The sequence below is a fragment of the Hyperolius riggenbachi genome, chromosome 7, assembly GCF_040937935.1.
Source record: "Hyperolius riggenbachi isolate aHypRig1 chromosome 7, aHypRig1.pri, whole genome shotgun sequence".
NCBI lineage: Eukaryota > Metazoa > Chordata > Amphibia > Anura > Hyperoliidae > Hyperolius > Hyperolius riggenbachi.
The window spans coordinates 290911428-291155220 of NC_090652.1; the positions used below are offsets into that span (position 1 = coordinate 290911428).

The 243793-nt window shown below is 45.5% G+C and overlaps 3 protein-coding genes across 3 annotated transcripts in view; 2 read left to right on the plus strand and 1 right to left on the minus strand.

The window, feature by feature from the left end:
• ZRANB3 (zinc finger RANBP2-type containing 3) overlaps positions 1-694 on the plus strand; it is a 413220-nt gene extending 412526 nt beyond the window's left edge. Inside the window, exon 21 of the mRNA XM_068245929.1 lies at positions 485-694. Within this exon, the coding sequence (XP_068102030.1) occupies positions 485-583 (99 nt within the window). The 3' untranslated portion in view covers positions 584-694. The remainder of the gene's footprint in view (positions 1-484) is intronic.
• Positions 695-9028: 8334 nt separating this feature from the next.
• LOC137526174 (uncharacterized) lies at positions 9029-11287 on the plus strand. Its single transcript, XM_068247393.1, has one exon. It carries the CDS (start codon positions 9029-9031, stop codon positions 11285-11287), a length of 2259 nt encoding a protein of 752 aa, XP_068103494.1.
• Positions 11288-30221: 18934 nt separating this feature from the next.
• Positions 30222-240716, minus strand: RAB3GAP1 (RAB3 GTPase activating protein catalytic subunit 1). The gene is made up of 24 exons (XM_068245930.1): positions 240631-240716; positions 238496-238551; positions 236194-236269; positions 232157-232289; positions 229395-229473; positions 199789-199905; positions 178594-178759; positions 175579-175678; positions 164883-164964; positions 155432-155500; positions 148125-148198; positions 144012-144104; positions 140273-140442; positions 132258-132353; positions 114496-114668; positions 108619-108673; positions 107077-107430; positions 69300-69437; positions 68167-68394; positions 56359-56455; positions 56165-56268; positions 50976-51091; positions 48294-48396; positions 30222-36726 (listed from the first exon to the last, which is right to left on the minus strand). Exons 1-24 carry the CDS (start codon positions 240646-240648, stop codon positions 36490-36492), a joined length of 2934 nt encoding a protein of 977 aa, XP_068102031.1. The 5' UTR covers positions 240649-240716; the 3' UTR covers positions 30222-36489.
• Between the last annotated feature and the right edge of the window lie 3077 nt (positions 240717-243793).

Below are 243793 nucleotides of genomic sequence, written 5' to 3' on the forward strand. Positions count from 1 at the left end.
GTCTCAAAATTGCCTTTCCTCTGTTCTCTTGCAACCTTTTTGGTTCTAAAGGTCACAGGCCAGCCTCCTCCTGTGGGAACAACTCCTGCTCAGTGTTTAACCACTTGAGGACCATAGGCCTACACCCCCCCCCCCTCCCCCCAGTGACCATGCCATTTTTCACAAAAAGGGCCACTGCAGCTTTAAGGCCTCGCTGCAGCACACAAGTGACCCCCCCCCCTTTTCTCCCTGTTGGTGGGGTCTGAAAGCTCTCCCAATGTTTATTTATTTAAATAAAATAATTGATTATTTTTTTTAAATTAAATTTTCATCTTTTTTTCTTTATTTTTTAAATCCTTAAACTTTAGAATACAGTTGGAGTTATAGGACCCCGAGGAACCCAGGCGATCTGTTTGCCGGGCTTCCTTCAGCGGAATCCCTGTGTTTCTCATTGTGATCATTATATCCTTTTAACACCTCAATCTGCATTTCCCCTTCTTTCCAGAGAACGGCTAAGCAAGCGAAGGAGCGCAGCCACACAAAGAAGCTCTCCGTGGCCTCGAAATACGGCTCAGACATCACAAAATTCTTCTCCAAGATCTGACATTTCACCCCAGCCCTCGCATCTCTTTCCCGCTACATGTCTTGTGTGTGTCTCGGCTTTTATGTGCTTTTCTGATTCATGGATCCAATAAAATAATTATTTTGGTGAGTACCATCTGTTTACATGTGCCTCATTAGTGTGAGCGATAAGCCAAGGACTGAGCGGGAACAGGCACACCTGGAGAGAGTCACACAGCAGAATGTCACACAGAAATACCACATCTGTCTGACGGGAACTTAAAGGGGGACTCCGGACTAAAAATCTACTCAGCAGCACTGAAAAGGCTTGGTGTTTCTTTAACAGTTTCACAGCATCAGAACTTTGTTTTTCTTACCAAAGCATCATTTTTAGCTGAATTTTTAGCTAAGCTCCACCCATCAAAGAAAAAAAGCCAGGGCTTTTTTTCCCTGATGCTGTGCAGAGCATGATGGGATTTCCTATGTTGTTGTTCACGTTGCCTAGCAACTGGGAGAGGTGCTCAGGACACAGGATAGTTGGAACTGTGTCTCATGCTCCCTGTCACCTCCTTTCAACCAAAAAGATGGCTGCCCTCATGAAATCAAACATTTGCCTGTTCTTTTAAAACAGGGTGGGAAAGAGATTATATTACCTATCTATTTTAATTAACATAACTAATGTAACTTAATGACAGTATGTTTGTTTAGGCTGGAGTTCCTCTTTAAAGGGGGACTCCGGCGTCCTAGAAAATTCCCCAAACACATTCCTGACCCTCCTTGGATGAAGGTCACTAGCAAACCTGAAGCAAAAATAAACTTATCAGATAATGAATTGTATGTGTAGTACAGCTAAGAAATAGAACATTAGTAGAAAAAGTAAGTCTCATATTGTTTTCCAGTACCGAAAAAGTAAAAAAAAAAAATCAGTTATCTATGCAAAAGAGCTTCTCTGAGCTGTTCGACCTATTTGGTTGGAATACAGTTCTGTTTTCTGAAACGCTTACTGTAAACAGCCAAGAAACGGTGAAAGACAGCTCGAGATAGAGTAAGGCTGGAAAGTTCAAAGGGTCATTATTTTTTATTTGTTTTATAGCTTAAAAGACAGAGTGTGGTTTCTAAACTGCAAATATGACAGAATGATGCAATGTTATAAAAAAAATCTATATAACCTGAAAAGAGAAATTGAAGACTTTTCTGTAATACTAACGTTCTATTTGTTATCCGTACTACACATACAATTTATTATATCATAAGAATTTTTTTTTCTTTTTTTGCTTCAGGATTGCTTTTATAAAACTTGTATAAACCATTAGAATGTCTGGATGACATCATCATTATAGCGCCATGGTTCTCTTAGCAACAGGGACAGTGGGAGAGATTGACACAATATGGGTAGAAATGTAACTTGTAGGTAGAATAGCGTTGAATATATAAAGTCAGCGCAGGTTCTTTAGTAATACAGCTTTCGTCATTTTCTGGTATACAGGATCTTGATAGATGGTCCGCAGAACTTTCAAATGGTGTCGTTTCACCAGCGATGTCACACGCCACAGATTTCTCCAGATTATATAGTAGATATCCTGAGGTCGCAGAGACTCGCCAAAGGGGAGTCCAGTAGGATAGTGACATGAAAGAGATGTACGGCACATCTAAGTGTAAACCGTCTTTATTACATAACAAGTAAAACAATTTAAAAACAAGGATAAAAGAAATACTCACATACTGGGCCCGTGCACTGGGAACCCCGAAATAGTAGCGCGCATAAAATGGTCAATAGAAGACCTCAAATAAAATGGTGCCGCCTGTCGCCTTTCCAGGGAATGCCATACATCTTTCATGTCACTATCCTACTGGACTCCCCTTTGGCGGGTCTCTGCGACATCAGGATATCTACTATATTCCGGAGGAATCTGTGGCGTGTGACATCGCTGGTGAAACGACACCATTTGAAAGTTCTGCGGACCATCTATCGAACTCGTTTACAACCTTATAATGTGGGTTGTTGGAATCTGGTAAGCCTTGCTTCTTTACCTTTTTGTTCGAAGATCCTGTATACCAGAAAATGACGAAAGCTGTATTACTATAGACCTGCGCTGACTTTATATATTCATTGCTTGTGTGGACTTTTGGACATTATTCTTCTCGACTGCGGTCGCCTTCTGCCTTGGCGCTGACACTTGTTGTTTATTTAGGTAGAATAGCGTTGCTTTGTCAGTAAAGCTGCAAATACAAACAAGATTTTCCATTCACTCAAAACAATCATATGTAAATGTCTTCAATGAAGACCTGTTGTGAATGCAGCCGTCTCCCAACACCACTGACAAGGCAATTCATGAAAACTGCCTGCTCTTGCTATGTTATCGTTCCCTCCTCAGCAGTGTGCCTTTTGCTCCTCTTATCTTTACACAACGGTCTGCTTGAGCAGAGCACCGTGTCTGTACAGCGATCTTCCTACACTGTCACCTGAAATGATCATAAACAGGTGTTGCAGGCAGCAGACTCCTATTTATCCCCAGTTCTCATCTAATTCTGCAGATTTCTTCTCCCCTAGCACAGGTGTGTTTTCCAAGATGACTCCCCTGTCCCACCTATAGGTAACGTGTACCGGGAGTTCTCCACCTATGCATTATTCTGTCATATTTGCAGCTTAGAAACCACACTCTGTCTATTTTCTAGTGATAAGCAGGAAGTCAAATGTTTTTCTAATTTAAATAGAAACTCCAGTGAAAATAATGTAATAAAAAAGTGCTTCATTTTTACAATAATTTATGTATAAATGATTTAGTCAGTGTTTGCCCATTGTAAATGCTTTCCTCTCCCTGATTTACATTCTTACATTGATCACTTGGTGATATTTTTGCTGCTGGCAGGTGATGTCAGTCGAAGGAGATGCTGCTTGCTTTTTTGGCAGCTGTTATTTCCCTTAATACAACAAGGCTCTCACAGTGTGATGTCAGAACCATGGTCCTGACATCACACTGTGGGAGGGATTTCACCACAATTTCAGCCATACAGACCCCCCTGATGATCCGTTTAAGAAATGAAAATATTTCTTATGGGAAAAGGGGTATGAGCTACTGCTTGGGAGGAAGTTCAATTTTTGATTACAGTTTCTCTTTAACCACTTGATGACCCACCCTTTACCCCCCCTTAAGGACCAGCGTGGTTATTAGTGATCTGTGCTGGGTGGGCTCTACAGCCCCCAGCACAGATCAGGGTGCAGGCAGAGAGATCAGATTGCCCCCCTTTTTTCCCCCCTATGGGGATGATGTGCAGGGGGGGTCTGATCTCTGCTGCCTGCGTGTGGCTGGCGGGGGGGGGGCACCTCAAAGCCCCCCTCCGCGGCGACATTCACCCCCTCCCTCTCCTCCCTGTCCCCCCGGTGATCGGGGCTGCACAGGACGCTATCCGTCCTGTGCAGCCTGTGACAGGACGTCCCCTGTCACATGGCGGCGATCCCCGGCCGCTGATTGGCCGGGGATTGCCGATCTGCCTTACGGCGCTGCTGCGCGGATTATTTCCGCTTGTGTTTACATTTAGCCTGCGAGCCGCCATCGGCGGCCCGCAGGCTATTCACGGAGCCCCCCGGCGTGATTTGTCAGGAAGCAGCCGCTCGCGCGAGCGGCTGCTTAATGATTACTCAGCCTGCAGCTGGCGACGCAGTACTGCGTCGCTGGTCCTGCAGCTGCCACTTTGCCGACGCACGGTATAAGCGTGCGGTCGGCAAGTGGTTAAAGAGTACCTGAAATGGCTTCACTACAGTCTGATGAAACATGCCCCAAAGAGCTTGTCAGCTGCACTTGTAACACATTCTGTGTTCTGAGAGCAAGAAAGCGGTAAAAAAGGGGAATTTCTTATCATTGAAGGTCACACTGTAGTCACTTCCTGTCTGAGTCAGGACTGAGTCAGCCACTTGCATACCTTATATTTAACTCTTTCAGGCAGAGAAAGAAAAAAACAGGTCATATTGCTTCATCCTGTACTGAGGATTCCTGATCTAATCTGTTGTCCAAATCTTTGTAATGTACTACTAGCCATACATCTAGCGATTCTGCTTCAATCGACAAAGTGATCAACTTTATTAAGGAATCGACTTCAGTATGGTTGATCGAAAGTCGATAGACTAGTGACCCACACACTACAAACGATATCCTATGCGATTCACCTTCACATTCGATCTGACCGATGTTGTGCCTCCATGTGTGCTCTGAATGTAAAAACCGTTTCAGAGTCGATCGAACGAAATGTGAACAGTAGCCGATTCCTGTGTGATTGACCGATATCTTGCATCCTGCTCGATCCACCAAGCTGGTCGATTCAACCTGAAATTAGCCACTTTTCATCAATTGGGAATTGTGAAACACACTCAATTCTCTCAATTCTATAAAATGATTAAATCGAATGGTCGATCGTGCAGCCAAAACGCTAGATGTATGGCCAACTATAGTGAGGCCTGAAGGGCACCAAACCTCTTGATGAATGTTGGGTATCGAACCTTATTAAAGAGAATCTGTATTGTTAAAATCGCACAAAAGTAAACATACCAGTGCGTTAAGGGACATCTCCTATTACCCTCTGACACAATTTCGCCGCTCCTCGCTGCATTAAAAGTGGTTAAAAACAGTTTTAAAAAGTTTGTTTATAAACAAACAAAATGGCCACCAAAACAGGAAGTAGGTTGATGTACAGTATGTCCACACATACAAAATACATTCATACACAAGCAGGCTGTATACAGCCTTCCTTTTGAATCTCAAGAGATTATTTGTGTGTTTCTTTCCCCCTGTTCTCATGCACTGAAGTTTCAGGCTGCTTGTTTCTTCCTGCAAACAGCTTTGCCCTTGTCTGTAATTCTTCAGTATGTGAAAGCCCAGCCAGCTCAGAGGACGATTTATCCAGCTTGTAAAAGATAAGAGAGAAGCTGCTCTAATCCTAAATAACACACAGGCAGTGTGCATACAGGGGCCTGGAAGGGGGAGTTCATAGCAGAACCACAACACTGAAGAACTTGGAAGCCTTCCAGACACAGGCTGACAAGTCTGACAAGAGAGAGACAAGTTGATTTATTACAGAGATGGTGATAGTAGAACGTGCTGCAGTAAGCCAGAACACATTAGAATAGCTTTTTGAACTTGTAGGATGATAAAAAAAACAGGATGCAATTTTTGTTACGGAGTCTCTTTAATGTAAAGACATATAGAAAACAGTGCCAGGCACCATTCATAGGATTAGGATTGATTAACTACTCAAAGACCGATCCACGTCAATGGGCGTGGCCCCGGCGGCAGCCCCAGGACTGCCTAACGCCAATTGGTGTCAGGTCCTGGAGTCGGTTAGTGAAGGAGATCGCGCGCAGGGTGCACCCGCATCTCCTCCTTAGGGGCGGAGCTCTGCCCCGTCTTGGGAGACTGTTAGATGGCGTGATCGCCGTCTATTTACACGGCTGTCCCCCTGGGGGACAAGAGAGCGATCAGCTCTCATAGGCAGAAGCCTATGACAGCCGATCGCCTGATTGGACGGCTGGGGGGAAGGAGGGGTTTTCTAAAAAAAAATAATAATTAAAGAAATAGTAAAAAATATTTTAAAAAAGGTAAATAAATATTGATAAACAAACAACTGGGGGGCGATCAGACCCCACCAACAGAGAGTTCTGTTGGTGGGAGGAAAAGGGAGGGGGAATCACTTGTGTGCTGTGTTGTGCGGCCCTGCAGCTTGGCCTTAAAGCTGCAGTGGCCATTTTAGTAATAATTAGCCTGGTCTTTAGGGGGGTTTACCACTGTGGTTATCAAGTGGTTAAAGCTCTTAGTGCCCTTTTACACTTGAATGCATTGGTATGCGGTGGTACGCATTATTTTTCTCCATAGCAGTGCATTGTGAAAAAGTTTTCAATGTAAGGATACCAGAGCCGAAACCATTAGGAGCAACGGGGGAGCAGGCAAGCTGTCCTGATGGTCACCACTCCCCATCCCCCACCCCCGTTTCTCCTCTGCCCACCTCTTTTTTTTTTTTTTTTTTACCTTTTTCTTTGCTTGGCAGTTGTAAAAAGCTGTTATTTCTCACAATGCAACAAGGTGCACACAAAGCAAACTGTCAGGACCATGGTCATGACATCACACTGTGGGAGGGGTTTCACCACAATATCAGCCACGCAGACCTCCCCTGATGAATTATCCGAGAAAAGGTAAAGATTTCTCGTGGGAAAGGGGGTCTGAGCTACTGACTGGGATGCAGTTTAATCCTGGATTAAAGTTCTTCTTTAAACTCACTGGAAAACGGTGTGTTCAGTAAAACAAATGTTGTTTTCAGCAATGTGTCAAACTTTATAATAACCAAAGGAAAACTAGCATAGAGGAGTAATTTGCAGTCAGACATACAGAGGATACATGGAAAGAGGGGTCTTGGAGGGACAGACATACAGAGGAAACATGGAAAGAGGGGTCTTGAAGGGTCAGACATACAGAGGATACATGGAACGAGGGGTCTTGGAGGGTCAGACATACAGAGGATACATAGAACAAGGGGTCTTGGAGGGACAGACATACAGAGGATACATGGAACGAGGGGTCTTGGAGGGACAGACATACAGAGGACACATGGAACAAGGGGTCTTGGAGGGACAGACATACAGAGGACACATGGAACAAGGTGTCTTGGAGGGACAGACATACAGAGGACACCTGGAACAAGGTGTCTTGGAGGGATGGACATACAGAGGACACCTGGAACGAGGGGTCTTGGAGGGTCAGACATACAGAGGACACATGGAACGAGGGGTCTTGGAGGGACAGACATACGGAGGACATATGGAACGAGGGGTCTTGGAGGGACAGACATACAGAGGACACATGGAACGAGGGGTCTTGGAGGGACAGACATACAGAGGACACCTGGAACGAGGGGTCTTGGAGGGACAGACATACAGAGGACACCTGGAACAAGGTGTCTTGGAGGGATGGACATACAGAGGACACCTGGAACGAGGGGTCTTGGAGGGTCAGACATACGGAGGACACATGGAACGAGGGGTCTTGGAGGGACAGACATACGGAGGACATATGGAACGAGGGGTCTTGGAGGGACAGACATACAGAGGACACATGGAACGAGGGGTCTTGGAGGGACAGACATACAGAGGACACCTGGAACGAGGGGTCTTGGAGGGACAGACATACAGAGGACACCTGGAACGAGGGGACTTGGAGGGACAGACATACAGAGGACACCTGGAACGAGGGGTCTTGGAGGAACAGACATACAGAGGACACATGGAATAAGGGGTCTTGGAGGGACGGACATACAGAGGACATATGGAATGAGGGGTCTTGGAGGGTCAGACATGCAGAGGATACATGGAACGAGGGGTCTTGGAGGGACAGGCATACAGAGGACACCTGGAACGAGGGGTCTTGGAGGGTCAGACATACAGAGGACACATGGAACGAGGGGTCTTGGAGGGACAGACATACAGAGGACATATGGAACGAGGGGCCTTGGAGGGACAGACATACGGAGGACATATGGAACGAGGGGTCTTGGAGGGACAGACATACAGAGGACACCTGGAACGAGGGGACTTGGAGGGTCAGACATACAGAGGACACCTGGAACGAGGGGTCTTGGAGGGACAGACATGCAGAGGCCACCTGGAACGAGAGGTCTTGGAGGGCCGGACATACAGAGGATACATGGAACGAGGGGTCTGGAAGGGACAGACATACAGAGGACACATGGAACGAGGGGTCTTGGAGTGACAGACATACAGAGGACACCTGGAATGAGGGGTCTTGGAGGGACAGACATACAGAGGACACATGGAATAAGGGGTCTTGGAGGGACGGACATACAGAGGACATATGGAATGAGGGGTCTTGGAGGGACAGACATACAGAGGACACATGGAACGAGGGGACTTGGAGGGTCAGACATACAGAGGACACCTGGAATGAGGGGTCTTGGAGGGACAGACATACAGAGGACACCTGGAACGAGGGGTCTTGGAGGGACAGACATACAGAGGACACCTGGAACAAGGGGTCTTGGAGGGACAGACATACAGAGGACACATGGAATAAGGGGTCTTGGAGGGACGGACATACAGAGGACATATGGAATGAGGGGTCTTGGAGGGTCAGACATGCAGAGGATACATGGAACGAGGGGTCTTGGAGGGACAGACATACAGAGGACACCTGGAACGAGGGGTCTTTGAGGGACGGACATACAGAGGACACCTGGAACGAGGGGTCTTGGAGGGACGGACATACAGAGGACATATGGAATGAGGGGTCTTGGAGGGTCAGACATGCAGAGGATACATGGAATGAGGGGTCTTGGAGGGACAGACATACAGAGGATACCTGGAACGAGGGGACTTGGAGGGTCAGACATACAGAGGACACCTGGAACGAGGGGTCTTTGAGGGACAGACATACAGAGGACACCTGGAACGAGGGGTCTTGGAGGGACGGACATACAGAGGACATATGGAATGAGGGGTCTTGGAGGGTCAGACATGCAGAGGATACATGGAACGAGAGGTCTTGGAGGGACAGACATACAGAGGATACCTGGAACGAGGGGACTTGGAGGGTCAGACATACAGAGGACACCTGGAACAAGGGGTCTTGGAGGGACAGACATACAGAGGACACATGGAACAAGGGGTCTTGGAGGGTCAGACATACAGAGGACACCTGGAACGAGGGGTCTTGGAGGGACGGACATACAGAGGACATATGGAATGAGGGGTCTTGGAGGGACAGACATACAGAGGACACATGGAACAAGGGGTCTTGGAGGGTCAGACATACAGAGGACACATGAAACGAGGGGACTTGGAGGGACAGACATACAGAGGACATATGGAATGAGGGGTCTTGGAGGGACAGACATACAGAGGACACATGGAACAAGGGGTCTTGGAGGGTCAGACATACAGAGGACACATGAAACGAGGGGTCTTGGAGGGACAGACATAGAGAGGACACCTGGAACGAGGGGACTTGGAGGGTCAGACATACAGAGGACACCTGGAACGAGGGGTCTTGGAGGGACAGACATACAGAGGACACCTGGAACGAGGGGACTTGGAGGGTCAGACATACAGAGGCCACCTGGAACGAGGGGTCTTGGAGGGACAGACATACAGAGGATACCTGGAACGAGGGGACTTGGAGGGTCAGACATACAGAGGACACCTGGAACAAGGGGTCTTGGAGGGACAGACATACAGAGGACACATGGAACAAGGGGTCTTGGAGGGTCAGACATACAGAGGACACCTGGAACGAGGGGTCTTGGAGGGACGGACATACAGAGGACATATGGAATGAGGGGTCTTGGAGGGACAGACATACAGAGGACACATGGAACAAGGGGTCTTGGAGGGTCAGACATACAGAGGACACATGAAACGAGGGGACTTGGAGGGACAGACATACAGAGGACATATGGAATGAGGGGTCTTGGAGGGACAGACATACAGAGGACACATGGAACAAGGGGTCTTGGAGGGTCAGACATACAGAGGACACATGAAACGAGGGGTCTTGGAGGGACAGACATAGAGAGGACACCTGGAACGAGGGGACTTGGAGGGTCAGACATACAGAGGACACCTGGAACGAGGGGTCTTGGAGGGACAGACATACAGAGGACACCTGGAACGAGGGGACTTGGAGGGTCAGACATACAGAGGACACCTGGAACGAGGGGTCTTGGAGGGACAGACATACAGAGGCCACCTGGAACGAGGGGTCTTGGAGGGACAGACATACAGAGGACACATGGAACAAGGGGTCTTGGAGGGTCAGACATACAGAGGACACCTGGAAAGAGGGGTCTTGGAGGGACAGACATACAGAGGATACCTGGAACGAGGGGACTTGGAGGGACAGACATACAGAGGATACCTGGAACGAGGGGACTTGGAGGGTCAGACATACAGAGGACACCTGGAACGAGGGGACTTGGAGGGTCAGACATACAGAGGACACCTGGAACAAGGGGTCTTGGAGGGACAGACATACAGAGGATACCTGGAATGAGGGGTCTTGGAGGGTCAGACATACAGAGGACACATGAAACGAGGGGACTTGGAGGGACAGACATACAGAGGCCACATGGAACGAGGGGTCTTGGAGGGACAGACATACAGAGGCCACATGGAACGAGGGGTCTTGGAGGGACAGACATACAGAGGACACATGGAACAAGGGGTCTTGGAGGGACAGACATACAGAGGACACATGGAACGAGGGGTCTTGGAGGGACAGACATACAGAGGACACCTGGAACGAGGGGTCTTGGAGGGACAGACATACAGAGGACACATGGAACGAGGGCTCTTGGAGGGACAGACATAGAGAGGACATCTGGAACGAGGGGTCTTGGAGGGACAGACATACAGAGGACATATGGAACGAGGGGTCTTGGAGGGTCAGACATACAGAGGACACATGGAACGAGGGGTCTTGGAGGGTCAGACATACAGAGGACACATGGAACGAGGGGTCTTGGAGGGACAGACATACAGAGGACACATGGAACGAGGGGTCTTGGAGGGACAGACATACAGAGGACATATGGAATGAGGGGTCTTGGAGGGACAGACATACAGAGGCCACCTGGAACGAGGGGTCTTGGAGGGACAGACATACAGAGGCCACCTGGAACGAGGGGTCTTGGAGGGACAGACATACAGAGAAAGTTTGAGTTTAGCATTTGTATCCTAATGAACATCAGATAGAGCTGAAATCTCAATTATAAGTGACATTTTGTGCAAATTGAAGGCAGAACTTCACACCCAGCAGAGTAATCTTCTATTCTCGTCTCTCTTGCTTCTCATGATTCCTCGCGCTGCACACAAGGTGTTTAAGGTCCCTGAACCACAACCCATCTTCACACTACTTTACCAGCTTCTCTCTCATCTATTTACCACTTCACTATCACGTTTTTTTTTCTTTGCACATCACCTTGATCTTCAGATGAAAGTTTTTATTAACACCCCCGCACGGTCGGCTCCCACACCCCGGAATAATTAATTACGGAGGAGCAGAGAGCAGATGGTGATTGGCTGACCGACAGGGAAGGGGTTAAGGAGCAGATTATTACAGCTGCAATGACGCTCAGTGCCGGTTCAAGCCTTAAAATAGATATTTCCACCAGTTTCCATGGCAGCAGCTACTGTACAGTTAAATCTATCAATAGCCGCAAGCGAAGCCGGGAAAATATCACCAGTCAGGGGAGGAAAAGTTAATAATCGCAAAGTAGGGGGGAAAAAAATACCACCAGTCCCCATCATGGCGGATAATTTCATAATATCCATTGCTGCTGCCCCTCGATTCCACGTCGGCGTTGCCGTCGGGGGTCTGTTAAAGCTGCCGGGTAAATAGCTACATAGACGGGTGAAGGAAACGGCGTAAATGCGACAAGTCTGCCCTTCCAAGTGCATTCATAATTCATTCCAGCTTATTCTGTGATTCAGATGTCTCTAGACAGCCTGGCCAGATGGAGCATTTGGCTGATCTGATGTTCCTCTGCTGCACCCCAGCTGATGTACACAAGACATGACCTGCTGACTGGACTGTGTGGGTCAGCAGTCATCACTCAGCTCCCTCCTCCTGACAGTGTAAAGGGGGCCACACACCGACTGTAATGATAGATACAAGAGCCCGTACACACTATGGTTATGTGTGAGAGAGGTGGCTGTGACTGGTGGAGTGTATGGGCTTGATTCACAAAACGGTGCAAACTGTTAGCACGCTGGTGAAAAGCCCCTTATCACACCTAAACTCAGTTTAGGCATGATAAGTTTAGGCATGATAAGTTTAGGCGTGATAAGTTTAGGCGTAATACGTTTACGCGTGATACGTTTAGGCGTGATAACTACAGCGTGAAACGTCGCATAGAGTTTAATGGCGCTGCTTTGCGCGCGGGACTTCGCGATCTAAACTTCTCACGCCTAAACGTATCACGCCTAAACTGAGTTTAGGCATGAAAAAATGGTTATCACGCCTAAAGTCTTTAACTGGGTTATCACCGCTTTGTGAATCGAGCCCTAAGAGTGGCGGCTTCTAGCTGGTGAAGTAGGAGAGAGGCGGCTGTGGTTGTGGCTGTTGGAGTGCGAGAGGTGTGGCTGTACCTGGTAGAGTGCAAGACACTCTGGTTAGAGTGTTAGAGAGGAGGCTGTGGCTGGTGGAGTATGTGAGAGGCAGGTGAAGTGGGAGAGAGGCGGTTGTGGCTTGAGAAGTGCAAGAGAGGCGGCTGTGGCTGGTGAAGTGGGAGAGAGGCGGCTGGAGGAGTGCGGCGGCTGTGGATGGCGAAGTGGGAGAGAGGCGGCTGTGGCTGGAGGAGTGCTAGTGCGGCGGCTGTGGCTGGAGAAGTGAGAGAGAGGCGGCTGTAGCTGGAGAAGTGTGACGGCTGTGGCTGGTGAAGTGGGAGAGAGGCGGCTGTGGCTGGAGAAGTGGGAGAGAGGTGGCTGTGGCTGGAGAAGTGGGAGAGAGGTGGCTGGTGAAGTGGGAGAGAGGTGGCTGGTGAAGTGGGAGAGAGGTAGCTGTGGCTGGAGAAGTGGGAGAGAGGTGGCTGTGGCTGGTGAAGTGGGAGAGAGGCGGCTTTGGCTGGAGGAGTGCTAGTGCGGCGGCTGTGGCTGGTGAAGTGGGAGAGAGGCGGCTGTGGCTGATGAAGTGGGAGAGAGGCGGCTGTGGCAGGTGAAGTGGGAGAGAGGCGGCTGTGGCTGGTGAAGTGGGAGAGAGGTGGCTGTGGCTGATGAAGTGGGAGAGAGGCGGCTGTGGCGGGTGAAGTAGGAGAGAGGCGGCTGTGGCTGGTGAAGTGGGAAAGAGGCGGCTTTGGCTGGTGAAGTGGGAGAGAGGTGGCTGTGGCGGGTAAAGTAGGAGAGAGGCGGCTGTGGCTGGAGAAGTGGGAGAGAGGCGGCTGTAGCTGGAGAAGTGAGAGAGAGGCGGCTGTGGCTGGTAAAGTGGGAGAGGCGCGGCTGTGGCTGGAGAAGTGGGAGAGAGGTGGCTGGTGAAGTGGGAGAGAGGTGGCTGGTGAAGTGGGAGAGAGGTGGCTGTGGCTGGAGAAGTGGGAGAGAGGTGGCTGTGGCTGGAGAAGTGGGAGAGAGGTGGCTGTGGCTGGTGAAGTGGGAGAGAGGCGGCTTTGGCTGGAGGAGTGCTAGTGCGGCGGCTGTGGCTGGTGAAGTGGGAGACAGGCGGCTGTGGCTGGTAAAGTGGGAGAGGCGCGGCTGTGGCTGGAGAAGTGGGAGAGAGGTGGCTGGTGAAGTGGGAGAGAGGTGGCTGGTGAAGTGGGAGAGAGGTGGCTGTGGCTGGAGAAGTGGGAGAGAGGTGGCTGTGGCTGGAGAAGTGGGAGAGAGGTGGCTGTGGCTGGTGAAGTGGGAGAGAGGCGGCTTTGGCTGGAGGAGTGCTAGTGCGGCGGCTGTGGCTGGTGAAGTGGGAGAGGGGCGGCTGTGGCTGGTAAAGTAGGAGAGGCGCGGCTGTGGCTGGAGAAGTGGGAGAGAGGTGGCTGGTGAAGTGGGAGAGAGGTGGCTGGTGAAGTGGGAGAGAGGTAGCTGTGGCTGGAGAAGTGGGAGAGAGGTGGCTGTGGCTGGTGAAGTGGGAGAGAGGCGGCTTTGGCTGGAGGAGTGCTAGTGCGGCGGCTGTGGCTGGTGAAGTGGGAGAGAGGCGGCTGTGGCTGGTGAAGTGGGAGAGAGGCGGCTGTGGCTGGTGAAGTGGGAGAGAGGCGGCTGTGGCTGATGAAGTGGGAGAGAGGCGGCTGTGGCTGGTGAAGTGGGAGAGAGGCGGCTGTGGCTGATGAAGTGGGAGAGAGGCGGCTGTGGCAGGTGAAGTGGGAGAGAGGCGGCTGTGGCTGGTGAAGTGGGAGAGAGGTGGCTGTGGCTGATGAAGTGGGAGAGAGGCGGCTGTGGCGGGTGAAGTAGGAGAGAGGCGGCTGTGGCTGGTGAAGTGGGAGAGAGGTGGCTGTGGCGGGTGAAGTAGGAGAGAGGCGGCTGTGGCTGGAGAAGTGGGAGAGAGGCGGCTGTAGCTGGAGAAGTGAGAGAGAGGCGGCTGTGGCTGGTAAAGTGGGAGAGGCGCGGCTGTGGCTGGAGAAGTGGGAGAGAGGTGGCTGGAGAAGTGGGAGAGAGGTGGCTGTGGCTGGTTAAGTGGGAGAGAGGCGGCTGTGGCTGGAGAAGTGGGAGAGAGGTGGCTGTGGCTGGTGAAGTGGGAGAGAGGCGGCTTTGGCTGGAGAAGTGTGACGGCTGTGGCTGGTGAAGTGGGGAGAGAAACAGGTGTGGCTGGTGGAGTGGGAGAGAGGCGACTGTGGCTGGTGAAGTGGGAGAGAGGCGGCTTTGGCTGGAGGAGTGTGAGGGAGGCGGCTGTGGCTGCAGAAGTGTGATGGCTGTGGCTGGAGAAGTGGGACGGCTGTGGCTGGAGAAGTGGGAGAGAGGCGGCTGTGGCTGGTGAAGTGGGAGAGAGGTGACTGTGGCTGGAGGAGTGGGAGAGAGGTGCCTGAGGCTGGTGAAGTGGGAGAGAGGCGGCTTTGGCTGGAGAAGTGTGACGGCTGTGGCTGGTGAAGTGGAGAGAGAAGCAGGTGTGGCTGGTGGAGTGGGAAAGAGGCGGCTGTGGCTGGGGAAGTGGGAGAGAGGCGGCTTTGGCTGGAGGAGTGGGAGGGAGGCGGCTGTGGCTGGTGAAGTGGGAGAGAGGCGGCTGTGGCTGGAGAAGTGGGAGAGAGGCGGCTGTGGCTGGAGAAGTGGGAGAGAGGCGGCTGTGGCTGGTGAAGTGGGAGAGAGGTGGCTGTGGCTGGTGAAGTAGGAGAGAGGCGGCTTTGGCTGGAGGAGTGGGAGGGAGGCGGCTGTGGCTGGAGAAGTGTGACAGCTGTGGCTGGAGAAGTGGGAGAGAGGCGGCTGTGGCTGGTGAAGTGGGAGAGAGGCGGCTGTGGCTGGTGAAGTGGGAGAGAGGCGGCTGTGGCTGGTGAAGTGGGAGAGAGGCGGCTGTGGCTGGTGAAGTGGGAGAGAGGCAGCTGTGGCTGGTGAAGTGGGAGAGAGGCGGCTGTGGCTGGTGAAGTGGAAGTGGGAGAGAGGCGGCTGTGGCTGGTGAAGTGGGAGTGGGAGAGAGGCGGCTGTGGCTGGTGAAGTGGGAGTGGGAGAGAGGCGGCTGTGGCTGGAGAAGTGGGAGTGGGAGAGAGGCGGCTGTGGCTGGTGAAGTGGGAGTGGGAGAGAGGCGGCTGTGGCTGGTGAAGTGGGAGAGAGACGGCTGTGGCTGGTGAAGTGGGAGAGAGGCGGCTGTGGCTGGTGAAGTGGGAGAGAGGCGGCTGTGGCTAGTGAAGTGAGAGGGGAAGAGGAAAAAACTGGGGGCAGAGGAAAAAACTGTGCAAATAGCAGCCCGATATATCACTGCCTGCCACCAACTGAGAGGAACATGATATCACATGGACTGTATACCCCCATACTCCCCTCCCCTATGGACTGATGGGTGATGAGCATTGAGCTGAGTAGCATTGCAGATATGTACTATAGTTGGTGATGAGCACTGAGCTATGAGTAGCATTGCAGATATGTACTATAGTTGGGGATGAGCACTGAGCTGAGTAGCATTGCAGATATGTACTATAGTTGGTGATGAGCACTGAGCTATGAGTAGCATTGCAGATATGTACTGTAGTTGGTGATGAGCACTGAGCTATGAGTAGCATTGCAGATATGTACTATAGTTGGTGATGAGCATTGAGCTGAGTAGCATTGCAGATATGTACTATAGTGGGTGATGAGCACTGAGCTGAGTAGCATTGCAGATATGTACTATAGTTGGTGATAAGCACTGAGCTATGAGTAGCATTGCAGATATGTACTGTAGTTGGTGATGAGCATTGAGCTATGAGTAGCATTGCAGATATGTACTATAGTTGGTGATGAGCACTGAGCTATGAGTAGCATTGCAGATATGTACTATAGTTGGTGATGAGCACTGAGCTATGAGTAGCATTGCAGATATGTACTGTAGTTGGTGATGAGCACTGAGCTGAGTAGCATTGCAGATATGTACTATAGTTGGTGATAAGCACTAGGCATTGAGCGAGTTGCATTGCAGATATGTGCAGTAATAGAAGGAAAGCTCAAATGACTTAAGATCGTGCCAGTGCAGCATGTTGCTGGAATAGAGCCCTCTGGGGGTATGTTTGTCATTAGCGCAGCATCCACATGGCAGAGATCAGGGTGACAGCAGTCACTGGAGCTGATATATTTCTAGCCTTCATTTTTTTTTTCTTTATATATGTGCTGCTTAGTTGCCCTAGGGCTTTTTTTGATACTTTTTTTTTTGCACAGTTTGCGCAGGCCTTTGTTATTGGGGGGAGGGTCCTATTTGTGGTTCGTTATTTGAAAGGCAGAGGGATTCTATTTTATGGCTATCAGCGATGTCACTTACTAGCCCATTGGTGGCGTCACTTTGAACACGTATGTAGGTAAGTGACAGCTGAGCAGCGCTAATGAACGGGACCTCAGAGACGTCGATCTCTTTCTCCAGTGACTGCAGATAATCCGCAATGCCTTCCTGTTCCAAACATCATCTTTATTGTAACCGGAGATAAAGGCACCCAGTACATCTCTCACTAACACCTTCTCATTAGTGCGATCTGCCTAAGCTTAGCGTACCTCTACGGACACAATGAGGGTTACGCCTGACGGGGCGGATTACCGCAATTTATATACACGTATCAGCTGATAGCCGGCATTGTAGGAATAGGCCATATATAGCTCCCTTTTGTCATAGAAGAGGGGCCTCCAGGTTTGTAGACATGCTGGTTTTACACATCTGATCACTTCGCTGATATCCCTACTGATCAGAACAAGGGAATGCGTGATGGATGCAGAGCTCGTATCTATAGGAGTGACAGCGGATTGAACAAGCTGGAATACTGAACGGTGTCAGGCATGCTTTCTACCCCTGCAGCCTCAGCCGAATCATCCACAAGGCAATCCTAGGCAGTTGCCTAGGGCCTGGAGAGAGTCTAGGGGCCTGGCGGATACTAGCCCCCACCAAATCTGGCTAAAAAAGACAAGTGATCGTCAGGGGTGGGTAAAAACTGCTATCTTGCCTAGAGCCCCTTTTCTGCTTGCAGCAATGAATAGGCTGAGCAGAATGTGTATTTGTAGTTTAGGCAACGACTTGCTAGGGAACCTAGCGCTACTGGGATGTTCACACTGCTCATTCTAGCAAAAGCAACATAAATTCATCATGAGCAGCAGGGCCGTTTGTAGGCATAGGCAAACCAGGCAGATGTCTTGGATAACAACTCTAGGAGGGGCACCACAGAGGTAGTCTTATGTATTTTATGGAATTCGTATACCCATGAAAGGGATGGATGAGCATTTTAACACCTAAATTGGCACTGCTGTGGCGATGGTTACAGCTCTGGATTTCTAGGGCAATATTCTAACCTGTAAAGACTCAGGCTGTACATAAACAGTACAATGTTAATGAAGTGGATGCATACCCCTCAGACCCGTTATTGGAAGAGCTTTTTATGTAGGTTCAGTGAATTTGGGCCCGTGAGATTTATATGGGCTGGTAATAATTAGAGCCTTTACAAATTTATTTTGAAAAGCAACATTATTTCTATGTAAACTATCAGTTTCTTATTGGTGCCCACAAAACTAATTGATGTAGGTTATGATCTTCCTGTTCACAACATTGGTGTAGGGGGACACAAGGTGCTTTGCTTGGGCTACCAAAATGGCCAGAAACAGCTCTGATCAGCACTACTGGGCAACTATTTGACTCCAGTAGGGGAAATGTTCTGCTAGATTTGGTTATTTGAAATAGGCCAGATACAGTATGACTTGTGCAGGTTGAGGTTACATAGTTACATAGTTATTTTGGTTGAAAAAAGACATACGTCCATCGAGTTCAACCAGTATAAAGTACAACACCAGCCTGCTCCCTCGCATATCCCTGTTGATCCAGAGGAAGGCGAAAAAACCCTTACAAGGCATGGTCCAATTAGCCCCTAAAAGGAAAAATTCCTTCCCGACTCCAGATGGCAATCAGATAAAATCCCTGGATCAACATCATTAGGCATTACCTAGTAATTGTAGCCATGGATGTCTTTCAACGCAAGGAAAGCATCTAAGCCCTCTTTAAATGCAGGTATAGAGTTTGCCATAACGACTTCCTGTGGCAATGCATTCCACATCTTAATCACTCTTACTGTAAAGAACCCTTTCCTAAATAAATGGCTAAAACGTTTTTCCTTTATGCTCAGATCATGTCCTCTAGTCCTTTGAGAAGGCCTAGGGACAAAAAGCTCATCCGCCAAGCTATTATATTGCCCTCTGATGTATTTATACATGTTAATTAGATCCCCTCTAAGGCGTCTTTTCTCTAGACTAAATAAACCCAGTTTATCTAACCTTGGTAAGTGAGACCTTCCATCCCTCGCATCAATTTTGTTGCTCGTCTCTGCACCTGCTCTAAAACTGCAATATCTTTTTTGTAATGTGGTGCCCAGAACTGAATTCCATATTCCAGATGTGGCCTTACTAGAGAGTTAAACAGTAGCAATATTATGCTAGCATCTCGAGTTTTTATTTCCCTTTTAATGCATACCAAAATTTTGTTAGCTTTAGCTGCAGCTGCTTGGCATTGAGTACGATTATTTAACTTGTTTTCAATGAGTACTCCTAAGTCCTTCTCCAAGTTTGATGTCCCCAACTGTATCCCATTTATTTTGTATGGTGCTAGACCATTAGTACGTCCAAAATGCATGACTTTACATTTGTCAACATTGAATTTCATCTGCCATGTATGTGCCCATATAGCCATCCTATCCAGATCCTGTTGCAATATGACACTATCTTCCTGAGAGTTGATGATTCTGCACAATTTTGTTTCATCTGCAAAAATAGCAACATTGCTCACCACTGCATCTACTAGGTCATTAATAAATAAATTGAAGAGCACTGGACCCAGAACAGACCCCTGTGGGACCCCACTGCTAACAGTCTCCCATTTTGAGTATGATCCATTGACCACAACTCTTTGTTTTCTGTCCATTAGCCAGTTCCCTATCCAAGCACACAGACTCTTCCCCAGTCCTTGCATCCTCAACTTTTGCACCAGACTTTTGTGGGGAACAGTGTCGAAGGCCTTTGCAAAGTCCAAGTATATCACATCTACAGCATTCCCAATATCCATATTAGCATTCACTACCTCATAAAAGCTGAGCATGTTAGTCAAACAGGACCTGTCTTTAGTAAACCCATGTTGATGCTGAGAAATAAGATTATTTTCTACTATGAAGTCATGTATAGTATCTCTTAGTAACCCCTTAAATAGTTTGCATACAACTGATGTTAAGCTTACAGGTCTATAATTTCCTGGATCTGATTTTTTGCCCTTCTTAAATAATGGGAAAATGTGGGCTGTACGCCAATCCACTGCGACTCTGCCATTTGCAAGAGAGTCACAAAAGATAAGATAAAGGGGTTTATCTATAACTGAACTTAATTCCCTTAGGACCCGAGGATGCATGCCATCCGGGCCAGGTGCCTTGTCTATTTTTAATTTATTTAGTCTTGCCTTCACTTCTTCCTGCGTTAAGTATTTCATATTAAAGTTAGAAGATTGAGACTCTTCCGCCTCTGTAGTTTGCAACAGTGCTGTTTCTTTTGTGAAGACAGAAGCAAAGAAAGCATTTAATAACTCTGCCTTACCTTGGTCATCCACCATTGAGTTCCCACCCTCATCCTTTAGGAGTCCTATACAGTCAACCTTTCTTTTTTTAGAGTTAATGTACTTGTAAAACTTTTTTGGGTTAGATTTGATATCCCTAGCGATTTGTTTTTCAGCTTCAATCTTTGCCAGCCTAATTTCTTTTTTACAATTTTTATTGCACTCCTTATAATTGCTTAGTGCAGCCTCGGTCCCCTCCTGTTTTAAGACCTTATAGGTATTCTTTTTCCTCTTCATTTTATCTTTAACCTTTCTATTCATCCATAGAGGCCTTTTTTTATTCCTAGACATTTTGTTTCCATATGGGATATACATACTACAATATTGATTGAGTATAAGTTTAAAAGCTTGCCATTTCCCTTCAGTGTCTTCCCCTTGTAGTACATTATCCCAGTTCACCAAACTTAGTGCCTGCCTAATTTGATTGAACTTTGCTTTTCTAAAATTCATAGTTTTAGTGGTCCCGCTGCCCCGTGGCCTATCAGTCACCAGATCAAACGTTATCATGTTGTGATCACTATTTCCCAAATGTTCTTGAACCTGCACATTTGATACATTATCTGGTCTATTAGAAATGATCAGATCCAGTAACGCATTCCCCCTAATTGGTTCAGTTACCATTTGAGTCAAGTAATTGTCCTGTAGTGCTGCCAGAAATCTGCTGCTTTTACCAGAATGGGTAGCCTCAATACTCCAGTCAATGTCTGGAAAGTTGAAGTCGCCCATAATTATGACCTCATTTTTACTTGCAGCTTTTTCAATCTGCTGTAGTAAACGCAGTTCTGCAGCTTCATTAATAAGAGGTGGTCTGTAGCATACCCTAATAAGCAATTGGCAACTTTTATTTCCACCATGAATATTTACCCAAACGGACTCCACATCTTCGCAATCTTCCTCCATCTCATCGTTGAGGACAGCTGTAAAAGAATTCTTAAAGGAGAACTGTAGTGAAAGAGGTATGGAGGCTGCCATATTTATTTCCTTATAAGCAATACCAGTTACCTGGCTATCCAGCTGATCCTCTGCCTCTAATACTTTCAGCCATACACCCTGAACAAGCATGCAGGAGATCAGGTGTTTCTGACAAAATTAGACAGATATGACAAGATTAGCTGCATGCTAGTTTCTGGTGTGTTTCAGACACTTCTTTATCCAAATAGACCAGCAGGGCTGCCAGGCAACTGGTATTGCTTAAAAGAAAATAAATATGGCAACCTCTATATACCTCTCACTACAGTTCTCCTTTAACAAAGAGACAAACCCCTCCACCTTTTTTTCCTGTTCTATCCCTCCTAAACACATTATATCCTTTTAAATTAGCTATCCAGTCATGGCTTTCATCCATCCATGTCTCGGTTATTCCCACAATGTCATAGCCTTTGTCATTCAGAATGAACTCTAGTTCGTCTATTTTATTTGCAAGGCTCCGAGCATTGGTTACCATGCACTTTATATTTTTACCACCAGATTTACCAATTTTGTTTACATGAAATGGGCTACTTGAATTTTTACCAACCTCCTTAATTTTTACACTGTCCCTCCCCCCCCCCCCCCCCCCCCTCTCCACCCTCCATAATGTTAGGTTCCCACTGTCTTTTTACCTCATCTTGTCTACGTATTGAGACTTTATCCTCCCGCCTCCCCCCAGATCCTAGTTTAGGTGCACTTGGAACCTGCGTACTAAATTAAAGGTGGAATGTTTTATGTCTGTTACACTAGTGAAGGGATGCTTTAGTAACTGAAGGGCATCCACAGCTATGACTGTCAAATGTGGGAAGAAGATCCAGTCAGGGGATACATCGTTTCTGTCCTTATTTCCTCTGGATTTAGGTGCAGTGAGGGTCAGAAGGTTGATTATAATGGGCCCGTCCTTTTTCTGAATCGGGGAAACTGGGCATGATGCGTGCCTAATGAAATTAGTTGCTACGGTGGTGCTTACAGAGTTATTTGGGGGCTGGAGGCACTGGAGTTTAGCTATTGTATCGTTACTTCCTGCCTGGAGGGGAGTGGAAGGTTAGTTCAGATGCCAGAGATATATCTGTAAGCTTTCAACGATGGTATAGCCAATTGCCAGGAGGTTAGTGTTAGATGTAGGTAGGGGTGAGGTTAGAGTTGGGCATAGATAGGGGCAAGGTTAGCTTTGGACGTAGGTGGGTGGGGGAGATTAGTATTGGGTGTAGGTAGGGGTGAGGTTAGAGTTGGGTGTAGGTGGGGGAAAGGTTAGCATGGGGTGTAGGTATGGGGGAGGCTAGTGTTGGGCGTAGGTAAGGGGGAAGTAAGTATTAGGTTAGGTGTAGGTAGGGGCAAGGTTAGCTTTGGTCATAGGTAGTGGGGAGGTTAGCATTGGGCATAGGTAGTGGGCAAGGGTGGGTGGAGGATAGCATCAAGTGTTGGTAGGGGGTGAGGTTAGCGTGGGGGGGGGGGAGGTTAGCGTTGAGCTCAGGTAGTGGGTGAGGTTAGCATTAGGCGTGGGGGGGAGGAGGGGGCTGTTAGCATTGGGCGTAATTTATTAATGTATTAGGTTAGGGAAGCTAATAGCAGAATATTTCACAATCAATTTTCTACTATCGGCAACGTCTCATGGTCAAATTAACAGGCATTCCTATTAAATGCGCCCGCTTTTCCAGCCTAGATGACTTATTCTCTGAGCTTCTATCTGTGAAGCCCAGTAACTTCTGAGACGCTGCGCTGTGTAAGTTTATGGATCACCCCTCACATGAAATACCCCCTCTCAGTAAGAGTGATTAAGATGTGGAATGCATTGCCACAGAAAGTAGTTATGGCAAATTCTGCATTTAAAGAGACACTGAAGCGAAAAAAAAAAACTATGATATTATGATTTGTATGTGTAGTACAGCTAAGAAATAAAACATTAAGATCAGATGCATCAGTGTAATTGTTTCCAGTACAGGAAGAGTTAAGAAACTCCAGTTGTTATCTCTATGCAAAAAAGCCATTATCTCTACGACTTTCAAAGTTGTGGAGAGGGCTGTTTTCTGACTTTTATTATCTCAACTGTTAGTGAACGGTTTACTTTTCCTCTGCCAGAGGACAGGTCATTCGTTCACAGACTGCTCTGAAAGAATCATTTTGAATGCAGAGTGTTGTGTAATCTGCACATATTAGAGAATGATGCAATGTTAGAAAAAACACTATATACCTGAAAATAAAAAAAATGAGTATTTTCTTTGCTGCTAATCTTCTAGTAATTATTCATAGTACACAACCAATTCACTATATCATATATTTTTTTTCCGCTTCAGTGTCTCTTTAAAGGGGGCTTAGATGCTTTCCTTGCGATGAAAGGAATCCATGGCTATAATTACTAGGTAATGCCCAATGATGTTGATCCAGGGATTTTATCTGATTGTCATCTGGAGTTGGGAAGGAATTTTTTCCCTTTTGTGGCTAATTGGAGCATGCCTTGAAAGGGGTTTTCGCCTTCCTCTGGATCAGTAGAGATATGTGAGAGGGCAGGCTGGTGGTGTACTTTGTTCTCTGGTTGAACTCGATGGTTTTTTTTTCAACCCAAATCACTATGGTACCTGTGTGGATTGTGCCAGGAGGAAAGCATGTAATGTTAGGCGAATGCACATCTATAGCACATGTGGCATATCCATTGATTCTCCAGAGCCCAGTGAGCTCAGGAATCTGCAGCTCTGACAATTAACATGTAATCAGTCAATTAGACGTGTGCAGCACGAACTGCGCAGCCAAATTAAGACCTTCCGTCTGGCTACATTGATGTGAATGGTATCCGTCTCAAGGCAGGAAATGTAAGTGAGAAGTCTCTGATGGAAGCAGCCCCTCTGGTAATGCATAGATGGGGGAGGGAAGATGCTCAGTGACCTCACTGCCTCCAGCCTCATAGAGAAAGCTAACCTGCTAGAGAGGGGGCCAGTCCTTCAAGAGGAACTGTTGCGAAAATCTTACAATTTAAACTACATACAAATAAGAAGTATGTTACTTCCTGAGTAAGATGAGCCATACTTTTCTCCTACGTTGCTGTTACTTACAGTAGGTAGTAGAAATCTGACAGTAGTGACAGATTTTGGGCTAGTCCATCTCTTCATGGGGGATTCTTAGCGTGTACTTTATTCTTTATAAAGACAATCCCTTAAAAGGATTTATACAAAGATGCTGGCCAGCCTCCCTGATCGCTGCACACTATTTTGGCAGTTGGACGGAGCAACTGCCATTCACTAAGTGCATTTTGAAAATCAAGAAATCCCTGTAAACCTCCCATAAGGAGATGGGCCAGTCCAAAACCTGTCGGTTCTATCAGATTTCTACTACCTACTGTAGGTGACAGCAACATAGGAGAAAAGTAATTTATGGCTCATTTTACTCTGGAAGAAACGTACTTAATTGTATAGGTTTACATATATTAAGATTTTTGTGACAGAGGTGCTTTAAGAAAAGCACACTGGACAGAAAATCCTCTTTGGAGGACTTCATTACATCCTCTGCAGCTGTATTAAAAACTTGTATGGGATGTATGTTTTTGTACAGAGCTATGGTAAGATGTTCTATATAAATAAAAATAATACTGTAACACTAAACACATGGCATAAATACAAGCAAAATCATCAATGCAATAAAACCATAAACCATTTCTTTGGGTCAAAAAACAACTGCAATTGAGAACCTCACTTGTAAGTTGGATTTTTATATTGAACTGAAAGTGCCAACAAGCAGGCTAGGTGCACACTTAGCAGGACCGCTAGTGTTGCGGAAAACGTGGTGTTTTGTCGCTAATGGAAGTCTATGGGCCGCAGGAAAAAAACGCATATAAAAACACGTGTTTTCAAAAACACTGGTTTTGTTGGATAATCTGAAAAAAAAACACATAAAAAAACGCGCATAATGAAAGTCAATGGAAACGCAATAGAATGCATTTTTCTATGCGTTTTATGTAACAAAAAAAAATTGTTTTCTGATGGATTTCAGTTTCCTTTTGTCTTCCCAGTGATTTGCATAAAACACAAAAGCAAACGCATAGAAAACGCATCTGCAGTAAAAAAAAAAAATTTAAAATAAAAAGGCACACAACATAAAAAGAAACCTGACATAAACGGCAGCCTTTCATGTTACCGTATGTTATGTGATGTGTGCTCCCAGCCTAAAGCTGAATACTCGCCTTGCGGCCCAGGAAGATGGATTCCAGCGACGTCCCCGACGACAAGAGCTCCCAGATCCACCTTCCTGCAGGCGGGCACACAGTGGCCGAGAATGAGCGTTCAAGCGATCGCGGTACTTTGCGCAGTAGTCGTCATAAATCTTAAAGGGACTCCGAGCAGTGCCTGTGGGTATGCCTTTAAAGATCTGATCCGCCATGATGTATCGTAATCGCCGCACATCACTTCGCACATTTGCATGTCTGCCTGTACTCACATGGAAATGATCGGTCGCCACTCGAAAAAATCAACATCGTCGGAAAAGTCATGTAGTGGGTATGGGTGGCAGTCTGACCACTGGGACAGTGGGAGGTGTTACTTGATATACAGTATACCAGTGTCCCTTATATATTTATTATTATTATTATTTAGTATTTATATAGCACCGACATATTACGCAGCGCTGTACAGTGTATATATATCTATATTGTCTTGTCACTAACTGTCCCTCAAAGGAGCTCACAATCTAATCCCTACCATTGCCATATGTCTATATTATGTAGTGTAAGTACTGTAGTCTAGGGCCAATTTTTAGGGGGCAGCCAATTAACTTATCCGTATGTTTTTGGAATGTGGGAGGAAACCGGAGTGCCCGGAGGAAACCCACTCAGACACGGAGAGAACATACAAACTCTTTGCAGATAGTGACCTGGCTGGAATTCGAACCAGGAACCCAGCGCTGCAAGGTGAGAACGCTAACCACTACGCCACCGTGCTGCCCACTATATAGAGAGTTGTCACTTATAATACAATGTGGATGTGTCACTTATTTTAATAACATGCTTGTACTTGCTCTAATCGTTTCCCTTTTTTTTATTATTATCATGTCCCATCTTAATTACTGTAACACCTAACTCTGTGGCCAACCAAAAACCAGACTGGCACCTCTCCAGTCTCTGACCTCTGCTGCTCATCTCATCCACCTCTCCTCCCTCCTGCTCCTCTGATGCTGCCCCTCTCTGCCAATCACTAAAAGGATCCAGTTTAAAAACTCTCAACACTAATCATACAAAGCTCAACATAATCTACCCCCCTCCATACATTTCTTCATTAGTCTCCAGATACCATCTCTCCTCCTACAAGACCCTCTTGTTGTCCAGGTGCGTCACCTCTCATATCCAGGACTTCTCACAAGTGTCACCTTTCCTTGAGCAGGCCATACATTAGCCGACCAACCAACCAATCGACCATCCAATTTGATTATTATAATCAAATTGCATAAAAATTGGCGCTGCCAAGTGCATGCCCGACCGACAAAGCGACCAATTTCGGGACAGAAATTGGCCACACGGTCGATCGCACATGCTGGAAAACGTCGGGCCAAAGTTGGTTGGTCGGGGGTACAGTGGCCGAATTAATGCGCGACGAGACAACGAAATCCCCACCGCTGCAATGTATAAATGTATGCAGTGTGTCCTGCATTTATACATTACCTGTCCGGTAACAGCCTCCACACGGTTTCTGTCCATCTCGCCGGGTTCCACGTACATGCCGGCGGCGCATAGCGTCTGACGTCAGCCTCTGTAGCATGTCCTGACATCAGACGCTATGCGCCGCTAGCGTGTATGCTGCTGTTACCCGGTGAGATGGACAGAAACCACGTGGAGGCCGACACCGGACAGGTAATGTATAAATGTACTACACTACATATATTTATACATTTTGGGGGCAGCGCCCGGGTGGATGCGACGGGCTCAGCAGATTCCCTGATGATTTCCTGCTGAAATCGGATGGGAATCGGCCCTGTAGTGTATGGGCAGATTCGACCAAGAGACAAATGTATCTCTAATCAGATGCGATTAGAGATAAATTTGTCTCTTGGTCAAATCTGCCCATAATCTTCTAATGTATGGCCACCTTTAGGCTTCTGTCATGCTCCAAGCCTGCAAATTTTTAAATGCAACCTCGAGACACACCTCTTCAACCAAGCTTATCATTTTTTTACAGCTAGAATCTGACGCTCACTGCCTCCTCTAAAGCCTCATTTATACGGTATAAATTTCCTTCAGATCGGATCTATTAGATCATTTCTAACTGGTCCAATCAGATTGCGTTGGATTTTGCAATAGATTTTGGGTACTTATCAAAGCAAATTGTATCGCAAAATTGATCTGAAACAATTTGGACGCCTACACACGATGCAATTTCTTATTACATTTATCTAATAGGTCCGCCTATCTCATGGAAAATTGTACCTTGCAGATGATGCATTACTTTGTCTACTCCCCGATATCTCCACCCCACTACCCTCTAGAGTGTAAGCTCACAAGGGCAGGGAACTTACCCAGGGCCGGTTCTAGACTTTTTGCCGCCGGAAATATAGTGAAATATGCCCCCCCCCCCCCCCCAATATATTAACCTCCAAGAATCAGTAGCCTGGAGGGAGTAGCAGCAGGCAGGAAGGGGGCAGAGGGCACAGTGGCGGAAAGGGGGCGGTCGCCGTCTCTTCCTCACCTGGGTTCCCCGATCTGTGCTCCCCTTCCAGCTATTAAGCGCAGCAGCGTAGTAATATCAGGCAGCGGGCGGGGATGACTCGACCTCTTCCGCATTCCAGCGTGCGCTCCACTCTCGTCACTTCCTGCAATGCCGTCCACTTACAGTACAGTGGGCGGCATTGCAGGAAGTGACGAGAGTGGAACGCAGAAGAGGTGAGTCATCCCCGCCTGCTGCTTGATCGTACTATGCTGCTGTGCTTAATAGCTGGAGGGGGAGCACAGATCAGGGGACCCAGGTGAGGGAGGGGGGGGTCCGACCCTCCTCTCCGCCACTGTTCCCAATACCCCCTTCGTGCCTGCTAACCCCTACAGCTCGCGCCCCCCCCCCCCGACTTTGCCACCTCACCCCGCTTTATGTGCTTCCTCTATCTGTTACTTTACCAAATGAACATGTAGCAGCATTGGTGAGGTTTTCAAAGTATACAATAGTTATGTATGGGCACTTGTGACACTGGATGTCCTGATTGTACAGTGTATGGAACGGCTCATGTGTCTATGCTCCACGTTATTGTATGTTTTTGTACAGAGCTATGGAAGATGTTGACACTATAGAAATAAAAAAAAAATGAAATTAAAACACATGAATCTAAATCAGCAATGCAGTGTGCACGTTAACAGCCCGCTACAGTGACTGGTGTCATGCAGAAACAATTATCCCTCCTTAAAGAGACTCCGTAACAAAAATTGCATCCTGTTTTTTATCATCCTACATGTTCCAAAAGCTATTCTAATGTGTTCTGGCTTACTGCAGCACTTTATACTATCACCATCTCTGTAATAAATCAATGTATCTTTCCCCTGTCAGACTTGTCAGCCTGTGTCTGGAAGGCTGCCAAGTTCTTCAGTGTTGTGGTTCTGCTATGAACTCCCCCTTCCAGGCCCCTCTCTGCACACTGCCTGTGTGTTATTTAGGATTAGAGCAGCTTCTCTCTTCTCGCTTATCTTTTACAAGCTGAATAAATCGTCCTCTGAGCTGGCTGGGCTTTCACATACTGAAGAATTACAGACAAGGGCAAAGCTGTTTGCAGGAAGAAACAAGCAGCCTGAAACTTCAGTGCATGAGAGATGCAGTGGGAAAGAAACACACAAATGATCTCTTGAGATTCAAAAGGAAGGCTGTATACAGCCTGCTTGTGTATGGATGTATTTTCTATGTGTGGACATACTGTACATCAACATACTTCCTGTTTTGGTGGCCATTTTGTTTGTTTATAAACAAACTTTTTAAAACTGTTTTTAACCACTTTTAATGCGGCGAGGAGCGGCGAAATTGTGACAGAGGGTAATAGGAGATGTCCCCTAACGCACTGGTATGTTTACTTTTGTGCGATTTTAACAATACAGATTCTCTTTAAAGAGTATCAAAAATGCACCAAATGCAAATGTGAGGGGTGCCACTGAATGCACACATGTAAGAAAAATGCATGCGTTAGTGTGCAAAATGCATTTAGGGCTCACTCACACTAGTAAATGCATTAAACCGCATGCATTTGTCAGTGTGTTTTTGTGCATATCATTGCATTTACTGTATTGTCAACAGGGAAGTGATGTAGAGGGAAACGAATCCAGCTGATTCATGGGGCTTATCTGCATGATGCATGTGCTTAACCACAAGTAGCATGCATTACTGTGCGCTGCCCATAGCCTAGATTAGTGTGTGTTGCGCATGCGTAGTGCGCATCACTCCCCTCATGTTGGAATGCACTGCTCAGCAACAAACTGCTGTACTGTGAACCTAAACTGATGGATTTTTTCCTTTTAAAATAATACCAGCTGCCTGACTCTCCTGCTGATCCTGTGTCTCTAATACTTTTAGGCACAGCCCCTGAACAAGCATGCAGATCAGGTGCTCTGACTGGAGTCAGACTGGATTAGCTGCATGCTTGTTTCAGGGTGTGATTCAGCCACTACTGCAGCCAGAGATCAGCAGGACTGCCAGGCAACTGGTATTGTTTAAAAGGAAACATCCATATCCCTCTCAGTCAAGGTTCCCTTTAAATGAAAGTCTATGGGCTTTCCTATTACCATGTTAATCACACACTATGTGCAGTGCATCAACTCATTGCAGCTCGCGCAGTGTGAATAAGCCCATAGTCTGCAGCAGGGATGTGGAGTCAGTACAAAAATCATCCGACTCCTCAGTTTATGAAATCACCGACTCCAGATATCCAACACTGCTCGGCCTCCTCAGCCCTGGGCTGCAGTAAGCTTTCATACAGCCCATTATCAGCTTCCTGTCTGTATTGTGCAGAACTGGTGCATCAGGAGGCTGTGAAGAATCATCAACCATCATATTTCAGGTTCTTATTCAGAGCGTTTATTTTACATTACACAGATACTGAAGTGACGTAGTGCATTCACTGTACAAGTCTACAACATAATACTCGCATCACAGCACAGACAGCTGCACTTCACACAGGAGACCTTTATAGCCCTCACCAATCAGCTCTGGGTGTACAATACTCCTAAAGGACAACTGAAGTGAGAGGTATATGGAGGCTGTCATATTTATTTCCTTTTAAGCAATACCAGTTGCATGGCGGTCCTGCTGATCCTCTGCCTCTAATACTTTCAGCCATAGCCCCTGAACAAGCATGTAGCAGATCAGGTGTTTCTGACATTGTCAGATCTGACAAGATTAGCAGCATGCTTGTTTCTGGCATGATTCAGACATTACTGCAGCCAAATAGATCAGCAGGGCTGCCAGGCAACCGGTATTGTTTAAAAGGAAATAAATATGGCAGCCTCCATATTCTTCTCACTACAGTTGTCCTTTAAAGAAAACCTGAGACAAAGTATATAGACGACTTTATACTTACCTAGGGATTGCTCGCCATCCTCCTGGGCGGCTCTGTTCATCCGCAATCCTTCCCGTTAGGAAGGCTTCAGGCGTTAGTCGGCAGCATTGTACATGGTTGACCCATCCGTGCCTCCATCTCGCTCCTGTCGCTGGGATCATTGTGCAGTACTACCTGCACAGGGGCATAGCGCAATGAATGGGCGCACGGCTGGGCATGCGCAGCCAGCCTGACGTGACTGAAGCATTCCTAACGGGAAGGATTGCGGATGAACGGAGCCGCCCAGGAGGACGGGGTGGAATCCCCAGGTAAGTATAAATTCTTCTATATACTTAAGGTCGGGAGCACACTTGTCTGTCAGGTTTCTGTACACCAGGAGAAAACACTCCATATGGGAAAATGTGCATTTTTTTGACAGGAGCTAATGTGATTGATAAAGGAAAATAGAGGTTTTTTTTTCCTGCATGAGAAAACCACATTCAGGTGTGAGTTAGCCCATCGATTAACTCCTATGCAGAAAACACTCCTGAAAACAGACAATGGGCTCCCTGCCTAAAAGGGGAGTCTGTCTTTTTTTTTCTTACTTTAACCCATTGCATCTGTTAAAGGGGTTCTTTTCCCTTAAAAGAAAAAAAAAAGACGACCGCCACTGCACCTGCGCGGCCGTGCGCCTCGTTGCTCATGTCTCTAGGAGCTTCCTGGGCAGTTGCAGTTTGAGCAAACTTTGTACTGCGCCTGCACAGGAAGCTCCCAGAGACAGGAGCGAGGCCGCGCAGGTGCAGTTGCGTTTGTCTAGTTAGACGATTAATGGGAAAGGGACCCGCGTCGGGGGACATGAAGATCCTTGAGTGACGCCGCGGGACAGGACGTCCGCAGGGGGGCTGGTAGAAGCCCCAGGTAAGTTATTATTTTTTTTTTCCACTTAAGAGACAACCGAAGTGAGAGGTGTATGGAGGCTGCCATATTTATTTCCATATATTCAATACCAGTTGCCTGGCAGTCCTGCTGATCTGATTAGCTGCAGGAGTGTCTGAATAACACCAGAAACAACATGTAGCTAATCTTGTCAGATCTGACAATAATGTCAGAAACACCTGATCTGCTGCATGCTTGTTCAGGGTCTATGGCTAAGGCTGGTTTCACAGTGGGACGTTACAGGCGCACGATAGAGCAGCCTGTAACGCACCCCACTGCACAGCAATGAAAAATCAATAGGCTGTTCACAGTGCCCACGTTGCGTTACTTAGTAACGCTGCGCCATAACACAACGTACTGCATGCAGTACTTTACACCACGTTAGACTGCTTGCACATGCTCAGTAACGTTGGGGAGGAGCGGAGAGCGGCCAGGCACATGGCTAATTAATATTCACTGCACTCAGTGACGTGCAGTGTTTACTTCCTGGAGCGGCCGCTCTGTGCGGCGATTGGCCGGGCGGGACCACGTGATGCCGCATGCGTCCAAGAGTACGCATCACGGACGCCAGAGTGAGCTGCACAACGTGGCTCACTCTGACGTCCTCAGCAGAGAGCACCAGGTGTTGCGTTAGGGGCACGTTATGCGACCATAACGTCCCCTAAAACACAACGTCCTGGTGTGAAACCAGCCTAAAAGTATTAGAGGCAAATGACCAGCGGGACCGCCAGGCAACTGGTATTGCTTAAATGGAAATAAATATAGCAGCCTCCATACCCCTCACTTCAGTTGTCATTTAAAGGAGTACTGTAAGGGAAAAAGAGTTGAACTTACCTGGTGCTTCAAATGGTCCCCCGCATACTTCCTGTGCCCGTGCAGCCACTCGCCGATGCCCCGGTTCACTTCTGGAATTTCCAACTTTAAAGTAAAAAAAAAAACACTGCACCTGCACGGCTGCACCCTCGCTCCCACTGACGTCACCAGGAGTGTATCGCGCAGGCCCAGTACACTCCTGGTGACGTCAGCGGGAGGGAGGACATGGCCATGCAGGCACAGTGGTTTTTTTACTTTAAAGTCAGACATTACAGTAGTGAACCAGAGGCGGGGCAGGAGCATCAGTGAGCGGCTGCGCAGGCAGCGGCCGTCTGCAGGGGACCATTAGAAGCCCCATGTAAGTTCAACTCTTTTTTTCCCCTACAGTAGTTCTTTAAGGTTAAAGAACCCCTTTAAAGGAGGACCATTTCCCTGTGTGTCAGAGCAGGTGGTTAGCTCAGTGTGTGAAGAGGCTGTCTTATCTCCCAACCTCAGCACATTGCTGACACAGGAACTGCCAGGTAACAAAGGTGCTGCCAGGAATGCATGAAAAAAAAAAATCTATTGAACAATTTTTGCATCAGGGAGAAGAATCGTCACTGCCACTGACAGAAATTCAGTCTTGCTTGGGGTCAGCAGCAGCCATTAGGTAATATGCAAGGAACAGATTGTTTTGAGCAGCATTGGAAACACCACAAGGAGCTGCCCTGCTGGCTTTATACTGCTAGATGAAACACATACCGATGCGGCCGCTTACTCAACAAAACATGACTAATATACAATCAGGAATGGGGAGATCACCAACAGATTCAATCATCAGACTGGCTTAATATATTGACCTGGGGGGGGCTTTTAGCCTGAGACTAAACTGAAGTTTTACAAGGAGAACTGAAGCTGGATGACAAGTAGAAAGAAGAGGAGGCGGAGCAGCAGGGAATCGGTGGAGCTCTCCCAGGGAGGTAAGTATCACCCTTCCTCTCCACAGGTTGGGGGGGGGGCTGAATTCAAGTTTAACAACAAAGGATGTAGATAATAACTTTATGCTGCCTCTGGTTAAAGTGGTATTAGGCTCTAATTTCATCTATGGTGTAAAGCCTAAAACACAGCATAAAAACCATCTATTTTTAAGGGACTGGAAGGGTTAAAGCGGACCTGAACTCAGAACTTCCTCTCTGCTCTAAAATATAAGCAACAGCATGAGCTGCTACAAATCCTGCAGACATTCTGTGTATACAAATTAGCTGCTCTGCCATGGCAGAGCAAATTCCTGAGTTCACACAGCTGAAAGGTCAAATGGTGGCGATTAGTCACAGATGAGGTGGAATTAGACAGGCTAAACCAGGCATGGGAAAACTTGGCCCTTCAGCTGTTACGGAACTACAAGTCCCACAACGCATTTGCCTTTATGATTCAAGACTGTGGCTGTCAGACTCCTGCAATGCATTGTGGGACTTGTAGTTCGGTAACAGCTGGAGGGCCAAGTTTGCCCATGCCTGGGCTAAACTCTCTTAATACATACAGGGTGCATTTCTCTAGGTTTCCTTTATGTCCTGTGCAAGAGTTCAATGAGGTAAACAGCTTCAGTTTTAAAGTGGACCTGATCTGCTAGTTGATAAGCTTTCCTTTGCAGACAGGCATTATCAGATTGTTTTGGAAGCTTAATAAACTGTGTAAATAAAGGTTCATACACACCTACCAACTATCTGTCCAATTATCTGCCAAACTTGTCTGTTAAAGTGGATCCGAGATGAACTTTTACTCCTTGCATAATTGTGTTCCTTACATATAGTTTATAGGGCATTCCTCAAGCCAAATACTTGTTTTGTTTTGTTTTAATACTCTAATTTCCTATAAACTAATCAAGCCACACCCACAGCTTCTCCAGAGTGCCTTGGCGCTTGCAAGGGATTGTGGGATTTCAGTCTGGGCAGGTGAAAAATGTGTTACTAGCTATAGATTTCAGAGGCAGAGTTTTCACAATCTGTGAGCTGCAGTGCAGATACAGATCAGTTGCCTGTGTAATGGAGGAGATAAGAGTGGAGTTTTCACAGAATATGCAGATTAGCATGCCTAGATACAGATAAGCTTGCCTGTGTGTGTAATTGTGTAATAGTGACAAGCAGAAAACCTGCCTGCTCCCATTGTATCACAGGAAAAAATATTAATATACTGTTGAAGCGGTTTGAAGATAGATTTGCTGTGTAAACTATCTAAACTTTAGATAAGATATATAGACAAGTCACTTGTTATATTTAGTTTTTCATCTCGGATCCGCTTTAAGCAGATCGGATCTCCTTCGACCCCCCTCCGGCTAAGTTTCATTATCACCGACTTGCAAGTCAATAGCCACTACACATTCTCTTTCGTGCTCCTGTCACCGGGAGCATCCTGCGCAGGTACAGAAGGTGGTTTTGTCGCTAAAGCAGCGCAGCTTAATGATAGGAGTGCGAGCTCGGCGCACACTATGCTTCGGTAGTGTAGTGTGTGCTGGTAACTTACGTGAGCTCCTTGTAGCTAACGGCCGGTCCGCTCGTTCCGCTGAGCCCCTTCGGGTCCAGTGGCTATCTAGGACATGATCCCGGCATGTTGATTGGCCCAATCAGCTGCCTGTCAAATGACGTGCGCTGAACTCACACTCCTCTCATTAAGCCCAAAGTGTTTTGGATTCATTTTTTTTACTGAGTTTTGGGCCTGAGCCCACTAACGCAGTTGTGTCCGCATTTCAGCATCTGTAACATTGATGTGTTTCTGAAAAGCGGACACAATTGCGCACAACTGTGTTAGTGGGCTCAGGCCCTTAATGCATGAGGGCAAAAATCTAATCTTGAGCGTAATACAACTTTTAAGTGATCCCGATCCAAAACTCAGGTTCAAAATGAGAAACAGTTGAGGCTTCACTCGCTACTCTGATGTCCCCTAAAGCTGAGCACTGCTCCCCTCCATATCGGGGCTCCCCTCCTCCTCTGTTTAGAGCACGGCCCTGCAGTAGCCACGTGAGTCCATACATGTGCAGTAGCACGGAGCGGCTCCAGCTGTTGCTCATGGGCGGGGCCACACTGCAGGAAGAAGAACTGCGCAGTTTCCAGACAATGCCTTGTCGCTAATCTTCCGGACTGCTACCCTCAGCAATGGGGGACATCAGAATACAGAGGGAAGCTTCAATAGGATCCTGAGGTATCTTTAGGTAAGTATCTAATTTTGTACCCCAGCGTCTGCTCGGATACAGTTTAAAGGGAACCTAAACTGAGAGGGATATGGATGTTTTCTTTTAAACAATACCAATTGCTTGTCAGTCCTGCTGATCTTTTTTGGCTGCAGTAGTGGCTGAATCACACACCTGAAACAAGCATGCAGCTAATGCAGTCTGACTTCAGTCAGAGCACCTGATCTGCATGCTTGTTGAGGGGCTGTGGCTAAAAGTATCAAGAGACACAGGATCAGCAGGAGAGTCAGGCAACTGGTATTATTTTAAAAGGTAAAATCCATTTCCTTCTCGGTTTAGGTTCTCTAGCAGAGAAGATACAAATTAAAATATCTATGCTCACTACTATTGCTTACTCACCCTTCACAGCCCACTGTTCACATTACTAGCATCGGGCAGTTAAACCGTGACTCTAAACGATTTCTGTATCATCGGCTGCAAGAAATTGGATGAACGTTTCTCATCTGACAGACTCTTCCTCTGCTGGTTGTATAAGCTTGTCTATCAGGATCATTTGCATATTTAACTGCATCCTATACATAAAAGAACTCAAACTGCATGTTAGGACTTCTGGGCTTAGCTATGGTTAGTTTTGATCACATGAAGAGTTTTTGTTACAGTTGTATCTGTTCTCCGAGTATGGAGGGGACAGTGGCTTTCTCTCACTGCATCTTCAGGAGACACAAATAGATTCTCGGGTGGGATAAGTCATTTTAGCCTTGAGAAGTAGAGAGGACACTGACATGCCGCCATATTAACCACCCCCTGTTGAAGCTGCATAAAAAGAGCCCAGCCAATCGGATGGCTTATCTCCGCCCTGTAGGCGGGGTATAATCAGAAGAAGGATGTATCAGAGGAGAAGGCTCCGGCCAGTCTGAAGTCGTCCTTTGTGAGCACACTGTACATGCGCTGAGGCAGGGCCTTAGAATAAGGGGCGGGTCTTGGAACAGTAGTGCGCAAAATGACTTCACGGCCCGCTGGGGGAGGGAAATCTGTTCCGGACATAGACTTCCTGTCTTCTGATGAACCGGGCCTCTTGGGGTCTTCTTCTACTGGTCCCAAGGTCGCAGCCTAAAACAAAAATATTTGAAATGAGTTCTGTAAACCTCTGCATCAATTCACTGAATGTGTGAATTGCTAGTAGACCTATTTTATGACTTGTAGTATGTGTGATGGAAGGACAGCCAAGCATGTGTCATTTTTAGCACTGCAATGATCTAGGAGGTGTTCCTTCAAAGGACCACTATCACGAAAAAATTTAACATTTAAAATAGATGTAAACGCACACAAAATAAGTACATTATTCCCAGAGTAAAATGAGCCATACATTACTTTTCTCCTGTGTTGCTGTCACTTACAGTAGGTAGTAGAAATCTGACAAAACCAACAGGTTTTCGGCTAGTCCATGGGGGTTTCTTAGCATGGCCTTTATAAAGACACTCATTGAAAAGGATTTAAACAAAGATGTTGACCAGCCTCCCTGCTTCACCATACACTTTTTTGGCAGTTGGACAGAGCAATTGCCATTCACTAAGTGCTTTTGAAAATAATGAAAACACTGAGAACCCCCCATGAGGAGATGGGCTAGTCCAAAACCTGTTAGTTCCGTCAGATTTCTATTACGTACTGTAAGTGACAGGAACATAGGAGAAAAGTAATTCAGGTCTTGTTTTACTCTGAAAGAAATGTACTTCGTATTTGTATGTGTTACATGTATTTAAAATGTTAGAATATTCGCGATAGTGTTCAAAGTCGTGGTAAGGGGCAACTTTGCTCACTGATCATACTGATACCTAGGGACAGGGCCGGATTTGCAATCTTTAAGGCCACTGTCAGCAGCCTCCCCCTTTCAGTATAGGTAGCCCGTTGACCCTTGCCTCTAGTATAGGTAGCCAGATAGCCGCCGCCCCCCCCCCCCCCTCCAGTTTAGATAGCCTGATGACCCCCATCCACACTTCCCTCTAGTATAAGAAGCCAGATGCCCCCTCCTCCCTTCCATATAGATAGCCTGATGATTCCTCTCCCTTCCAGTATAGGTAGCCATGTGTCGTCGTTCCCCCCCCCCCCCCATCCCCCTTGATCCTGTGGTGTCCTAGGCCATGGCCTATGTGGCCTTGGCTTAAATCCAGCCTTGAGCGCTCCAATGGTGCATTCACTGAGTCACATTGTAAAAAGCAATAACATTTACACTTCCAATGTGTTTAGTGTAGTGGGCGTTTGTCTAACATGCCGCCAGCAAGTCCTCCCGTACTGTCTAGATGCCTGGCCAGGGCTCACATTGTGGTGGAATAAGGGGGTGGGATCGTCTCACCGGCAGATGCAGCGCGCCCGTCTGACGTCACTACGCATTGTAGGCCCCCTGCTAAACCTTCCACAATCAAAGATCAAAACTCTGACCAGGCCCACTGTGAAGGCCTATGAGGCTGGTCCCAGGGTTCAATTTCAGCTCACTTTGTATTTGAGTTATAATAGATTTGCCTGGCTCTCTCCCTCCTCTCATAAGTAAGGATGATCAAATGAAAATGCAAATGATTCCACAATTATGCACATTTTTATGCAAATATATGCAGCTTGAAATTGGACCAATCAATTTAAACCTGGGTTTAAATTGATTGGTCCATTTTCAAAGTGCATAAATTTGCATAAAAATATGCATAATTTTGCAATAATTTGCATTTCATTGATCATCCCTACTCATAGAAGATGCAGCGTCTTGTCACAGCACACATCATACAGGTTTTTCCTTTTACACTTCTTTTCCCAATATATATATATATATATTATTTTCTAATTCCATGCTTAGCTATAGTACAGTATAGTAGTTAATCTCTTCCCTTAATCCTAGGGTCTCAGTGTGTAATAGGGGTACCCCAGGGAGCCTCTGATGGATTCAGGGGCGACGTAAAAACAACGTTAATGATGTGGAACACATTTTTAGTTATAGAAAATCTTACATTTAAAATAAACTAAAGTATTTTGGTCAATTGAAAGCAGGAAGAGATACTTGGAAATTATTTACATCCTATCAGGTAGCACCACTTAGGCCTGGAACCCACTACAAGTCGCTATTGCTAATCGCAATCGCTAGCGTTTTGTATGAGCGTCTTGTAAGTGATTGCATCAGCGTTTTCTGGCGATTTTAGTAGGCAAGTGTACGCGTTTTGCCAGCGATTGTGCAGCGATTAGAGTTTTTAATTCCGATTGGTCCTTTCAATTAATTTTAATTTTTTTACAGTGTGCAGTAACTTCAAAACGCAACCAAAATCGCTCTGTGTAGGTTGTGACAAGTGATTACACCAGCGTTTATATACTTTACATTGCAGAAACGCTAAAAATGCTGCATGTCATGCGTTTGCGATTTTGGTAATCGCTCCAGTGGAATTTGGTCCATCCATTAACATTAGCTGAGCGTTTAGGGAAATCGCTAACATTTTACATCGCTCCCTAAACGCTCACAAAAGCGCTCTAGTGGGTTCCAGCCCTAATAGAGGTCTGTGTTCGTAGGGTGACTATACCTATAGCAAGGGATTACTTGGCAACAACAAGGCTTTATGGGGGGAGGGATTAGAAACACTGCAGTAAAACAGAGTATATAAAGCAGGATGACTACAAATCTAATGCTGGGAATACACAATGCGTTTTTTGGGCAGATTTACTAGGCAATCGTATTTTTGTTCGATTTTTCGATCGATTTCCGTTCACTTTTATAAAAAAAAAAATATGTGTTCAGAAAAATGATCGAAATTAGTTCCTATCTGTCGGAAATTATCTATCAAGCCATCTATCTGCTGTGAAAACTCCTGGGCCTCAATTCACTAAGAAGTTTAGACTAGTCTACTGGTGGTTTTTAGTCCACTGATGGTTTGTTGTAATGTTTTAGACCTACATTGGGTAATTCGGTCAGAAAAGCAGGGGAAATGATCAAAAGATGCAGTTCACAGAGGGAAACGAGGAGTAACCACGCCCACTTCTTCTGACAGAGATTAGACCAGCTGATTTCTGTAGGTAAAGTAATTCTGTGAGGTATTTTAGACGTGAGGGTGGAACCTTTTGAATTAATTATGCAGGAATTTAATTGTATCCAGAGGAGAGCTCATCAGAGGAGAAGGATGTCAGTCATAGCTACTCCTGTGTGAATTGCATCTTTTGATCATTTCCCCTGCTTTACTGATCTAATTACCAAATGTTTTAGACCAGGTCTAAAAACAAGTCTAAAGCATTTGGTAATTATTAGTGAATTCCCTTTTGATGCAACTATTTACAGCAAACCATCAGTAGACTAAAAACCATCACTAGACCAGTCTAAACTGCTTAGTGAATTGAGGCCAAGGTGTATTCCCAGCATAAGATGTGGTTATCACATAATAATACACAGAAGTAAGCTTTTGTCTTAAAGGCAACTCAGCACCTATGGCAAATATAAAATTGAACTTCCCTATAGCGCAAGTTCGTAATAAAGTGTGCCGTTGAGAGGGCGGGAGTTGGAGTGATGGGCATTACTAACCTACAGGGGGGGCTATGTGCCCCAGTGTAAGATAGCCAGATGGGTGCCCCAGTATAAGTTAGCCAGCTATAGGTGCCTTAGTAGAGTTATCCAGGTATAGGTGCCCCCCATCCCCACATAGCTTTGGCAGGCTGAGGGATTACATTGAAGGAGGAGGGTGCAGCGGGCACACTGTGACTCCTCCCTCCCTTTTCTCATGCAGCGGCAAGCAGTCTTTGTAAAAACTCACCTCCTTCCAGGTTCCATGCGAGGTTCACTGTGTCACCGGGCTGTTCAGTCTCCAGGGCCGCACACTACTTCCTGATAAGTCGAAGTAGTGACCGACACTGGAGATGGAGCAGCCCGGCGGCATGTGACCCTCATATGGAGCCTGGAAGCAGATGAGTTTTTATTAACAATGCTTTCTGCCGCTGCCATAAATTTCTGCAATGGAGGGGAGGACACAAAGCGAGGGAGTGAGAAGTCGGGCCGAGGCCCCCCTCCCCTCGGCTGCGTTCCAGTATACCCACTACTACCCCCTCCCTCACTGGGCCCCGGGCAGACAACCGCCTCTCTCGCCCCTAGAAACAGGGCTGGCTGCAATGCATGCCGGGAAACGTAGTCCATTTTGGTGGTGTACCTCTTGGCAGTGAGCGACATCAGATCCCATATAGACATCCCCAGCCAGGAGAGCAGTAGGTAAGTAATGCCCAACACCCCCACCCCTCCAACGGCACACTCTGTTATGAACCTACTTTATGGGGAGGTTCTCTTTATATATTTGTATGTTTAGGTGCTTGGGGTCCTCTTGCTGAGGATGTTCTTTGGAAGGGTAATAACAATCAATTCCCTAACATATCAATGACCCTCAATAAGGTCTGATATGATCCCAGCAAGGGTGTCAAATCCCAACCACTTAACAGCAGACAATTGCTAATTAATTAAAGTAAACCTGAAGTGAAAATAAACAATTGCCTATACAGTTCTATTGCTAGGTAGGTCTTATTTTCTGTTCAAAAGCTAAAAATATACATTTGCTCCGCTGAATGACATTTGCTTTTCTAATGTTTTACAGCTCCCATCTTAAAGGGGTTCTCTTGACCTTTTTAAAAACAAAAACTGCACTTACCTGGGGCTTCTATCGGCCCCCTGCAGTTGGAATGTTCCGCGCCGTCCTCTTCCGATGCGCAGTTCCCCGCCGTAATTATTCGTCTAATTAGATGAATAGAAGTGCGGCTGCGCGGCCGTGTGCAGTACAGGAAAATGTCATACTGCGCTGTAAGCTCCCACTGACGCGCACAGGAGCGAGCACGTGGACATGCAGCTGCACTTCTATTCGTCTAGTCAGACGAATAATTACAACGGTGCCGGCGGCTGGGAACGGTGCATCGGAAGAGGACAGCGCAGGACATTCCAGCTGCAGGGGGCCGATAGAAGCCCCAGGTAAGTGACAGTTTTTGTTTTTGAAATGGTCAAGAGAACCCCTTTAACTACTGGCCTCTGTATCTGACCTTCGCACTCAGAAGTGTTTCTCTGTCGTGAAATAGTTGAGAGTTGAGTAAAGGTTACTCCACACTCCCACTTAAGTCTGGCTGCGGAGCAACTGTCAGTGACAGCCCTGCATACTTAACCAGTTCGGGGTTGTCCATACAGAAAACTATGCAGCCCTTGTGGCTGCTGAAAGGTAGCCACTAATTGTCCAATTTCTAGCGAAAAATTGTTTGCGATCAGAAATTCTGATCAGATTGGTTGTAAATATCTCCATTGATGGGCACAATTGATTATGAATGATTATAAAAATAGTCGTCCGATTGGATTTTTGTCAAACCAAAATTTGGATTTTCTTGTTGGTTGTGATAGATAGGAAGCAAAGATTGGTTCGTTGATGGTGTAGTGAACGATTTTTCTTTCGAACAGAATTTCTGATCGGTCAAACGATTTTTCGCTAGAAGTTGGACCGTTCGTGGCCACCTTAAGCTTGATGCAACGTAGTTTTAGTACCCCCCAATCCTGTGCATGGGATGCAATCGCGTATCCCCGCCGGCACAGATTTTTGCTATAGCTTCATAATTTGGTCAGGTGGCGTTTTCATTGGCTTCTGACCTCCTGATTAATGTGAGCCAATCACAGTGATCAAAGAGTGTAAAAAGAAAAAGAAAAAAAAAAAAGGCTCTGGTGCTTAACCAGTTCACCCCCAAGGGTTTTTATCCTAACGGACCAGAGCAATTTTCAGTTGTCAGTGCTCCTCCCTTTTATTCCCTAATAACTTTATTACTACTTATTACAAGAAAATGATCTATACCTCGTTTTTTTCGCCACCAATTAGGCTTTCTGTGGATAGTACATTTTGCTAAGAATTTTTTTTTTATTCTAAATGCGTTTTAAAGAGAAAAACAGAAAAAAATCATTATTTCTCAGTTTTCAACCATTATAGTTTTAAAATTAAACATTCTCCTGTGGATAAAACAAACACGTTTTATTTGCCCAGTTGTCCCGATTATTAAACAGTTTAAATGATGTCCCTATCACAATGTATGGCGACAGTATATTATTTTGAAATATAAGTGTTATTTTTCTGTTGTGTTTTTTTTTTCTGGCCATAATTACAAGCCCCTATGTAATAAATTAAAATTAATTTCCCCCCATAAAATATAAATTAACAAAGCTGAGTCCCTAAGGCAACTATTTATTTTTTTTTTTTTAGCCGATTTTTTTTTTACAAGTGTTTTTTTTTTTTTTGGGGGGGGGGGTTGGAAGTGTAATTTTATTAAGATCTGTATGTACTTGAAAATGAATGTATTTTGTAGGTGTAATATACTTTTTAGCCACAAGATGGCGATAGCGAACACTCATAGGAAATGTTCACTTTTTTTTTCTTCACTTTATTTAATTGTTACGTTTCCTGTTATTGTGAATGGACGTAGCCGCTGTTCGCGGTCACGTCCATTCACTCCAGGCACTGCGATTGGGTAGAGGACCGTTCAGTCCTCTTCCCCAATCACCCAGCACGGAAGCCCGACGGAAACAGTGGCGGTAGCGGCGCACACGGCGGTAGCAGCGGCGGGAACGCGTGACGTATTAAAACGTCATGTTGCTGTTAATAGTGGTAAGCATGACGTTTTAATACGTTAGGATGTCAGTAAATGGTTAAAGGGTAAGCCGTTGGTCCAAAAGGAGTTACTGAGTTGAAAATAAACGGATGAGATAAATGTGTATGTACAGTGCCAAGCATATAAATAACTAGGCGGTTTTCCTTTTTTCTTTCTCCGTCTGAAAGAGTTAACTTTCAGTTATGAAACTGGCTTTTTTTTTTTTTTTTTTTTTTTTTTTTTTTTTTTTTTGTGGGACTATAGCATACCCCTCACTTATTAGGAATAACAGCCATAAAACTTTCCTAGCAGAGAAGAGAAGGAAGAGATTAAAAAAAAGGTCAATAGTTCATAGATTTTAGCTCTGGTATGCTTTAAAGACTGTCCTTGAGCAGAGACAAATAAAACTTAAAAAGTAGATTTAAAGTGAACCAGAGACGAAGCACCCTCATGTATTTTACCATATATATCAGTGGCGACATTAGAGAAAACGCCTACCCTGCTCTCTGTTTTATCCTTCACTGCTCAGCCTGCTTGTTATCAGCCCAGATAAAATCCGTGACTGAGTATTCAGTCTGGCGTTGCTCAGGAACCATTATAGCGGAATCTGTCTTCTCTGATGTCTTTTCAAGCCCAAGTCTGCCCCCTTCTGGCTCTGCTAGAATGACTCAGCTATAAGGATTCCTAAGCAAAGACAGACTAAATACTCAGTCAGGGATTTTATCAGGGCTGATAACAAGTAGGCTGAGCAGTGAAGAATGAAACAGAGAGCAGGGTAGGTGTTTTCTCTAATGTTCCCACTAATATATATGGTAAAATACATGAGGGTGCTTCATCTCTGGTTCACTTTATACATACACCACGATGGTGTCCCTACACGTGGGAAGGGTACTACTTATTACTAGTGTTAGATGGCGTCAGTAAGGAATGAGGCTAGTACGATGGCGTTAGTCTGGATAGTGCGGGTGTTACTCCTCTAATGGTTAGACGGGTGATGGGGTGAGGAAAGGAGGCAGAAAGTGATGTTACCTCATCAGCAGATTCAGTCAGCTTGAGAAAGGAAAGGTGTTAAAAGACAGTCAGGGCTGGGATGATGGGCAGAGGTTAGACACACATTAGTACATGCAGCATGACACTAGAGACGTAATACATTCATATAGGAGGGGGGATGAGATAACATGCCAGAGGGGGAGCATTCCATAGGGCCAGACGACACACAAGACCTCCAGAACACAAGCCACCTGCCAGGATCTATAGTACAGTGTGAGCGTTACCCAAATGTCAGCAAATGCAGGCGAGAGAGGTTTCACAAAGCCGGATAAGACATACGCAGTGGGGAGTGATAAAGGGACCATTTCCACTGCAGCTGAGTCACAGCGGTTTCCCACTCGCTATTTCGGATGCAGAAACGCAACCTATTGAAATCAATGTCACATCTAAGAAAGAGTTGCACACCATACTGTGGTGCAAGGTGCTGGACCAATTGAAATCAGTGGGCTGCATCCGTATCGTGTTCGGGTAAAAAATGCCTGCTGCTGTATTTCACACAACACACCCCAATCCTGCATGGCACAGCTATAGCGATTCGGATGCAAATTTGCATCGGCGTGGCTGCCGCATCCCATTCAGAAATAGATGCAGCATGCCAGTGGAAGCCCACCCCAAGAAGGGTAGGGCGGCAGACCGGCCAGCGCCTGCCTGTATACTCGCACTCGTGCTGAACAGTAAAGCCAAATGTTTGCTTTAGTCTTTGGGAAAGGTTCCCATCTCTTCTGTCTTTCTACTGTCCTCTATGGGCAGGAAATGACCTCTCTTCCTGTGCCAGCAGGACAGGAACTGAGGTGATGAAATTACCTCACTTCCTGTGCCGGCCGGAGAAGAACTGAGGTGATGAAATTACCTCACTTCCAGTGTCAGCAGGATAGGAACTGAGGTATTGAAATTACCTTACTTCTTGTGCCGGCAGGACAGGAACTGAGGTGATGAAATTACCTCACTTCCTGTGTCGACAGGATAGGAACTGAGGTGATGAAATTACGTCACTTACTGTGCCGGCAGGATAGGAACTAAGGTGATATAATTACCTCACTTCCTGTGCCGGCAGGAGAGGAAGTGAAGTGATGAAATTAACTGACTTCCTGTGTCGGCAGGATAGGAACTGAGGTGATGAAATTACTTCACTTCCTGTGCCGGCAGGACAGGAACTGAGGTGACTATCTGTAGAATGGAAAGAGCGATGGGCAGCACAATAACCAAGTGGTTTGCACCCTGGCCTTGCAGCTCTGAAGCCATATACAGAAGCTAGATTCCAGTTGCCACAGACCATAATCTTGTGGGAGAATCTGTACAGATGTCCCTGAACATTCCTCAGAGATGCGCTCTGGCAGATTCCTGCACGGCCAACATAAAGGGCCCTTTTCCACAGTGAATCACGATTGCGCTATAATATGAATGCAATTTCATGCATAGCTACTGCCTGCATTCCCAAAAACATTGTCCAAAGCATTGAGTGACAATAGCTGAGCATCTGTAGCGTTCACTCCTCGACTTGATTCTTGGCAAGGACACTATCTGCCCGGGGTGTGTATGTTCTCCCCGAGCTGGGGCAGATTCCCTCCCACAACCTTAACTATTATTTAGTCTTTTTAAAGAGGCACCATAGTGAAAAATAGTAGAATGTAGTAAATTAGTCAGGATAACCACTATTCTGGTAATTTTCCTGGTTCCACCACATCCAATAAATTGCTGTATGTAGCCCCGCCCTCCCAGTGAAGTCACAGCCTAGGCTGATAGCTATGTGGAACCCCCCCCCCTTGAGCCAGTGCTTGATCAGGGTGCAACTGAAATGACACCAGCAGAAGCGGTCAGACCCCCCCCCAGGGGCTTAAATTACATACATTGAATACAAATCAGATGCAAAACTATGCACTAAACCCTAATCTAAATAAACTGAATGCAAACTGATACACATGGGTGCAGCTTGCCATAAGTAGACCTACATTTTTGTACAACAGGAGATACTGGCAGCGCTTCCAAATACAGGCTGCACCTGAGTTGACCAGCTGCATAGTATGCAAGTTGTGTAACCTGCCTGTGTATTGGGCTCTGCACATCTATGCAGCTGGTCAAATCTAGTGCAGCCTGTATTTGGAAGTGCTGTCAGTATCTCCTGTCCTGATGGACTGTGTATCATTCCTTGATGCCCTTGAAAAGCCAGGCATACATCTAGAGCCGCTGGTTTATGGAACAGCTACAGGTTATTCATGCTGCACAGCCATATGATCCAACTTGCCGACAGCCGTTGCAGGCTGTTTTGTGTTTCACCAGAGCTAGGTGGTGAAATATGCAAACGCCTTCTGTTGAAGGAGGTGCTATATTTCCAATGCTCTTTTTCTGTACTTGAGGCTGGGCACTTTTAAAGGGGTTCTGTTGACCTTCTAAAAAACAAAAACTGCCACTTACCTGGGGCTTCTATCGGCCCCCTGCAGCTGGAATGTCCCGCGCCGTCCTCTTTCAATGTGCCGATCCCTGCCGCTGGCACCGGTGTAATTATTTGTCTAACTACTAGACGAATAGAAGTGCGGCTGCGCAGCCATGGCCGCGCACGTGCTCGCTCCTGCACGCGTCAGCGGGAGCTTACTGCGCAGTACAAAGTTTTCCTGTACTGCGCCTGCGCAGTAAGCTGACGCGCGTGGGAGCGAGCACACGCGCAGCAGCACTTCCATTTGTCTAGTTAGACGAATAATTACACCGGTGCCGGCAGCGAGGAATGGCGCATTGGAAGAGGACGGCGCGGGACATTCCAGCTGCAGGGGGCCGATAGAAGCCCCAGGTAAGTGGCAGTTTTTGTTTTTTAAAAGGTCAACAGAACCCCTTTAAATTCCGTACAAAAATAACACCTGTGGTGGTTCTAGTTCTCCATGAAATAATTAGGTACCCTGGAACTTCACAATCCAAAAAATGGACTGCAAGGTTAAAGAGGCCCTGTAGTGACATATAGTAGAAAATGCAGTAAATTAGTCAGCATAACCACTTTTACAGTAATTATCCTGGTTTCAGCATCAGAAACTCCTCCTATATTTGTATATTGCTGTATGAAGCCCCCCCCTCCCAGTGATGCGTAGCCTAGGCTGTTTATTAGCCCAGACACAGAACATTTATGTTGCGCTTTTCTCCTGGCGGACTCAAAGCACCAGAGCTGCAGCCAATAGGGTCTTGCCCAAGATCTCCTCACTGAATAGGTGCAATTTTTGAAATTGACTGTTTTAGGTCATCAACTAGGAGGTAAGTCCACCGCTGCTGCCTCCTGCTCATTATTATTCGTAGTTATTTTTTGTATGTTTGCGCCTCTGATAAATTACTAGTTTTACTATGGATTAAAAAGCGTAAAAACACAGTTGTTTGACAATTAACTTGTTTCTGGTGCGATTCAGACACTACTGCAGCCAAGGAGATCAGCAGGGCTGTTAGGCAACTGGTATTGCTTAAAAGGAAATAAATATGGCAGCCTCCATATGTCTCTCACCTCGGGTTCACTTTAAAAGAATTGTATAGACAGGGGTAACACTCAGAGGGGTATAGACAGACTAATTGCTCTGACTTTGAAAACGGAAATCAAGGTCAGGCAGGAGGGATGAGGACACTCATACAGTTGTTCGGGTATCATGAAAAGAATGCTTAACAACAGAGTATTGGGATTCAGGCTCACCGCTCTGAACCTAGCTCTAGTTCAGTGACTCCAGTGGATAATTAGGTTTCCTGCGATGTGTGTTTCAGAGGAGTTCTTACAGGTGAGACCTGCTCAGCTATACCCCCCCCCCCCCCTCCAATTACCAACCTTCAGGAATCTAGAAGGGAGGAAATGGAAGCTGCATATTTATCGTGCTCCAGCGTACAGCCCCGCAGTGACAGATAGTGCGAGCGCATTAATCAAACTCTGCATGGCTTTCCTTATCTTCATTCATGTTTGCAGGAAACAAAACCCGCCTGGACATTTCAGCCAGGAGAGCGTCTCCACTTCCACTTACAAGCCGATATTCATTATTAAGCCTCATCAGTGAACTTACCCTCTGAGCGTTCACAAACATCTTGTGGATGATGGTCCCGGCCACCCCTCTGCCTGCTCCTATGATTGGCACTTCTGGTTGTTCCAGGAGACAGCTCACAAACCTGCCAATAGGACGAGACAGGGAGGTCAGTGATGCAAGAGGACTCAATGAGCTGGAGGATAATACCTGCAGCAGCCAATTATCGCACAACGGCTGCGTCTCTGATTGGGACTCCCCCCTACCCCCATCCCAGTCCACAAACCAAGGACGGCCATGATGTTGGCAGCTGAGGTGCTCTCGGGTGGTGTTAAGGCGGAGTCCCACCTCAGAGAATTCAAGGCCTCTGAGACTGTGGGGTCCCTCCAAATACAGGAATGAATATCAAACACTGCGATCCCAAATCTCCCACCCTGACAGAGAAACAGACAGTAGTTTTCAATCAAACCTCACAACAATTATCAAGACTGTACAAATCATTACACCATTCAATACTGTTTTTCACCCACAGTTGCTATAACGGTTTTAGGAAACCATGGCAACAATATAAAGCCCAGTGTTAAAGAGGAACTCCACTGAAAATAATGTAATAAAAACAGTGCTTCATTTTTACAATAATTATGTATAAATGATTTAGTCAGTGTCTGTACATTGTAAAATCTTTTAAATCCCTGATTTATAGTCTGACATTTATTACATGGTGACATTTTTACTGTTGGCAGGTGATGTAGCTGCTGCATGCTTTTTTGGCAGTTGTAAACAGCTATTTCCCACAATGCAACAAGGTTCACAGACAGGAAACTGCCAAGAGCACGTACTCAAGAGTTTGTTGTGGGAGGGGTTTCACCACAATATCAGCCATACAGCGCCCCCTGATGGTCTGTTTGTGAAAAGGAATAGATTTCTCATGTAAAAGGGGGTACCAGCTACTGATTGGGATAAAGTTCAATTCTTGGTTGGAGTTTCTCTTTCAAGTGTACCCGAGGCCACATGTGACATGATGAGATAAAGATGTATGTACAGTGCAAAATATATTAATAAATCTGTTTTACTTGCTTTATTTTGCTGCCTGAAAGAGTTCATTTTTAGGCATGGAAGTGACAGCTTCTGTCTTGGACTTGGACCCTCCCCACTGAAGACTCGAATTGTCTAATTCATGCAAATTTTATTGTATACTACACAAAACGTGCTTGTAATGAGTTACTCCAGTTAGTTCTCTGAAGAAGCTGGTGAAATACCTGCAAAACGCGTTGCACTGTTTTGTGGCCTATACAATAGAATTTACCTGAATTAGACCATTCGAGTCTTCAATGGGGAAAGCCTCTCATTTTTTACATTGGATGTGCAGTGATGCCCTTTAACACAGGGGCAGTTCTGGCTGTATGGCATTATGTGCCAGGGGATGTGCAGTGAAGCCCTCTAGCATGGGCAGATCCCACTGTACGGTATTATCTACCTGTGGTAGTGAAGCCCTGTAGCACAGGGGCAGGTGCCTGGGGATGTGCAGTGAAGCCCTTTAGCACAGGGGCAGATGCCTGGAGATGTGCAGTGAAGCCCTTTAGCACAGGTGCAGATGCCTGGCGATGTGCAGTGATGCCCTTTAGCACAGGGGCAGATGCCTGGGGATATGCAGTGATGCCCTTTAGCTCAGGGGCAGATGCCTGGGGATGTGCAGTGATGCCCTTTAGCACAGGGGCAGATGCTGGGAGCTGTGCAGTGATGCCCTTTAGCACAGGGGCAGATGCCAGGGCTGTGCAATGAAGCCCTTTAGCACAGGGGCAGATGCCTGGAGATGTGCAGTGAAGCCACTTAGCACATGGGCAGATGCCTGGGGATGTTCAGTGAAGCCCTTTAGCACAGGGGCAGATGCCTGGAGATGTGCAGTGAAGCCACTTAGCACATGGGCAGATGCCTGGAGATGTTCAGTGAAGCCCTTTAGCACAGGGGTAGATGCCTGGAGATGTGCAGTGAAGCCATTTAGCACATGGGCAGATGCCTGGGGATGTTCAGTGAAGCCCTTTAGCACAGGGGCAGATGCCTGGAGCTATGCAGTGAAGCCATTTAGCACATGGGCAGATGCCTGGGGATGTTCAGTGAAGCCCTTTAGCACAGGGGCAGATGCCTGGAGCTATGCAGTGAAGCCCTTTAGCACAGGGGCAGGTGCCTGGGCTGTGAAGTGAAGCCCTTTAGCACAGGGGCAGGTGCCTGGAGCTATGCAGTGAAGCCCTTTAGCACAGGGGCAGATGCCTGGAGCTATGCAGTGAAGCCCTTAAGCACAGGGGCAGATGCCTGGGGATGTGCAGTGATGCCCTTTAGCACGGGGCAGATGCCTGGGGATGTGCAGTGATGCCCTTTAGCACAGGGGCAGATGCCTGGAGATGTGCAGTGATGCCCTTTAGCACAGGGGCACGTCCTGGGGATGTGCAGTGATGCCCTTTAGCACCAGGGCAGATCCGGCTGTACAGCGTTATGGTCTCGTGTCTCCAGTATAACTACAACCAGCAGATGAAGCTTATCTCAGCAGCAAAGAACACTGCACAGAATGTGAAGAAGATCTGTAAGTTCAGATGCCTCCCACACACTTCCTATATAAAGGGCAGGTTCCCTGCGTCTCTGTGCTGTCGTTCAGGCAGAAGATGCAAATATAGCCTTTCCCTCCTCATAACCCATTATGCTGGAACATGGCGAGCATTAGATACGCACTTCTCCAGGTCTTCCTTCTCTTCAGGGTTTTCGCAGCGCTCCGTAGCAAACTTGGCCTTCAGTGAACGAGCTCTTGCGATGGTGGCCTCCACATTCACAATCTGGCTAATGATGTCCTGAGGAAAGAAGGAGAGGACAACAAGGCTTATTCCTGAAGAGGCAGCACAGCGCTGCAATCATGTGGAAAATATCACAATCTGCTGCAGCCAATTCCACCGTCCATCAATTCACAGCCGTGATAATGACTGCCAATTAGCTGCTATGTGCTATATCGCTTCAATGCTGCACCTTACATTTAAAGGATACCCGAAGTGACATGATGAGATAGGCATGGGTATTTACAGTGCCTAGCACACAACTAACTATGCTGTGTTCCTTTTTTTCTTTCTCTGCTTGAAAGAGTTAAATATCAGGTATGTAAGTGGCTGACTCAGTCCTGACTCAGACAGGAAGTGACTACAGTGTGACCCTCACTGATAAGAAATTCCCCTTTTATCTCTTTCTTGTTCTCAGAAGCCATTTTCAGCTAGGAAAGTGTTTTATAGTTGGAATTTCTTATCAGTGAGGGTCACACTGCAGTCACTTCCTGTCTGAGTCAGAACTGAGTCAGCCACTTACATACTTGATATTTAACTATTTCTGGCAGAGAATGAAAAAAAAGGAACAGAGCACAGTTATTTGTGTGCTAGGCACTGTACATACACATGTCTATCTCATCATGTCACTTCGGGTATCCTTTAAAGAAGGCTGCCATATTTATTTCCTATTAAGCAATACCAGTTGCCTAGCTATCCTGCTGATCTTTGCCTGTAATACTTTTAGCCATATTGGCTGCATGCTTTTTTTTCTAGTGTGATTCAGCCACCACTGCAGCCACATAGACCAGCAGGGCTGCCAGGCAACTGGTATTGTTTACCATGAAATAAATGTGGCAGCATTCATATTCTTCTCACTTCAGTTGTCCTTTTAAGTGTAAGTGTATATATACTTGATGTGTACCTGACGTGAGCTGGGAGCAAAAAGGGGCCCAGGAGCACCAATAAGGGCCAGACGTAAATATGATGTGTGCCTCGGTCTCACCCTTGTGCCAAAGGGTCACAGCAGTAGAATCCACAAAGGACCAGCACCACAGTGAGGTATTATAGCTCTAAAGGTAGCCATACACTGGTCGATCTGCCATCAGATTCGACCAACAGATAGATCCCTCTCTGATCGAATCTGATCAGAGAGGGATCGTATGGCTGCCTTTACTGCAAACAGATTGTGAACCGATTTCAGCCTGAAACCGTTCACAATCTGTGGTGGTGCTGCCGCCGCTCCCCCCGCCTGCATGCCCGCATACATTACCTGCTTTGGCCGGCACGACTCCAGTCCCCAGGTCTCCGCTGTCTTCTCCACTCTGGTCTGGTCTCCAGGTCCGGCATGCTTCACTTCTTCCTGCCCGGCAGGAAGTTTAAACAGTAGAGCGCCCTCTACTGTTTAAACTTCCTGCCGGGCTAGAAGAAGTGAAGCATGCCGGAGACCAGAGCGGAGACGGAGCAGCGGTGACCGGGGTGAGTCGCGCCGGCGGAGCAGGTAATGTATTGCCACTCTATTGCATCGGTCGTCGGGCACTCGAACGCCGCTAGCGATGCGCTCCCTACCCGCAGGCGATCGACGGTAATTTCCCCGCACGGAGCGATCGATGGGATCGATCTATTTCGGGACGAAATTTAGCATGTAGCGTGAACGATGTGACAGCAGATTCGATCCCAGTGATCGAATCTGCTGTTGATCGGCGGGGAATCGGCCTAGTGTATGGCCAGCTTAATACTTTATTAGCTCATGCCATGAAAGCAACGACAGACTTCTGTTTCGCCATACTTGGCCTTTGTCAAGTTGCACAGAAAGCATGCTTTCTGTGCAACTTGACAAAGGCCAGGTATGGCCAAAACAGCAGTCTGTCGTTGCTTTCATGGCATGAGCTAATAAAGTATTAGAGCTATAATACCTCACTTGTGTGCCGGTCCTTTGTGGATTCTACCTGAAGTGAGCTGTGATGAGATATGCATGTGTACATATAGTTCCAATTCTATTTAGAACTTGTTTGTGTTCCTTTTTTTACTGCAAGACTTACCTCAAGGGGGGGGGGGAAGGGAGCCTCAGGGTCCCAATGAGGCTTCCCCCCTCCCCTGTATCTTCGGGGAATCCAGCGCTGGCTCCCCCAAACTCTCCCACAATCCTGGCTCGTCAAGCTAGATTTATTTACCTTCCCTGGCTCCAGCGAGTGGCGCTGTTGCGGATCTCAGCACGGAAATAGCCGATCTCTGTCGGGTCCGCTCTACTACGCAGATGACTTGTGCCTGCGCTTATGGGTTTTCTTTAAGAAACCAGTGCTTTATCTGAGCATTCAGACTGCAGCGACCTGCTCTCCTGCAAAGTAATTGGAGGCCATGAAACCTCTATGTGTCTCTGCGAACATTAATGATAGCAGGATAGTGATGAAAAGTTCAACAGGTCATCATTTCTCTGTGTGGGATGTTATATCTGGGTAAAATGTCAAACCCTGAATTTTAACCCTTAAAATGAAAATACAAATCAGAGACTCCAGAAAAGTCCTATTTAGGATTAGCTCTACAGATACAATGTATTATCTTATTAGCTTATTTTCACTTTCAGTTTACTTTAAGTGTGCATTAATCCAATATACCTGCATTAGTAATTTTAACTCCTTTTTAAATGAGGTTCTGCTTGGTGATGGTGCTGATAAAAAAAAAAGTGACAGAGAAAATAAAAAACATACTACTGGTATTTGTCAAAATAATAGCAGTTTCTTTAGGTAATGCCTTTAATGACCTAAGTTCTGTCCGCAGGTAGATAAAGCTCATCTGAGGTGGCCGATAATGTCTGCCTGTGCAGTGTCACTCTAGCGTGTGTACATCTGACACTGTTGGTCGTCTGGCTAGCATTCCGCCTGGCTACTTGCTTTGGCTGAGGGACAGCTCCCGCGTGATGTCCCTTGCATGCTGCTCTGTCACTCCCCTCATAACAACAAAATACATGACAAATAGTGGGTATTGGGCAAAAAACGTCCTTCTTAAAGGGGCACATGCTATAATGGAGAACACTAGTTGACCATATCTAATAGCGTAAGCCTGCCTTAAAGGATACCCGAACTAAAATGTGACATAATGAGATAGACATGTGTATGTACAGTGCCTAGCAGACAAATAACTATGCAGTGTTCTTTTTTTTCTTTCTCTGCCTGAAAAAGTTAAATATCAGGTATGCAAGTGGCTGACTCAGTCCTGACTCAGACAGGAAGTGACTACTGTATGACCCTCACTGATAAGGAATTCCAACTATAAAATACTTTCCTAGCAGAAAATGGCTTCTGAGAGCAAGAAAGAGGTAAAAAAGAGGAATTTCTTATCAGTGAGGGTCACGCCGAAGTAACTTCCTGTCTGAGTCACTACTGAGTCAGCCACTTACATACCTGATATTTAACTCTTTCAGGCAGAGAAAGAAAAAAAGGAACACAGCATAGTTATTTGTGTACTAGGCACTGTACATACACATGTCTATCTCATTATGTCAAATTTCAGTTCGGGTATCCTTTAACTGTGGCCCTTTAAATGAACAACACATTCTTATCTGTAATATCTAACATTTTCTGAATTAAATAAAAATAAACTAAAATAAAAATGACTACACCTTCCCTTCAAGGGAAGGTCTAGGAAGTCTAAAAATAAAAAATCACTAACCTGGGGGCTTCCTCCAGCCCTGGCAGCCGTCCTGTGCCCTCGCGCAGCTCCGGTGGCTCCCGGTCCCTTCTGGTGCAGATGCCGACCTCGCCAGGTCGGCAACTACTTGCGCTTCACCATGCGGCTTATGGCGTCGCACTGACGTCATCCGGATTGGACTACGCAGGCGCTGAACTCCTGCGCCTGCGCAGTACAGTCCGGCTGACGTCAGTGCGACTTTAAGTGAGCCTCAGCCACAAGGCGTGCGCTTTGTAGCAGTATCTGTGGTTTGGTCGCATTATGATCTACATCTACTTATTAGGCATTGTTCCCACTATCTGTGCTGACGTGCGCAATTCAGCAGCACATATAGTGTGCGACACACAAGAACAGCAGAAGTGCATAGACAGCACTTCTGCCGTTCCCATCATATGCGCCATCACACTGCTGCATGCATTTTTTGGGAAAGCGCAGCGCTGACCCATTCACTGTAGTGAATGGGATCAGCAGCGCAAATAGTGTGCAGTCGTATGCGTTGAGTTCCAATCGCATGGCCATCTGCGCAAAATGATGTGAACTAGGCCTTACCGTGACGGCAAGCATTATCTGATTTTTAATTCAAGCGCTATTTCAAAAATTAAATTAAACTGTCATTGTTTTGCCCCCACTTAAACGCTGTGACACCATCCCTGCTCCACCTGCTTCAATCCTCAGTCTGACATAGACCACTCAACATCCGGGGCCACCATCTATCTACCATTCAGCAAAGATTTGGCTGAGCAGACAGATCAGGAGCGGAGAGTCTGCCATAACTTAGGAAATAAAAAAAAAAAAATGACATTTCCATTAAAAATCAGATGTCAAATTTGCGTATTATCCCGTCTGGAAAGTTTGGCAGCTTTTTTGTTAAAGTTCAGTTTGATCCCCTAGCCAGATCTAACCATTTTTGGAAAGCTGAAAGTGTCGCCGAACCCGGAAGTAGCCGCCGGCAGGGACAGGACGATCGGAGCGGGGCTGCGAGGGCACCATCCAGCTTCAGGGGGCTGAGGGATGCCCCGGGTGAGTAAATATAATTAGTATTCCTTTAACATGAGTTTTGAAGACCCAGATTTATGCTGAGAAGGAAGAAGACCTACCGGGTGAGCTGCTTATCATGTCGGGTTTGTCCCGTACTTCTGTAATTGCACTTTCTGCACCCAAGTTCAGGGGCCAAAAACCCCATAACTTGGGAACTGACCATCATACCAACTCGGTACCCAGTGCAAAGGAAAGCCGGGACTTTCAGCTTTCCAAAAACGGTCAGATCTTCCCGGGGGAGCAAACAGAGCTTTAACAAAAAGCTGCCAAACTTACCAGACGGGATAATGCGCAAGTACTGCAAATTCAATATTATTTTAAACCGTGATCTCATGCCGCAGGGCGGAGTCTAATGTCCGCAGATGGCACAGCTCCTGGCTCCTCCCTCACCTCCAGCTTCTTGTCCTCCGGTCCGGGGAATCGCAGGATCTTACTGGCATGGGTGACGATGCGTTTTATGGAGCTCTTCACAGAAGGAATATCTTCCAGTGTTTCTGGAGGAGAAGGGATGACACAGATGAATGCTGGGTAATCTCCCACGGGTGGGAGTAATGGAGACAGCAGGCAGGACATGCAGCACATACCTTCCTCTTTCACCTTCAGCAGAGCGGCGTGAATGACACATGGGAGGAGGAGGCGGGTAAGGTCTGCCGGCTTCTGGACCGCCAGGTAGTGAAGGACCTGCAATGTAAAATGCAGAGAGAGTGGGAGGGTCAGCCTCAGGGCCGGATTTACCATAAGGCACTGTAGGCATGTGCCTACAGGCGCCTGATGACCGTTGATCATCTTCAGCATTGACTGCTGCTTTATCTGCATTACCTACATGTTTTAAAGTGGATCTGAACACAGAACTTCCTCTCAGCTCTAAAAAAAAAAAAATATGCAACAGCATAACCTTTAAAGAAAAATATTTCTTTGTTACAGCTGATAAAAATACTGCAATAAATCTGCACAGTGTCTACATCCTGCTTTCATGGAAGCAGCCATAGGGTTAACAAACTGTATACAAATTAGCTGCTCTGCCAAGGCAGCCAGCTGACACAGCTGAGAGATCAAATTACAGTTGTGGTTAGTCATAGATGAGGGGGGGGGGGGTTTAGACCGGATAAACTCTATAAATACATACAGGGTGGATTTCTCGGTTTTCCTTTTTTCCTGTGCAAGAGTTCAGGTCCACTGCAAAGTGAACCTCCAGACTAAAAATCTACTCGGCAGCACTGAAAAGGCCTGGTGTTTCTTTAACAGTTTCACAGCATCAGAACTTTGTTTTTCTTATCAAAGCCTTATTATTAGCTGCACAGAATTAAAGCTCTGCCCCATCAAAGAAAACTGCCCGGGCATTTTTCCCCTGATGTTGTGCAAAGCATGATAGGATTTCTGATGTTGCTGCTCTCGTTGCCTAGCAAATGGGAGGGGTGATCAGAACACAGGACAGCTGGAACGGTGTCTCATGTTCCCTGTCGCCTCCTTTCAACCAAAAAGATGGCTGCCCCCATGAAGTCACAAACATTTGCCTGTTCTTTTAAAACAGGGTGGGTAAGAGATTATTTACCTATCTATTTTAATTAACATAACTAATGTAACTTAATGACAGTATGTTTGTTTAGGCTGAAGTTCCTCTTTAAAGACAATACACACCTTCCACTGGGGAGCTTTCACTATTAATATCTACATAATAAATGTCAGTTTGCTAGACTGGTTTGATGTTCGGAGTAAGTAGATTTCCATATACACGTAAAGGTGACCATACACTGCTGCCAATCGTTCGCGCTAAACGCACCCGCCGATCCGATTTCCTCCCGAAATCGGATCGGTCCGTCGATCGCGCCGTGCGGGAAATTACCCTCGATCGCCCACGGGTAGGGTTCGCGTCGCTAGCGGCGGCCGATCCGATATACATTACCTGACGCTGGCTCCCGGGCGCCTTCTCAGCGCTGCACCACACCGCTCTGTTCCGGCTCCATCCCGGCGCTTCCTGTGTCACTGCAGTGACCAGGAAGTTCAAATAGAGGGCGCTCTATTTGAACTTCCTGGTCACGGAGTGACACAGGAAGCGCCGGGATGGAGCAAGAACAGAGCGGTGCGGTGCAGCGCGGAGAAGACGCCCGGGAGCCAGAGTCAGGTAATGTATACGGGGTGGCGGGGGTGGGGGGGGTTTACAGGCGGCAGGAGCAGCTCAACAGATTGTGATCGGTTTCAGGCTGAAATCGATTCACAATCTGTTTGAAGTAAAGGCAGCCATACGATCCCTCTCTGATCAGATTCGATCAGATAGGGATCTGTCAGCTGGTCGATCTAATGGCAAATCGACCAGTGTATGGCTACCTTAAGAGTCTGGGTATTTCCGTTACCTCATTAGAAGTGAGAATGTTACTCATAAAAAGCGATAAGGAAATATCCTCTAAACCAGTAGTGTCAGACTCAATCAGAAAGGGGCCAAAATCCAAAACATAGTCTAAGTCGCGGGACAAATTGTCTATCAAAATTTCACATGTATTGCTTCAAACTAAGTGGCGTAATCAAAGTGATCGTGGGAGTGCTGGATCCGAACTCCTCCCCCATCAGCAGAGTAGCGCAGTGGAGCAGTTCAATATTTACCTATTCTATTTATTCATAGAGTATGGGCAGCCTCCATAGAAGTGCATTTGTGCGAAACGGCCGTAAGGCTTATACTCCCTGCACCCATGGCACCTGCTTTCAACACTCTCTGGTATGTGTGTGTATTATTACAATATTTAAGCTATGTATGCAGCAGTATGATGTATTTCCACAAGCATATTAAAAGTAATTTGGACAGCGGGAGACATGGCAGCGCTTTCAAACAGAGGTTATACCTGAATGATTTATCTGCATGGATGTGCAGAGCTCCAGGAACTGGACTATATTACACACCTAGTACTCGAAACAGGCAAAGGAGGGTGTTAGCTTCAGTAAATGTATGCACAGATTATTACCCAATAGACTTCCCCACAGCGATGACAGACCCTCTCGGGGAAGGACTAACACTAGTCTAGCAATAAAAACATAATATTCCTTGTGCTGCTAATCATATTTATTTATTTATTGTATTTATAAAGCGCCAACATGTTACGCAGCGCTGGATGGTATACACATTTCACCAAGCAAGTAGACAGACAAATGACAGCGCTCAAGGCTGCACCTGAAATGCAAACTAACAGAGGCATGCAGAGCCCCACTGGGGCTAAATACATGACTTGAATGCAAAACAGATGCATGTGTTTTGCATTCAAGGCATGTATTTAGCCCCAGTGGGGCTCTGCATGCTTCTGTTAGTTTGCATTTCAGGTGCAGCCTTGAGCGCTGTCATTTGTCTGTCTGCCATATTAAAAGTAATTGACAGCAGAGCCGGCATCTTCTCTTGCTCTCTCTTTTTTGGATGGAAGCATAGAGTGTGCGGCTGCCAGGAAGAACAGAAAAGACACTGCAGTGTTAGAGCAGGGAAATATTACACTGCGCTACACTAAAATGAGAGGAGAGGGTGTGTGCGGGGGGGGGGGGGGGAAGAATAGGTGTGTGCGTTTTACTGGCCACACAATGGGGTTTGGATTCTAGGATGGGGCCCCATGCTAATTTCGCTGGTGGGCCCCATGCTGTCATTCTTTAACTGCTTACAATGATGCACATCTGAAGCTCTGGGCCACATAATATGGCAAGGAGGGCCGCATTCAGGTCTTGAGTTTCACACCTGTGCTCTAAATTATAAAACTTATCCAAATGATACCGCCTTACTTTTTCTTTGGCTACGCAACTACAGAATAAATGCAAACAATCTGCACTCACTCACTCAGGGCCCCCCACTCAGCACTCCCACAAAGGTCCGTATAGAAACCCCATTCACAAGCGCGGATGGCGAGGTCTAGCCTTTGTAAAAGGCCGACGCAGGAGTACAAAAAGACTGTCAGCTCCTTAACAATGGGGCCCATTACAAGTACGCCGCTGTCATGGAAACTGCCGAGACCGGCTGCGTCTCCTTAAGCACTTGTTATTTATTGCTGTAGAAAAGCAAACTATAAATAGGAGATAATGGAGTAGGGGCATCGGGCACGTGCGCAGACGTGTAATCTTATTGCGGCGTTCACCGCGTTTAATTTCCACAAATCTTTTATCTACATTTTTCTACAATCTGCCCTTTACTCGCTGACTGGCCCGCTCCATCTACATGCCGCGTTCTGTCATTATGGCGTTATGGATTAAGCGCGAGTTGTTTGTTGAGATTTCGATAAGGAGAATTATCGGGCATCCAGCAGTGACTGGGGACACTGATAAGAGGAGCTGGGATGTCTGCCCCCTGCTGTTCACACTTGTGCTATTGATCTGCTTGCGGTAACGCAATGTAATCTGATCAGCGCTGTGCAGTGCAGGGGTGGGAAGACAATGGCTGGAGGGGTGACAGGAGCCGGCAGACTAATTACGTGCTTTAGTCATACTCCTACAGATATCCGTTCAACGGAAATTATCTTGCTAAAGGTTTAAATACATTGTTCCAGCTATCTTCATTTAAAGAGGGACTCTACTTAAATTAGTCAGTTCATTTCTGGATAGACTGCATGAAAGTTGCAACCTCCCTTATGTCAGTTAAAGACACGGGTGTATACCATTGCACTTGATTGGCTGACGGGCTTGTCTGTGGACCACATAGAAATGGCCGGATTGCTGGCAGGGAGTGAGCATTTGCTTCTCGTGCGTTTTGCATTCAGCATTATAAAGAGGCAGTGTGGGTGAATCCCCTGGTGGTGGCAGTACCGGGGCTCGCCTGCACTCCCCCTATTGGTGTTTCATGGGGATTTGGGGGTACCGGGCAGTGGCAGGGCTTGGGGCCCCTTCCATGTGCCCCAGGGTTTGAGTTTTAACACAGATTAGAGGAGCTGGTATGCCTGCCCCCTGCTGTTCACAGTTGTGCGATTGATCGGTTCATGGTACCTCAACCTATGTTGAGCCTGTTGGAGCAAACCTTTTGTTTAACGCTTCGGGGAGCAGCTGCCACCCTCCTTAAGGACCAGGCTATTTTACACACGGGGGGAGGGGGGGTGGAGGGGGTCAGGCAGCCGGATCCCAAGTCTAGCTTGCTGGGCATGGTGTCACTCTTGTAGCCAGCAGGCCTTTACTCACCTCCCAGGCTCCTGCGATGAGCAGCTCTAGCCCCCTCCGCTCTGGCCGGCATCCTCACTTGTACTGCCGCTAAATTCTGGGTCGTGGCTTGATGACGTCATCAAACCGGGACCTGACACTTAACGCAGAGCGAGCGGGGATGCCGGCCAGAGTGGAGTGCTGATCGCTGGGGGAACAGCTGAAAGGTGAGTGGATCCTCTTCTTTCTTCCCCCCCCCCCACAGCTCTAACAGTGATCACTACGATCTGCCGGCGTTTGTAGTGATCACGTAATCAGGAGCCAATCGCTTAATCTTCCCTCTCGGGTGCCCACAATCACATCGGGAGCAGAAACTGCAGGTGGCGTAAATCCTACGCTGCATCAGGCTTAGACAGCCACAAGTGCAGCATAGGATTTACCTACAGCGGCCCAGATAAGGTTAAAGGACAACTGAAATGAGAGGGATATGGAGGTTGCCATATTTATTTCCTTTTTAAAGAGAACCCGAGGTGGGTTTGAAGAATATTATCTGCATACAGAGGCTGGATCTGCCTATACAGCCCAGCCTCTGTTGCTATCCCAAACCCCCCTAAGGTCCCCTTGCACTCTGCAATCCCTCATAAATCACAGCCACGCTGCTGACAAACAGCTTGTCAGAGCTGGCTGTGTTTATCTCTTTAGTGTCAGTCTGCTGCTCTCCCCGCCTCCTGCAGAACTCCAGTCCCCGCCTGCATCCCTTGCCTCCCTGCTGATTGGAGGAAAGGGACGGGGCAGGGACCGGAGCTATGCAGGAGGCGGGGGAGCAGCTGAGACTGACACTACAGATGTAAACACAGCCTCACAGCATGGCTGTGATTTATGAGGGATTGCAGAGTGCAGGGGGACCTTAGGGGGGTTTGGGATAGCAACAGAGGCTGGGCTGTTTAGGCAAATCCAGCCTCTCTATGCAGATAACATTCTTTAAACACACCTCGGGTTCTCTTTAAGCAAAACCAGTTGCCTGGCTGTCCTGTTGATCCTCTGCCTCTAATACTTTAGCCATAGCCAGCAGATCAGGTGTTCCTGACATTATAGATTAGCCGCATGCTTGTTTTAGGTTATACAGACACTATTGCAGATAGGCAACTGGTATTGTTTAGAAGAAAATAAAAATAGTAAAATGTTAAATGTATATGTATAAAATGTAAGTCTCCCACAGTAAAATGCACTATAAATTACTTTTATCCTATGTTGCTGTTGCTTCTGGTACACTGAAAAAAATGCGACAGACCTGACAGGTTTTGGACTAGTCCAACACCTCATGGGGATTCTCTGCATTTCCTTTATACTTTACAAAAGCACTCTATGGAATGGATCTATACAAAGATGACAACCAGCTTCCCTACTCATTTGCACACTCTTTTGGCAGTTAGACTGAGCAACCGCCAATCCGTCAGTGCTTTTCAACGTAAAGAAAACCTGAGAATCCCCCATCAGGAGATGGACTAGTAGAAAAACCTGTCAGATTTTTACAACCCATTGTAAGTGACAGTGGCATAAGAAAAAATACATGTATAGTGCATTATACTCTGGAACAAATGTACAATTTATATAAGTGCATTCACATACATTTTACAAGGAACCCAAGGTGTGAGATCTATGGAAGCTGCCTTAAACAATATCAGTTGCCTGGCAGTGCTGCTGATGTTTCTGGTCAATAGTCTGAATCACACACCTGAAACAAGCATGCAGCTAATCTTGCCAGAAACATCTGATCTGCATGCAAGTTCAGGGTCTATGGCTTAAAGTATTAAAAGCAGAGGATCAGCAGGACAGACAGGCAATGTGTGTAATTTAAAAGGAAATAAACATGTCAGCCTATTTTTTCCCATAGTTGTTCAGGAGGCCCTTCCTGCAGCCACATGTAAGTCAGGTGCTGCTTAGTTCAGAGCACTTGCTCTTTCTCACCCAAATAAAATGTACCATCAACACTGTAGTTTGCTACCATCCTACCTATAGGTCGATTCTGGAATGAACAGTTAGTCTCTATTCCACTTTACTGGCCTTGTTTCTGTGTTTCTGTTTCTATAGGAGATCCAGCTCTATCTACAGTGGGATGCGACAGTTTGGGCAACCTTGTTAATTGTCATGATTTTCCTGTATAAATTGTTGGTAGTTACAATAAAAAAAGTCAGTTAAATATATCATATAGGAGACACACACAGTGATATTTGAGAAGTGAAGTTTATTGAATTTACAGAAAATCCCCAATAATTGTTTAAATAAAATTAGGCAGGTGCATATATTTGGACACTTTTGTCATGTTATTGATTCCAAAACCTTTAGAACCAATTACTGGAACTCAAATTGGCTTGGTAAGCTCAGTGACCCCTGACCTACATACACAGGTGAATCCAATTATGAGAAAGAGTATTTAAGGGGGTCAATTTCAGCTATTTCCACAGTTAGAAACATATTGAGGAAATTGCAGACCACAGGCTCAGTTCAAGTTAAGGCTCGACGTGCCAGATCAAAAAAAAAATCTCGGATAAACAGAAGCAACGAATGGTGATAACAGTCAGGGTCAACACACAGACCAGCACCAAAGACCTACAACATCATCTTGCTGCAGATGGAGTCACCATGCATCGTTCAACCGTTCGGCGCATTTTACACAAGGAGATGCTGTATGCGAGAGTGATGCAGAGGAAGCCTTTTCTCCGCCCACAGCACAAACAAAGCCGCTTGAGGTATGCTAAAGCACATTTGGACAAGCCAGCTTCATTTTGAAATAAGGTGCTGAGGACTGATGAAACTAAAATTGAGTTATTTGGGCATAACAAGGGGCGTTATGCAAAGAGGAAAAACAACACAGGATTCCAAGAAAAACACCTGCTACCTACAGTAAAATATGGTGGTGGTTCCATCATGCTGTGGGGCTGTGTGGCCAGTGCAGGGACTGGGAATCTTGTCAAAGTTGAGGGATGCATGGATTCCACTCAGTATCAGCAGATTCTGGAGACCAATGTCCAGGAATCGGTGACAAAGCTGAAGCTGCGCTGGGGCTGGATCTTTCGACAAGACAACGACCCTAAACACGGCTCAAAATCCACTAAGGAATTCATGAAGAGGAACAAGTACAACATTCTGGAATGGCAATCACAGTTCACAGACCGGAATATAATTGAAAATCTGTGGTGTGAGTTAAAGAGGGCTGTCCATGTTCGGAAGCCATCAAACCTGAATGAATTAGAGATGTTTTGTAAAGCGGAATGGTCCCAAATACCTTCAACCAGAATCCAGACCCACTGGAACCTACAGGAAGCGTTTAGAGGCGGTAATTTCTGCAAAAGGAGGATCCCTCCCCCCTTTCTCCCCACCAACAGAGCTTCCTGTTGGTGAAGTCTGATCCCCTCCCACAGTGTTTAATATATATATATATATATATATATATATATATATATATATATATTTTTTTTTTTTTTTTTTTTTTTTTTTTTAATAGATTTCTTTCTTTTTCTTTTTTTTTTCCTACACTGCACCCTCCCTCCCCCTGCTAGCCAATCACTGCGATCGGCTGCCATTGGCTTCAGCCTGTGACAGCGGATCACCGCCAACACTCTGGAGGGGACAGCGTTGTACAAAGTAATTAGACGGCGGTTTCGCTGTCTAACAGTCTCCTGAAGGCGGGGTGGAGCTCTGCCTCTCAAGCAGGAGATGCGCGCAGAGCCTGCGCGCGATCTCCTTCAGTAGCCGGCTCCGGGACCTGACGCCAATTGGCGTTAGGCGGTCCTAGGGCTGCCGCCCCGTTCACGCCTATTTGCGTGACGCGGTGGTTAGGTAATTAACCACTTTGTCCTCGACGTATAAAAACGTCAAGGAGGACAGGCGCGTTCCCGCGACCGATCGCGTGCACGCGCACTCCCGGCCACGGATTCGGTAGCCCAGGAATCAATGTATCGGGCTATGGTGCCCGATCACTGATTCCTCTCCCCCGCTGAAAAAGCGACAGCTTCTCTCGGAAGCTATGCTTTTTCTGAAGCTATGTCCCTCTAAGCGTACATTGTACGCTTAGAGTGACGTCATGTAAACAAACCATCTTGTGGCCAAAGAGTAAAACTACATCTAAAAGTAAAAAAAAAAATTACACTACACAAATTTTTCCCTAAATAAAACACTATTTCCTTCCCCCCCTCCCAAAAATACCCACATAAAATGTTTAATAAAAAAAAAACATTACAATTAAAAAAAAAAAAAAAAATCACATAAATATTTACCTAAGGGTCTAAACTATTTAACCACTTCACCACTGAGGGGTTTTACCCCTTGAACACCAGAGCAATTTTCACCTTTCAGCGCTCCATCCATTCATTCGTCTATAACTTTATTATTACTTATCACAATTAAATGAACTATATCTTGTTTTTTTCGCCCCAATTAGGCTTTCTTTAGGTGGGACATTATGCCAAGAATTATTTTATTCTAAATGTGTATTAATGGGAAAATAGGAAAAAATGTGGGAAAAAAATATGATCGCGCTGTTTCTAATAGAAGCAGCGGATCATTGCGGGGGCTTAGATCAACGAACGGGAATGGATTTTCCCGTTCATTGATCTCCGGGCGGCGGCACGCACGAGCGTCGGGTGCGCGCGCAAGAGCGGTGGGAGTGTGGACAGCGGCGGTAGCGCGGAAGGTACGGATTACTCCATCCCTGGGGGTGAAAGGATGGAAAAAGGGACGGAGAAATTTGTACCGCCGGGGGTAAAGTGGTTAAATATCTATGTAAAGATGAAATATTTCTATATTTTTTTTATAAGCTTGTAAATAGTGATGGATGCAAAATGGGAAAAATGCTCTTTTATTTCCAAATAAAATTTTTTCACCATACATTGTGATAGGGACATAATTTAAACGGTGAAATAACTGTGACAAATGGGCAATTACAATACGTGGGTTTTAATTATGGAGGCATGTATTATTTTAAAACTATAATGGGCGAAAACTGATAAATAATGAATTTCCGTTTTTTCTTATTCTTACTGTCAAAATGCATTTACAGTAAAGTAGCTCTTAGCAAAATGTACCCCCCAAAGAAAGCCTAATTGGTGGCAGGAAAAACAAGATATAGATCAGTTCATTGTGATAAGTAGTGATAAAGTTATAGGCGAATGAATGGGAGGTGAACATTGCTCGGATGCATAAAGTGAAAACGACTGAGAGCTTAAGTGGTTAAACAATTATTGTGCACTTTCTGTAAATCCAATAAACGTAATTTCACTTCTCAAATCTCCTATATGATATATTTAACTGACATTTTTTATCGTAACAACCAACGATTTATACAGGAAAATCATGACGATTAACAAGGTTGCCCAAACTTTTGCATCCCACTGTAATTGTTCTAACAGGCATGCTTTCCACATATCAAAAACAGCATTTGTCTGAGCAGTAAATAATAGAGCAGATGGTGCACATTGTTATTTGTAATATTCCTTATTGTAGACAACCATCCAATATAGGAACATCATATGTAACAATGTCTATTGTATTTGGTATTCATCCACTTATTTTGCTCACTCTGGCAATAAACCTTTATTTGATGGTAAAAAAAAAAAAAAAAAAAAACCAGCCGCAGTGACGGGTCTATATTTAAGAAGAGAACTAACTAGTAAGGCAAGTACATTGCATTACCAATCAGAGGTCGTTTTTTAAGTACAGGTAGTCCCCAGCTTACGAACCAGCAACCCTGGCTCGATGACATCATTACAGCTAGCCAATGGCGATTGAGACGGAGACTGCAATGAGTTTGGAATGCCGTGGGACTGTCTTGGTGAGGAGTAGAAAACAGTGGTGACAGAGTGGGGCAGAGGAGACACAAAGGGGGCAGTGGAAGGACAAAGGGACACAGAAGAGCAGTAGGCACATAAGGACAGGAGAAGGCACAAAAAAGACATGGGGACAGGAGGTGAGCAGTAGGGGGGACACTAGGGGTACAGTGGGGGCACAGAAAAGACACAGGGGGACAGTTGGTGGGCAGTAGGCAGGACAGTGGGGGTACAGAGGGGACAGTAGAGACACTGGCGTCACAGAGATGGGCAGTGTTCCGACTCACAAATGGACTAATGGTTATAGGGGACCTAAATCAGAACTTCCTCTCTGCTGTAAAATAGAAGCAACGCATAATAGACTTTAAAGAAGAACATTTCCTTGTTACAACTTATAGAACCCCAACAGATATCCTGCAATGCCTTTTTCATGGAGCAGTCCTGTGTTTACATGTTAGCAAAGAACAACACAGCACGGTTCAGACAGCTGACAGCCCTGATTTATGCTGGGAATACAGCATGAGATTTTTTTGGGCGGATAGATGGTTTGATAAATAAATTTCCGACAGGTCCGATCTTATTTTCGATCGTTTTTCTGATCGATATTTCACAGAAGTGAATGGAAATCGATCAGAAAAATGATCAGAAAAACAATCAGAAAATTGATCAGAAAAAGATTGGACAGTAAATCTGCAGAAAAATCTCATTGTGTATTTCCAGTATTACACTTGATGATTACTTGCAGATAAGGGAGAATTACACAGGCTGTTCTCTGTAAACACACACAGGGTGAATTTCTCTCGGTTTTCCCTGTCTCCTCTGCAAAGGTTAAGGTCAGCTTAAAGGAAACCTGCAGTGAGAGGTATATGGAGGCTGCCATATTTATTTCCTTTTAAGCAATACCAGTTACCTGGCAGCCCTGCTGGTCTATTTGGCTGAAGAAGTGTCTGAATCACATTAGGAACAAGCATGCGGCTAATCTTGTCATATCTGTCAAATTTGGCAGAAACACATGATCTGCTGTATGCTTGTTCAGGGTCTATGGCTGAAAGTATTAGAGGCAAAGGATTAGCAGGATAGCCAGGCAACTGGTATAGCTTAAATGGAAACAAATATGGCAGCCTCCATATACCTCTCACTACAGTTCTCCTTTAAGAACGAACCTACAGTCCCTGTCTCTTTCTTTAAATAGGGACTGCCTATTCACTTAAATATGTACCCTGGTGATTCTTGATGGAATCTAGTTAAGAAGACCAGTAAAGCCCCTCCCCATTCCACTCGTGCCGCCTCCTGCTCCAAACCGCACCCCCTCTGACAAGATTAGCTGCATGCTTGTTTCAGGTGTGTGATTTAGAACCTTCTGACCAGAAAGATCAGCAGGACTGCCAGGCAACTGGTATTGTTTAAAAGGAAATAAATATGGCAACTTCATAGGTTTCACACCTTGGGTTTCTTTTAAGAAAAAAAAAATGAACTTACTTTTTCAGCCTCTTTGGTGTCATCGAAGAGCCTCCTCTGCCGGCGGGCCGGTGTTGCCTTGGCCGTTTCCCAGGCTTCCACCCACATGTTGTTGGGGATCTTCATTCTGGCGCTCAGTTCCCCCTTCATGACTTTGTTGCCGCTCTCATCCAGCACTTCCTCTTCTATGTAATCCCGAGGAGAGTACCAGCGCACAAAATCCTCCAGGCAGCAGCCGGGGTTGGCAGCCTGATAAACACAAACGCACTGGTTTATATCAGCATAGGAGCAGGGAGGGTACATTTATCAGACAGCGACTCAAGTGAGTCATCAAACAAGTGTAGGAAGTGGTCTATGGTGCAGTAACAAGGGTGATGTTATACTATGTGGTGGTGTGAAAAGTACATACATCTCAGTTGATCTCAGGCAGTGGGGCAGAGTTTTGGCCACCATAAAACACACCCCACATCCAACCAAAACAAGTGTGGCCACCATGAGACTTTTCCTTATTCCCCCTCCCCAAGTGCAGCCACCACAAGGACCACCCCAAAAATTATGAGAAAACAACGCGTAGCCACCACGAGACTCCGAAAATAAGGGCGGTCCTTCTCCCTCCCCTCTCCAACCAAAAGAAATGCAGTTGCCTTGAGTTTTGTCCTGCCCTAAACCCCACCAAGCGTGGAAACCATGAGACACCCCACTCCCTCAATAAAAACAAATGTAGCCACCATGAGATCATTCCACCCTTAATAAACAAGTATGGCCAGCATAACTGACTCCTCCCTCTCTCCTCTGAGGTTGTCCCATTCCTACCATGCAGAGTTCCACAGAGGTGGTGGACCTCCTCCATGTCTGGTTCAATCCATCCTTATCTTCAATGCAGCAGCCTGCTGTCACTCACCTACTTCATTTGCCTCCCTCCCCAGTGTTCTTATATGTGACGTCACATTACATACAAGAAGACTCAGGACCAGCAGGAGATGCACCAAAAAGGAGGAACTAGCCCTGGAGGGGGTAAACCACCACTACTGCACTGTACTTGGGGAGTGTGTGTGTGTGGGGGGGGGGGGGGGGAGGGCAGCAGCAATGAAAGAGCAGTGGCTATGGGGAATGATGGAGAGGGGGTGTTGTGTATTGTACATCTCTCACATTACCTTGAAGGACTCCATGTCAGACAGCAGGCAGGCACTCTGCATGCGAGCTCGGAGGTGCGCCCCTTCCGCGGAGGTGCCCAGCTTGGCCAGGACTTCAGACTGCTCTTCAAGTAGGTCTTCCGTCATGGGTGCCGGCTCCTGTAACAAGCCAGATAGGAAGTCATGAGGTGAGGCGGCTCTATTGAAGCACTCTGCTGCACCAACAGGCAAAAATGAGCATAATGGTGGAAGCCCTCCACCCCGCTTCCCCAGTTTTATTCCACCTGCTACATGTGATTAGGGTTACATGAGTGTTTTTATGGGACGCCCCATCCGAGCGAGGCAAGGCAGCATTGCCCAGTTCTGGATATAAATGGTAAAGGGGGAGTAGTAAGTATTAAAATTAAGGAGAACTCCAAGGGAAACATGCGATATGTACTCGGCAAGCTTCTTCTGCCCGGACCATCTGCTTCCAACAGGGCCACGCCCAATCTTCAATATGACCTTGCTAGAGGAAAGCATATTCCTAGCAGTCCAAGCCAAACCTTCCTCCCAGAAAGCAATGCGAAGATTTGCATAGACCAGTGACCATGTCCCACCTCCAGAAAGGAAAGGGTGGAGCCTACTCTACAGAAAGCAAAACTAAACTAAAAAAAAATAAAAAAAACAGACCATCCGAGCCTGTTCCACTACACAACCAGCAACATAGCACATTGGTTTGTGACATTTAACTTTCTCTGTTGATGTGGGAGCCTCCCTACCCTCATACTACTCTCATATACCCTATAATATACTCTTCCCCTGCTGTATAGTACATGGTCCCAGCGATCAATGGGCATGACAGTGGTCACATGGGGGCAGACTACAAAGGCAAATATCAAAACCCTGAGCTTTTGAAATTGGTATAGCTTTATTAGAGCCCCTAATGTAGTAGCAAGGAGAGGGGCACCAGTCACCAGATGATGCAGGACACTTACTGGGAGAGGGTGGGGCGTTTGGCTTATCCATACTTCATGTACACTTTAAGTCAGTGACTTTAGTTTTTAAACGTTCTCTGTCATTTACAGCCATCTCTTCAGGCATATGTCGGAATTCTTGTAAAACCAAAGGAGAGACCGAGAGCCCAATATAGTGTAGTAACTTGGTGAGCCACAAAGGTATAGTGTAAGCAGTAGTAGATATACTCACAAGCGTGGGTTACCAAACAGGTAACCACTCAAACAGCAGGTGGGGAGAATTATGACCTGACCCCACTCAGGTTTAAGAAGTCGCTCTCTGCAGTCAGGAAAAAATTGGGGATACACCTCTCCACCAAGGGTGGACTAGACTAAATGTAGAAGTTTTAAACAGAGGCGCCAAAGTAGAATAAAACCATCTAAAAACAGTTTAAAAGGGGGAAGTTGTTGGACTTACCTCTCTCGATGAAAAACAGACACAAATTCATTCTTTTTATAATAAAAATAACATTTATTTATAGCTACAGTTTGCAACGTGTTTCGCGGGCAAAATCCCGCTTCATCAGGCATTTATTGGAGATAGCTAGTAGTTGTCTGGACTGCAGCCGAGCGCCTCTGTAGTCCACCAACTTCCCCCTTTTAAACTGTTTTTAGATGGTTTTATTCTACTTGGTGCCTCTGTTCAAAACTTCTACACATGTCGGAATTCAGTCAACATGAAATACTAGGTGCAAAGCATGGTGCTAACCTAGTGGGCTGCGTGCCTAGTAATACAGCTAACACTCGCACAGAGGAAGGGTTAAGTACACAAGGCAGATCATCATCTAGCTATGCTGGAATGAGGGTGTTGAGAACTAGGAACTATATTAAGCTCGGTAAAACAGCAGAAGACTAATGAGTACACGTCTCGGGAAAATCAGATTTTACCATAGAAACTGACACTTTCTCCTGTTTCCACAGCAGCAAGAGACGGGAGAAGAAGATGTAAATCAAGCCTTATTGTTACACTGAGATACCTCCTAAATTCTATTAATATTGATATTAGTTCCTCTCCATATACAGCTATTACATTATATGCTTGCGTAGCTACAGTTTATTTATATTGCACCAATGCTGCAATCCATAACGTGGGGATCACACACATGATGAGGCATCTCTGATACTTAGGAAAACTTTGTCACGTCATAAGTGCGTGTTTGGAGATCTATATTCCCCATACCAGCCACGCATTCATCTTGGCAATAAACTGAGATTACTATAGCAAGTTCAGCTAACAAAAGGACATTTCTTCAGGGGCGTTGCTAGGATCGAAAGAGATCTGGGGCACTCCAGCTGGAAAATGGGTGTGGCCACGCACCACAATGTGGGTGTGGTCATGGGTGGAGCCAAATTTACATAAACTTAACAGTGGTCCATGTAGGACTGCCCAGCAAAATGTTGGATGAAGCCCCCTCTCCATTAATACATAAAAAACAAATAGGCAGTGTCACTTAAAGGCATAGTGCTGGCTGGTCTGACTGTCTGCTGGGTGGAGTGGGGTGCAGTCACCACATAGCATTCACTGACCTTCTAGTGGACCTCTTCCCATGCTCCCATAGCCCTCCCATTGGGGCACCATGACTCCCAGCATGCCCCCATTGAGGCATCGCAGCACCCAGTATGGAACCACAGCACCCAGTATGCTCACATTGAGGCACCACAGCAACCAGCATACCCCCATTGATGCACCACAGCTCCCAGCATGTCTGTCATTGAGACAACACAGTTGACTCTGCCTGGGGGACATCTGGGGCACCCCAGAAGATTCGGAGCACATGCCACTGATCTTTGGGGCAAGCGACACCCCTGTATTTCTCTAAATTTCAAGATGAAAGTAGCGATCATGTGATCTATGCTCTCTATTCAACAGCTTCCATGCTCTTCCTATGTGGGTGACAGTTCCCTGTGACATCACATCGCACCTCACTTTATGGTGTGCACCTGAATCAATGGCTGGCTGGTTCCTAAAACTATGCGGCAATCTCTCACTGTGGGGTTATCCTTTGTTGTTTAAAGGGCAACTGTAGTGAAAAGAATATGGAGACTGTCATATTTATTTCCTTTTAAACCATACCAGTTGCCTGGCAGCCCTGCTGATCTATTTGGCTGCAGTAGCGTTTGAATCATACCAGAAACAAGCATGCAGCTAATCTTGTCAGATCTGACAATAATGTCAGAAACGCATGATCTGCTGCATGCTTGTTCAGGGTCTATGGCTAAAAGTATTAGAGGCAGAGGTTCAGCAGGATAGCCAGGCAACTGGTATTGCTTAAAAGGAAATAAATATGGCAGCCTCCATATCCCTCTCACTTCAGTTGTCCTTTGTCAGTTGCTGTGAACAGTATTGACGTGAATACATGTCAATACTTTCCTGCACTGTATACTAGACCTTTGCTAGACACCCTTTGGCAAATTACAGAAAAAAAAGGTTATGAAAATTAATTGGATCTTTTTTTGCACAAAAATCCTGGGGAAACGCCAGGGCGGTTAAGTTTTTGCTATAGGTAGAAAAAACGTTTTGTAAAAAAATAATACCTTTTAATGGCCATCTGATAAGAGTTAAATGATGCAAGCTTTCTGGGATCTAGTCCCCTTCTTCAGGCATATTTCCAGATGTTAGCTGAAGTAAAACACTGACGCAGATAAATAGGAAATACGAAGCTGACAGATGAAGTAACTTTTTGCTAATAATAAATTATTAGCGTACTGTGAAAGTTCCCAAATTTCCTCAGATCTCACCAGTGGTTCCTTCATTCAGCTGCTTGCTGGATCGGTCTGCTCCTTCTTCTCTAGGTGTGCGTAAAGTTAATAGAGCAGCTTCTCAAATTGGAGTACGGGATACAAGTTTGGGAACAACACTACAGGAAAGACTTGACGTTTTAGAGCAGGTAGGAAATTAATGGAGGGATGGGAGGTCTCACTTACTAGGAAAGGTTTGACTTACTTAGCTTAGAAAACAGGTGATATACAATGAAGGCAAATATTTAGGCTTAGCAAATGTGCTTTTCATCCCTAGGTCTGTATAAGAGGGAATGAACTCTGTATGGAGGAAAGGAGATGTTGCCAATTGTTTAGAAAGGAGGGTCTTTACAGTAAGAGTATTTGGGATGTGGATAACTGTCCGCTTCTATAGGCGTTAACGGTTACATTCGGTATCTGCAGTGTATGTGGTATTCAAAATGATCATGCACCATACAACCCTACAGAACGATCATCGGAACTCTAGCAACGGATCAGTTGGCAATGGATGTGTGTGAACCAGCGTGAATTTGTTTTTAGGGATGTGATTTTTTTTACATGTGCAAGTCGATACTTGGAATATTAGTAGCATAAGGTTACCAATATTCTTATTCAGTTGCTGTCTTTTTTTTTTTCGATTTACCCAATGATAATCTTCTAACCTCACCCCACCCTAGCCTAGCCTCGACGCCTTATAGTCGCAATTAACTTTGACAACTATGGGATAGCAAAAAGCAAAATGAAGTGGCAGCACGGCAGCGTAGTGGTTAGCACTCTCGCCTTGCAGCGCTGGGTCCCTAGTTCAAATCCAGCCAAGGCACTTTCTGCATGGAGTTTGTACGTTCTCCCCATGTCTGAGTGGGTTTCCTCCAGGGTCTCCGGTTTCCTCTCACATCCCAAAAACATACAGATAAGTCGGCACTGCGTAATATGTTGATGCTTTATAAATACAATAAAGAAATAAGTTAATTGGCTTTCCCCTAAATTGGCCGTAACCCACGACACATACACTACACAATACATACATAGACATAGGCTATGGTGGGATTAGATTGTAAGCTCTTCTAAGGGACAGTTAAGTGTCAATATACTCCGTACATTGCTGATGAAGATGTCAGCGCTATATACCATATATTCCGGCGTATAAGACAACCCCCAACTTTTCCAGTTAAAATATACATTTTGGGATAAACTCACCCTATAAGACTACACCTCTTCACTCTTGGACATTTGTATACTGTACTGTATGTACTGGTGCTATACTGTATAAACAGGTATAGATACTGGTGCTGTACTGTATGCAGGTCCCAGTATACAACAACCAACCAATCACGGCAAATGACGTACCTTACCGGCGATTGGCTGGTTGCTGTATACAAAGCCTGCTTGGATTGGTCAGCTATCCCTGTCTCCAAGACTATCAGAGCGGTAGCGCAAACACGCCTATTTCACCCGTCTGGCCCGCCTTGTATATTATTACCTCCTTCTCTTCCTCTCAGATCTCGCACATGCGCGCCTGTGCCGCTTCACTGCAGTCCTCAGGAGAGAGATCTGAGAGGCAGAGAAGGCGGTACGGTAATAGGATACAAGGGCTGCCAGGCGGGTGCAAGAGGCGTGTTTTTCTGAGCACAGCGCCACTCTCTCTTTTTTCCATACCCCGGGCATTCTAGACGCCTGCAGCTTGCTCCACCCTTCACTTTCACCTTCCCAGTGAGGTGCCCCCCACTCACCTTGTCATCGGGACCGCGTTAAGTCACTTCTTTCCAGGAATCCTGGTGAGTGGATTTTCTTCTACCATACTTGTACAGCCCTTGCTGCTTTCATACGGTCGCCGCATACAGTGGGGATGCGCCCGCGGATGTTTTTGAGCTCCCCCCACCGTATGCGGCAACCGCAGATTCTCCAGTCCGGCTCTGAGGTTTCAGCACCCGCCCTATAAGACGACACCCAGCGAATAAGACGACCCCTGACCTTTGAGAAGATTGTCCTTAGTTAGAAAGTAGTCTTATACGCCAGAAAATACAGTAAATATTAAATCATAATAATAAGTGTTTTGTCTCACCAGATCCTATGATTAGTATAATGCTGGGAATGCACAGTTCGTTTTTGAGCCATTTAGATGGCTCGATAGAAAATTTCCGACATGTCCGACTGTTTCGCCGCTCAATTTCTCATAGAGATGAATAGAAAAAGATAAGAAAAACAAGTGGAAGATAAGAGAATCGACTGCAGAATCAAGCGGCAAAAATTAACCGTGTATTCCCAGCATAAGATCTGCTAACACGTCTGTTGATCAGCTGTATTCCGGTCTAATCAATGGTCTGTTTTCAGTGCTGATTTGAACATAGCCTGAAAGAGGAGGACTCAGCCTAATGTGGTTTACAAACAAATTCCCCCAAATCAGCCCTAGACTGTTGTGGGGACTTACGAGGCGAATTGCTTAAAAAAAGTTATGTACCTCATTGCTAAAGCAGACCTCAGGGAAGACGAACAGCACCTTCCTTTTCACTATCAGGTGCTTTATCAGCCTAATCCAGGTTTCATTGTAGCTCCCGACCCTCCACAGGGTCGCCTTAGCAGAAGCGCCGCTTTAAAAATCTACCTCCTGCGCAGCTCGCATAGCTGTGGCTGCGCAGGATTACAGCCCCGCTCGTGTCCGCCCTCACTCCGTGCGCTCTATTATACGTCATGTGGGCGGCTCCACATGACCACCCACATACCTAGCTACACTGCCAGCCAGCCGCACCCCCTCAGCAGAGAATACAAGCGTTGAGCAAGCAAGTCCTCACTCGCTCAGCGCTTGTATTCTCTGCTGAGGGGGCGCGGCTGGCTGGCACTGTGTAGTAAGTCATGTGGGTGGTCATGTGGAGCCGCCCACATGACGTATAATAGAGCGCACGGAGTGAGGGCGGACACGAGCGGGGCTGTAATCCTGCGCAGCCACAGCTATGCGAGCTGCGCAGGAGGTAGATTTTTAAAGCGGCGCTTCTGCTAAGGCGACCCTGTGGAGGGTCGGGAGCTACAATGAAACCTGGATTAGGCTGATAAAGCACCTGATAGTGAAAAGGAAGGTGCTGTTCGTCTGCCCTGAGGTCTGCTTTAGCAATGAGGTACATAACTTTTTTTAAGCAATTCGCCTCATAAGTCCTTTAAGATGAGGAGCCCCTCTGAGGAACAGTGAGTGATGTGAATATTTCAATGTACCCTACTTACAAACAGGTTTCCTTCCGGGAGATTGTTTGCAAGTTGAATTTGTTTTTAAGTCGAGTCCTGTGTTACACATAGGGGAACATGGATGAATGATTTCATTTTGGACAACGCTGTACTTGAACATATACAGTAGTATAAATTAGGTTTTTTCATTGTTTTCAATGGGTTTTTAAACTACCTATTTTTAGTTTATACAATGCTGTAACATTTAAGAACAAAAATATATCATAAAAATACAGTATTTTGTACATGAAGACAACTTTGTTTGCATCTCTGAACTGTTGTAATTCGAGTCATTTTTAAGTAAGGGGACTGTCTATACTCAGTAACAAGCTGCTTAAAAAGAGCCCGAGGGGAAAATAAACTGATGAGACAATTGTATTTATCCTCCTACTCCTAAAAAATACTTTTTTTTTTTAGATATCCGGTGGTTTTATTTTATGTTTAAACATGTACAAAGTACAGTAGATTTAATGTCTTATTGTCTCTGCTCAGTCAAGAGTCCCAGAGTTAAAATACATGAACTATTGACTTTTTTTCTCTATCTCTCCTCTGCCACAGACGTTTTATTCTGCCTGGGAAACTTTTATGGCTGTAATTTGCTTTTTTTCCCTTCTTTTTCTCCATCTTGGCTCTTGTATTGTATACCCAACCATTTAATACAAGCTTCACCGCTGCCCTGGCGGTAATTTGGTAATCAGTTTGGTTTACTATATTCCCAACAAAGTACCAACAAGACAGAAGCTGTCACTTGCATGCCTGAAAATTAACTCGTTCAGGCAGCAAAATAAAATAAGATAAACAGCCTGGATATTATTAATAGGTTTGGCACTGTACATACACATGTCTATCTCATCATGTCACATGTCGCTTCTGGAACACTTTAACATAACAGCAGAATACTGACAATACATACGTTTCCTTTACTTACAGCCTATTTGGTCTGGAGGAGGCAGTTAGGAATTATTATGAGCATTGAGTTATTGATAAACAAGCATTAGTCATGTTTTTGTCAGAAGAGCTTACATTCCATTAGCACACGATCGATAGCAGCAGATGAAAAGAAAAATTAATGAAGCATTGTAAAGGGAACGGCCAATGTACAGCGCACACAATGGCAAAGTCCCCGGGGTGCCATCGCAGTCAATAGAAAATATAATCCAGAACAAGAGGAAAAAATCTACTTATTGATCAATAATTGTACATTTAACCTCCCGAAGCCGGGGTCACAGCGCACCGCCCCCTCCCTGCTGCAGGAGGAAGCTGCTCTGATTAAACGCTCCATATAGCGGAATGTGGGGAAAAATCTATAGACTGTAAATAGTCACACAGAGAGCTGCCGCGTTACTGAGAGGAACCACAAAGAGCTGCCGCTACTTCATCTATTCCTCCTCAGCATAGTGCCAGATGGGAGTTATACTTCAGTATACTGCCAGATGGGAGTTATACCTCAGCACCATGACAATGCCAGATGGGAGTTATACCTCAGTATAGTGCCAGATGGGAGTTATACCTCAGTATAGTGCCAGATGGGACTTATACCTCTGTATAGTGCCAGACGGGAGTTATACCTCAGAATAGTGCCAGACGGGAATTATACCTCAGTATAGTGCCAGATGGGAGTTATACCTCAGCACAGTGACAATGTCAGATGGGAGTTATACATCAGTATAATACCAGATGGGAGTTATACCTCAGTATAGTGCCAGATGGGAGTTATATCTCAGCACAGTGACAATGTCAGATGGCAATTGTACCTCAGTATAGTGCCAGATGGGAGTTGTACCTCAGCACAGTGACAATGTCAGATGGGAGTTATATCTCAGTATAGTGCCAGACGGGAGTTGTACCTCAGTATAGTGCCAGATGGGAGTTATACCTCAGCACAGTGACAATGCCAGATGGGAGTTATACCTCAGTATAGTGCCAGATGGGAGTTATACCTCAGCACAGTGACAATGCCAGATGGGAGTTATACCTCAGTATAGTGCCAGACGGGAGTTATACCTCAGAATAGTGCCAGATGGGAGTTATACCTCAGCACAGTGACAATGCCAGATGGGAGTTATACCTCAGTATAGTGCCAGATGGGAGTTATACCTCAGCACAGCACAGTGACAATGTCAGATGGGAGTTATACCTCAGTATAGTGCCAGATGGGAGTTATACCTCAGTACAGTAACAGTGCCAGATGGAACTTATACCTCAGCACAGTAACAATGCCAGATGGGAGTTATACCTCAGTATAGTGCCAGATGGGGGTTATAACTCCCATCTGGCACTGTCACTGTGCTGAGGTATATCTCAATATAGTGTCAGATGGGAGTTATACCTCAGCACAGTAACAGTGCCAGATGAGAGTTGTACCTCAGTATAGTGCCAGACTGGAGTTATACCTCAGCACTGTAACAGTGCCAGATGGGAGTTGAACCTCAGTATAGTGCCAGATGGGAGTTGTACCTCAGTACAGTGACAATTCCAGATGGGAGTTATACCTCAGTATAGTGCCAGATGGGAGTTATACCTCAGCACAGTGACAATGTCAGATGGGAGTTATACCTCAGTATAGTGCCAGATGGGAGTTATACCTTTGTATAGTGCCAGACGGGAGTTATACCTCAGTATAGTGCCAGACGGGAGTTATACTTCAGTATAGTGCCAGATGGGAGTTATACCTCAGCACAGTGACAGTGCCAGATGGGAGTTGTACCTCAGTATAGTGCCAGATGGGAGTTATACCTCAGCACAGTGACAATGCCAGATGGGAGTTATACCTCAGTATAGTGCCAGATGGGAGTTATACTTCAGCACAGTGACAGTGTCAGATGGGAGTTATACCTCATCACAGTGACAATGCCATATGGGAGTTGTGCCTCAATATAGTGCCAGATGGGAGTTATACCTCAGCTCAGTGACCGTGCCAGATGGGAGTTGTACCTCAGTATAGCGCCAGATGGGAGTTATACCTCAGTACAGTAACAGTGCCAGATGGAAGTTATACCTCAGCACAGTAATAATGCCAGATGGGAGTTATACCTCAGTATAGTGCCAAATGGGAGTTATACCTCAGTATAGTGCTAGAAGAGCGTTACACCTCAGCACAGTGACAGTGCCAGATGGGACAGTGCCGCGGTCCCCCGGTTGTATGGGGGCATTGGGAAGCCTCCCCGTGGCGCTCCTGGATAATGCTTATGTGGCATGAACTAATTCCCGCAGGGCGACCGCTTTGCGGTATTTGTTTTTTGACCCTGCATAGTTTGGCGTGTGAAAGCAAATGCATATTTGCATGAGCATTGCCTCATGAATAGCCAATTGAGCCAGATTTGCAGAGCCAGACTTGCTAGGGTTAAAACTTGGTGTAGAGCACGCATACATTTTCCTCAGGTAAGCATTTTTTGTGGTTGTATGCTTTGGAGGCAGGTGGAAGATGGCTTGCTCTGGTGGTGTGAGCCCTAGAGTGAGTTGTTTGCACCTGTCCTCCCCCCCCCCCCCCCCCTTCTGGAGTGTTGTGTGTGAGCCAGCCCTGAGCTCTAAAGCTTGGGGTGACCCATGCTTCACTCCTTTCTCATGTGGTGCCCCCAAGTTAATGCGCATGTAGCAGAACGCAATGGACGTTAAAGAGACTCCGTAACAAAAATTACATCCTGTTTTTTATCATCCTACAAGTTCCAAAAGCTATTCTAATGTGTTCTGGCTTACTGCAGCACGTTCTACTATCACCATCTCTGTAATAAATCAACTTATCTCTCTCTTGTCAGACTTGTCAGCCTGTGTCTGGAAGGCTGCCAAGTTCTTCAGTGTTGTGGTTCTGTGATGCATCTCCCCCATCCAGGCCTCTCTCTGCACACTGCCTGTGTATTATTTAGATTAGAGCAGCTTTTCTCTTCTCTCTTATCTTTTACAAGCTGGATAAATCGTCCTCTGAGCTGGCTGGGCTTTCACATACAGAGGAATTACATACAGGCAGAGCTGTCTGCACTCTGCAGGAAGAAACAGCCTGACACTTCAGTGGAAGATAGCTGCAGGGGGAAAGAAACACACAAATGATCTCTTGAGATACAAAAGGAAGGGTGTATACAGCCTGCTTGTGTATGGATGTATTTTCTATGTGTGGACATACTGTACATCAATCTACTTCCTGTTTTGGTGGCCATTTTGTTTGTTTATAAACAAACTTTTTAAAACTGTTTTTAACCACTTTTAATGCGGCGAGGAGCGGCGAAATTGTGACAGAGGGTACCGCGAGATACGCTAGTGTGAGCGCTACTACGGTAACACACACGTTACCTTAGTAATGGTCGCGCTCCTGGAGTATCCCAGGTCAAGCTACTAGCGTATCTTGCGATATTAGGCGCGGAAGTAATGGTAATATTGCAGTGCGTTGTGCATACACGGAAATATTACCGCTATTTGATGAATCAACCCCAAGGAGGAAAGCTGTCGGAAACGCAAAGCAAAGGAAGTTTTGCCGAAAACGTCTTTAGATGCTCGCAGCGTGGGGGGATGGAAATCTAAAGATGTTGGCGGGATTCTAAGGGTTAAAAAGAGCCCGAGGTGGGTTTGATAAATCATATTAGGACACAGAGGCACATTCTGTATACAATAACCAAGGAGGAACGCTGGGAGGACACAGAGGCTGGTCATTGTATACAGAATGTGCGTCTGTGTCCTAATATGATTTATCAAACCCACCTCGGATTCTCTTTAAGATGATATTTCAAAAAGTCCCAGAGAAGCCAGCAGCAAAGCGCAGGGACTGGAGCGGTAGAAGGCTGGACAGCTCGGCCTGTCAGGCAGTTGCATGGAGTGCAGAGGGGTCAGCTTTCTAAACAGAGCCATTGATCGTCCTTCGGAGGGAGGGGAAGAGACGCAGGTCATCTATTACCGCAGATTAATAGGAAGGAAAGACAAACGCGTGGCGCACTGATTCCAGGGGATTTCTCCAGCTGGAGTCATTAGTGCCTGGAACAGCGCTGACATTTCCAGTATGGGAGGACGGGGGGAGAGGGCTGCGAGTAATACCGCGTGCCACCCCCCACCCCCACACACCTCCTCCCCAGCGATGGGAGGGAAACAGTATCGACTGACAACAATTACCTGTAGCTTATGTCTCTCCCTCTAGAAAAAGCCTGCCGGACTGTAAGGATAATGAATCTTTCTGCGGGATCCTGGGACATTTTTCTCCATCGTACAAGATGGATGTGAACAGCTAGAAGAGGATTAACTAATGCCAGAAGGATACAGGAGGCTTTAAGCGGGAATTACACAACATCCAGGAAATTCAACAACAAAAAAGATACACACAATTGAGAGAGCGGCCGCTGTGGAGAATTCAGTTCATAGCTCAGTTGGGGTACTCATACAACTCGCAGTGTACACAGACAAGAGCGGTGGAGACCAGAACGGGGCACAAATCATTAATCCTTATTCACACTCAACTTCCAATTATGACAGCATACCTCCTAACTTTTTGAGATAAGAAAAGGGACATTTTAAGACACACCCCTGCCACACCCCTTGTTACTGATACCAGAAAGATATCAGAAGCAAAAAACACTGTTTTATAATTCAGACCACACTGGTCCTTTTTACCATCATTAGTTCTCCTTCATCTTAACATTTAAAAATAAGAAATATATTCAATGTAATGGGGGAGATTGAAGTTCGTGGCTGCCCTAAGGCCTTTCCATACCTCCCGTGAGTTGTTGGACTAGTGACACCCAGCTTATCGAAGTAGGCCCTCTTTACGGCTCTAAGTTCTCAGTTCAGGGTGTTCCTGGCTTCTCTGTACTAATTTACTATCTGTAATATTTTACCTTAAAGAGAACCCGAAGTGGGTTTGATAAATCCTATTAGGACACAGAGGCACGTTCTGTATACAATGACCAGCCTCCGTGTCTTTCCAGCGGTCCTCCAGCCTCGTATGATTCCTCATCAGTGGCTGAGCAGCTGCAGTCATTAGAACAATTGTGCAGAGAGCAGAAAGCTTTTTCTCTCTGAACCTTTAGTTGTCAGTCTCTCAGGACAGGCAAAAAGCAACTTCACCCCCCCCCCCCCCTGCAGGGCCCCGTGCAGCTTCTAGGCCCCCCTGCAGCTGCATCCTTTGCAAGGTCTATTGTTACACCCCTGGGGTAGAGCTGGGGGCCAAGATAATATGACATTTCATGGAGCTGCTCTTAAAATTAGAAAGTCTTCTAGAAGCAGGGGATTTGGCTGTAGGGATCGGCAGCAGGGGCAAAACAATACGGGAGCAGCTCTTGCAATCGCAGAGGTGCCCAGAGCTGTGGTGGCCCACAAAATACTAACCTTCCCTTACTCGATACAGGGGACTATTCATATATGATCAAAGTTTTGCTGGGGAGCCCCATGAGTTGTAATTACGCAGCAGATCCGCGGACATCTAATAGACACCCATAAAAAGTATTACGAATCTAGGCAGCGAGTTGGGTGCCCAATATGCACAGAAGTAGCCCTTTGAATATTGTAGGGAAGGAACAGAGGAGCGGATCGGAAATTTTATAGGTGGTCGTCTACAATAGCGGTCCTTTCAACGCCAGTGGGGGGAGGTTAGTGTTAGGCACTTGGAAGGCTGGGAGCAGGGCCAGCGCTTCCATAGAGGCAAAGGGGGCAATTACCCTAGGGCCCCAGAGCCTGTATTAGGTAAGACCCCGCTGTGTGTAGCATAGAGTGCGGTGCTGCCTCCTGTGCCCTGCCTGGATTAGGTAAGACTCCGCTGTGTGTAGCATAGAGTGTGGTGCTGCCTCCTGTGTCCTGCCTGGATTAGGTAAGACTCCGCTGTGTGTAGCATAGAGTGCGGTGCTGCCTCCTGTGTCCTGCCTGGATTAGGTAAATCTCCGCTGTGTGTAGCATAGAGTGTGGTGCTGCCTCCTGTGCCCTGCCTGGATTAGGTAAGACTCTGCTGTGTGTAGCATAGAGTGCGGTGCTGCCTCCTGTGCCCTGCCTGGATTAGGTAAGACTCCGCTGTGTGTAGCATAGAGTGTGGTGCTGCCTCCTGTGTCCTGCCTGGATTAGGTAAGACTCCGCTGTGTGTAGCATAGAGTGCGGTGCTGCCTCCTGTGTCCTGCCTGGATTAGGTAAATCTCCGCTGTGTGTAGCATAGAGTGTGGTGCTGCCTCCTGTGCCCTGCCTGGATTAGGTAAGACTCTGCTGTGTGCAGCATAGAGTGCGGTGCTGCCTCCTGTGCCCTGCCTGGATTAGGTAAATCTCCGCTGTGTGTAGCATAGAGTGTGGTGCTGCCTCCTGTGTCCTGCCTGGATTAGGTAAGACTCTACTGTGTGTAGCATAGAGTGTGGTGCTGCCTCCTGTGCCCTGCCTGGATTAGGTAAGACTCCGCTGTGTGCAGCATAGAGTGCGGTGCTGCCTCCTGTGTCCTGCCTGGATTAGGCAAGTCTCCACTGTGTGTAGCATAGAGTGCGGTGCTGCCTCCTGCGTCCTGCCTGGATTAGGTAACACTCCGCTGTGTGTAGCAGAGTGTGGTGCTGCCTCCTGTGCCCTGCCTGGATTAGGTAAGACTCCGCTGTGTGCAGCATAGAGTGCGGTGCTGCCTCCTGTGCCCTGCCTGGATTAGGCAAGTCTCCACTGTGTGTAGCATAGAGTGCGGTGCTGCCTCCTGTGTCCTGCCTGGATTAGGTAACACTCCGCTGTGTGTAGCATAGAGTGCGGTGCTGCCTCCTGCGTCCTGCCTGGATTAGGTAACACTCCGCTGTGTGTAGCAGAGTGTGGTGCTGCCTCCTGCGTCCTGCCTGGATTAGGCGAGACTCCGCTGTGTGTAGCAGAGTGTGGTGCTGCCTCCTGCGTCCTGCCTGGATTAGGTAAAACCCCGCTGTGTGTACACTCTGCATTTTTAAGGGAAAGGATGAGGGGAATAATGGGAACCCCAACAATGCTTTTTGGGACATAGGATGGACATCAAATGATTTTATGTGGCTGGAAGTGTGGTGGGATGGGCCCTGGCAGTTAGCTTGGTGGCTGCAGGGGGCATTGCTAGAGCCCTCTCCCTGAAGTTACTTTTGCCTCAAAGCCCCATTGTAGTTTGACTGGCTGGAGGGGGGGGGGGGAGTTTTAGGCACTAGGGGAGGGTCCAAGTGAAAATTGGTACCAGGTAAGTGCATAGTAAAATATGGATAATGTAAATCATTTTTTTTTTTTTTTTACAAGTGGCACCCAACTCATGGTCCAATTAGACAGATGTAGACAATCGGCTTTACTGTTTGCTTTTTTTAAAAAAAAAACAACGTATTTTTATTCACTGAGCTTTGTATAGAATAAACCTAATTACTGCTGCACCGTAAAAATGAATAAGCATGAGCAGCCAGGTTGTATCTCCGTCTCTGAATAGGTCTTCATGTGAAATAAACCATAAAAAAACTGAAGGCTGATTATTTCTCTAACCAGAAAGAGGGGATAATTCCCATTATCGCAGCCAGCGGCGGGCGGGTGAAATCTGAGTAATTTCGCTGTTGACAATTTTCCGCCTGATTAGGAATCCGATGTTAACACTATGAACCGCTGCTCCGCGCTACGCGGCAGGCTGTACCTTTAATTACTGGCCTGTATATAAATCTAGCGCAGATTGATCGGTGTGCGTGCGAGGCGGCCGCAGCGAAACATGGAGCATGGGGACTGCGCGAGGGGTGTCACTTCTAATGGAAATCACAGACTGCTCTCTCTGGCGAGGGTCTTGCGGAAAGACGCCTGTAATCACCGGTCGTGGAGTGAGAAATTAGCCGCGGAAGAGTCACGGAGGGGCTTCTTCTGTAATCAGCAAGGAGATGCCGCTACGGCGGCCCTGGGAAAGCTTTGTGTGCTGCTCTGACCGCCGCGCACAGCGCAAACCTCTACACGTGTTTAATATTCATGACCGTGGCTCTTAGAAATAATAGAGCTCTGAGAAGTGTCTGTTATCCTGAGCGATGAGGAATCTCCGTGGCAGGACCACGGCGCTGCCTTGTCATAGAAATATTTCTGCCGGAATCACACAGAGCGCCAGGCATCTGCTGCAAGCCCGTCTGTGGTGTTAGGAATCCTAGAGCAGCTTTTTCTCACTTGGGTGGGAGGTAATAAGCTGTGCCTGGAAATATATCTCGAGGCGGTAAATTGATGCACACATCGCGCGAGGCAGTTAGCGCTCTCGTCCCTGAGAACTATCGACATGGTCTTCTTGTATGGTCTTCCCATGATCAAGGTCGTGGTGACAAACCGATGAGTTTATCGTGTAGGTCTCAGGTGTGAAACACAAGGCCCCGTGGCCCTACTTGCCATTTTATGGGGCCCTCCAAAACTTCAATTGTGCATCACTGTAAGCAGTAAAATAACGACATAACACTGCCTTCCCATCCAGAGGAGCACAGCGGTGACAGTGTATCTGGTGGAAACATTGCCAGTTTGAGCAGTGGCACAACAACAACACATGGCACAACCCCACCCCCTTCCCCACCCTGCTAAATTACCATGAATTACCTTTGGGATCAGAATCTCCCCCGGTGGAGACCTTGGGCAAGACACCCTGAAACTGCTACTGCCTATAGAGTGCACCCTAGTGGCTGCAGCACATATAATTATAAAATAGCTTGTGTTACGAGGCTATATGTGCTCTCATTTTAAAGGGACACTTAAGTAAAAAAAAAAAATGAGTTTTACTCACCTGGGGCTTCCAACAGCCCCCTGCAGCTGTTCGATGCCCTCGCTGTCTCCCTCCGATCCTCCTGGCCCCGCCGGCAGCCACTTCCTGTTTCGGTGACAGGAGCTGACAGGCTGGGGACGCGAGTGATTCTTCGAGTTCCTAGCCACAATAGCGCCATCTATGCTGCTATAGCATATATCATATACCATATAGCAGCATAGAGGGATCTAACGTGTCTGGGAACGCGTAGAATCACTCGCGTCCCCAGCCTGTCAGCTCCTGTCACCGAAACAGGAAGTGGCTGCCGGCAGGGCCAGGAGGATTGGAGGGAGACGGCGAGGGCACCGGACAGCTGCAGGGGGCTATTGGAAGCAATAGGTGAGTAAAACTCATTTTTTTGTTTGACTTAAAGGGATACTGTAGGGGGGGGGGGTCGGGGGAAAATGAGTTGAACTTACCCGGGGCTTCTAACGGTCCCCCGCAGACATCCTGTGCCCGCGCAGCCACTCACCAATGCTCCGGCCCCGCCTCTGGTTCACTTCTGGAATTTCAGACTTTAAAGTCTGAAAACCACTGCGCCTGCATTGCCATGTCCTCAATCCCGCTGATGTCACCAAGAGCATACGGCACAGACACAGACCATACTGGGCCTGCGCAGTATGCTCCTGGTGACATCAGTGGGATCGAGGACACGGCAACGCAGGCGCAGTGGTTTTCAGACTTTAAAGTCTGAAATTCCAGAAATGAACTGGAGGCGGGGCTGGAGCATCGGTGAGTGGCTGCGCGGGCACAAGATGTCTGCGGGGGACCATTAGAAGCCCCGGGTAAGTTTAACTCATTTTCCCCCGACCCCCTACAGTATCCCTTTAACCACTTTACCCCCGCGCGTACGGATTTCTCCGCCCCTTTTTCCATCCTTTCACCCCCAGGGACGGAGAAATCCGTACTCTGCGCACTCCCGCCGCTGTCCGCGCTCCTGCTCGTAAACACGCCGCCCGCCGCTAGTAAACACGCCGCCACCCGCTCGCCCAGAGTTCAACGAACGGGAAAATCCATTCCCGTTCGTTGATCTAAGCCGTTCGCAATGATCTGCTGCCGCTCGGCTGAGCAGCGCGATCATTGTGAAAAAATAACAAAGTCCCAGCCGCTTGCAGGTCGCATGAAACAAATTGGTAATGTTGCCATCTTGTGGCCAAATAGTAAAACTACACCCTAACCATTTTTTACACACAAATAAACTTGTTTTACACAAAAAATTAACTCCTTACCTCCCACACTCCCCAATTTTTTTTTTTTGTAATTAAAAAAAAATAAAAAATTTACAATTTAAAAAAAAATACATAAATAGTTACCTTAGGGACTGAACTTTTTAAATATTTATGTCAGGAGGGTATAACACTGTTACTTTATAAACTATGGGCTTGTAATTAGGGATGGACGCAAAACTGAAAAAAATGCACCTTTATTTCCAACTAAAATATTGGCGGCAAACATTGTGATAGGGACATAATTTAAACGGTTTTATAACCGGGATAAATAGGCATATACATTTAATGGGTTTTAATTACAGTAGCATGCATTATTTAAAAACTATAAAGGCCGAAAACTGAAAAATAATAATTTTTTTCCCACATTTTTTCCTATTTTCCCATTAAAACACATTTAGAATAAAATTATTCTTGCCATAATGTCCCACCTAAAGAAAGCCTAATTGGTGGCGAAAAAAACAAGATATAGTTCATTTCATTGCGATAAGTAATGATAAAATTATAGACGAATGAATGGAAGGAGCGCTGAAAGGTGAAAATTGCTCTGGTGGTCAGGGGGTAAAACCCCTCAGTTGGGAAGTGGTTAAGTGTCCCTTTAATGAACGTGACATTTTGCTTCCCTGAATGCTGTAGGTCATTAGAGGAGAAGTGTACTTATAACATCAATGCATTACATCAGAAATTGCTTTCTGATCAGTAATAATACAGCTTTAATGTATTGCTAATTGTGCTCACCTGAAGGGATATGAGAACACTCTGGCGGCCTAATATTGACAAATAGGGATGTTAGTTCCGAAACCGGAAAAAAAGGGCGCAGGAGCCCTAACAGAAAAACGGCGCCGACATAGGTGCCTATTATAAAAGCTGCGATTTGCGACAAAGGATGGAGATTTGGGCGCATGGCGGTGCCCAAAATTTACATTTTTTATTGCAAATTGCAGCTTTGATAATGGCCGCGATATGCAGTAAACAAGGTAAATTTCGGTGAAGCAGAGAGGAGATTAAAGTTTTGATGGGGTGGGGGGGGGGGGGAGGTAAGTTTAGGCGCCCCCAGGATGGGAGAGGGATAAGTCTTAGAGTTAGGCACCTCCAGGAGGGGGAGTCAGGGTTAGGCACCACCGTGAAGGTCTTAGGTTTAGGCACCACCGGGAGGGGGGGGGGGGGGGTCTTAGGGTTAGGTACCACCAGGAGGTCTTAGGGCTCCTTTCCATATACAGTAGAATCTCGTTATAGTAAACCTCTGGATATAGTAAACTCAGTCCTCAGGTCCCAGCAAATGCGTCCGTATAAATATACAATGTATGACCAATTCTGATATAGTAAACTTCTGATATAGTAAACTATTTTTCCTGGTCCCTTGGAGTTTACTATAAAGGGTTTCTACGGTAGCGCACTTTCATGCGGGCTTATGGAAACGCAATTGCAGGGACAGCAGCAGACAGTGCATAGACTGCACTGTCTGCCGTTTCCATCCATGTGCTGCGATTCGGTGCTGAATCGCCACGCATGGTTTGCTGCATTTCGGGGCGCTTTAGCCCGCAATCCCATTCAGTAATGAATGCTATCGCAAGCCCCACCGGGAGTGATGCACTGGCTCTGCGCTTAGAAACAAGCCCTTAGGGTTAGGCACCGCGGGGGCAGGGGGGCTTGGGTAGGGTGTGGGCACCACCTGGGAGTGTCGTAGAGTTAGGCACCACCGGGGGGTTAGGGTAAGGTGTCATGGGGAAGGGTTCTGTGTGAGAGTAGGGTTAGGTTTAGCTATAGTAAAATATCGATAAACATTACCTATATTTTTCTATCCAGCAGAAGAATATTGCTAATTGTAGAGATATTCTACTAGCGGCAATCCCCTGCGCCCTTTATTCATGTACGTTGCTAGTTCGCCGCAATGAGCTTCTGTCCGAAAATGTCCAGCATGACCCCTGGCCTGAAGTCAGCTGGCCAATGGGGATGGATTTTTCAACAACAGAAGCAATTGCTTGGCAAGAAATGCAATGGATCGGCAACATTGTATAACGGTACCCAGGTATCAGGACTGTTCACTCCGGTTTACGATCCATCAATCTCCACCATAAGCTTTCCATTAACAGTAACTTTTTTTCATCAGATGCGATCTCTTGACGCAATTTTATTGACTGAATTGTACAGAAAACTGTGCAGTGTGTGATGAAAATCGACGAAAAATGATTATACGGTTGATTGGGTCAAAAAATGTAATCGATACAAATGTTGGATTTTTTTTTGATGGAATTGGAAGAGAGAAAATGCCCTAATCGACTCGTTTATGGAAACAATCGATAATGACCACCCGATTACTTTCGGTTGCAAAAATTGCGTCAAAAGATCGCATTGGATGAAAAAAATTGTACCATTAATTAATTCATTACCATCACTACTTCACGCTATACTGTATTGCTATATAAGCTAGTGAGAGAGATGTGTACCCAGGTCTACGACAGGCGTACATGTTTTTAGTATAAATCATATAGTATTTATGAAAGGAATTTTTCCCGTTTGAACACGAAAAGTATATGTGTACTTTTTGTTGATATTTGTACTCTGTGCATGCATTTAAGTGTATTGATTGTTGTTTTAGGCACTGTGATTGGCCTGATGAAGCGGGCTGAGACCGAAACAAGAATTTAGTTATTGAGGTAAGCCACCTCACCTTTTTCGATTTGAAACTGGTTTTAATCCATTTTATACATACCAAGGCGCCTCTTTCCCTTTAACTGTACCATTAACGGGCACCTTTAGATAAAACAAAGTCCTGGCGTTAGTCCAGCTTTCAAAAATTACACCTCTTTATTTCATCCTTAAAGCGGATCCGAGATGAAAAACTAACTATAACAAGTAACTTGTCTATATATCTTATTTAAAGTTTAGACAGCAAATCTAGCTGCAAACAGCTTCAACAGCTCATGATTATTTCTTCCTGTGATACAGTGACAGCAGCCATGTTCTGTTTGTCACATTACACACAGGCAAGCTGATAGCATCTCCAGCCCTCAGCCTGTGACAAGTTCAGTCCCCTCTCATCCTCCCTCCTCCCCGCTGCCTCTGAAATCTCTGGCTAGTAACACCTCCCCCTCCTCCTGCCCAGACTGAGCTCCCATAAGCTCTTGCTACTAAGGCTCAAAGTGCCAAGGCACTCTGAAAAAGCTGTGGGCGAGGCTTGCTTAGTTTATAGAGAATTAGAGTATTGAAACAAAACAAAAATAGCATTTGGCTTGAGAAATGCCCTATAAACTATATGTAAGGCACACAATTATGCAATGAGTAAAAGTTTATCTCGGTTCCACTTTAAGTGGAGTATTGTACTGTCCCACATACTGATTCAGAGGCGTGTTGAGAGGGAGCTCAGCCACGCCTTCTTACTCAGAAAACCGTACAGCTCAGAGAGAAAAAAAAAATCTGTTTTTCATAGACTTTTCATAAACCTGGAAATGATCTTTGCAGAAAGCAAGATGGCAGCCCCTATGAAAACAGAGACAACGCATTCTGCAGCACCGCCTGGCAAGGACTCTGTGCTTTTATAAGGTGTGGTTATAGGGAGGTACAACATGGCGGAGACGACATTGAGAGAAAACAAGTTCAGTTTTGCATTGAGAACATTTGGTAAGAAGCAATAAACACCATAAACTGTCAATAATCGTAGTCAGAAGACCCCCACGCTTGCTGCTGAGTTACGTGTTCTGAAGTTGTGTTGCAATATTACTGGAAGTGAGAGAAAAGTTTAAATCAATCAAACTTCCGTGAGAAATACAGACAGGTAATATGAGGAGAAAACTCATGCACAATCTTTAAATTATGCTGAAAAACAAACCATTTATCACAAAAATAATAAATGTGGTGCGGACGGAGGGGGCTGCTGTCACGTAAATATGCGAGCAGATGGGGCAAGGCAGGCTGACGCGGAGAATCAGAAGAGAACGCCGTACAGAGCGGCAGGACGTGCAGTTAGGCAACAATCATCTCAAATTGTAAACTAAGAAAGAAGTCGCAGTGGCTGCAAATAAAGAATTATGCTCCACTGGGCCCCTGTAACTGCAAGAGGAAAGGTCTCGGGCCTTAGCGACTTTCAAAAAGAGGCTGATTACCTCACCTCATGGGGCCAAGTAAAGCCTCTGGCCACCTGCTCAGAATTCAGTGCATCCATTCAGGGGAAGTTATTATTATTACTGATTTATAAAGCGCCAACATACCGGTATGTACAAAGTAGGAAAACAAACAAGGGGTGTATAATGATACACACCAAATATGGACATTGGTCAAAATACAGAATTAGCGATTAGAATGACAAATGTTACATGATGAATAAAATGTATAACAGAGTACAAGCTACGAAATGAACAACAGATGCCAAGACACAAAAGGGTGAGAGAGCCCTGCCCTTGGAAACTTACAATCTAAAGGATCAGAGGGGAGGGGGAACAAAAGGTGGGGAAGTATATTCTGGCGTATAAGACTACTTTTTAACCCTTGAAAATCTTCTGAGGAGTTGGGAGTCGTCTTTGATGCCGGGTGATACACGATGCTGATACGCAATGCTGATACGCAGCATGCCGATGATTAATTACCGGGTGCTGGAGATTCGGCGATCGCCGCATATGCCGGGGGAGAGCCCATCGCTTATGCTGCAAGGTCTGGGACGCCCGGGGTATGTAAGAGATTAAGCTTTGCCCATAAAACATGCTTCTTCCACCTGTCTGCCCCGCCCTATCCTGTTCCCGCCTCTCAGATCTCACTGCTGAGGACTGTAGTGAAGCGGTGCACATGTGTGAGATCTGAGAGGCTGAGAAGGCGGTAAACAGGATACAAGGGTGGGCCAGACGGGTGAAAGAGGCGTGTTTTATGGGCACAGCGTGATCTATTCTTCCATACTGCTCTAAGGCTCCCTGCACACTGCAAATCCGCTTTCTGATTCCGATTCCGATTTTCAATTCCGATTTTCCCTGAATACATTTAGCATGCAGTAAAAATTAAAAATCGGAATCGGAGGTAAAAACCGATTGAAAAGTGGAATCGGAAATGCATGCAGTGTGCAAGAGGCCTAATGGTGGCCATTAATGAGCCAATCTTTTTTATCCAATCTTACCAAATCTATGTAGTATGGGGTAAATTGGGTAAACATACTGAATATATACGTTACCTTATATTACATAGAAATGTAAGATTGTATGAAAAGATAGATTGTATGAAAAAGATTGGATCATTAGTGGCCACCTTAATAAGACAAGTAGAGCTGACCAATCCACTTATGGAGAGGGAGAGTTGACCAATCCAACCAGGCAATCGCCTATATACTGTTATATACTGGGTACCACATACAATACAGCACCAGTATCTGTTCATACATAGCACCACTATATGATTTATTTATTTATTTTATTTGATGTGCGTTGGAAAGGGGTAGTCTTATACGGCGAGTATATCCCAAACTCTGTATTTTAACTGGAAGAGTTGGGGGGTCGTCTTATACTCCCAGTCATCTTATACGCTAGAATATACGGTATGTAGTATACATACAGGTAGTCCGTGTTTAGGTTATCTAGTAAGGAGTACAACTTGGCGAGAGGTTGAAGGGGAAATGGCATAACTTAGGGCCCATTCACACTTGTGCGTTTTCGCTAACGATTTGAAAAACGTGTGCACAATTAAATTGTATGGAAGTGTTCTCATCTAAGCGTTTAGTGATTTGCTGAAACGCAAACGCGTTGCATGCAGCGTTTTCTGAGCGATTCTGGAGCGATTAGCGTTTCAATAAAAGTATTTGAATTGAACTAGAAATCGCAAAACGCTAATCGCTGGAAAAACGCTCTCTATACAGTGAGAAATCACTAGGAAAAACGCCAGAAAAAACGCTCAGCGTTTTGCGTTAGCGTTTAGCGATTTCTAGTGTGAATGGGCCCTTAGAGTGTATGACACTGAAGCGAAAAAAATGATATAATAATTTGTATGTGTAGTACAGCTAAGAAATAAAACATTAGGAGCAGAGACATGAGTCTAATATTGGTTCAAGTACAGGAAGAAGGCAGGGAACACACGTGACTGTTCTCATGCGCGTTTTCTGCACAGAAAAACTGAGAACGCATGTTAATCAATGGGCTAGTTCACACTTGATATGTTTTTCACGTGCAGATAAAAAACGGACATTCTGCATGACAATTCTGCACATTTTGTCAGTTTTCTGCATCAATTACATTAGCTGCTGTGAAAAAACGTGCGCGTTTTCCTGCATCGAAACACACTTGGTGTGCAGAAAACCGTGCGCGGAAAACTGAAGACAAGTGTGTTCCCTAGAAAGTTCAGTTGTTATCTATGCAAAACAGCCATTGAGCCCCACCACTTTTAAAGTCACAGAGAGCTCTGTCTTCTGGAGCTTGTTATCTCAACTGCTAGTCATTGTGTTTTCTTTTCTCTGCAGAGAAGGGTTCAAAAGTTTACTGGCCTGCTCTGTAAAATCATTTAGAATGCTGAGTAATGTGTAAACTGCAAATACTAGAGAATGATGCAATATTATAAAAAGAAAAAAAAGCTACGGTATATAATTAAAAATAAGAATATTTTCTCTGCTCTTAATGTTCTAGTAATTATCCGTACTACACAACCAATTCATTATATCAGAATTTTTGCCGCTTCAGTGTCTCTTTAACCACTTCACCCCAGAACGATTTTCACCTTTCAGTGCTCATCCCTTTCATTTGCCAATTACTAATCACAATGAAATGATCTATATCTTATTTTTTTCACCTCCAATTAGGCTTTTTGGGGTTGATATTTGTTATCAGTAATTACTTTATTTTCTATGCATTTTAAAGGGAAAAACAAGGAAAAAAAATACTCTATTTCTCCAAATTCATCCCCTATAGTTTTATATAAACACTGCTACTGTACATAAACCCCACACGTTATCTGGCCATTTGTCCTGGTTATCACAAGATATTAATTATGTCCCTAGTACAAAGTATGTTGACAATATATTATTTGAAAATAAAGGTGTATTTTTTCCTATGGTGTTTTTTTCCCCACTACTATCATGTGCACGCACATGGGAATGCACGGGAGCGTGCACGTGCGCACTTGCACAGCGGCAGCAGCACTGCTTGACTTATAACAACGTCCTGGAGCCGTTAAGAGGCTCTATCAGGGCGTTTTTATAAGTCTGCTTTTCATTAAGTGGTTAAACTCCGCCCCCTCTATCAGCCAATTCGCCTGTGCAGTAGAATAGAGCCACTCCTGCACAGAGGGGTGGGCAGCCACAAGCAATCTTAGACAGTCTGTGTTACACGGTTTTTACCCCTTAAGGATACTGACAGTTTTGACACTAGCGGTGTTGTTTTGATACAGCGGTAACTTTTTAATTACTTATACCATCTTAGTGATATATAGTTTGTTTCAGTACAATCTAGGCTTTATTTGGGTAATATTTGTTCCCCAAAACTATTTTATTTTATTGTCATTTTATGGGGAAAAATTAGGCATAAATGCAGAAAATACCTATTTTTTTAATTTTTCACCCCTCCTAATTTACACACGACACGTCTCACATTTATAAAACACATAAAAATGAATTATTTGACCCTTCCCGGTTAAAATCATACCCCATTTGCCATATTTTATTTCTAGCTGAGCACGTGGAGGACCGTTATCCAGCCTGCCTGTCTATGGCGATCGGATGCGTTCGCTAGGGCGATAGTTCGGGGGCCATAGTGCTGTACAGATGCATCGCTAGGCAACAGCAGAGCAGATACATCTGTAGAGCATTGGGGCGCCAAACTGTTGCCCTAGCGATACAGACGGCAGTCATCCACTTAACCTCCTGAGCGGTATGGACGAGCTCAGCTCGTCCATCACCGCCGGAGGCTGCCGCTCAGGCCCTGCTGGGCCGATTTTCTTCAAATAAAGTGCAGCACACGCAGCCGGCACTTTGCCAGCCGCGTGTGCTGCCTGATCGCCGCCGCTCTGCGGCGATCCGCCGCGAGCAGCGGCGAAAGAGGGTCCCCCCAGCCGCCTGAGCCCAGCGTAGCCGGAACAAAAAGTTCCGGCCAGCGCTAAGGGCTAGATCGGAGGCGGCTGACGTCAGGACGTCGGCTGACGTCCATGACGTCACTCCGCTCGTCGCTATGGCGACGATCTAAGCAAAACAAGGAAGGCCGCTCATTGCGGCCTTCCTTGTTTATTCTGGGCGCCGGAGGCGATCGGAAGAACGCCTCCGGAGCGCCCTCTAGTGGGCTTTCATGCAGCCAACTTTCAGTTGGCTGCATGAAATAGTTTTTTTTTTATTAAAAAAAAACCCTCCCGCAGCCTCCCTGGCGATCTCAATAGAACGCCGGGGAGGTTAAAGAGGAGCTGTTAGGTATAAGGTCTCAGAGAAAATAAACACATATATCAGTAGCTAAAGATTGACTGTACTTACATTACATATGCATTTCACTGTCCACGTTTGGATTTCACAGAATTTTTATATAGTATATGCAGAGATAGATGCTCCTGACAGCTCATGGCAGGCTCCATGTTTTTCTGTCAAATGTGTCGTCATGTCCTGCCTGCTTCCTGATCACAGAAAAGCTCTTGCTGAATAACACAGTGTGCAGTGAATATTAATGAGCCATGTGGCTAGGAACAATAGCTGACTCCTGCAGTGTACTCTGCTGGGAGATTTATCAGTGCTACGCGCTGGACTGATTACAAGCTGCTGTAACGTCTCATTAGCAGCCGAGGGGAGGGCCCCAGAATGCTTTGCAGTATAGTATGCGGCTTGCGTCCTTATGGGTCTATAACAGCTTTGAGGATAAGCACACATCAAAGGTAACTGAGATTTTTATCTTCACTAATGCCTTTCTGGCTTCCTTCTAAACTGTTTAACACAGGAGAATAGAGGTTTAAATTAGCTTCTGCAGCCTGACAGTTACTCTTTAAGGACCAGGCTCTTTTTGCCTGATCTGTGCAGCGTGGGCTCTCCAGCCCACAGCACAGATCAGGTTTGCAGCATGGCGATCAGACTTCCCCCCTTTTTCCCCCACTAGGGGGATGTCCTGCTGGGAGTGTCTGATCGCCGCCGGCTGCCAGTGATTTGCGGGGGGGGGGGGGGGGGCTCCTCAAAGCCCTCCTCCGCAGCGATTTACACACTCTCTGCCCTTCCTTCCCTCTCCCTCTCGATATGGGCTGCGCAGGACAGATATCCGTCCTGCGCCGCCTAGGATAGGCTTCAGCCTATCAGATGCCGGCGATCCCTCGGCCAATCAGAGGACGGGGATCGCCGATCTCCTTTACGGCTCGCAGACTGTTCACGGAGACGCCCTCCGTGAACTGACATGGAACGTTTCCATGTAATTCCACTTACGACCAGCCGCCGCCTATCGGCGTTAGGCGGTCGTTAAGTGGTTTATTGACAGGTATAGGTATTGCAGGAGTTAATAATGGGTAAATGGGCGTTCTTGACTGCACTGGCGCTCCCAGGGACATAGATATTCGTCCCTTTCTGTTTACAAGCAATGAGCAACAGTGATCGTTCCATTGTGGCGAAAAGAAAATATATACCTTATATACTCGCTTATAAGCCTAATTTTTCAACACAAAAAAATGTGCTGAAAAGTTATCACCTCGGCTTCTATGCAAGTCAGTGGAGCAGAACAGATGGTGGTGCAGGATTTGTTACTGGTAGAGGAGCGTAAGGATCGTGCACTAGTGACCTTGCTCTTGCCAGCTGGCTCCCTGCTGTGCCCATGCCCCCATCCCCTGCAACATGGTGTGCAGAGTGCACTGCTCAGGACTATCTGTGTGCCCTGGCTTGTGGAGCGGAGCGTGCAAGTAACGTGTCAGTGATGCAATGATGAGGGATTCTTCGTCTGTGGCAATCGCTGTCTCATATCTATGATGCCATCTTGTGGTGTTGTGAGACATAGCTATACCATCCCTGGGGCACATCTGGCTATGGGGAGGGGGGCTGACTTGTACTGGGGGCATATATGGCTACTGTGGAGGAAGCTTTACTGGGGAGAGGGCTTATATATGAGTCAATCACTTTTTCCTGGTTTCTGAACGAAAAGTGGGTACCTCGGCTTATACACGGGTTGGCTTATATGCGAGTATATACGGTAGATCATTTAGGTGTGATAAGTAGTGAAAGTTATTGCTGAATGAATGGAAGCAGCACTGAAAGGAGAAAATAGCAGTGATAACAAACACTTAGAGGTGAAGTGGGTAATGCCCTTCCTAAAACCTACAGCAGCAATAATTAGGACGTAGAATCTACGTCCTGAAACAATAAGCAGTTAATGTTGAAGGTTGTTCAGAGAGTCCCAGTGTAGTCCAGGAGGGGTGTAGGGAGCCCGGAGAAACCTCTAGACCATACAGCAGCTTCCCCCTAGTGAATTAGCTTACTTCTTTTTTTTTAAAAGGTTGCCGGTACTCTGAAGCCAGTAAATTGGCTATAACCCATCATCCGACCAAACTATGTTAGGGTTCGTTTCCATTCAACGCAGAGCAGAGCTCTGCATTGTGCGTCACTACTGGGGGCGGAGCTTGCGATCCCATTCACTATACTGATTGGGATTGCAGGCGCAATCGCCCTGAAATACAGGCAACCAAGCGCTGCGATTCAAAAGTGATTCACAGCGCGATCAGGGAGTGCAGTCTATGCACTGTCTGCTGCTCCTGCGATCGCATTTCCATAAGCGCGCCTGAAAGCATGCTATATGGAAACGAGCCCTTAGTGATGGTTCGGAAGATACTTTCTGTATAGGAGAAGCTTGTTCTCTAGAATTATCATTTCTTTTTTTATATAAATTGCCCCCTTTCTAACATACTCCACTCACCTCTAAAATGCATCGTTTTGTTCTATTTTATTTGTGAATTTGTACATTAAACAGTTCCCGGCCAGCGCCGCAATAAAGAGAAATGGCACCGCTTTATTTCCAGCACTTAAACGAGATGCCGCTGTCAAATTAGAAGCTGGCGATCAAGGAAATGGTTTTCTGCACAATGGCTGAAACCAATTACAAGGAGCCGACTTTAAATGCCTGAGATTATTAGATGTCAGTGTACAAACACGAGTCAACACCACAGACAACAAAGGCCTTGAGAGTTCCTCATTTGCTTCTCCGCCGCTAATTCTCTGATATTATCCCAGAGGCAAATGTGCAGCATAAGAGCATATTGGAAGCTAAACACTACAAAGAGAACAGGAAAAGATTAAAAAAGTTATCCTATTCAACGCCTTAAAGAGAATCTGTATTGTTAAAATCGCACAAAAGTAAACATACCAGTGCGTTAGGGGACATCTCCTATTACCCTCTGTCACAATTTCGCCGCTCCTCGCCGCATTAAAAGTGGTTAAAAACAGTTTTTAAAAGTTTGTTTATAAACAAACAAAATGGCCACCAAAACAGGAAGTAGGTTGATGTACAGTATGTCCACACATAGAAAATACATCCATACACAAGCAGGCTGTATACACCCTTCCTTTTGAATCTCAAGAGATCATTTGTGTGTTTCTTTCCCCCTGCAGCTATCTTCCACTGAAGTGTCAGGCTGTTTCTTACTGCAGAGTGCAGACAGCTCTGCCCGTATGTAATTCCTCAGTATGTGAAAGCCCAGCCAGCTCAGAGGAGGATTTATCCAGCTTGTAAAAGATAATAGAGCAGAGAGAAGCTGCTCTAATCTAAATAACACACAGGCAGTGTGCATAGAGGGGCCTGCAGGGGGGAGATGCATCACAGAACCACAACACTAAAGAACTTGGCAGCCTTCCAGACACAGGCCGACAAGTCTGACAAGAGAGAGATAAGTTGATTTATTACAGAGATGGTGATAGTAGAACGTGCTGCAGTAAGCCAGAACACATTAGAATAGCTTTTGGAACTTGTAGGATGATAAAAAACAGGATGCAATTTTTTGTTACGGAGTCTCTTTAAAGCAAACCTGAACTGAAAATGAAAAGTAAAAATAAAACATACACGTCATACTTACCTCCCGCATAGTCTATTCATTAACTGGTTGCCGACCGCACCAGGCCAAGTGGTGTGATCACGGCGGCAGCCCCAGGACCGCGTAACGCCAATTAGCGTGCAGTCCTGGGGCGGGGTTTTGCAGGAGATTGCGTGCGCATCTACCTTGGATGACAGAGCTCTGCTCGCCGCTAGGAGACTGTTCGACGGCAAAACTTCTTTTATGGCTGTATTTACTTATCAGTAAAGGTTATGCTATAGTCTGACTCGGTCCCGACCCGGATAGAAACTACCACTTGCATACCTGATATTTAACTCTAACAGGCAGAGAAAGAAAAAAGGAACACAGGGTAGTTATTTGTGTGCTTGGCACTGCACATACACATGTCTATCTCATGTCACATGAGCAGAGGCGCTACACTTGTCTACACAAAGACACTGTTGCTCCCGCATGTATGTTTTTTGCCTGAGGAAGCGGGCTTGGGACCCGTGAAACGCATTGCAAACTGTTTTTACTGGGAGTACTAATTAAATGTAATATTATCTGTACTATACTTGAATCAGTGCTTGTGTTTCTTGTTGGGCGGGTAAGCCCACCCTTACCACCCACATTTTATTGATTTTAAATTGGTACTATTTTTACTCTATTGGCGCCTCTGTATACTATAGCACAATTTGATCCGCCTGGTGGATGAGTTGTTGACACCCCCTTTTTTCCTTTCTATGGAGAGCGACTTTTTTAACCTGAGCGAGGACAGCTCTAATCTCCTCGTCTGCGACTGAAGTGGTTGCCCTATCTCGGCAACCGAGACTTGTGAGTATAACTTGAATTGTCCTTTGACCTATGTCAATTGTACAACAGTAATACACTATTGGGGGCTCTCGATTGTCTCTCTTCTTCTGGTTTCATTATGTCGCATGTCACCTCGGTGGCCTTTAATTTCTTTCTCCTCTCCTGCGTCCCGTTTGTCCACTGTAATCAATGGAATTCTCAGTCCTCTATTTAAAAAATAGCCATTACCCCATTAGAGCTTTCTGATCAGCACACTGTTAAACTGTAATATCGCCAACTTGAGCCATAGGGAAACATGGACATTACCTTGCTCATCAGTTGTACTTTCAGTTATAACTGACAGCAACTGATATTTCATTTCTGTTCAGGTTTTCTTTAAAATGGTGAGCTTCTGAGAGGAACGGACGTACGAGGTAAGTATGTAATATTCATTCGCAAGTACATCATGTCTTTATTTTAAATAATTTTACTCGGTTCAGGTTCACTTTAAAGGGTATCTAAAATTCTTATATGTGACACCTTAGACCCCCTACAAAGTGCATTCAAAAAACTAAAATGGACCTCCCACCTAGGATTTCCAGATACAGAGTCCCTGCCACTTCCGTCTTACTGTCCCTTTACTCCACATTGGCAGTTGTAAAAAACAGACTGCAACAACTGCCATTATCTATAACCACACCCCCTAACAATGCGAAACTTGTTTTTTATATAGATATACATATGCACAGAGGGAGATACCGGTTGCTTGGCAGTTGCAAACGGCTGTTATTTCCCATAATACAACAAGGCTCCCACAGTGTGATGTCAGGACGATGGTCCACCTCTACCAGCTCTTAACACTAACCACCCTATCTCTATGCCTAACCCTAACCACCCCCTACTTACTTCTAACACTAACCACTCACTATCATCCTCGTCTAAACAGACGTCATGTGATGCAAGCCGAGCATAGTTCCTATAAGCGCCATGCAATTAACAAAAGGTTGGCAAGGCATTGTAAAGGGGGCGTGGCCTGGGCTGTTTTAACCACTTGCCGACCAGGGGATTTTACACTGATCGGTGCTGCGTGGGCTCTACAGCCCGCAGCACCGATCAGGAGTGCAGCAGGGCGATCAGACTACCCCCCTTTTTTCCCCACTAGGGGGATGTCCTGCTGGAGGGGTCTGATCGCCGCCGGCTGCAGTTGCTTAGCGGGGGGGGCTCTTCAAAGCCCCCCTCCGCAGCGCTTTCCGCCCTGTCGCCCGCTCCCTCCCTTTCCCTTCCCCTGTGAGCTGCGCAGGACGGATTTCCGTCCTGCGCATTGAAGGATAGGCTTCAGCCTATCATATGCCGGTGATCCCCGGCCAATCAGAGGCCGGGGATCGCCGATCTGCCTTACGGCGCTGCTGCGCAGCAGCGCCGTATGATGTAAACAGCGGGGATTTCTTCCCCGCCTGTTTACATTTTGCCGGCGAGCCGCGATCGGCGGCTCTCCGGCTGTTCACGGAGACACCCTCCGTGAACTGACATGGAAAGGTTTCCATGGTAACCCGCAGACAACCAGTTTACGCCGATCGGCGTTAGCTGGTCGTCAAGAGGTTAAGAGGTGAATGGTGATGTGGCTGGCCACACCCTGACGAAGCATCCAACAGAGATGCTAAACGCATAGGTGGGCAGAGCCTACACGTCTGTATGCGAAGCTCTGGCGTTGCAGCTCTGCTTACACCACGTGTCCTGGGATGCGTAAATGCAAATTTCGATGTGAAATTTCGGCCCACCACTGCTTGTGGCCCGTTTTTTCATTTATTAGTTACACCCCCTATCTATACCTAACAGTAACCAACCCCAATCCTAACACTAGACACTAGCCACCCCCTATCTATGCCTAACACTAACCCTCACCCATCTATGCCTAACCCTAACCACCCCCTACCTACTCCCAAGACTAACCACCCCTATCTATACCTAACACCCCCCTCCCCCATCCCATCTATGCCTAACCATAACCAACCCAACCTACTCATAACACTAACCACCCCCATCTGTGCCTAACACTAACCCTCCCCCTTAACCCTCCCCCATCTATGCCTAACCCTAACTATCCAATACCTACTCCTAACGCTACCCTATCTATACCGACCACTAATGGGCGTCACCACAGGCCCAAGTAAAATGCAGTTAATAGCTATAATGGTAAATGTGGGCGCCGGAGTCACCCGATAAACTAGCGGGTGTCGGGACAGCCCACTATAGAAACTGCGGATATAAACAGTGGGCGTTCTATAGCAGTTGGTCCACTGTTGAACTGTGCCGGGTGTGGGGGGGGGGCAACCGTAAAAGTCATAGTTACAGGGCGTGCATGTGTTAAAGAAGGGGTGGAATGGTGCGCTGAATAATTCTGATACGAAGGCACAAAGGGGGACACTCAGTTTCTGGGGGTACATGGCTACATGTCCCATCCCTCCAGGGTTGTTTTTGTTTTGTTTTTTGACCTACGAACATCCAGCTTGACAGTAAAGGCATTTATAAGCAGTATTACCATAGATTCGCTTTACCTCTCTGTCAGCTGCAGATAGGATGATTACAAACTGGCACACCCTCTATTTAAACATGTTTAGTCAAATTAAAGTGTAAATCCAAAGTTTCATGGTCACAGGAAGCTCTTTCCTCTGGGTTATCGTTCACACATCCCAGAGGAAACAGTCCCACTCGGCTCTGACATGCTGGATCTATGCTTTCATTTGAATAAACATGTTTGGAGAGAAGGTGTGGGAGATGATAGCCTTCTATGGGCTGCACAGAAGACTCATGTCTATAAAGCTGAAGGGACTCAATGAGGGCAAAGGCATAGCTCCCAACTGTCCCTCTTTTGGAGCCCTTTCCCTCTTTCCTCCTCATTGGTCCCTCTTTCAAGACTCATGTACAGATCTATGGAAATATATGTATTTTTCTACTGAAAAAAATAGTTTTATTTACTCTAAACTTTATTCCCATCCTTTAAATTGATATATTTCTTATTTGTAAATGTCAATATAAAGGAAAAAGAAGCAGGATAGAAAGGACCAGTGTGGTTTGAATTTTAAAACAACAGATTTTTCTTATGAAATCTCCATAGTATGTGTGATTAGGGGTGTGCCAGGGGCATGGTTAGAGGTGTGGTTTAAGTGTCCCTCTTTCTGTTCTCAAAACGTTGGGAGGTATGGGCAAAGGAGCCGGATGCTACTTTGACACTTTGCAGTCTTGCTAGAGATTCGAGCCGGAGTACCGCCCACCCCACTCCACATAAACTATAAACTAGGTCTGAGCTGCTTCCAGTTCTCATGTGTTTACTTACAAAAACACACAGCGAGGAGCTCCCTTACCAGCACTTCCTGCCAGGCAGACTTCAGAGCTGCTCTTTGCAGACATCTCTGTCCATGCCCCACCCTGTTCCCTCCCCGACACAATCTAATGCTACCATAGTCATAGTCTAATGTCCTACCATTCTATTATGTATTTACTGTAGCACTGACATCTTCAGCAGCACTTTACAGAGTACATAGTCATGTCACTGACTGTCCTCAGAGAAGCTCACAATCTAATTCCTACCATAGTCATAGTCTAATGTCCTACCGTAATATTATTATGTATCTATATAGCACTGACATATTCTGCAGCACTTTACAGAGAACATAGCCATGTCACTGACTGTCTTCAGAGGAGCTCACAGTCTAATCCTACCACAGTTGTAGTCTAATGTTCTACCATATTATTATTATGTATTTATATAGCACCGACATCTTCGCATCACTTTACAGAGTACATAGTCAAGTCACTGACTGTCCTCAGAGGAGCTCACAATCTAATCCTACCATGGTCATAGTCTAATGTCCTAGCATATTATTAATATATATTTATATAGCACTGACATCTTCTGCAGCACTTCATATAGAACAGTCATGTCACTGACTGTGCAAGCGTGCTGCAGAGGAAGCAGTTCTGTGTCTTGAGCAGTTTCTAGAACTCTCCCAAGACCACCACCTAAGCCAGTATGTTAATTTCTAGGATAGTGAACAAGCAAGATGGTACTCCGTACGTTACAGAGAGAGACAGGAGATTGTGTAGCTCCGGCCAGCAAGGTGAGATAACAACGTGTCTTAATAAAACACTTTCTTAGGTAAGTAGGACATAAAAGATATGGGAGGCAGTGCAGCGAAGTTCAGTTCAGGTTTGCGTTGACTGGGTAGCCCTAGTTGTACTCAGTCATTCAATCCTTACGCTCCGTCAGAAGACTGGAAATAGGGCTTCAATTTGAGGACAGACAGGATGTTCTTGATTCACCGCTCTCTGTAAAGAAAGGCGCTATGAAACTCAGAGACGTGTGAAGACATTTTTTCTCTGTGTCCGTCGTCGGAAATGTTTTCAAGTGGGCAACATTGCGTTTGAGAAACTTTCTCATTGTCTGATAACTGTTAGACAACTGCGTTTAATAGGCACAGCAACAATAGGCTCTGCCTTGCTTTGGCTGAGAGGAATTTCAGGCTCAGAAGAGACGTTTTATACTGCTGATCAAATACAGATGCTCATCCAGCACAAGTGCATTCATCAAAAAAGCCCCGCTTAATTAATTCTCTGGAACACGCTCTTTTGTCACTTGGAAGAATTACCGCGGTATTATATTAGAAATTCTTTTTTTTACCTGGCTGAGGAGATGCGTTACACATGTATGAGGAGAAGGAGCGGCAAAGTATTAGTCTGTGGGTGAGGAATTAATTAGGATTGCATGTACTAATTAAAATGCGGCTTAAAGGAATTTTCCTCTTTACTTGCATTAAGAGAACCGGTCGCAAAAAGGCATGAAAAGTCGCATCTCTGCAATGAAATTGATCAAACTGGATTTTTTTTTCTTAATTCTGAATTGATTTGTCCTGTTATTTAGTTGTGCTGTTCTATTTTCAGCTCCTGTCAGGCAAGTAGGACCCCAATACGGCTGTCTATGGTACTGCATGAGCTCAGTGCATGTTGTCAAGATGTTTGTGTTACATATGTACGAAGAAAAGGAGCGGCCAAGTATTAGTCTGTGGGTGAGGAATGAATTAAGATTGCATGTACTAATTAAAATGCGTCTTAAAGGAATTTTCCTCTCTTTTCTTGCATTAAGAGAACCGATCACAGTAAGGCATGAAAAGTCGCATCTCTGCAATGAAATTGATCAAACTGGATTTTTTTTTTCCTAATTTTGAATTGATTTGTCCAGTTATTTAGTTGTGTTCTATTTTCAGCTCCTGTCAGGCAAGAAGGCCCCCAGCACGGCTGACTATTGTACTGCCCGAGTTCAGAGCTTGTCACCCTTTTCAAATCTGTCAAACTGTAACTGTGTGTTTTCTAAGTTACATCTGCATAGAAATATGAGCCTTGGCAGATTTTGTTACAAAATGCAGCCTAAATTTGAGCTTTAAAACTGCATTTCATGGAAGTGTAATTATCTTTTAACGATGCACATTAAAAATTATAGCGCAAAACCGTTTCGTTTGGCGATATAAAATCCCCCAAGCTGCAAGCTGTCAGCCGTGGCCAGGTTTGCAGCTTTCAACCTCGTCTACCCCCAGGAGTCACGTGGTAACACTGCCTGTGTCGTGGCAGGGCCAACTTTATCTTATCTCCCAAGTGACTGCCATCCCACCCAATTGTAAAAATTAATTAAAGAGCAATTGTACTTAAAATAAATGTAATGAATAACATTGTTTTTTGGGGGTTTTTGTTTGTTTGTTTTTTGCCTGTTGTAAAATCTTTCCTCTCCCTGATTTCCTTTTAAAATGTATAACAGATGGAGACATCCTGTCCTGTCAGGTGCATCATTGTGGAATGTTTGGTTACTGAGAGTTCTAAAGCCAGTAGAAAAGATCTCTGGCCTCTCAGAATGCTCTGGGGAAAAGAATGCCGCACAACAAACAGCCCAAGCTTAGCATCACTGGGAGGGCGGGGCTATGTACAGCAATATATATCAATGGTAAGTGTTTCTGATGCTGAAACCAGGAGATGTAATGGAAAAGTCGGTATCCTGAATAATTTACTGCAATCTACTATATGTCGTTAGGGTTCCTATTTGAATCAATAAAAGCAGTAATAAACATGTGATCAAAATGATGGTTTAAATTCTGAAATGCCACTATAAATCCATCAATTTATTAAGCAAGGTTGACACTAAGTCTGCCTGCCCTTTTATGTGCCCCGAAATGTCTCACATTTAATATTAATCATAGCGCGGCTGCATTACATGCAGTTAAATATGTTGCTGTTAAGATGAATTAAGGAACATGCAGCCTGCTGCCACTAGATGTCACTCTTCACTGTATGACCTTCTATTCTGTTTAATGAGCAGCCTACCTCTATAACCAAGCAGGGGTCTCTCTAGTGGTAGGAGGGAATATTCCCACAACACTGCTGCAGGCTAGTCTAGCTATCAATCACCTAGAAAGTTCTGCATGATACTAAGGGCTTGATTCACTAAAGGCGCATACACACACCAGACTTTTTCAAACTACGGGTCGTCAGACCCGCCCCGCAGGGCGGTCGTCCTGCCGACAGTTGCATGTGAGTACAAGCTGTCATCAGACTAATAAGACTGGTTTTGACTGATCCGCTGAGCGGATCAGTCAAAGCCAGTCTTATCAGTCTGACGACAGCTTGTACTCACATGCAACTGTCATCAGAACGTCCGCCCGCCTAGTTTGAAAAAGTCTGATGCGTGTACGCGCCTTAAGACAAATAGCATGCCTTATAAGCATTAACATGCCTTAGATTAGCACAGTGAGCGCAACAAACTTATGCCTGCTAATTGGCAATGACGAGAGCACTTTGGCCCAATAGGCTGCCTGTCAAGTTTCCTGTCAAGTGACAGGCAGCCTGTTGGGCCAATGAAAAGTGCGGGGTATAATGTCCTTTAAAGTAACTGGACCCGCAGGGGTTCAGGGCAGGACGAGTGGAGCTCTCGTCATTGCCAATTAGCAGGCATAAGTTTGTAGCGCTCGCTGTGCTACTCTGATAAGGAGTGCTAACTCTTATGAGGTGTGTTAACTCTGATAAGGCGTGCTATTTGTCTCAGTGAATCAAGCCCTTAGATTTTTATGGCAAGTGCGTGAAAAGAGATTTGTCTACCAATAAGTAACCTTATCCTGTAAATAGCTGACAGCGTGCACAGAAGTCAAGAATATTACATACAAGTAATAGGTTGCTTGTACCTGTGTTACTGGAATGTAGAGAGGCTCTTCGCTGTTTAATAGCATCATGTTTCCGAACTGATGCAAGCGTCCGTCAGGTTTCAGTGTAGCCGCCTCCTCTTTGCTTGGCGCTTTTCTTGACGATTCTTGCACACTCTCTTTTAGCTCCTCTGTGTCGCTGTGACACTCAAAGAATTCATCCTCGCTGTCACTCCAAGAGTCCCAAGACTTCCCCACGTCGTATTTGCCTCTGTCCAGATCTGTGGAGCCAGCTGGGTCGCCGGCTGTCTTGGAGGAATCTGAGGAATGGCCCCCAGAAGCCCCTTTCTTGCTCTCATCTCGTGCTTTCTTCCGTTCAATGCAGCAGTTCAACATCTGCACATCAGAAAAGCACATCAATAACATCATAATGTGATCAAAGCAAACCTGAAGTGAAAATAAACTAATGATATAACCAACTCAACAGGCCCGTATACACGCTTGAGTGATGTCGCACGACTGGGATTGGGCAACATCACTGACATCACAGGGCGGACATGCTGAGTGGGGAGAACAAAGGTACTGGCAGTCGCTTGGCTGAGTTGATCCGCGGGGCAGATCACTGGCCTGGCAGCACTCGGGCTACTGTACACACGACGATTTACAGCAGAGGCGGTCGTTATCCGCCGAATTTAACCTAGCATGTGTACGGGCCTTAACTGTAGCTCTGGTCCTAAGATCTCCTCATACTGAATAAATGCACTACACTAGTATTTTCTGTTCCCACATCTCCAAGGAATTGTAGGGACCCCACCTGGACAACCCCTCTCCTTGGGCCTTTCCAGCCCTCATTTTTATATATATGAAGGAGTTACCCAGCATAAAGAGACTGAATTAAAAATTAACAAAGACATCTGATGTGCAGAAGTACTTATGGTCATGTACCATCACTGCACAAGAGGGAGCAAGATTTGCAAATGAAGAATGACTTATTTAAAGTCTTGTGGTCAACAGGATTGACCAGGAGCTTACAACAGCAAAACCCGCCCACCTACTAGGCCACGTCTCTAGATCCCACAAACTGCCACAGGCAGTCAGAAGCCAAGGAGGAAAGTGTACCAGCAAAACCTGAAAACGTTTATCCTTTCAGACAGTCAACACATTGGCCTCAATTCACTAAGCTTATCTCCTGTCTTTAATAACTCTTCTAGAGTTGTTACCATGGTGATAAGGCATGTAATATTCAGGAAACATTTTACCTCAGGCAAACCTAAAGTTAACTCTTCTGTCTTTAAGTTAACTCTCCAATCCTTAAAATAACTCCAGAGTTAAAGACAGGCTGTTAATTAACTGCGTGTGAAAATAACTACAGAGGAGGTAACTTAACTACAGAGGGGGTAAATTAACTACAGAGGAGGTAAATTAACTACAGAGGAGGTAAATTAACTACAAAGGAGGTAAGATAACTCTCTCACTGTGTGAGGTAAGTTTTCTCTTGCCTTATTATCTCCAGCATGATCTTAGTGAATTGAGGCCATTGTTTTCCCAAGTCCATTCTGTATCACGCTAAAAACCAAAACATACCTGGAGCTTCTGATGAAGTAAACAGCATTTCAGATCTGGAGGGCCGCCACTTAACCTACACAAAAGACAACACAAAGTCAAACAAAAGCTACCCAGTCACCTGTTATTAAACATATCTAAGTAATGCTTTAAAATATGAAAAGTCTCTCTAGATTGTAGCAGACATGTTCTATGTGGTGCAGGTTTCCTTATTTTGGTCTTTAAAAAAATGAAAGCTTACATTAAAATACACTTGTTGCATGCGTACAATGAACCCATGACACAGTGCTGACCAGAGCCACTAATAGGGCATCACAGGGAGAGAGGTCTATGGAGCCCAAGGGATTCTGGGGCCCGGCCAGGGAGGGGCCCTACCATGAAGCAAACTGATGCACATGAAGGCACTTATCAGACACTTGACCAGTGCTGCAAGTTGTGTGGGGGTGCTTGCTGGTATAATATAGACCCTGAATGTCATTCAATAGTAATTTAGCACCAGCAAAGCACACAAACACTGCTGTGTCTCACACAGACCCCCTGACCCCAATATTGTGAGTGCATCTTCTCATTATTTACTTCAGGAACCTCCCCTTCCCAATGTGCAGTGCTGAGACTGTTGGCAGAGGATAAGCTTGTAACTTCTGTTCACATTTGAACATGTGATTCCACTAGTGTGTAGATATGATCTGCCTCTCCCTGCTGTGTTTACAGTTCTAAACCAAGCTGAGTTCAGAGATGAAAAGGAATTTGGCAGGACAGGGAGACCTAAACGTGAGTGAGGGATATTGGTTGTGTGTGAGGTATGCATATGTATGCAGAATGTGTGTTAGCATTTTGTGTGCTCTATACAGTATGTACAGATGGCTGTGCTGTTGTTGGATCTGAGGGCTCATGCGCACTTATAATGCATATGCCAATGCATTATCCCTCAGGCGTTTTGTGATTCATTCTCCCTGTGTCTTTGTAATCATTTTCAGTTACAAACAGCCCAGAAACACAAGAGATGAGGGTGTCACCTGTAAAAATGCCTCCTGTCATGTGGTAATGCAGAGGATAGAAATGCATGTTAATATGAAAGTTTCATATGTCCATGCACATCACAGAGTGAAGTGCATAAAAGCTGACTGAGGTCTATTGTATACAGTATATAGGGTGCCTACTCCAATGTTTGCTTCAGGCAGCAAAACGTATAGATCCTGCCCTGGGCCTGGCGAATTGGTGCCTGGCTCTGGCTGCCCTTGCTGACGTGTGCTGTAGTGTTGTCCGGATCATGAACGATTCGGATCTTTGATCCGAATCTATTTTATGAGTCGATCATCCGAATCATCAAAATGAGTGATTCGGATCGCAAAAGGGGCGGGGCCAGGAGCGACACGCCCCCTCTCAGCGGGCAGCGGGGTCCTGGAAACAGAGCTGAGGTGGATCGCTCTGTTGGATGGGAGGCAGCCTTGCAGGGAGACAAGTAGATGAGAGAGAGGGGACATGGGTGCCACTGCCAGATATGTGTAGAGCACACATACTGGCTGTAACGTGCTGCCCATTACAGGCTGGCTGTTCCGTAGTTGTGCACAGTGAACACATGGGAAGCTTTTGGCTCAGCACAGCTCGGTAACTTTGCAGACAGTGTGATTGAAAGGCAATATAATCCTGCTGCACTCGGCACTAAACAGCTGCACTTATCTTCTGGGAATGCTTTCTTTCACTGTGCGACCTTTTCTTTCAAAGTGTACAGATGAGCATGTAGGTGAAATACATGTAAAGCATATGACTTCAGCATGTGGGTATTACGTGCAAACATTTCTGCTCTCTGCTCGTCCCTCCTCCCTTCCCTGTCCACTCCCTGCCCTCTGTCCATCTTCTCCCCTTCTCTGTGTATCCACTCCCTCCCCTTCTCCTGTCCACAGACCTGTCCTGCTGTTCATTTCACCCCGAATGCTTCCGGTAGTAAAATGATCCGAGATTCGAATCAAAGATCCGGATCTCTTCAATGATCCGATTCGAATCATCCGGATCATTGAAAAGATCCGAACTTCCCATCTCTGTGCTGGGGAGGGGGTTGCTTTTCAACAAAACATCAATGCTACGGATGATGAAAAAGGACACAAAGGTGTTTGCGTGTTCAGGCCTTTAGATCACTTTTTTATGCAGTGTGATTTGGCATGAGGGGGGCCCAGTTGGTTTGCCCAGTATGGGGTCCAAAAATTTCAGATGGCAGCCTGCACTGGTACTAACTAAAGGTAAGGCTGCTTTATGTGCAGCACTGCCACCATTTCTGATATGCTACTTCTGAAAATTGAGTCTACAGAAAGTTGACTTCCTGGTCTACTATAGTGCAAGCAACAAATGTCATATGTAGCCACACCCCTGCTACCCATCAGCCTCTGCCCTGGAGGAGGGGCTAGCTTGCAGTCAGGTGATATTCTCATATGCTCCCCTGCTTCTTGGACTTTTTGTGGCTTCTTTCTTCCTCAGTGCGGCAGAAGCATTAACCCAGGAAAATAACCATAGTTACATAGTTATTTGGGTTGGAAAAAAGACACCAGACTGCTCCCTAACATATCCCTGTTGATCCAGAGGAAGGCGAAAAACCCTTACAATTAGCCCCAAAAGGGAAAAAAAATTCCTTCCCGACTCCAGATGGCAATCAGATAAAATCCCTGGATCAACACCACTGGTGACGGGCTTTCCAGGAATGCCACATGTAGTGTGGGTGAAATGCGACCTATCCAGGGGGGTGAAAGCTAGAAGAGCAACACCAGCACATACCAGCCAGTTGGGAGCCCCTGGAATACTCGGCTGTGGAGACGGGGCCAGAAGACAACTTTGGCAGGTGAGTAAGCATTTGTTAATCATGGAACTGAACATACACTGCAAAGAATGCATGTACAATTCCACGAAGGGCCCTTTTCCACTACCCTGCGTTTTGTCAACTGATTTCGATTGCTAACGGATCGCAAATGCAGGGTACAGTAAAACTAATAGAAATGTCAGTGGCCATTTCCATTAGTGCGGTCTAATTGCGTTGTGATTTTGGACCAAGCTCAATCTTCGTCCTGACGCATTTTGTATGCCATTGAGCTCTACTATACTGAGTATGGAAGCTCAATCGCAATTGCATTAGTGGAAATTGGATTGAAACGTGATTGTATTTCATATTGGAATAGAGCCCCTAAAGTGAACCTCCGGACTAAAAATCTACTCAGCAGCACTGAAAAGGCTTGGTGTTTCTTTAACAGTTTCACAGCATCAGAACTTTGTTTTTCTTACCAAAGCATCATTTTTAGCTGCATTTTAGCTAAGCTCCACCCATCAAAGAAAACTGCCTGGACTTTTTTTCCCCTGATGCTGTGCAAAACACGATGGGATTTCCTATGTTGTTGTTCACGTTGCCTAGCAACTGGGAGGGGTGATCAGCACACAGGACAGTTGGAACTGTCTCATGCTCCCTGTCACCTCCTTTCAGCCAAAAAGATGGCTGCCCTCATGAAATCAAACATTTGCCTGTTCTTTTAAAACAGGGTGGGTAAGAGATTATATTACCTATCTATTTTCATTAACATAACTAATGTAAAACTTAATGACAGTATGTTTGTTTAGGCTGAAGTTCCTCTTTAATGTACAGTAGTAGTAAACTGTTCAAATTGAGCGTACAGCTGCAGCCTTCGAATGCCTTTGTAGCAGCATTGGATCCTGGCAAGCAACATCTGTTCTCCAAATGCCCTAGGATCCAATGGGTATGCAACTGCAAGACAAAACTCACACCATGTGACCATAGTGTAGCCTATGGCCTCAATTCACCAAGCAGTTTAGACTATTAAAGGGAACCAGAGACGAAGCATAGGTAAAAAAATTGAAAAAGATGTTATACATACCTGGGGCTTCCTCCAGCTCCATAAGCCTGGATTGCTCCCATGCTGCCATCCTCCGCTGCCTCTATCACCGGTACCGGGTGCAGTCACTTCCGCCGGACACGACCAGTTGTACGCATGCGCAGGGTCTCCCTCCGGCTTTGTACGCATGCGCCTGCGCAGTATGGAGGGAGCGCACTGCGCTTGCGTCGACTGGCTGGACTGGCAGAAATTACGGGACCCAGTACCGGCGGACAGAGGCATCGGAGGATGGCGGTGTGGGAGCGATCCAGGCTTATGGAGCTGGAGGAAGCCCCGGGTATGTATAAATCTATTTATTCTACGTCTCTGGTTCTCTTTAAACAATCGTATGAACGGCTCTCCATTCATTAGAATGGACAGTGCTTAAACGACGATTGCTGCAACAATAGTTAAACGCCATTTAGACATTCGTGTGAATCAGCCCTAAGAAAAAACACCACTTGCCACATGGTGCAATTAATGAGGGTGCGGGCATATGTGAGACTGATATGCAATACCCTGTACATCTTCTTAGTATCCTCCATTAGAAAAATCTCTGCGCAAGTTGCCCATATACTGCTCTGTCCTGCTCTTCAAGCTGAAGCGGAAAAAAAACCTTACGATATAATGAATTATATGTGTAGTACAGATTATTGCTAGAAAGTTCGTAGCAAAGAAAAGAGTCTCATGTTTTTATTTTCAGGTAAATAGCTTTTTTTATAGCATTTCATCATTCTATCATATTTGCAATTTACAAACCACACAGTATTTTAAACTTCGTAAACAGAGCAGGGCTAATGAACCTTTCGACTTCCCTGCAGTAAAATCTTATCTGAAGTTGCCTCTCACTGTTTCTTTTTGTGCCTCAGAAATCAGCACTGTAACGTAGAGCTCCCCCACCCTGTCCTCAAGGCCACCTGTCGAAAACCACACACAATCACAGGTGAGTTAATAGTGTCTCAGCAGAGCTGATTAACTACCTCTGTGGATTGCTACAAAACATGCACTGTTGGTGGGCCTCGAGGACAGGTTTGGGGAACACTACCCAACGGACTAAATTAGTCAGAGAGCTCAGAGCAGCTCTTTTGCATAGATAACAAATGAATTTTCTTAACTCTTCCTGTACTAGAAACAATGAGTGATTTATGTGCTACTAATGTTCTATGTCTTAGCACACAATTCATTATCTCATAAGTTTATCTTCAGTTCAGATTCCCTTTAAAAATGTATATAGGATTTCCAGATGTGCTTCTAATTTTTGAAGAGGAAATCCACAAGGCCGGATTTAGGCCAAGGCCGACTAGGCCATGGCCTAGGGCACCACAGGAGGAAGGGCACCAAAGCAGCAGGCTAAACTGGTGCATGCTTGCAAATGCTGCAATGCAGAGATTAGGCGAGCACATGACCACAGTATCCTGCTACCAGCAGCCTGTGAAGCAGCCACCTTGCTCTCTGTGCACGTTTGCATTGTGGCCGGCGGCTATGGACTTGGGCAGCATTGGAGACGGAAAGGAAGAGGAAGCTTTTGCACTGGAGATGAGTGGAGACATGACTGACACTGATGGCTGCTGCGGTGTGAAGGCGAGCTGGCTACTTATACTGAAAGAGGGGGAGGGGGGAAGGAGGGATTAAGGGAGTCATCTGACTACATATACTGGAGGGAAAGGGGGAGGAGTCATCCGGCTACGTATACTAGAGGGAAGGGGGAGTGGTCATCTGGCTACCTATATGGGAGGGAAAGGGGGGAGGAGTCATCTGGCTACCTATACTAGAGGGAAGGGGGCAGGGGTCATCTTGCTACCTATACTGAAGGGGGGGGGGGGGGGGCTGGTGGCAGTGGCCTAGGGCGGTAAAGAGTACAAATTCGGCCCTAGAAATCCAGCAAGTGGAAGAGGGAGGAAGAGCCCTAGATGAGATTCGAGGTGAGTATCAATCCCATACACGTATGCACCTCCCCCATACAGAGATCATCAGTTATCTTCTACTGGTAGGAGATAAGACTATTAGACGTAGTTGGAGAAGAACCTACCCTGGAACCATGTAATTGTTTTCCCAGCGGTAGCGCATCTCCAGCACAAACTCCTGCCACAAGTGTGCCACCCCGCGCACCCCTCCGTGGTAGAAGTTGACCATGCAGAGGCACAGCGCCAGTTTGTACGTCAGGCTGTCCGCCGGTGCCGATTTCAGCTGGCTGTACAGGTTCTGTGAACAGAGGAACAATCACATCCAGCATGCATAATTCAGGCACTTAAACCATCATCTGAGCATTGTTGCATTACAAATGAGTTCGTCTGATCGCCAAGGACAGATGGCTGAAAATATGCAAAATTTCTGAACCAAGTAAATGAAAAAGAAAAAAACAAACCATCATCCCGTTTAAAGAAACACAGCAAACGCCTACGCATACTGATCAGGTTCCCACACTGAAAAGGGATTTAATTATTATTTAGCATTTGTATAGCGCTGACATCTTTAGCAGCGCTGTACAGAGTATATTGTCTTGTCACTTAAAGTGGACCTGAACTCTTGCACAGGACATAAGGAAATCAGAGAAATGCACCCTGTATGTATTTAGAGAGTTTAGCCTGTTTAATTTCCCCTCATTTGTGTCTAATACCTAGATGTAATTTGATCTCCCCTGTGTCACATGACTGCCGTGGCAGAGAGGGCAGATAAGCTCATTTGAAAGCACAGGCTGTTAACAATGTGTCTGCTTCCATGAATCAGGAAGTAGCAACAGTGCAGATTTATTTTAGGATTTGTATCAGCTGTAACAAAGAAATGCTTTTGTTTAAAGGTTATTATGCTGTTGTGTATATTTTAGAGCAGATAGGAGTTCTGAGTTCAGGTCCACTTTAACTGTCCATCAGAGATGGCCTTGATTCACCAACACAAATAGCGAGAGTAATCCGCTGTTACTCACGATATTTAAGCCTGCGCACCTTAATGTATGCTATGCGAGGGGCAGCATAGCGTGCATTATTACCTGTTATCAAAGTAAAGCTCACTATGCCCAGCATAGTGAGCATAGCAAGCGCTTGTAGTTAACGCTGGCTATTACCCATTAACAGACGCTGCAAAGATCCCGATCTGGACCACTGCAGGTCCAGTAATTTTAACGGAGGTGATCCTGGCACTCTGATTGGCCCAATAGACTGCCTGTCACGTGATGTCACATGACAGGCAGCCTATTGGGCCAATAAGAGTGCCAGGATCACTTCCTTTTAGGTTACTGGTCCCAAAGGGGTTCAGAGTGGGATGTTTGGAATGTCCATTAATGGGTAATAGCCAGCGTTAAAGCGTGATCGTCACCATAAAAATCTAATTTCAACAGCAACTGGTCTGAGTGTATTAATTGATAAAGATGCTAATCCTGCATTCAAAACTTTTTCTGCTGTTATGATTTGGAGTTATCACATACTTAATGAGCACTGGCCCTTTAGTAGTCAGTGCCAAACAGTTGCATGCTGGGGGTTCTTTTCATCTATAATATATTCCTCCTCTTCCATTTATTTCCCTGCTCAGTTGCTTATCTGAAGCATGATCCCCTGCTCACTTGTGTTTATAAGCAAGGCTGAGGTGACTCAGCGATTGGAGGAGAAAAGAAAAGAATGTAAAGGGCTGAAATGATATCAGGATTTAGCCTAAACTGTGGGCAAAAGACATGGAGGCCACCAGGAACAGAATCCTTTTCATTTACTATATAATATTCACTGAAATCAAAACGTGGAGCATTCTACTTATGCAAGTAGATCAAGTATTTATCTACATACATATATACATATCTACATACATATATATACATATATATACGTGCGTGCGTGCGTGCGTGTGTGTGTGTGTGTTTTCCCTGGCATAGTATGGCTAATCCAACTGCTTTAAGCAGCATAGCGAGCTTTACTTGACAACAGGTAATAATGCATGCCATGCTGCCAACAGCGTGTATTAAAGTGCGCAGGGGTAAATTATGCGAGTAACAGCAGGTTACTCGCGTCATTTGTGTTAGTGAATCAAGCCCCATGTATTTTATCTCCCGATGCTCTCAGAAGTTGTATTCTGCCAGGAAAACTTTTACTATATTCCCCAAAAGGTATCCATGCCTAGAAATTCTTTCAGGCAGCAAAATAAAACAAGTAAATCAGCCAGTTTATTAATGTTTTGCACTGTACATACACATGTTTATCTCATTATGTCACGTCACCTCGAGCACACTTTAATCATGTACCGTTACTGCAAGATCTAACTTATATTTTTGTGCCTCACAATTCCATCTCCCAAAGGAGTTCAGAAAACATTTGTGTAAGAAAGCACTCATTTCTCTCCCCCTGCCCAATTAAATGCTACCTTTTTTTCTGTATGTTTAAAGGACTTATCTCAGACACAGCAGACAAGAGTAAAGTCTCATACATACATACATACATACATACATACAGACTGTCCTCTGCTTTTTAAAAGGAAAATGTATTTTTGTTAAGAAAATATTATGCTCACCAGACCAGCTTTGTACATTAAGGTTGCTTTCACAGTGGGACGTTACAGGCGCACGTTAGTGCAGCCAGTAACGCAGCCTAACTCTCAGCAATGAAAACTAAATGGGCTGTTCACAGTGCCCACGTTGCGTTACATTGTAACGCTGCACGTTCTGAGAAAGTGCAGCATACTGTGCGTTAGACTGGTTGCCCATGCGCAGTAATTAGCCACATGGCTAATTAATATTCAATGCACTGCTGACGTGCAGTGTTTTCTTCCTGGAGCGGCCGATTTGTGCGCTGATTGGCTGGTGGGACCACGTGATGCGGACGTGGTCCCGCCAGCCAATCAGCGCCACGTAGACACACAGAGACACACGGAGCGCACAAAGAGCTGCATAACGCGGTTCACTCTGACGTCCACATCCAGCACCACCAGGCGTTGCGTTAGGGGCACGTTATGTGACCATAACGTCCGCTAAAACGCATCGTCTTGGTGTGAAAGTAGCCTAAAATAACACTTGCATGGCACGGGCCAATGTAACACTTTATTTTTTACCAAAAGTAGAATCACCCTTTAAATGTGTGTATATAAAAAAGAGAGGGGAGAGGAAATTTGGGCTCCTGTGATGGCCACTAGTAGAATATCTGTAAAATTACAGATATTCTACTATTAGGCTCTATGTAATTACGATAGTAAAATATCAATAAAAATACAACCCTAACCCATTTTTCCATTGCCTAACCTGACCGCATTCTAACTTCAACGCTCCCTCTATGGATGCCTAACCCTAATGGTACCCATACACAGTACAATGAAAACTTCGATTTTCCTGTTTTTTCGACCAAAACGATCGAATCAAATGAAAGTTGAAAACAATCCTTTTTTTCGATCAAGAAAAACGATGATCCCATTTTTTCTATAAAAATTTGATCAGACATGTTGGAAAAATCTTTATATTCGATCTAACGGAATAATAAAACTAAATTCTCTAATCGAAAAAAAAAATGAAAAATTGTACCATGTATGGACACCTTTACTCCCCCCACTAATGCTTAACCACCTCCCCCCACCGACGCCTAACCCTAGCCGACTCCCACCAACCAAATCCCAACTGATCCATCCTAACCTATACCTAAGCAACTACTCCCACAGCTAAAGCCTAACCAACCCCCTTCCTACTGATGCCTAACCCTAGCTGACTCTCACCCACTCCACTAAGGCCTGGTGCACACCAGATGAGTTTTTCTGAGCGTTTTGAGTTTTTAAATCTGCTGCTAATGTTATCCTATGTGTCTGTGCACACTGGAGCAAAGAGGTTTTGTAAAAAACTCCATAGCATTACATTGGGAAGAGCTTTTAGAGGTTTCAAAATCTCTTCCCAATGTAATGCTATGGGGTTTTTTACAAAACCTCATTGCTCCAGTGTGCACAGACACATAGGATAACATTAGCAGCAGATTTAAAAACTCAAAACGCTCAGAAAAACTCCTCTGGTGTGCCCCAGGCCTAAGCCTTTACCCTAACCGACCCGCCCCAACTGTTGCCTAAACCTAGCTGACTCACCAACCGATGCTTAACTCTAACCGGCTCAACTGATGCCTAACCCTAGCCGACTCTCACCAACCGATGCTTAATCCCAACTGCTCCGTCCTAACCGATACTTAAGCAACTACCCCCACAGCTAATGCCTAACCAACCCCCCCACCGATGCCTTACCCTAGCTGACTCTCACCCACCAATGCTTTAGCCCCTAACTGACTCGCCCCAACTTTTGCCTAACCCTAGCTGACCCTCACCAACTAATGCTTAATCCTAATCAATCCCTCAACTGATGCCTAACCCTAACTGATCCCCCAACTGATGCCTAACCCTAGCAAACGCTCACCAACCGATGCCTAGCCCTAGCTGACCCTCACCAACCGTTGCCTAGCCCTAACCGATCCCCCAACTGACGCCTAACCCTAAACGATCCCCCAACCAATGTTTAACCCTAACCCACTTACCCCAAGTGATCCCTAATCCTAGCCGACTCTCACGCACCAATGCTTTACCCTAACCAATCCCTTAACCGATGCCTAACCCAAACCGATCCCCCAACCGATGCCTAACCGACCCCTCCCCCACCAATATCCGTGCCCCTGCCTATGCTTAACCTACCTGAAGCTACAAATATTGGGCTCCCCAAGCTGTTTTGTCAGTCGCAGAAGGTGCCATGGAAGTTTGGGCATCGCCATAGGTGCCAATGTCAATAGCCTCGATTGCTATACGAACTGCGGCTACAAACAGCAGCCGCAACAAATTTCCAGATAAAGTCGCTAATCACGGCTATTAACATGGGAGCCTATAGCAGCGCCCAAACCTAACCGACACCTCCACCGCCCGAACTCCCTGCCTCCCTTTAAAGGTTACACTTACATGTATTATTAGCAATATGTAACAGCCACATTTGCTATTTACATGTGCAAGTAACTGTTTCAGAGATGTACTTCGTTCCGCCAAGACTGGGTCCAACTCAGTAAAAAGAATGGACTCTCAATTAGCCCCACCCCAAATCTCTAAAGCTGGCCATACATTTATAGATCTCCACCCATTGTTCCAAAATGAACATTGGGTGAATTCCGTTCCAAAAACAATTGATTTAAAAAGAATTGATTCCTACCATACACTGCACATCAATTTCCAATAGTTTCCAGCAGGGAATCTATTGAAAATCGATCAGACTGCAGAGTTGCACTGTCCGATGCAGTGCAAAGCTATAGGCCATCAATCTGCCAATGCTCTTGCCTTGCCCCCAATTGTTTTAAAGAAAATCTGTAAGGAAAAAAAGGGCCCCTGGGGAACTTAACTCAGGAGGGGGAATCTGGATCCTAACAAGGCTTCCCCCGTACTCCCCCGTTGCTTTGCCGGGACCACCCAAAGTGCGGCGAGGAACTACGTCCAGGAACCATGCGCGCTCCCGCGGTCGATCGCGCGCACGCATGCTCCCGGCCGCGGATGGTTAGCCCAGGCAATCAGTGAATCGGGCTATGGTGCCCGATCGCTAATTCCTCTCCCCCGCAGAAAAAGCAACAGCTTCTCTCGGAAGCTCTGCTTTTTCTGGGTGTTGCGTCCCCCATGCGTCTCTCTAAGCGTATGTTACGCTTAGTGTGACGTCATATAAACAAACTCATGGCCGCCATCTTGTGGCCAAAAAGTAAAGCTACAACTAAAAGTAAAAAAAATAAAACTCAACACACATTTACATTATAAAATTACTGTATACATCCCACCCTCCCAAAAATACCCAAAATAAAATGTTTAATATAAAAAAAAAAAAATTACAATAAAAAAAACATGTAAATATTTACCTAAGGGTCTAAACTTTTTAAATATCAATGTAAAGATGAAATATTTCTATATTTTTTTTTTATTTTAAACTTGTAAATAGTGATAGATGCAAAACGGAAAAAATGCACCTTTATTTCCAAATAAAATATTGTTGCCATACATTGTGATAGGGACATAATTTTACCGGTGTAATAACCGGGACATATGGGCAAATACAATACGTGAGTTTTAATTATGGAGGCATGTATTATTTTAAAACTATAATGGCTGAAAACTGAGAAATAATGAATTTTTTCCTTTTTTTTTTTCTTATTCTTCCTGTTAACATGCATTTACAGTAAAGTGGCTCTTAGCAAAATGTACCCCCCAAAGAAAGCCTAATTGGTGGCGGAAAAAACAAGATATAAATTAGTTCATTGTGATAAGTAGTGATAAAGTTATAGGCTAATGAATGGGAGGTGAACATTGCTCAAGTGAAAACGACGGAGCGCGAATGGGTTAAGAGGGCAGCGGCTGCTGGTAGTTAAGTGGTTAAAATGTATCAACATTTGATTGATCTGACATGTTGGGGAATCGATTCCCAGCAGATCAGTCGAATCTGCAAAGAATCGATTAAGAAAATCGATGAGTGTATGGCCACATTAATATTGTCAGATGTTCATGATACTCCTGACCCTCTCTAAGATTTCTTACGTGACTTGTTTTTTTTTTTTGTCCTCAAAGTCAAAGCTCAGGAGAAAGATTCTTGTTCACAGCAATAAAGTTATTTTCTTTTTGACTGAAATAGTACTGCAGTAAAGTGATGGGACATATGCCCTGCTGAAGTGCAGCAGTAGATTTGATTGAAATGGACAGATTGAGAGCTCTGAATAGTGGATTAAACACTCCTTATCTTACTGCTGCTGAGCCAGCTGAATACTATTACTAAACTTTATTGATAACCTGCAATTACATTAATCACATATTGCAATGTGGAAGACAGCCAGGGCTACTGATTGCTCTCATTTGCATAGGGAAATTTGCATGTGTAATTGTATATTCATAGATATTAGATGTGGTTATAGATAAAAATAGGTAGAGACGGAAGCGTTCATATCTGAACCCCTATTAAAGGGACTCAGAGCACCTCTTATGGGCATGCCTTTAACCTCTTGACAACCAGCTAACGCCGATTGGCGTAAACTGGTCGTCTGCAGGTTACCATGGAAACGGCCGCTCGATCGAGCGGCCTTTCCATGTCAGTTCACGGAGGGTGTCTCCGTGAACAGCCGGAAAGCCGCCGATGGCGGCTCGCCGGCAAAATGTAAACAGGCGGGGAAGAAATCCCCGCTGTTTACATCATACGGCGCTGCTGCGCAGCAGCGCCGTAAGGCAGATCGGCGATCCCCGGCCTCTGATTGGCCGGGGATCGCCGGCATATGATAGGCTGAAGCCTATCCTTCAATGCGCAGGACGGAAATCCGTCCTGCGCAGCACACAGGGGAAGGGAGAGGGAGGGAGCTGGCGAGAGGGCTGAAAGCGCTGCGGAGGGGGGCTTTGAAGAGCCCCCCCCCCCGCTAAGCAACTGCAGCCGGCGGCGATCAGACCCCCCCAGCAGGACATCCCCCTAGTGGGGAAAAAAGGGGGGTAGTCTGATCGCCCTGCTGCACTGCTGATCGGTGCTGCGGGCTGTAGAGCCCACGCAGCACCGATCAGTGTAACATCCCCTGGTCGGCAAGTGGTTAAGACTCCGACCAGTACTGCAAAGTACTTAAAGTTGCATGCTTTTCTGTAGCTTGTGCTCTCCTCTTTCATTTGATGCCTGAATCGCCGTTCTACTCCAAATAGTTTTCGTTCGATTTCAATTTAAATATCGCGGCTGCCATCTTGGCTATGTTATAACTTCCGGGTCACCCTTGTCTTCTCTGTTAGAGAAGAGCATCACCGAATGAAGCAGGAAGAGGAAGTGACACGCATGGCCATTGCAAGAGGCTCCTCCAGAGGGGTCATAGCACGACTTTGTTGGAAGTCGTCTGGCTTAAAGGCATGCCCATGAGAGGTGCTCGGAGTCCCTTTAACTCTCAGGTCTTATTCGCACTATGCGAAGCATTGGCGCCCCTGTTTCAGATTGTACTTTTCAGATCACCCCGTGCGCGTTCAGATGCGAGCATGAATAACCACATACAATTCAATGGGTAAAACAAGTGCATTCATGACGCATGACATCGCTACACAACCCAATTTGTAAATGAATGCCATTAAAGTGTACCTGTCAAGTTAATAAACAGTGAGGATGCATCTGAGCAGTCTTATGGTATCCGTCTGCAGGACCGCACTTAAAGAGAACCTGAACTGAAAATAAAAAGTCAAAATAACCATACACAGGTCATACTTACCTCCCGTGTAGTCTACTCATCAATCCCTTTCTCCTCTCCTGCGTCCTGTTTGTCCACTGTGATCGATGGAATTCTCCGTCCTCCATTTTAAAAATGGCCATTACCCCATAACAGCTTCCTGGTCAGCACACTGTTAAACTGTAATATCGCCCACTTGAGCCATAGGGAAACATGGACATTACCTTGCACATTCAGTTGTAACTGACAGCTGCTGATATATAACTGACAGCAACTGGTATATTTCAGTTCTGACAAAATCTTGTCAGAACTGGAAGGGATCACTGTAAGAAGAAAATGGTGAGCTTCTGAGAGGAACTGACGGTGAGGTTAGTATGTAATATTCATTTGCAGCTACGTCATGTGTTTATTTTAAATAATTTTACTCGCTTCAGGTTCCCTTTAAGCTGGTCATACACTTAAAGCAGATCTGAACTTAGACCTTACTCTCAGCTCTAAAAAATAAGCAACAGCACAACAACCTTTAAAGAAAAAAAACACTCATTTGTTACAGCTGATTGAAATCCTGCAATAAATCTGCAGTATGTCTACTTCCTGCTTTCATGGAAGGAGGCATAGGGTTAACATCCTGTGTTTACAAATTAGCTGCTTTGAGGAGGCTGCCGAGATTCCTGTGCTGACACAGCTGAGAGATCAAGTTACACTTGTGATTAATCACATATGAGGGGAAATTAGACAAGATAAACTCTCTAAATATAAACACGGTGGATTTTTCTATGTTTTCTTTCTGGCCTGTGCAAGAGTTCAGGTCCACTTTAAAGGACACCCAAAGCGAAAATAAACGAATGAAAAAGATGATTGTATCTATCTTCCTTCTCCCAAAAATGACTTTATTAAGACATTGCACAGTTTTATTTTATGTTTAAAACTACTTTTTAAGTTTTAACTGTTTTATTGTTTTTGCTTAATGACACATTCATTGAAGTATGCCGGAGCTAAAATGTATGAACTATTGACCCTTTTTCTCGCTTTCCTGCTCTCAGAATCCATTTTCTGCTAGGAAAGTGTTTTATAGTTGGAATTTCTTATCAGAGAGGGTCACACTGTAGTCACTTGCTGTCTGAGTCAGGACCTAGTCAGCCACTTACATACCTGATATTTAACTCTTTCAGGCAGAGAAAGAAAAAAAGAAACACAGCATAGGTATTTGTGTGCTAGGCACTGTACATACCCATGTCTATCTCATGTCACATGTCACCTCGGGTATCCTTTAATACAGGATCTTCTCAAAAAAGTAGCATATTGTGATTAAGTTCATTATTTTCTGTAATGTACTGATAAACATTAGACTTTCATATATTTTAGATTCAAATACACACAACTGAAGTAGTTCAAGCCTTTTATTGTTTTAATATTGATGATTTTGGCATACAGCTCATGAAAATCCAAATTTCCTATCTCAAAAAATTAGCATATTTCATCCGACCAATAAAAGAAAAGTGTTTTTAAAACAAAAAAAGTCAACATTCAAATAATTATGTTCAGTTATGCACTCAATACTTGGTCGGGAATCCTTTTGCAGAAATTACTGCTTCAATGTGGCGTGGCATGGAGGCAATCAGCCTGTGGCACTGCTCAGGTGTTATGGAGGCCCAGGATGCTTCGATAGCGGCCTTAAGCTCATCCAGAGTGTTGGGCCTTGCGTCTCTCAATGTTCTCTTCACAATATCCCACAGATTCTCTATGGGGTTCATGTCAGGAGAGTTGGCAGGCCAATTGAGCACAGTAATACCATGGTCAGTAAACCATTTACCAGTGGTTTTGGCACTGTGAGCAGGTGCCAGGTCGTGCTGAAAAATGAAATCTTCATCTCCATAAAGCTTTTCAGCAGGTGGAAGCATGAACCCACTTTTGAACCAGAAACAGCGGCAGAAGTGCCTGACCTGGGCTACAGAGAAGCAGCACTGGACAGTTGCTCAGTGATCCAAAGTACTTTTTTTTCCGGATGAAAGAAACTTTTACAAGTCATTCGGAAATCAAATTGCCAGAGTCTGGAGGAAGACTTGGGAGAGGGAAGTGCCAAAATGCCTGAAGTCCAGTGTCAAGTACCCACAGTCAGTGATGGTCTGGGGTGCCATGTCAGCTGCTGGTGTTGGTCCACTGTGTTTTATCAAGGGCAGGGTCAATGCAGCTAGCTATCAGGAGATTTTGGAGCACTTCATGCTTCCATCTGCTGAAAAGCTTTATGGAGATGAAGATTTCATTTTACAGCACGACCTGGCACCTGCTCACAGCGCCAAAACCACTGGTAAATGGTTTACTGACCATGGTATTACTGTGCTCAATTGGCCTGCCAACTCTCCTGACCTGAACCCCATAGAGAATATGTGGGATATTGTGAAGAGAAAGTTAAGAGACACAAGACCCAACACTCTGGATGAGCTTAAGGCCGCTATCGAAGCATCCTGGGCCTCCATAACACCTGAGCAGTGCCACAGGCTGTTTGCCTCCATGCCACGCCGCATTGAAGCAGTCATTTCTGCAAAAGGATTCACGACCAAGTATTGAGTGCATAACTGAACATCATTATGTGAAGGTTGACTTTTTTTGTTTTAAAAACACTTTTCTTTTATTGGTCGGATGAAATATGCTAATTTTTTGAGATAGGAAATTTGGGTTTTCATGAGCTGTATGCCAAAATCATCAATATTAAAACACTAAAAGGCTTGAACTACTTCAGTTGTGTGTATTTGAATCTAAAATATATGAAAGTCTAATGTTTATCAGTACATTACAGAAAATAATGAACTTTATCACAATATGCTAATTTTTTGAGAAGATCCTGTAAATCTAACACAGGACTGGAGGATATTTCTGGTTCTTGTGCTTTCTCCAGCTTTGGTGAATATAGGTAAATAAAGACCCCCAATCTCTAGGATGAGACGGTAAATCCTCATCAATATTTTTTATTCTGAAAACAAAGTTTTTAAAAGTAAACCTACTGGCGAGCTTGTTAAAGGGGCTGATTACAGCGCCTGATAACCGCCGATTATAACAGCACATCCGGGACTGACGTCAGTTTCACAGATATTTGAAGAGCAAAAAAAGTCAAGTTCTCCCCGCAACGTGTGAGGATCGGTTCTATAAAAAGCTGGCTTCGTCAATCCTTCAGGGTCAACGGCAGAATAATAATAAAGGCACGCAAGATTCTATGTTTCTGACAGTTACGGGTGGGGGCGGGTGATGTTTTTTTCACCCTTACGCCTCAGCTTGACAAAAACACCTACAATAATAGCTGCATTATGTAAGGCAATAAGCTGGATTATCAGTGTGTCTGAAGGGAGAACTGCCAGACCTTCCAACACGATCTACGTAAATGTTCCTGGAACTGCAGAAGCTGAACTGATCACAAAGCCGGAGAGAGGTGTATAAACACACACAGCTAAAACTGCTTAAAGGACCACTGTGGCAAAAAAAAAAAAATGTAAAATACATGTAAACACATACAAATAAAAAGTAAAATGTGCCATAAATTACTTTTCTCCTATGTTGCTGTCACTTAAAGAGACGCTGAAGAGAGAAAAAAATATGATAATGAATTGGTTGTGTAGTACATATAATTACTATAACTTTAGTAGCAAAGAAAATATTCTCATATTATTTTCAGTTACCGTATATAGTGTTTTTATAACATTGCATCATTCTCTAATATTTGCAGTTTACATACTACTCAGCATTCTAAATGATTTTAGAGAGCAGGCCAGTGGACTTTTGAACCCTTCTCTGCAGAGAAAAAGAAAATACAATGACCGACAGTTGAGATAATAAGCTTCAGAAGACAGAGCTATCTGCGACTTTGAAAGTCGTGGAGCTCAGTGGCTCTTTTGCATAGATAACAACTGGAGTTTCTTAACTCTTCCTGTACTGGAACCAATATTAGACTTATGTCTCTGCTCCTAATGTTTTATTTCTTAGCTGTACTACACATACAAATCATTATACCCTGAAAGATGGATCCAGCAACGTCTCCCTCACAACGAGCGTCCAGCGATTCATCATCTTTCCGGCAGGTGCCAGCGGGAAGTCAAGCAATCGCGGTACTTTGCCCGGTGTCGCTGGGGATCCGCTCTGACGGTTGTTTATCGCCACGCAATGCCAAGCGGTGTTCGCATGATCTTGCGCATGTACCCACATTGTGATGTCGCGTACATGACCGCTCATCGCTCAAAAAATCGTCGGTCTTCAGTAAAATCACGACATGGGTACATAGCTTTACAGTAGGTAGTAGAAATCTGACAGAACCAACAGGTTTTGGGCTAGTTCATCTCTTCATGGGGGATTCTCAGCTTGGCCTTTATCCTTTATAGATATTCCCTGAAAAGGATTTATCCAAAGATACCAGCCAGCCTCCCTGCTCAGTTCCCACTCTTACGGCAGTTAGACTGAGCAACTGCCATTCACTCTGCTTTTCGAAAATAAAGAAAACCCTGAGAAATCCCCATGAGCAGATAGGCTACGCCAAAACCTGTAGGATCTGTCAGATTTCAACTACTTACTGCAAGTGACAGCAACATAGGAGAAAAGTAATTTATGGCTCATTTTGCTCTGGCAGAAATGTACCTCTTATTTGAATGTTTTTACATGTATTTTCAGTTTAAAGATTTTCGCGATAGTGGTCCTTTAAGACGGAGCAAAGTTTTTCTTTTCTAATTTCAAGTTTACCAGAGACGAAATTAAAAAAAAAAAAAAAAAAAAAAAGTTTTATACATAACTGGGGCTTCCTCCAGCACCATGCGCACGGATCGCTCCTACGCCGCCATCCTCCGCTGCCTGCAGCTCCGGTATCGGGTCACGTTAGTTCTGCCAGTTGCGACCAGTCTGCACAAGAGGAAGTGTGCTCTCTACGTATCTCGGGTACGGGCACCAGATTCACCAGAAAGCGGGATGTGGGTCGGGTGCGGGTAGCAGGGCTGAAAAATTAGACCCGCACAGGACATCAGGTCGGGTACCCGCGGGTTACCAGAAATGCGGGTCGTGTTCGGGTACCAGTTTTGATTTAATCGGGTTGCGAGTCGGGTGCAAGTCTGGGGGTACCAGATTCACCAGAAAGCGGGTCGGGTGCGGGTATCGGTGCTGCGGGTGAGGGTCTGAAAAATTAGTCCCGCGCAGGCCTCTAACAGGCTGCATTTCTCTCTGTTTTCCTTCTGTCCTGTGTAAGAGTTCAGGTCCACTTTAACATGACATTAATACTACGGTATTCTCCCCTGACCTTCCTGGGCACAACTAATTATGGGCATACAGCTGAAGCACAGGGCAGGAAACTGGCCGTGCACTGTAAAAGATTCCCCCCACCTCAGGATCTAATCTTCATCAAGAATATGCGCGGCCCTCACAGGCTCCTGAAACTTTGAACAGTTTGCAAAACTTAATAATAGCTCTTTTATATAAGCCAAACTGTAATTTAGGTTTATTGTCCCTTGTAAGTTGTTAGGAACTAATTATCCTTTAAGGAATACAGCAGGTTTCTGATTATACAGCAGCAATTACTAGAGCTGGTGTCAGCAGTCACCACGGTGCAGAATACTCCGGGCACATAACACAAGCAGACGAGGATTCTTCATAATCAAGGTTACTACGGTCCTTCCAGGAGATTTATTAAGTCAACGGGAACAGAAAAAAACGCGACAACGCTGTTAAAGGAAACCTGTGTCACAAATGTGCTTAAAGCAGACCAGAACTCTGCTCTAAAAAATACACAATGGCATAATAACCTTTAAAAAAAAAACCATTTCTTTGTAAGGGCTTTTTTCCACTGCATGGCTGACTCGCAAAAACGCAAATCGCTAGTGATTTTTAAGTCACTAGGGTTGCTACTTTATCATGGAAATCATGAGAAGTATTTTCCACTATGGTGATTCGATTTGCAAATCGCAATCGCTTTCTGGAGCGATTTTAAAGGACAAGCGAGGTGACATGTGACATGATGAGACAGACATGTGAATGTACAGTGCCTAGCACACAAATAACTAGGCTGTGTTCCTTTTTTGTTGTTGTTTTGTTTCTCTGCCCGAAAAAGTTAAACATCAGGTATGCAAGTGACAGTTTCTGTCCGGGTCAGGACCGGGTCGGATTGGCTCAGACTATAGCATAACCCTCACTGATAAGTAATTACAGCTAAAAACACTTTCCTGTCAGTAAATGGCTTCTGAGAGCAGGAAAGAGATACAAAGGATCAATAATTTATAGATTTTAGCTCTAGCATACTTCAATGCATGTGTCATTGAGCAGAGAAAATGAAACAGTAAAACTTAAAAACTAGATTTAAATATAAAATAAAACTGTGGGATATCTAAAAAAGTCATTTTTAGGAGATGGAGTATAGATACAATTGTTCATCTCACCCGTTTATTTTCACCTCGAATGTCCTTTAAGAAGTATAAAGCAATGCAAATGAAAAATCGCAATCGCATAACAAAAATTGCAGTTGCAGTCGCAATTGCTGGCGTGTGTGATTTGCGATTGCGAGTGGAAAAGGGCCCTTACAGCTGATGCAAATCCTGCAATAAATCTGCAGTGTGTCTACTTCCTGCTTTCATGGAAGCAGACATAGGGAGAACATCCTCTGTTTAGCTGCTAGCTGCTCTTCTGAGGCAGCCAGCTGACTCAGATGAGAGATCAAATTACAGTTGTGATGAGGTGGAATTAGACAGGCTAAACGCTGTAAATACATACAGGGTGCATTTTCCTCTGTTTTCTTCTGTCCTGTGCAAGAGTTCAGGTCCACTTTAATTAAACACGACCCCCTCTTAAACCACCTTAAAGTGCCCATACATTACTTGATTTTCCATTGTCTGAGGGACAATTGAACACAGTCTGGTTGATCGAAAGTAAATCGACTAATGGCCCGCACACTGCAAGCGAGATCCTGGCGACTCTCTTTCACTATCGATCTGATCGACGTTTTGCCTCCATGCTTTGGAATGCAAAGATCGATCCATCAAAATCGTGAACAGTAGCCGATTCCTTTACGATCTACCGATATTTTTAATCCTGCTTCTGCACATAGTAGGAGCCCGTACCACTCATTTTCCACTTCTGGAGTAATTTGTTTCTCATGTCACAGTAAAGCCTGAGGAGTGTGTTTACATGTGCTACATTTAAAGGAGAACTGTAGAGAGAGGTGTGTGGAGGCTGCCATATTTATTTCCATTTAAGAATACCAGTTCCCTGGCTATCCTGTTGATCCTCTGCCGCTAATACTTTCAGCTGTAGACCCTGAACAAGCATGCAGCAGATCAGGTTTTTCTGACAATTTTGACAGATATGACAATATTAGCTGCATGCTTGTTTTGGTGTGAATCAGCCACTACTTCAGCTAAATAGACCAGCAGGGCTGCCAGGCAACTGGTATTGCTTAAAGAAAAATAAATCTGGCAGCCTCCATATACCTCTCACTACAGTTCTCCTTTAAGCAAGCCCTTTAAAATGTTTTGCATTATGGATATACTGGAAAAGGGTTACAATTCATTTGGTTTTTTTTGGTCCTGCCAGATCCTCCAGTGGGGAGAAGTTGATTCACTTCTTGCCCAAGTAAGTAAATGTCATCAACACAGACAGAATTTTGTGACGGCAGTGTGACACACCGGCCCTTATTCACCTGCAGTCAGTGAAAAAGTACTGTCAAAATTACAGTATTTTCTTACTTGCTGGTGTATCACCTAGGAGAAAACTGAGGACAAAAGGTGAACCAAATAAGGACCATGAGGCTGGTTTCACAGTGGGACATAACAGGCGCACGTTAGAGCAGCCTGTAACGCACCCCACCGCACAGCAATGAAAAATCAATGGGCTGTTCACAGTGCCCACGTTGCGTTACATAGTAACGCTGCGCCACCAGACAACGTACTGCATGCAGTACTTTATAAGCGGCAGACCAGCGTTAGACTGCTTGCACATGCTCAGTAACGTTGGGGAGGAGCGGAGAGCGGCCAGGCACATGGCTAATTAATATTCACTGCACTCAGTGACGTGCAGTGTTTACTTCCAGGAGCGGCCGCTCTGTGCAGCGATTGGCCGGCGGGACCACGTGATGCCGCATGCATCCAAGAGTACGCATCACAGCATGCCAGAGTGAGCTGCACAACGCGGCTCACTCTGACGTCCACAGCAGGGAGCACCAGGCGTTGCGTTAGGGGCACGTTATGCGACCATAACGTCCCCTAAAACGCAACGTCCTGGTGTGAAACCAGCCTTAGGGCCCAATCAAATACACTTTTTTTCTCTTCTAAGTTTTCTCCTAGGTGATATTTTTACATTATAAATAAAATAACTTTTTGATATACCAGCAAACAAGAAAATTCTTAGAATACAGTAATTGTAAATGTACTTTTTCACTGACTTTGTTTTTTAATTTTTTGGGGGGGGGTTTAGTTGCAGAAGCTGAAAAGTTATTTTAAACGGAAGATGAAAAATGATCTCCTAGGAGGAAACTTAGAAGAAAAAGGGAATTGAATTTGGACCCTAGGGTCACATGGACAGGAAGAGAGTGCACCGTATATATCACCCCAGTGAGAATGCCAACAGCAGTAACTAACTAGGCTCAAGCCCACCTCCTCCTTATTCAAAATGGAAAAGAACTAGATTTTTACACTTTAGATTTGAATTTTCAAAGCATTCAGTTCTCATACATTTAAAGGGACCCCGAGCAGAGAAATAAAAAGCAAACTGTACATACCTGGGGCTTGCTTCAGCCCCTTGTAGCCCGTCAAGTCCCTCAGCATCCTCTGGGTCCCCTCTGTGGTCCTGCGGACGGGTTCAGTTAGGTGTGCAACTTCAGCCAAAGTCGTGCCCAACTGAGCGTGCACAGCCCATCCGCGCACCCGTTGCAGTAAGCATCCTGCGCATGCACAGTTCTCAAAAGAATGAACCCCACAGGATGCTTACAGCGACAGGAGCATGCACAGTTGCGTACAACATTGGCCAAGTCGCGCACCTAACAGAGCCGCCAGCGAGACCACGGAGGGGAGCCAGAGGACACCGAGGGACCTCACGGGCTACGGGGGGGGGAGGGGCAGAAGGAAGCCCCAGGTAAGTTCAGATTTGCGATCTATGTCTCTGCTCAGGGTCCCTTTAGTTACATAGTTATTTGGGTTGAAAAAAGACATACGTCCATCGAGTTCAGCCGGAGAACAAAGTACAACACCAGCCTTCTCCCTCACATATCCCTGTTGATCCAGAGGAAGGCGAAAAAACCCTTACAAGGCATGGTCCAATTACCCCCAAAAGGGAAAAAAAATCCTTCCCGACTCCAGATGGCAATCAGATAAAATCCCTGGATCAACATCACTGGGCATTACCTAGTAATTGTAGCCATGGATGTCTTTCAATGCAAGGAAAGCATCTAAGCCCCCTTTAAATGCAGATAAAGAATTTGCCATAACTACTTCCTGTGGCAATGCATTCCACATCTTAATCACTCTTACTGTAAAGAACCCTTTTCTAAATATAAAACCTTAGATGTGTGTTATAAGTGATTTATAACTTACTATCACATTAAATTGCTCTGCTGCAGAAGCAGGACCGTTCTCCAGCAAGAAGCACCCTCACTTGCATTTCGGCTGAGAAAGCCATTGACAACAAAACAGTATACTGTACTTACATAATCCTCATTGTCCGTCTGGGCCGCGAGGTCTCCCTGAGATGTGCTGGTCTTTGGTTCGCCGCCGTCGTGAGCCTTCGCATCTGGAAACAGGAACTGAATGGGGGGGGGGAGGGGGGGAGGAAAAAGGAAGCATAAGAGGTGCATCAAGACATGTCACCTGACATTCAGTAGTTGCAGTGGGACTACATTTCCCAGCATGCTTTATTAGCTTTTGCATCTTTGGAAAGTAATATAAAGGTGGCAGAAGAGGAAACAGAAATACAGAGTTCAGTACAGCAATGGTTCCCAATGGGGGCCTCACAAGACAGTGACAGTGCATCACTATAGGGAAACATTTAACAGAAACGTAAAAATATGAATACATTTTATTTAAAAGAAAAAAAATGTAGCTGCCTCTGTTCTTAACCCCTTCAGTACCACCTCCCAGTTCTTAGTTCATCAAATATAACCAAAAGTTCATATCTTCATCAACCAAGCTCCCTCTGCTCCCCCGTGTCAACTCCTAGCTCCTCCCCCAAGTTCCCTTTTGCCTTACTAGCAGCCTCTACATTCCCAGCGCCTTCATCCAGTCCTGTCATGTCCTCTCCATTCCCAGCTTCCTCACCCTACCAATGTCCTCTCCTCTCCCAGCTCCTTCACCCTACTGATGTCCTCTACTCTCCCAGCTCCTTACCCTACCAATGTCCTCTCCTCTCCCAGCTCCTCCACCCTACCAATGTCCTCTCCTCTCCAAGCTCCTTCACCCTACTGATGTCCTCTACTCTCCCAGCTCCTTCACCCTACTGATGTCCTCTCCTCTCCCAGCTTCCTCACCCTACCAATGTCCTCTCCTCTCCAAGCTCCTTCACCCTACTGATGTCCTCTACTCTCCCAGCTCCTTCACCCTACTGATGTCCTCTCCTCTCCCAGCTTCCTCACCCTACTGATGTCCTCTCCTCTCCCAGCTCCTTCACCCTACTGATGTCCTCTCCTCTCCCAGCTTCCTCACCCTACCAATAAATCCAGGAAGGCAGAAACGCTCAGACCCCCTGCCAGTTCAACCAAAGGGTGCAGGATCTGGGAAGCCAGGCCAATCCATAAGTATGTACAGAAGGATCCGCAACCAAGCAGAGGTGGAAACGCTGGTTTTTTATTCAAAAATTCCACATGACAGATGCAATAAAATCACAAGGTTCAACTGTTGAACCTTGTGATTTTATTGCATCTGTCATGTGGAATTTTTGAATAAAAAAACAGCGTTTCCACCTCTGCTTGGTTGCGGATCCTTCTGTACATACTCACCCTACCAATGTCCTCTCCTCTCCCAGCTCCTTCACCCTACTGATGTCCTCTCCTCTCCCAGCTTCCTCACCCTACCAATGTCCTCTCCTCTCTCAGCTCCTTCACCCCACTGATGTCCTCTCCTCTCCCAGCTCCTTCACCCTACTGATGTCCTCTCCTCTCCCACCATTTTCACCCTACTGATGTCCTCTCCTCTCCCAGATTCTTCACCCTACCAATGTCCTCTCCTCTCCCAGCTCCTTCACCCTACTGATGTCCTCTCCTCTCCCAGCTTCTTCACCCTACTGATGTCCTCTCCATTCCCAGCTCCTTCACCCTACTGATGTCCTCTCCTCTCCCAGCGTCTTCACCCTACTGATGTCCTCTCCTCTCCCAGCTCCTTCACCCTACTGATGTCCTCTCCTCTCCCAGCTTCTTCACCCTACTGATGTCCTCTGCTCTCCCAGCTTTTTCACCCTACTGATGTCCTCTGCTCTCCCAGCTCCTCCACCCGACTGATGTCCTCTCCTCTGCCAGCTCCTCCACCCTACTGATGTCCTCTCCTCTCCCAGCTTCTTCACCCTACTGATGTGCTCTCCTCTTCCAGCTTTTTCACCCTACTGATGTCCTCTCCTCTCCCAGCTTCCTCACCCTACTGATGTCCTCTCCTCTCCCAGCTTTTTCACCCTACTGATGTGCTCTCCTCTTCCAGCTTTTTCACCCTACTGATGTCCTCTCCATTCCCAGCTTCCTCACCCTACTGATGTCCTCTCCTCTCCCAGCTTCCACACCCTATTGATGACCTCTCCATTCCCAGCTCCTCCACCCTACTGATGTCCTCTCCTCTCCCGGCGTCTTCACCCTACTGATGTCCTCTCCTCTACCAGCTCCTTCACCCTACTAATGTCCTCTCCTCTCCCAGCTCCTTCACCCTACTGATGTCCTCTCATCTCCCAGCTCCTCCACCCTACTGATGTCCTCTCCTCTCCCAGCTCCTCCACCCTACTAATGGCCTCTCCTCTCCCAGCTCCTTCACCCTACTGATGTCCTCTCCTCTCCTAGCTTCCTCACCCTACTGATGTCCTCTCCATTCCCAGCTCCTCCACCCTACTGATGTCTTCTCCTCTCCCAGCTTCTCCACCCCACTGATGTCCTCTCCTCTTCCAGCTTCTTCACCCTACTTATGTCCTCTCCTCTCCCAGCTTCTTCACCCTACTGATGTCCTCTCCTCTCCCAGTTCCCTAACCCCACTGATGTCCTCTCCTCTCCCAGCTCCTTCACTCTACTGATGTCCTCTCCTCTCCCAGCTCCTCCACCCTACTGATGTCCTCTCCTCTCCCAGCTTCTTCACCCTACTGATGTCCTCTACTCTCCCAGCTCCTTCACCCTACTGATTTCCTCTAGATTCCCAGCTTCTCCACCCTACTGATGTCCTCTCCTCTCCCAGCTTCTTCAACCTACTGATGTCCTCTGCTCTCCCAGCTCCTTCACCCTACTGATGTCCTCTCCTCTCCCAGCTTCTTCACCCTACTGATGTCCTCTCCTCTCCCAGCTCCTCCACCCTACTGATGTCCTCTCCTCTCCCAGCTTCTCCACCCTACTAATGTCCTCTCCTCTCCCAGCTCCTTCACCCTACTGATGTCCTCTCCTCTCCTAGCTTCCTCACCCTACTGATGTCCTCTCCATTCCCAGCTCCTCCACCCTAATGATGTCCTCTCCTCTCCCAGCTTCTTCACCCTACTGATGTCCTCTCCTCTCCCAGCTCCTCCACCCTACTGATGTCCTTTCCATTACCAGCTCCTCCACCCTACTGATGTCTTCTCCTCTCCCAGCTTCTCCACCCCACTGATGTCCTCTCCTCTTCCAGCTTCTTCACCCTACTTATGTCCTCTCCTCTCCCAGCTTCTTCACCCTACTGATGTCCTCTCCTCTCCCAGATCCTTCACCCCACTGATGTCCTCTCCTCTCCCAGCTCCTTCACTCTACTGATGTCCTCTCCTCTCCCAGCTCCTCCACCCTACTGATGTCCTCTCCTCTCCCAGCTTCTTCACCCTACTGATGTCCTCTACTCTCCCAGCTCCTTCACCCTACTGATTTCCTCTAGATTCCCAGCTTCTCCACCCTACTGATGTCCTCTCCTCTCCCAGCTTCTTCAACCTACTGATGTCCTCTGCTCTCCCAGCTCCTTCACACTACTGATGTCTTTTCTCCATCCCCATCTCCTCCACCCTACTGATGTCCTCTGCTCGCCCAGCTCCTTCACCATACTGATGTCTTCTCCTCTCCCATCTTCTCCACCCCACTGATGTCCTCTCCTCTTCCAGCTCCTTCACCCTACTTATGTCCTCTCCATTCCCGGCTTCTTCACCCTACTGATGTCCTCTCCTCTTCCAGCTTCTTCACCCTACTTATGTCCTCTCCTCTTCCAGCTTCTTCACCATACTGATGTCCTCTCCTCTCCCAGCTTTTTCACCCTACTGATGTCCTCTCCTCTCCCAGCTTCTTCAACCTACTGATGTCCTCTCCTCTCCCAGCTTCTTCACCCTACTGATGTCCTCTCCATTCCCAGCTTCTCCACTCTACTGATGTCCTCTCCTCTCCCAGATCCTTCACCCCACTGATGTCCTCTCCATTCCCAGCTTCTCCACTCTACTGATGTCTTCTCCTCTCCCAGCTTCTTCACCCTACTGATGTCCTCTCCTCTATCAGCTTCTTCACCCTACTTATGTCCTCTCCTCTTCCAGCTCCTTCACCCTACTGATGTCCTCTCCTCTCCCAGCTTCTTCACCCTACTGATGTCCTCTCCTCTCCCAGCTTCTTCACCCTACTGATGTCCTCTCCTCTCCCAGCTTCTTCACCCTACTGATGTCCTCTCCTCTCCCAGCTTCTTCACCCTACTGATGTCCTCTCATCTCCCAGCTTCTTCACCCTACTGATGTCCTCTCCTCTCCCAGCTCCTCCACCCTACTGATGTCCTCTCCTTTCCCAGCTTCTTCACCCTACTTATGTTCTCTCCTCTTCCAGCTTCTTCACCCTACTGATGTCCTCTCCTCTCCCAGCTTCTTCACCTTACTGATGTCCTCTCCTCTCCCAGCTTCTTCACCCTACTTATGTCCTCTCCTCTTCCAGCTTCTTCACCCTACTGATGTCCTCTCCTCTCCCAGCTTCTTCACCCTACTGATGTCCTCTCCTCTCCCAGCTTTTTCAACCTACTGATGTCCTCTCCTCTCCCAGCTTCTTCACCCTACTGATGTCCTCTCCCAGCTCCTCCACCCTACTGATGTCCTCTCCATTCCTAGCTTCTTCGTCCTACTGATGTCCTCTCCATTTCCTGCTCCTTCCCTGCTACTGATGTCCTCTACATTCCCTGCTACTGATGTCCTCTCCCTTTCCAGCTCCTCCACCAAGTGCCATTCTTCTCTACTTGCCTCACCTTATGTGAGAGCCAAAAGGAGATAGATGTAGATGCAAGAGGGGCATTTAGAGAAGGCCAGATGGCTGGAAGGAAAAGGACTGTTACCCATGACGTCAGGTAACTTTGCCCCCTTCACAATATGCTTACCTTAACATGTATGCCTGGGGAAGACTTTATTTAAAACTTCACTTTTATTAAGACTGTGGATAGCCAAGTACAAGTTAATCACCCTATTATCTTAATTAGGAATAGTCAACAAGATGCAAAGGGTTATAAGTTGATACAGGATTATGCACATTTTGCATGTTAATTCATGGAACTTGAAATGGACCAACCTTGCCTGGGTTTCATTGGTTAGTTTTCAGGCTACATACATTTTCATAATCCTGCATCAACTCGAATGACTTGTATCAAATAGACCACCCTTAAAGTGACCCCGAACTCTTGCAAAGCACTCATTGAAAAGTCTTTATTCCGCATAGAGTTGCTGAAAAGAATCCACTGCTCTGTGTTTGTTATCAGTAGCTATGAATAGACAGCAGAGAAGCTCTGCTGGAGAGCCAAAGCTCTCTCTCCATACATAAACACTGAGGCTTAACCCTTTCTGTGCTCCTTGGGAAGTTAATCCAAGTTAAGTTTTTAAGTAATGATTTTCTCCCATAATAGTAATGATTTGCTTCCCATAAATGTTTTCATATTGTGACTAATCTATAAGAGCAGAGAGGAAGTTCAGGGTTTAGATCCACTTTAATCTTAAAAAGACAACTAAAGTGAGAAGAATAGTGAGGCTGCCATATTTATTTCCTTTGAAACAATACCAGTTGCCTGGCAGCCCTGCTGATCCATTTGGCAGCAGTAGTGTCTGAATAACACCAGAAACAAGCATGCAGCTAATCTTGTCAGATCTGACAATAATGTCAGAAACTTCTGATCTGCATTGTTCAGAGTTTATTGCTAATGGCATTAGAAGCATAGTAACAGCAAGACGACAGGCAACTGGTATTTATTAAAATAAATTTGGCAGCCTCCATATCTCTCTTACTTCAGTTGTCCTTTAACCATTTCAGGTTCCTGAAAATGTTGACATGTCAGCTGTTTCGCAACTGATACTTTTTATTTACTTATGCCATCTATGACAATTTAGGCTTTCTCTGGGTAATATTTTTTAATATTCCCTAAATCTAGCACAGTGGCGTAGCAAGCAGTACAGTGGCGTAGTGGTTAGCGCTCTCGCCTTGCAGCGCTGGGTCCCTGGTTTGAATCCCACCCAGGGCACTATCTGCAAGGAGTTTGTATGTTATTCCCATTTGTGTGTGGGTTTCCTCCGGGCACTTCGGTTTCCTCCCACACCCCAAAAACATACAGATAAGTGAATTAGCTTTTCCCTAATTGGCACTAGACTCTGATACATACACTACACGATACATATATAGACATATGACTATGGTAGGGACTAGATTATTGTCTTGTTAAGTGACAAGACAATATACTCTGTACAGCGCTGTGGAAGATGTCGGCGCTATATAAATACTTAATATTAATACCCATTTAACAGGGAAAAATAGAAATAAATGCAGAAAATACTTTTCCTTGTTTCGCCCTTCCCAATTTTCATGTAACGTGCCACTGCTATAAAACATCCAAATATACTCCTTGGCTCATCCCAGTTAAAATGACACCACATATGCCTTATTTGAATACTAGTGGGGCACGTAGCGGATCATTATCCCCAGACTTGACGGCTTTCATTCCTGGACATGAGATTTACGTCCAGTAACTTAAAGGGGAACTGTAACCCAGGATTAAACTTCATCCCAATCAGTAGCGGATACCACCTTTCCCACGAGAAATCTTTAATTCTCGAATAGATCATCAGTGTCGTCTGTACGGCTGATACTGTGGTGAAACCCCTCCCACAGTGTGATGTCAGGACCTAGGTCCTGGCAGTTTCCTGTCAGAGAACCTTGTTGCATTGTGGGAAATAACAGCTGTTTCCAACTGCCAATCAACCAGTATCTCCCTCTGTGCATGTGTATATCTATAAGGAAACAACCTTTTAGCCACACATTGTTAGTGGGTGTCGTTATAGATAATGGCAGTTGCAGTCTAGTTTTTTTTCTTGTCTGCCAGTAGCAACGATGATGACCTGCAGGCTGATTGTGGATCAAACAACATGAACAAATTACATGGCAAGTATCAATCATTTCTTGATCTCGCTTCTATTTTTGTAACTTCTCACTTTGCAATGTATTCATTTATTTTTTTCCCCCTTTTCGTTAAAGTTCCTGTTTAAACTGGTTAAATATGGGCCTTCATTATTTGTATTTATTTTGAGTATTTGTGGTAAGCTAATCAGTCAGGTTGCCAACACCTCTAACGTTAGGTACCAGGGATGATCTCCGAGCTTAATCACGAGTGATTACTTGCGATTCAAATGAGGATTAATTGCAGCAGCTGAGCGGCGGGGATTGGAAGGGTTATTTACCCATAAATCCGCGTCATCCCTGCACTCCATATAGGTCCATGCGTCCTATTATTAGCGCTCCAAGCCTCGCTGCCATCACTTCCTCCTTTGGCTTGAAATAGGAAGTGACGGCAGAGAGGCTTGGAACGCTAATAACAGGACGCATGGACCTATATGGAGCATGGGGAGGACTCGGATTTATGGGTAAATAACCCTTCCAATCCCCACCGCACAGCTGCTGTAATTATTCCTCATTTGCTCACTTCTAATGGAAGTCGATTGGAAATCAGATCGGACATGTTGGAAATAATCGATCTGACAGTAAATCTGGCTCTAAGAAAGTTCCTGCTGCTATCTAGGATGGACGGACTGCGTTTCACATCGATCCGTCCCAGTAGGACTACATTTTGGCACACAGGTTTGCTTGATAAGCCTGGGACTAGAGGCTCCAGGGGTTTGTGAAAAAAAGAAAGAAAAAAAATCTGCTCCAACTGCAGAAATAGAATCATTTTCTGTCACCGGCAGCAGAATGATTAGCATGGCAGATAAGTGCGGGTAAAAATAGCCCTATTACGCACTTGGCAGGTTTCAGGAGCGGATAGAAGATGTTTCTAACGCCATAACATATCCAATATATTCAGGGGGCTGAACCGTTAACAAGGTAAACAACAGATATGATTAATTCACACTCAACCAACACTGCAGCAACTCCTAATTAACACTTGTATTAACTGCTAAGATGAATTTGTTAAATTAGGGTCATGTTGAGAATATACAACAGGGGAGGAAAAGGAGGCGGGGAAGGAAAGAAAAAACCCTAGGGAAAAAAAACAGCTGAAAAAAGCAGAAAAAAAAGTTCCAAGCAAAACCTACAAATAAAATGGCGTTCAAGACGTCGTGGCTTAAGGGGGATTCGTCGGCGCGGCGATGCTTGCGGATCTTCTTGCGGGCGCTGCTGACCATACCGGTGACGGAGAGCTTGTGTATGGGTACCGGGGCCGGCTCGGTGAGCTTCGAGAGCGCCTGGCTGATATCCGCCGCGTCTATAAAGGAAAGGAAAAAAACACAAAGGACATTGAATGTGGAACCTCACTGCATAGAAGTATTCATAGATCTGCGAGGTGCTGCTTAGCAACCAGGTTCATTCTGCCTGGCTGAAAATCTCTACTAATAAAATCTGTTCATTTCTATTTTTTCTTCGCAAAATTAGAGAGAACTGCGTCGAGGATCGTAGTTAAAAATATGCAAATGATACTCGTTAGCTGTGCTTGAATTCGGTTGACCTTTAACACAGAATGTCTACTTTGGTGTTTGATGGAAGGTCCCCTCCGAGATTCTCTATTGTTCAGGTCTGAAATTTTAAAGCAAAACTTGAAATTTATGAATAAAGCACTGCAGAAATGCATCAAACGGGAGGTTTGACGGTCCGCTCTGTGCAATTACCCTGACAATTCTGCCACCAATAGCTACTGGCTGGATAGTGTACTGGATAAGGGCTCTGCCTCTGACACAGGAGACCTGGGTTCAAATCTCGGCTCTGCCTGTTCAGTAAGCCAGCACCTATTTCAGTAAGGAGTTTCTTGGGCAAGTCTCCTTAACACTGCTACTGCCTACTGAGTGCGCTCTATTGGTTGCCTCGCAGGCGCTTTGAGTCCGACAGGAGAAAGACGCTATGCAAATACTGCTATTATTATTATTATTATTATTATTACTGTTCTTCAGATGATGCCAAGCCAGGCTAAACGATGTCACCTCCACCAGGCCAAGTTACTTAGAACTCATCACAGCTATGTAGAAAGGAAACCAATCATTGACAAGCATAAAGGTGCCCGTTAATGGTACAATTCCACGGACGATCAATTGTTTCTGATCACTGCGGTGATCAGTCAAAAGCGTAAAATGTATTATAAATTACCGCATTTTCCGGCGTATAAGACGACTGGGGGTATAAGACAATCCCCCAACTTTTCCAGTTAAAATAGAGTTTGAGATATACTCGCCATACAAGACTACGCCTCTTCCAATGTACAGCAAAAAAAAAAAAAAAAAAAAAAACAATAATCATGTACTGGTACTATGGATGAACAGACACTGGTGCTGTACTGTATGTGTTACCCAGTATATAACAGTGTACAGGCAATTGCCTGCTTGGATTGGTCAACTCTCCCTCTCCCTAAGTGGATTGGTCAGCTCTCCCTTTCTCCCTGTTTATCAGAGCGGTATGGAAGAATAGATTGCGCTGTGCCCATAAAACACGCCTCTTTCACCCTTCTGGCCCGCCCTTGTATCCTATTTACCTCCTTCTCTGCCTCTCAGATCTCGCACATGTGCGCCTGCGCCGCTTCACTACAGTCCTCAGCAGCGAGATCTGAGAGGCGGGAACAGGATAGGGTGTATCACCCGGCATCAATGACACCCGGTGTATAAGACGACCCCTGACTTTTCAGAAGATTTTCTAGGGTTAAAAAGTAGTCTTATACGTAGGAATATACAGTACTTTTCTCCTATGTTGCTGTCGCTTTCAGTAAGCAGTAAAAATAAAAGGTTTGGGCTAGTCCATTTCCTCAAGGGGGATTCTCATCATTTCCTTTATTCTTTACAAAAGCACTTCATGGAAGGGATCTATATGAAAAGGTCAGCTAGCCTCCCTACTCACTTGCACGCTATTTTGGCAGTTGAAAGTAAATGCTTTTGAAAATAAAGAAAACCCTGAAAATCCCCCATGTGGAGGTGGACTGGTCACCTGTCAGATGTGTCAGATTTTTACTGCCTACTGTAGGAGACAGCAACATAGGAAAAAAGTAATTTACAGTGCAATTTACTCAGGAACAAACGTACATTTTATACATATGCACTTTAAATTTTTTGCAATAGTGGTCCTTTAACAGCCGAATTCCCACTAGCCAATTAGATCGGATTAACCTCCTCGGCGGTAATCCCGAGCTAGGGTCAGGGCGGAAAACCACAGCTCAGAACGGTAATCCCGACCTGTGCTCGCGGTAGCCACCGGAGGCTGTAGGCAGAGCAATGCGCGCAGCAGGTGTTTCAACATATCTCCCAGGGGATCCCAACGTCGGCCGCCATTCTTCCTACTCTCCTCCGGGGCTCTGCTTCCCCCTGGTGAGATCGCAGGCTGTCTCCGGCAATCTCACTTTAGGGTTGCATCGCCGCCCAGAGGATGGAGGGAAAACTGCAGCGCTGGAGCCAGGAAGGTGAGTGATTGCTGGAACTGCAGCTCTCCCTGGCAGCATGTTTTTTTCAGGTTTTAGGGTGTTAAAGGGTGCAAAAAAATTGCACCGCTTTTAGACCTTAAAATACAGGAAGAATCATAACGCCAAGAGGGTTAACGGAATCGTTCAGTTTTTAGGATCAATCCCATTGGATTGGTTATCGGAAATGACCGATCTTTCGCTAGATAAAATGAAGCCCCAGTGACTGCTGAACCAGGCTGGTGCTTAACCTATTTTGGTTTCTGGACGTCCAGAAACCATGTGCGCTACCGCGCGTGCACGCGCACTCCCGGCCGCGTATTCGGTAGCCAGGGAATCAATGTATCGGGCTATGGATCCCGATCACTGATTCCTCTCCCCCGCTGAAAAAGCGACAGCTTCTCTCGGAAGCTGCGCCTTTTCTGGCCGTTCCCTTCCCGATGCGCCACTCTAAGCGTGTGTTACGCTTAGAGTGACATCATGTAAACAAACTCATGGCCGCCATCTTGTGGCCAAAAAGTAATACTACAACTGAAAATAAAAATAAATTAAAATCAACACACATTTACATTATAAATCTATTGTTTACCCCCCACCCTCCCAAAACTACCCAAATAAAATGTTTACTATAAATAAAAAAAACCATTACAATAAAAAAAAAAACATGTAAATATTTACCTAAGGGTCTAAACTTTTTAAATATCAATGTAAAGATGAAATATTTCAATATTTTTTTTATTTTAAACTTGTTAATAGTGATAGATGCAAAATGGAAAAAATGCACCTTTATTTCCAAATAAAATATTGTCGCCATACATTGTGATAGGGACATAATTTTAACGGTGTAATAACCGGGACATATGGGCATATACAATACGTGAGTTTTAATTATGGAGGCATGTATTATTTTACAACTATAATGGCTGAAAACTGAGAAATAATGAATTTTTCCATTTTTTTCTTATTCTTCCTGTTAAAATGCGTTTACAGCAAAGTGGCTCTTAGCAAAATGTACCCCCCAAAGAAAGCCTAATTGGTGGCGGAAAAAACAAGATATAGATCAGTTCATTGTGATAAGTAGTGATAAAGTTATAGGCTAATGAATGGGAGGTGAACATTTCTCTCGTGAAAACCACGGAACCTGAATGGGTTAATGTGAACCTTAGCTAGTAGTGACAGAGTCTGACGTCCCACAATGCAAAGCGTGCTTCTCTGCACATGCTGCACTGACAGTCTGGAAGAAGCACTTTGCAGTGCTGTATGCGGAGGAGTGTTACAGCTCTCACATTAAATGGACGATTGTCTTTTAAGAGGCCTCTGCCCGTTCTAACCTTAGCTTGTGCAACAGTCATCTCGAAGCAAAATGCCAGCTGATAATGGAAATCAGAAGCAGCAATCATTACCTTTCCCATTCTCCTCAAAGGTGGACTTCCCAAGCAGCTCATCAGTGGATTCTTTACGGCGGCAGAGTCTGAAAAACTCAATTACAAAATCACCTAAAAAAAACAAGACAATAAATGTCAATGAAAAACAATCAAACTTGCGGTACCTGGAGACATTCAATCACACTGGTCTGAGGCGCATGTTTATGGTCATACGGGGTTGACACATCTCTGGCCTTCCTGTGCAAACATGTGATGAACCAGGCTGGGTTTTGTCGGGGCCAAGCAGTATTGTTTCCTGCAACATTACCCGCTAGAGGCCCTTGCATGACCTATGAATTTCTTCTTATGGCACAGCCCTGAGAAAGTGGCCTGGATCTTCAAAACACTTTGACAACTGCTTAAAGTGGACCTGTGCTCTTGCACAGGACAGAAGGAAAACAGAGAAAGGCACCCTGTATGTATTTAGAGAGTTTAGCCTGTCTAATTCCCCCTCATCCGTGACTAAGCACAAGTTGTAATTTGATCTCTCAGCTAGGTCAGCTGACTGCCTCGGCAGAGCAGCTAATTTGTATACATAGTTTGTTAACTCTAGTCTGCTTCCATGAACACAGGACTAGAAGGGTGTTTCGGTGTCTTTTAGTCCCCTAATACTTTTCTTGTGGTTTTGGGTCACCCCGAGCTGCTTGGTTACTGTGTTGAACTAGTCCAAGCCCTATCCCATAGAGCCATATCAATCTCTGCCATGCACTGATGAGGACTGACAGTCAGAAACAGGCCATCTGCATGTGAAGTTGATGTGGCTCTGTAAAATGTATTAGCTATAGGCTTGCTATACACCAGCGGTTCTGGATGCTAGCCTGGCTTCAGGGGCATAAAGAGAATTTGCATATTCAGTAACCGTGCATTGTGGGTAACCACAGATGTTCACTTAAAGCTGGATTATTGTAAATGCCTTCTGTTTTTAGAAGGCAAACCACACTTGGCATTACTTTTTAGTAGGAGGGCTGTTCAGTCTCTTTTAGTCCCCTATACATTCCTTGTGGTTTTGGGTAACCCTGAGCTGCTTGGCTACTATGAAAGCAGGAAGTAGACAAACTGCAAATTTATTACAGGATTTGTATCAGTTGTAACAAATGTTTTTCTCGAAAGGAAACTATGCTGTTGTGTATCTTTTAGAGCAATTTTTTAGATATCCCATGGTTCTATTTTTTAAACATCCAAAGTAGAATGAATGTTTTGTTGTCTCTGCTCAGTGGCAGCTAGTGATGCTTCGATACCCCCGATCACGGATTTCACCGAATTTGGCCGCGGCCGAATCAAAATCCGGATAAGTCGTGATTCTGATCCGGATTTGAAATGGACTTACGTGATTGCCTCTAAAAACCGAGATCACGACTGTGATCCGGATTTTTATTTTTACAATCACCAAAATTGCACGGATTATAAAAGTGATCAGTGGCTACAACTTAAAAAAAAATTCAAAGACTTATTAGTTTTTGAGAAAATCGAATTTAAAGTTTCCAATGAAAAAGTATTGGTGATTAAATCCACCAAAACCCGCCGACTTAAGCGGTTAATAGCAAAGCCCCCTTACATGCTATAAACACCACATTTGCAGGATATGGTAAGTGGAACAGTGGGAACAAGAGGAAACATTTTTTTCCAAAAAGACCTTATAGTTTTTGAGATAATCAATTTTAAAGGTTCAAAGGAAAATAGTACACATGTAAATGCGGTGATGACAGCTAATGTATTTACCGCAATTACATGCATTACTTTTTTCCTTTTAAATTTCCTTTGAACATTTAAAATCGATTTTCTCAAAAAGTCTAGGGTCTTATTGAAAAAAAAAAAAAAATTCCCTTATTCTCACTGTTCTACTTAACATATCCTGCAAATGTGGTGTTTATATCATGTAAGGGGGCTTTGCTATTGACCTTTAAAGTCATCTGGTATAATCACAGATGTTGTTCTGAATACTAGTAACCACGGCCAAATCCGTGATTGAATGCCGTGATGGATTCTCGATCACGGAATCGGATCACGGCAGCGAATAGTGAAAAATGCTCGTGAATCGCGGCTATTCCGTGATCACGAGGTCGTGATGAGCATCACTGGTGGCAGCCTATAAGTCTCTAAATGAAACTACATGAACTATTAGCCTATTTTTATAATCTTCTGAAGTTGTACTCTGCCAGGAAAATTGTTATGGCTGTAATTTGCTTATCTGTGAGGTTTACTATATTCCCGACAAGGTACAGAAGTTGACACTTCCATGCCTAAAAATTAACTCTTTCAGGCAGCGAGAGAGAGAGAGAGAGAGATGCCTCAGGTACGAAGGTGTGTGCTGCATGTAGGCGTGTCAAATCAAGCTGTTCCTGTACTACCACTTTGCCCTCTGCACCCATCAGAGGGCGGGAAAGATATAGGGACAGGGACAGACAGCCACTTCCGCTGTACCAGCAGGGGAAAGGAGTGAGCATAGCATAGATGAAAAGTAGATTTTAGATGGCTAGCATTCATTTTATAATATACGGTACACATTGCTGGTGCTAGTCTAGTTCAGAGGACCCAGCAGAAGACTTCATGGGGAACTGTTATCCAATCATAGCACCCCCAATGGCATGAAGTGTTGTGATTGGCCAAATAATGTGGGCGTCGTTTACTACCACCTATCTGAAACCTTGCAGCTCAAGAGGGTGTTCTGCAACCAATCACATTAGCTAAATTTCCCTATGAGGTTTCCTGCTGGGTCCCCTAAACTAGACTAGCGCCCACATTGCCTCTGTCCATTAGCAGCACCACATTCTGGAATTAGATATGCACTATAACAATTCCTCTTCAGTCTCACTTTACAAGTTAACACTTACATGTAAAGGGTTACTTAAAGAGGAACTCCAGTGAAAATAATGTAATAAAAAAGTGCTTCATTTTTACAATAATTATGTATAAATTATTTAGCCAGTGTTTGCTCATTGTAAAATATTTCCTCCCCCTGATTTACATTCTGACATTTATCCCATGGTGACATTTTTACTGCTGGCAGGTGATGTCAGTGGAAGTAGCTGTTGCTTGCTTTTTTAGCAGTTGAAAACTGCTGTAAACAGCTGTTATTTCCCACAATGCAACAAGGTTCACAGACAGGAAACTGCCAGCACCATGGTCCTCTCAGTTTCCTATGGGAGGGGTTTCATCACAATATCAGCCACACAGAGCCCCCTGATGGTCTGTTTGTGAAAGGCAATAGATTTCTCATGTAAAAGAGGGTATCAGCTACTGATTGGGATGAAGTTCAATCCTTGGTCACGGTTTCTCTTTAAGTCTAAAAAAAAAGCAGTTTGAATTGGGGCTTCTTGCAGCGCCCGGCAGTCATTCTGTGCCTGCACCATCCTTCCACAGCCCTCCAGCCGGTGACTCCCTCAAAGCTAGCCAGTCGTGGCCAGTGGTAGGCTACTGCGCATGCTGACCACACCCAGATCATGCTTCCATGGTCAGGAACTTTATTTGCATGCACAGTAGCGATTTTCCCGCACTGTGCATGTGCAGAACGCTACAGTGCACGGGGACGCAATGAAGGGACACGTGACTAGCTTTGAGAGGGTCGCCGCTGCCTGCTGGAGGGTCGTCCGAAGAACGTCACCTGCACAGGATGACTGCAGGGGGCTGCAAAAAGCCCCAGGTAAGTTATGGTGCCCATACATAGTACAATTTTTTTCATCCAATCTTACCATTTTTATGTAGTATAAGGGTAAATTAAGTGAATATACCGAAAGTATAATTTAGGCAGTTCCCTTATATTACATAGAAATGGTAAGATTGGATGAAAAAAAAAATTGTACCATGTATGAGCACCATTAAACTGATATTTCTTTTAGACTTAAGAATTCCTATAAGTTGAATATGTCATTGCTTATTACATGAATAGCATGAAAAAAAAACACAGACTACGGTAAGCCGCTAGCAATCCATGGCATTGCCAGCATGAGAAAATGAAGGCTGGTTTTTGATTGGTTGCTATGGAGAGCACTTTCCTGAGAGCCAGGCTTATAAAATCAATCTATAGTCAGTAGTGAACACTACTGAACCAACAGAGGCCGTAACAAGTCATTCTGTCAGTCTATCACTACTCACCCAACATGCACTGGGGATTATCTGCTTTCCTGACTCGCACGGACCATTGTGGAGCTTGAAGAGGATCCAAATCCCTATTAATGGAAGCAAATACAAAACTGCTAAAGCACAAAACCTCTCATAAACATGGCTTACATCCCACAGGCTTCAACTGCTCAACACCATGTGACCTCAACACCATGTGACCTGTGTCTGCAAACATAGCTAAATTATGCTGAATGTATTAGAAAACATTTCAAATAGATTGGATGATAGTTTTGATAAAAACAATGAATCTGATGAAAATAAAACCAAAGATGCCCATTACTGATCTAAATTCCTAAACCATCGACCGTCAAATTCGGTTGTTGCAATCAATCAGAAACCATTGTTCGGGCCGGACAAACCAAGAAAAGAATTTCCCTTTAGTAACCGCACCACTCAGACCATAATGAATACAATTCAACTTTATTCAAACATGAATAAAAACACTTAAAAACAAGTAGGCTGAACTGCCATGACAAAGTTCATGTAAACAATGAATTCCCATGCATCCAATGAGTATATTAAGGGTGCAACAATGTCAATTAGCATAAATATATATATAAACACATATACACATGCAGGGAATCCTAATGCAATAATGGGTCCCTTCAGGTCCGTTTGCCTGGTAAACTACAGTACTCAGAAAATAAACCATAATTGAGTGAATAAAAAATAGTGCAACACGATTAGTGCAAGGAGTAATCTATAGGGGAAACGAATCCAGAGCGGATCTAAAGTGTCAAGTGCAAGATTCACCAAAGTGAAATAAGGTGCAAGTAGTGCCAAAGGAGTGAAAATAAGGAGAGCACCGAGAACTTACCAAGGCAGACACCTAGATTAGTGGGTCATGGCTAGCAACCGTGAGGCCCCACGGTTGCTAGCCATGACCCACTAATCTAGGTGTCTGCCTTGGTAAGTTCTCGGTGCTCTCCTTATTTTCACTCCTTTGGCACTACTTGCACCTTATTTCACTTTGGTGAATCTTGCACTTGACACTTTAGATCCGCTCTGGATTCGTTTCCCCTATAGATTACTCCTTGCACTAATCGTGTTGCACTATTTTTTATTCACTCAATTATGGTTTATTTTCTGAGTACTGTAGTTTACCAGGCAAACGGACCTGAAGGGACCCATTATTGCATTAGGATTCCCTGCATGTGTATATGTGTTTATATATATATTTATGCTAATTGACATTGTTGCACCCTTAATATACTCATTGGATGCATGGGAATTCATTGTTTACATGAACTTTGTCATGGCAGTTCAGCCTACTTGTTTTTAAGTGTTTTTATTCATGTTTGAATAAAGTTGAATTGTATTCATTATGGTCTGAGTGGTGCGGTTACTAAAGGGAAATTCTTTTCTTGGTTTGTCCAGCTTTCAGTTCAAGTTCCCCTTCTGCACACTTAAGGATTGCCTATTTTAGGTGTTTGGTGGATGGTGCTTGCCCCATTGGTTGTTGAGTATACCATTGTTCGGGCCCTCCAATGGAGGGGAAAATGATAAGTGCTCCAATCAGACTAAAAGAACCGCTCTGAAATGTTTTCCGAGTACTTCCAAAGACTAGCGGTTCTGTACTGTGCATGTGCGAGTCCACGATCGCGTGAGCGCAATACGGAGCCGCTTGTCTTTGGAAGTGCTTGGAGACCTGAGTACTTCTGAAGCATTCAGAGGAGACCCGAAGGCATCTTCAACATCAAAAGTTAGATCACTGCAACGGGGGGCGCAGCGGGAGGCCTGGGAAGGCTCTAAAGTACAAGGTGAGTATGTAAATGTTTTTTTTCCTTTTAAGGTGGCTACAGGTATGTGGGCACATTAAGACTGCCTCAATCAGTGATCGATCGTTTGAACATTGATTGGGACAGGCTGTTATTTATGAGACCATGCAGGAAGGAGCGCTGGGGAGAGGGTCATGCGCAGGAGGTGCATGAAAGTAATGCAGTGAGCAGTATACATTCTGTAGCTGCTTTGAGGAGAAGGGTATTAGATTGCCCGAGAGGATCTCACAATCTAATCCCATCATAGTCATAGTGTAATATCCTACCATATTACTATTATGTATTTATATAGCTCTGACACCTTCTGCAGAATTTACAGAGTACATAGTCATGTCACTGACTGTCCTCAGAAGAGCTCACAATATAGTCTCCCTAGTCCCTACCATAGTCATAGTCTAGTGCCATCCTATGTTATTATTATGTATTTATATAGCACTGACACCTTCTGCAGCACATTACAGAGTACATAGTCCTGTCACTGACTGTCCTCAGAGGAGCTCACAATATGGTCTCCCTAGTCCCTACCATAGTCATAGTCTAGTGTAGCCTTTCTCAACCTTTCTACCCTGGAGGAACCCTGCAAATAACTTTTGGATCTCAAGGAACCCCTGCAAACAATGTTTTGATCTCGAGGAACCCCTGCATTTATTTTGCAGGAGGCATGGTCTTTAAAAGCATGTGTGGCTGTTTATTTCACTACCCCCATTACACTGCCACTCATTATACTGTCTCCTGAGCCCCCAATTTAGTGCTTCTTGTTACACTACCACCTATTATAGTGTGCTCTATATACTTCCACCACGATGGGGGAAAATGCCAAGGAACCCCTGCAGAGTGCTCAAGGAACCCTGGGCTTCCAGGGAACCCTGGTTGAAAAAGCCTGGTCTAGTGTCATCCCATGTTATTATTATGTATTTATATAGCCTTGACGTCTTCTGCAGCACTTTACAGAGTACATAGTCATGTCACTGACTGACCTCAGAGGAGCTTGCAATCTAATCTTACCATAGTCCTAGTCTAATGTCCTACCATATTATGATTATGTATTTATATAGCATGGACATTTTTAAGGCACTTTACAGCGTACCTTGTCATGTCACTGACTGCCCTCAGAGGAGCTCACAATCTAATCCCTGTCATAGTCATAATGTCCTACCATATTATTATTATGTATTTATATAGCACTGACATCTTCTGCAGCACGTTACAGAGTACATAGTCATGTCACTGACTGTCCTCAGAGGAGCTCACAATCTAATCCCTGCCATCGTCATAGTCTAATGTCCTACCATATTATTATTATGTATTTATATAGCACTGACATCTTCTGCAGCACTTTACAGAGTACATAGTCGTGTCACTGACTGTCCTCAAAAGAGCTCGCAATCTAATATCTACCATAGTCTAGTGTCCTACCATATTATTATTATTATTATGTATTCATATAACACTAACATGTTATGCAGTATTTACAGAATACATGGTCATGTCACTGGCTGTCCTCGAAGAGGGTGACAATCTAATCCCTACTATTGTCATACTCTAATTTCTTACCAAATTACATAGTAATACATACAAGTGCCGTGCATTTATATAAGGCTCACATATTCTGCAGCACTTAAAGTCTTTATAGTCGCACATAGTCACTATGCTCTTTTTCTAAACAAGTAATTGTTCATTCCTATGGAAGTTAAAGCTGCTGCAAGCAGCTGGCAAACTGCAGCAAACTAAATTTTTGATTAAAAACTAGACTCAAAAAGGTCCCCGAAAGAACATTACAATTCTACTGATAATACCTTGTACAATATGGCAACTATTCAAGGCAAAAATCACGGATAGGTTTCTCAAACTTTGTAAAAGTGGTATGTTCCTAGTTATTTAAAAAAATTAGGGTTTTTCTGTTTACTGCTGTACTTACCGTATTTGTTTTCAGAGTTGCCCATAGCAACAATCCACTTGGATAGGATTCATAGAAATAACGCTACACATTTTAACTACACACTTGTTTTCTTCCTACTCCTCTAGATCACACGTGCCAAACTCAAGGCCTGCGGGCTGAATGCATTTATACATTAACGGTATACCTCCCTGATACCTCCCTTAGCGAGGGATATTTTATTTCCTTTGTGATCACAGTGATACCAGCGGATCAGTCAAAAACAGTCTTATCAGTCTGCCGCCAGCTTGTACTCACGTGCAACTGTCAGCAGAACGTGCGCCCCGCGGGGAGTCTGATGGACCCGTCATTTGAACAAAGTACGCCGTGTGTACACGCCTTAACAGTAATCACAGGGTCAGCAGCACACTAAGCTCAGTTGTCATTAGACAGAGGAGTTTAGTGGCGTCAGAAGTGGGCGGAGCCTGGCTATTGAAATCTACACTATCAGAGATAAACGGTTGCAAATAGAGCCCGATTCAACCCACTTTTTCTCCTTAAGCCCCATCTACACCATACAATTTTTTGTCCGATTCCATTCAATTCGATTCGATTCATTGATTCGATTCGATACAATCCAACATGTCCGATCAAGAATCGATTCGATTAAATTTGCCATTGCAAAACAATGGCAAATTGAATCTAATCGAATCCCGATCGGACATGTTGGATTAAATCGAATTGAATCAATGAATCGAATCAGACAAAAAAATGGTATGGTGTAGATGGGGCTTAAAAGTAGCCATTTATCTAGCAACATTACCCGATACCTCCCTTAGCGATATCGGGCCGAGCGACGAATGCAACGAAACCCCCGGAGCTGTTCCCTCAATGAGTGTGTATGTATGTATGTATGTATGTATGTATGTATGTATGTAATGTGGAAATGTGCTGTATGTGTGCATTTATACATTACCTGGCCTGCGTCGCGGTGACCGTCTGTCTTCCGCTGCTCCTCTATTAGCCGCATACATGCCGTCGGCGCATAGCACACCGGCGTGTGACATCACACTCACTATGCTGGCACTGTGCATGCGGCTGATAGAAGAGAGGCAGCAGACAGACGGTCACCGCGACACAGGACAGGTAATGTATAAATGCACGCATACAGCACATTTACATATTACATACATACACACAGACAAACACACACACAGAGGCGAGGCAGGGGACGCGGCAGGCTCGGCCCATTCCCAAAAGATTTCATGCTTATTCGGGAATCAGCCTGTGGTGTATGTGCAGCCGACAGATCTTTCTCCGATCAGATTCAATTAGAGAGAGATTTGTCTCTTGGGACTAGTCTGCCCTTCCTCGCTAGATGTATGGTTACTTTTAGGATAAAAATGGAATTGAATCGGGCTCTATTTGCAACCATTTATCTCTGATAGTGTAGATTTCAATAGCCAGGCTCCGCCCACTTCTGACGCCGCTAAACTCTGTCTAATAACAACTTAGCTCAGTGCGCTACTGACACTGATTACTGTTAGCCAATCACTGTGATTACAAAGGAAAATAAAATATCAAGGTTCTGGTCCTCAAGGGGCAAGAGCCTACAGGTCCAGAAGGAATTCATCTATATACCCTATATAATTTAAAGTGGACCTGAACTCTTGCACAGGACAGAAGTAAAACAAGTTTAGCCTGTCTAATTTCCCCTCGTCTATGACTAATCACAACTGTAATTTGATCTCTCAGCTGTGTCAGGTGGCTGCCTCAGCAGACCAGCTAACATGTGTAAACAAATGATGTTAACCCTATGTCTGTTTCCCTGAAAGCAGGAAGCAGATACATTGCAGATTTATTGCAGGATATGCATCAGTTGTAACAAAGAAATTGATTTTATGTAAATCCTCTGGACAGGCTCGGTTCACACTACACGGATCAAAAAACTGATCTGGTAAAACATGATCCATTTTCAGTTTCAAACGGGTCAGTTTTTAACAATGGACATCACTGGCTCTAGCCGCTGCATCTCCTCCATAATCGATATTGGTCAAATCCTGTAATGTCCATCAATTTCTGCTAGTTATTGATGTTGGAGCAACAATCTTCGGCAGATTCAATCACAGTGATCAAATCTGCTGGGAAATGTCTAGGTGTATGAGCACCTCAAGGCACACTTTTGGATTGTCTACTAACAATAGTGACACCACTATGTACTCTGTAAAGTGCTGCAGGAGATGTCAGGGCTATATAAATACATAATAATATGGCAGGACATTAGACTATGACTATGGTAGGATTAGACTGTGAGTTCCTCTGAGGACAGTCAGTGACATGATTATGTACTCTGTACAGTGCTGCAGGAGATGTCAGGGCTATATAAATACATAATAATAATATGGTAGGACATTAGACTGACTATGGTAGGATTAGAGTGTGAGCTCCTCTGAGGACAGTCAGTGACATGGCTATGTACTCTGTAATGTGCTGCAGGAGATGTCAGGGCTATATAAATACATAATAATATGGCAGGACATTAGACTATGACTATGGTAGGATTAGACTGTGAGTTCCTCTGAGGACAGTCAGTGACATGATTATGTACTCTGTACAGTGCTGCAGGAGATGTCAGGGCTATATAAATACATAATAATAATATGGTAGGACATTAGACTGACTATGGTAGGATTAGAGTGTGAGCTCCTCTGAGGACAGTCAGTGACATGGCTATGTACTCTGTAATGTGCTGCAGGAGATGTCAGGGCTATATAAATACATAATAATATGGCAGGACATTAGACTATGACTATGGTAGGATTAGACTGTGAGTTCCTCTGAGGACAGTCAGTGACATGATTATGTACTCTGTACAGTGCTGCAGGAGATGTCAGGGCTATATAAATACATAATAATAATATGGCAGGACATTAGACTATGACTATGGTAGGATTAGACTGTGAGCTCCTCTGAGGACAGTCAGTGACATGATTATGTACTCTGTACAGTGCTGCAGGAGATGTCTGGGCTGTAAAAATATGGTAGGATCTTAGAGTACAACTGCAGTAAATATTATATTGTGAGCTCCTCTGACGACAGTTAGTGACATGACTATGTACTCTGTAAAGTGCTGCAGAAGAGGTCAGTGCTATACAAGTACATAATAATAATAATAATAATAATAATGTAGGACATTAGACTATGACTATGGTAAGATTAGACTGTAAGCTCCTCTGAGGACAGTCAGTGGCATGACTATGAACTCTGTAAAGTGCTGCAGAAAATGTCAGATGTACCGTATATAAATAACTAACAATAAATAAATATTACTGAGCAAAGCAGACACAGTACTGCTCATTCCCAGTGTGGCACCATTGAAGAGCTAATGCAGCGGGTGAAGTAAAGACCCAGATGGGCCCTCTGGAGCTGGATGCCCTGCTTCAGCCACTGCTTGTGCCCCCTTAGTGCCTACACCACCGCCAGTATGAACCTTTATGTCTGCAGATGGGAGGCAGCGATATGGAGGGCCTGTCATGTACTCACTCTCTAGCTAGTACAGTACACTAATCCTAAAAAACCTTTTGCCTTTTGTGTGAGACAATTTACATAAATGGAGTTGTACTTACGAATATACATCGTTATCCACTATAATTCCTTCAGTCAAGCAGGGCCAGGTTGTGGCCAAGTGTAGCTCACTAGGAGAAAAAAAACAGAAATATTTATCAGAGATTTTGCTAGCAGTGCCATCTGCAGGTGAGAATTAGTACTGCACCCTACCCACTCCCAAGGAAAAAGTACTAGGCATAAGCGAAGTGAACACAGACTTTTGTGACCCAAAATGAACACTTGTGATCGTCTCGGATGACTGTATAGCCTAAGTACAGGTTCACCCTGACACTGTTGATGACATCATTAGTGATCCACTGTGTTGCACCCCTAACAAATGAAACAACTGTTTTTTGATTAAAGGAAACAAGGTAAAAAATTACCTGATGAGAAAACAATTGTATCTATCCTCCTCCTAAAAATGACCTTTTTTTTTTTTTTAGATATCCCACGATTTTATTTCAGATTTAAACTTACTTTTTAAGTTTTCCTGTTTCATTGTCTCTGATCAATGACACATTCGTTGACGTATGCCAGAGCTAAAATCTACGAACTGTTGACCCCTTTTATCTATTTTCTGCTTTTAGAAGCCATTTTCTGCCAGAAAAGTGTTTTATGGCTTTAATTCTTTAGCAGTGAGGGTTACACTACAGCTTGACCCAGTCCCAGCCCAGTCAGTGACTGTCACATGCATACCTGATGTATAACTCTTTCAGGCAGAGAAGGAAAAATAAGGAACACAGCATAGTTATTTGTGTGCTTGGCACTGTACTTATACAGGTCTATCTCATGTCACTGTAGCAGGGTGCATCCTGTTTGTCCTCCTGCTCCCTTCTTCATTTAGAGGGAACCTAAACTGACAGGGATATGGATGTTTCCTAAACAATACCAGTTACTTGTCAGTCCTGCTGATCTCTTTGCTGCAGTAGTATCTAGCTCTCACACCTGAAACAAGCATGCAGCTAAACCACTCTGACTTCAGTCAGAGCACCTGATCTGCATGCTTGTTGAGGGGCTGTGGCTAAAAGTATTATGCTACGTACACACATGCGACAACGATCGTTCGTTGAGAACGACGAACGAACTTTTAATTGATGAAAGAACGACCTAAGTAAAGTAAGTTTTAAAAGGTGTGTAACGATCTGATCGTTAGAACGAACGTTACATCACGTAAAGCAACTATTGCGCCTGCGCATAAAAATGAGAAGTTTCACGGAGAAATTGTGAAATGCGCATGTCAAGCCTAGTACGAACGATCGTTTCCAACGATGTACTACTTTTGCAAACGATCGTCGTTGGGTAAAATCCGCCGAGACAGAACTTTCTTTTGTAGCGATTTGGCTCGTTCGTCGTTTGCCTTAATAGTCGGTGGTTCGTTTTTTGTAACGATCGTCGTTGGTAAAGATCGGGGAACGATCGTTACAAACGACGGTACTTATCCGTTAGCCGGGCGCATCCTCTAGGTGGCGACAAAAGTCCACCAGAGTTACATCTTTCCCTACTATCCATGTCGGCCTGGAGGGGGAATAGTAATTAGCGCCACCTGCCGGATGCGCCCGGCTAACGGATAAGTACCCAAACGACTATAGTCGCATGTGTGTACGCACCTTAAGAGACACAGGATCAGCAAGAGAGTCAGGCAACTGGTATTATTTTAAAAGGAAAAATCCATATCCTTCTCTGTTTAGGTTCCCTTTAAAACACGTGTCAAATTCTGGCCCACGGGCCAAATTTGGCCCGCAGTGCCAGAAAACTTGGCCTTTTTTAATTCATTTAGCTGTGGCCCGCGGCGTTTTGAAAGCTGGCCCGCAGCCACGCTAGAGAGTCCGCCCCGTCCATCATCCTCGCAAGAGTGATAGAGCATTGGTATGCTCCATCACTCACCTGCTCCGCCTCCCAACTTGCTCCGCCTTCCGTCACCTTCCGATGACGGCCGGGTATCTCCCTCCCTCCTCTCTTCGCAGCAGGCCGTTGCACTCTACGGTGCGGCGGGTGGTGGTAGTTCTGCATTCTGCACACCAGCATGAACCCTGTACTGATCACTGGAGAGCTGTGTGTCCCTGGCTGCTGGCGCGTGTATACAGGAAGTTCCTGTACACGTGCACCATCAGTCAGGGACATACCGCTCTCCTGTGTCATTCTCCAGGGCGGGGCTCACGCTGGTGTGCAGAACGCAGAACTGCCACCACCCGCCGCACCAGTGAGTGCAACAGCCAGCGGGCTATTACTGGGACACCTACTTACCTATACATGGGCACCTACTTCTTGCCTGGCTACCTACAGTGAGTGACCTACCATTTGCCTGGCCACCTATACTGAGGCACCTACCTATTGCTTGGCTATCTATACCGAGGCACCTACCTATTGCCTGGCTACCTATACTGAGGCACCTACCTATAGCCTGGCTACCTATATTGGCACACCTACCTATTGCCTGGCTACCAATGCTGAAGCACCTACCTATGCCTAGCTACCTATACTGAGGCACCTACCTATATAGTCTGGCTACCTACACTGAGGCACCTACCTATTGCCTGGCCACCTATACTGAGGCACCTACCTATTGCCTGGCTACCTATACTGAGGCACCTACCTATAGCCTGGCTATCTATACTGAGGCACCTACCTAATGCCTGGCTACCTATACTGAGGCACCTACCTATTGCCTGGCTACCTATACTGAGGCACCTACCTATAGCCTGGCTACCTATAAAAAATTCTGTCAGGTTCATAAAACCATCCAGCTGTGCGGACCGCGAGCCCCCATTATTCAAGCAGTTAGGGCTGAGATCTAGAGGGGCGGTTTCAGGCCCCCTCTGCAAATCTTCCTTTCTGTTGTGATGCAACTATTGTTCAATCACACCGCAACGGTCTCGAAAGGTCGCAACATAACAGTGCAATCATACAGTACAATGAAAGTATGCCTTACTTACGTGGTATACGCACATACCATTAGTGCACTAGATGCAGTGCATTCCTGCATTAGGACCCGCCTCTCCCCGCATTCAATCGCCGGCGTTTCCAAAAGTGCTAGGCCAATGATAATTCATGGAGGCGATTCCACGGAAGCAATTACAATTCCCCCAAATCGCAACCGCGTTTACGCTCCAGTACAAAGTATAGGATCACTGCAAAATCGCTTTGCAATCGCTGAACAAAAGCAATTTCTCAGCAATTTTACTATACGAACCAGAAAAAAAAACTGCTGTACAATCGCCAACAATACTTTAAAAAAGCACTTTGAAATCATTACAAAAAATGCCACAAAAAAATTACGCAAAGTGCAATTGCTCGAAGCCTGCTGGCCTCTGCGTCTGTGCAAAGGCAGGAGAAAGACATGAATGAGAACGCAATTCCACTCCACACATGAGTAGGATTACCCAGGAGTCGAAAACAGCTATAAGGGGGGGGGGGGGGGGGGAGTTTGCTGTAGGAACAACATCCTCATTGCCAATTTGCTACGTTCACTCATCACAGATGCATAGCTCCCAACTGCCCCTCTTTTGGAGGGACAGTCCCTCTTTGAGTACCTTGTCCCTCTTTCAGGACTGTTGTCCCTCTTTCAGGACTCTATGTAAATATATGTATTTTATCTACTAACAAATGTGTTTAATTGACTCTAAACTTTACTTTGATGATTTAAATTGATATAGTTCTTATTTTAAAATGTTAATATGAAGGATAATGGATCAGAAAAGAAAGGAACAATGTGGTTTGAATTACAAAACAACACCATTTTTTTAATTAAACGTTTATGGCATGTGTGACTAGGGGTGTGCCATGGGTGTGGTTAGGGGTGTGGCAGAGGCAGGGCTTAAGTGACCCTCTTTTTTATCTCAAAAAGTTGGGAGGAATGCAGATGCAGAATAACTGGAACTAGGTTTATGTAGCTGCTCTCTGCATGTAGCAGTGACTCTACTCCATATCTCCAGCCAGGCAGAAACGAGAACCAACAATCCACATCAGTCTAGATAATCTTATGCCTTATAGAAGTAGATCAGTGCCATCTACAGGCCATAAATATGAATGGGATGGGGGTGGGGTGGTTGTTTTAACTTCTTTTTGTGATTTCTTGAAATTTCAATTCACCTCTCTCCATTGTTTTTGTCTGATCAATATGTACACTTTGTCTGTTTGTCACGGACTACTGAGCTTACCCTGACCTCTCTCTGTTTGATAATATGCAAGGACGGATTTATACTTTTTGTGCTCCAGGGCCACGTATGTTGTGGCTCCCCGTTCTTGTGCAGCAGATCCCCTCCCATTCCATGTGCAGCCTCCTCTTATACGTGTAACATCCATGTACTGCAGCCTTTTTGTCTCACGAACATCACCCTTGAGCATCAGCTTCCCTTTTCACAAGTTGCTCCCCATTTACAGCCTTCTCTTTCATGTGTAGTAACTGCTCTTTTATGTCCTGGTGCACCTTTGGGCTGCAGCCGCCCAAGGCCTAGGCCTCTGCGGCCTCTCCAGAAATCCGTCCCTGCTTATTTGGCAGGACAAAAAAAAAAAAAAGAGGGCTAATCATTGGGTGTTCTGTTTGGCCAAGCTTTCTATAATTGTCTGCTTAGCAGGGTCGGCTAGACAGAATGATAAATCTTTGGCCAGGTTGGGCATTTCGCTCATCAGGTATTTCATGTGTGTATTTGACCTCTTTCCCCGGAGTTCAGCTTTAGTGAAGCATGTGGCAGCTCAGACTCCAGACAGGTTAGGGCTGGCTGCAGTGTGTCTCTGCCTCCCCCAGCTGGCTGCGTATTATCTCAGGCGAGCTCAACGTGGTGGACTGACACTGAGGGAGGCAGGGAGAAGGATTGTGCTGGAAGCTCGGTCATTCAGGCTTCTGGGACTAAAGCCTGTAGATATTTATTCACTGCTTATACCCTGTCATCGCAAGATGGAATCCCACCTGTAGATTGCGCCAATTACCCTGCCTAACGTATCATTTAATCCGGTGACTTCAATGTGCAATTTAGCCTGAGAAAAGGTCACTCTGCTATGGAAATGGCTAAATTGTGCACTTACATTGCATGATTACCCAGAATGAAGGTAAATGAGCCATTTCTTCAGCTAACATTTAATAGTTACGGAAGGAGAAGCTATTAAGAGGGCTCATTTCAGGTTTCTGGCCAGGTAAAATCTACACCAAAGCCAGCCTGACAGTCTTCAGTAGAGGGAGTATTTCTGCACAGCCTTACAAAACTGAGGTACTCTGGTCAATTACCATTTATGAAAGTAATACTTTAGTTAGAGTTATACAGAATGCCCCCCTCAACCCCTTAAAGTGGAACTGAACTCAGAATCTGAAAAAAGAGCATTGAAATGCATGTTAGAAATTTCAGGCAAAAAAAGTACAATAAATGTACCAAAATATGTAAATAAAGCTATAATATGTAATAAATCCCTAAACTCCGCCCCCTTGTGACATCAGCTGCAACGACAAGTCTCTTGGTATCTTCCCGGTGTAATGTCAGATATTGCAGCCCGGAAGCAGCCTTCCTCACTGAGTATCGCGCATGCTCAGTGGGAAGTTAGACATTATTTAGCTGAAATATCTCCGCTTCCGCACCACGTACACTCCCGAAATTTTCAGGGGAGGGAGGGAACCCACAGATCCAGCTCTGTGTCGAATTGCAGCCCCCTAGCCCCGGTAGTTCCCGAGATAGGTTTGCTGCAATCAGTCTCGGGAACCAGCGGGGCTCGGCGGCTGCAATTCGGCACAGAGCTAGATGTGGGGGTCCCCTCCCTCCCCTGCAAATTTCGGGGGTGTACGTGGTGCGGAAGTGGAGATATTTAGGATGTTTCACACGTGGCTGCACAATGTAATGGGGCGCAGGCTCCTACTGCGCATGCGGGGCTGCAAAATCTGAGAGGCTGCAATAGCTGACATGACACCGGCAAGTTTGCAAAGATACCTGGGAAGAATCCTCAGTGAGTCATCAGGAGGCGCCTTGTGACAGCAAGCAGAGCATGGACAGAGACGCTAGATAAGACAGGATAGAAGTGCAGTGGAGAGGAGGGAGAGAGCCTTGTAAGAAGTTGGAGGGACTTAAAGGGAGAAAGGCACAGCATTGAACTGACAGCTGGGGAGGCTAGATAAGCAAGATGTCCAGACCAGTGGAGTGGAGAGGAGGGACATAGACACTGGAGGAAGCAGGGGGGAGAGAGAGAGAGAGAGAGAGAGAGAGAGAGAGAGAGAGAGAGAGAGAGAGAGAGAGAGGGAGGAGAGAGAGAGAGAGAGCAGGCACAAGAGCAGAGCAGAGCAGATTTTTGCAGAGACAAGGGAGAAGAGTAGTGGAGGGACAGTGGAAAACAGAAAGTCCAGCAGATGCTGGTGAGAGACCTGCATATGCCTGGGAGCTAAAGATTTCCCTCCGCCTGCAGAGTACAGAGACCAGCAGAGATAGAAAGTCTGTGGGGTTTGTGGGCAAAAATCTGTCTGGTCTCTCCTTTGTGTTATAATGACTGCATGTGTAGATAAGGTGTTATACAAGTTGAAAATTTTTTGACAGTCCCTAGACTCCAGGAGGGCTGCTTTCTGACTTATGTGACAGACTGGCAGGGACAGGAGTCAAATTACAGCCAAGTAGCCCCTGTGTGATGTGGGACTGCAATTCTGATAAGCTCTCTGCTCCTTCTCAGTCTCTCACCACTCCTACTCTCTCTGGGCTAGTGTACGCCCTAATCACAATAGCAAACGCTAGCAATTTGTGAGTGTGATTTTGTAAAGCGATTTTCAGAGTGAATTTTGAATGAATTGCTCCAAAAAATGCTTCATGCAGTGTGTTTGTGATATTGAAAAAAATCACAATGCTGCTGTGAGAACACCCTCATAGGGTAACATTAGCCAATCGCTTTTCAAATCACTGTCGATGCACTTTTCAAATCACTGTTGAGCAGGTGTGCAGAGCTGGGAACTCAGGCGCACAGATATCTCACCACCAAAGCCCCTGAGAGATAGAAGAATCCAGCAGGGGAGGGGAGCCACTGGTAATGGCTGCAGCAGGTGTGCAGAGCTGGGAACTCAGGCGCACAGATATCTCACCACCAAAGCCCCTGAGAGATAGAAGAATCCAGCAGGGGAGGGGAGCCACTGGTAATGGCTGCAGCAGGTGTGCAGAGCTGGGAACTCAGGCGCACAGATATCTCACCACCAAAGCCCCTGAGAGATAGAAGAATCCAGCAGGGGAGGGGAGCCACTGGTAATGGGTGCAGCAGGTGTGCAGAGCTGGGAACTCAGGAGCACAGATATCTCACCACCAGTCCCTGAGAGATAGAAAAATCCAGCAGGGGAAGGGGAGCCACTGGTAATGGCTGCAGCAGGTGTGCAGAGCTGGGAACTCGGGTGCACAGAGATCTCACCACTAGAGCCCCTGAGAGATAGCAGAATCCAGCAGGGGGAGGGGAGCCACCGGTAATGGCTGCAGCAGGGGTGCAGAGCTGGGAACTCAGGAGCACAGAGATCTCACCACTAAAGCCCCTGAGAGATAGAAGAGTCCAGGAGGGGGGCCACCGGCAATAGCTGCAGCAGGTGTGCAGAGCTGGGAACTCAGGAGCACAGAGATCTCACCACCAGAGCCACTGAGAGATAGAAGAATCCAGCAGGGGAGGGGAGCCACTGGTAATGGGTGCAGCAGGTGGCTGGGGATTGAACCCAGGTATCAGTGTATGGTAGGTAACTAACATATCCATTATACCACCAACACTTCTAGCTGAAGCTAGCCTAGCATGTACAATTTATGCTCAATCCAAAAGAAAAATAACATTTCTATCATGCTTTTCTCCTGGCATATTCAAAGCACCAGAGCTGCAGCCACTAGGGCACACTCTATAGGCAGTAGCAGTGTTGGGAAGACTTGCCTAAGGTCTCCTACTGAATAGGTGCTGGCTTACTGAGCAGACAGAGCTGAGATTTGAACGCTGGTCTCCTGTGTCAGAGGCAGAGCCCTTAATCATTACACCATAGAGCCACTGCTTAAGGATATGTAGGCAGGCATGGCCTTGCCTTTCGTGTTCAACAGTTGTCAAGAGAAAAATTAGACAAGACAAATAACATTTATATCACGCTTTTCTCCTGGCGGACTCAAAGCGTCAGAGCTGCAGCCACTAAGGCGCGCTCTATAGGCAGTAGCAGTGTTAGGAAGACTTGCCTAAGGTCTCCTACTGAATAGGTGCTGGCTTACTGAGCAGACAGAGCCGAGATTCGAACCCTGGTCAGAGGCAGAGCCCTTAACCATTACACCATCCAGCAGGATTACCCCTCTTGCCCCCCAAAAAAGGGCCTGTGTGGACCCTGGCAGCCATGCTGATCTGTTTAGCTGCAGTATTTTTTCAGAGGAAAATTAGGGATAAAACGTAACTTTTAATTCATATTGCTAAAATAGATCGAATACAGATACTACTAATAGTGAACAACGTGAAATCAATTGGGTTGATAGGTATATAGTTGTTAGTCATACGACAAACCTATCAATCTCCCATTGTAAATTTATTATAAATCCCACACCAAGAACCCTACATGTTTCGCTTCATTAAATTAGAAACTTCATCAGGAGTAAATAATAATAAAGTGCCAGAGTGCAAAAAGTGCTAAAATAATAAAGAATTATCAATATCACATAGTACACATATTAAAGTAGTAGCTAGTATGGCCCCAAAATGGCAGCCAAAATTTTTTGGTAGATTGATAGGTTTGTCGTATGACTAACAACTATATACCTACCAACCCAATTGTTTTCACGTTGTTCACCATTAGTAGTATCTGTATTCGATCTATTTTAGCAATATGAATTAAAAGTTACGTTTTATCCCTAATTTTCCTCTGAAAAAATACTGCAGCTAAACAGATCAGCATGGCTGCCAGGGTCCACACAGGCCCTTTTTTGGGGGGCAAGAGGGGTCGCAACATGAGGGTAAAGCGTGGCCGCACATCGGTGGGGAGGGGGAACGGCTCTGTAAGTGCTTCCGATCTCTAAGTGCTTCATGTTACTTCCTGTGTGAACAGGAAGTAGCATGAAGCTCTTAGAGATCAGAGATCTCCGGCGCGATGGAGGTATGTGTTCAGCCTGCCGCCACCCACCCGATGCCAGTGATAATTTCAGGAGGGGAGCGCAGAGGGGAGAGCCCAAGGTGAGGGAGGTGTCCCGAGTGCCTCCGTTTGCCTGGTATAGGTCCCGGTAACTGGCTCAGCACCCCAGTCAGGCTCTTCTGCATATGCGTGGTAGGGCCGCGCATGCACAGAAAAGCCAACTGGTGCGACTGAGTCAATTACCGGGACCAATACCAGGCGAATGGAGGCACTCGGGAGGACAACAAGGGACGCATCAGTGCTCATGGCCCTGGGTAAGTATAAAATCATGTAGTGTGCTCATCTTTGAGACTCCATCTGCCCTTGGTGGCTTCATCCAGTTTTCACAACCAGACTCAGGGTGGCCAAACATGGCAGAAGACATTCCTGTGAAGCAACAGGCTTACCTTATAGGGTCTTCACAGGCACCGAAAGGAAGCTTTCCAAATTCCAGACCCCCGACTTCTCCACCAACCACAGCATCAATGTCTGCAAGCCACAAACCAGAGGCAATAGCAAAAAACACAGTAAGTTCATATTTTAAAAGAAAGTATGCAAAATCTGCAATACAATAATGCAGCTAAGTGATAAACCTGATGAAAAGAAATTAAGTTCAGTCTTCCCGGACGTCCCTCTGACGGGTACAACTGGAAATGTGCTGAATGTGCAGATTTCTGCTCAACAGTAAACAGAAATGGCTGCGGGCAAATCAAAGTTGTAAACAGCTGATCAATTAACTGGCAGCTGAAAAGATGGCACAAGGGTCACTTAAAGAAAACCTGAAATGAAAAATTAAAATAAATATAAACATACACAGGTCATACTTACCTCCTGTGTAGTCTACTCCTCAATCTCTTTCTCCTCTTTGTCCACTGTGATCAATTGAATTCTCCGTCCTCCATTTTAAATATGGCCATTACCCCATCAGAGCTTCCAGGGCAGCACACTGTTAAACTGTAATATCACCTACTTGAGCCATAGGGAAACATGGACATTACCTTGCTCAGCAGTTGTCCTTTCAGTTATAACTAACAGCAACTGATATAGTGGAAAAGGGCCGTAAAGGTGGTCACACGTACTGGCCAAGCCAGTACGAAAGGGGATGGGACACTGCAGAGTCTATGACTGATGACTTCGACCAGCAGGATTTTCGAGAGGCCCGCGCTCCCATTACAGGGGGCGCGTCAGAAGATGCAGGGCAAAGAGGAGCCAGTTCAGCCCCCAACAGATCGAACGCATGCCAGCAGAGGGACTATTACCAGCTGAGGAAAAGAACCTAGGCCAGGTGAGCAACATCATAAACATTTCCTCTTATAATCTTGACCCAATGGAACTATCTGTTTTGGAGAAAGGATTGGGGTTTGTGCCCACCCATCTTGACAACATGTTTGAGTGGGAAGTGGACTGGTTCAGATTTATACGGAGGCTAAAATTGAAGGCCTTTTTCAAAGACAGTTTGCCTGAGAGTGGGACTGACAATAGATTGTCTAGATACACGCAGCGGTCTGATTGGTCCCCTGATGAGGAATTTCCAGCCATTCAAAACTTTGAAAAAGCGGTCAGACAGGAAATCATTGGGAACTGGGACAGTAGCAGATACATCCATCCCAATTTAACTGCAACCCAGAATGCAGCTTTAAAGCGGCTAGCTGATAATGCTGACATTATAATCACTAAGGCAGATAAAGGGGGGGCAACTGTGATACAGGATGTTAGTAGCTATCTTAGAGAGGGCTTCAAACAGGTGCAGAATGAATTACATTACATTAAATGTGATGAGGACCCTACTGTGATTGTAAAAGGAAGGGTGGATCGGTTATTGTCTGCAGCAGTGGAGGATGAGGTGATTGATACAAAGATGGCCAAGAGCCTGACAGTCGAACATCCCAGTATACCTTTGTTATATCTATTACCGAAGGTCCACAAGCAGCTTACTGACCCCCCTGGGCGCCCAATTGTGTCCAGTAGGGGGTCAGTATTGTACCCGTTGGCAGGTTTTTTGGATATGCATTTACAAAGGGTTGTTAATTCATTTCCTCATTGCCTGAAAGACACCACGGATTTATTGGTGAGGCTGGAGGCATTGAATGAGGTACCAAGTGATATCATATTTTGCAGTCTTGACATCCAAAGCCTCTTCACAGCAATACCTCAGGATGAGGCTATTGCTGTCATTGAAGATAAGCTACTAGAAACCAGTCTCCCTAATGGGATGGTATATTTCTTGTTAGATTGTTTGGAACTCATTCTCAAGTCTAACTATTTCAGGTTCCACAATGATTTTTACATACAGCGTCAAGGGGCAAGCATGGGATCTCCGGCTGCTCCCTCTATTGCTAATATATTCGTTGAATCATTGGAGCGCACTATGTTTTTGTGTAATCCGAGGTTCAATGGATATATTTATCAGTATTTCCGGTTTGTCGATGATGTATTACTTTTGTGGAGGGGTCCAGAGGAGTTGCTCCATGAGATGGTTAATGAAGCCAACGCAATGCACTCGACGATTAAGTTTTCCCTGGAAGTTTCCAGGGATGCTATAAATTTTTTGGATGTGTCCCTTGGTGTTGCTGACGGTCGGTTTGCCACCAAGTTGTTTCGGAAACCTACAGACCGCAACAATTTATTGCGGTCTGACAGCCACCACCCAAGACATGTGGTTAAAGCCATACCAAGGGGGCAATTCCTCAGGGCCAGACGCATATGCACCAGAGAGGAGGATTACGTGAAGGCTGGTCAAGAATTGACCGCCAAGTTCACACGGAAGGGCTACAACGCACACCATCTCGCAGCAGTCAATGAGGAAGTAAAGGCAATTAGTAGGTCTACCCTGTTAACCAGCAAAACCCATAGGGGGCAACAGAAAGGGGTCCCTTTTGTTATGAACTTGGGCAAAAACACAGAGCTGATTAAAAAAACAGTACGGAGATTTTGGCCTATGTTAAGAAATGACAGGGAGTTAGGGTCATTATTTTGTGAGGAGCCTCTCTTTTCTATAAGAAGAGGTAGGACTGTTTATGACAGGGTGAGACGCACAGACACTTCCCCCAGTATTGTAAACACAACCACAGGGAGGGCGGGGACTTACCCTTGCCTCAATTGCAATGTATGCAGTGGCATCATCAGGGGGGAGAAGATTGGTCACCCACACACGGGTCAAGAGGTTCCCATTAAAGGCAGGCACTATTGCTCCACTGCATGGGTGGTATACGGGCTGAAGTGCCCGTGTGGCCTCATGTATGTGGGAGAGACCACTAGAGCTGTCAGGACCCGCATACAAGAACACAAAAGGGCCATCACTAGGTATGCTGAGGGTGAACGAAAAGGTTACGATACCTCAGTGGCCAGACACTTTTTTTCTGCGGGTCATAATGCTGCGCAACTGAGGTGGTGTGTGTTGGAGGCTATTGCTACCTCCAAAAGAGGAGGAAATCAAGAGAAATTATTAAAACAACGTGAATCAAGGTGGATCCATAATTTGGATGTAGTGACTCCTAGAGGCATGAATGAAAGGCTGCCTCTAAAATGTTTTCTGTAACTTACTTATACCATTTTGGTCACAAAGTGCCATATAGGATGCGTTTCGTAGATAATAGGCTTGTTATTTATAACCCCATGTTTTTTCACAGGTGGTTCTGTGGCAGTCCTCGAGGGGAAGTGCCAGAAAGTACGGTCAGTCTTGATGGACATTTTTTTGGTAGCCAATATGGAGTGCCATATGACCAGGTTGTTTTAATGGGACTCAATTATTATGAAACTATGTACTTGGGATCAGGGGTTAAATGTTTTGGTGGGTGGAGCTGATAAGGGTGTGGTGGCTCAAACCTGATTGTGTATTTATATGAGGTTGTACTCATTTCACTGTTGTTATACACCTGATGAAGGATCGATGATCCGTAACATGTAGTGTTTGTTCGCCAATACACAGCAAAGTTTGCAGAGCCAGTGGTGTGCCGTCTCTTTTCTACTATTGAGGTCACACACTATCTGACTGCACAATTTTTATACAATCTTACCAACATCCATGTAGTATACCAGCAATAGATTCACTATGACTTGGATACGTTTTTCAGTTAGTCTCTTATACTACACTAGTAGACCCAAGCCCATTTAAAAACGCACTCTAGGTCTTTTTCCTGCCTCCGCCAGAACTGAAAAGAATAGTTATGAGAAGAAGATGGTGAGCTTCTGAGAGGAACTGTCGGCAAGGTAAGTATGTAATATTCATTTGCCTAAACATCACGTGTCTATTTTAAATAATTTTACTTAGTTAAGGTTCACTTTAATTGATCAGCTTGTGGCTTTGATTTGCTCGTGAGCGTTTCCATTTACTTTTGAGCAAAAATTTGCATGTTCCAAAGCAGACGCCAATTTAAAAATAAACTGGGGAGGCTCCAGCCGCTGAAGCGGGGTTCCCAGCCAGTGCAGAGGCCGAGCTTGCGAGTCGTCCTCTACTGCGCCTGCGCAAGCGCCGCTGTCTATTACGTGGTGTCGAGTGTACTGCACAGGCACAGTAGATGACGACCTCGCAGCGGGGACCTCAGGCCGGCGACTGGAAGTGGAGCTGCCATAGCTACTTGCTGTAGTAATACATTCCACATTTTAATCACCTTTACAGAAAAAAAAAAAAAATCTATAAATGAATGAAACAACATATTAATATTTTGACTAGCAGCTTTCGGTAATCTCTGATTAAACTTTGCAATCAAAATGCTCAGTCTCCTGTGCTCAGGCTTGTGACAGATTTGCTTTAATTCAACTTTATGGGCTTGATTCACTAAGACAAATAGCATGCCTTATCAGAGATAACACACCTTATCAGAGTAGCATAGCGAGCGCTACGAACTTATGTCGGCTAATTGGAAACTCCACTCATCCTGCCCTGAGCTCCTGCAGGTTCGTAGCGCTCGATATGCTACTCTGATAAGGCGTGTTAACTTTGATAAGGCATGCTATTTATCTTAGTGAATCAAGCCCTATTTGTGTACATTTTGAGATACAGATTATAGAGAGACACAGAGAGAGAAAGAGAGAGAGAACAAACCCACTAAAGATGGCCACACACTTAGTTTTTTCCCACCGATATCCGGCAGATTCAATCACACTGATTGTATGTCCTAGAAATTGTTGAATCAGTTGAATGCACCAGGTGGGAGATGTTGATCCGCTGCAGGTCAGGAGGGGTTGACAGCCCATAGCGCTGCACTTCATCAAACAGTGCAGCGGTGTGGTTAGAAATAGATTTGCAACTGGCCTTGTGACGTCGCATCCGCCGCCTTGCAGGCCCGATGCTGCCCCCCAAATGTAAAATGTTCTCCCCCAACCCCCATGCGCAGTATACTTTACCTGTCCGTGTCCGCAGCTGGCTCCGGGCTTTGTCTGCAATCCACATACACGCCCCATGTAGTTGTTGGCGTATACATGTGACATCACACACGTGCACTGCCCACATTAATTTGGTTACCACGTTGGGCACGTGTATGCGGGTAACGGAATGGGCCTGGACACAGACAGGTAAAGTATACTGCATACTGGGGGGGGGGGGGGAGGTAGGCACATCTTGCATGGGGGGGGGGGGGGGGAACAGCTCCGCAGCTTCGTCACGATATAGCATGCAGTTATCACTGTGCACCCGATCGATCACAACAGCCCAACATTTTTCAACATGTTGGATGGATACATGCGACCAGTTACGGTCAAGCATGCTTTTGGAGGCCATCATGTCAATAGACGTATTGCCACCTTAACCCTGACTATTCACAGCTATGATAAGCAGAAATCCGTTTCAACGCGTTAAAAATCCTGATCGTTGTATATGTTACGGCCAGAACCCGAAGTCTGGCCACTTCGGGTTCTGGCCGGTCAGTATGCGAAGTGGCCGGCTCATGCGGCCAATGTGTGAAACGGGCTTCAGTTTCGGACTTTGGCCGGCCAGAACGCGTTGTGACTTCACGTGGCCGGCCAAGTCCCGAAGTCCCGCTCACCGCCGCCAAGAAGCCCCGCTCACCTCATCCCCTGCTGCGGCTGCCGCTAACGTATTCAGACCTCTGATCAGGGCGACCGTAGCAGGGAGGCAGAGAGAGGCATAGCAGCTGCCAGCTCACGCGAGACCCGCTGGACCCGAACACTTCAATGCAGAAGTGACGTCATTAAACACTTCTTCTGCATTGGAAGTGTATGGGTCCGGGCGGGTAGCGTGCGCGCTGCTCTGCCTTTCTCCGCCTGGTGGTCGCCCTGATCGGAGGTCTGAGTACTTAGCGGCAGCAGGGGATGAGGTGAGCGGGGCTTCCTGGCGGCGCCTCCAGCAAAGCTCCCCCCAGCCCAGTAAAGCTCCCCCCAGCCCAGTAAAGTTCCCCCAGCCCAGTAAAGCTCCCCCAGCCCAGCAAAGCACCCCCAGCTATGCAAAGCCGCCCCCCCCCCCCCCCCCCGACCATGCAAAGCATTTCCAGCCACGACCAGCCCAGCAAAGACCCCCCCCCCCCCAGCCATGCACAGTCCCCCAGCAAAGCACCCACCACAGCCATGCACAGCCCCCCCCCCCCCCCAGCCATGCACAGAACACCCACAGCCATGCACAGCCCCCTAGCAAAGACCCCCCCCCCAGCCATGCGCAGAACACCCACAGCCATGCACAGCCCCCTAGCAGAGCACCCACAGCCATGCACAGCCCCCCAGCAAAGCACCCACCACAGCCATGCACAGCCCCCCAGCAAAAAACCCCCCAGCCATGCGCAGCGCAGAACACCCACAGCCATACACAGCCCCCCAGCAGAGCACGCACAGCCCCCCAGCAAAGACCCCCCAGCTATGCACAGCCCCCAGCAGAGCACCCACAGCCCTGCACAGCCCCCAGCAGAGCACCCACAGCCCCCAGCAGAGCACCCCCAGCCATGCACAGCCCCCCAGCAAAGCACCCCCAGCCATGCACAGCCCCCCAGCAAAGCACCCACAGCCATGCATTCCACCTCATCTGTGACTAATCACCACTGTAATTTGATCTCTCCCCTGTGTCACCTGACTTCCACAGCAGAGCAGGTAATTTAAAAGCACAGGATGTTAACAATGTCTTCTCCCAAGAAAGCAGGATGTAGACACACCGCAGATTTATTGCAGGATTTGTATCAGCTGTAATTAAATGCTTTTCTTAGTATGCTGTATCTTTCAGAGCAGAGTGGAAGTGCCATTCATGGTGCTGGACAGGACCCGGGATGTTCTGGAATTTGTGCGTTTTGGACTTTGGCCGACTGACTTTGGCCGTGTCTAGAATTGGCCGGCCAATGTCAGAAATTCCCAGCATTTTGGACTTTGGCCGACGTCAAATCGGCCAGTTCTAGAAACGGCCGGCCAATTCTAGAATTGGCCGATTTCTGGTTTTGGCCGTAACATATACACTAACCGGCCAGCACAAGTTGCTGCTCCAGTTTTAAGCCACATAGGATTGCTAACCTTTCGGGCCCGTGGAGGGCTGATATCTCCAGGCATAAACAATGTGACAAGGTATGTCAGAGTTGGTGCACTTGCAGAGCGTGATGGGCACAGCCTCAGTGGCGGTTACATAACGTCCCAAAACGTTGACAATTTCGTTTCCCATCACATGGATTTAAAAGTTACTTCAACAGAGTGACAACTTCTGTTAACCTTACTGCGACTGACTGTTGTTGGTGCCACTCTCCTGCAGCCACTCTCTCTCTATGCTGAAATCTAATGGAAATCGCTCTCGCCCCACCACCGCCTGCCGGGCCGCTAAGTGTAAATTTCCCTCCCATGTCCATATTCTGTGTTGTAAGGTCTCACCTCTCCGCCGGCACAACTCCTGCTCTCCACCGTCACCGAGAGCGAACTCGGCACATGTTGTCACATCACAAATGCACCAGTGCCACGTGGTACCAGCGCTCGCAGTGACGGCGGGCACCTGAGGAGGCCAAAAGTCGTTCCGGCGGAGAGATTAGAGTTTAAAGCACAGGGCACAGAGAGACACTTTACACTTGAGGGGACACCTGCCAGGGGTCTGCCTGTCATCACGATATCAGATGCCGTTACTGATAAGAACCCAACCGAGGTTTTGTGATCAACATTTTTCCAACATTATAGATTGAACCATTTGACCAATTTCAGCCAGAAATCTTTCGGAAGCTCAATCAGGCGGCCATGTTGACGACACAAATTTTTTTCGTTCGATAAAATTATCTATAAAATTATCTAATCAGAAGGTCGATCGGGCCTCAATATCGAGTGATGTATGTGCACCCTAACAACTGTGTTTAGGCACGCACAATCTGAACCCACCGTTGCTTGACAAAATTGATATACGTAACAACATGTAGCCTTGGGGTAATCACACACGTTTATCCTTAGGACGTGAGGGTGATGCAGCACACATTCTACTGTAGCTGAATGCAATAGCATTCACTCAGTCAAAATAAAAACTCAGCAGATACCCCTTTAATCGCCCTTTAGCCGTTTCAGCTCTTGGGTTGTTTTCACCTTATAGACGAGAGGAGTCTTAACATTTCAGCACTTCACCCATTCACTCCCCAATAACTTTATCATGACTTCTCACATCTAAACGAATTTTGTTTTTTTTTTCAGGACAAATTATGCTTTTGGGTGTAATTTTTTTTTTCTAGTAATAATTTTATTCTCTATGTATTTTACAGGGAAAAAGTAGAAAAATAAAATAAAAAAATACACTATTGCTCTATTTCCATCCACTATAGTTTTAAAATAAGCAATGTTACCGTACATAAAACCCACATATTTTATTTGCCCATTTATCTTGGTTATTCAAACATTTAAACTATGTCTCTAGTACAATTTGTGGTGATAATATATTAACTTGAAGTAAAGGTCTATTTTTTCTGTGTTGTGATTCTTGTTTTCACATTGTACCCTATAATTACAAGCCCTCATTTGCAAAAATACCAGTAATATACCCTCATGGCATTCATATAAAAAAAAAAAAAAAAAAAAAGCTAAGTCCCTAAGGTAACAATCTATGTAGTCTGTTTTAAATTCTGTCATTGTTTTATTTTTACAAGCTTTTTACTTTGGTACTGAATATATGAAAATAAAAAATATATTGCTTTTGATTCAGTTTGGCAGTAAAAGTAATTCACAAGACATAGACCTTAACCCAAAACAAATCCAAGGGCCCGTTTCCACTAGAGAGAATCTGCATGCGTTTCCTGCATGCAGATTCGCATAGCCAATACAAGTGGATGGGCCTGTTTCCACTTCAAAAATCTGCACGGTAGACCCCGCAGAATTCGCATACCACATACCGCTAGGCAATTCGCATACAATGTATTTAATAGGAAATTTGCATGCGTTTTTGTATGCAAATTTTACCGTGAATTCGCAGGCATTTTTGCATAAAATCAATGTAAAAGCACACAGGCACTGACATGGTTAAATTCGCATACTTACTAACATATGCGAAAACGCCCACGAATTCGGGGTAAAATTTGCATACGCGTGCAAATTTGTTTTGCGCTTTTCGCGACTAATTCACACAGCACAAGTGGAAACGGGCCCTAAAATCTATTTTACAACTTGTCACGGTTAAAAGGATACCCCATGCATGTCATCTGATAACTATCTGGGCATCTAGCATGCCATTAACGATGAAGTGTCCATGAGGCTTTGGACAGGCCAATTTTTTCCACAAAGTATTTTAGCGCCATACTTTGTTTGCATAGCCCCAGAACAGCCTGGACAGCAGAAAAATGCCACAAACGGACGACCAGCGATCGTGCCCCGATCCATCTCCACAGCTGCGGTGATGACTGTGTGAACAATAGTTTAAATGATTGTTTAAGCGATCGCAGTAAAATTATCACACAGTGGGCAATGAGGATTTGAGCAAATGGTCACTCAGTGATTCGTCATGATGGTCGCGATCGCCGCACGTCGCTAAACATTGCTTCACTAATTTTCATTAAACAATGTTACACAATATAGTTAATGCGATAATTCGCCACAAAGAGACATCGCAAAAAAAATCACCGCAAAGAACGCGTTGTAGCAAAGAACCTGTAGAACCCATTCTTACTGGGGCGCTTAGCAGGTGATTCCCGCGAATCGCCGGCAAGCGCTAGCATAACTATATGGCAGTGATCTCACTGCCACGATTGCCGACGATTGCGGGTGGTTCACAATTAGCAGAAATCGCAAAACGCGCTACATGCAGCATTTTACCGCGATTCTAGAGCAATCGTGATTAGAATGCTAAAAAGTGCTAATCACAATCGCTCAAAAATCACAAGAGTGTAAAGTGTATGCATTTTACTGAATTAATCGCAGTAAAATCACCCGCGCAAAACGCTTGCGGTTTGCGTTTGCCAGTGTGAATGGTCCCTTAGGAACTCTGATTGGTTCAGGGACCCCATGATCCCTTACGCCAATCATTGCTGCCTGGGGGAAGGAATTTGGGAAAAAAATATACATTTATTTTTATTTTTTGATTTACTTTTTTATATATTTATTTAATGATAACTATTACTAGCAGTAATAATGATCATTGATGGACTGGTAGAAACTGATTGGGCAAGGGATCAGATGATCCCTTGGCCAATCACTGTAGACACAGGGGGTTAAGGGATCACATGATCCCTTTGACCAATGCTGCTTGCCCCCCCCAGGTCACTGCAGGAAGTAATGTACTTCCTGCACTGTGTTACTGAGAATAATCACCGTTATTTACTGTAACAGTAATCATTCTCACTAGCAGGCATGGATTGGCTCCTTCGGCCAATCCCCCCTTTAGGGGTCCGACGGGAGCGTGCCTGCCTGTGCAGTCGCACAGTCGCGCGCAGCAACCGGCTCAGTGCAGGGACACGAATCTTATATTCCTGCAGCTACAACAGCCGCGGATGTCAGACTCACATCCCTGCGGCAGAAATGGTTAAGGGTCATGTAACACTTGAACAAAAATAAAGTAATTGCACGATGCAACCTTATATGTCAACACTAGGTTTAATGAATAGCGGAGAGAGAGGAGAGAGAAGAGAGAGAAGGGGAGAGGCGTGAAAGATGTAATGTGACATTGCCCTCATGGGAAAACGCGCTTCGCTGACTACCATTACATTAAAGTGACTCTCTCACCTGGAGGCTGCTGCGGCCAGAAATACTGCTGCCAGTCCTGCAGGATGTAGGTGAAGCGGATGGCAATGTTTACAGGGGGCAACGCTGTAAGGGGACAGCCCTACAGAAAAAAGGAGGCATCAACAATTAACTTGGCAGTAAAGTCACATAAATCATTTTTTTATTGATTGGTTTGAAGAGAGCATGAGCCAATAACCAGGTTCAGAAACACATACTTACCTAACAGAGGCGCCCACGCACAGAGATTCTCCACAGTTACTCACGTATTGCATGAGGAAGCGGGTTCGACCCACGAAATGCGTTGCAACAAAGGAGAAAATCCTAATAAAAATTGTGTTCTATACTGAAATAGATCTATTGCGTCATCTATTAGGAGGCGAGTTCACCACTACCTCCCATTTTTAAACTGTTTTTTAGTGTATTTTATTCTTCTTTAGCGCTTCTGTATTCCTAAACTAGACTACATACTTACCTTAGGAGAAGGAAGCCTCTGAGATCCTAATGAGGCCTCCCTAGCTGTCCTCTGGTCCCCCGTTGCCGCTCGCGGACCCTCCAGCTGATCATGGCCCGCCCCTCAGACGGCGTGGCCATGCTTGAAAAGGAGGTGCTCTGTACCTGGCTCTGATACAACTCTGGCATTTTATTTGGCCTGAGGAAGTAGGCGCACACGTACAAAACGCGTTGCCTGTGCTTATTAAAATTCATATTTATATGAACTTGTCATTAGTGAGGTAAGCCCCCTCTATTTTAAGGGGTTTTTAACTCCGTTTTATCTACTTCTGAGCGCCTCTTACATTCTTTGTGCTACTCACGCTCCTCTAAAACCTAGTGGCTTTGCCAACGATAGGACCTTTTGTTGTTTTTTCCCAAGTGTGCGACTGCATCCAGCTCCAACTGGACACCGGAGTCGAGTCGGGTTTATAGATCCCCACCTGCTTTCAGCAGTTGTTTCCCCCTTATGCAAACTTCCTTTGTGAGTACCCAAATTCTTTTTGTTTCCCATCACTTTTCTTGTGACATACTGCACCATTTGGGCTCCCATTGCCTCTGTGTTCCTTTTTTAGGGTGTTTGATCACCCTACCTCGCTGCAACAGCACTAAGATGGAGTGGAGGCTGGCAAAGCTGAGGGGCCATTAAGTTTATGGGAACAAGGAAGAAGCCTCAACTATATTTATTTCTTAGTTCAGGTACCCTTTAAGTATGAAGGCCATACTGTGAAATTTGATAACCAGAAGACCTTATTAGGCCTCGTTCACATCATTTAGCGCAGATGGCTGTGCGATTGGAACGCAACGCGTCCGATCGCACGCCATCTGCGTTCCTATGCGCTGCGCTGCAGATCCCATTCATTACAATGAATGGGATCTGCGCTGCGATTCCCAAAAATGCGGGCAGCACGCGATAGCGCAATCGCGCTGCCACGCAGCGCATATGATGGGAACGGTAGAAGGGCTGTCTATGCCCTTCTACCGTTCTTGCGTGTCGCACACTATACGCGCTGCCAAAAATGCGCACGGCAGCGCGTATAGTCTGAACGAGGCCTTAAGGATACCAGAGCCGAACATTATACTAAAAACGGGGGGAGCAGGCATGTATTAGGTACAGCCCACAAGCCCACCGCTCACCCCGTTCTCCTCCATCCCCGTCCTATATACTGTAATTCCTCTGTAGCAGCTGAGTCCAGGTCGCCGGAGTCGGGCAGTAGTGTGTAGGCGTGCACGGCCAGGAGCGCTCTGCACATGTGCACAATGGCACATTGACGTGATTGTGCCGTTGTGCTAATGCCTTGTTCGGCTCTGGTATCATTTAACATAATACAGTAAGAAAAAGTACAGTGTTCATGAACTGATTTTATTATTACATTATACAATATCCCTCTACAGTGGATTCACGTAAACCTGAATTCTCAGTTTGGGAGAACCTAGTTACACATCTCAGAGAGATATCTCTGTACAAGTTCCAGGCAGGGCTGCTTCTAGCTACAGTGGGGCTCCGGGACAAAAAGTAACTTTGCCCTCCCCCTGACATTAGCTTATAGTATTGCAGACAGGGGAAATGCAGGGAGCCCAGCAACTAGCATAGTTTTAATGGCAGCACATTATCCCCCTCACTACATGGTAGATTGAAAAAAAAAGATGGGTTAAAATTCCATTTTTGTAAAGTGGGATTGTCAGCCATAAAATCAAATTCCATTTACCCACTGCTCTGTGTTTATTATGTAGTCTACATCCCGACCCTGTATTGCAAGCACTACAATATAATCATCAATGTGTCTGCTGTAATGAATCTTATCTCAGTCAGCCTGGCTGTATTCTGATACATTGCCAGGGAGAGGGAAGCTTGTTATCTCTCCTCCCACATTCCTGCTCCTCACTGATTGGCTGAGGGCAGTTCAGTGTGACACAAAGCTGAGAAGGGAAATACGCCTCACCCCTCTGCAGAAGCTGCTGAAATACGTTCTATGCTGTGCTCACATGTGTTTACAAAGCAAGCTGGATATGACAGTGCTGTATACGCCATTTCAGGCAGGAGTAAAAGAAAAGTAAAGGAGGAAATGACATCAGCACTGACTTCAGTCAGAGGCAGTGAAGATGGAAAATGCCTTGAACAGTTTTCTCAATTCAAAATTCACGGAAATCAAAACGCGGTACAATACATATGTACTGTAAGTAGAACAAGTATTTATTTACAGTACTTATATGTGGTTCAGGGTTCTGCCTCTGACACAGGAGACCTGGGTTCAAATCTCGGCTCTGCCTGTTCAGTAAGCCAGCACCTATTTCAGTAAGGAGTTTCTTGGGCAAGTCTCCTTAACACTGCTACTGCCTACTGAGTGTGCTCTAGTGGCTGCCTCGCAAGTGATTTGAGTCCGACAGGAGAAAGGCGCTATACAAATACTGCCATTATTATTATTATTTTTATTATATGTGTTTTTTTTCCTTGGATAGTATGGCTAACAGGCCACAAGGCACAAGGGGATTCTGCTTCTGTACACGGTTACCAGTAATACGTACTATTTTGGATTTGAAGATGTCCAGGAGTCCCGATAGGTGGGTGTACTGATTGGGCACTTTCCGTAAATGGACCATCTCGAAGTCTGTCCGCACTCCCGGCCCCTGGCATTCGCCTACATAAAGTTTCCTCCATTTCTGATGAATCTGCACAAACACTGGAACTTGGCTGCAAAAAAAGCATCAGATTTATTATTATCATCCGTTCCCCGAGTTGGAGGTCTCATTGATTGCTGAAGTTGGGGGCGGGTGGAATGGAGGAGAGGAAGAGAGGCTCCCATGGAGCCTTCACGCTATTTTTGGCAGGTGGGTCACAATCGGCCCCGCTCTCCTGGCAAGTTTCAATAATACCTCGCATCTCCTGGGCCTGACGCTGCTGTCAGATCCGTCTCCAGCAGCAACCTCCCCCCACAGTTGCCTCTGCAGCTATTTTGATTTCTCAATATCAGCTGGAAGCACCAGGTGCTGCAATTGGGCACGCCTGGGGAACAGGAGGGGGGGGGGGGGGGGAGAGAATATAGCTGCAGAGGAGCCTAGCGAGCTTCAAAATAGAGATATTAGAAAACCTGATGAAAAAAAAACTTAACAAAACAGCTTACTCTGCACATTTAACTGGAGAACGCCGTGGGTTACTGGGAAACGAACGCCGTTCCGCACATCTCCGGAAAGGTCATTTGCTACCCAGAGAGCAGTAATCTTCCAGTTTATAGAATTAGATCAGCGCGCCAGCCAAGTAGGTTAATGAAGAACGCCGCTAAGCGAAATTTGCATGTATAATGGCAGCATAACACAAGCCCGACACAACGATCAACAAAACTAAGTGGCGTTCTGCGAAAGGTGGAGAAAAAAAACCACGGGTTATGGTGTCGCTAGCTGCCAGGTACATGTACAGGGATATGAACGGTGGTTAATTGATGTAATGGACGTAATTGCTACACAAGCCATTTTCTAATTTCATATTGATTAAAAGAAAGGGGGAGGCCTTGTGATTTGCATCTGCGACCGGCTAGGTTTTTCTAAAATGAAAAGAAAAAAAAAATTGAATGCACAGGACTAGCCAGAGGTTGTAACCCACTGCCTGCCTAATTGGCTCACTGCTATTCTTAACGTGGATCTGAGCTCAGAACTTCCTCTCTGCTCTAAGAGATTAGGCACAGTATTAAAAAAAAAATCTATATATATTTCTTTGTTACAATGCACAGAAATCCCCCCCCCCCCCCCCCCCCAAAAGCCCTGGAAATGTACTGGATGAACTTTCAGGGAGCAATGCAAGGGTTAAAGCATCTGTCTTTTCCAGTAAAGCCAGCACAAAGGTGCTGTGAGTGTGCCTACTGATTACACACTTGTTACACTCAACTGTAGCTAAATAAACACAGCTCAGTGCAGCTGAGTTCTACAGCATTTCTATGTGGAATGAACACTTTTCAATCATCTCTTTGCAAGAGCTCGGGTCCACTTTAAAGTGGAACTTTAACCAAGGATTGAACTTCCTTCCAATCAGAAGCCGATACCCCCTTTCCTACAACAAATCTTTAACTTTTCTCGAATAGATCAGCAAGGGGGTCTGTATTGCCAATACTGTGGTGAAACCCCTCCCACAATGTGATGTCATGATCATGGTCCTGTCAGTAAAATAACCGCTTTTTGCAACTGCCAAGCAAGCAGCATCTCCCTCTGTGCATAGAACTTTCAGTAACGAACATTCCGTACAGATCACCTGACAGAACTAAAGATGTCATCACCTGTGATACATTTCAGAATGTAAATCAGGGAGAGGAAAGATTTTACACCATGTGCAAACACTGTCTAAGTAATCTATAAATGAATATTGTAAACAATAAGCAATTTTATTTATTACGTTATTCTCACTACAGTTCCTTTGGAGACTCTAACAAAAAAAAAAGTCCCCTGGGGGGTACTCACCTCGGGAGGGGGAAGCCTCAGGGTCCCAATGAGGCTTCCCCCTCCCCTGTAGCTGCAGGCAGTCCAGCACCGGCTCCCCTGAAGTGTCCCGCAATCCTGGCTCGACAAGCCTGACAAGGCTAATATATTTACCTTCCCTGGCTCCAGCGGGGGCGCTGTTGTGGCTCTCAGCACGGAAATAGCCTGCGCAGTAGAGTGGCCCGACAGCAATTGGCCATTTCCGCCTATCTCCGAGTGATGAGCCGATACTGCGCCTGCGCTGGAGCCGGGTGTGGTGATATATTGGGGTGCTGATGATGTTAAGAATACAGGAACATATTTCTTTCATTTTTCTGTCTACTAAGTCTGCTAAAAAGCTAGTCTGGCTCTTGAAGGTGTCACCTGGATAATGTCTGTATGGAGATTAAAATTTGCATTCAGGGCAGAGATCAAGGGAACTGCCATTGTCTTCATTGAATAGACCAGTCACCTTCAATAGGCAAAGGAACCTGGACAGTAATTAGGAACTGTCTACCTCGCCACTAGCCAGGAAACACTTACTTAGACATTTACCCGACCAGGTTGAAGCCCACACAGTCGTTCGGCTACCTCTAAGTCTGAATAGTGGGCTGGAAATGGAATTGCTTTGAAATCTGTAAGTGTAAACAGGATACTTGTTGTTCTCAGGATACAATCTTACCTGTGAAATCTGCAACCTTCAAAAAGCTGGAAACAGGAACCCTTTGAAGTTCGCATATCACAGGAAGATTATGACAAGCGTTCGGTGATGTCACAAACGGGGAAATTGCATTAGTTCCTGGGGGCTGGACATTAAATGCCCCAGGGGACACTTCAGACTATTTAAGGTGGTCCAGAACAGTCACAGCTATCTTCTCTTGGAGGTAGCGAATAGCTAGGGATGATCGCGACTCCTGGTCGAAAAACGGCGTACTCCTGTCAAACAACGTTCTAACCTAAGCTGGTAATGTTCTTTTTTTCCCCCGTTTATTTTTACGCAGATATCCATGTGTGTATTTTTGTAAGTTTTATCCTTGTAACCTTTTTATTTTGTTTTTTGTAATCTTTTGTATATACTCTGTTCTGCATTGTTCCACTTTTTTCCTGGAATATTAAATTATTATTTAATAAGCTTGACTTCTGCTGTACTAAACTAACACTCATAGCCTAGAGGAAACTGCAGTGTAGCTGTGTATAAGTCCATGCCTAATTGTATGCTTGAGCAACACTACCATATGAAATTGTAATTGCATTGTGTGTATGGGGCACTTCTGCGCTCGACAGCCGAGTGGGAAGTCTAACAGTGTCGTTCGAAACGACTGTTAGTGGTTTTGCTTCACTACAGTGTAAGATTGTAACTGTGTGTGTGTGTGCGTGGCGTTCTCGTATTTGGCCTAAGCGCAAAGCTGACCCAAATACGAAAACGTAGATTGCGTATTGAGCACTCGACAGCTAAGTGAACGTGTCTAGCAAACCGCTAGTGGCGGCAGTAAGGAGCTTTTGAGGGGTCCCAGCCTTGTTTGTAGCTCGAATAAGGCTGCTCCCTGCTTGATCTGGTCAGACCTGCAGTCGGGAACCGTATACGCAGGCGTGCCGCGGGCCGGTTCCTGACACCGGGAAGGTAAATATTTACATCCCCGCTGTTCGGAGAGGCACAGCGGGACCGCCGTGGGACACAGGAGGACGGGGGAAGCCTCGATCGGATCCGGAGTCTTCCCCCACCCGAGGTGAGTATCCCTCAGGGGAGCTTTTACAGGTTTTCTTTCAGGTGGCCATCCATTCACTATATGCATTTTCCAAATCGAACATTAGATCACAATCTGTTCAGACAGGGATCTATTGGCTGGCCACACACTGCACACCGATTTCCAATATATTGTAGAAAACTAAACATTAGCTTACCTGGTAATTTTATGTTAGGTAACCCTCCAGGACAGGTATAGATCGAGACTTGGCCCCTCCCAGGAAACAGGAAACATCCACAAGCCTCTCTATAAATAAAAAAATCCGTCAGGTGATCGGCAGTATTATGCAAGAAAAATAACCAAACAGGTCTAAACTACCTGACACCTAACTATTTATACCATGTAAATATATATATATATACCAATGTTTAGAGTAAACATATTATACACAGTTATAATTATATGTTATATGGGCGGGTTACCCCACCTGTCCTGGAGGGTTACCTAAAATAAAATTACCAGGTAAGCTAATGTTTAGTTTTTTCCACTAACCCTCCAGGACAGGTATACATCGAGATGATGACCAAGAAACTAACCTTAGGGTGGGCTGACCGCCTGCAGGACCTTTCTACCGAAGTCCTGGTCCGATGACGATATATGATCCAATCTGTAGTGCCGCATGAACGTCCCCAAATTCTTCCACGTTGCTGCTTTACAGATTTCCACCGGGGAAGCACCAGCTCTGAAGGCCCAAGTTGTCGCTGTCCCCCTGGTAGAATGCGCTTTAAGATCTTTAGGAGGCGTGGCCTCCATAACCTTGTACGCTTCCAAAATACATAACTTTATCCAATTCGCTATTGTTCTCTTTGAAGCCCTCTGACCTATCAATTTCCCAGTAAAATTTACAAATAGAGCTTCCGTCTTCCTTATACTTTGAATTCTTTGTAGATAATTTAACAGCATTTGTCTTACGTCTAAATGATGTCGTTCTTCCTCCTTGTCATTTGACGGCATCGGGTAGAAGCTTGGTAACACAATCTCTTGAGAACGATAAAAAATGTCTCCTACCTTCGGAATAAACTCTGCGCTAGTTCTTAATACTACTCTGTCGTCATAAAAAATACAGTAAGGTTCTCTACAAGATAAAGCTTCCAACTCGCTTACTCTCCTTGCAGATGTAATTGCTACCAAAAAAATAGTTTTAAACGTTAATAACCGTAAATCCATATCAGGTGAAAACTGAAACGAAGGTTTGGTCAAGGCCTTTAATACCACTGATAAGTCCCATTTTGGAAATGGCTTAACCCGAATAGGTCTGTTCCTTTCTACTGACCTGATGAACCGAGCGATTAACGGATGCACCGCTAATTGCTTGTCCAAAAAAACTGAAAGTGCTGATATCTGGACCTTAATAGTACTTAAGGCCAATTTTTTATCTACGCCACTTTGTAAAAATTCAAGTACGGTAGCAATTTCATTTGCTTTAAACCCTGTCTGTTCTTTCCACAGATTAAAGGTTTTCCAATATTTCATGTATATTGCTCTTGTATTCTTCTTACGACTTTTAATCAGAGTGTCTATTACTTTATTTGATAGTCCATAACTCTTCAGAATTAATTCCTCAGTAGCCAAGCTGTTAATTTCCATTTGTTTAGTTGTGGAACAACTCGCCCCCGAATTGACACTAAATTGTCTAGAAACGGAAGTAGTACTGGTTCCGCTATTTTCAACTTGAGAAGCATGGGATACCATGATCTTCTCGGCCAATTTGGTGCAATCAAAATCAATGTTACTTTGGATATTGCTACCTTTTTCAGTACTAACGGTAGAAGATTCAGTGGTGGAAAGGCAAACGCCAGTTCGAAATCCCATGTCTGTGCCAAGGCATCTATCGCTGTTGGATTGTCTCTGGTATTCAGGGAATAGAACTGATGACATTTGGTATTGTCCCTGTTGGCAAACAAATCTATGCTTGGACTGCCCCAGATTGTTGTTATCCATCGATAAACCTCCTGGTTTAATTCCCATTCCATGTTCGACAACTGTTTGCGACTGAGCAGATCTGCTAGTGTATTCAATGATCCTTTCAGATGTATTGCTGTAAGTGACAAAAGATTTTGCTCTGCTAAGTCCAATATCTCTAGTGAAAGATTCATCAATTTCTGCGACTTTGTTCCACCTTGGCGATTTATGTACGCTACTACTGTGGAGTTGTCTGTTCTTACTTGCAGATGTTTTGCTGCCACTATGTGCTGTGTTGCTATTAGAGCTAATTTCACGGCCATCAATTCTCTGTAGTTTGAAGACTGACCTTGCATATGACTTTGCCAGAGACCCTGCACTCTGAAGTCCTGAACATGAGCCCCCCAACCTGATATGCTTGCGTCTGTAGTTAAGATTATTTGAGTTGGAAAACTCCAAGACTTTCCCTGGGTAAGTGTGCAAGGATTCATCCACCACCGTAAGTCTTCCTTTACCGATTCCGGTATTAGTATTGAGAGATCCAAAGACTGGATTGACTTGTTCCAGTTCTTCAGGATCCATGCCTGTAATACTCGAACATGCTTCATTGCCCACTGGACTGCTGGAGCTGCTGAATTTAGCAGTCCCAGTAATCTCATGGCATCTCGGATTGATATACTTTCTAGTTGTCTGAAATTCTGGATTTGCTGTATTATTTTCAAAACTTTCAATTCTGGTAGAAACATCTTTTGGTGAATTGAGTCTATTAAAAATCCCAAAAACAGTATCTTCTGTGTGGGATCCATCTGTGATTTCTCCAGACTTATGATCCATCCCGCCTGCTGGAGAGTTTGCACCACAATCTCTCTTTGAGATAACAGTATTTGTTTTGATTCTGTAAATATCAACAGATCGTCCAGGTAAGGGACAATCATGATCCCTTTCCTGTGGAGATCTGCTACTATCTCGGCAATCACTTTGGTAAAAATCCTCGGAGCAGATTTTATGCCAAAAGGGAGGCAACGGAATTGATAATGGGTTATCCCTGAGGATTCCTTCACTGCGAACCTGAGAAATCTTTGAGATTTCTCCTCGATCGGGACATGCCAGTATGCGTCCTTGAGGTCTATGCTTAACATAAAACAATTGGCTGTCAGAAGGTTCCTGAGAGAAAAAATTGACTCCATCCTGAAACTCTGATGCTTTATGAATGGATTTAAAGGTTTGAGATTTAATATGAGACGGTAATTCCCCGACGGTTTTTTCACTAGGAAAATCCTTGAGTAAAAACCTCTCCCCTGCTCCCGGATTGGAACCAAAGTGACTACCTTCCTTAGAATCATATCTTGTAGAATAGAACTTATAGCCATCTGTTCTTCCACTGCCTGAAATCGTTTTGTCACTATAAATCTTGTCAGAGGTTTTTGATGGAACACAATGTGATACCCTGACTGTATTAGACTGAGGATAAACGGGCTGGTTGTAAACCTTTGCCACTGTGGGTAAAATAGGGCCAGCCTTCCCCCCACAGCCAGTTCGTTGTCACTGCTGTTTTTTTGTTGAAGGGTCTGAACTTCCAAACAAGGCGTTTGGTCTGTTCTGTTCCCTTGAAAAAGACCAGGACTTACGTTTGTTTTGTGGCCTGGGCTTATTGTCTTGACGGTTTTTCCGAAAAAACCTTTTCCCTGGTCTGAATTGGGTTTTCTTAGGAAATCCCTTCTTCTTATCTGAGGATCTTTCTAGTATTTCGTCTAGTTGATGCCCAAATAACAAATCCCCTGAAAAGGGAATGGTACATAATTTACTTTTAGATATGTTACTACCTTCCCAGGTTTTAATCCAGATATTCCGTCTGGCTACATTAGATAAAGCTGCAGCCCTAGCGGTTAAACGAATTGACTCCGTTGCTGCATCAATTATAAAGTTTATAGCTTTAAACATTACTGTGAAAGAATTAAGAATAGTTTCTTTACTAGATCCCATTTTAATATGATGCATTACCTGATGCATCCACATATCTAATTTACGACCTACGCAAGTGGTTGCGGCAGCTGAACGAAAATTCGCACAAATTGCCGACCACGTCTTTTTTAACGCGAATTCCGCTTTTTTATCTGACTGATCTTTTAGGAATCCTAGATCCTCAAAAGATAGTTCATTTTCCTTATGAACTTGTGAGAAGGCTGCATCCAATTTGGGACATTTATCCCATTGTTTGCAATCCTCCTCAGCAAAGGGAAATCTTCTTTTGAAACCCCTGGATAGAAAAACTTTTCTATCTGGGTTCTTCCATTGACTATCAATTAATTGTTTTGTAGATGGATGAACAGGAAAGACCATGGGCTTTAAACCTTCCATACCTGCGTATAAAGCATCGTGTGCAGACATGGACGCTGGGGAATCTTGTTTCAGACCTAATGAATCATAAATAGCTTTTAAAAGCTCATCCGTTTCATTAGCCGAGAATCTGAATTTTGACGGCTTATCCTGATCTTTTTCTGATACCTCATCCTCTGAATCACATTCAGAAATGTCCTCTGAATATTCTTCTGGTTCAGAATCAGATAGCACCGGGCGATCTGTTTTAGTTCTAGCCTTTTTATGACCAGACTCTGCCCCTGGTATCTGCCCCTCTACCGGTGTATCAATGGGAATGGCAGAGACTGCCCCCGGCTGTTCCACAGGCATAACTGGTGGTTGTAAGTTTATACTTGAGGCCGCTTGATCAATATTTATAGGTTGAAATATTGTTTGTGCCCCTGAGGTGGCTGGGAACATAGTTCCAGAACCACTCGGTACTTGTGTAATAACAATTGGAGGTTGATTAACCACAGTTTGAGCCGACATTGATTCCCTAAAAACTTTCATGGAATCAGACATTTCCTTGCGCACCATCCTAAGGAAATCTTTATAAGCTACTGCAGATTCTTCGTTCAATACTCTAGTTGCACATTGTTGACATAGTAATTTCTTCCAAGACACTGGCAGTTTTATATTGCAAGAGGGACAGCGTTTTTTAGGCCTAACAGGTTCTGATGCTTCTGTTGATGCTGGAGCTGAACCTGAGCCTGAAGCTGGAGTTGCCTGCAACAATACACAAAAACCCCAAAAAACCACTGTCACTAAACAACTCATCACCTGGGTTTTAGCAACAAAAAATATCAGCATACTAAGTGATACAATCTTTAACCATCAGATTATCACTAATACAAAGTTCCTCTAGCAGCAGTCAGCATTAAATATCTCTGCAGCATAGTAGCATAGGCATCACATAAACCACCGTTTGTTTGTGACCAATACCTTGCTGGAATCCCTTGATTCCTGTCTCAGATCCTCCTCAGGAGCCGCCTGACTCGCTCCGGATACTGGTGCTGACTGTGCCTCCATACTGCGTCCTGCACGAGTGCAGAGACGCGAGGAACGCCGCAGGTTCTTAATTCCGGCGGGCGGAAATGACGACACGCGGAAGCGGAAGTGCACCGTCCGCCATCTTAGCGTCTGGCACGCTGCGCCCGCTTCAGCCTCCGCCTACTCCCGCAGCGTGCCTGTTCGTCAGTCCAGCCGGCGGCGCCTGCCATATCCAAGAACTCCATTCGCGGCCCTCTCTACCCCGATAACACCACAATGCTCTTCAGAGAGGTAAGCGGACACCCCCCAACTTCACCACAGCTAGTTGTCCTCCAGGTTCCGCCACGCCAACAGCCCTTAGCCACCCAGGCTCTCCAGGACATGCAGCGCAGGTATAGAGAGACCTGTCCCTGGAACAGGAAACATCCATACTGCCGATCACCTGACGGATTTTTTTATTTATAGAGAGGCTTGTGGATGTTTCCTGTTTCCTGGGAGGGGCCAAGTCTCGATGTATACCTGTCCTGGAGGGTTAGTGGAAAAAATATATTGCAAATCATCCTGTCATCACCTGCCAGAACCACAAGAGTATATGTGTCATTAACGCCCCACAATTATTCAGGATACCCACTGTTACTGCAATTCTCCTGGTTTTAGCATTAGAAACACTTCCTATAGTTATAAATTGCTATGTAGCCCCACCCTCCCAGCAGTTTTTAGCCCAGGCTGATAAAATATGCAGAATTCTCCCCCCAAGTATTCTGGGAGGCCAAGTATATTTTCTACAGGCTTTAGAACTCTCAGTAAACAAACACTCCGCAGAACTGTACCTGCCAGCAGTAAGATGTCGCCACCTGTGTTAGATTTCAGAATGTAAATCAGTAAGAGGAAGGATTTTACAAAGGTAACACCCTGACTTAATTATCTATAAATGAATAATGTAAAATAAAAACTTAAAAAAAACCCAAACTTTAAAATAAAGAAGCACTTTGAAACATGCAGTCATTCGGTAACTGGGTAGCCCTGGTAAAGCAATGCCTTGCAGAACATTAGCGGTGGTGAGGGGGTTAATGCAGATGCACTGGGTAGCCCTGGTAAAGCAATGCCAGCCTGTGCAGAACATTAGCGGTGGTGAGGGGGGTTAATGCCGGTGCACTGGGTAGCCCTGGTAAAGCAATGCCAGCCTGTGCAGAACATTAGCGGTGGTGAGGGGGTTAATGCCGATGCACTGGGTAGCCCTGGGTAGCCCTGGTAAAGCAATGCCAGGCCTTGCAGAACATTAGCGGTGGTGAGGAGGGTTAATGCCGGTGCACTGGGTAGCCCTGGTAAAGCAATGCCAGCCTGTGCAGAACATTAGCGGTGGTGAGGAGGGTTAATGCCGATGCACTGGGTAGCCCTGGTAAAGCAATGCCTGTGCAGAACATTAGCAGTGGTGAGGAGGGTTAATGCCGGTGCACTGGGTAGCCCTGGTAAAGCAATGCCAGCCTGTGCAGAACATTAGCAGTGGTGAGGAGGGTTAATGCCGATGCACTGGGTAGCCCTGGTAAAGCAATGCCTGTGCAGAACATTAGCAGTGGTGAGGAGGGTTAATGCCGGTGCACTGGGTAGCCCTGGTAAAGCAATGCCAGGCCTTGCAGAACATTAGCAGTGGTGAGGAGGGTTAATGCCGGTGCACTGGGTAGCCCTGGTAAAGCAATGCCAGGCCTTGCAGAACATTAGCGGTGGTGAAGGGTGGTTAATGCCGATGCACTGGGTAGCCCTGGTAAAGCAATGCCAGGCCTTGCAGAACATAAGCAGTGGTGAGGAGGGTTAATGCCGGTGCACTGGGTAGCCCTGGTAAAGCAATGCCAGCCTGTGCAGAACATTAGCAGTGGTGAGGGGGGTTAATGCCGGTGCACTGGGTAGCCCTGGTAAAGCAATGCCTTGCAGAACATTAGCAGTGGTGAGGAGGGTTAATGCCGATGCACTGGGTAGCCCTGGTAAAGCAATGCCTGTGCAGAACATTAGCAGTGGTGAGGAGGGTTAATGCCGGTGCACTGGGTAGCCCTGGTAAAGCAATGCCAGGCCTTGCAGAACATTAGCAGTGGTGAGGAGGGTTAATGCCGGTGCACTGGGTAGCCCTGGTAAAGCAATGCCTTGCAGAACATTAGCAGTGGTGAGGAGGGTTAATGCCGGTGCACTGGGTAGCCCTGGTAAAGCAATGCCAGGCCTTGCAGAACATTAGCAGTGGTGAGGAGGGTTAATGCCGGTGCACTGGGTAGCCCTGGTAAAGCAATGCCAGCCAGTGCAGAACATTAGCAGTGGTGAGGAGGGTTAATGCCGGTGCACTGGGTTGCCCTGGTAAAGCAATGCCAGGCCTTGCAGAACATTAGCGGTGGTTAATGCCGATGCACTGGGTAGCCCTGGTAAAGCAATGCCAGGCCTTGCAGAACATTAGCAGTGGTGAGGAGGGTTAATGCCGGTGCACTGGGTAGCCCTGGTAAAGCAATGCCAGCCTGTGCAGAACATAAGCAGTGGTGAGGGGGTTAATGCCGATGCACTGGGCAGCCCTGGTAAAGCAATGCCAGGCCTTGCAGAACATTAGCAGTGGTTAATGCCGATGCACTGGGTAGCCCTGGTAAAGCAATGCCAGGCCTTGCAGAACATTAGCGGTGGTGAGGGGGTTAATGCCGATGCACTGGGTAGCCCTGGTAAAGCAATGCCAGGTTTTGCAGAACATTAGCGGTGGTGAGGAGGGTTAATGCCGATGCACTGGGTAGCCCTGGTAAAGCTATGCCAGGCCTTGCAAAACATTAGCGGTGGTGAGGAGGGTTAATGCCCGTGCACTGGGTAGCCCTGGTAAAGCAATGCCTTGCAGAACATTAGCGGTGGTGAGGGGGTTAATGCCGATGCACTGGGTAGCCCTGGTAAAGCTATGCCAGGTTTTGCAGAACATTAGCGGTGGTGAAGGGGGGTTAATGCCGATGCACTGGGTAGCCCTGGTAAAGCAATGCCAGGCCTTGCAGAACATTAGCAGTGGAAATGGGGGTTAATGCCGATGCACTGGGTAGCCCTGGTAAAGCAATGCCAGGCCTTGCAGAACATTAGCAGTGGTTAATGCCGATGCACTGGGTAGCCCTGGTAAAGCAATGCCAGGCCTTGCAGAACATTAGCGGTGGTGAGGGGGTTAATGCCGATGCACTGGGTAGCCTTGGTAAAGCAATGCCTTGCAGAACATTAGCAGTGGTGAGGGGGTTAATGCCGATGCACTGGGTAGCCCTGGTAAAGCTACGCCAGGTTTTGCAGAACATTAGCGGTGGCGAGGGGGTTAATGCCGATGCACTGGGTAGCCCTGGTAAAGCAATGCCTTGCAGAACATTAGCGGTGGTGAGGGGGTTAATGCCGGTGCACTGGGTAGCCCTGGTAAAGCAATGCCAGGTTTTGCAGAACATTAGCGGTGGTGAGGAGGGTTAATGCCGATGCACTGGGTAGCCCTGGTAAAGCTATGCCAGGTTTTGCAGAATATTAGCGGTGGTGAGGAGGGTTAATGCCGATGCACTGGGTAGCCCTGGTAAAGCAATGCCAGGCCTTGCAGAATATTAGCAGTGGTGAGGGGGGTTTATGCCGATGCACTGGGTAGCCCTGGTAAAGCAATGCCAGGCCTTGCAGAATATTAGCAGTGGTGAGGGGGGTTAATGCCGGTGCACTGGGTAGCCCTGGTAAAGCAATGCCAGGCCTTGCAGAATATTAGCAGTGGTGAGGGGGGTTTATGCCGATGCACTGGGTAGCCCTGGTAAAGCAATGCCAGGCCTTGCAGAATATTAGCAGTGGTGAGGGGGGTTAATGCCGGTGCACTGGGTAGCCCTGGTAAAGCAATGCCAGGCCTTGCAGAATATTAGCAGTGGTGAGGGGGGTTAATGCCGGTGCACTGGGTAGCCCTGGTAAAGCAATGCCAGGCCTTGCAGAATATTAGCAGTGGTGAGGGGGGTTAATGCCGGTGCACTGGGTAGCCCTGGTAAAGCATTTCCTTGCAGAACATTAGCAGTGATGAAGGGGTTAATGCCGGTGCTTTGAGGACATGACAGTTGCAGAAGCTGCTGGAACTCCGAGGAGGGAAGGGAGAGTGATGCGTCTGACAATGGACCGTGCAACGCTAGGCTGGAAGTTTTCATACAATAAAATATGTGCATATTTAACTGGGACACGGAGCAGGCCTGGGGCGAGAGCCATGCGCGGGGCTCCCTGGGGTGTTCAAGTGGCTGCCATAATAAAGAATAATGGATCTGGGCTATTTATAGCAAATAAGACCTGCTGCTGTACAATATTGAGTTCAGCCACAAATCACTCGCACTTCCTGCCATGTTTGTGGTAGTAGCAGCTGGTAGAACAGCCATCTGGGACACTGGATCACGCACCGTACCCATCGCTGTACACAGGGTGCAGCAAGGCATGATGGGATAGGTAGTTCATCGATCAAGGCAGTTCTACCATATACCAAACGCAGTTTAAAACTCCACCTTTGTTAAAGTGAATCTGAAGCCAACTTTAAAATAAAAAAACAAAAACAGATACTTACCTAATAAGAGGGAAGGCTCTGCGTCCTAATGAGCCTTCCTGTTCTCCTCCCGGGGTCAGTGTTCCCCCCGCAGGCTGCACGGTTTAAGTCTCCCGCCACGGGAGTCTTCGGCAGTCTTGGAAAGCTCTCGGGGCTCTGTATTGCGCATGTGCGCCAGGGAGTGCGCACGCCATGCGCAGAACGGAGAAGCCAGTCAAGGCTGCCGAAGTCTCCCCAACCCGGAAGAGAGCAGCCACAACCATATTGCTAACAATGAGCCTGCGGGGGTGGGGGGGGGGGGGGACAGGGATGAGAACGGGAAGGCTCATTAGGACCCAGAGCCTTCCCTTTTCTTAGGTGAGTATCTGTTTTTTTATTTTAAAATAGGTTTCAGACTCTCTTTAAGAAATTAGCAACACCTTAAAGCAGTGGTCCTCAAACTAAGGCCCGCGGGCCGAATGCGGCCCCCTGAGGCTTTTTTACCGCCCCACACACAAAATGTATTACTTATAGATGCTGTCAGCTACATCTTCAAATATTGGTGCCTCACATATAGAATAGCAGTGCTGGCACCACCCATCCACATGGAAGCCAGAAAGCAGCAATTCGCTGGTTTCCAATCAAAATTCCACATCAGGTGACACTGCTGTCCAATTAGACTGCAGCTTGTCACCTGGGTATGCTTCACTGTCTGGCCCGCAAACACTTCTACATCATCTTATGTATACTCCAGCCCCCCCAGCAGTCTGAAGTATATTAACCTGGCCCTTGACCCAAAACGTTTGGGGACCCCTACCTTAAAGAGACGCTGAAGCGAAAAAAAATTATGATATAATGAATTGGTTGTGTAGTACGTATAATTAGAACAAGACTAGAACTAGAACATTAGAAGCAAAGAAAATATTCTCACATTTTTATTTTCAGTTAGTGTTTTTTTATAACATTGCATCATTCTCTAATATTTGCAGTTTACACACTACTCAGCATTCTAAATGATTTTGCAGAGCAGGCAAGTGAACTTTTGACTTGTGCTCTGGGGAAGAAAAAACAATACAATGCCTGACAGTTGAGATAACAAGCTTCAGAAGACAGAACTCTCTGCCACTTTGAGAGCTCAGTGGCATTTTTGCATAGATAACTGGAGTTTCTTAACTCTTCCTGTACTGGAAACAAAATTAGACTCTTATATCTACTGCTAAGGTTTATTTTTTAGCTGTACTACACATACCAATCGTTATATCCTATTTTTTTTTTTTTACTTCAGTGTCTATTTAAAGTGTACCTGAGACAATAAAGTAAAAAGAATTTTACTGGGGCTTCCTCACGCCTCCTGTAGTCTGGCTGCTCGCTGGCCATGCTTCTGGTCCCCTCTGTAGGGCTGCTGTTAGCCCCCTGGCTGCTTGCTAGCCCCGATTTTGCTCTTGCTGCCGTGAGCATTCTGCGCACATGCAGTTCATTAAGACTGTAACTGTGCTTGCACAAAACGCTCCTGGCCACTGGAGCATGATCGAGGGGTGTTCATTGGCTGGGATCACGCATGTGCAGTGGCCTGAAATTGGTTGGATCGCAGACTCCACAGAGGCTCAACAGAGAGGACTAGACTGACACAGAGGGAGCTAATGTACTACAGGGGGGCTGGAAGAAGCCCCAGGTAAGTTAAAATCCTTTTGCTTTCATTGTCTCAGGTTTACTCTGATCTACTTTCTCACAGATGGCAATATCTTTAGTTCTGTCAGGTGCAGCTCTGAGGATTGTATTAGGCAAAGCCAGTGCAAAGAATACCTGGTCTCCCAGAATGCTCTGAGAGAATTCCGCATAGCTAAACAGCCAAGGCTAAGCCTCAATGTGAGGGTGGGGCTACATACCTATATACAGCAATATAGAGATATAGGAAGTGCTTCTGATGCTGAAGCCAGGATAATTACCATAAAAGTGGGTATCCTGAATCATCTACTGCATTCTACTACATATCATTGCAGGGCCTCTTTCAAGCTTTACCCCAGTGTTCCTCTTCCTATTACAGTAGTAGTACATTGTGGGTAATCACAAATGTTCACTTATAGCTGAATTATTGCAGATTTCCTTCTGTTTTAAGAAGGCAAATTACACCAAGCTTTGCTTTTTTTAGTAGGAGAGCTTTTTGGTCCCTTTTATCCCCCTATACATTTCTAGTAGTTTGGGTCACCCTGAGCTGCTGGGTTACTCTGCTTTACAGACATGGAAGGGGTTTCATAGGTTTCGGGGGTTTATAAAGCAGCGATAGGTGTTGTAGCGGCTGGAGTGCTCTGCAGGCGTATCTCCATCCTGAAGTCGTCATGCGCCGCTTCCTCCTGTCTGTTACCACCGTGTTATCTCCCGGTTACTGTCGGCATATCAATAACCCAGCTGAATGGCTTTATTACTGCAATTCACTGTGGCACTTTCATGTATCGGGGATTTATGCAATTTCAGAAGCAAAATCAATAAAAGTGAAGCTTGATAAGTGAAGATAAGGGCTTATTGATATTGATCCCATCAGCAGAACGTCTCACGATTGCTGTGTCACTGTAATGCTAGGAATACACGGTTCGTTTCTGCCGTGCGTTTCTCCTCTCGATCGTTTTTGCCGCTCGATTCTGCATTCAATCCTCTTTTCTTCCGCTCGTTTTTCTTATTTTTCCATTCACTTCTATCAGAAATCGAGCGCCGAAAGAATCGAAAGGGAGATCGGGCATGTCGGAAATTATCTATCGAACCATCTAATCAGCAACAAAAATTAACCGTGTATTCCCAGCATTAAAGTGGATCCGAGATGAAAAACTAACTAGAACAAGTAACTTGTCTGTATATCTTATCCAAAGTTTAGAGATAGTTTGCACAGCAAATCTAGCTGCAAACAGCTTCAACAGTAGATTATTATTTCTTCCACTGAGGCTTTGTCTAGGCTGGTTATTATGTAGAATTCCCCCTTCCCAGCATTCTGGGAGACTACTGGCTATAGAACTCTCAGTAAATGAACATTCTGCAGAGATCACCCGGCAGGACTAAAAATGTTGCCGCCAGGGAGAGGAAAGATTTTTACAATGGGTAATCAGTCACTAATTAATTTATAAATGAATACTGTAAAACAAGAAGCAAGCTCAGGAATCTTGTCAGTCCTGGCAAAGCAGCTAATTTGTAACTAAGATACAGAAGCAATGCACTGCACCACCTCCACCGATTGCCTATAACCTTTGTCTTTTCCTGATGCTTATTCTGGATCAAATCATTGAAAATTACATGTCAATTTATATATACACAACAGCCAAGCTCTCAGCACATCACCCCAAAAGCAATGCCTAAAATGACATCTAAAGTCCATCACCATTATTAAGATTATAAAAAGTTCATCCAGACCAACTTGACCAATCTGTCAGTCCATTTCTTCATTGAAATCTTGAATTCTGGAGAAATGAAGAAATGTACAGACATTGTAATATAATTTTAGGCATTAGTTCTGGAACATTAGGTGATCTGTTGAGCGCTTGGCTAGTGTATATATAAATTAGCTCATTTGTAAACCCTATGTCTGCTTCCATGAAAGCAGGAAGAAGACACACTGCAAATGTATTGCAGGATTTGTATCAGCTGTAACAAAGAAACATTTTTTCTTTAAAGGTTATTATGCTGTTGCTTATCTTTTAAAGCAGAGGAAGTTCTGAGTTCAGGTCCGCTTTAAGCCTCGTATATACTTAAAGGGAAGGTCCGAGCATAAAAAAAAGAATATCTACTTACCTTCCTCTAGGCACTGAGTGGGTGATGATCCTCTTAAAGAGAATCTGTATTGTTAAAATCGCACAAAAGTAAACATACCAGTGCGTTAGGGGACATCTCCTATTACCCTCTGTCACAATTTCGCCGCTCCCCGCCGCATTAAAAGTGGTTAAAAACAGTTTTAAAAAGTTTGTTTATAAACAAACAAAATGGCCACCAAAACAGGAAGAAGGTTGATGTACAGTATGTCCACACATAGAAAATACATCCATACACAAGCAGGCTGTATACAGCCTTCCTTTTCAATCTCAAGAGATCATTTGTGTGTTTCTTTCCCCCTGCAGTTCTCATGCACTGAAGTTTCAGGCTGCTCTTTTCTTCCTGCAAACAGCTTTGCCTTTGTCTGAATTTCCTCACTATGTGAAAGCCCAGCCAGCTCAGAGGACGATTTATCCAGCTTGTAAAAGATAAGAGAGAAGAGAGAAGCTGCTCTAATCTAAATAATACACAGGCAGTGTGCAGAGAGGGGCCTGGAAGGGGGAGTTCATAGCAGAACCACAACACTGAAGAACTTGGCAGCCTTCCAGACACAGTCTGACAAGAGAGAGGTAAGTTGATTTATTACAGAGACTGTGATAGTACAAAGTGCTGCAGTAAGCCAGAACACATTAGAATAGCTTTTGGAACTTGTAGGATGATAAAAAACAGGATGCAATTTTTGTTACGGAGTCTCTTTAAAGGGAAGATCCAGGATGAATAAAGGAAGATCTACATACCTGCGGCTTCCTCCAGGCCCTGGCAGCCGTCCTGTGCCCTCGCCGCAGCTCCGGTGTCCCAGGATCCCCTCCTGCACGAGCGCCGATCGCGATTGCACCCTTGTGGTCTGGTGCATTCTGCGACTGTGGAGAACACTCCAGGCGACGTAAGCCTGGTTGCAAAGGGCCCGGCATGCGCAGTAGATGCCAGTCGGCGTCTGCAATGGGAGGGGACCCCGGGCCACCGGCTGACAGCGGAGATGTGGCGAGGGCACAGGACGGCTGCCAGGGGCGGGAGGAAGCCCCAGGAAAGTAGAACTTTTTTTTATTCACCCCGGATCTTCCCTTTAAGAGGACCATCGCCCACACACATAGTCACATTCAGGACTAGTTGTGGACATGCAAGTGCCCAACGGGCGCTAATTTGCTAGTTTATGAATATTTAAAGTTGTATGAAAACTTATATTTTACTGAGGGCACTTTATTATTAGATTTATACTGTATTTGCAATATATAAATAATACAAGTTGTATGCAAACTTATGGTTTTAAACACAATGAGAGGACGGGAAGTCTGGCACTATGAGGTTTATTAGACATCAATAAAGCGCTGGTGCATACATTAGCATGTGTGAGCATAGTTCAATGCAAGTGACAGTCAGTGCAAATGCAAGGCAATACCTCCAGCCTCCAAGAAGCCAGAAATCACTCCTCGAAACGGTCGTCAGGCCGTGCACCACAGGTGCGCACTGCTGCTACTCCAGTTCATCAGAGTGGTTAAGCACTGCCTTGCATTTGCATGGACTGTGATTTGTATTGAACTTTGCTCACACATGCTGATATATGCGCCAACACTTTATTGATGACTAAAGCTAAGTACACCCATGCGAGAATTGTCACCCGTTGGGGATCAAGAAACGAGCCTCCGGGCGAAAATTTGCACAATGATGCTGTTCAGACACATCTCTAGTCTTGAGGCTAGCAATGTGTTCTGTTGCTATGGAGAGGGGCAGAGGGACGATGATCGGCAACTACAGAGAGGTGGGGCTTGTAAAAAGCATTGCGAACTGTCATGCACATACAGCGATCGTTGGCTGAAATGGTTGTTATCAGCTGTTTCAGGTGACGGTTATCACACGTGTGTACGTAACTTCATAAACCTCATAGTGCCAGATCTTCTGTCCTCCTCAGGCGGCAAAAAGTCTAGGGCCGGCCCTGCGAACAGCGGCCGCATCCATTCACAAAACAGGAAACTGTCACAGTTGTTAAAATGTAAAAAGAAAAAAAACAAAAGTGATCACTTCCTAATGGGAGAGTGTTCACTAGCGCCATCTTATGGCCAAAAAGTATATTGCACATACAGGCAAATACATTATATCCACACAATATTAATAAAATTAATAAATTACATTTCCACCCCCCCCCCTCCCCCCAAAAAAAAACACTTTAAAAAAAAATCAGCTATAAATAAATAAATAGTTGCCTTAGGGACTCAGCTTTTTTAATCTATATTGTATGAGGGAAAATTAATCTTACTTTATTACATAGGGGCTTGTAATTATGGCCAGAACAAAAAAAAAAACAAAACAGAAAAATAACACCTATATTTCAAAATATTATATTGTCGCCATACATTGTGATAGGGACATAATTTAAACGGTTTAATAACCGGGACAACTGGGCAAATACAATGTGTTGGTTTTATCCACAGGAGAATGTTTAATTTTAAAACTATAATGGCTGAAAACAGAAATAACGATTTTTTTTGTATTTTTCCAATGAAAATGCATTTAGAATAAAAAAAATTCGTAGCAAAATGTACTTCCCACAGAAAGCCTAATTGGTGGCGAAAAAACCATTAGATCATTATAGATCATTTCCTTGTGATAAGTAGTAATATAGGAATAAAAGGGAGGAGCACTGACAGGTGAAAATTGCTCTGGTCCATTAGGGTAAAAACCCTTGGGGGTGAACTGGTTAAATAGGAAATAATTTGAAGAAAACATAGTGAACAGGCAGCTGTAGGTAGCAGAGGAGGAGATCAGGAGCTATGAACTGGCATGGAATGTATTTTAATGTTTTATTTTTTTAATACATCATTTAGAGCAAATGCAAATAAAAAAATGTGTTTAATATAACGGTTTAGTTGGCACCAGCAGTATACAGTGACATTTGGCCAATGGAAGCAGCTTAGTGAGAGTGGAAGGGTCAGCTAGGTTTTATGATTTAGGTCTGAGGCTCCCTCTGTAAACCATTTAAACTCTGCTGCTAACTGCAAGCGCCATTCAGCTGCAATCACATGCGTGTCATACTTCACCCAGGATGGCGTTACTATGCTCAGATGCATCTAGATGCATGAGCCGCCTGTCCGTCACCTGTGCTGAAAGCTAGCAAGTGCCCAGCCGGTGGATAGGTGCACTTGGCAGGTGGTGAATTCCCCACCTTCAACTGCTCATGGAAAAAAGACATAAAAGGGTACAGAAGTTAAAAATGACAGGCTCTGACAGTCAGCTTGGCTCTATTCTGGTACATTGTCGGGTGGAGGAAACTTGTTATCTTCCTTCCCCCATTCCTGCTCCTTACTGATTGGCTGAGGCCAGTTCAGCGTGACAGGAAACTGAGAAGGGAAATACACCTCACCCCTTTGCAGAAGCTGCTGAAATATGATCTATGCGGTGCTCACGTGTTTACAAAGCAACCTAGATTGGACATTGTCGTTTCTAGGGGAAAAAAACAGTAAGGGAGGAAATTACATCAGATTTGGCTTCAGTCAGAGACAGTAAAGATGGAAAATGCCTGGAACCAAAACGAGCCAAAACGAGGGCTTTAGACCCCCCCCCCAAATCCCCGGGGGGAAATCCGGGCAGCGCTTCCTAAAAGAGGCAGAGCTTTCTGCTGTAGTTCTGCCTCTACTGATGTCAATCGCCACCTCTCACCGCCCCTCTCAGTCTTCCTTCACAGAGAGGGGCGAGGAGAGGCGGAGAGCCGCAGGCAGATTGACACGCAAGGAGGCAGAGCTGCAGCTCAAAGCTCTGCCTCCCCGGGCAGCAAAATCCACGACCAAGAAAGTCGTAGATGTTTGCCCCAGGGATTTGGGGGGTATGAACCCCTTGTTTTGGCTCGGGGATGCAGTGGTTTACATCTACTAAGACTACTGAAGCGAACTACCAGGTAAAAATAGCAATTTTTGCTCGCTTCAGAGTCTCTTTAAGTTGCTACAGTTTAGCTGTGGACAACCCTTCCCATATGATAGCTTTACTCACCATCCTGTGTTTCCCAGAGCTATGGACACGGAGCTCAGGAGGAGATTACACTTGGATTCGCTGATGACGGCATCATTAGCCGCTGGAGATATGACTACAAACTCTCGTATTCCATACCTGCAAAAAGATGCATAATCCTAATTAACAAGAGACTTGGCATCATTCTTTACTCTGCAGAGGCAGCGCCACTGCCGAGGGATTCATTAATCATACTGGCCTAGATTTCACAGGGAACACGTGAGTGGTACCTTTTACCCAGCATGCCTCTGTCACTCCGGCAGCATATTTCATGGATAGCGACACACAATGCTTCTCTGTCAGGGCCGTGACCTCACGTGCACGGCATTCATTCTCAGGATCAAAACTGTGTCACGTGGGTCACTCACACCGTGAGGACAAGAGCATTATCAGCAGAAGCACCATTATGCCTACAGAATTCCTACAGTAACAAAGGAGTTGCACCACACTTCTGTAGTTGGAACTGAATTGATGCATTTTTAAAAAATGAAATGCTGCAACACTGCCACCTGGAGGTATACAAAATAATCTGCAAGTACAAGTTTACTAAGTTCAAGAGTAGTACTGTATACAGCTTAAAGCCTGGTAAACACATTTACTTTATGACGTGTGTGTGTGTGTGTGTGTGTGTCTGTGTGTGTGTGTGTGTGGTATAGGTAGTGTGTGTGTGTGTGTGTGTGTGTGTGTGTGTGTGTGTGTGTGTGTGTGTGTGTGTGTGTGTGTGTGTGTGTGTGTGTGTGTGTGTGTGTGTGTGTGTGTGTGTGTGTGTGTGTGTGTGTGTGTGTGTCTGTGTGTGTGTGTGTGTGTGTGTGTGTGTGTGTCTGTGTGTCTGTGTGTCTGTGTGTCTGTGTGTCTGTGTGTGTGTCTGCATCTTATAGTCCAAATGCAGGGAGTTCCTGACTTGTGAACGCCTGCCGATACAAACCTGCAACCCGTCGCAATGTCGGGGACTCCCTGTACTGCGCCCATGCAGAGGAGGACGCACGACACATAGGGGCATAGAGGAGGACACAAGCACAGAGGCGGACACATGGGGGACACAAAGGGGCATAGAGGAGGACACGGGAAAAAAAGAAGGGACACGGGGACGCACAGGGGCACAGAGGAAAAAAGGGAGACACACAGGGGCATAGAGAAGGACAGAGGCGGAAACAGGAGGACACACGGAGACACAAGAGGTACAAAAGGGGCATAATCCACAAGATGCCCCTCACCATGGATGCACCAGGTTTAGTATATATACAGGGGAGGACTGGCCAGGGGGGGAGGGGGGAGATTTCCCCTCAGGCTGCCTCTCATTGAATGATTTAGGGCTGGCACTGTGCCTGGTGAATTCTGGTTTTTGTATAAGGCAATGTGAAACACTAGGCTGAATGAGGGAAATAAACGCCCAATTACAGAGCAATTGCAGGGCGGGCAAGCTAGTAAATATACACAGAGGCTTGCCTGCAGGGTCCGTGGGAAAAAAATCTTTCCGGTCTCACCATTGTTCACAGCATGTGCACAGCTACATAAGATATTGTCTAGGTTGAAAAGTTTTCGACAGTCCCTAGACTCCAGAAGGGCTGCTTGCAGACAGTCCCTAGACTCCAGAAGGGCTGCTTGCAGACAGTCCCTAGACTCCAGAAGGGCTGCTTGCAGACAGTCCCTAGACTCCAGAAGGGCTGCTTGCAGACAGTCCCTAGACTCCAGAAGGGCTGCTTGCAGACAGTCCCTAGACTCCAGAAGGGCTGCTTGCAGACAGTCCCTAGACTCCAGAAGGGCTGCTTGCAGGACTTGTGTAAGAGATAGAAACCCCGACCGTTGTAACTCAAAATGTATTATGTGCCCCGGATGCCAGTGCATTTATACTTTACCTGTCACGCTGTCCCTCGAGTGTTATTGCTGTATTTCCCACGTGACTACCAGCATATAGCACGTGGGGCACGTGTGTGATGTCATTTGGGCTGGGGCTGCGGTGAAAACGGGCCTCTAGTTTGTGTTTTCCCCCCAGGCCAAAAGTTCCCAGTCCTCCCCTGTGTATATATATATATATATATATATATATATATATATATATATATACATATATATACACACACACACACACACATTTCCTCTGGTTTTTGTCTGCTAAACCTAGGTGCGTCTTATGGTCAGGAGCGTCTTATAGTCCGAAAAATACGGTAGTTTTAATTGGCCAATTTTACCACCTCCATGTATTACGAGGGTCATAAGATTTTGAATACTATGCACAGATTGTGCAGGTAAGCGCTCGTACTACATGGTAGTGGTACCATTGGCCAATAAAAATTGGATGAGTGTACACACCCTTACTTACACAAGCTGTACCTAGTATGCAATATCTGCTGGTTCTAATGCTGCATGGAAGTGGTAAAATTGGCTAATCAAAATAGGCATGGCAGAAGGCAAAACTGTTAGATACCTAACAAAAGTTTGACTTCTTAAAGAGATACTGAATCTTTTGTAAAATCTTTATTTACCCTCTATTTATCTTAATCAATTTAGGTAGAGCTAAAACGCCACATCCCCGCAGCAGAACGAGCGCTTTACACCCCTCAAATCCTGGGGCAAACATTCACGTCTTTCAAAGTTGTGGATGTTGCTGCCCCAGGAGGCAGAGCTTTGAGCTGTAGCTCTGCCTCTACTGCCGTCAATCTGCCTGCAGATCTCCACCGCTTCCCGCCCCTCCCTGTGAAGGAAGACAGAGGGGTGGGGAGAGGCAGCGATTGACAACAGTAAAGGCAAAGCTAATCTAAGATCCCTCTTAGATTATTATCGGATTGAATACCTCCACACAAACTACACACAGATTTTCAATACATTTCAAACTGACCACTGCTCGCGACACACTTTCTGACCTGCCGCCAATCGAATCATTTGCAGCATCGATTTATAGCAGTTTTGATCAAATCGGACAGATAGCAATGCAAAAAGACGGCCAGCGGTACCATCCCCCCCCCAAAAAAAATTGCCTAAAAGTAGTTAGCGCCCCAACTAATATATATATATATATATATACACATACACACCTAAAATGGGTCCCTATATGTCCCCTAATTTTTTATTTATTTTTTTAAATGGTGTGTGTCCCTTTACTGAACCGTGCCCAACTGTGCAGTGCTAACAGGATTTATTTTTAAGCTACAGTACCAAGCTTATCTCAAAATGCAAATAACAAAAACTTCCCATTTCAGATAAGATAAGGACACTATGGTCAGAAGGTAATTGAATCCATGCCACCCTTTGAAGAGTTTACACAGTGGTGTAAAGCCTGTTATCTAGGTGATGATTGCTGTAGGCAGGACAGTAATCTGTAAAATAAGCTTGGTAAAAACAATAAAAATAGAAGAGTAGTGATGTCACTTTTGGCGTTTCTCGTCACAGAAAACAGTAAAGATGGAAACCAGCAGAAATATTTTCTTTTTATATAGGTAAGCTAAATAAATAATTTCTTATTGGATGATTTATTATTTACATTTTTTTAGTTAGGGTACTGCAAACAACTGAATTTATTTTATAACGGAAATTAGCTCACGCAGGGGCATTATAAAGAGGAATCAGGCAAGAAACTAACGTGTGTGCAGCTGCCCCCCTCCATGACATTTAGCGATTTGCCCCAGTGGACTGCTAAACATCCAGAGAAGAACAAGTCCAAAGTGTTCATCTTACCCATCTGACACTGCTTACTCATGGTCCCTCCCCCCCCCCTCTTGCCCTCCTGCAGGGCTGTCAATCCCCACAATGTGACCCTAATGGCTGGCTAGTGTGCTGGTTAAGGGCTTTGTCTCCAACACAGCAGACCTGGGTTTGTATTTCGTATATAATAAACAGAGACACCCAAAGAGTAAAATTGAACTAAATATGTAAAAAAATTGCTTGGAAGGTAGCGGTGGACTTACCTCCTTAAAGCAGACACTTTGGCCTCAATTCACCGAGCATTATCAAATGTTTATCAAACACTTTATCAAACGTTTGATAATTTACCTCAGGGGTAAAATCTCATTTTAAATTCACTAAGGTGTTATATATTTATCGAATGTTTTACCGATAAAACGTTCAACAAATATATAACACCTTAATGAATTCAAAATTAGATTTTACCCATGAGGTAAATTATCAAACGTTTGATAAAGTGTTTGATAAACGTTTGATAATGCTCCGTGAATTGAGGCCACGCTGTCCATTTCGAATTACAAGTTTCACAGGTATAATCCTGCTGATAGACGTGCCTGGTGCATCGCTGACCATTTCCTGTTATATCCTCCCTTTTTTGTCTGAAGAAGCAGGATTATACCTCTGAAACGCATTGCAGCACTTTGTGGAGTATCTAATAAATATTTGTCATTTCGAAATTGACAAGTTTATGTGTCTGCTTTAAGTCCACCGCTACCTTCCAAGCAATTTTTAACAATTTTAGTACAATTTTACTCTTTTGGCGCCTCTGTTTATTATACACAATACTTGTGTCCACCCCAGGAGAGAGCAGCGGTGTGGGGACACAGAGGCATGTCATGAGGAAGAGAACATGCCTCTGCCCCCCATCTGCCCACCTCGGGTTCTCTTTAAAGCGGATCCGAGATAAACTTTTACTCATTGCATAATTTTGTTCCTTTCATATAGTTTATAGGGCATTCCTCAAGCCAAATACATTTGTTTTAATACTCTAATTCCCTATAAACTAAACAAGCCTCACCCACAGCTTTACAGAGTGCCTTTGGCATTTTCAGACAGTAGCAAAGGCTTATGGGAGTTCACATTTGAAGCCTAGTGTGTGAAGCTGGGAGGGGTACTCAGGACACAGGACAGTTGGAACTGTGTCTCATGCTACCTGTCACCTCCTTTCAACCAAAAAGATGGCTGCCATCATGAAATCAAACATTTGCCTGTTCTTTTAAAACAGGGTGGGTAAGAGATTATATTACCTATCTATTCTAATTAACATAACTAATGTAACTTGATGATAGTATGTTTGTTTAGGCTGAAGTTCCCCTTTAAGTGTGAAAGGGCCCTTAGAGGAACCGATGGTGAGGTAAGTATTTAATGTTCATTTGCAGGTACATCATGTGCTTATTGCAAATAATTTTTCTCAGTTCAGGTTCACTTTAAAGAAAACCTGTAATGAGAAAAAGTTCCCCTAGGGGGTACTCACCTCGGGTGGAGGAAGCATCTGGATCCTATCTAGGCTTCCCCCGTCATCCTGTGTACCGCGGCGGCGGCGAAAAAGCTCCCGGAACGTCTGGGATGTAAATATTTACTTTTCAGACTCCAACGCAGGCGCAGTATCGGCTCTCCGCTCAGAGACAAGCGGAAATAGCCGATTGCTGTCGGGCCGCTGTACTGCGCAGACACAAGTCGCCTGCGCAGTAGAACGGATCCGACAGAGATCTGCTATTTCCGCCAATCTCCGTGCTGAGTGCTTCAACAGCGCCCCCGCTGGAGCCAGGGAAGGTAAATATATCAAGTCTTGTTAGGCTTGTCGAGCGAGGATTGCGGGTCGCTTCGGGGGAGCCAGTGCTGGACTGCCTGCAGCTACAGGGATGGGGGAAGCCTCACTGGGACCGCGAGGCTTCCCCCTACCAAGGTGAGTACCCCTGAGGGGACTTTTTTTTGTTACAGGTTCTCTTTAAGAATGAAATTTAGTCACATTCTTTATTTGTAAAGCAAAGTGTATCGTTCCTATCGATCTACATTCACAAATGCTACTTACAATGCAAACTCTTTATCACGTTTATTCTAATTTTAATACAATTCAATGCCATTTATCATATTTGTACGTCTTTATGAGCGGCGGCAGGAAATCATTTTAGAGGCACGAGGTCCCCGGTGGGTCATTAAATAAGCAAATGGTTTCCGGAGAAAGGCTTAAATAAGAAAAAGAAACAAATCTTTTTTCAGTTACTGATTACAACTGTTCAGTAGCTCCCAAAGAATCCGTAAAACCACTTAAATCACAGCCGGTGACGCAACAGGAGGAGCACAAAACCATCACATAATGATAATCACACTAGATGTAGAAATGAAGACTGCTATAAAACAATAATCTATAACAATAATAACGTCTCACACCGTCAGCATACCACCAATCCCATCGGTTCATCAATCCACAAAGTCCTATCCATACAATAGCTATTAATGAGCTAATCCCTAAGACAAACTGGTATAATTTGTTACTGATTAAAGATTCATTACTATTTGTTATTAAAGAGAGTCTGAAGCCATTATAAAATCTTCTTTTTACTAGATTCTTGGTACAGACTGCCGTTTATTGGCCGCCTCGGATGAGTTCACGTAGCTTTACTGGTTTTATCCCCCAAAAAGAGATCTGAGAAATCTTTGGCTGCTTACTAATTACAAACTCTTTACCTATACCTGTAGTCCCCGGTTTACGAACATTCGACTTACAGCTGACCCCCCCCCCCCCCCCCCATTATGAACACTGACAACGTCACTTCCACCATGGGACTAGGACAGTGGAGAGCCTACAGGACTGGCATGGGTGGTGTGGGACATCGGCAGAGGTGACAACAGGGCACAGGAGGATGGAAGGAGGCACAGAGGGGGGTAAAAAGGGGGTTCATAGTGGCACAGAGAGGGCACAGGGAGTCGGACGAAGCACAGGAGGATAGAAGGAGGAAAGAAGGGGGTGCATAGCGGCACAGAGAGTGGGAAGAAGCACAGGAGGATGGAAGGAGGAAAGAAGGGGGTGCATAGCAGCACAGAGGGGGCGCAGGGATTTAGGAAGAAGCACAGAGGGGGAGAGAAGGACGTGCATAGCGGCACAGAGGGGGCACAGGGAGTCAGGAAGAAGCACAGGAGGATGGAAGGAGGCACAGAGGGGGGAGAAGGGGGTGCATAGCTGCAGAGAGGGGGCACATGGAGTCTGGAAGAAGCACAGGATAATGGAAGGAGGCACAGAGGAGGGTAAAAGGGGGTGCATAGCTGCACAGAGGGGGCACAGGGAGTCAGGAAGAAGCACAGGAGGATGGAAAGAGGAAGAGAAGGGGTCACTGAAAGACAGGAGGAGAAACAGAGAGGGCAAATAGGTCAGGAGGGGGCACAAGGGAACAAGTAGGGGGACATTGGAGGCACAAGGGGAAGAAGTGGCAAAGAGGAGACACTGGGGAAATTAAGTTACACATAGGGGAACTCTGAAGGCAAGGGGAGACAGAGGGAAGAGGTGGCACAGAGGAGTCACAGGGGGACACAAGTGACTTAGAAGGGGACATTGAAGGCTCAGTGGGGCACAGAGGAGGCACAGGGGACAGAGGTAGCACGGTTTTTCGACTTAAGTAGAAATTCAGGTTAAAAGTGAACCTCCAGTCCCTATCTTGAGCAGTCTGGTCATTGTATACAGTAGTGTCACCACGTTCCTCTTACATCTTCTATACTACAGAGCACTTTGCAAGCAGTTATGTAAAACCAAGGTGTGACGATATGTGCAACATTATGGCTTGCAGGAAGTTGGAAAATGCTATCTGTCAGTCAGGGCCAGATTACCAGAGAAGGGTCCAGAGTTTTCCCTCATTGTTTTATTATAGTTGTGTACACAGCTTGTCCACTCAGCTCCTCCTACCCTCCTCCCACAGGCTCCTATTGCAACTTGCAGGCTAGCACACCTGAGAATGTCCCAGACGTTTCCCATTGCCTGAAGTTGGGTGAATCTTCTGGAAACACAGCTGGCCCAGCCAGTCCCTGCTATTCTCCACCCACAGACATCTTGTGTAGCATGGTGAATATAAGGACTGCAGTCCTGGAGGAGAGAGAGAGTGAGAATGCATATGAACGGAAGTGTCTGAGTTGCTGGTGGACTCTGTAGGAAGCGGTTGTTGTGGCGCCCTTCTGACCACATCGGGAAGGATAAGCAGAGGAGCAGCAGGAGGCTGTTATTGGAGGACTTTTCCCAAATTGTTTTAGTGGACTGGACTGATTCAGTTGGAGGGTAATTTCTGACCCTGGATGGAACAACTTCACCTCTCCTTCTGACAGCCCTGCAAGACTCTGTCATTTAGTTGCCCGGTGCCTTGGACTGGACTGATGACATTATTATCAGGACTTCCCTGCTGAAGTACATGGGATTTTGTTGCCTCTGAAGGTACTGTGGACATAAGCTGCATACACACGGGTTACAACTGTCGCCGCAACCACGTGGCACGCGCGTGTTGCGGCGACAGGTCCCCTGTGTGTACAAATCGCACGCCACGAACCGTTGCTAGTAAGAGCTGTCGCCCGGCGATTGACTTGGTCAATCGCCAGCAACAGCTGTTGCCACAACCTCGACGCAGCTGTCGCTAGTCCGCCGTGGGTATGCGGACTAGCGACAGCAACACGGCGGACTAGCGACAACAACTCCATACACAATGTATGGAGCTTCCGGCGGGGGGGGGGGGGGGGGGGGGGGTAGGGAGGAACCTTCGGCGACAGTTTCCGACGCATCTCTACCTTTTGGCAGAGACGTGTAGACGGCTGTCGCACGGGCGGAGCTATCGCACGCGCGTCCCCTGTGCGCTAGCGACCAGCCACAAAGGTCCCCCGTGTGTATGTAGCTGTACTAGTGAGCAGCGGTGGGATCTTGCACTTAGCAACATGCAGCGAGAAGAGTTAAGCTAAGTACACATGGGGGACCGCTGTAGCTGGCACACCGTGGACGTGTGCACGACAGCTCGTCGCCAGGTCCCTCTGTGCAGCAGCCGTACACACGGCGCACAGAGGAACAGAGATGGGGTGGAAGCTGTCGCCGAAGGTTCCTCCCCCCCGCCGGAAGCTTCGTGCTCCGGCTATGGGTTGCTGTCGCTAGTCCGCATACACACACCGTACGCGTGGTGGACTAGCGACGACAGCTGTTGTCGGCAACTGGCCGCGCCAATCGCCTGGCGACAACTCTTACTAGCGAAGGTTCGTGGCGCGCGTTGTACACACGGGGGACCTGTCGCCACAACACGCGCATGCCATGTGGTTGCGGCGACAGTTGTAACCCCTGTGTATGTACCATTAGAGCTACTATCTCTCTCCAGCCATTGCAGGGGACTCGTTCCAGAAGGAAAACGGAAGGGTGAGTTAATAAGTTTTATGCTGCATTTGTTTGAACAAAGATGGACTGTCAAGTCAAGAGACTGCTAATTACGTTGTAACCGGACCCTCTGTCTGACCCTGTCGAGGGTGCACCCAGAGGACCTTTACCCCCAGGAGGGTGATGTGTGAGGATATCTGCAACATGTGCAACCTCTGAGGGACTTTTATACATTATGGCTTGCAGGAAGTTGGAAAATGCTAGAGGATACTTGAAATATCTGGCAGTCAGGGCCAGATTACCAGAGGATGGTCCAGAGTTTCCCCCATTGTTTTCTTATAGTTGTGTACACAGCTAGCCCACTCAGCTCCTCCTACCCTCCTCCCACAGGCTCCTATTGCAACTTACGGGCTAGCACACCTGAGAAAGTTCCAGAGGTTTCCCTTGCCTGAAGTTGGGTGAATCTTCTGGAAACACAGCTGGAGGAGGGAGAGAGTGAGAATGCATGTGAACAGAAGTGTGAGTTGCTGGTGGACGTCGTCGTAAGGAGAGGCAAGCTTTGTCGCTCTTCTGACCACACTGCGGAGAGAGTGAGAATGGATATGAACAGAAGTCTCTGAGTTACTGGTGGACATTGTAAGGAGAGGCAAGCTTCGGCGCCCTTCTGACCACCTTGCGGAGAGTGAGGAAGAACGCGTATGAACAGAAGAGTCGCCGTTCTGACTACCCTGCGGAGAGGGAGGAAGAACATGTATGAACAGAAGAGTCGGATTGACCAGAGAACGTTGTAAGAAGCAGTAAGCTGCGGTGCCCTTCTGACTACATAGGGAAAGTAACCTGAGAGGTCAAGCAGAGCTGGAACGAGAAGGGCATGACTGGGCGGGACCTGGGACAGACTGACCAGACACAATTGGGCTCCAGGCGAATTAAAGGAGGAGTGCCTGAGGTATCCCCCCCAGGCAGATATAAGGCATGAGCAGGGAAAGTTCTCTCTCTTTGCACAAAAAGGATACAGCGAACTCTCCTAGGATACAGGACACACTCCTCTCGCAGGATCAAAGGCATGGTAAGTGTTTGTTATTTTCTCAGGACAGTAGAATCTCTTTGTATTAAACCTCAAGGGACCTAGCCAACTAAGCCCTAGGGAAAAAGCCTGCTGCAGAATCATCCATTCATGGTGTATTCCCTCCGGCCACATGGTCAGGCCCTGAGGACCTAGTTTTCTATATGCCAGTTCCCATCCCAGAGTTACTACAAGGAGATCCTACTGTATTCAGCTAGCCTTTTACCCTGTACAATGTCACTCCTTGAAGAATAAAGCTGAGGTTGTTGGAGTACAAAGGGGGGAGGAGTAGCCATAGGCCCGTGCTGGTTGAACAAAGCCACATGTTAGGGGGAAGAGGCAGTTATACAGAACAATGGTTAACATTTATTTAGTATCCAAAAGAGTTGTAAAGCTGAATGATCCCAATTGCTGGCTAATGAATTACTTCTTCACTTCAAATACATCACTTCACAATGTCATTAAAGCAGTCAGTCAGATTAAGGGAAAGGCAGAAGCTTCCAGTACAGCAGAGAGGCAGGGCTGAACTAGCTTACAGAGGTTTATAAGATGCCAAGGCTCATAAATATAGGTAAGTGAGTCGTTAGCTATTCCTTTAGAATATTTAAGAAATCAGGATGACCTATATGCAGGTTAGGTAAGTTTCACACTATTCCTTTGCAGCATTAATATATTGGATATTTACTCTGCGAATCGCTATGGAATATGTGGCGATTTACAGTCTGCCTCTCCTTTTACGTGTGATAGCAATTGCGATCTATACATAAACCCAATGCAGTTTACGATCTATCAGATGTTATTGATTAATGAAGTGTTTAATTGAACAAAATACTGTTATAGTGTACGGCCACCTTATCGGTAGTACAAAAAATATTACATGGCAGCAAGTTGCCAGGCATACAAAGGTTTAGGCCCCATTCATACTGAACTGCTAAAATGATTGCGATCAGTTCCTTCCTATAGCAGTGTCAGAAATCCTTTGTAGCACAGGGTGGGGTCTGCGGCCCCCTCCCCCTCCCTTCCTGTCAGGGGACAAATAGGCCTAGTACAAAGTATGGTATAAGTAACATTCCTACAGTTGAACAGACTGTAACAGTGAAGGGGGAGATCTTACAAAGTAGGATTTTTTATTACTCGGCAATTTTCATATTTAATCACACTGGCCTTAAGCTTCGGATAGCAGCAGGGATTGCTGCTGCTGCAACTCACCGCCAATCAAAAATATTTGCCTAATTTGTGTAGAAAATAGGTGGCTGACCATGTGGGAGTCAGTGGTTCCGCAGCTATCCAAAGTATATGAATGTTTAGACGGAGTTGCTGCAATTTATTTCCTTTCAAATGCATCTTAGCATAATGCTACAGACCCACGGATAGACCGTCAGATAGATTTCTGTCAGATCGATGCCTGTCAGACAGAGATCCATCTGATGTGGTTCACACTAGAAACAGATTTCCAATAGCTTTCAGTACGAAATCGGTATTTCACATTTGGTCAACTCCTACACAATGGTTTCAAGTAATGGGCCCACAATGCTGATATCACAATGGGAGAGCAAATCAGGGACCAATGCTGTTTAGGTGGGACTCAGTGAAGAGAATTAGCACATCCCTTTGATCAAAGCCAAGCAAACTCACAGCAGACTATATTGTCCTGGAGCAATGACCACTTACTTCTATAGCTGGAAGGGTAAAGTCTGTCACCCCAGAGAACAAAGCTGACTAGATTCTAGTCTGACCCTGAAGCAGGCTGCCAGATAAAACTGACTAGGATAATTTAACTCAGTGGGGAAAAGATCTGACAGATATTATGATACTTGGAGTGAGATTACCTTTGATAAGTAGTAGCTTGTATTAAAATTAGCCGAAGACATAAAACTGCTGCTTTAAGTTTCTCCTCAGCAGTGATATAAGCTATCTGCATAGAGCCTGTACACAGAAGGGTAGTCCTGCCAAAGGGAGCTGTGCAGGAATGAGAGGAGCTGTTAAACTTGCTATTGCTATTGTGTTCCCACATGCGCTAGGATAACGTATGTGTATGCACGTTCCAGGGTGCATATGCATGTGTACGTGGGTACATATGCATGCATGTATATATGTACATGTGTGGGGTATGGATGTAGATACTTATTTATTACTTATGTACGGCATTTATAAAGCGCAACAGATTACGCAGTGCTGATGTATGTATGCTTAAGTGTACACATACGGGTGCGTTTGTGTAGACGTATGCGCATGGATGTGTATATGTATGTATATATGATACGTATATGTATGCGTTTAAAAAAAAAAAAAAAAAAAAAGTGTGTATAGATATACAGTAGATGTTGTATATGTTTGTATACAGGTATGTGTGTATAGATATGTATCTATTCGTATATGGTGTGGGTGTTAAAGTAGATGTGTTCGTATGAATATATATGTATGTGTGTATGTATGTATGTGTGTCTATATGTATGTATGTATAGGGGTATGTATGTATATATATATATATATATATATATATATATATATATATATATATATATATATATATATATATATATATATATATATATATATATATATATATATATATACACGTGCGTGTGTATTTTACACTGGGCATACCTTACTTACGAACTAGGTGGTATTGTAGGGTACCTTATATGTTCTGTACAAAGTGTAATTGCTATACTTTTGTGTTACAGCCCTTGTAAGGCAGGGGGGTTCAGTCATTCTTCAGCATGCAGGTAAACTTACACTTAGGAGGAGCAGAATTACCCCTAAGGATACTGCATCATATGGTATAACCGCTGAATATTGCATGGTATACAATATGTAGGTTTGTTAACAAATGCAATGAGGATCGCATCATAGAATATACGTCTTGTATACAATCCTTACTACATTATATATTGCCACGTTATATACTCGGATTATACGTTAAATACAGTATAATCATTAATAACAGATGATGGATGTTGGTAGTAATATATAATAATATAAGGCATGCAGGTATAGTGGGGTGGGTATGTACTCACACACACACACATATGGTGTGTGCGTGGGGGTAGATATTTACTCAGTACTTGCTTGTTAGTTGTATTTGTGATGCACCAGCGGATTGCGCAGTGTGGAGGTATATGTAGGGGTATACGTATGTGGCGTATGTGTGTGGATGTATATGGGTAGGTATATATATATAGGGGCAGGCATATATATTAATAAATAAATAGATAAATAAAAATAAAAATTGTGAATTTAGTTAAATGTATAGAGGCTTATGTGGGTGTCTGTCCACATATGTAGGTTTATACGTGTGTGTACTGTAGGTGTGTATGCACACGTGTGTAAAGTTTACCTAACATACCTCCGTGGTACGGTCCTAGTAAAGCACTCTCCAGCATGTAGTTAAACCTACACTTAAAATGAGCAGAGTTACCCATAAGAGACTGCATCGTATGGTACATCCAGTATACCTGCTGGTCATTGCAGGGTATAGATTATATAGGATTGCCAGAAATAGATGCAATAAGGATTGCATCATAGAATAGATGTCTTGTATACACCCAGTATTACATTATATTTTGCTACATTATATACCCAGACTATACGGAACACAGTATAAACATTAATCACTGATTTTGGGATCTTGGTAAGCCCCCCCCTTCCCCCCTCCCATATTGATCAGTGACTTTCCCTCAGCAAATATTTCAGAAACTAATGCAATGGAGCCATGATGGCCCACCTTATTTAGAATTCTTAATATTCAAAACAAAACTGGGCACCGTGCTTACGGTAATGTCTTAGTACAATATAAGCGTGTTATACGCTACAAAAATGACCGTTGCATCAACGTGCACAATTACAACAACCCCTCTATGTAAAGGGGATATTACTTTACGCATATTAAGGATTTACTGACTAAGGGTCATTTAAACGTTACACGGAGGGCCGGTATAGTCGGTTACATGCATTGAACCATATATCCGTAAGAAATCCAAACTTACATCCACCCACACCTGGCAGAGCGGTAGCTGCAGGAAAATGTGGGTTGGGGCTGCGTCGCGTCACAAATTCGGTTTGCCGCAATATGTCCGCCTACACCTGGCAGAGCGCTAGCTGCAGGAAAAGGGCTAGGGCCACGGCACATCGCAAGTTTGTGACGTTCTATACGCAGCCGAACCTGGCGGAGCACTAGCCCCAGGAAAAGGGTAATAGGACGGAGGCTTCGATGCCCACTGGACAAACATACTCCGGCGCTTGGCGGAGCATTAGCCGCAAGTAGAGGGGTACGGAGATGGAACTAATGTCGTTCAGTAGAAGATGCAGGGCGACAACAGCCCCCAGCACTCGGCAGAACACTAGCTGCGGGTGTATATGTATATACGTGTGTACGTGTAGGTATGTATATGTGTGTATATATGTGTGTGTATGTATGTGTATATATATGTGTAAATATGTGTGTATATGCATATGTGTATGTATGTATTCGTGTATATATATATATATATATATATAGTGTATATTTGTAAAAAAAAAAAAAAAAAAATTAATAATAATAATTACTAATCAGTTACCTTAGCGTTAGTGCGAATGCATGCTTGTTTGGTTGTATACCAGTCCCTGGGTAAGTAACACATGTCTGTTGCTTTGCCTCTGTCTCAGGTTAGCGAAGGTGCAGGGTCTGGATCATGGGGCACTCATTTATAGTGCGGGCGGAACGCCAGGCGAGGCTACTAGTAATGGGTCAGTCTCTGGGGCAGGTAAGAGAGGATCTGGAGGCACATTGGCTGGGGTTCCCGGGGTCAACGGCGGAGAAACTGGGCAGAAAGCTCGCACAGCTTGCGGGAGTAAAGGTAAAGCCAGACGTCGCCATAGTACACATAGGAGGAAACTACATAGGGACCAAACCATTGCATCTACTGATGCTGGAAATAAAGGAATTACTGAAGCTCATTTGCAACACTCTTCCCCGGGTGGCCATTATATGATCCGTAATGATCCCTAGATCTAAATGGCGCCCACCCGTCCCAGACAGAGTCCTGGACCGTTCCAGGCTAAGAATCAACAAAGCCATTACAAAATTCATGGCAAAAAGGGGGGCATAGCCGTTCACCACAAATTATTAGAGAGCCGGGAGGGGCATTTCCTGGAAGATGGGGTGCACTTAAGCGGCCTGGGAAACGATATCTTCCTGTTTGGCTTGAAGGAAGCCCTGGAAGCCGCGCTTGGTCTGAGGGCGGGCATTCGTCCTTGAGGTTGCAAGCACGAATGCCGTGGCGGGTCCGTGACAATGCCGGCTTCTGCTACATCGAAATAAGAAGCACAATGGTTTGTGGGTCATTAGGTTGATGGCTTTAGGGCGGGTCATCAATTAGCTAATGGCACCATGTCGTCACTGGCGAGGTCCAGTGGCATAAAGGTTTATCCATGTCGTCACTAGGCGAGGTCCAGTGGCATAAATGTGTTATCCATGTCGTCACTAGGCGAGGTCCAGTGGCATAAATGTCGTCACTAGGCGAGGTCCAGTGGCATAAATGTCGTCACTAGGCGAGGTCCAGTGGCATAAAGGTTTATCGAAGAGAAAAGCATTGTCACGGGACCTGTCTGAGCGCGGTTTACACGGCTTTCTTCCTATTGTTTAATGCATGTCAATGCTAACGTTGTGTTATAGTGTTTACCTAATATCTGTATTAAAGCTGTGGCCTTTAAACTCCAATTGGGTGTCACAGTTTTATTTATGTAGATGGTAAGTCGTCCCGTATGGGCCCTGCCCGGTCAGGAGAAGCAGGGGAGCAGCAGGAGGCTGTTATTGGAGGACTTTTCCTGATTCAGTTGGAGGGTAATTTCTGACCCTGGATGGCATTGTATGGAACAACTTCACCTCTGCTTCATACAGCTCTGGAAGACTCTGTCATTTAGTTGCCCTGTGTCTTGGACTGGACTGCCTCACATTAATATCAGGACTTCCCTGCTGAAGTACATGGGATTTTGTTGCCGTTGAAGGTACTGTGGACTTAGTTAGATTGCAAAGTTTAGATTCCTCTCACTCCTTCGAATATATTTTCTGGAAGCTGTATATTGTCCATCTTGCTGTGTTACAGTCACCTTGTAGCTCACCATGAGCTTGCTGGTTAGTCTGTACCTCTGGGTGTTTCAAGTCCTACTCCATAGAGCCAAATTAATCCATGCCATGCACTGATGAGGATCAACCAATCTAAACAGTCTGTATGCATGTTGGATTATTATGGCGCGATTTACAAGCTGACACATCATTGCATTCCAGCGGATCTGGAGGTGTGTTTAGCTGCTAAGTATGACAATGGTTAATTTGCATATATTCAGCAGTGATGCATCGTGGGAAACAGCTCAAGCTCACTCCTACCTGAATTATCGCAAATAGTTTCTGTTTTAAGAAAGCAGACTTTTGTTTTCCTTGTAGCTTAATAAACCTTTTAATTTGAGAGCTACCTGTGTGCGCTCAGTGCTTACCGACCTCTCACAGCCCTTGCTGTGACACAAGGTTCTCAACACATGATACATGGACTCCATACAGTATTTTATTTGGGCTCAGCGGGTACATGCTTATGTCACAGATATCCAAAGTTCTAACATTAAAAAAAAACTGATAAATCGTATATAACCAAACCTGAATAGACATTTAAAGTTAGTTAAGAATCAAGGAATGCTTAAAAAGCATTAATACACAATTATTGAGCACTCCTAACAAATACATACGGTATGTGTTGAGGGATACATGAATTGAGGTTACTAATAGTATAGTGTACTTGGCCAACACCATCTATTGATAAACAGGTACATGATACAGTGGGAATCAGGACATTTGGGTGGCTGGGGCTAATGCACTATTTGGGCACCACATAGGCGCTAATGCAAAATATCAGCTATTGGGCAGTAAAGAAGAAATTTGGGCGCCCGATAAATGGCACCGGGCCTGTCCAACTGAAATTTTTTGTTAGAATTAGTGTTTTGAAAAATATTGCTTTGAATCTTGTTTTGACAATTATTTCGGAAATCATCATTTTAAAACGTATTAACTTTAAAATGTATCGCTTTTTGTATTAACTTTTTTTAAGGGTTAGGCACCACGGGGGAGGGGGGGGGGGTCTTAGGGTTAGGCACCAATAGAGGAGATCTTAGGGTTAGGCACTACCAGAGGGGGTCTTAGGGTTAGGTACCACCAGAGGGGGTCTTGGGGTAAAGCACCACCGGGGGGGGGGGGTCTTAGGGTTAGGCACCACCGTGGGGGCCTTAGGGTTAGGCACCACCGGGGCGGTTTTTGAGTCAGAGAAGAATTGGGTTTAGTTGTAGTAAAATATTGGTAATATTTACCAATGTATCACTATGCTCATTATGACTCTAGATATATTTTGTTTTCATTGATGATATTTTGCCCTTTTTAATAATATTATTTTAATGTGGTTATTATTCTAACTAAGATAAAGATAAAGAAACTATTAAAAAAATTGTTATAGAAAATATCTTCAAATTTCGACTATTCCCTGTACCCTTTTTTCCTGGTGCCTTTATTTGATGTATGTGGTGCAGTAATGTCAAACACTGGTGTAAAACTCCCTCTCAGAATATAGCAGAGTTCCATGGCCTCTGACTGAAGAATCTGAGGACTCTATGGAGGTTTCAGCATCACTGTACTGAACCTTTGTAGACTGCCTTACTCAGAGTGGTAAAATGTCAGCCAATAACCTCTGTCATAGTGGTGCTCTGCTGCCTCTGCTGACTGATGGCAGCTGCCAGGGACTGCACAAGGCTGATAGAACTGGGAATGGCGGGAGGACCTTTAATATGATAACAAGTGATCACACAAGTGCCCTCTGGAAGACAGAGCAGAACTGGCAGGAGTAAGCAGGAGCTTTGTAAGGGAGATGGACCAATCCAGGGAGGGGCTGAGGCTCAACTGCAGGATAAATATTATATATGACTGGAAGGAGGAGAGAAAAGCGCCGGCACTTGCTGTCATACACTTTATTGAGACAGTGATAAAATCCATGCAGGAAATTCTTCCAGACAAAAAACGGAATAACACATACCGTGGGTTGATGCAACAGGTGCGGTGGGTGCGGTGGGTGGAGGCACCCCACCCACCGCACCCACCGCACCTGTTGCATCAACCCACGGTATGTGTTATTCCGTTTTTTGTCTGGAAGAATTTCCTGCATGAATTTTATCACTGTCTCAATAAAGTGTATGACAGCAAGTGCCGGCGCTTTTCTCTCCTCCTTCCAGTCATGTTGTAACTTGGGCCTGAGCACGCTGAAGACACACTTTGTTTACACCTCCGTCTGGGGCTGCGCAGTGCTCCCTCTTCCCCCTCCTCCCCTTTCCTGGATGTGGAGTGACCTTTGCAGTGCCAGCAGCTTCTGTTTTCCTTTCTCACTGTCCCAATAAATATTATATACCAGGGGGTGCTAATAAGTCTTTGGCTTTAAATCCAAATTAAAGGAAAGAAGCATAATTAAAACCCTCATTGAGGCCTTTCGGGGATATAGTGTTTAAAGAAGAACTGTAGTGAAAACAACAATTAATAAAATTGCTGATTTTTTTTACAATATTCACTTATAGATTATTTAGTCAGTGTTTGCCCATTGTAAAATCTTTCCTCTCCCTGATTTACATTGTGAAATGTATCACTGGTGGTGACATCTTTAGTTCTGCCAGGTGATCTGTACGGAATGTTTGTTACTGAGAGTTCCATGCACAGAGGGAGATACTGCTTGCTTGGCAGTTGTCAAAAGCCGTCATTTCCCACAATGCAACAAGTTTCACAGACCGCAAACTGTAAGGACCTTGACCATGACATCACACTGTAGGAAGGGTTTCACCACAATGTCAGCCATACAGACCCCCTCCTGATGATCTAGTCGAGAAAAGGTAAATATTTCTCCTGGAAAAGGGGGTATCAGCTACAGTTTGGAATTAAATTCAATCTTTGGTTAAAGTTCCTAGTGAAGTGTGATAGCTCCATCAGGAGAAGCTATACTCACCTGTTGACAGCAACGGTGGCCATGCATTTTATTGCTATGCACCGCCAACGGTCACACTATCTCTACTACTCTGCATTTTGCAGCGTGAAGTTGTGAACATGCCATGACAGCCTAACATGGCCCTCAAACTGGCTGGGAGGTGGGCAGCTGCTGGAGATTGCAGTGAATTGGTGCTGTAATCGTTTTATTTTTATTTAGCAAAAGCACTTTTGTGCATATTCATATAAACAATGCTCTCATAAATACATATAATAAAACTTGGCCTTTCAGTCTATGCAAATCATGGTCACATGACTTCTGATGGTTGCCATCCTGGGGGGGGGGGGGGGGGGGGCTTTGGTGAGTATAAGTGTGAGTGGAGCCTTTCAGTTATTTCCAAACTGGACACAGCTTCAGTAGGATGCAGCTTGAAAACAGAGCCGTGTTAAAGAGAACCTGAACTGAAAATAAAAAGTCAAAATAAGCATACACCGGTCATACTTCCCTCCCGTGTAGTCTATCCTCAATCTCTTTTTCCTCTCCTACATCTTATTTGTCCACTGTGATCAATGGATTTCTCCGTCCTCCATTTTGAAAATTGCCATTACCCCATAAAAGCTTCCTGGTCAGCACACTGTTAAACTGTAATATCACCCACTTGAGCCATAGGGAAACATGGACATTACCTTGCTCATTCAGTTGTAACCGACGGCTGCTGATATATACCTGTCAGCAACTGGTATATTTCAGTTCTGACAAAATATTGTCAGAACGTGAAAGGGTCAGTGTAAGAAAAAATGTTGAGGTTCTGAGAGGAACTTTTGCAGCTACGTCATGTGTTTATTTTAAATAATTTTACTCACTTCAGGTTCCCTTTAAGCTTCAAAACATCACCGTATAACCACTTGGTACCCGACATACAAAGCATTTATGAGCTACTTTACTAATACATTTTACTGGCTTGCAAGAAAACCGAAAAAATACACATTCCTATAAGGTAAGAAAATATGAGAACCAGTCATAGTTTCCCTGTAATACTGAATTATGCCATCGCTACTTGCATTACAAAGCGAAACCACTAGATGGTGATGTTCTAAAGCAGGAAACTTTCAGACCCAAAACTATTCGGGAGGGATGCATCATGGTAAACCAGTTTCTCACTAAGGGCCTGAGCCCACTAACGCAGTTGTGTCCGCTTCTGTCCACTTTTCAGCATCTGTAACATTGATGTGTAACTGAAAAGCGGACACAACTGCATCAGTGGGCTAAGGCCCTAACAATGAAATTTCATAAATAACTTCTGTTTTAAAGAGACTCCGTAACAAAAATTGCATCCTGTTTTTTATCATCCTACAAGTTCCAAAAGCTATTCTAATGTGTTCTGGCTTACTGCAGCACATTCTACTATCACCATCTCTGTAATAAATCAACTTATCTCTCTCTTGTCAGACTTGTCAGCCTGTGTCTGGAAGGCTGCCAAGTTCTTCAGTGTTGTGGTTCTGTGATGCATCTCCCCCCTCCAGGCCCCTCTCTGCACACTGCCTGTGTATTTGGATTAGGACAGCTTCTCTCTTATCTTTTACAAGCTGGATAAATCCTCCTCTGAGCTGGCTGGGCTTTCGCATACTGAGGAATTACATACAGGCAGAGCTGTCTACACTCTGCAGGAAGAAACAGCCTGACACTTCAGTGAAAAATAGCTGCAGGGGGAAAGAAACACACAAATGATCTCTTGAGATTCAAAAGGAAGGGTGTATACAGCCTGCTTGTGTATGGATGTATTTTCTATGTGTGGACATGCTGTACATCAACCTACTTCCTGTTTTGGTGGCCATTTTGTTTGTTTATAAACAAACTTTTTAAAACTGTTTTTAACCACTTTTAATGCGGCGAGAAGCGGCGAAATTGTGACAGAGGGTAATAGGAGATGTCCCCTAACGCACTGGTATGTTTACTTTTGTGCGATTTTAACAATACAGATTCTCTTTAAAGTGAACTTAAACTAAATGAAAAAAAGCCAGTTCAACTTAGCTGGGGCTTCTACCAGCGCCCTGCAGCCACCCTGTGCCCACGCCATCACAAACCGATCCTCTGGTTCCCCGCAGCGACCCAGTTCAGTTTCTGCCGACTCAGCCAGTTGATGGCCACTGCACCTGCGCTGCCCTGGCCGTGTACATCCTCGATCACGCTCCCATCGCTGGAAGCATCCTGTGCACGCTCAGTACGAGATTTTCTCAAATAAAAAACAAGAGAACAAACCGGTATATGCTGTTCAAAAAACTGTACAGTCAACACCAAAAATGTAAAAGTAAGTGTGAATAATAAACTGACACTGCATAATTTAGTATGGAGTAGTCGACAGCACAACACTTGAAGATTCAAAAAAAGAGAGCACTGTGACTTAGTATAAACAATATACACACATATAGTAACCCCCGCAAAGGTAGTCAGATAGTGTATAAAGGTTAAAGGTCATACCTGGAGCACCCAGCCATCAAACAGGGAGGCAATTCAAATATCAATACGTTTTTAGGATTTTAACCACTCACAGAGGATACCTGGGTACAACCAACATGATCAATAAGATAGTATTCATAGATGTGATACGGTCCTATGCGCACCTTAGATGTCAATAATAGACTGGTAATTGAGACTATTCGATATCACCAAAGTCAACCCATCCTATAATTAGGAGGTGAGTATTGTAAATCATAGTCCCAGTCTCAATATTTATTTATTTTTATTTATTTGTTGTATTTATAAAGCGCCAACATATTACGCAGCGCTGGACATTAATTTAGGTTACAGACAATATTTAGGGGTGACAAACAGCAATATGACAATACAGGAATACAAGAAAACCAGATCACACAGCACAGTATGAGTACAAGGTAATGCTTAGTCAGTCACTGGATGGGAGCATGGAGTTAGGCAAGTTAGGTTCACTCAAATGCATAGCATGGGTGCACAGTAATAGAGGTGCATGATCAGGTAGGACACAAAAGGAGTGAGGACCCTGCCCAAAGGCTTACAATCTAGAGGGAGAGGTAGGGACACGAGAGGTAGGGGACCAGAGTTCGGCTGGGTTTAGAGCAATTGTGAGGGGTGGTAGGCAAGAGTGAAAAGGTGAGTTTTGAGGGCCTTCTTGAAGGTGTTGAAGGAGGGGGCTGCCCTAATGGGTGGAGGTAGGGAGTTCCATAGTGTCGGAGCGGCTCTTGAGAAGTCTTGGAGGCGTGCATGGGACTGGGTGATGCGGGGGACGGTCAGGCGAAGTTCATTGGAGGAGCGGAGTGAGCGGCTTGGTGTGTATCTCTGAGTAAGATCAGAAATGTAGGTTGGACAGGTTTTGTGGATGGATTTGTAGGTCAGACACAATATCTTGAATCTGATTCTGGACTGGATAGGAAGCCAGTGGAGGGATTCACGGAGGGGAGTCGCCCTGGTGGAGCGATGGGAGGAGTGGATAATTCTGGCAGCCGCATTCATGATGGACTGCAGTGGGGCTATTCGGGTCTTAGGGAGTCCAGACAGAAGGGCATTGCAGTAGTCGAGGCGGGAAATTATGAGGGCATGGATGAGGAGTTTGGTGGTGGCAGGGGTCAGGAAAGGGCGAATCTTACAGATGTTACGAAGGTGGAAGTTGCAGGACTTTGTGAGGTTTTGGATGTGGGGAGTGAAGGAGAGTGACAGGGTGACAACCAGACAGCGGGCTTGAGAGGTAGGGTGAATAGTAGTGTGGTTAACAGTGACCTGCACATCTGGGAGGTCCAGGGATGACCGGGGTGGGAAGATCATAAATTCCGTTTTGTCTAGATTTAGTTTTAGGAACCTAGCGGACATCCAGGAGGAGATGGCAGATAGGCAGGAGGAGACCTTGTCCATGGTAGTGGTGGATATGTCAGGGGTGTGGAGATAGATTTGGGTGTCAATAGAAAACAGTTCCTGAATGGCTATAGCCAAGAAAACAGTATTCAAAAACATACGCAAAGAATGTTCTTACAATAGCAGATGTGAGGTATAAAGTGGTAGATATTAGCAAAGGAAGTTGTATAGAAATTGTTGATGCAGCACACATCCATAGATATCCATCCTTCAAACAAGACCCCAACAGCAAACTTATTCTGCATGTGAACATTATTGGTAGTGGTTCCACTGATCAATAAAGTCTGCAGCACCAATCGCACGCTGAAAGGACACTTCAATGGCTCAGTAATTAGTTATCCACAGTCTTATGCAGTATATCACCAAGTCTGATAGCAAAATCCAGCAAGTTGCAGTGAATAGCATATGCTTTGCTGTATGGTGTTCCAAAAGTTGCGCCAGAAACGCCAATCGCACGCATCTGATGTGGCGCAGTATACAGATGTACAAGAGGTATTGCGAAGATTCAGCAGATATCTTTGGGTAACACAGGATTTTCTTCAAAAAATGTTCCAGAGGTACACCAGAAGCACCGAACATGCGCTGTTAGTATGACGCAATACAGTAGCGTGCAAGTGGTATCGTAATGGAGTCGGTTACTTATCGGTTTGTGGTTAGCCGCAAACACTCCGGCAGACAGTGTATTTAAGCTGCTGTTGGTTCGAGCGGGCTGGGCCAGCAGCAGGAGCGGACAACAGTGCTGCGTTACAGGATAGTTAGGCAAACCGGCATGGTATTCCCTGAGGGTGAAAGCGTAGTGTGACGTCTACATGTTACGCCCCGCGACTTCTTCAGGACGTGTAGCACACGCATTACAGAGTGCCCATCTTCGGGAGTACTCGGGCTACCAAAGCCTCCCGTCGTGAAACAACTCATCAGCCCAATACTGCTAATGGGGGTGATGGCACGGGAACGAGGGGGCTGCGAGGGGAACAGGAAGGCTCCGTAAGACCCAGAGCCTTCCCTCTCCTTAGGTGAATATCTGTTTTTTTTCACTTCTAGCTTCCTTTAAAGAGAACCTGAACTGAAAATAAAAAGTCAAAATACCCATACACAGGTCATGCTTACCTCCTGTGTAGTCTACTACTCAATCTCTTTCTCCTCTCCTGCATCCCATTTGTCCACTGTGATCAATGGAATTCTCCATCCTCCATTTTAAAAATGGCCATTACCCCACAACAGCTTCCTGGTCAGCACACTGTTAAACTGTAATATCGCCCACCTGAGCCATAGGGAAACATGGACATTACCTTGCACATTCAGTTGTAACTGATAGCTGCTGATATATAACCAACAGCAACTGGTATATTTCAGTTCTGAGAAAATATTGGGAAGGGATCACTGTAAGAAGAAAATGGTGAGCTTCTGAGAGGAACTGTCGGCAAGGTAAGTATATAATATTCATTTGCAGCTACGTCATGTCTTTATTTTAAATAATTTTACTCAGTTCAGGTTCCCTTTAAGCTCCACTGTTTTCAAATCAATGGTGCCCATTAAATATCCAATTTCCCCAACGATCGACTGTCCAGTTAATTGTTGTGATCAATTGGAAACAATCGTTTGGGCCCCCCAATTGAAGAAAAAATGATAACAATACAATCAGGCCAAAAGAAGCGTTCCAAAATTCAAATCAACAGAACGATCAAAAGAGGATCACTTGTTATCGATTGTCAGCATTGATGGCACCTGACCTGATCATATGGTCAGTCACCCGGGAGATTGTACCGTTAATGGCCACCTTTAGTATTGATGCTGAAAAATACAGCAGGTTCTCAGTGATAGGATTCAGAGACATAGCAATAAGATGTTGTTTGGGTGGTGATACCTTTAATGACTAACTGTGCAAGATTTCTTTGCAAGGTTTTGAAACTCTAAAGTTTCTTCTTCAGGCATGATACAGAACTGGATCAGGAGTGGTAGGATTGTGATCCAGAAAATGCTAATGCAAACCAAATTTTATATACACTAAACTATGGTCCCCCAATAAAAATCATAGTAATTGGAGCAGTACAGTGGTGTAGTGGTTAGCACTAGAGTTCTAAGGTGCCAGAGCCCCTGATGAGTCACATGCAGTGACGAAACCGGTAGGGGGTGGCTTGGAGCAGCGAGGAGGATAACAAGTACGAGAGACGCCGGACACGCTGGAGATAAGGAGTGAGCCGAGCCGTGGCCCTGGAGGGGAGATCGGTAGTATGCTTGTGACATGCTTTTTACAGAGTTTGTGATGTACGCGCATTATGAAGTTATTAAATGTATGTTTTTACACATTGGAAGTCTTTGTGCTTTGCTCTGAGGTACATATGTGATAAGGATACTGAAAGGGCTTACGCTTGTGACAAGAAGACACTAAACAGAAGGCTGTGTAGTGATGACCCTGCCGGCTGTGTATTAGACATATTGACGGTGAGCAGGGAGTACATCAGATTGGAGGGGAGAGCCTGTGTTTAGTTGGTGTTGGTGGTGGTGGTCCCCGCCCCCCTAACCTCACAAGTAGTGTGAACCTGGTTGTGCCTACACTAGAGGGGTGTTTACCTTTGCATAGCAGTCTGCACTATCATCTTGCTTTGTGTTTACTTTTGAGGTGTATCTGTACCCAGGAGAGACTCAGTGGGAAAAAGTCGACTCTTGGATGTATAGACTGAGCGCAAGCTCTTTTGAATAGAGTTCTAAGGTGGCCACACACGATACAATAAAATGATATAAAGAAAAAAAAAATTTTAGCAAAAAAAAAAAAAAACACCCAAAGAAAGCCTAATTGGTGGCGTAAAAACAAGATATAGATGAATTAATTGTGGTAAGTAGTTATAAAGTTATTGGTGAATGAATGGGAGGTGAAAGTTGCTCGGATGCATGAGGTGAAACAACACTGAAGGCTGAAGTGGTTAAACAAAAAATTCCCACTACAGTCAACAGAAAATGTTATAACTATGTTCCACATACAAATAAATAAAAGTCCTGCCTTTGTCCCACTTAGGCCCGGTTCACATTAGCGTTCGCTATCCGGATTTTCCGGGTCTGATCCGGACCGCATACTGTACAAACGGAACGTACGTTCCGCATAGCAATGTAAAGTCTATGCGGACGTTCACACGTGTCCGTTCCGTACAGTACGGAGCCGGATCAGATCCGGACTCTTTTCCAACATGCGCTATTTTTTGGGTCCGGATCTCCGGCCCACGCACCCGGACCGGAGCCCGGACCTGAGCCTGACAGCACCATCAGGAACACAGAAACCAATGGGGAACGGAAGGCACAGAACACACTGCCTACAAAAACCTGACGTTCTACCCCATTTCCTATGCATATGCAAGCGGCCATTTCGGATGGGTACACATGGGCCAAGCATGTCTGGAGTGGAGCAGCAGTGACAGACGTGCTGGAGCTGTTTGGCAGAATGTCGGGGGTGGAGGTGAGGCCTACAGCGGAGGAACCTGATTCTACACGTGCACCAGGTGCACCTTCTGCTGACCCCAACATTTTTTTTTTTTATTTTGGTTTTTTTTTCCCAAGGATCCGGATGGCAGCCTGATACAAACGGACCGGATCCGGATCGGAACCGTACGGTTCTGATCAGGATCAGGTCAGGATCCGATCAGGATCCGGTCCGTTTATTTGCCAAAACGCAAGTGTGAACGGGGCCTAAGCTGTGTCTGCAAACATGAGTCACAATATACATCACACTATACAGAGAAGACCTGTGCTGCCAACACAAGTTCTACATCACTTATCTTATGTAAATAGCCACGCATGCTGTTAGCTCAACTTACCAAGAGCGGAAGTATTCTGAGGTGATTTTTAGCACTGGGGAAACCGATACATTAAAAAAAAACAAAAAAAAAAAACCACTGGCGCATCCTACTATAGTAACTCCTGTACCCCAAGCACAGAATCTTTGAACGGGATCTCCTGATCTCCGATCACCGGAGACCTTGTCTCGCTACATGATATAAAAAAAAAAAAAAAAAAAAAAAAAAAAAAAACGGCTGTGCTGCCCCCTGGCAGATTTTAATAAACGACCAGGAGGGTTAATGGCAGTATGTTTGTTTAGGCTGAAGTTCCTCTTTAAACTTGTATGAAACTCAGCATTTTAAAAGGTTCTTCACAGTATAAAGCCTGGTATACATCATGGAATTTTCCATCAGATAGATGGGTCGACAGATAATTTCCGACATCGGATTTCCGATCGTTTTTCTGATCAATTTTCTGATCACTTCTATGTAAATCGATCAGAAAAGCTATTGGTAATCGGATCGGTTGGAAATTATCTATTTGATCCATCTATCTGACGGGAAATTGCATGGTGTGTATCAGGCTTAAAACCTCCTAGAAGAAAAAAAAATTGGTAGCAGAACAGCATTCAAACTGTTAAAGAGAACCCGAGGTGGGTTTGAAGAATATTATCTGCATACAGAGGCTGGATCTGCCTATACAGCCCAGCCTCTGTTGCTTTCCCAAACCCCTCTAAGGTCCCCCTGCACTCTTCAATCCCTCATAAATCACAGTCACGCTGCTGACAAACAGCTTGTCAGAGCTGGCTGTGTTTATCTCTCTAGTGTCAGTCTGCTGCTCTCCCGGCCTCCTGCAGAACTCCAGACCCCGCCTGCATCCCTTCCCTCCCTGCTGATTGGAGGGAAGGGACGGGGCAGGGACCGGAGCTATGCAGAAGGCGGGGGAGCAGCTGAGACTGACACTACAGATGTAAACACAGCCTCACAGCACGGCTGTGATATATGAGGGATTGCAGAGTGCAGGGGGACCTTAGTGGGGTTTGGGATAGCAACAGAGGCTGGGCTGTATAGGCAGATCCAGCCTCTGTATGCAGATAACATTCTTTAAACACACCTCGGGTTCTCTTTAAACACAGACCTTTCTTCTTCAGTGTGAAAATTAGCTCTAATGCCAAAGTTGAGGATGTGATTACATTATCTTGTTTGTTTTCTCATCAGCCACTATTCGTAAATATTGCTATCAGTGTTTCAGCTGAATATAAGCAGAAAGTGTACACAGGAAAAGACACATTCTCACTGGATACAACATATTAAAGAGACTCCGTAACAAAAATTGCATCCTGTTTTTTATCATCCTACAAGTTCCAAAAGCTATTCTAATGTGTTCTGGCTTACTGCAGCACGTTCTACTATCACCATCTCTGTAATAAATCAACTTCTCTCTCTCTTGTCAGACTTGTCAGCCTGTGTCTGGAAGGCTGCCAAGTTCTTCAGTGTTGTGGTTCTGTGATGCATCTCCCCGCTCCAGGCCCCTCTCTGCACACTGCCTGTGTATTATTTAGATTAGGACAGCTTCTCTCTTATCTTTTACAAGCTGGATAAATCCTCCTCTGAGCTGGCTGGGCTTTCACATACTGAGGAATTACAGACAAGGGCAAAGCTGTCTGCACTCCGCAGGAAGAAACAGCCTGACACTTCAGTGGAAGATAGCTGCAGGGGGAAAGAAACACACAAATGATCTCTTGAGATTCAAAAGGAAGGCTGTATACAGCCTGCTTGTGTATGGATGTATTTTCTATGTGTGGACGTACTGTACATCAACCTACTTCCTGTTTTGGTGGCCATTTTGTTTGTTTATAAACAAACTTTTAAAAACTGTTTTTAACCACTTTTAATGCGGCGAGGAGCGGCGAAATTGTGACAGAGGGTAATAGGAGATGTCCCCTAACGCACTGGTATGTTTACTTTTGTGCGATTTTAACAATACAGATTCTCTTTAAAGTATATAAATACAGCAGGTATGCAATAAATTACAATGGCAGCTTTCAGAACAGATAAACTGTACTTTGGGAACTTGTAATTTGTAAGCGAACAAGAACACATCAGTATAATCAGCACCCATTTTGCATTGTACGATGTGAACCCTTTCTAACAACGACCATCTGCAAACTATGTGGTGCACGACAATTACTGCAACAGCATGGTCATTCAAGACACTGTACAGACTGCAGAAATACAGACTGTATTCTATATTATTTTAAGTTATACAGTTCATTCAAAGCTTACGCAGCAAAGCTGTCCTTGTGACAAAAGTTATTTGTCAACTAACAATATTTGTACACACGGTCTTGCATGAACCATAGCTGCCTTAACAGGTCTGTCAGGATAAGCCATGCAGCCATTTTGAAGGCTCATACACACACTCAACAAAAGTCTTTTAAATGCACGATTATCAAACAACTTGAAGAAGTTGGACAACTTTTGTCAAGTAAAAGACGTGCAAACAACAAGGCGTCATCACTGATAAGAGGCGACCAACGGCTGATAAGACGCAGCTAAAGTCAATCCAACTTGTCAGCATAGCGTAATATGTTGCCACTTCATAAATACAATAAATAAACAAACTGTTGGATTGACTTGAGCTGCGTCTTATCAGTTGTTGGTCGCCTCTTATCAGTGATAACGCCTTGTCGTTTGCACGTCTTTTACTTGACAAAAGTTGTCCAAATTCTTCAAGTTGTTTGATAATCGTGCATTTAAAAGACTTGTTGTTGAGCGTGTATATGTGGCTTTACACGAGTTATCTAGGCTGTGTGGTTAGATTAACTCTGTGTCTTTCACCTCTATCGCGCACACATTTATTCCTCTAGAGAAGTACCTACCATCGAACGAGGCAGTGAGCGACTGGAGGGAAGTCATTGTTCGTACACAGCATGTCTTGCATACACATGGGTAAATTATCTAGGGAGGGAAAACAGAAAAAGGAAAGAGTTCAGAATTCATCAGATTTAAAAATGTAATGGATGCCTGAAAAGCTGGCTAACCCCAAAGAGCTTTCCAGGGATAAAAGGTGCTTCCCATAATAGGTGACCGATCATAAATTGCACAGTTCATTTTCTAATGACAGGTCCACTTTAAATCCGGGTCAATCAATACAGTCCTCCATATGCCTCCTGGAGTGCAGCAAAAAATTCAGTGGGACTTCCTGCCTATAATGCCCCAATACAGCTGCTCAACTACTCTGGCCTAGTCTTCAAACCAGAGCACGCTGCCACCTCCAACAAGTAACTACCGGTAACATCATCCGCATTCTACACATCCAGACAGAGAGGTAAACCGGACCCGGGCTTCTGACACCAGCAGCTGTTAAAGGACAACTGTAGTGAGAGCCATACAGAGGCTGGCATATTTATTTCATTTTAAAACAATACTAAATGCCTGGCAGTCCTGTTGATTTATTTGGCTGCAGTAGTTTCTGAATAACATCAGAAACAAGCATGCAAAAACAAGCATGCAGCTAATCTTGTCAGATCTGACAATATTGTCAGAAACACCTGATATGCTGCATGCTAATTCAGGGTCTATGGCTAAAAGTATTAGAGGCAGAGGATCAGCAGGGCTGCCAGGAAACTGGTATGGTTTAAAAATAAATAAATATGGCAGCCTCCATATCCCTCTCGCTTAACCACCTTAGCGGTATGGACAAGCTCAGCTCGTCCATTACCGCCAGAGGGTGCCGCTCAGGCCCTGCTGGGCCGATTTTGATAAAATAAAAAGCAGCACACGCAGCCGGCACTTTGCCAGCCGCGTGTGCTACCTGATCGCCGCCGCAGCGGCGAAAGAGGGTCCCCCCAGCCGCCCGAGCCCTGCGCAGCCGGAAAAAAATAGTTCCGGCCAGCGCTAAGAGCTGGATCGGAGGCGGCTGACGTCCATGACGTCACTCCGCTCGTCGCCATGGCGACGAGGAAAGCCAAACAAGGAAGGCTGCTCATTGCAGCCTTCCTTGTTAATTCTGATCGCCGGAGGCGATCGGAATTATGCTTCAGGAGCGCCCTCTAGTGGGCTTTCATGCAGCCAACTTTCAGTTGGCTGCATGAAATAGTTTTTTTTTTTAATTAAAAAAAAAACCCTCCCGCAGCCGCCCTGGCGATCTCAATAGAACGCCAGGGTGGTTAAAGGACATCTGAGGTGAAAATAACCTGATGAGATAAACCATTGCATCTATCCTCCTTCTCCTAAAAATGCATTTTTAAGATATCCCAGAGTTTTATTTTATATTTAAATCTAGTTTTTACTGTTGCATTGTCTCTGCTCTGTGACACATGCATTGGAGTATGCCTGAGCTCAAATCTATGAACTATTGACTCTTTTTGTATCTCTTTCCTGTTCTCAGAAGCCATTTACTGATTGGAAAGTGTTTTATGACTGTAATTCCTCATTAGTGAGGGTTATGCTATAGTCTGACCCGGTCCCGACCCAGACAGAAACGGTCACTTGCATACCTGATGTTTAACTCTTTCAGGCAGAAAAAGAAAAAAAGGAACACAGCATAGTTATTTGTGTGCTAGGCACTGTACATACCCATGTCTATCTCATCATGTCACATACCACTTCGGGTATCCTTTAAGTTGTCTTTTAATTTATCTACAACTGTGACATCAGCACTCTTTCCTCACCCTGCCCACTCTGTTGTCCGTTGTAGGCCACTTCAGTGGCCTTCCTGCCTCTTGCACAGCAACAGAACACAATGATCCTGCACTGTCATTTCAGAAAGATCCACCTCTGGTGACAGTCCTTGTAAGTGTGTATGAGGATTAGAAGGTGCCCAGGTGACCCCGCCCACCTTCACCGTATCCACAGGTGGGAGCAGAGGGAGGAGCTGGGTGAGATCAGTTGAATTTGTTGTGCATAGATCTCTGGATCATGTGACTGACTTTTCCAGAAGAAATTTCTTTGGAATGGCTGCATGAAATATGAACATTTTCTGAGCAATGGCTTAGCTACCTATTCATCTTTGTGCTAACAATGACAGATTTGAGACAGTGAGCTACAGCTTTAATTAAAGAAAACTTGTAACTAAAAAAAGTTCCCCTGGGGGGTACTCGCCTCGGGTGGGGGAAGCCTCCGGATCCTATCGAGGCTTCCTCCGTCCTCCTGTGTCCCACGGTGGTCTCGCTGTGCCCCTCCGAACAGCGGGGATGTAAATATTTACCTTCCTGACTCCAGCGCTGGTGCAGTATCGGCTCTCCGCTCGGAGATAGGCGGAAATAGCTGATCGCTATTGGTCCGCTCTACTGCTTAGGCGTAAGTTTCCTGTGCCTGCGTAGTAGAGCAGACCCGACGGAGAATCGGCTATTTCCGCCTATCTCCGTGCTGAGAGATGCAACAGCGCCCCCGCTGGAGCCAGGGAAGGTAACTATAGCAAGCCTTGTCAGGCTTGTCGAGCCTGGATTGCGGGACGCTCCGGGGTAGCCAGCGCTGGACTGCCTGCAGCTACAGGGATGGGGGAAGCCTCATTGGGACCCTGAGACTTCCCCCTCCTGAGGTAAGTACCCCCTAGGGGACTTTTTTTTTTTATTACAAAGTCTCTTTAATAGTTTAATAATCATTAATTAACAATCCTGGTGCCAGTGTGATTTGTTACCTTCTCCTTCATCATCCTTCTCCTCCTTGTCACTCGTCTCCTGGACCAGAAAGTGGTGCTTGATGCTGAATTTGAAATCAGCAAATAAAACTTCCTCTCCTTTCTCGTCCCACACCCCGGTGGTGTATTCTCCCTGCAACACAGATCACAGGAACAGTGTGGAGGGGACATTTCATCAGGACAGAGGCTCCAAAAACTACAGGAAAAAGGAGAGCAGCCCAGAGCAACCAATCAGGTTTCAGCTACTGAATGAAACAAAAGTTACAACTGGTTACTTTGGTCAACCGTCCCACATTTACGTATGTCAGTCAGTTTCTTGCCCAATAAGCCACAGTGCCTTTTAAAGTGGACCTGAACTCTTGCACAGGACAGAAGGAAAAACACAGAGAAATGCACATTTTATGTATATAGAGAGTTTAGCCTGTCCACTTCCTCTGTGACTCATGACAACTGTAATTTGATATCTCAGCTGTGTCTGCTGGTTGCCATGGCAGAACAGCTAATATGTAAACACAGGGTGCGAACCCTGTCTGCTGCTTCCATGACAGCAGGAAGTAGACACACTTTAGATGTATTGCAGGATTTGTATTGGCTGTAACAAACAATTGTTTTTCTTTAAAGCTTATTATGCTGCTGCTTATCTTTTAGAGCAGAGAGGAAGTTCCGAGTTCAGGACCGCTTTAAAGAGACACTGAAGCGAAAATAAATGTATGATATAATGATTTGTATGTGTAGTACAGCTAAGAAATAAAACATTAGGAACAGAGACATAAGTCTAATATTGTTTCCAGTACAGAAAGAGTTAAGAAACTCTAGTTATCTATGCAAAAAAGCCATTGAGCTCCACCACTTTCAAAGTGCAGAGAGCTCTGTGTTCTGAAGCTTGTAATCTCAACTGTCAGACACTTTATCTTCGTTTTCTTTCCAGAGGACAGGTCAATAGTTCACAAGACTGCTGTGTAAAATAATTTGGAATACTGAGTAGTGTGCAAACTGCAAATATTAGAGAATGATGCAATGTTATAAAAAAAAACTATATAACTGAAAATAAAAATATGAGACTATTTTCTTTGCTACTAATCTTCTAGTAATTATCCGTACTACACAACCAATTCATGATATCATAATTTTTTTTATACTTCAGTGTCTCTTTAACCTGCCTGGCGTTCTATTAAGATCGCCAGGCAGGCTGCGGGAGGGTTTTTTTTTAATAAAAAAAAAACTATTTCATGCAGCCAACTGAAAGTTGGCTGCATGAAAGCCCACTAGAGGGCGCTCCGGAGGCGTTCTTCCGATCGCCTCCGGCGCCCAGAATAAACAAGGAAGGCCGCAATGAGCGGCCTTCCTTGTTTTGCTTACATCGTCGCCATAGCGACGAGCGGAGTGACGTCATCGACGTCAGCCGACGTCCTGACGTCAGCCGCCTCCGATCCAGCCCTTAGCGCTGGCCGGAACTTTTTGTTCCGGCTACGCTGGGCTCAGGCGGCTGGGGGGACCCTCTTTCGCCGCTGCTCGCGGCGGATCGCCGCAGAGCGGCGGCGATCAGGCAGCACACGCGGCTGGCAAAGTGCCGGCTGCGTGTGCTGCTTTTTATTTGAGCCAAATCGGCCCAGCAGGGCCTGAGCGGCAGGCTCCGGCGGTACTGGACGAGCTGAGCTCGTCCAGACCGCCCAGCAGGTTAAGAAGCACAAAATACAAAAGGCTGCAACTGTGCGCTATTAAATGAAACCACAAGTGAGAAGGATATGGTGACTGGCATATTTACTTCCGTTTGGACAACACCAGTTGCCTGACAGTCCTGGTAATCTCTTTGGCTCCAGTTGTGTCTGAATTACACACCTGAAACTTGCAGCTAATCCAGTCTGACTTCAGTCAGAGTACCTGATCTGCATGCTAATTTGAAGTCTATAGCTAAAGGTGACCTTACACTATGCTATATTCCCCAGCAGGTTCAATCACTGCGATCAAATCTGCTGAGGATTGATGCTCCATGTCTGATTGTAATTTGATTGATTTCTAGACCAACATTACCAATCAGACAGGACCTGTTTTTGGCAGTAAAAGGGGGAGGGGTGAGGCGAGGGGCAGGGTGGAGTCTATGCAGTGCAGCCTAGAGCTGCTCACAGGTCCCCCAGGTGTCCCCACTGCTAATGCTGCAATCCCCGCCCCCTCAGCTATCTGGCTGACACGCTCCCGCCTGTGTGCTTCCGATGCCCATACTCCGTGACCCGGCTGCCAGGTCATAGGGTTTGGGCACTGGATGATGACAGAAGCACAAAGGAGGCAGTGCGCCAGCTGGATAGGCGAGTGTGACTTTGTTCCGCTGTGCTAATTGTCTGCTGGGGCCCTGGGGAGAGCAGTATTAACAGGGTGGACACCTGAGAAAGCAAAGCAATTACTGATTGGTAATAGATCTATTAAAAATCAGTGCAATAGTGAGATCAGGAGCGGCACACCTTTCCGTATTGTGTGGGGGTGCTGAACCTTAGATGCAAAGCAACATCCGATAATATTCCAAAAGTCCAAAGATAGGTTCGCACACCAGCTTTTCAAATAAGCCAAAGATTAATTTCCCGACGTGCTCAAAACGTGGTCCCCTCTCTGATCAGCCTCTGATTAGGGATGAAATTATTGCTGCCACAATCTGCACACTGATTTTTAATAGGTTCGCACACCAGCTTTTCAAATAAGCCAAAGATTAATTTATGTCATCATAATGCGTCAACACTATGCATGACAATTGTTTCGGGGCCACGCAGGGTCCCCTTCCTCAGATAAGTGTAGACAAAACAATTTGTCTGCACTTATCTGAGGAAGGGGACCCTGCATGGCCCCGAAACAATTGTCATGCATAGTGTTGACGCATTAGGATGAAAAAAATTAATCTTTGGCTTATTTGAAAAGCTGGTGTGCGAACCTATTAAAAATCAGTGTGCCGATTGTGGCAGCAATAATTTCATCCCTAATCAGAGGCTGATGCTAGTGTATGGAGAGGTGTGCAGTCTCACCTCCCTTGACTGCTTATCCCTCCGTTCACCTATGAACAGCTGCAGTATCCTAAGACGCTCAACGCCCTTTGACCCGGTCCCGGCACATGTGGCTCCTTTGTGACCGCGCTCCCCTCTCGTCATAATCAATGTTCTGATGCATCCCCAGCGCGGTCACAAAGGAGCCGACCCAGCATACAGCACATGTGCGGCAACCAAGTCAAAAGGTGTCGCCCATCTTAGGATACTGCAGCCATTTCTAGGTGAATGGAGAGGGAGGCAGCGACAAGGTAGGTGTGGTAAGAGACCGCACACCTCCCCATACACTAACATAGCGTCTCACTAAAACAAGCCTCAAAATATAAGACATCCACGAAAATAAGCCCTAGCAGATTTTTTAAAGGAAAAATTAATATAAGACAGTGTCTTATTTTCGGGGAAACACGGTAGAAGTATTAGAGGCGGAGGATCAACAGGACAGCAATGTAATCCGCATTATTTAAAAGGAAATACATATGGCAGCCTCCATACTCCTCTCACTTCAAGTGTGCTTTAACCTGTACCTGAGATGGGAATGAAAAAAAAAAAAATACCAAAAATACCAAAAAGCCCCCTCCAGGCTTCTTGCTCTCTCGCCGTCCTCCGCCGCCACTGCCTGGTTCATCTGCAACTTGCCCCGGAAAATCCTCCAGTCGGGGTCAGACAGCGCAGGTGCAGACCAGTCACGCGCGCTCCCGTCGCGCTCCTATCACCAGGACTGTTCTGCGCCTGCACAGTAACACGGCGCAGAATGCTCGCGGTGACTAGAGTGCGGCTCAGCCATACATGCGCAGTTGGCCCCGGACAGGATGATTTTTACGGGGCCAACTGCAGAAGAAACAGAAGGCAGAGGAGGACGAAGAGGGAGTGACAAGCCTGGGAGGGGGCTGGAGGAAGCCCCAGACACCTCAGGTCTTGGAAGGAATTCAGAATAAGAAAAACGATCTGCATAAACTACAGAAATAAGTAATTGAATAAGGCAAGTACAGTTATTGTCCTAGACAAATTTACCTTCTCAGACAGCTTTCTCAAGGGCTCTCCAATGAGTTTCCAGTCGTTGAAGACCTCTTCCACTTTGGAAATAAACCTACAGGGGGGGGGGGGACAGCAGCAGTACAGATGAGAGTGATATTAGTGAGAGTGACAGCAGGGGGCAGCAGAACACAGGGGACTGGGTTGCCTATGCTTTTCTCCAGCTGGAAAAGGCAGAATACACAGCATGTGTATTGCTACTCTGTACCCGGTTTGCTCTACAGTACCGTATCACCACGGATAAGGCAACCTTTTCTTATCCAAATGTTGGGCTAAGAGTGTGGAAGGAGGAAGGGGGGGGGGGGGGAGTCTGTTGGCTTATCTGTTTGTAATATACTATAAGGGTGGAGCCCCCTACGCAGAATACTTGCATTGGAAGCATACCCGTAACCATAGCTACCTCTTCTCACTCCAGCTTGAGTCATTACTTCTCCCCGGCAGGTTCATAACTAGCAGCTACAGGTTCACATGACAGGGAGACTGGAGCTCTTGCTGCAAATTACCAAGCTGGCGGGGAGTTTGCGGTGATGTTTCCCAGAGGCCGGAGAACATCGTTTAACACAATCATGCTAAAGGATGTTACCCCAGCGGCGATAATCTACCAATACGCCGGATCGGCTCGTTAAGACCCCCAACAACTCCGCGCAAAGTACCGTAATTGTTTACTTCCCGTTCGCAGCCGTCGTGGAGTCACGTGACGCCACGAGCCGGAAGAGGCATCCCTTGATGACTGTCGTCAAGGGAATGTCGCTGGACCCGTCGCGTGGCGAGTCTGTAGCTTTAAAGGGAACACGAGGTGAGAGACATATGGAGGCTGGCATATTTATTTCCTTTTAAACAATGCACATTGCCTAGTTGTCCTGCTGATCCATTGCCTCTAATACATTAAGCCAAAGACCCTGAACAAGCATGCCATTCAGGTGTTTTTGACAGCTCCATGCTTGTGTCAGGGGTGTGATTCAGACACTACAGACCAGATACATCAGCAGGACAGCCAGGCAACTGGTATTGTTTAAAAGAAAACCTGAACTGTGAGACCTATGGAAGCTGCCATATTTCCTTTTAAACAATACCAGTTGCCTGGCTGTCCTGCTGATGTATCTGGTCTATAGTGTCTGAATCACACACCTGAAACAAGCATGCAGCTAATCTTGTCAGATTTGTTATGGCTGTCTGATCTGATGCATGTTTGTTCAGGGTCTAGGGCTAAGCCCCATATACACCATACAATTTTTTGTCCGATTCAATTCATTGATTCGATTCAATCCGACATGTCCCATCGGGATTCGATTCAATTTGCCACTGCAAAACAATAGCAAATTGAATCGAATTGAATCCCGATCGGACATGTCAGATTAGATTCTTTGATTCGATTAAATTTGCTATTGTTTTGCAATGGCAAATTGAATCGAATTGAATCCCGATCGGACATTTCGGATTGAATCGAACAAAAAATTGTATGGTGTAGATGGGGCTTAAAACTTTATCAGTAGGACAGCCAGGCAATTTGCATTATTTAAAAAGAAATAAACATGTCAGCCTCCATATCCCTCTCACCTCGGGTTCCCTTTAAAAGGAAATAAATATGGCAGCTTCCATATACCTCTCATATGCAAGGAGAGAGCGATTTCCGGCATACTTCCAACCAATGCTCTACGTGGGGGGCTAGGGTGACACATTGGGGGGCTCAGCCCACTGGGGATCGCTTCAAGAGTTTTAACATGATGTATTAAAAATATAGATCTTTGAATACTTTCATGTTTTTTCATATTTTTACTCTGACGGACTTCCTATATTTCACCATTGCGAAAGCAACTCTGTCTGACTGTCAGCTGCTACTTAGATGGCCGGGATTTCTACTGACTGCTGCGTACACATGCCAGGATACCCACAGAGCTGATACAGGATTATGCAATTTTTTTTTATGCAATGCAAATGCTATAAAACGGATTGATGAAATGAAGTGAAGGTGGGATTTGATTGGTCTATTTTCAAGCTGCACGTTTGCATAATCCTGCCATCTACTCGGATTCATTTGCATCTCATTATTTGACTGCGCACACACAGTGCTGCCTCCTGGTGTCAGTCTGAATGAAAAGCAGGGATTGTGTTACTAATACAAATATCTGTCACAGTCGATGAAGGGTGTGTTAATTTAAATAAAAATGTTTTTCTTGACTAAGTAAAGGGTTCTCCAAAATTCTTTGAGTCAGAAGCTGTTTAGTAAATCAGGCTCAGGGAGCAATTCTTACTACTGTGATGTTTTTAGTGATAAACTTACCTTTCCCATTCTGAAGCTGTGGTGAAGTCAGTGATCTCAAATACCTCCGATTCAGGCTGTAGGACAGAACGGTTATAAAGTGCTTTACTGACAGACTCCTATATGACAGAGTGGTAAACAGACTCCAATATGACAAAGAGACAGACTCCAATATGACAGAGAGACAGACAAACTACTATACAACAAAGTGACAACCTAGAGATGCGTACACAAGTCGGATTTTTCCAAACGACCGGTCGTTTGGACGTCAAATCGGGCGTGTGTACAAACGGTTGTTCAGCTGATAAGACTGGTTTTGATGGATCAGCTTGTCATATAGATTCCTATATGACAGAATGACAGACTCCTATATGACATAGTGACAGTCACACTACTGTATTACAGAGTAACAGACAGACTCCTATATTACAGAGTGAGTGACAGACTCCCATATACGACAGAGTGACGGACTTCAATATCGGGCTATATGACAGAATGACAGACTCCTTTATGACAGAGTGAAAGACACACTTCTATATGACAGAGAGACAGTCAAACTCCTATATGACAGAAAGACAGACAGACTCCTATATGACAGAGAGACTCCTATATGACAGAGTGATAGACAGACACCTATATATGACTGAGTGACAGGCTCCTATATGACAGAGTGACAAACAGACTCCTATATGACAGAGAGACAGACTCCCATATATGACAGCGTGACAGACAGACTCCCATATATGACAGCGTGACAGACAGACTCCTATATGACAAAGAGACAGGCTCCCATATGACAGAGTGACAGACAGACTCCTATTTGACAGAGTGATAGAAAGACTTCCATATGACAGAGACACAAACAGACTCCCATATGACAGACGTACAGACAGACTCCTATATGACAGACATACAGACAGACTCCTATATGACAGACATACAGACAGACTCCTATATGACAGACATACAGACAGACTCCTATATGACAGACATACAGACAGACTCCTATATGACAGACATACAGACAGACTCCTATATGACAGACAGACTGCTATATGACAGACAGACTCCTATATGACAGAGAGACAGACAGACTCCTATATGACAGAGATACAGACAGACTCCTATATGACAGAGTGACAGAGACTCCTATATGACTGACAGACTCCCGTATATAAGGCCTGGTGCACACCAGAGGAGTTTTTCTGAGCGTTTAGAGTTTTTGAAACCTCCTGCTAATGTTATCCTATGTGTCTATGCACACCGGAGTGATGAGGTTTTGTAAAAAAAAAAAAAACATAACATTACATTGGGAAGAGCTTTTGAAACCTCTAGCGTTTGGGGAGCTTTTTTGGTGTGTCTCAGCCCTTACAGAGTGACAGACTCACTCCTATTTGACAGAGAGACAGACTCTCATATATGACAGAGAGACAGACAGACTCCTATATGACAGACAGACTCCCATATGACAGAGTGACAGACTCCTATATGACAGAGTGATAGACTGACTCCTATATATGACTGAGTGACAGACTCCTATATGACAGAGAGACAGACTCCTATATGACAGAGTGACAAACAGACTCCCATATATGACAGCGTGACAAACAGACTCCTATATGACAAAGAGACAGGCTCCATATGACAGAGAGGCAGACAGACTCCCATATGAGAGACGGACAGACACCCATATGACAGAGACGGACAAACACCCATATGACAGAGAGGCAGACAGACTCCCCTATGACAGAGACGGACAGACACCCATATGACAGAGTGACAACCAAATAGACAGACTCCTATATGACAGACTCCCATATATGACAGAGTAACAGACAGACTCCTATATGACAGAGTGACAGAAAGACTTCTATATGACAGAGACACAAACAGACTCCCATATGACAGAGAGACAGACATACTCCTATATGACAGACAGGCTCCCATATATGACAGTGACAGACAGACTCCAGTCACAGTGGGGTTGTATACAACATTATAACACTCCTCACACACACTATACAGCACAGCCCATACAGGAAAGACTACACTGTACATAAAGTACAGAACACACTACAGTATACACAGCGCAACCTATACACACGTCACACACAGCTCAGAGCAGTGACAGATGTCAGCAGTACCCGGTTACTCACATCACTGTCCGCCGCCATCTTTGCTGACTGGTGACGTCACGGCCGGAGCTGCTGTGGAAGCGGAACCGCAGGAAAACATCCTCCGCCTGTCAGTGCGCGGCGCGGGGGATTCTGGGAGCTGCTGCTGCCTCAGAGTCAGTGTGTGCTGCGAGCCTGCGACTGCTGCGCTGACTGACATGCATTGCAAACTGCTGAGCTCCTCATTGCATGCCAGTATCCCCATCACACGCCATTATCCTCTCATCACACCTCACTGTCCTCTCATCCCATCTTACTGTCATATCACACCTCACTGTCATCCCACCCCAGTATCCCCATCACACCTCACTGTCCTCCCATCCCACCCCAGTATCCCCATCACAGCTTACTGTCCTCCATCCAACCTCAATGTCCTCCCATCCTAGTCCCCTCATCACATCTGTCCTCCTATCACACCTCACTGTCCTCCCATCCCACCCAGTATCCCGATCACACTGCACTGTATCCACATTACAAACCAATATCCTCCTATCACACCTCACTGTCCTCCCATCCCACCCCGTCCCCTCATCACACCTCACTGTCATCCCATCCCACCCCAGTCCCCTCATCACATCTTACTGTCCTCCCATCACACCTCACTGTCCTCCCATCCCACCCCAGTCCCCTCATCACATCTTACTTTCCTCCCATCACACCTCACTGTCCTCCCACCACACCCCAGTCCCCTCATCACATCTTTCTTTCCTCCCATCACACCTCACTGTCCTCCCATCACACCCCAGTCCCCTCATCACATCTTTCTTTCCTCCCATCACACCTCACTGTCCTCCCATCACACCCCAGTCCCCTCATCACATCTTACTTTCCTCCCATCACACCTCACTGTCCTCCCATCACACCCCAGTCCCCTCATCACATCTTTCTTTCCTCCCATCACACCCCAGTCCCCTCATCACCTTACTGTCCTCCTATCACACCTCACTGTCCTCCTATTACACCCAGTATCCCCATCACACTGCACTGTATTCACATTACACACCAATATCCATCACACCTCACTCTGTCCTCCCATCACACCTCAGTATCTGGACCACCCCCATAGTATTCTCTCATCACACCCCAATATCCCCATCACACCGCACTGTTTTCAAATTACTCATCAATATCCTCCTATCACACCTCACTGTCCTCCCATCACACCTCACTATCTTCCTTTTGCACCCCACCATCCTCTCACCACAAACTCCTGACTGTCCTCCCATCCTACCCCAGTATCCCCTCCACCCCCATAGTATTCTCTCATCACACCCCAGTATCCCCATCGCACTGCACTGTATCCACATTACAAACCAATATCCTCCTATCACACCTCACTGTCCTCCCATCCCACCCCAGTCCCCTCATCACATCTTACTGTCCTATCACACCTCACTGTCCTCCCATCCCACCCCAGTCCCCTCATCACATCTTACTGTCCTATCACACCTCACTGTCCTCCCATCCCACCCCAGTCCCCTCATCACATCTTACTGTCCTCCTTCCATCACACCTCACTGTCCTCCCAACCCCAGTCCCCTCATCACCTTGCTGTCCTCCTATCACACCTCACTGTCCTCCTATCACACCCAGTATCCCCATCACACCTCACTGTCCTCCCATCCCACCCAGTATCCCCATCACACGCCATTATCCCTCTATCACACCTCACTGTCCTCCCATCCCACCCCAGTATCCCCATCCCACCTCACTGTCCTCCCATCCCACCCCAGTCCCCTCATCACATCTTACTGTCCTCCTCCCATCACACCTCACTGTCCTCCCAACCCCAGTCCCCTCATCACCTTGCTGTCCTCCTATCACACCTCACTGTCCTCCTATCACACCCAGTATCTCCATCACACCTCACTGCCCTCCCAACCCCAGTCCCCTCATCACCTTGCTGTCCTCCTATCACACCTCACTGTCCTCCTATCACACCCAGTATCCCCATCACACCTCACTGTCCTCCCATCACACCCAGTATCCCCATCACACCTCACTGTCCTCCCATCACACCTCACTGTCCTCCTATCACACCCAGTATCCCCATCACACCACTGTCCTCTCATCACACCTCACTATCCTCCTTTTGCACCCCACCATCCTCTCACCACACGCTCCTGACTGTCCTCCCATCCCACCCCAGTATCCCCACCAGGGCCGGCGCTACCATAGAGGCAAAGGAGGCAGCTTCCCCAGGGCCCCAGAGCTTGTAGGGGCCCCCAGTGGCTACAAGAGGAAAAAAAATTTCAAATCGGCCTTAGGCCTCTTGCACAATCGGTTTTTACATCGGAATCGTTTTTTACATCCGATTCCGATTTGCAGTTTGCTCCCTGCACACTGCAAATCGGAATCTGAATTGGATGTAAAAACTGATTAAAAAGCGGAATCTGAATCGGAATCGCTTGCAGTGTGCAAGAGGCCTTATAGTTTTTGAGAAAATCGATTTTAAAGTTTCAAAGGAAAAAAAACACACATTTGAAAACTTGCCAGCTTTAATGGTTGATAGCAAATCCTAAACCCTAAATTTGCAGGATATGTTAAGGAGATCATTAGGAATAAGAGGAAAAAACAATTTTTCAAAAAGACCTTATAGTTTTTGAGAAAATCGATTTTAAAGTTTCGAAGGAAAAAAGTATACTTTTAAATGCGGTAAATGTCACTTTTTGTAACAAACCTAACGGTAGTGTAATTTTACATGCATCAAAAGAAAGAGCAATACATTTCCTGACGGGGTTTCCAGGGCGTCCATACGCAGCCGCAGCGCTTTGGCCAGGGATCGCTATACAGCCGCAATATGGCTGTATGAAGATCCCTGGCATTTTTTCCTATTTCCCCAATTTTTTTTATGTTTCGAGTGTGGGAATTTTTTTTTTCTAAAATGATGTGGGGTCCCCCCTCCTGAAACTTTTTAACCCCTTGTCCCCATGCAGGCTGGGATAGCCAGAATGTGGAGCTCCGACCGATTGGGGCTTCACACCCTGACTATATCAGCTGCAAAAAAGGTCCCCTAATGGCGATTTTTGTTCTGGGGTATATGTTGGGGGGGCCCCCCCAGGTTTATTTTGCCCTGGGGCCCCATTGTTGCTTAAACCGGCCCTGATCCCCACCACCCCCACAGTATTCTCTCATCACACCCCAG

Excerpts from the sequence above, each read along its gene's own strand:
- LOC137526174 (XM_068247393.1), top strand. The coding sequence starts at position 9,029 with ATGAGGGGTCTTGGAGGGTCAGACATGCAGAGGATACATGGAACGAGA.
- RAB3GAP1 (XM_068245930.1), bottom strand. Across the intron at positions 175,679-178,593 it reads ACATCTTCAAATCCAAAATA|GGCTGTCCCCTTACAGCGTT; the intron begins GTACGTATTACT and ends TTTTTTCTGTAG. Across the intron at positions 69,438-107,076 it reads TCTACATTCCAGTAACACAG|GAGCCGGCACCCATGACGGA; the intron begins GTACAAGCAACC and ends GGCTTGTTACAG.